We start from the raw sequence: 244,452 nt of genomic DNA on the forward strand, positions 1-244,452 counted from the left end.
TTAATTATTTACTAAAATATTATTCACTATCATATTAAAAACGGATTGCCTTTTAGTTATGTATAGAAAAATATCCGTAAAAATATAAACATTTTTTATATGTATTTGGTTTGTCCTAATCTATTTTTGATGAACCAAAAATAAATTGAGTCAAAACAAACCGACTCATTTTATCACTCCTAACTTAAATGCATATATGACAAAGTTTAAATTAATTTGTTTACTTATTTTATAGTTAATATGGTAATAAAAATTATATTTTGTATCAAATTCTTGATATCTATGAATTCCTTTTTGTCAGTTAATTATACCATATGGTAGGATTAAAATTTAAAAATTTAACTTCCGATAAATATCCAACAATAATTGTGCTTTTCATAACTCATCATTTATAGGTTTCATTAGTTTTTTTTGTTTTGTGATTTGTTGTTTCTTCTTTGACTCGTTTCACGATTAAAGAAAGAAAGAAACCAGGCTGGGCTTGGTTCCTAAGACCAAACCCAAAAAATAGAATTATTATACGAGTTGGGAATTGGGCCGAAAAAGTTTGGGCTTGATTCATTTTTCAGGTGCTTGTTATATACAGTGGTATTAGATTTTGGTAGTAAACTTCTTAATAAATGTTAAGAAAAAATTGTAATTCATTAAATCTTTTTTTTTTAATTTCTGAAAAGTACTTTTTCATATTATAAAAGTACCCATATTAACGAACGTATGAGTAAAATCCCATGCTATAATTTTTTTAGTTTCCAAAAAGTGAGTTGTATATAATTTATATATAGTTAATAGCATCCAAAGTTATAAATAATTGTTTTGTTGGAGTGGTTGAAAGCTATCATCATATTAAGAGGACGTAGTTTTTTTACCTTGTTTAATTTTTTTTATTTTTTATTTTTATTTCGCAGTTAAAGACTAGTCTGTCCATCAAACTTTTTTCTTCAATATTCTCTATGTAATAGAAAACAAAACAAAACTATCCAAATACGTTTTTGCTCATGTTACTTGCACAATTTCGTTAACACGTGGTCTAATTTCGTTATTCATTTAAGAAAAAAAAAATAGTTAAGTCACTTCAATTAAATATGCGAGAAAGTAATGAATTAAAAAATGCAATGGTAGGAACTCCATGCATCTCATTTTACTCGCGGTTTTAGCGAAAAGTGGTTGTATTTTAATCGTCAATGAAAAATATCAGTAAAATATTAATTATTTATTACATATTTTCTTATTTATGGTTAAGTAAGAAAAACAAAAAGGAAGTGCAGCTAAAATAAAATTTAAACTTTAATTAGACCGTGTAACTGTAAATAAAATTGAAAATCAGTAAAAAAAAAAAAGCATATGCAAAAAACAAAAGGCTGAAAGCAAAATGAAACTAAGAACTAGGTAAAAAAATCTATTAGAAAATTACATAATATTTCTTTTATAAAATCCAAAACGTTGATTACATTTCTTATTTTGTTTGTCAAAACTTCAAAGATTGAACAAATGAGATGGATACAGTGTTATCTTTCTTTTTCTTCATCTTCTCCACAGATATGGTTATTGTGTGATACCCACACACACAAAAATGTGATGTTGAATATTAAACACAATTTTCCTTTTCTAATTTTTCGGTACTAAAATAGTTTTGACTGGCAAGGAGCATTTAATTGAAATTCAAAAACGAAAATTTATGCCCATAAAAAAAGTGTGTGACCGTGAAGAATGGAAGTTAAAGCCAAGTTTGGGGAATGCCAATAAAAGCAGAGGAAATGGGCCATATTTGAAGTGTCACCGCTCATTTGATTTGGCAAAGAGGCAATAAAACAAACAAGCTTTATCCGCTGAGCTAGACACCGAAGGGGACACGTGTCGTGTGGTAATTTAGTTGAGGAAAGGGAAGGAACGGTGGTGATGCGTTACGGGTTTGTGGTGTGGGAGGTGAAATCCGGGCTTTAAAAGCGCGAATGCTCGAAAGATGTTACATCCGTTCACAATTCAGTTTTGAACCTAAAGAGCGGGTCGCTGAGATCGGAGAAACCTTTCTTCCAAACGCCATCTCCATCTCCTTCTTCAGGTCACACTCTCTTCTTTTCTCTCTTCTTGCATTCGCCGTTTCCATTTAATCATCTTCGTTATCTCGCATTATGCTTTTATGCCTTGTTAACAGCTTCTGATGCTAGTTATGGTGGAATTCTGATTCGTATGTTCTCATTGTCACGAGTTTTTCTATAACGATTCTATGAAATCTGTGTTCGGATTATGGAATCGGTGGGATTTGTTGAATTGTTTATGGTTATATGCCGCGTAATATAACCTGTTTGATAATATTGCAATCTGCAAGTGTCAAAAATGGCTGTCTGATTGTGTTTAGACAAGTCTCGTTAAAATCAGATCGAAAAATTAGCTGCTGAAGTTGCGGTTTCATGTAATCCGCCGACATTGCAGACAAATATAGCTGATGTTGCTGCCGCGGCTGCATTGTTATGCATGCTGGCAAGTTGTTTTTAAAAATCTTGAATCTAATATGAAGATTCAAGTATTATGTTCTCTTCTTTGGATAAAATTAAATAATATATATATGGAATTTAATATTGTGATTCGCAGCGAACGTGTATATTTTAGTGTGAATAGTTTATATATTATTTGCATTAAAAATGGATTATAAATATTGTAATGGTTCTCAACTTTTTGCTATACCTTTGAACTCTAATTAAATTGAATGTGAGAAAAGTTTTGAAATGTATCAGGTCTATTTTTTAAGGAAACTTCTCATTAAACATTTTAAGGAAAAAATAAAAATGGAATTAGTTTCTTTTTAAAAAAATAATCTCAGACATAAATTCCTGTTCTATTATGTAAGGTGTATCTAGATTCTTGGGAGATTTAGATATACAAATTATCAAACAAGAGAATGATTCCCGTGATTTAGGCTTCTTTAGGTTATATCATAAATTCACGATATTGCATGTGCTACAATTGTTTAGATTCTGTATGTGAAATGTCTTTGTTCTCAACGTGCTGAGCGACTTTCTTTATCTTTATTTTCTCAGATCTTAAGATAGAAAATGGCAGATGGTGAGGATATTCAGCCACTCGTCTGCGATAATGGAACAGGAATGGTCAAAGTAAGATTCCTCGATGGTTATATTTCCAATACTTTTTGTTTCCTGAAGTAATTAATAGTACCTTTCACTTTCATTTCATTTACTGCGAGTCTAATGTATTCCAATGTTTTAGGCTGGATTTGCGGGGGATGATGCTCCAAGGGCTGTGTTTCCCAGCATCGTTGGTCGTCCCCGTCACACTGGAGTGATGGTTGGCATGGGCCAAAAAGATGCATATGTTGGGGATGAAGCTCAGTCCAAGAGAGGTATATTAACCCTGAAATATCCCATTGAGCACGGTATTGTGAATAACTGGGATGACATGGAGAAGATCTGGCATCACACCTTCTACAATGAACTCCGTGTTGCTCCCGAGGAGCACCCAGTCCTGCTCACCGAAGCACCTCTCAACCCAAAAGCTAACCGTGAAAAAATGACCCAAATTATGTTTGAGACCTTCAATACCCCTGCCATGTATGTTGCCATCCAGGCTGTTCTGTCCTTGTATGCCAGTGGCCGTACAACTGGTTAGTCGTGTCTTCAAGAAAAATATTCTGTTCCATGTTAGGTATTTCGTAAAATTGTTAAGCTGGTCAATCATCTCCAATGCTCTAAGGAGGCCCTTTTTATTAATTTGTGTAGGTATCGTTCTAGACTCTGGAGATGGTGTCAGCCATACTGTCCCCATTTATGAGGGCTACGCTCTTCCTCATGCCATCCTCCGTCTTGACTTGGCAGGACGCGATCTCACTGATGCCTTGATGAAGATCCTTACAGAACGTGGCTATTCATTCACTACCACAGCTGAGCGAGAAATTGTAAGGGATGTAAAGGAAAAGCTGGCTTATATTGCCCTTGATTATGAGCAAGAGCTTGAAACATCAAAAACTAGCTCCTCTGTTGAGAAGAGCTATGAGTTACCTGATGGACAGATTATCACCATTGGCGCTGAGCGTTTCCGGTGCCCTGAAGTTCTCTTCCAGCCATCCATGATCGGAATGGAAGCTGCTGGCATTCATGAGACGACTTACAATTCAATCATGAAGTGTGATGTTGACATTAGGAAGGACTTGTATGGCAACATCGTTCTCAGTGGTGGTTCTACCATGTTCCCTGGTATTGCTGACAGAATGAGCAAGGAAATCTCAGCTTTGGCCCCTAGTAGCATGAAGATTAAGGTCGTTGCTCCACCTGAGAGAAAGTACAGTGTCTGGATTGGTGGCTCTATCTTGGCTTCTCTCAGCACTTTCCAACAGGTAAAGAATTATTTAAAGACTACGAGTTATTTTAATTGAAATCAAATATTCCTGTGAGTAATATACTGCAAATTGCACAATGTTGGGATACTAATATAAGGACATCATGTTTGAAATGCAGATGTGGATTGCAAAGGCTGAGTACGATGAAGCTGGTCCATCAATTGTACACAGGAAATGCTTCTAGTTTTATATTATCAAAATTTTGGGTTGTTAAATCAGTTACTGAGTTGATGACGGAGTAAAATTCTTTGATCAGATCTTTTTTGCACGACTTTCCGCTTATACTTCATCTAGATAATAAGGAATAAGGTCCCTCGATATCACCAGTCCTTTCATATCTTAATTATCATAATGGGCTAACAAACTAAATATTACTAATATGGCTACAGCTCACCACAATATACCCTTTTTAATACAGTTTTTATCATTAAAATTTATCCGCCACGTTGAATTCGACGATGAAATATTTTTTATTTTATTTTAGGCAATTTATTATATTGGTCCGCTTTTTAATAAGAAATTTAAAACAATTTAATATATAAATAATTTAGTAAAAAAAATAATTTTAAGTAAAAGAATATTATTTGTGAAACTAAAATTGTTTAATTTAAAAGGCGAGTCATTTATAATCTGAAAAAAAAAATCATTAGGCCTCGTGCACTGGACCCATAACAAAAAAAACACGATATGCTAAAATAAGACTGATACTCTGCAAATAAGTCAATACCAAACCAAATCAAATGTTTAATACAATAAATTATGTTTGAATGGAACTTTTTCTTTTATTAAAATTGCATTTAATTTTCTCAAAGTTGACTTTTAATTCAATGTTTTCTTAAGTTATGAAAACGATTATAATTAATGAAATTTTAACTAAATTAAAGAAATTTATATTTTATTTATATAACCATTTTTAATTTTATAAAGAATTTAAATAAGATTTTAAATTGTAATTAATATCTTCAAAATATTTAAATAATAATTACTTAAATTAATATTTTAATAAATAATATAGTTTGTATTTTTTTGTCACAATAATCATGTAAATAAATGCATATGAGATAATGTTAAATAAAAAATATGATATATATATATATATATATATATATATATTATCATATAAATTAATATTAAAAAAAATAAACTTTGTTTTATTTACATAGTTAATATTTCTTGAAACTATAAATAAATTATATATATTTTGTAAAAAATATATACTTACATGTGTCTGTATAGTGAAGGGAGAAAAAAGTAATTGTCTCCCATTAAATCTAAATAAGTGGTTTGAGGGATTTTCAAAATGACTAATTTCTGCTAGGTAAGGTATGAGTAAACGTATGTTTCTTAATCAAGACTCAAGTCAAGAGAAGAGAGGAGGCTTTCCTTCTAAAACATTCATGTTGCCATTTTGTATGATAAAATATATTAGCTTATAAAATATTAAGTAAAAAATACAATGTTTTCATTTTCCAAAAATCTGAAAAATCATAATCCTTTAGATTCTGTCGACGAATGGTTAAACGATTAAAACATACTGTTTTTGTTAATATAAAACTTAACAGAAAATAATATGATTTAAAATAAAACAAGTGTAATCTAAAATAAATAAAATAAGTTTATATAAATATGAATACCTACTTATAAGTAGATTTTATTGGATAGAAATCAATCTTAAATATACACAATTCTCTAATAAGTAAGAAAATGATAACCACTCATTCAAATTGCTTATAATGTTTTTCAATGGTATAAAAAGAACCAGCTCCCTAAAATGTTGTGTAAAATAAGGAAATTAAAACTACGTAAAATGCTGTGTAAAATACATTGTTAGAACAGATCAGTTTACAATTAACATTTCTAAGGAAATTATAGCTAGACACTAGATTGTTACACAAATTTTATTCCTACTTATAAAGCTAAAGATTCTTCTATTCTTCGCCATTATAAATTGACATCTAAAAAAATCATTTTTTTATTTTATTTTCTTCTATCTATTACCAAAACCTTTCTTGACTAACTATTTTATTTATTTATCATCCAATCATAATTTTATCACACAACAGCTTTTATAGAAATGAACTCAACTTTTCTCACAAGTCTTAAAAAGATTATCTACCAGAAAGCTACCTAGTTTTTGTTTCCTTGAGACCACACAACACAAGCAAAAGCGTGCACACACGCCACACATTCATGACAGAAGTGACGACATGCACGCGGCATCATCAAGTCAGTGCAAAAGTCAAGCTTCTTCTTTTGAGTTTCAAGGGAAAATGATGACTGATAAAAAAAACAAATAAATATCCATCAAACTCACCCTTCAATTTTCTCTTACTCTCACTTTTTCTTAAACTATGGACCTTCCTCGACCTTCACATCTTCTTCTCCATGCCTTCTGAGACGCCACCTCATGGCCATGGATGAGTATGAATGTGATCAGAAGGTCCACGTGGCAGTTGGGAAGTCCCTTAAGAAAGGCACCACTTTGATTCGATGGTGTTTCACCCATTTCAGCAAAGCACAGATATGCTTACTTCATGTTTACCAACCTTCTACTATGATCCCTACACTGTGTAAGTCTTGCTCTTTGATATTCATGTTTGTACACTTCTTTTGAATTTGGATATCTTTCTCCTTTAAGTTTTGCTGTCAATTTAGCCCCTTTTCTATTTGGGCACTTTGGTAGGCTCGAGGTTGGTGATTGAATTATGGTATGTCGGTTATTTATTGGGAAATTTTCGTCATATCCCATGATTTGATTCGCGTAAAGTTGAAATCTTGCGCAGTAGGAAAATTTCCAGCATCCCAAGCTAGTCCTGAAGTCGTGTCTGCTTATAGAATAGAGGAAAGAGAAGAGACCAAGAGGCTTCTAGAGAAGTACTCGAGCCTTTGCCGTGCAGCTAAGGTATGCAGGCATCTCTTTGCGTATTTCACAACAAATAGGAGATTGTAGGTTATATAATTTTAATGTTGATTTCTGCCTGTTAATCTTCACCATGGTTAATTTTTTGTTGATTTCATTCATGATGGAAGAAGTTGCTTATTGTTTATTTTGTTTTATGGCCTTTGGAAATGTATACTGGTAAAGCTCTAAGCTAGTTATCATGTTTTCTCCCTTCAGAATATGAGTACCTATAACTGAAATTTGCTTTTGTTAAAATTATCTGATTATGTACTATCTGTAATGCAAGTTGTGGGAAGACCTCAAATATTAATGGTCTTTGTTAAAGTAATTTGTTTTCAGGTTAAGGTAAGTAGTGTCATTGGTGAAGCTGATCAAGTTCAGACAGGGATTGTGGATTTGGTTACTGTGCATAATATCAGGAAGCTTGTTATTGGAGCAATAACCCCAGAAAAGTAAGTGATGCATTGATCACCAACAAATTCAGTCAGACAGAGGGAATGATTGTCTGGCATGCATTAAACAGCTTATTCACTTCTTTGATCCCTTCTAGTTCAGAAATATTGATGTTATTCTCTCATCTCGATGTTTATCTTTTATGTAGACTGAGACTGACATATCTATGACTTCCTCTGCTCTTATAACTTGAACCATAAAATATACTCCTGTTACTTTCTTGCCTTTTCTGTCATAAAAGGTGTTAATAATCTTTCCTTTTTACCAAAATAATGGTAAAATGCAGTTGCATGAAAATCAAAAGGAATTCTAGTACAGCAAACTTTGCTGCGAAAAATGCTCCTCCATTCTGTGAAATATGGTTTGTCTATAAAGGTAAACACATTTGGACAAGAGAAGCTTCTGAAACTCATTGTTTTGTATCTTCCCATGCTCAACCTGAGACTACAACGGCAGAGAGTTTGAGTTGTAGATCTCTTCAATATGGTACAACTGAATTGCTCCATTCAGAATGTCTTCAATCAAATTCTGCAAGGGCTACAAGAAGTACAGTTCCGAATGTAATCATTGAAGCAGAAGCCACTTTTTCATCCAAATCATCCAGTTGTAGTAGTCATTGTTCTCCCCAACATTCAGAGTTTGAGGAAGAAACAATAGATAGTCAACTTATTGAAGCCAAAGCAGAAGCTAATGCTGCAACAGATGTGGAGCTGTTGAAGTGCAGAAGGTTGGAATTCAAAGCCATTGAGGCCATTAGTAAGGTAAGCATGACCTAACATAAGGAATGCTGCCAGACAAATTATTGTTTGCCATGAGGGTTCAATTATACTTTCTTACATAATTAAGAAACATTGGTAAAGAATTAACGCATGAAGAATCAAGAGAAAAGCCATCTAAAAGATACTAGGATTCTGTAAATAAATTTTCTGATACATAAATGTTTAGTAAAAATTGTAGAACAGACCAGTAAGTAGTAGCAAGAACTGGTTTCCCCAAATTCATTAAAGTGGCCAAATTTATTGTTGAGATATTTCATGGACACAACGCAATGCCCTTGTGGTGATATTCAGTATATAGTTTTTTTCTGATATTTCTCAGGGCTTCTGTTCCAACACGAGTTATTAATCTTTCATCAGGTGAACTTATTTGAATCTGCCCATGCACATGAAGTAAAGCTCAGAAAAGAGGTTGAGGATGCAGTGAGAGCTACAATAAAGGAGCAACGGATGTTTTTGGAGGAGAAAGAAAAAATTGCTAGTGAACTGGAAAGGACAACAGGAAGTATTTCCTTGCTAGGAAATTGTGCACATGAAATCAACAGTAAGTGTGATGAAGCTGCAAATGAACTATCACTAATTCAAGCGTCCTTCTCAAGCCTGCAGCATGAAAAGCAGGAAATCAGGCGACAGAAAATGGAGGCTCTACATTGGCTTGAACGGTGGAAAAGTTGTGGACATGTTGGAGCAGATCACTGCGATGGGATCATTGGGTTTTCTGAAGAATTTCCAGAGCTGGCAGAATTTCCATTATCAGATCTTCAAAACGCTACGTGCAACTTTTCTGAGAGCTTCAAAGCTATGGAGGGTGGATATGGTTCTATTTACAAGGGAGAAATGTTGGGTAGAACAGTTGCTATAAGGAAGCTCCATTCACACAACATGCAAGGATCAATAGAGTTTCAGCAAGAGGTCAGTTTTCCCATAACAGCCTTTCTGCTTTGAGATAATTATCTTAAGTTCTTTAGAGAGGATCAGTGGTGAAAACATAATTTAGAGGCTTTTGTATTTTCAATTGGTTTCACAGCTGCAACAACCACAATTCATCTACTCATAATCCTTTAAAATGGTAATTTAATTAGGTCTATAATATCATTTTGTAATGTTGATCTGAAGATGAACTCCATGTATGGTAGCATATCATGTCCCGAGCCCGGGTAGAGGAAGGACGTGATAGGCCCTTGACATCCAAGTAAAACCAGTTGATATTCCAAACATGCAACAATAACAGAAATATAAGACGACTTTAAACACTTCCAAAGCATCAAGGAATTCTTCAAGTAACTTTTTTTCCAAACTGCAAGAACGCATTAATAAATGGGACAAGACCTTGACTGTCTTAGGCTTTTTCTTTTCCTTTAATTTTAGCTGAGAAAGTGTCATATATTAATTTAAAATCCATCCAACAAAACCGTCGATATACTATTGTTCTTCATTATAATGAGTTGAAGTGTCCTCATTTTTCGTAACTGGTTTTAGTTACAAAATACATGAATTCTATGAACTGTGGAAAATGAATTTCTGTCATCATAAGTTATCCTAATCTTTTTTTTCCCCCTAGCATAGATATTGAGTTGATAAAAAGAAAAAAAACACATACAGCATCTATTTCTTTCTTGGTTTGACTGTCTAACGTATGCATATAGCATACTTGTTTGATCCAACCAATGTTTATGCTTGTGTGACCAGGTTCGAATTCTTGGTAGTCTCCAACACCCTAATCTAGTTACTTTGCTTGGTGTATGCCCTGAAGCCTGGTCATTTGTGTATGAGTTCTATCCCAATGGAACTCTTCAAGATTACCTATTCCGAAAGGGAAGTCTTCTCCCTTTGACATGGAGTATCAGAGCACGATGGGTTTTTGAAATTGCTAGAGCTCTCTGCTTCCTACATTCTTCCAGACCTGAAACTATTGTCCACGGTGGTCTGACACTTGAAACTATCCTTCTTGACACTGCACTTGGTTGCAAGATATGTGAATTTGGGTTCAGCAGGCTAGTGAAAGAGGAGTCACTTTCTCTTCCTAGTTTTCACTTGAGCACCGAGCCAAAGGGTCTTTTTTCATATACAGATCCCGAGCTTCAGAGAACTGGAGTACTAACACCTAAGTCTGACGTATACTCTTTTGGACTCATCATTTTGCAACTTCTCACTAGTAGGACTCCAGTTGGATTAGCTGGTGAAGTACGCAGAGCAGTTTCATGTGGAAAATTGTCTTCAATTTTGGATTCTTCAGCTGGAGAATGGAATTCCACCGTGGCAACACAATTGGCTGAACTGGGATTGCAATGCTGCCAACTGAACAGCAGAGACCGACCAGAATTAACACCTTCTCTAGTGAGGGAGTTGAAGCAGTTGTATGTTTCAGAAGAGCGACCAGTGCCATCTTTTTTCCTGTGTCCAATCTCTCAGGTAACTAACTGTTCCTTTTGTTTTTTATAGAACTAGATTTAGTAGTAATATTAATGCAATGGCTCAAATGAAATACATAGTATTGGCGATAACATTAATGCAATGAGTTGAAGAGAAAATTTGCAAGATGTTCACAGTTGTAGTATTCATGTGGGTCGTGTTTATTTGGTGCATTCTTCAGGAAATAATGAATGATCCTCAAGTTGCAGCAGACGGATTTACTTATGAAAGGAAGGCCATAAGTGAATGGCTGGATAATGGGCACGAAACTTCACCTATGACTAATTTAAAGTTGAGTTACCTCCATCTCACTCCCAATCATGCGCTTCGACTTGCTATTCAAGGCTGGCTTTGCAAATCTTGAAGTTACATCATTAATTCATTTATCAATGTTGTAAATATCTACATATCTATTTTTTGCATCATTGTATTGCCTTTCTTTATTGCTTTCTAATTCAAATCAATCATCCTTTAAGGGTTCGATGATATAAGGCAGGTTCCAATGATGTGAAATGACAAAGCGGATTAGGTCTAATGGGCCAACTAGCTTGGTCGTCGTTAACTTAACAGGATGATTAACATTTTTAGTAAAGATACTAATTATCTCCATTTATAGGATTAGAGATATTAATTAATCTTTTAAAATTTGTGTCTGGTGGATGACTTTACCATGACACTACTGGCCACTAACCTAATTCTTCTCTGATCATTATAGATTAGTCCATTCAATCATGCTTTTGGTAGACTTATAGTGATGGACTGAAAAAGATTGATATTCTTGAATTTTGTAGTGCATGATTTACTGATACAGTAAAATCTTATGAAATTGCTTTATTCTATCTTGAACTTAATCAAACCATTAATATATACGTAATAAACAAGATGCCATTTTGCCTAGTTAATGAATGGCTGTCTGTGCCCCAACTTGAAGACAGTTCTTTGAGCGCCTTATAGAGGTTATGTGATTATGTTAAAGTAAGGTTGAAAGTCTTCACAGATTATGGTCTCCCATGCGTATTTATAGAAGAAAAATATAAGAACGATAAATTTAGTTTCTTTTCTAAGTTAAAATTAATCGAAATTTGAAGGAGTGAAACGATATAGTTTCAGTGAAGGTTGAAACCACTTAACTCATCATATTTTTTTCTACTTTATGAAAAATTATCTGAAGAGATTCAAAATATGGAGAAATACATTACAAAATGGAAAAAACTGTCATCTTTGTTCTGAAACAAACCGGTGATAATGAGGAAATATTCTGGCAGTAACACAATGGTTACCTATATATTCAGGAATGCAAAATGCAATTTGCAGACAACTTGGACTTGTTGGCTTCATTTAAATTTTCAAATTGCTTCAACACCCTTGTAGTATTCCGTCTCTGGCAGAAAGCAGTGAGGCAGTGCCATGCAATTCAGTTGAATTAAAGGGGTGATCATCTTCGGTTCTGATGATTCCAATCCTGGAATCCTCTTCACCACAATCCAAAAGGGGTTTGGACTCACCTTTCATGTTCCATAGATGGAACTCTTCCTTGCTAGGCTCCTTGTTTTCTTTAGCATCTGTTTCAGATTTCTGAAGCATTTGACTGTTGCCTAGATCATCCTGGTATCCCTTGTCTTCCACACCATCCAAGGACTTGAAAGTTCCACCTTGATGGCCAGGAGATTTCACAGCTACTGTGTCCACATCCACACCATTGTTTGAACAAGAGGACTTGTTTTCCTGATCTTCATGGTTGTTCAAGTCTGAGTCATATCTCTCGAGTGTGGTTGGCATTGATTTCTCACGTAGAATACTTTGTGCTGGAGTTGACCGATGGGGAAAACTTCCAAAACCTTCAATTCCTCTAGATAACCTTCTAGCTTGTTTTCTCTCTTCCTTTAGAAGAGTTACTTCTTCCAGCAGATTCACTATTCTCTCCGATTTCTTTCTGACAGTTAGGCCCCAATTAAACCTGCAGACACTCAAAATGAACTCATTTTGTCTCGCAGGACCAATGTCAAGAGAAGGAAAATTAACAAGCACATGTTTTTCGGCAAGAGATGCAAAAATAAGAACACATCCACTTACCCAGTGTCATCAATATACTGAAAACTTTTCATCTGGCTGATGACATTTTTGTCACTCTTAAATTCCTCAGCAACACTCTCTGGTCCTTGAGTCAACAGGTGCTCAAGCACGATCAGGGAATTGTAAGAGATCCTCCAATTCTTCTTTTCGAATTTCAGGAACCTGTTTTAGATTTGTAACAGTCATTCATCCATGATGGGTTAATTGACACCAAGGTAGGAAACATGCTAAGGCAAACCTTCTATGCAGAATCTCCACAATCCTCCAATAATCATCTAACTCAAAAGCAGCCTTTGAAATTGATCTGAGAGTTCTGGAATCTGGAGCCCATGGATTTCCACCAGTTGTCTCTTCTGTCATCCTGCAAATGGTAAAACACATCCACAAAAAGAAAAAGAAAAAAAGAGGTTGAATTAGAAATCCTAGAACTAGTCTTGCTATGAAACAAATCAAAGGGTGATCATTGATCAAAATGACAAATCAAAATCTCACTGATGATGCCATAAAAGAATTAGACTTACAGTTCTGCAGGGGTGACATCTGTCAGAGCTAATCTAGCAGTTTTGATTTTCTCCTTTAGGAAGAAAGAAGCTTGCTTTTTGAATTCATGGAACAAGGGCGTGCTCATTTTTGCTGGTGCTAGTTTTGTTCGACGATCCTGGACATATCTAAACTTATTCCGTTTGGGGTGGCACGGAGTGAAAAAAAAGTGAAAAGAGAAAGTGGTTTTGGTTTGAGTTAGGACAAGTAAAACAAGCTGAAGTTACAAGTTACAAATTATCCAACCATACACCAAAATCAACATTATTAATTATCAAATGACGTGAAACTGCGGCAATGCTGATACCTCGACCAAAAAAATAATCAATTTAAACCGTACAGTGATTTATGAAAACAAAGTAAGAGTGACTTTTGTGCTTGGACTTCGCATACAGAAATTTAATTAATTTTTGCACATTACGCTTTGTCAAGTTGCAATTACTCTAGTTTTTGATTTTCTTTTTCCAGTATTTGAAATTACAAACGCGTACGTGAGAATAAGTCAACATCTTGGGGATTGGAGGGGTAGTTGTATTTGAATTTTGAATTTGATTATTATGAATAAGTCAAAGTTTAAAGCTTTTCCGTCCTTCCAGAAGGGTACGTGGGTGCAGGTTAGCCAAACATTAATGTCAAAATCATGACATTATGGACCACAATACCATGTTCGTTTTCATATTTTATAATCATAACATGTGCTATTTATGTCATTTTGGTCATCTTTGTCAATACGTTACGAGCTTAAGCCATGAAAAACACAGTACCGTACTTTATATGGTAAAGGGGTTGAACCCAGGATATGTCCAAAGAACCATGCTTCATGAGATTTTGAGTTTTTTGGACATGGCGATTACAGTGTTGAGAGGTCACAGTCAATGAGATATAGTTTATTGTGAGGATCCATTAGGGCATTGGAAATTTCGCCCAAATTGATTGAACAATGATTTCTCAGTGGTGGCGGCCTCGAATGATACGTTCCTCTTAACTTTATAGCCCCAAAGACCGTCTTCTACCAAATTTCTAAGTTCTTGAATTGACCAGCATTACCAAATTATTCTTAGTTTTGGAACAAAATAGAGAAATTTCTTGTGAAACAACGAAAACATAATCAGCACTTTGCACTGAGTACCAATTGGTAGAGCCTGACGTAATTGCGTTATATACAATGGGTTATTATATTGCGTTCGTCTTATGTTTTTGTTATTTAACGTTACGTCTATTTTGAAAAATAATAATTACGTAAATTGACTTTGTTTTTAATAATTGCATAATAATTGACTTTTTGAAAAAATAAATCCTTATTAAGAGTGGCAAAACATTTTAGTTAACTCCGGAAGGACAGATGTTTTTTTACTGAATGTAACCAAGTACAACATAGAAAAGATTTGAGTGGGTGGTTAATGAGCATATTAATACATAGTGTGAAAGAAAAATAAAATCAGTTATTAATCATACATATAAATGAAAAATGTTAGAAATATATATTAAATTAAATATAAAATTTATATTTTAAAAAAACTATTGAACAGTTATATTGCAGGTAGAAACCTAAAGTGTTTATTGATCTAAGGTTGTTTCATCTGCACCTCTAATGATTTCATCTGTACTTCTGAAAATAATCTTATAATTTTCTTTATTAAATTTTAAAATCTGATAAAAAAATGAAAAATATTTTATCGAATTTTGAAATTCAATAAAAAAAATATTTTATCAAATTTTGATATATAATGAAGCACAAACAAATGGGTATAGACCTTTTTGAATTACAAGAACAGTTTGAAATTAAAAAAAAAATTGGAAGTATAAGATAAAATCGTTGTTGGGGATTAAACAACCTTGATTCAAACATGAGCCCAAACTACATAATTTGGGCTGGACAATAATATCTGGTGAAAGTTTATATACTTTTTTGTTATCTAAATATGAAATAAATATATATGATAAGAAAGAAAGGGAAAATGAAATTATTTATTGAATTAATATGATGAGTTATGGTGAGGAGGGAGAATGGAAAAATTGGATTTAATGCAGATGGATGGTTTTCTTCTCCATCAAAATGAATGCATATGAAACAGTGACATGGAATTTAATGAGACTTATAAAGTGACAGATAGTATTCATTTGGTGCGTATTTAATTCTCTCTTAAATGGTAGCTACCAGTTACTACAATTTTAATTAATTTCCTGTTTCGGTAGTATAACTAGGAGTAGAAATAGCACACCTACGTGTCTTTACAAGGATTATCCATCTTAATTGTGAATCAATTATTTCAAAAGTCAATAAATGAGTAGGAAAAAAATGAAAAAATTAACAAAATTAAAGGTAAGTTTACATTTTTTTTTACCAAGTTTACATTTTTTTTTACCCTTGAAAAAAAATATATTTTAAAATATTCTTCGTATGTTGAATATCCAAAAAAAAACTATTTGTGTCATAATAAATTAGGTTAGATATAATTCTTTCAGTTTTTAATATTAATTTTAATCCATATATATGACTTTTATTAAAATGTTTAATGAATGCAAGACACTTCAACGAATTTTACCTTTTCTAAGATACTAATGACCATTCATACTTATTTATGATTTTTTTAATTTACATATATTTTAGTTAAAAATATAAATAGATAATACTTATATTTAATGGAATGAAACACGGTTAAAGTTTACTAGTACTCTCACAAAAAGGAAATTATGTAAACAATCTAAGATGATTATTGTATTTTTCTTGTTCATGTTTTAATGATAATTTACAAGGTAATTTAATTTTTAAATTACAAAATATTTACCCCGTGGACCATCTCCAATTGACATGGCCTTAAATTCCCAAACCACACGACACAATTACAAAAGTTTGATCATCACTTGTATTGTCGTTTGAGTAGGGACAACATGCAACCCGCAATTCAATTTTTGTCCCAGCTCATAAATTAACTATTGAAATTAGTGTATTGCATTGATATTTTAAAATTGAAGTAATGTTTTTAAAATAATGTAATGAATTATTAAAGTATGGAAAAATGTTTATTTTTCATGAACATGGCATCTCCATGTTTCACACTTTCGTTTCATACCAGTCTAACTTTATTTTATTTGAAAAATAAACATTAAAAGTAAAGAGGTTTTAAATGAAAGAAGTACGTTTGTTTTTGTATAAGAATTGGATATACTGTCAAAAGTTTAATAATGGCCTTAGAAACATAGCATTCAACCTTTTATTAATGGCTTAAGTTGGTCAAAGATAGTTTTTGAATAGACTTGCGTACGGTGAGAAGTGAAGAAAATGGACTAATGCTTATTTTGGTGGAGATTGCTTACTTTCTATTCATTGTTCATTGAACCCTTTCGTGTGCAAATTTGTAAGTGTCGTCAACGACTGAACCCTTAAATGGTGGAAAAAGGAATTGAGGTCAAATTCTAAAATTCAAAGTTGATTGTGATAAACAGCGTGCCTAATACGAAATCGCACATGTTTCACTTTTAACAGAAATGGGCAGCAAGAGAACAAAAGCATCATCTGGTTTAAATTGGACACACGTAAGAGAGTGAAAAAAAGAAAAGACCATTTGGCTGAAGGAATATCGCAACACCAATAAAGAATGCCTTATTGCAAATAGTGCTTGTTCCACATCAAATTGAAAAGGGAAACAAAACCTGCATGAACCTTGGGCCATGCTTGGAATATGTTGAATTTTTTTATATTTTGAATGGAAAAAGATGCTGATGCACAGATGACTAGCCCTGCCATTTGCCAACCAGAGTTGCAGAAAGTGACAATGGGGGCTAGTGCTTTCTGCACGACCAAAAGATTGTTAACGAATGACTTTTATTACAAAAATTACAATTTTATGTGAGTTATAATCAACAAAATCATCCAGCTTTTACAACTTTACAGTCCTCACCACCCACTTAATTGCACAACTAAGTACTCTTATCAGAGATTAGTTGCTGTTTTACAAAAAGGTGAGTAGGGAGGGGGAAAACAGCAAAAAGGATGCCTCACCCTTCGGCACTATATATATATATATATATATCATACCTCTCCCTTTCCATTTTTTTGGTATATGATAATATATATGGTTTTCAGTATACTTATTTATACACAGGATCTCCATATTCTTCCTTCCAAAGAAATAACAATGATGGAAACATCATCATGGTAACGGCGCCTATCACCCTGTGGAATTTCGAGCAACTCGTGAAAGACCAACCCTGAAAATAAACATGCCAAAAACATCAGTTTGTAGGATTCAATTGTGAGATCTTTTAAGTGAAATTGTGGGTTGTTGTTGTTATCAGTACCAGCTTTCTTTGCAGCACGAAATAACACTTCTTCGACCAAATGCTGAGCTGGGTCTCCCTCAGGTTGCAATGTGATGAAATGCTCAACTTCAGCCACTGCTTCTTCGTTTGACAAGTACTGATAGAGCCCATCGGAGCATAGAATCAAAAATTTGTCCTTTGGACCTAATCTGTGGTGCTTTAGATATGGTAGGCAGTTGATGTAAGGAGAGTTTCCCACGTAGTCTATTCTAAACATCTCCAGAAGTGCGTTGTTCCACTTGGGCTGCCAAAAAGGATTACCACCAAAAATAAGAAAATGCAGAATAGTGTCCATTTAGAGCATACAAAATTATGCTCAGTTTTCTAAAGATGCACTCATAATTCATGGCTCAATTTTCCAATTTCTGATAAGAGGAACTAAGTTACCAATGTGTGATTAATTTTGCACTTTTCGATAATGATGGCCAGGCTAACTTGAGTATCACAACAAATACCAGTAATAACAATTTTCTAAATCCTTATATTCCAAGGATCATGCTAGTTATTGGATCTAAGTAAACTTCTGTGGCAACAAAAAGAAATGTGGAAAAGGGTATAACTTGTTATAGCAATATATGAAAGGCATTTCAATTGTTGTTGATTCCCTTGCCGTTCATGTTAAAGACATAATTTATGTAAAGTAGGATGAATAATTGAATACATTTGGATATATCAGTAGACAATAGATACCAACCTGTTTGAGAAATCCGGCACCAAAGGCTCGGGTAACCTTGAGAGAACCCTTAACACGGTCATTTACAACAGCACAAGGATCATCTGGGTGCTCCTTTTTAATTCTCTGGATTTCCTGAAATAGAAACCAGAAACTCCCAATAAAGACATGCAGCAAAACAAAAACCTGCTAAAAAAGGTAATCAAACAGAGGCAAACAACTTACTTCTTCAACACTTGTACTATGATCTTTAGTAAGCTGAATCGCACTAAGACTTGGAACCAAATTGGAGTTATCAACATCCCAAGATTCAAGATCATTCATCGTCTCCTCATTGATCCTCTCCAAGTCCTGCCTGATCTTGCCGAGCCAATAATCAGGCTCAGCCTTCTGAGCCAGCACAGCGCGGCTATCCCCCACATTCATCACGTAAACATCCTCCCCCTTCATCAACATCACAAGAACACAAGAACCCATCAAGGCAAGTTCAGGATTCTCCATCACCATCTTATCCGCAACATCAAGGTAAGACTCCTCAGTCTTCCTCAGAGCCCGAGAAAGAGCTTCCAAAACATCCGCATGATTAATTGAACTTGCTGCTCCACCACATCCTGATCGACTTGAATTCAGTTGCTCCTTTAATCTCCGATCAAGCTCTAACCTCTCCCTATCCCACTCACACTTCCACCTCCGTTGATTCTCCTCCCACTTATTCGCAGCACCTTTGTACCTGTTCCTCGAATTCCTACCTTTCTTACTAGTACTCTTATTACAGTTACTATTTTCATGTTCAACACAGTGAGAGCATGCATCTACATCTGCAACGTCTGTGACATCCCGCAACACCTCCTCTTTAGGTGTCGAATTTTCCTGGGTAGACCCATCATCCCACAACAACCCTTTCAGCTCCTTGTGCACCGCGGTGTAGAGATTCGAGAGAAGGTAATCAGGAGCATCGGGTCCATTGAAACCATCATAGATCCCCACGAAAACCCAGCCGTGTTCCTCAGACACAACAACATGGACACGATCTTCCCCTGCTTTCCCCTGAGCCCACTGAAGATTCTGACTCTCCATAGAATCATCGTCCTCCAAGCTCCCCTCACTGCTCAAATTCACACTCAGATTCTCATTATGCTTCTCCGCCGCAGCCACCATCCACTCCGGCTCTTTTACCACCACTCCTTTGATCGGAGCCACAATCGAGTTCTGCCCCCGAGAGAGAGTCTTCGAAATCGCCCTCTGCAAAACACGAATCCACCGACCCTTCCTCGTTCTCACTCTCAAACCTAATCCCAAACCTAAACCCATCCCTCCGTGCGAGAAGCTTCTCGGGAAATGATCCGATCCGTTTCCCTCCCTCTCCATCGGCCCCGAAAAAAGTCCACGATCGATGGGCCCCGACATGAACCCGCGCTCGATGGGGCCCGACATGAAACCCCTCTCTAGCGGGCCCGAGCCCGGAAACCCACCACCGCCCAGGTTCCCCGAGAAGGGCCCTGAGTTCACCAGGTTCCGCGGAATCGGTTGCAGAGGAAGCGACGCGAACGACGTTGAACTCTCGAACGCCGCCGCTCGGTCTATGCAACCGTAGGAGTACAAGTCCACGAACGCCGTCGATAACGGCGTCGATGTGTTAGCGCTCACCGAAGCCCCAGAGATTGTTCTGAACGTCGTTGTTTCCTCCGAGTGCACCTTCGATGACGATATCCCGGTCGGGTCGGGTCTAACGTAGCAGAAAGAGTGACCCAAACCCTCGTCCAGAGGCTCCGTTATTAAAATGGATATATCCTGCTTCCGACGTCCCCCACTGTTATGTCCGGTGAAGCACACCGTTAACTTCCCTATGCCGTTTCCCATCGGAACACAAAAACCACCAAAAAAGAAAAAAAAAATCAACACAAGCTCTAACGTTTCTCTCGCTGTTACTCGCTACAAGACTCTGCTCATGGTGGATTGGTAGAGAAGATGAAGAACTTGAGAGAGAGAGAGAGAGAGAGAGAGAAGAAGAAGAAGAAGAAGATGTGAGAAGAAAGAGAAGTTGAAGTTGAGATGAGATGAAGAGAGTTAGAGAGAGATGGCGTTGACTTTGGAATAAAGTTTTTTTTAAATAAGAAAAATGTTCTTGCTTTTTTTGCTTGGTGAATTTATGTACAGAAGAAATTAAAAATTGGAGGATTTTTTTGGAGTGGGGCGTTGACTATGTTGAAGATAAAGTAAAACTCAAACGTTTATGTCCGGTTTTGCTATCTCGTTCAATGTTCGCGTACGTTTCGTGTGGGGCGTGGAGCACACGCGCGGAGGCAAGTGGGTGAGATTCGCGTGGGAGGGTCACGGATGGGAGCGATGAATGATTCTGATGGCGAGAGCGTTGTCGTGTTTGTTTGTTGTGTCTTGAGAAAAAATGGAGGGTGAAATTTAAACGAGGGTCATAAATTCTGGTTTAGAATCGAAAAGTCAACACAGGAAAAAATGTTGTAATCCTGTTTTTTACATAAGATCTCGTAAAGCGTGCCACGGCGCCGTTGGATCAAGCGTGGGTGTAGAAGACGTGAAGGTTGACCATCCACGTGTTTTTCTTTGATTGTTCCGTCTGATAATTTGTCAACTTTAGTTTCCCGAGGGCTCGTAATATATTTATTTATTTAAAAAAAGGAAAAATAAAAATAAGAAATGTCAACAATTTCGGCTTTTTGTTGTAATTGAAATGAGAAAATGGTAATGTAGAGCGAGAAGGAAAAGTTGGGTAATCTTAATTGAATGTGCTGGTGGGGTGGTTCGATATTAGTAATGCTGCCATCAGTGCATAGCCTGAATATTTAGGTAATTTGACTAATGTTCATTTAAATGTAGGCCATTACTCCATTGACTTTTTTTTGTAATTACAGATTCAATTCAATGTTCATATTTGGAATGTGTTTCATCATCTTTGCCTCTCAACTCAACCCATACTTTATTTCTTTATTCTATATATAATGTTGCATTACAATTTTAACACTTTTTTTAATATTTCATAGCAGAGTGGATTATTAACATAGTTTTTCTGAGAGTGGACTTTTTAAGTACCTAATGTAAACATATTTAGGTGCTTCCACGTCAACAATTAAATTCTGTAATGTAATTAAGTCATTTGGAAGAAAAAATGCACTTGACTTTTGTAATCTGCCAGAACATTGATCATAAAGAAAAAGAAAAGGGTCTGAAATCGATTATAGTTTTCTTTTCATATTATATTCAAAACCGCGTGTTATGATTAGATTTTGCACAGTGTAATCTTCACTGTAGAGGAAATTTATACCTGCATCCATATTGAAGAGCAATGAGGGTCATCAGCTTGTAATGATTTTCTTTCAATGATAATGGACTATGAACTTAATCAATATTTAATATTATTTAACTTTATCCTCTTTATCAATGTAAGATTTACATTTATATTAATAGAATAAAAAATTATAATTAATAAATAATAACACTAGTTTTTGCGTGAAAATTTAGTTTTCAATATAAATTACAGACTGTACTTATCTAATATGCATTACTTGTACCGTTAACTCAACATATTATTTTAAATAACAAAAACTAAATATGATTTAATTATTAATTGTATATACGTAAAAATCAAATCTAGAAATTTTAATTTGTAACCAGATATTTTTCTCTTAAATATTCGGGAATGTTAATTTCGTTATATATTTCTGGAAATAACATTTGAAAAAAATAACTCAAAACAAATATTTTCTAAAAAAATGGATTACCAGAGGGATTGCTTTCTTTTGATATATGCTGTGTGCACATTTACTTGCACTTTTATTATACATTATAAAAAACATAAATAATTTGTTTAGTTTTCAGATTTAGATTTTTTTTTCACTTTTTTCTATTGTTCTCAAATTTTGGAGTTACTTCTTCTTGTATCATTTGTGGTTTGAGAACTAATTTCCAAGAATTAATTAACAAAAGTTAATATCAAACAATTTAAATTAATTTTTGCATTCATTTAAGTTAGTTTTTTTTTAAATTTTAATGTTCTAATTACAGTTTGTATTTATGATTCTAAAATTAAATTTAAAATGAATAAAATTTTAATTTGACAAATACATACAAATTACATTAAAAATAATTGCACCAAAAATCATATTTAATTTAATTTGTATAATTTATTTTAATTAATTGAATTGATTAATTATTTAAATTTTTTTAGTCAAGTACCGTTTTCACTCTCCATTACCGTCTAATCTTATCTTCCATTTTTAAATTTTAATTTTATTTTCAATTTATTTCAATTCCTAAAACTTTGAATTATTTTTTGTAAGAAAATTTTAAAAATTAAATACAATTTACATACATGTTTATGAATTGACATAACTCGTATATTATATCAAAAAAATTATAAAAAATTAAAATATTTGATTTTAAGAATCAATTAACTTAAAATTTTCCCCTCTCTTTTTGTGAGATCGTTTATCTTGGTATAGCTTCAAAGTGTGTTATACCCAGTCAAGTAAGTTAATTAATTTTTGGAGCTTTACATCTCATCGCATCATTTAAATTTTATTCATTTCAAACTAATAACGTATACTACATTTGTTCCACATCCATTTACTAATAAGTTAGTTCAAACTTTGACGTCTCAAAACACTTTTCAACAAGTTTTTAACATAAGTATTAAGACATCAACACATGTTATGTTAATCAAAATCCGTTTATTTTGAAGCTCACAAAGAAAGAAAGTTAGAATGATACAAAGTTGTTGCCGGTGAAAAAATAAGTATAAATTTTTCAGTCCATATAAATAAAGTTAATTAGTTTTGTTTTAAATATTGGTAAAGTCAACTGTTTAAATTATATTGTCTCGTTTGAAATTTAAATGTTGTTAGAAGTATAAATGTTAGGTCAAATTTGAAAGATATTTTATAGAAAATATTTTAATACTAAGTTAGTTTAATGTTTGATAGTTAATAAATAATGTAACATAATTTTTTTTTTTATAGTAGACCTTTATTTATAAATTTTAGAGTCAATTTCTGTATTAACAAGATAAGGTTTGCATTTCACTTATATATTATAATTTGATTTTATCTCTAGTTGGTGTGGGACTTCCAACACGTTGATCAATTACGATCTAATATGCATATACTTATTCTTTATTTTTAAATTGATTAGTATTAAAATTAATATATTTTGAATTGTGTCCGAACATCTATGTGATAATGAATAGAATTTACTATAACATTAAATAATCTGAATTATAATTAAACGGTATGCGACTGATTAAACACTTGTACTGTACAAGTTTACTTTTTCGAACATTATGAAGAAATTCTATATAGAAAAGCATGAACTGTTTAAGGAAGAATGAGAATAGATTAGTTTGTTCCTTGAATAAATGCTGCGACCTAGAAGGAAGTCTGATTTGGGCGATAGTAATCTTCCTAAAATATACCAATTTGGTTGTAAATGGAACATATAAAATTGAGACACTTGTCAAGTCACAAAAATGACTGTGTCTCATTACCAGACAAATGAAATAGAGAAATAGTTTTAGGTAAGTGATTGCTTCCTAACTCCAATCCTAAATATTTTATAAACGTAGGGTGCCAAATTCTCCCACGCATCTTACAATAGCAACAAACTATTCTCCGGAATAAAATGTTTCACATTCTTTTAAATACTACTAAACACTGCAGAAATCAACTGTTAAACAGATGAATTCATATAAGAAAACATTAGAAAGAAATTCAATGCCATAATCATTCATTATTTGCAAGTGGCAACACCTTTCCCTGCCACCTTCTCCACAATCCATATGCATGACCCACCTACCCTTTTTCTCTTTTGTCTTTTTATCAACAACTAAAAAAATCTATAACTCTACTAAGTTAAAACTTATAACTTAATCTCAGAAGAATTTAAAGCTTTACATTTTCACAAACAGCTCAAGTGCTACTTCATGTATTCATTTTCATAATGATATCACAATCCTTATACATCACTATTAAATTTCAATGCCATATATTATATATATATGCCCCAAAAAACTCCACAACTTGCGCATGCAAACCATGTTTAATTGGAAGAACAATGGGCAATTGGAATTTTTAAAACTTGTCTAGAAGAAACACTATGGGCTAAGACATTGAGTCAGCTGCTTGGTGAAAGGAATGTTAATAATTATTATAATCTAGCTTTGGATCCTTAAACTTGACTTCCATTTAATATTATTATAATTATATGGGATTAAAAATGGTTCCACTTGATAGAATTTTAGACTCCAACCATTGCTGTCATTCTAACTTTTTTTTTCAGAAAAAAAAAAACATAATTAAGGTTAGTGCGATGTCTCTTATTACATGGTGGACCTTTTTGGTTCTCTACCCAAAACAATTTTGTTTGCACCCTAATGCTCTCCACTTCAACCATTATGTCTAATATGCATTCATGCTTAATTATTTTTTTACATTGTTCTCCTTTTTTTATTGCAATGTCAATATTTGCTTTCCCCACACCACTAAAATATGATTATCCTTGGTAAGTAATTTAAATAGTTAATGACGATTTGCTCATAACTCGAGAGATTTTTTTTTTAATTTAATTTTTCTCGAGCATTAAAAGGCAATTGATTAATGCGTTGAACACAATTCGATATATAATAACCACTTTTTATCCACTTTTCATTAGTCAAATTATCTTCATTATCATTGCTCCTTTACAAATCAATTCTCTCACCTTCGTTCCATATCCATAGATTGGTCTACTCGGGATTTTTGTTTAGAGGCCAAAATCTCCAAAACTTATAAATTAGGTGTCTAATAATGTTGGATCCAAGAGTATAAACTTCAATTTGAAGATTTATTTATAGTGGACAATTTTTTTTATTTTTACTTAAAAGTTTAGAAAACACCGTTTGTCTTATAGAAAAAGGATAAAATATGTTTTTAATTCCTAAACTATCAAGCGAATTTGTTTTTAGTTCATCTTTCAAACTAAGGTACATTTTGGTCCTTGTCTTTAAGGAAACCTTAATTTTTCGTTCTCCAAAACCAACGGCGTTAAAAAAAAGCTGAGGTGGCTAACGTCTGGCCACGTGTGATGATATCTTTCCTTCCTAACTTTTGCCACGTTGGTAAGGGGTCGAACGGTTAAGGGAATAGAGGTGAAGGGGCTGAACGGTTAAGGGAAGGGGGTGAAGGGACCAAACGGTTCAACACTTAAGAAATCGTTTGGTCCCTTCACCCGCTTCTCTTAAACGTTCGGCCTCTTACCAACGTGGCAAAAGTTAGGAAGGAAAGATATCATTACACGTGATCGGACGTTAGCGACCTCAGTTTCTTTTTAACGCCGTTGGTTTTGAAAGACGAAAAATTAAGGTTTCTTAAGAAGGACTCAAATGTACTTTAGTTTGAAAGAGGTATTAAAAACAAATTCACTTTATAATTTAGAGACTAAAAACATATTTAACCCTGCAGAAAATCATTGTCCTCTTCGAGAATATAATATTTATAACTACATCATTTATATAAATTTTATATTGTTGTAAAAAATTTGGATTGTTTGTTGAGTTTAGTAAACTTATATATAACTATCATCTATTACATATGATTTGATACAGTTATGATAATTTAAATTTCTCTGTGCCAATAATGAAGTTACTACTTTAAAAAAGAACACTAAATGATTTTTAGAGTTTTATGCATAACATTTATTTTTGTTTATGTATAAGTTTAACTATCATATGTAAAAAAAAGTTGAATACCATATAAAAAAAATTAAAAACTTATTATTTTAAAGTTTTTGAACGAAAGAAGTATGAAGTATCTTATGTGAATTTGATTCAGATATCATTAATTAAATCTTTGTAATACTTTTTACCTTTGAAAGATCAATAACCGATATCAAATTCTAATTTGTCTAAATAGTTGATTGAGCAAATATAATATGAGTAAAAAAATTCCTTGTAAATTCTTAAATGTAAAAGTTTTTTGCATCAAAAGTTTTTTTAATAAATTCTCTTTTTAAAAGACTTCTCATTACTTAATAAATCGTTAAAAAGAGTCATATAGTATATAAAACAAGAAAAAGAAAAAAGAAAAAATGTAGATTCAAGAAAAAACACTTGACGAAAAACAAGTTGTAAATCTTCTTTGGTAGATCTACATATTTTTTATTTCTACATAAGAAACTATATACGTACATATATTTTGAGAAATTATATATAGTGAGTCAAATTTTATATTTATTCTTTCTGACATCATCTTAAGTTTAAGTTGAATAACTTTATTTTATTTATAAACACTTTTTGTGTATAGTGACTTATAGAATATTCGTTATGTAAAAACTGTGAAAAACCTTCCTAAAATAGTCCTCACTAAAGAATACTCATATAGTTAGCTTAAAAGAATAAGGAAAAAAAAAAACCCATATTATAAAGAGCGATAATTAAAGAATCCTAATTAATTGGCTATTTCAGTTTAAATTTTTATATAATCTTATGATAAGAAAAATATAAAAAAAAAATGTGTTTTTTCTTCTCACGTCTTATTAATTTCTTATTTTTATTTGAAGTTATGTTAATTTTTTTTTACGAAGATAAAACATTAGTAGACATCTCCCATGCTCTCTATCGTCTTAACATATATCAAACTTTAAGTTTAAATCACCTCTATTTGCTCGCAATTTTTTTTTATAAAAAAAACTGCAAAATATAATTCATCCTCGCCTTTTATATGTTTTAATTAATTAAAAAAATATTTTAACATTTTCCATATAAATTAAACTTGACTCTACCTGTTTATATATACGTACATACATTTTAAAATTATGCTTTTAGAGTTTACCACTTTTTCATGGTTCATAAAAACTTTTACCAATTCCAAAGGACAAGAAATCAAATGCCACACTTGAAAGTCTAAAAATCTGAATACCAGTACTGCACTTGATTGTTAGCTGAATTTTCTTTGCTCTAAACTAAACAAGCTATCTTATTTTTAGAAAATTCATTTTATATATTTTTTAAAATATGGTTTACTTTTATTAGTTTTATTAGTGCCGTATCTTTTTAATGAATTGTTCTAGAAAAATTTATCACTCTTATTTGATCTCACCAAGAAAGTTAGTTAAGAGTAAATTATTAAATAGTTTAAGAATATGATTACCGAGTTATCACAATATATATATATTTTTTATATAAATTATCGTAAATATTACAAAGTGATGCATAAATAATGTTCAGAATCCAAATTAAATTGTTTTGTTCTCTGATTAGTAAGTTGAACTTTTGTCAAAGTTGATTTTGTGAAGACACATTGGAATTGTATTTGATTGTTGAATGGGCAAAGGGAATGTCAGAGTTCAATATTTGAAAGTCAATAAAACTGTGTGATGTGCCAAAAAAAGAGAACTAGAAATAGAAAGAGTAGTAGGCATGAAAAAGATGAAGGGAGAAGAAGTTTTAGTGAGAAAGAGAGACATTTTATTATTAGAATGCCAGCCATGGAGCATACACAATCCATGAGATTTGACCATATTAGGCAATAGCTACGCACCATCGTCATTGTCAATCTCAATCTCATTAGCTTCAACCCAACCATCAACAATAACATTTATAATTACGTGTTTTCTCTCTCGTTTCATTCTATCTATATGTCATCAACAACTTTGACAATACCATTTTAATGTTTCTTCCATCATTTGTCACCCTATCAAATAGTAAAATCTTAACTTGGAGGGTACACTTCAAAATCATTTTCCAAGCCATTCATGGGATCTACGGCTTACTAGGACTAATTGGTGTTTTTTAGTTGCATGCTAGGGATGATCTTTATATATAGGTTGAACAAAAAGGTAGGATTGTTATTGGATTAATATAGTCTTGCATTTTTTTCAATTAAACATACAAATACAAAAGTCTTTCATTTATTGAAATCGTTTTAAGGTTAAGTTAGTCGAGTTGGTTGAATTGTAATTTCAATCTGAGTTAGCCGACTCACCGAGCTAGTCAAGTGGCTAAGCAATATTTCATCCTAGCGTGCTTTTCCTTTTTTTGTTTGAAACTTATATATAGGTTTAACTATTTTTTGTAAACACACAAAAACATATACACATCAATAAGAAATTTTTCTTACCTAATTTTCTTGCTTTCGTCTTTCTCGTTCTCCGCTTTCTTGTTTTGATGTGCTCATGACATGTCATGCCCTTTCCACCTCGCCGTATACCATAGTGGTTCTAATATGGTATAAGAGCAATTCAAAACAGTATTAGTAGAGAGATAATCTTTTGAAATGGAAGAATCAAGATGGTATAACCCATCCAACATCTTAACACACCCAATCATCTTGTATGAAGTATTGTCTCGTATCTGGCAATTCTTAGAGGTAAAAATTACTATGTATTGTAAGTCTTTAGTAAAAGATTGAACAAAGATTAGATTCAAAGAAAATTCTGGAATGTAAAGAACATTAATAATGACGAATTTTTCAGATAAGTATTTTGTTCGAGCACACTCAATTATGAAAGTAGAAATGTTGTTAAAGAGCCTAACAATTATTGGTTTTATTTTATAAAATATAAAAAATTGTTTTATATTATTTGTTACATGATTAGTAGCCTTGTGTCTAAAATTCAGAATTTACCTAGTTCTCTGTTAAGAGTATATACATTGTTGTTGGTCCTTTGGACATGACTAACTGTGTGATTTAAGCCATTTGTGTCCTTAATAAGTTTCAAAAGCCTTTGAATTTGTTCAACATTTAAGTATGTGTTAGAATTGTCCTCCTTGGGAAGCTTACTAGTAGATTCATGTTGATCATATTTGACATTAAGGTTGCACATATGTTGAGTGTTTCCATTCCTCTCATTGTAATAGTTTTTATCTTGACTATTATTATGTTGATCTTCTCTTTGCTTATACCAAGGAGGATACTCATATTTCAAATAAGATTCATTTGTAGTGTGATTCACTTTGTGATAGTAAGTGCACAATTTGCCTTGATTGAGGTTTCTTCCTCTACCTCTTTCTTGAGCACAAAGGTTATTGCTCTACAAGTTCTAGGTCCTCCCCAAAAGTTGAGTACAAAGCCCTGACCACCAAAACTTATGAAGTCTAGTGGATTAGTTACCTTCTTCGTGATCTATACGTTCAAATTGACCTTCCAATAATTTTTTATTATGACAATCAGTCAACCAGACACATTGCTCATAGCCCTACCTTCCACAAATGCACAAAACACACCGATATCAATTGTCATGTGGTTCGCGTGAAACTATAGAGCAATATGTTCTGTCTCCTCCCAATCTACTCCAACAATAAATTCGTTAACGCTTTCATGAAAGAAACTTGTATTATTCACTAGATGTATCTCATTATAGAAGAAAAATGAAAGATATGTATGCATGCACTACATAGCAGAGACTAAACACAATGTAACAGAAGTTATTAAGAAGGTTTATGTAACACCCATCTTGAACTTATGGTAGGTTTATCAACCACCATAAGTTTACGAGTAAAAACATGAAAAATAGTATTGGATAATGATTCAGTGAAGACATCAAAGACTTAGAATGTAGTAAGAAAATGAAGTAAATAGGGAAGCTTATTCTAAGCATTCTCACGAACAAAGTGAATGTCAAGTTTGAAGTGTTTGGATTTGGTGTGAAGAATAAGGTTGGCCAGAAGGAGAAGAATACTTTGATTATTTGAAAAGAAAAAAAAGCTTGGACAATAAAGAAAGAATGTAAAGAAAAAAAGCTCGTGCAAAAACAAGAAGATCTATTTTAGTTTAGTAAAAATAATAACAATATTCATTTAACACCTTTTATTTGTGTGAAGACCAAAATATATATTAGATTCATTTTTACTCATATTTAAAAAGAAAAATTGAAATTTATTTTAGTTTATATTTTTACTAATAAGGCGAAAAAAATGTGATATGTGAGAGTTGTAAGAAAATTTATGTATGTAAAGAGTATTATATATTATATTAATAAACTAAATGAAACAAGTTAAATTTTGACCAAAGAGCTATTTTTCCAACCATTATATATTCAGTGCTACAAGGATGGTAAAAAGGAGAGGAGTTGATTAAATAATATTAAAAGTTAATTTTATTGTTTTATAACAATAAAAGGAGTAGCAAAATGTAAAACAATACAGTGTTGCAAATGATAGTATATGGAAACTAAATTATGAGAATATGATAATTGTCAACTGATATAGTTTTCTTGCACCGCTGGAATTTTACTTCTAATGTTTTCTTCTGATTGATTAATACTATAAACATAATTTTTTTTATTTAAAAAATAATTAAGAGCAAAAGAAATTAATTGTATATATATACTCTTTGATTTATATTTGTCCCGTAAGTAATTACTAGTGTCGGGTCCTAAACGGGCTTTCTGTCCAAGTTTTTGGGCTTTAAAATAACATTGGCCGAAAACGAGATTTTGGACTCGAATCTCAGAAAAACAAAAAACAAAAACTAAAAGGTAAATAAAATATTATTTTCATTTTAAGAAGTTGAGAACTATAAATTTGAATTTCCGAATCACATAGCTTGCAGATTTATAAACTTTAGAATTAGGAGGTCTAAAACTAACTGGTAAATTTGCAGAATAAACATTTATGTTAAATAGTTAAAATTCATAATATTTTTTTTTTGTGAATATGTAATTATCATATCATGATTAATATTTTTAACAAATATTTTTTAACTTAAAATTATGTCTTATATTTATGATAAGAGAATTATACCGTGATATATTTTTATTTTAGTTATTGATAGACTTTTTTTAAAATATCAAATTTAATTTTAAATTGTTGATGTTAAAAAATACGTCAGAATTTTAAAAATAGTAAAAATATTCTCAAAAGTGTTACAGACCCTTTCATTAAAAAAATTATTGCCAGATAATTATATATATTATGTATCCATACCATTACTAATATATAAAAGGATTCTTCATTTTCTGTGTACACATTTATTTTCTATTTTGTATCCTTTAAATAACTGTTATTTAAAGTAAAATAATTATTTTATCAAATTTACTCTTTAATTGATATTTTTTATTTGACTGCTTTTTAAAATTTAATTATTTTATGAAGTTAAAATAATTATCTATAATAAAATTATAAAATTTATTTATATTTACTCTATAATTATAATAATAATTTTATTATTTTTTATTATCATAAAAAAATAAACATACATAAAGCAGTTAAAGTAAATTTATTGGAAGCATGCTTAAATATTATTATTATCACGTATTTGAATTTTGGAAAAAAACAAATTGATTCGTGGTTTTTAAGTAAAAAAATGTAACCCCATTTTATCAGCCTCTTAAATCTTATTTGGGAAAAAAAAAAAACAAAACAAAAAGGGGCAAAAATATACGTGGAACGATGCGTTTTAGTTAAAAGCTGAAACCCTGAATAATTTTAGGTTAAGTGGAAACTGGTGGTGTGACCTATATATACCTTCTTCTTTTTTCTCTACAGCGTTAGGGTTTTGTCTCGATCGCAGTTTCTTCCGTACTTTCTAGCAAAACCCTTCGACGGTTACTGATCGGTGGATCAAGTATGGACAAAAGCATGTTAGCGGATCTGGAATCGCTTCCTGAGGCAGATAGGCAAAGAATGTCTGCCATGATGGAACAGCTCCAAATCCGTGATAGGTTTAATTCCGTTTTGATTCTCATCACCTTCAGTTTGCTACATTTATTCGTTTTCCATTTTTCGAAACTTGGAATTTATGTATATTGTATGAGCTTGTGTGTTGATGACTACCTTTTAGATTTGGGGCTTTCATGCTAATTTGTTAGTGATGGGCAACACTATTTTCTTTATAGAATATCTGTGTGTGCCCTTTCCATGAAGCCCAGAATGAAGTTCTCCTTAAAACCAGCGCAGCACGCGAATGTTGCTTCTGGACGTTTTGGGAACTACATTTGTTGAAACCGGCCTAGATGGTTTCAAATAAGTTCCATTCAATCAAATTAACGCCCTTTACCATTCTCCATTTTGTAATTATGGGAACTTACTGCTGTGGTTCCTCTAAAAATCTTTGCATAGCTGTGAAATTGTGGTGACTTACTCTGGTATTCTAATTATCAATTTTTTCTTAAATATCCCTAAAGTTATAAAACTAATACGGTGATGTATTTATGTTTGATATATTTTACCACCGTGGATTAATCATGGATGGTTTTTCAATACTGGATGAACTACTTGGAATGGTTTCTACTAATTGAAGAGGTTTAACTATATAGCTCATTACTTTATGCGCCCTTTAGGTGATATATCTATTCTATAAAGAATGAAGTTAATAATTTATTATGTTTTAAAATTATGCCGAAATGTTTTAGTTTGGGACATTTTGACAGTCTATTTTATCTGTGAAAGGTAAATGTTTGAATATATGAATAACTTTCTGTTTTGAAATTGACATTGTCAATTATGAGATAGCAAATCTTTGTTTAGTTGATCTTTTGCTTTGTATAAGGTGGCATTCCTGAGTAAGATTTATGTTTCATTGCAGTCTGAGAATGTATAATTCACTTGTTGAGAGATGCTTTACTGATTGTGTTGACACATTTAAGCATAAATCCCTGCAAAAGCAAGAGGAATCCTGTGTTCGAAGATGTGCAGAGAAATTTCTGAAGCATTCTATGCGGGTTGGCATGAGGTTTGCCGAGCTCAACCAAGGAGCTGCAACTCAAGATTGATGTCTGTCAACTTCTTTAAATGGATAACTGTTTATCATTATTTTGAATGCACTTTACTTACATTTTTGGTCTTGAGAAATGAGATACTGTAGAGAACACTAATTTGCTATTAGTACGCAACAATCCTTGTTAAATAAATTTGTGGTGATACAATCACAGTGCTTTGGAATCCTGACACTTGTTTAAATGAGGTTTTTAGTTACCTAACTAGTTTTTATCCATTGTGAAGATCATTACTATTAAGGACTTTCCTTCTCCCAGTCCCTAAGGTCCATTTCACGCATACCTGGTTCATTACTATGCAGAAAGCCTATGCCACTAACTGCATGGGATTAGGTGCATTCAGTAGTATTTAACATTATGTAAATATGCCTCCGTTGATCTCCGATTTATATGTAATTTGTTAGCAAATAACGATTTCACTTTTTATTGACATGTTTTTTAAGATGAGATTATGGTTTTGGTTTTATTGTTATAAACATTATGCTATTTATGCTAAGCATTGAGTCGTGCTATGTTGCTTCGTGATATTTATTTGGGCTCTGCAGTTTTATTTGGGCCTAAGGAAGTAGTATTTTCTTGGCCCCAAAATGAATTTGGGTTCTCTCACTTTTGTAACGGAATGCGTGTTCTTTAATTCCAGGAATAATGTTTCATCTAGAGAATTGTTTTGGCTTCATGTTTATGGAGGATTATTTTTGGTAATTCTACATTCCAAAACAATTTTGATTTAAATTATCCAAACAGCAATACAAAAAAAATCACTTTCACTATTAAAAAATTATGTTACTCAAATGAGTTTTAATTATTAACATAACATGTTCATTTGTGGTAGCAGTAATTGTTTAGCATTAGCATTTTGTTTTTTAAAAAGAAAAACAAAATCATTTATGCTAGAATGATGGGCTATATGTTTAGATATGCTGTTTTGACAAAATTTCCCTCGTTTTACTGCATCAACTGTGTGATTAAAGATTGCCCTATCAAAATTATCCCTTTTATTATATTTTCATCTGTCTTATTATTTTAAAATAACTACATATCTTCTTTTTTTCTTAATTCCCTGGAGGGTTAAATATGTTCTTAATTATCTAGAGCAAATTTGAAATTTATTTTTGTCCTAAATTTTGGTAGTGTTATCAAACTTTAAAAACCTAATATAAAGTTTTCCTAACATAACCAAATTGTATCCTAATTTAAAAAATAAATATTTAATTGAGATTAATCAAATATGAAGACCTATGTAAGATTTTTGAATAAATATGAAGACCAATTGAATATTTAAAAAAAAAAATTACTGTTGAGTTAATAATTATATTTATTAATTTTTAAAATTTTGAAAACATAATGTATCAATTAACAAACAAATTTCAATTTGATATTCAAGTTTAAGTTTAAAGACTATAAATATATTTAACATTTCACAACATAAAGATTAGTCTTTCAATACAATAAAATTAATTATGTTAAGATAATTTTTTGTGCTGATTTACTCACAATAGAAACTTATTCTGATTATAATTGATTATTAAGATAATAAAAAAATACATATCCCAATCACACTAAATATGTAAAAATGGATAATTATGCTCTGTTATTTGTTTAAATATTAAATATTTTTTTTAGTTTTTAGTTTATTAATGTAACCATGGCCCAGGGCCATGAAGAGAAGCAAAGTGGAGTAGACATCACTAAAATAAAGATAGCACAAAAGGTGAAAATGGGAAGATGGAAAAGGAAAGATTGGAAAGATAACAAAATATCCTTTATTTTCTTGTTGGAAAGAACAGAGAAAATATTTTTTGTTAATAAAAAATATTAAAATAATTAAATGATATGAAATAGTGGCACTCTTCTTAATCATTGATAATACTAATAATGAATTCTACTCTAGAAAAACTTTATAAAGAATGAATTAAAAATAAGAGATCTGACAATGGAATACAAACTTTGTTTTGTCATCAAGCAGTGTACATAGCAGAAAATATATTATTTTCTGTGTTTTTAAATTTGTTATAATTTAGATTACTATTTTTAATTACAATTTTTAAATAAAATCATGTTAGATAAGAAAAAAAAATTAATGAGTCATCCAGACCGTTCCAAGAAATAGTATCACATTTTATTTTAAATTAATGTAGTCAATTTTGTTACTAATTTGAGTCGCTCCATAGATTAGGAATATAGAAAAATCTTAGTTTAAGAACATCACACCAAAATCTGTCGCTTCTATTCTAGTCTTGATGCGTACTGCTTTTGTCATACCCATAAAAATTCTAACTTAGTGGAGTACATGTGTAAGCTAAAGGGTGTCTGAATTTCAAAAAATGGAAGACAGGTGTGTGATGCAGATTGGGCGATCGGTTTTGACGGTAGAAGTAAAAATCAAACTTTCAAATGTCATGCCACTTTTCTGCATGCACCCTTCATCTTCAACCTTCTGAATCTCCTCCTTCTCTCTACCATCTCCACCTTCTCTCTAAGGATTCTCATCCTTTTCTTCTTCTGATCACCACTCAGGCACCGTTTGAACTCTCCCGGCGTCAAGGGCTTTCATTTAAACCGATCAAGTTGTGGTTTTAAGCCATTGAGTTACTTTCTCCTTAGAACGTTCGTTTTCTTTCACATGCAAACCTAGATTTCTGGTTGCATGAGCGGATCATCTTATTCTGAGTATTTCTGGTCTTCTGTTTGGTTTAGTTTCATAAAGCGTGACCGTAGAACTCTAGGATTTCTGATAGTGGTGAGCTATATCTTGCATCATTGAGCGTTCAGCTACATTAGAGGTAAGGGAAACTTATATAATTTGATTAAGATTCTTGTTTTGAATGGTTGCATGTTGATTGATTGCTGAATGAATATGAAGTATGGTTGTTACTGCATTGTTGGCTGTATGAGTATATGAATTTAAAAGATGAGAAACTGGAATGATATTGTGTTTGATGATTTGGTTGATGATGAAATATTGTATGTTGTTTAAAAGTACTGATGATTGATGAAAGCCATGAAATGGGTAGGGATATTGTCTGAGAGTCATTCTGTAATACTCTGCAGAATTATGTAAATTGTAACTGAGAGTCAGTATTGACCGTTCGGTTTTCCTTTGAGTGTCCGTCTAAAACTAAGTTCTTTTGTAGAGAATTTAGTTAATGATGATCGTTTTATATTATTAGGTATATGTAAATGAGCGTTCGGTCTAAGTATAATTCTTCTTTATGTTTTCTAAACAGTTTAGTTAATGTATTCTATAATACGTAAAGTCGTAGATGTTATCGTTATTTTTCATTAAAAATAAGTGTGGCGTAATTGTATATATATATTCCTTCATTTTTATTTAAGTTTAGTAGTGCTCGGTCTTGGACCAAGCGTTCGGTCTCAGTAGCGCACGTTCTTGATAAGTGCTTGGTCTTGGACCAGCGCTCGTTCAATAGTGTTTGGTTTCTACAGTGCTTGGTCTTAAACCAAGCGCTCGGTCTCGTCTCAGTAATCTATCATTACCGTTTTTAAAATAAGAGCGTTCGGCTAAACTCAATAGCGTTCGTTTTCTTCATAGTACTTCAGTTTGTTAATATTTAAAGTTAAGTATAATATTTAATTTTGTTTTGTCCAGAAAGTCCGAAAAAGAGAGAATGGTGACAATTGGATCATTTATTTATATATATATATATATAAAATAAATTATTAGATGGGTTAGAGTTATTATATTTATTAGTCAAGTGATATAATTAATTAATTATAGTTAAATATATATTTGTCATTAAAGATGATTATGTTTATTTAGAGGTCAAATTAAAAATATTGAAACTTAAGAAAAATAATTGATAAATGTTACAAAAAGGAGTCACGATTCGTGTTTATTATTTCTGTTTTTTTTCTCTTCATCCTCGTTAGAAGAAACAATCAAGAAAAATCTAAGATGTTCTAGAAAAGGAAGATCATATACTACCATTATTTATTAATGGTTTTCAATGTCAAATCCAGCTCTTCCATTTTCTATTCAAAAGGTAATTGGGGATTGTTCCTTTTATTAAAAGTTTATTGCTCATTAATTATTGATGTGATTCATAATCTAACCATTGGTGTGAGAAATTGTTAGTTTATGTTTAATTGACATGAACCCTGGTTTTATGATATTTTACGCAAATTTTTGTTTATGAAATTTAAAAATTTTCATTTAATTGATTATGACCTCCATAAAATCCAATTAGGTTGATAAGGGTTGAATTAATGAATGTTGTGGTTTGGATTAAAATAACAAAAACCTAATTAATGTTATATTGGTTACTGCCTTTCTCTATGTTTTTTTTATCTTCAATATTTGGAAACTCTATTGGAAAACTTAAAATTAGGAAATCCTCAATTTGTTTTTTTTTTTTTTGTGTTTTATTAAGGTAGTTCATAGAAGAATTATGAATGTTTATGTTTATGTATATCTATGCAAGTATTGATCGATCCAAAGGAAGATTAATATTTGATTGTACTGCATACACACCTATGATGGTAAATGTATGATAATTATAAGGCTTTGATGTCAATTTTAAATCAATCCAAAAAGAGGTTTGTTATTGGACATGTTTTATTGTCTGTGTTTTGATTATTAAACCAAGATACCTCTAGCAATGCCCACAGACTTGATATTGATGGTGCATTGGGTGTCTTGAGATGTGATAGACTAGTATTTGAATATATTTATATAATTATTAATTTTACGGTGTGTGAGCTTAATTCATTTGTTCCTCTTGTGTTAAATACAACTACGATTTTCTTCAATATCTGCCAATATAAATTCGATTTTGATCCTCAATAGTACAAATTTTACTAACTAGAAAAAGAGCATGGAGATAGTTCTTAGCTACATGGACCTCGATCTCGCGTTAAGGATTAAGAAACCTTTTTCTCTTACAAACTCAAGTACCTCTAACGAGAGGAGAGATTATGAGAAATGGGACCACTCAAATCGCATTAAGCACACTAGTGCAAAAATAGCGTATAACGTCACGTGTTCAATGTCGAACCACTCAATAGCCAACGTTAAAAATGAACGGTGGCATTTTTCTAAATAAATGCAATTATTAAACGTCGTTTAGAATTGTAATTCGACGTAAAAGGATATAAAACGTCGAATGCCCCAACATTAGACGTCAAAAGGTTAGTGAATTCAATAAAAATTTGAGCGGGAGATTGAAAATTCATTCACTTTATCTTAGCACGTAAGAGCCTCTTCTCTGCTCAAACTCTTCTCGAACGAAGTTTGACGACCATCACATGTAATCTTTCTTTCATTTGATACAAATGCATGTTAATTTACTACTTTAGGTATGATTTTCGTTAATTTTGACCAATTATTTTCGTGTTTTTGTCCTTCATAGGCGTATTCTGCTTTCTCTCTCACTTGGGCAACACTTTATTCCGATGAACCAAGGTTAGTTTTCGTTTTCGTTTTCGTTTTGAAGAACTTATTTGTTGAACTTGTTTGTTGTTATTTTTTGTTGAACTTGTTTGTTGTTGTTGTTTGGTTGAACTTGTTTGTTGTTGTTGTTTGATTGAACTTGTTTGTTGTTTGTCATTGTTGTTTGTTGTGGATACTCTATTACACGTTCATAGTTCATGCTTTACAAAATATCCAAAACTGAAATTTGTTGTTTTTCTGCTTTTCAGGTCTCGTAGAGTTGTAAAAAAGGATCACGATTAATTAAAAAAAATAAAAAAATTGATTAACGTCGTTTATTGATAAAATTCGACTTTAAATTTAACGTCGTTTATTGATAAAATTCGATGTTAAATTTAACGTCGATTTTTTTAAATTCGACGTGAAAGGCCCAAAATATTCGACGTTGTACGCTGTTTTTGTACTACTGACACGTCATTCCAAAGGTCTTTAAAGGTGTTGTATATGAAGAAATTACAAGTGCTAAAGATTTTCTTATTGAGATTGAAAAACACTTTGTGAAAAATGATAAGGCAAAAACAAGTGTGCTTCTTCAGAGCTCGGTTTCCATGAAGTATCAAGGCAAAAGAAATGTGAGAGTGTATATCATAGAGATGTCAAACATTGCTTCAAAACTTAAGGCATTGAGTTGTCGAAAGGCTTACTCGTATATTTGGTTTTGATATCTCTTCCTTTACAGTTTGGACAATTTAAGGTATCATATAACTGTCAGAAGGAGAAATGGTCTCTTAATGAGCTTATTTCATATTGTGTACAAGAAGAGGAGAGATGGAAACAAGAAAAGACTGAAAGTGTTCACTTAACCAGTAATTCTAATGACAAGGGAAAAAGGAAGAAAACTTAAAATCCCAACATTGTTGTTACTAAAGTCCACCACAAAGGAAACAAAAACAGTTTGATAAATGTTTATTTTGTAATAAAGTTGGACACATTAAAAAGTATTGTACGAAATATCATGCTTGATGTGCAAAGAAAGGGTTGCCTAAGCTACCGGAAGCCAATTTATTTTGAAAGATGGATCTATGTTGGAGATGAGAAATTAGTGGAGATGAAAGTTATAGGATGTTTAGATTATTATTATGTATTGATTTTTATTTTGGATTTGAAAGAAACTTAAGTTGTACCATCTTTTAGGTGAAATTTGATTTCATTTGTTTATTTAGACAAATTATGTTAATTATTTTTGTTTTAGAAATAATGAATTCAGTTAAATTCAAGTTTTGTTGAAATCAGTTCACTTTTGGTTAATGATAATCTGTATATGCTTTGACACAATGAATTCTTATAATTAATCCTTAAATATATAATTGCATGATATTAAGTATAATATTGACTTCATAGACCTAAACAATAAGATAAGGGACTGTAGATTTATAATCCTAAATTAAAGATATCTTTTGAGACGAGAACAACCACATTATTTGAGGATATTGAGTTTGGGAGAAGAATAAGGTTAGAGGAAGAATCAATTATCTGATTCTTACAATTGCTTATGATGAAGCCAGTTTAGAACCTCTAGCAAGTTTCAAATCTCTACAAGAAAAGATCTTTTGTGCTTTATGAAGTGTATAAGTTCATGCAAGACAATAAAGTTCGGAAACTTGTCCCATTACCAAAAGGTGTGAAACCCATTGGTAGTAAGTGAATACTTAAGACCAAGCAGGATTCTAAAGGTAGTGTGGATAGGTATAAAGTTCCTCTTCTGGTGAATGACTACATTCAAGATGAAGGAGTTTGTTCTTTTGAAAGAGACTTTCTCTCAAGTTTCATCGAAAGACTCTTTTAAAATAATAATGAATCTTGTTGCACATTTTGATTTAGAGTTTCATCAAATGGATGTCAAGACGATGTTTCTCAATAACAACATTAACGAGATGATTGATGTGGTGCAACTAGAAACTGTGTCAAGAGACCTAAAGAATATAGTTTGTAAATTGACAAAATCTATTTGTGGGTTAAAACAAACATCTCGTCAATGGTACCACAAATTTCATTAAGTTATCATCTCATTTGGCTTCGAGATGAATGTTGTTGATGATTGTGTGTATAACAAATTCAATTGGAGCAAGTATATTTTTCTAGTCTTTTGTATGTTGATAACATACTTAAAAGATTTGGCGTGAAGGATAGTAAATCAGAGGATTCTCCAATTGTTATGAGAGACAAGTTCAGTTTCAATCAATGCCCAAAAGAAAATTTAGAAAATCAAGAAATGTAGAAAATTCACTATGTTTCAGCAATAGAGACTTTGATGTATGTCCAAGTATATACGTGACCAGATATAACATAAATAGTTGGGGTTTTAGGCAAAATATTTACACAATTCATGAATGAATAATTAGAAAACAACCAATAAAGTTATGAAGTTTTTTCAAGAGGACAAAAGTTTATAAGCTCATGTATATAAGGTTAGACTAGTTAGAGATCATTAGGTATTATGACTCCATTTTGCAGGATGCCAATATAGTTTAAGGTCTACTTCAAGTTACATTTTCATGCTAGCTGGTTGTGCAATTTATTGGCCCAATACCAAGCAAACCCTTATGGCTTCATCAACTATGGCTATAAAATTTGTAGCATACTATGAGACATCAAATAAAGGAAAATGGCTAAAGAACTTTGTCACAGGTTGCGTATTATGAAAAGAATTGAAAGACCACTCAAGTTATATTGTTATAACAAATCAGTTGTATTGTATTCTAATAACAATAAGAGTTTATGCAAGTCAAAACACATTGACATCAAGTTCCTAGTCATTAAAGAAATGGTACAAAGTTGATGGATTTCCATAGAACACTTAGGGACTAACTCTGTGATAGCATATCCTTTTACTAAGGATTTGCATCTAAGGTCTTTCATAAGCATGTTGCTCATATGGGTTTTTAATTTTGAGGAATCTTTGGTTTAGTGAGAGTTAGTCACTTTTGTGCGTTTTAGTTCTATGTTTGTTTTAATGTATGCATACATTATCTTTTGAACATATTTGGTTTAATAAATATATGGTTTCTTATTCAGTCACTACACTTTCTATGTTAAGGTTATTGTATTGATCTCATTGAGATAAAGTAAGGACTAGTAAAAAATAGGTGTACATGTCACTTTCACCTAATTTTCATGCTATATATTTCATGATGAATCCATGTTATTTGGTTATATCAATATTATTGATCACTATCAAATTTGGTTGCGATTGTTGCAATGAAATTTGCTTTGGTTCTACATGGAGATATAATCAACGGAAGGGAGATCTTATGCATATGCTCAAGGTATAAGTTCATAAAGTCTAACACGTTTGTAAAGATATATATATATATATATATATATATATATATATATATATATATAAAACAAATCATTAAATGTGTTAGGACCATTATATTTTATTAGTCAGTTTCATAAAGTGATCTAATTAATTAATTACGGCTAATAATATATGTCATGAAAGGATTAATGTGTAGAGACCATAAACAATATTTAATTTGTTGAGGGGTCAAATTAAAATGTTGAAACTTAAGAAAAGTACGTAAAGGGATCATGGTCTCATATGTGAGCAAATTCATTATTCTTTTTTCTTTCTCTCCATCTCCATTAGAAGAGAAAATTAAGAGGAAACCTAAGGCGCTCTAAAAGGAAAGATTAGATAACAATTGATGTTGTTCATTAATTATTCTAGTTTTTTTTTGTTTAAAAGGCAATTGAGAATTGTTCCTTTTATTAAGGACTTATTCCTCGTTACTTATTGATCTGTGGTGATTCATAATCTAATACTAAAATATAGCGAAAGAGAGAGAAAGGAAAGGAGAAAGAGTATTATGTTAACTCGTTTAAGATAGAAACTCTTCTTACCACACCTAAAATAGTTTTGTCAATTACCATAGGTATTGTTCGTTAGTCTTGTTTGTCACAATTTTATCTTTAAAAGACATATCGGAGGATGGAAAGTGAAAAGATATATAAAGCGTCTTAAACTTTGATTTTTAAGCAATATGAGAATATTATGTGGTAGAAACAATAGCAAAATCTAACTACAAATAAGACTTTAAAATTTTTAAAAAATATTCAGTTATTTTAAAAAAATATAATTTTGATATACTTAGAAGAAGTAGTACAACCATAATTTTTTGGATTTATATGAAGTAGTACAATCACAACTTATTATAATAGTGGTTAAAATTGTGTGTAATTGATTATTAAAATAATCCAAAATAAAATTTTGACGTTTGGAACAGAGAAAATATAGAAAATGGCACGAGGGTATTATAAAATTAGGATATTCCGATATGGGACATGGATAATGAGAAGTGAGCGTGTTGAGCATCACTTGCGTGAAGTGTGGTTAACATTAAAACAGCAAGTGGAAAAAGCTGAAGGGGTCCATTTCTGTTCAACAACATGCAATGCTACAAAACAATGAAGGCTTCTTCCAACTTGATGTAAGACCCTACCCTCTTCAAATCATTCATACCCACAAACAGAACAAAAGCCAAACCATGAAACATTCTATCACCTTATCTTATATATCATAAACAAATGCCAACCCAACAAAATAATAATCCAACTCATTCACAATTACTTTTTCTGTGGTTTCTGCACAAAGTGAAATAACTAACCAAGATTCTACCCTTATGCAGCATATTTTTGTAAAATCATATTGCTTATGGAGTATTTTTTTCATTGTTTTATTTAATAAACTAAGTATGGTTTATAAACTACAAGTTAATAAATTAGTACAGATTTTTTTATTTTCTCATTTTAGTGGATAATTCTAGAACATTGCTAGCAGATTCATGCACTGATGTGACATTCTTTTGTCCACAAAAGGATTTCATAAAATTAAGTTAAACTGTTATATCTAGTCATTCGATCATAATTTTCTATATACTGAAACAAATCATTTGTCATTCACTGATAATACAGAAGAATAAACAATCATTAAATAGTAGGAAAATATCTAAACATTAATTTTTGAAGTTAAGTTTAACTGTAAGTTCAAAAAATCTGGACCAAAAGGAGTCCCTTACATTACATCAGGCCATGCAATGCTACTTGAATGGCCATACCCACCTTCCTTCGTCACTTCAATCTCTCTATCTCTTTGTCTTTACTAATCCATCCAAGCTTTTATCTGAAACTTTGGTCAACTTGCTCTTTAACTTCTGAATGGTCTTTCTGTTCTCTCTCTAGGGACCACACACAAGTTAACACTAATATTAAGGTTTAACATGTCAGCAAACTCGTGTCCCTCGCTTCCTGCATCTCCTGTAAAGGCTAGCTGTATGTACTTCCTTCTATTCTCCTTCTTTCTGTAACCTCTGATTCAGCTTTACTTTGAAAACAGGTTTGCTTGGACTTTTTGTTTTCTTCTTCTTTCCATTTAATTTTTTCTTTTTCTCCTTCTTTACAATTCATGATCATGGTTTTTGCTGAACCTGATCTGAATGAACTTACTTTGTTGTGATCTACAGGAAACAAGGCTCAAGGAATTAGTATTCCTTCTATCATGGGAGTTTGTTTAAGCACCAAAACTAAAACTGGTATATATTCAGATTTTTTTTCTTCACCTTTGTTTTAGCACCGTACTAGCTACATGCTTATGAAAAAAAGTTTAGATCCATGTGCTTCTTCTGTGTTGATTGGTTTTGGTGTTCTCCACTTTTATCTCACTCAACTTCATCTCCTCCTCACCCCATGTGGTTTTAGAAGACTACATGGGAAATTTTAATAGACCAAAGTTGTTTTTAACTAAGACTAAGCCTGGCTTCCTTGCTATAGCTCTTGTTTAATGAGTTTGGTTTGCCTAACTAGCATCCAATTTTTTCAGCTGAATGAATGTGATATATGCCATGTAGTTTATGAAAGTTGAACTTTGATTATATAGATGTATATAATCTCAGGGTTAAACTCAAAGAATGTGAGTGCCTATGCCAAAGATCTCAGCAATCCAAGTAGTAAAGTTATAAAAGAACTCAGTAGCACAATTAGTAAGGTCTCAGAGGTTTCTGTGCCTCAGACTCTTCAGAGTGAGGGTGAGATCTTGCATCCATCCAATCTAAAGAGCTTTAGTTTGACAGAACTTACAGCTGCCACAAGAAATTTCCGTAAGGACAGTGTATTAGGAGAGGGTGGTTTGGGATCAGTTTTTAAGGGTTGGATTGATGATCACTCACTTTCTGCAACCAAACCTGGCACTGGGATTGTTGTTGCTGTGAAAAGACTTAGCCAAGACAGTTTCCAATGTCACGAGGAGTGGTTGGTGAGTTTAATCTATTTCTTTAAACTTCAAACACTTTGATGTAGTTTACTTCTGCTAACTAAGAAGAAAACACTCACTCTGTTAAATGCTAAACTATGAATTCATCTTTCAGAATATTTTTCCTTTGTAGGCAAGGCACGGTATGACTCAGGAAGAAAGTCTCAAGGTGCCTTATCTTATCCATGTTTCTCTTCTAAACAAAACTCAAGCTTTTAACATGAGTACATACTGAACGTGTAGTGATTTGTATGGTGTAAATAATGAGCATATAATATATGTATTCATGCAGTGTAAAAGTTGTTTGTACTGACATTCAATTACAACTTTTCTCATGCACGATGAGTTTATGATTTCTGATTTATTGATTATATAAAAACATATATACTCACACTGCAAGCCTTTTGAATAACAATGTTATGAAAAGTTGGAAAATGAGGATTAAGTGCTACCCTTACACGGGTTTGCCTTACAGTGTTTAAATTTGTTGTGTTAGGATGAAGTAAACTGTCTAGGGCAGCTTTCTCATCCTCATCTAGTGAAATTAATTGGATATTGCTTTGAAGATAGAGACCGTCTTCTGGTATATGAATTTATGCCTCGTGGTAGCTTGGAGAATCACTTGTTCATGAGTGAGTTCTTCATGTCCCATCTTTTCAAATCGTTGACCTTGTGAAATGTGCCTAAAATCAGCCACATTGTTGCAACAGGAGGCTCATATTTTCAACCTCTTTCTTGGGGCCTGCGTTTGAAAGTCGCTCTTGGTGCTGCCAAAGGGCTTGCATTTCTTCACAGTGCTGAAACAAAAGTGATATATAAAGATTTCAAGACCTCAAATGTCTTGCTGGATTCAGTACGTGCCCTTTACAGACACATGGCTATCAGGTTTCATACATAGAGGAAGTTATTTAGATACCATATCTGAAGATTCCCTTGCTCATTTGTTTCAGCATTACAATGCAAAGCTTGCTGATTTGGGGCTCTCAATGGAAGCACCTACACGTGACAAAAGTCGTGTCTCCAGTAGAGTAATGGGAACCTATGGATATGCAGCTCCAGAATATCTAGCCACAGGTATTGTGCGTTTAAACAAATATTTATATACTCTTCAAAATTGGCACTTCTAAAGTTATTTCAAATATGATTTTGGTGAAGGTCATGTGAGTGCTAAGAGTGATGTCTTCAGTTTTGGAGTTGTTCTGCTAGAACTGTTATCTGGTAGGAGGGCTGTGGACAAGAACAGACCATCAGGGCAGCACAATTTGGTGGAATGGGCAAAGCCATACATGGCAAACAAGAGAAAGCTTCTGCGTGTGTTGGACAACCGTCTTGAAGGTCAATATGACATAGATGAAGCTTTTAAGGTAGCTACCCTCTGTCTGCGATGCCTTGCAACAGAATCCAAGTTGAGACCAAACATGGACGAAGTTGTCACAGATTTGGAGCACCTGCAGGTTCCGCATGTGCATCATAATCGTTCTGTGAATACCTCTCGTAGTCGTAGGAAAAGTGCTGATGATTTAACTAATGGTAGAAGCGCTAAAGCTTCACTTTCGCCTCTCTCACATGACATTGCAAATACACGTCCTTGAAAATTGTGTGGTACCGCATAAACTTGAACGCGTTCATATCACAAATGTTTATGTTATAGGCTTTACATATCTTAGTATTATTGCTTGTACATATTCTAGGTTCTGTCTGTAACATAACCTTAGCTAACATATCTGGAACTGCAGAAACTTCCTTGTGTAACTCTGGTTAGCTCAATTTTGTTGTTTTTTCACTATTGGTAAGTAAGCAGTGTTCCTTTTCTATGTTCTTACACTTAATTGCAAAGTTCAGTTTCACATAGAATTTGTGGTGAAACTTGTCTGTGATTTGTTTCTTGTAAATATGGGCATAATGTTGGACAAAGTGAAATCAGTGAGAGTTTGGGATGAGTTAATACTTGAGAATGAAAAGGTGAGTCTAAATTCTACGTTGTCTAGAAATAAGAAAACAAAACATTATATAAAATTGAAAATTTGTTAACTCATTCTCTTCATATTTTGAATAAAAGAATAAAATATTATAAAATATTTAAGATTTATTAATTCATTATCTTAAAATTTTGGATAAAAATATAAGAAAATAAAATATTATATAAAATTAAAAATTCATTAATTTATTGCTTTAAAATTTTAAATAAAAGGTTACATGAATTCCTTATATAATTAGATTTGATTCTAATATTGTATTTCTTTAAGACTCTTCCTTCCTACACCCAACATTATTATCTTCCAAAGATATTTCTTTTCCATCATGGTGAAAGGATGTTGGGTAGATTTTGTTATGCAATATGAATATAATAGTAATACCACAAAGTGCATGGTTCACAAGAACCAGCTCACTATAGAGAAAAAGAAGTGAACCATGGGTCCATTGAGTAAAAAGTCACATGTCTATGTTTATACATTTTATCGTAGAAAAATATATTTAGATACACATAATTTTTTTACATTTATTTTTTTTACTTTTTTTATTTTTTTAAACTATAAAAATTTACTCTTTCAGAACCATTTTATTGTTTTTTACTATATTTTAAATTTTATCATGTAAAAGTTGTTTAGAAGTATTGAAAAGTTATTAAAAGGCTTTCATTTTATAATTTTTTTATTTTAAATTTTAAATGCAAATTTTGTTAGTACATTTTTACAGTACTTTGTAATTTCAAATTTTAAATTCAAACTTGGTTACCACATATATTGAATTTTAAATTTCTCCTTGACAATTTGAAGTTTAGAAAAAAATTAAAATTGAAATGGTTACTTATTTTTTTATCTTTAAAAGTTTAAATAATTTATAATTTTAGATTTTTAATAATAGACATTTTATTGAAATTATTATTTAAATTTTACATAATTGCATTATAAATTTAAATGAAATATAATTTCTAATGATTTACTATTTAGTTTATTAACAATGTCATTATTTAACGATTTATTTATTGTTTTATATCATTATTTAACTTTTATTATTATATTAGTAATAATATAAGAGTTTAGAAAATCATATTTTAGAATTGACACTATGTTTAGAATAATGAGACTTGATTATTTTAATAATAAAATTTGAAGTATATTTAGAATTTTTATAAAGGAGTTTCTTTAGCTTAAAATCACATTGTTTCCCTAAGCGTCTTTGTTGATCAATAACATCTGAGCCAACTATATGAGGGATCGACACCACTCTTTACCCAAAACCTTAAGGCAATGGGTCTTTCATCTTTATATACTACTCTACTTTCTCATTTCTATCCAATGTGGGACTTGGACTTACACTTGGATTCCCAACAAAGAGGTGTTTATAAGATTCTTCAATGTTTTGGTTTGTCTTTCAGGTAAGGAAAACTAATTGTCTTGTTTTTAACTAATAAATAACTTGTAATTGTTGATCGTATGCTTATGTGATAGTTGGTTTATGAAATTGATCTTTGGAGTTGAGTTAGGGTTTTGATTGTCTTTAACGATTGTATGTTGAAACTAGTATGATGTATGGTTGATATTGCATTTAAGTTGAATTGAATCTTTTGAGTGGTGTATAATATGATGGTTGGAATGTTGTGACATAAATATGCATAATTCTATTATGCAAAAAATTATGCAGACTCGTTAGGCGAGCATAAACTCCTTGGGCAAGGTCAAAGTGAGAGAGCTATTGACTTGGTAGTCACAAGGCAAGATAAAGTCAGAGAGCTCACTGACTTAATAGTCGTTAGGCGAGAATATATTTGTTAGGTGAGGTTAAAGTCAAAGAGGTCACTGACTTGATGGTCGTTAGGTGAGACAAGTCTCGCTGGCAGACTTTTGTGAGAGATTAATATGTAGGTTCTGATGATACTCTCGTTGGACGAGTTATCTGATCATTAGGCGAGTGTTCTTTCAAGCACTACTCATTGAACGAGTAGATATTATCATTGAGTGAAAGTATCTAAGTTTATCAACTAGTAGACTTTGAAAGTTAGATTGTACTCATATTTTCAATAATTTGATAATTTCATTCCCGCTATTGCCTTCGTTAGTTGGAAGCATTTGCATGTTTGGAGATGATGAAAAGATTACAAGTGCTTCTACAAATGAATTTCCATGTTCAGTGTCATCCATTCAAACCATTTTCACCAAACATGACCCTTCTCTCTGTCTTTATCTTTTAGCCAATACCATCATTATTATATTTATGTCTTCAATCATCTTCTTCACCATCAAACCGTCACAACACTTCATATCAAAACTCAAAACTCAAATCTCATATCCAATCCACAAACAACATAAACAAACATTTTAGAAATTAGGGATGAAATTACAATGTAAAAGTTACAGATGATGAATAACTGAATGCAATTATATGCATGCTACCATAAGGAAGAGTGTAGTTTCACAATAATACCTCTTAATAAAGATATATAAAGCATGCAAGCATAAGGGCACCAGATATGAAACAAGAGTTTTTAACACTACTATTAGCTAAATTTTATTAGACATGTAATCATTTTATAAATCTCACTTTTAAAACTTAGCGATTGGAAATCCAATTACTGAAAAACTATCAGTAAGAGAAAAACACTACAAAAAAACTATGCAAAAAGGAGAGAACGTTTGATAATTATAACGGGAAACTCAAGGATTCAACTACAAATTAGCACCGTTAATTATGTTCTCAACATCACATACAATCAACACTTATAAATTATTCTTCTTATGTTCTTGAACACAACATATATAGAAAGATAAACATCACTCCAACAATAATCAAAGGAATAAGAATTTCTCAACAATAATAATTTTGTGTTATTTTGAAGATTGTGTTTAGTTGATCATTTAGATTTTGTTTTTTTGTGATAGTTTAAAGTGTATATGTTATAGATACGTTTTTCTTGGAACAACCACAAAGAAAAATTGGTGATAAATGAAGTTGAGTATGTACATTGGTTTCTGCAAACTGATGTGAACATGTTTTTTCCGTTCTCTCATTTTCTTCTGAGTGTCCAAACTGTCTCAAATGTTTTGCTATATATAAACTATGACAAATGTTGACCTAAAGATACTCGTTGTAAAGACCCTAATAAATCAATTGAATGTAAATTTATTTCAGGACACCCTTAACTCGTGCATGTAAACTTCTATTTGGAAGTTTTCATTAAATGTAAATTTATTTTATTCAACCATTTTGCGTGTGAACTTCCTTCCAATTTTGAAATTTTCAAAACCAACAAACCATGGAACTTCGTTTTCTTTAAGGAACTAAAAATGTCACTTACCAATAAATCTTATTAATAGCTAAAATTATACACCCATATTTTCTTTTAACCTGTCACTTCCGAAGAAAACAGTGTATCTGTCATTATTGAAAAAAAAAATCTATCTCTCTCTTAATCTAAATGTCTAGTATCAAACGTGGATCTGATTGTATGTTCTAAAACAACAGAAAATTGCCATTTTTTAATTATTATACCCTCAAAATAAAGAGAGAAGTTATATATACAACACCAAATATATAAATAAGAGATAAAAGATATTTATTACAAATAATCTTAATATAAATTACAAAAATAATATATTTCTCCTTAATTTGAACAGTATTACACTTAACGACACATATATGCATTTATAAAGAACAAATATTTCATCATCCACAAAGCCCCAAAAGAAACCTAATTATGTAATTACATTAAATCAAATATACAGAAGTAAAACCAGTGCGCTGGAAGCTGAGTGGCTGTTGCATAGTATATGGTAGCACATTGTTTTATTAATAAAATATTTACAATAGCTTTTTTTTTCAAAAAAAAATGATAAATGCAAGCAAGGCTCAAAGGAGTACGGATGAAACAGTTAATTCCAGTTATTGCCCAAATATTGATTTGCATGACTTAATTCATTGTTAGTTTGAGAAGGCAAAATCATTAATAAATCATAGCTTTCCTCAAAGTTAACCTGTACATAACATTATTAATTGATACAAAATTGGGTATATACCAGCATGTTAACTGTATGCCTGACAATGTCGATTTCACTGACTGAAAACTATGTGATCAACAAACATTGCGAATTTGCTATTAGCAGGTGACTGACTGTAAGGTCACTTAGTCACCAGCTTCTTACTAGCCCAGGCGCCCAACTTTTCCAATCCAACCTTCCAATAGACTTGTTTCTTAAGCTGACCATGTCTTTGAATTCAAAAACCTTCTTCAGGTAATTGTTCCCTTGTTTCGCTGGTTCAGGTTCAGTTTCCTCTACAGATACCTTCTCTTCTTTTTCTTCTCTAGCGGTTACAGCAGCTTGGGGAAACCCTTCATCCCGAGTATCTGTCTCAATAATAATGATTCCAAGAGACTCAACCACCTCACTCATTTTTGGGCGAGACTTCGGCTGTTTTGTGAGGCATTTGTTTGCCAGGATTGCAAGTTTATGGGCTGATTTGATGCAGTATTGCCCCTTAAGTCGAGGGTCTACAATATGATGGAACTTCCTAGGATCAGAAACATAAGATCTAACCCACTCTAAAAGCTTCTGTTCATTTTTAGGTAGGTTTCTCTCTACAGCTCTCCTCCCAGTGATAAGCTCGTAAAGAACTACACCAAAGCTCCACACATCACTCTTAGCAGTTAGCTTACCAGTCTGAACATACTCTGGTGCAGCATAACCTATGGTGCCAACAACCTTTGCAAAGAAACAAGTCATTTATTTTGCATAGCAGCAAAAATATCATGATCAAAAACAAAGACTCAGACTTCAGATCATCATTGTGGCTTTTCATAAATTGGACTTGTTCACATTGAAGAATGGTAAAATATATTAAAATAAGCAGCCAGAAGACACGTTGATCTGATTTTATAATGCAAATCTTTTAATTTCCAAACAATATTATGTATAGTTGTAGAATATAATGAATTTTCGCTAGAGTACAGACAAATTCTTACTGCTGTTGAAACATAGCCGGACCCTTCTGAAGGTCCTTGCCTAGCCAGTCCAAAATCAGAAAGCTTTGCATTGAAGTTTTCATCCAGCAGGATGTTGGACGTCTTAAAATCCCGAAATATTAGCTGCACCAGTAATAGTGGCAATCATCAATAGTGAGTTTCAACAAAAATTCTTTATGGTTTTTAGCAGATGTGAAATGCTGTAAAAGATATTTATCCACATTAGAAATTATCCACAAATATATATAAAAAAAAAAAATTAAGTCGTGCCAAAATCTGATGGGGCTTGTAAACCACTATTAATCCTAAAAAAAGCCGAAGAGGGATGTCTAAGTCACAAAAATTTTCAATCTTCACAACTCTTTTATATTTCTACTTCACCATAAGTCCTAAACAAAAGAAAAAACAAATCAACTCTCAGCATTTGCTTTACTAACAAAAAATTCATACGAAAGACACTTAAAAAGCCAATGGTTGCACGAATCCAGATCAACGATTTCCTACTCAGTGTGCTTGTATATTTGGTACACCCATATACAAATCTGCCCACCTAATAATCCTAATTGCCTTCATGTTACATTCTCCTTTACTTTCAATCCAAATAATCCTCATCTCTCAAACTTGATTCCACACCAAAACTAAACCCATTGTTATGAAGCAACAACCATTCACTTCAGCAATCCATGACAAAAATTCTCTAACAAGTATCCTATTCCATAAAAGATATCCACCCATCCGCCACATATATGATATATATCACTAATGAATTCGTAAAATAAATAAACACAGTCCAACAACAAGTACCCATTTCTTTTCAATTTAACCACAAAGACCCACATGTTTGTTTTGAAAGAAAATCACATAAATGACGACACGACAAGGCAAAGTCACAATCCATCACAAATAGAGGTACCTGAAAATCCATTTCTTCGTGAAGATAAGCCAAACCGCGAGCCGCATCTTGCGCAATCCTCAACCTGGTCCCCCAAGGCAGAACCGTGGAAGGGACTCGTGCCAAGAGATGCTCCTCCAAGCTCTTATTCGGCATAAACTCATAAACCAGAAGCCTCTGGATCCCTCTTTCATCGTCCTCAGCGCAGTACCCTACCAACCGCACCAGATTAGGATGCTTCACCACTCCCAACAAATTCACCTCGTTGATCCACTCCTTGTGCCCCTGCTGCCCGTTGCGGTTCAGCTGCTTGATCGCCACCTCCTTTTCCTCCACCACGCCGCGGTACACGGACCCAAACCCCCCCTCGCCAACTAGGAGGGCGCGGTTGAACCCGCGCGTGGCAAACTTCAGCGCTGAGAATGGGAAGATGCGGAGGTCGTTGGCGCGGCGCTGCACCAGGAAGTGATGGAAGTCCACCGTATCGGAGAATTCCGTGGAGTCGGAGTCGAAGTTGGAGCGGCTGCGCGTGTCCATGAGACTGAGCGAACGCGCCCACGACACACGCGAAGTGGAACCGCGCGAACTCGGTGCCGCTGCCACGCAATCTTCGTCCTCTGCGTTGGAGAAGTAGAAGCACTTCATTTGCGGAAATCAATGAACAAACCCAAAAACATTCCAAATTTCGCACTCTCCTCCCTTTCAACGTTTCATTGTTTTCAGACTCAGAATCAAGAAGACAAAGACGAAGAAAACGAACAATAATAATAAAATGTTTTTTTTTCTCTCTCTCTATGATACAATGTTTAATTATTTCTATCATAAAATTTACTTAATTTATTATGCTAATTGCATCATGTAAAAAGCCGTGACAAATGCAACATTAAATATATTTATTTATTACATTGTCATATTTAATGTATTACTTTAAAAAAAAACTGACAAAATATTCAATTCACGTGTAACCGAGGCGTTTTAAAAGAGGAAACTGAAACTTTCAATTATGTTGAAATAATAAATACCTAAAATATATTTAAACCGAATGAAATGTAATTATAGTCCAACTAAAATTGGATTTAGATTATTTAAAGATCTCCAGCTTAATCAATGAAAATAATATAGCTAAAAAGAAATACTTTACTAAAAAAGAAAGTATACAAAATTTTAAAAGAAGAATACTCTCACACTTACCTTTTATTATCTGTTTTATTTTTGATTTTTAAAATTGTTTGAAAATAAAATAAAAAAATAAAATGATTGTCTTGATTTCGGTAAAAAGAAAACCTTAAAACGACAATTTATGCAAAGTAATGTAACTAACAAAACCAATAAAAATGTTTTTTCTTTAACCTGCCTGAACTTGTGACATTATACATATTGTTGGACGAGTCAAATTACTTTATTCAAAGAATAATATTTATATTGAAAAATAATAAAAGCTTTGTACATCTAACATTGCGGAAAATGTCACGTAATGTGTCTTTTAAAGAAAACGATGCGTTTTAGGTAAACAAATTCTGTGTTATTATCTTTATCATGTATGAGTGATGGAATAAATTATATAGGACCCAATTATGCTATTCACATTTTTGGAAAATATTATTTTTTTATAGATTCATTATTTATTTATTCAATAAGATAATAATAAATGTGCAGTGAAAATTTATAGTGACGAACACTAAATGAGAAAGAGATTATTTGTGGTGGAATGACAGAGAAAATGAAACTATAACAAAAGGGAAAGTATATATTATAAGAGAAAGTGTCTTTATTTTTGTTTGTTTTCTTTGATTCCTTGTGGACTAAGAATCCAAGTCTTTAACATTACTTTAATATATAGTCAATTTTAAATTACATTGTACACATGTTGCTTTAATATTTAAATTCATCATTTCTTTTAGTAGGTAATTGGAATAAATTCATCATTTGTAATAATAAATATTACATATCGAAACTAAAATAAATAAAAAAATCATAAAGTTGGAGTATTTATATGAGAAAATCTTCTCGTTATAAAGTTACAACAATCGTGAGAATTTTTTCAATAAAAAATTGTTTTTAAGAAAGTATACTATCAGCTACAGCAACTTAAAATAATTTTAGATACTTATTTACTCATAAATTATAATGTATTGCTATTTTATTATAATTGTTTTAAAATATATATGTCCTGTAAAAAAATATTGTTTTTTCTGCTATGATAGTCATGTTTCGGAACATGGAACACGAGAGTCCGAATTTTGTGGTGACCGTTGATGCGTTGTGGCTGCTGTCGTTGGTGGGCGACTCGAGAGCCATCGGATCAGAATTCATCATCGCATTCAGCGGACACCATTGTGGTGGGGCCCATTTGAAACTAAAGTGTGCTGAGAAATTTTGCTTTTTCTTGACGCAGTCTTCTCTTATCTATTAAGTCCTTCAAATGGTGTCATTATTTCTTCAAATGCGAAAACTACTACCACTTCTACTATTTTGAATATTTTATTCTTAAAAAATAACTTAAAAGGTTGTTTTAAAAGTGAAGAAAAAAAAACTCAAGTTATCAAACAAGTATTTTTTTTTAATTAAAAATAGAAATAGAATTAATGTATTGACTTTTCAAAGTAGAAAAGTGCAATACTCACAGTCTGAGAGTAATATAAAAGTATAAGCCGCCATGGGAGGGAGTAAATGAAAGTCTAATACAATGTTCTGCTCAACATGTTTTTTTTTTCTTCATGAAGCACAGTTGCACAATCCAGCATTCTATCAGTGAAAGTTAATGATAGTGTGTTTGGTGTCATGATGTAGGGACAGAAGGTGATTATAGAAATGGAGGTAATTAAGGGTTGTGATTAGCAATGACCCCAATATAATTTGACTTAAACTTCAAGCGTACTTCTGCTTAATCATAATCACCACATAGTGATTGTAACTGATAACTAAATATGTTGTTTTCTTTTAAGAAAGTTCACATCAATTAGATAATATCAATTTATCATAAGTTAATTTAAATCTTTATTTGTAAACTGTTTTTTAGTTTGAAATAAATGTAAAATTCACTTTTTAATACTTAATATAATATTTTTTGTTTTATTTTCTTAAAATCAATTTATATATAAGGATTTATTTTCTATATAATATAAATTAATCTTATTTATAATTAAGTGAGATTTTAAATACATGTGCATGTTGAGACACGTGGCTTATCTTATCAGATAGTACGTTATGAAATAAATTCTGATAGTACATTAGATCGTCTTATAAAATTGTGTTTACAAAATGAGAGATTTATGACACGAATTTGTATAAATTTTTACTCTAAAGTTTTTTAATGTTGAAGTTTTTTATGAGTTTTAGATATATCGTTTGGTTTAGTTGGAAATGAAAGCTTTTTGTTTCGGTGGGGTTTGTGAAACCGAGACACTAACCTTCGACTTGTGTGTTTCGCTTGTACGTTCCAGATTAGATCAATGGGTTGTCACTTTAGGCAGGAGGGGGAGGTACCTGCAAAAGGCACTCCGACGCTCAAGTTATGAGCGTTTAATGAATTGGACTATATTTTATTATCATAGGTCCCCGTCCCTTTACCTGGGCATTAACTCTATATTTATAGGGTTTATAGCAATTACATTAATTCATATTTGATATGACAATAAATCCAATAATACTTGCTAACCTGCTAATTGTACATTAATATCATATTCTTGTGCAATATGACCTGTCAATCAATCATAAATAGCGTATATTTGCATTTAATATGGTCATTAAACGTATTTACCTTTCCTGATTGGTGTATCTGACAGCCGGTCGGTCACGAGGTATAGTACACTTTTTAAGATAGCTCAAACTCGTGTTATTTATTATGAGATTTTCTTATAAAATGTGAAATTTCGAAAGGAGAAATAATATGAGTATATGTATATGTCTCGTTTGTGATCTGTTATTGCAGGAGTATAGGTTGCATTTGCAATGATGATAGTTGATTTTCATAGTATTCGATAGGTATTAGGTTCGGTGGATTGTTTTCAAGGAAATTTAGGGTTGCATTGGCATTCTTTAAGCCCAATATCTAACTACTATTGGAACTTATTAGAATAGTGGGGATTTTTTTTTTCTCGAGTGATGCTCACTCTACCACCACCAAATGTTCCCTGCATCACCATATTTAATTTATTCTTCTTATCAATTTTCACTCACATTCACCTACTTCATTAATTACATATTAATGGTCCCCCTTATATAAGAATGCACCCCACAACCGAACTTACACACGAAAATCAGCTCTCCCTTTCTTCTTCCTCTATAATTGTTTCATTGTATTCTCTGTGAGAGTGTGGTGGTGCTGTGTGTGTGTGTGGGTTGTGCTTGGTGGGAGGTTGCAAGTGGTGCAAGGAATCAGTGGTGACAGAGCTTGGTGTTTATGGTGGTGCTTATCGGAGGCAGCAGAGGAAGCTTCGTCGTAGGTGCGTAAAATGAGTTATGGTAATTCTTCAACAGATGTGATAATCTGTCAATGGATATCAACATCCGCTGAAGGGAAAACATATGTTGATATCTGTTTCCCCTTCCACGAATGTTGATATCTGTTGACAAATTATCACATTCGTTGAAGGATTATCATAACTTCATTTTATTATTTTAGTTTATTGTTTATAATTTTAGATTAATCAAATAAAACAGATTTAAATAATCAATTAAATAATAAAATATAATTAAAGTAAAACAAAAATCAATTTAATTAAATAATAATAATTATTTTATTAAATAAAATAAAATTAATTTACATATAATTATGTAACATATTATAAAAAAAACAATAAACCTTCATGTGGCCACATCCGCATATCTGTTTAACTAATCAAATAAAACAAATTTAAATAATCAATTAAATAATAATATGTAATTAAATATAAAAAAATGAATTTAATTTAACTAAATTAATAATAATAATTTCATAAAATTAATTTATATATAATTACATAACAAATTAAAAAAAATAATATCTATATATTAATTTAAAATACAATAAATTAATAAATTAAAATCTAAAATAAAAATAACAATGACATATCGTGATGTGGCATATCTATTTAATGAAATACAACATATTTAAATAATTAAATAAATAATTTCGTACCCGATGTATTGGCTATCCACATACATCGGATATCCGATCCGGAACTTTCCTTTTGAATTTTCGTACCCGATGTATACATCTTCATACCTGTATTTTTCACAAATTGTTTATTAGATTTAATAAAATCATACAAATTACTTTTCACATTATAAATTATATTAAACATGTATACATTAATAAATATTCATACAAAAATTACAAAAAAATTATAAACTAATACAATAATTAAAGAAAATAGGTGCAGGGTGAAACACCCTCACACATAATTTTTCAGTTTTTTAAATATTAAAAGCTTTTAATTAAAGGTTAATATGGGCATTTTGTAAAACTTGGAGGTGCAGTGTGAAGGACTTGGAGGTGCAGGCTGAAACACCCTTTATAGTTTGATTGTTTCAGGCCCAACAAATACAATTTTAACCAGGCCTTTTTCATTTATAATGATAATAATAATCCTCTGGCATCTCTAAATTTTTAATTCTTTCTAAAATCTAATAAAATAAATCAATTATTTCTTAGAAACAAATTATATTACACACAATTTTTTTTGTCATAATTTCTTTTTTTTTTCAGAAACAATTTTGTTTGAGAAAACAATCTATAGATGGCACTTTTTTAGCAAAAAGTACTTGAACGTTGGTTTATATAGATGGCTCACTATTCTTCAAAAGTTATTGTGTATGAAAATCAGGTTAATAATCTTATTTCTTCCATTTGTATGAATAATATTAAAATCAAAGTAGGGAAGAAAAATTTGTTACGTGACAAATATATGTTTAGAAACTATATTTTTTTATTTAAAATAGTGTGTTTTTTTTTAATTGGTTTTAAAACACCTTTTTATTAAAAATGTTATCTTTAAAACTTGATCCCGAGGAAAATAATTTATAAATTTTATTTTTTGGTGATAAAATATTTTTGTTGAATAAATAGTTAAAAAAGCGGAATAATATCTAATTATCTGTTCTTTAAAAAAGTTTTTTAAAATTTATCTGATTACTCTCTCCTTGCCTAACTTAGAGACATTGCTTCTACAATTAGAAAAACTTTAGAGTATGAGATTCTTAAGCACAACAATTTTTTTTTAAATTTGACGGTTATTTTAATGGTTAAAAAGTTCATTTATAATGATTTTTAATCGTTAGAATTTGTAATTTTAACCATTACACAATCATCATGTATTTTTGTAGTGAATACCATTCAAAAAAATATTTAACCAATTTAAAGGATAAAAACATATTGCGACTAAATAAGACGGATTAAAAAGGAAGGAGCTTAATTAATAGTGAAATTAAAGAGAAGTAATCTAACAGAAAAATAATTAGTTGTATGTTAAATAATTTAATTTTAAGTTTTAGGGGGAGTAAATAGTTAGGTAGCGAAAGTGGTTTGAAAGACGTAGGAGTGTGTTGGATAGCATTTAAGAATGAGGCCCACCCATGTGCATCATCTCTTCAACCACTTATGCCACCAATCATCTCACCCATTCACTCCCTTTCTATTACTTTTACAAATTAAATTAACTATTTCATTAAAAACGTTTAAATTTACCGTCTTAAAACTTAATTAAATCTTAAACAATTATCAAAAACCTTAAATGACTTATAGAAACACTGAATTTTAAATATTTAACATTATGTAACAAACACAACAAAATTAATTTGGAAGTTTTTATATGCTCGCAGAGATGTAAAGAAATTCTTATATATCAGTTTGTTCGCTCTCTTTTAATCTTGATATGTAAAAGGGCATGAAAAATATGATTATTTTATTTGATCTATTCTGCATAATATCTCACTCGCGAATTTATGGATAAATTAATATAAGAATTGTTTATTTTTTAATTTTATTATTTTGGATTAACAAGCCTAATGTATTGCATTCAAAAGAAGAAGAAAAAGGTAATTTAAAAATAACCAATAAAATATTCACTCAAAGCAAAATAACAATTATATTTTTTTAATCTTGATTTTTTCTAATTATTGCTATATTTTTATGAATATTATTAATAATAACCCTTATACTCATATATAAATAATTATTACAATCAATTTCATTACGAAGTATTTATCTTTCTATTTAATGTTAAAAATATATAATTTTTTTGCAATTTAAATATATATACGAGTTGAACAGTCTTCTTTCACTGTTGGTCAGCGTGACCTGCAAGTTATGTGGGGCAAGCCAAAGTGGAACAATAGGTTCAAAAATTCAGTCTTCGCCACATTTTTACTTGTGGACTGTCCCGCATGATCGGTTCCGCATAATCCGTTCCGCATGATCCGTTTCGTATTGTCATCCTTGAGAGGAACTATAGTCCTTTAGACACGAAAGTTTGTGGCATTAACAAATATGTAATGTTCTTAGATGTTATGGGTCAAACAAACACTCAGACTAAGAAAACTCTTTAAATTTTACATTTGTTGCTTCTTTGACTATCAAGACATGAGAGCTATAAAATCTAAGGTCTTTTATATATTTGAGTAACTAATAAAATGAATTTTGGTCACTAAATCAACTCACCAGAATAAAACAGGTAAGTTGAAATTTTTAACCCACTAGTCTGTTTTGGCCCAGCTTGCTTAGCCCGCCAAATTAAAGTCAAAGGCAGGCCAACTCATCCCTGGTCTACTAACCCATTTTGCTTTTCATTTTTATTTCTTTAAATTAAAAATTATAAAAAAAAATTATATTATATTTTTATAACAATGTAAATATGCAATATTATTATAATTTAAATCATTAACATTTAAAATTAAGTTCTAATTATAAGTTATAATAGAGTAATTTAATGTAACGTCCCGGATCATATGGCAAATACATAATATTGACGTCATCAAATATAATATAATAGAACAGTCAGGAGTAGACTTGCAGAATAGTCATTAAGATTACAGTCATCCCAAAAGAAGCTATAATTTAAAACTTTAAACGCATTAGAGTATTTCAAAATAAACAGGAACAACTAGGAATCCTAACTAGACTAAGCGGCAACGTCATCTCCCTTCAAGGCCTGCTCCAGAGGCACCTTATCCACCTCTGCTCACATCCAAGTGGATGATCATTGCAAAAGAAAAGCACACACAAGCAAAACACAAACACAGAAGCAAGGGTGAGCTAGATATACAAAAATCATGTTATAACAATCACACACAACATGCAAGTTTAATTCAAAGTTAATGGACCACATAACACAACTTGTTACACTTTACACTTGACTCGTCCGGACTTAGAATGATTGTCGAGCTATGGCGGGTTATGCACTCATGGTGGCTTCTACTGCTTTGCAAAGCCATTGCCAATGAGTTTCACCCTACCACACTCACGAGGTTAGTCCGTTATCACTCACCTTGGGCCATACTGGAAGCACCCAAGACTAGGACCTCCTGCTACTACTCACGACATGATTTAATCCTCTCTACTTGAGAATGATTGACCATTGTAGTTTCAGGATAACCCCCAAGACTGAGCTTCCACGCAAATCATTCTAAAACACACCAAGGGCGCCACCATGGATCCTCTCCTTGAAGATCATGGAATTATGTCCAATAACCATACTTTCCACTTTAAATACCATTCATAACTCTTGTATACATACAATTTCACTTTAACCATATACATCAATGTTTGAATCCCATCATACCGTACAATATGCTCCAACACATGTTTCACAAACCATACAACATTCAACTATATAAGAAACAATACAAAAGAAAGTATAGAGAATAAACCCTCGACATCTCGCACAGCGCACCCCCTTCGCACAGCGAGACAGAGAGCTTTTCGCACAGCGCGCACTACTCGCATAGCAAATTAGCTCGCAGAGGTGCCCGACCTCACGTCTCTCGCATAGCGCACCCATGTTGTTATGCGAGAGCTCAGACAGAGACCAACCCCCTTAAAACTCTCGCTATGCGCCCAATTCACCTTTCGAATTAAACTGGCAGTGACTTTAGGCCACCACCTGTCGCACAGCGACCAGATTCGCTATGCGAATCACTAGACAGAGAGCAGTACCCTCCAGTCATTCGCACAACGCACCAGCTCGCACAACGAATGACTCAAACAGAGAGCACCCTATGTAGGGACTCGCTATGCGAGGCAACTCGCATAGCGACTCTGCATCATCTGCAGAACGCAAATTCTGCAGAATTATGCACTCACACCAACCCTTACCATTTCTAGGCCTTTTCTCCAATTTCTAACACCTCTAATTCATGTTTTACACCTAATTAGACTTGTCTAGATGATTATAAACGTTCCTACTACAATTCTAAAGTGGTTTAGACTCAATTCTACTCTAGAACACCAAAATCAACAACTTAGGGACCCAACTCCAATTCTACTACTTTGAGCCTATTTTAGACCAGTTTGATGCTCCTAGCAGGTCACAATCAACCTCCTTATACTGTCCCAACAGACTACGAGAGCCCTAAACTCCTAACTCTCAAATTCACTATCTTACTTCCTTCAAAATAACTTAAAACACTACCAACACACTTAACTCTCAAACATAACAACTATCCCAACCCATTATGATTATCTAACATGCTCAAATGCAGTTGCACATCACATTTACAACAGTTCACAAGCCTCAATTTCACATATGAACAGTATAGTACAAACCTTCTATACTCTCAAAACTTAAAATGCAACCCAAACAGTAGAAAAATGCACAAATCAATCCATACACCTAACATATGACAAATTAAAAGAAAGTATTCTAGCTTCCCTTACCTCAAGATTTCACAACTCAGCTCAAAGACTCGCCTCAACAGTACCTTGAGTTGTGAGAACTCAACAAAACCCTAAAGAACACCACATTGGTGATAGGAACAGCTCTTAGAGCTAGGATGGAGTGGGAAATGATAAAGAAGAAAGCACAAGACACATGCAACCAACAAAAATTTCACGTGCTAGGTTTTAGAACAGAGAAGAAACTGCATGTAAGGACTTACCAGCCTAGGACCCGAAATGAATCGGTCCGTTTCGAAGCCCTCTACGTTGTAGACGTTTGGGCGCCACCTGATCGGAGATCCAATGACTCAGTGAAGAGAAATGGTAGAGAGAAGGCAGAGATGGTGTAGAGAGAAGGCAGAGATGTTGTAGAGAGAAGGCAGAGAAACCTGAAGAACTGAGACTTTAGAGAGATAGTGGGAGTAGGCTAATGAACCAGGTTGTTCAGATATCTATTTTATACCAAAATAAAAAATATTGTTCTATTAGTCTAATACACTAACCCATTCTTTTAAATCCCAAATTTTGGGTTCTCACATTTAACATGTAATTGTACTAATTAGTTTAATTTATCTAATTAAAAATATTAATCAATCAAATTAAAAGCTAAGAAAATATTTATATAATTAAATATGTTTTAAATATTTATTTATAAGTACATATACAAACAAATTTTATAAAAAAAAATTTAAAAAAATTGGTGGGTAGTTCGTCAGCCTATTTACCTGTCCTATAATCAGACCGGTTGCAATTTCTAACCTGTTGGTCGGCTGAGGACAAGCCGAATCAAAACAGATATAATTGATCCATTTTGTCATCCCTAATAACCAACAACAACATATCTTCAACAAATTGGCAAAGCCTCCCTCAGCTTTTGTTATAATCCATCACTTGTAACCAATATTTATACCTTTGTCTATCTTGAAGTCAAATTTGTCAATTTAATACTTGGTCTAAGGAGAAAACAATCACAATCGAAAGCATGCATAAAGTATTTTAAATAACTCATGGTCATCGTCATGGAAGTTTAGGTAGATGAGAAGTCATAAAAGGATTACAATTGAGGATCACCTTTCTCACTTATAAAATGTTCTTTAATAAAGTTAGAAGGAGCAATATACACCTTAACCCCCAAAAAATGTTTATTTAGAAGCAAAAGTGGTAAAATCCATGGATTTATGATAACTTGGTTGAGTATAGTTGTTTCCATCTTTTCGATGCAGTACTTGTTCACCGTTAGGCTTTCCCCAATATTTAGTCTTTGATAAAATTTATGGTTTGATTGGAATTGCATTTCCAACCCAAGTCTGTTGACTGTTATTGTTAGATCAATCATCGCACATATGAGGTATTGTTCGCTTTGGAGTTCGAAGTTTTGTCACGGTTTTGTGCTGAAGAGGTGCCTTAGAGGATGTAAGGAGGAAAAAAATATTTGAAGTGCCTTTGATTTCGATTCTTAAGTGTTTCATAAGCTCTCAAATCGAGGTCTAAGGGAAATGCATCCCCAATGAAAGGTTTAAAGGAACCAATTATATTTATTTAAAACCTCGTTTTCGGTCCCACAGTAGGTGTCAAATGTTCTTATCAGAGATTTTGACCGAACCTTTGGACAGGTGACGATATCTCGATGACTTTTGAAATCTTTGATAAACATTCATGAAGGTTGGAACACAAGAGAAAATACACCTACAATTACTCAAGTCGATAAGAGAATGATGAAAGAGTGTGTATTTCATGATAAATTACCGTAAATATTTGTAAGATTATATAAATCACGTGATAAAACAGATAATGCCAATATAATATTAAATAGTAATCTATTATATATATAATAATTAATAGAATAATCATGATAATGTATTACTTTATAAAATATATTTAAGATTTTCTAAATGTAAACATATAATATTAAAAAATATTATGACCTAATCAAATTATCAATATTTAATCATATATTATTAATATATGAATATCTACCCAAATTGAATCAATCTCACTGAATTACGTCACTTAACATATTTTTTAAATCAAGTAATTATTTACATTCAAACATATATCAATTTCAACACTTACATGATACCTTCTCTAAAATCCAAATTCATTTCCAAAATGTTGACCCCTACTTGAACAATTTCAATCTATATTCATTTTAGGAAGTTTTCTTTGTTATCAGGTCATAAAGCACAAGTTGCTTCACTCCCCCTTCAATTAACCGATTCAAACCTTTCATTTATTATTTTCCAAGAAGTTGTTACGGTTATCTCATTTAATGCAATATGAATATTCAAATCCAGCCAGTGTACTCATTTTTCCTTTTCTACTCGATTTCTAGACCAATACAGATAAATCGACAGAACAAAAATTAAATCGAAATACGAATATACAAGAGCATCATGATGGTTCATTCTATGATGAAAATACAAATTAGCTGCGGGCTACCATTTTGATTAAGCCACTTCAGCAATCCCTACACACTCTCTCTCTCCTGTTACACCATTTCGTCTACCATACAAATTCAAGACACAACATCAATAAACTATTAGAAACCAACGTCTACTCACTACTAAAAACCTCTCACTCACCAACATGTCACCATCAATCCAGTTAAATAGATTATAATAAATATAATTATGTCATTTATGTTGATGACATGAATGTGGTTCCACGATGATTATTATGGTTTCAGACTCGGAAGTTTTTTCCGATGAAAGTTTGACCGAATTGCCAATTGGCTGGAGCGATGTTCCACGAGGTGGAGGTGCGGCGGTCGCTGCCCGTCACGCGAAACGACAGCGTCTGCCCCACCAAAACCGCGTTTGACTGCCAGTTCTGACCCCAGTTTCGGCTCATTGGCATCCACCCGGTTCGGGACCCCTTCACGTAAGTGCGCACGATATCCCCCGCACCTGCCACGTTGCTAATCAGCACCAGGTTGAAGTAACGGAATCCGTTGACGGTGAACCTTATCCCTCCGTGCTTTCTACATGGCACTCTGCAGTAAATACCAACCAATCCACCCATTATTATCCAACTAACACTCTTTAATAAAATTTCTGCTTTAGCATACTACTTTATAAAGCAAGGTTAAGTAGATATAATCAAATAAAGCTGAACATCATTAAGGTCTTAATCGAATAACTCAATCACCGTACTTTAAACCCCACAAACAAGAAAAATCCACAAATCAAACATGACAAAAAAAATTATAAAAAACAAAGCCAAACATATAATCTTTATAGTTTCAAGATGATAAAAGAAATGTGAAGGGTGACGAACCGGCGAAAGGCAACAGGGACAATTCCGGCTCGGTATTCGGCAATTTTAAGGAACATGGGCATGGCGAGGTCGAAGTGAGGACGAGGAGGGTTGCACCAGCCGCCATTGTCGTTTGGAAGAGCGTAGTTGGGAGGGCAAAAGTTTGTTGCTGTGATGAAGATGGAAGGACTTCCCGAGTGACACCACTGTCTGTCGTTAGCGCACTTTATCTCAAAGCACGCGCCGCAGCTGAGGCCATTGTTGAAAAGCGCCGTGCTTAATGCCGCCGTGTTCACACCGTAGCCTTGGCTGTACAGGTTCCCGTACCCACACGCTCCACCTAAACATCGAAAAGAAAATGTGGTTGGTGAAGCACATTCATTGTGGGTGAGTGAGTAATTACCACAAGCTATGCTACATTTTCATGGTAATATGTTCTTGTTGAGCTAGTTGAGCTAGTTTAGCTACTAACCCATGGTGCCGGAAGCATCGGATCCTCCGTAGAAGGTTGCGTGAGCACTTTCCCATGCACCGCCGGCGTAAATCCCCGGAATGCGTGCTTCAACCATCCATGTTAAGGAGATGATAAGCACAATGCAGAGCAAAATGCTTGGCACTGCCATTTTTCTTGTGTGGAAGTTGAAAATAGTTATGAGAGCGTGGAGTACTTATGGACATGTTCCACTGCAGGGGCAAATTTTGGAATTTTGTTAACTTTTTGTATCATTATTAAATCAGTGCTAACTTTTCATTATTTTAAATACACACAAATTCAGCGCGTATGCAGGACGTTCCAATTGTATAGAGACAAATTGAAGTACGCGTGGGATACACAGTTGGGTAGAGATATGAAAATCGTATAGGGTAGATTAAAAATGAAAAATGGTAGAGAAGGTTAAAAGTCGAAAGAGTAACGGTGGAGTTGGGAAAACGACAGAAGTTGGGATTGAGAATCCAACGTGTGGGGCGGGTCATTAGTTTCTTCTGTAGTTTCCGTAATCATCGCTCCTTAGACACCGCTCCCGATTCACTTTAACTCTAACGTAGTGCTTCACATTCTATCACCTTTTTTCTTTCCTCTCTCTCTCTCTCTCGAGCTGCACCCACCGAACCACTGCTACTGTTACCGATGCCATCAACCTTCTTGGATGAATGAGTGAACGTATAAAACGATAGCGTTTAACTTTTGAGAAAATAAGTTGGAAAAAAGCGAATTAGCTGCATCGGATGCTCCAAACAAGATGTCTGTGACAGCTTCCGGTTTGTCTCGTTTGCGGTGTTATGATTCAACACTGAGGACTTGTGCGAACCTTCTCATTTTTTGTCAAAATATGCCAAACAGCTCACATGGAAAGGAGGGAAATTTTGGATTCTGGGCCGAACGAGTAAACCTCAAGTTAAACCGAAAAAGCTCCACTTTGTCATGGTCATGCTCATGGAATCCCTCTTAACGGAAATAGTCAAGCATCCATATCATGAACACAGCACAATCATCCTCAGGTTAACTAATATACTTTATTAGATTATGTATGCATGGGACACCCAATTAACCTGGAAGGTCTTTCACATTATTAATTCGTATAATTTATACATACATGTGGCTATATATATACAGTGTTATTTGTATTTGGAGTTTTCTGTTTAGAATGGGGACATAAGTGTTATTTGAAACCGAAAATTGGGGGGCATGATCATGGACGATGGATGATGGAGGGGCTAAAATTCAAATTGCTTAAATGCAAGCAACCATAATGAGGTTGCGTCATGTGCAAATATGATTATGAGAGGCAAATCAAGGTGAAAAAAAAGAGAGAGAGATTGCGTGGGGGACATGGGAAGGGATGACTTTAGTGGTAGGGTCCTAGTCCTAGTCCTACTCTTAGCTTTCGTCCCTCCAAGGCACCCATCCTAAGGCCATGTGCTTCCCACACGGGTCGGGTCAGGAGAAGACACAAAACACACATCAAACCCTTTGTCCAATAATCTTACTCCACGTAGCTTTTAATTTATTAATGTGAATGGCTGTGAGATTTTTTTTTCCCTTTTTGTATATTTTGACAAAGAAAAACATATTCTTATTATGATCAGTCCCCATGTACGCAACCTTGTTATAAAGAATACAGGTATCAAAGTGGGTTTAGCCTACGGTCAATTTACATGCTGGTTTTTGTAACAAAATTTAGCAATTTTCTCGATCTCTTGGTACGTTTTATTTTGTATTGTTTTTCATTAAACTGGTGATTAACACATTTTTTTAAAATTAAAGATAAAAATAAAATTCTAAAAATTAAAAAAAAAAAAACAAGATGGATTACGATTTATAGTTACTTCATTTTTACGGGGTCAATAACAAACTAAACTAGATTGTTTTGTCCCCTTTAAAAAACGATGTAAATTCTATTTTTTTCTTTTATATATATATAATGTCATATACCAAGATGACTCGCGTTAACAAAAGGAAATCTACATATATATGTTAAAATAAAATAAAGGATCTATTTTTAATAGAGAAAATGATTATAGTAAAATAATAATCAATCGATAAAGTGTTAAATAATATTTCCACATCTTAATTCATTATTTTGAAAAAAGTTATAAATCTTTAATGTTAAAAAATACTATTATAGATATAGTATTATTTTCTAAATCCCTTAAACAAACTTTTAAATTTTTTCCCCCTCTAATATCTCATTCATACATGGAATTTTGTCTTTACTACTCATTGTCCAAAATTGTGAAACTTGAATTGTTGAGAATCCTCCTTGCATAATGCAATGCGACTTTTAAAAATTGTTAGTAATTTTATTCATTCTCATAGACTTTGCCTCTAATGTAATGTTCTTGTCATAGAAATTTGTGTTTAAAATCATTCTCCTTCCTGTACATAGGAGCAAATGTTTATATCAATTTTTAGTTTTTTTTTTATAATTTATTTCTCCAGACATTTTAAGATGAGGAAGTGGAAGTATAGCTAAAACGGTAGAAGTAATAAAAGTTTAGCTTTATAAGACAATTTCAAACTTGCTTTTATTTAATTTGTAAAACTGTTTACGAGACTTAAGTCATTCTAAATTTCAACAATAACTAATATGTGAAAGAAGAGGTTATTGTTAATATACATTATTCTTGTACTACATTATGTTCACATATTATATAAAGTTTATTTTAAAACCATTATTGTATTTTACATTACACGTTATAATATTATAAATAAACAGAAAGAAAGAAGATGAACCTCAAGCTAACTAAGAGGGGAATTTATGTAATATATTTGCTTTTATCTTTTTATATTATTTGATAACTAATTTTATTTATTCTATTATATAACATATTCTATAATTTTATTTTTCTCTCTACGAAATTAGAAGATCATAAGACTAATGTGATCACACTTGACATTTTTTTAATATACTCAAATATTTATATAATATTTTTGAACTTTTCTTGTAAATCCCGATTTTCTAATATATATATTTATATATATATATAAATTTATTAACTAATAACAATAATAATAACTATTATAAAAAAGTTGAAAATAATTGTGATGAAACAAATTTTGATTCGAAAGTTTTTGGAAAGGTAAGTGAAATTCAATAAACTGTTAAAGTTTGATTTTGGTAAAGAATTCACTAATTAACACTTTTTCTTATTAAAATAAGTTAATACAAAAGTTGTTAAAGTATGGAAATTTATGGGTGGTGAAGCTTAAGTCCTTTTTCACGAACTTATTTATCTTTGTTTTTAAATTTGTATTCATTATGATTCTCGTATCTTTAACTCATTTGCATATATGTGATCAACAATTGGATTGGAAAAATCGATGCACAGACAAAAATAGGATCATGAGAGGGTTCCAATATTTTTGTATGTTTAACTCTAATTCAGATAATAAATTATGTTACACATGTTCAAGGTACCAAACTTTTAATTATGAATAATAAATATAAATGTATGCTAGAGAAACTATTCGGGTGTATATGTAAGAGGCAGCAGGCAAGCACAGAAATGCAATGATAGTATGCATGAGAGTGTAACTGACGTAACACAGAAAATGTGAAAACTAAGGCTAAGGCTAGAATATATGGAGGCCGTTCACAGCGAAGCCGCCATCAACACAAATGGTTTGTCCTGTGATATAAGAGGCTGCAGGCGAGCACAGAAATGCCACCAACGAAGACACTTACTTCCTCTGCCTCTCCAATCCGTCCCAGAGTGTGGTTTCAGAAATTACAGCATTCATAATTGTTTCCTCTTTCAAGTGCTTCAAGAACACAACACAATAATATGATGTGGGTAGGGTTAAGATCCCTAACCCAAAACATTCAAAGTTGTCCGCTCCATCATTCAGGTTGTGTTATTCTCTCTCTTTTCTTTCTCCTAGCTGTGGGGAAGGGTATCTCCAGAAGACACTATAATGCTCAAGTAATTGACTTTGCCTACTAATCTTGTAATAAAGATTAGTAATTAGAGTTAAATTACCCACCTTCAAACAAATATTTATAAATTATTATAATGAACTTACCATTAGGTCTGACTCATTAATCACCAATAAATGACATTATTCCTATTAATTGTCAATAAATGTCAATTATTTTCATTAACTTCCTATTAATTGCTCAGATTAATATCCAGACCAGTTGGTTATTTTCTTGTTGAACGCTTAGTCGCTCAGTCCTTTGACTGACCAGGTGGTCATATGGTACACAAGTCCCCCAAGCCCAAGCAAGCTTTATTGGAAGATGCGTAGGGGTTATTGTGAGCCTGAGGGAGACCGTTCACGTTGTATTTTCGATGCATTTTAAGTCTTCATCCCTCTAAGCACCGAGCGGCGGACGCTAGGAGTTACAAAAACATTCCCTAGGTCGAAAAGGCTCAGGTAAGAGCTACGAAAGTGTTCCTCACCAAGCGGCAAATACTAGGAGCTACAGAAGCGTTCCTAGGTCGAAAAGACTCAGGTGAGAGCTACGAAAGCGTTCCTCACCGAGCAGTAAGCTCCACTTGGTCAAGTTGTTTATATGCAGGGTTATGTCCTGAATACTGAAGAATAATAATTGAACTTTAAAAGATCATAAAAAATGTTAGACAATTAGACTAACACATTTATGACTTAAACAGTTAATATTAATGTATTTTGTTATAAGGCCGGACGACCGGGCAAGAGCGAAACCGTCTGGTGGTCTTCTGTTGAACGTTTGAAGATAAAAAATGAGATATCCATATTAAGAGGTGTCATGGACGACATATTAGTGCTTAATGCCTTGTGACCGAGTGGGAAAGAGACCAAGGTCTGTCCGGGCTATATCTTGCACAAAAGAAAAATGGTCTACTATGAATGGCCCAAAACATGAGATAGGAAGGCTAACACGTTTTTAAGCAATTAACATTGGAGCATGTCCATGTTGAGATGATTGCATTAGGATGCGTTGAGACTGAATGATCATAACCATTTGAAGACCTCATTCATGGAGGGTGCTTAGCGAGGGACTCAAATCACAAAGTCTTTCCTGTACTCAAGCCTTAGATGGATTATATAAATTGTTTTAAGATATCCCTTATCGTGTATGAATATTCCCTCCACATATATGAACCTGAAAAGTAGCCTCAAAATACACAGGTCAAAGAGTACAATTTTATCGCTTCCAGTTAGGGTAGAGATGACCATGTTTACATCAGAATGAAGACAAATAAGAAAGCATTCCTAAAGTGCATTGAAAATCTCCCAACATTCACTACAGAATTTAAAAATACCCTCCTTTTCATGAGGAAAGTAAGTGGTCAGTTCATCAATTAATTTATCATTTTTTTATGTTGCACTCGAACATAAATGTTATTTGGTAGATGAAGATGAGGACGATGGTGTCGTTCATTCGGGAAATGCAGTTGTAAAGGAGCATGGAGTAATCGTTGCCAAAGTACCAATTAAGGGTTATGTTTTCTGTGTTGAGCACTAGGGTGTAGGAGTTTGGGTTGGCTTTGAGAAGGTCCTTAGCTAGGTCAACGGAAATGAGTTTCGCACTACATCCCATGCCGCCCAGGTTGTAGCTCTTGATGTTGCTCCTCAACTTGTAGTGGTTAACAATGAGTTTTGCACTGCATCCCATGCCACCCCATGTCGCTGGGATTTTCTGTTCCTTCTCCAACTTGTTATGAATTAAAAATATTTTGATAATTCCTTGTAACTGTAGCCAAGGATAATAAAGCAAACTAAATCTCAAAAGCAAAAAGAAAGGGATTCATTTTTCTCCCCTTGAAATATATATATCAAAAATAGTTCATCCATATTTTGAACACAAATATAGAGTTTTGGACTTATTTGTTCTTATACTGGCTTTTGTAAAAACAATTTTTATAACCTTGCACTTAGTGGTAAATAGTACGAGAAAAAGAATGTGCAGGTGATGAATTTTTTTATAAAAGAAGCAACGATGTTGAGACCGAGCGCTCATCTGGTTCCACATGATTACAGGGTTTCGGTTGGCGCCAAAATGTTTCGGTAGGGTTGAGATCTTTGACCCAAAGCATTCAAAGTTGTCCGCTCCATCATCCAGGTTGCATTATTCTCTCTCTTTTCTTTCTCCTAGCCGCGGGGAGGGTGTGCCTGCAGGAGACACTCCGACTCTTAAGTCAATGACTTTGGGTAATAATCTTATAATAAAGATTAGTAATTAGAGTTAAATTATGTGTCTTTTCTGTCAAACAAATATTTATATAAATTATTATAATGAGCTTACCATTAGATCGGACTCATTAATCACCAATAAATGGTATTATTCCTATTAATTGTCAATAAATAACAATTATTTTCATTAATTTTCCAATTGTTGGCCAATCAGTCGCCGGGTCCTTTGGTTGACCAGGTAGTCCTACGTTACAATGTCCTCAGACACTAACAATGCCAACAAAAGGGTTACCTTTTCCCCGTTAGGGGTTCTGATTACCCCAGGTGCAATACAATTACTCCTTATGTTGTCTTTTGCCCATTCAAATGCAAGATATTTTGTCATTTGGTTCATTGCTCCTGCATGCCAATTACGTACACCATTTCAAATTGCCTAGCTACCTAACTCTGCCACATGGAATGCAATGAACAATCACCTTTAGATGCACCATATACAACGGATGCTAAGTTGGTAGCTACAAAACCAGCAATGGAGGATATGAAAATGATACTTGCAGCTTTTGAAGCTTTTAGGAGAGGATGTGCAAGCTGGCTTAAGTGGAAACAAGATTCAGGATTCGTATTCATCAGGAATGCGAAATCTTCCGCTGTGAAATCCAGGGTCTGTTTCAGTATGTTTGTTCCCACATTGTTTACCTACAATCCATTCAAAACTATTAACGAAAAAGAATATGTTTTAGTCCTACAAGTTGGATCCCAAATTAGTTCTCATTCTTATCATAGTTAGACAAGTTTTAGTATGATGAAAAGGTGAAAAAAGAAGATGTCATTACAAGGATATTGAGTTTTCCATTGAACTGAGAGGAGACTCTAGCTATCAGCTCTTCTCTGTTAACACGAGAGGTCATGTCACAGACCGAACCGGTTACTCTGTATCCTTTTGTGGTCCACTCCTTCAAGGATTCACTGAGTTCAGCTTCGTTCCGAGAACAAGTGTGTACGGTGGCCCCAAGCTCTGCCAACTCCTCAACTATAGCATATCTATGTGATAGTCAAAATAATAACACGAGATAAATTAATAAGCAGAAACAATTCTCATGCAACATCCACTTATTGTACTTCTTCTTGTTACTATATTTTATTGGTACAAACATTCTTACAGATAAACACAAAAATGAACAACTTTTTCCACTAGCTTTCGTTGGTAACTGATAGCTAACAAATTAATAGGTATTTTTTAGAAACAAGTTTGAAATTGAGGAAGAAAAAGTGATGAAAAATGTGAAAAAAAGGAGAGATGATATGAACCCGATTCCTTTGGATCCACCGGTGACCAGAGCTGTCATCCCCTGCAGACACCATCTGCTGCTTTTGCTACCACTGTTCGTCTCACCCATTTCTTTTTCTCTTCGATGAAGAATATGATATGTTATTTTGTATGGAAAAATACCACTAAAAATGATTTAGTAACATTTTAAAACGTTGTCTTTGTATTAGAAAAAAAGTTACTAAAAAACTCATTTAACATTTTTTGAATATTGGCCTTTTTAAGTATATATATGTAAAAATATTATTTAAAGTTATTAGTAAGTATAATTATTTTGATAAAATGTTAGTATACTGTAAATAACATTTATTTTTAATATTTAGGAATTTGATTGTTACTAAATGTTATATATAGAGTGTATGATGAAGTAGGTGGAGTAATAAGTCATAGATGGTTAAGGTGGATTAAAAAGTTAAAGTAAAATGTGGATGAAGCAGACGGATAATACCAAATGGTTTCAATGAGAAATTAAGGATTTTTTTATTCCCAGTGACAACAACGAGAGCGAGAGATATGAGGAGTTATTAATAGTTAGAAGTTTGCATGTGCATGATTGGTATTGACATGGAAGATGAAAGATAGAGATAAGTGCCATTGGAGCTGAAAATTCCTACGCAATGTGGTCCATGTACCCCCACAAAACATTGGGTTCGTTCTTCAGTTCTTTCTATTTCATTCACTCCCATCCTTATCTCCCATATTCCTTCCATGTGATCATCTACTACACTACAACCCCATGATTCAATGCCTCTCTGAGTTCGTCCAAATTCCAGTTTTCGCTTCCTGCCACCCAAGAATGGCTTCGCATCAGTGTCACACTCAACCAAATTTTCAGATTCTGATCCAACCAACTGTTCAGCCTTCTTAAAAGATAAGATTAGTTAAAGCCCAAAAGTTTGTGATAAGGAAGGGTCCCAGAGGAAGATAATATTCAAGAACAAGGTTGTTTCTTGGAAATAAAGGGAAAAGGACTGTGGTGGGGAGAAACACTTCACAGACAGACCATTGGGGTCTCAAACCATGTTTTTGTCTACCAATATGATACTGTTATTTTTAATCCCAATTTCCTATAATCATCTCATGTCATACGCTGCACTTTTTCTTTTAATGGAGGAATAAATGAGACAACATAAGTGCCTACGTCTCCCTTTTTGTCTCTCTTTTCATTCATATAAAAATACATGTATAATAACATAACAATGCTGAGGAAACAACCTCGTCACTTCAAAGCATTCTTGTGAATCTGAGATTATGTCTACTGAAGTGATTATAATAAGACTTATTGGACCATTTTGCTTATCATGAGTTTAAAATCATAAATCCTATATCCCAGAATCTCAAAGCTTTGTTCTTCTTCTAATCAGATGGCATGTCAACACTGTCACACTGTCACACTGTCTTTTCCAGTTCTTTCTTTTTCTTTTGAGGGCCCCCTGAGATTAGGGAGCAGTTTCCTTCTTTGTTGTGTTCCTATTTTGAAGCGTATGAAGTAAAATGCATCATACATAAAAAAATTGAAGTATATATATTCTGCTGTGTCACGAAACATCTCCTCAAAGGTCAATAATTCAGGTGATGATAACAGCTCTTCAATAATCAAATAAACAACAAGTGTTACAACTGAATTACCGGTAAAACATCCAAGTGGGACCATAGTTCAATATAGTTTTTGTTTCAGCAAGATGGTCAAACATAACTGAGGAGGATCATCTTCTCTACTTTCTTTCTATAAGGTTTTTCTTCCTTCTCAACTATTTATTTACTCTATACATGTACATATATCAACTCCGTTGTCTTTTTCTTTCTAACTATTATCATCTTCTTTAACTATTCATTGTTTGATGGCAAAAATATACTACAATTATCAATTCGCTTTTATTAATTTTTTCTTTTTTTTTCTTTTTATTTTTCTTTTCAATGAAGAACATAACAAAAATTGTAACATTGTTACGATCATCTCTCAAAAACCTCTTCAAATGAAAGAAGTGAGTGACTGAGTCCAACATCAACAACGCATTATGTGGGTAATTATAAGATAAAAATCGAAGGAATAATGTTAAAAAATGGAGGTACAGAATTCATGATGTCCCAAACAACCCAATCAGTGAAAAATAGCCCCAATTGAGTTTGGACAATCCAACAGAACACGTATGTTTTACAAATTTGAATTTCATCGGAGTTAAGGTTTTCTTAACTTCCTGAAATTTTAATTTAATATTGTTTTTTTCAACTTCAAATTTAATATTATTTTTACTCGTTTTATCTTTGGAACAGATGTTTTGACTGTTATCTTTTCAAAATTAAAAAAAGTTAAATATATTTTTTATCCCTTAACTTTTTAATAAAAATTAAAAATATTTTCTTTTTAAAATTTTGGTCCAATTTAATCTCTCAATTTTATATATAAATATGTCGATTTAGTTATTTTAACTAAAATTTATCATTATAAATACGTAAATTTAGTCATTTTAATTAAATTTTGTTAAATTTATTTAAAATTTCAAACTCATTTCATAGTATTTGAATTGTTTATACCACTTTATAAATTTTCAGTTTCAATATTAATTAAGAACGCCTAAAACATAAAATAAACTTAACAAATTTTGGTTAAAAATACTAAATAACATATTTTATGTTTTACACCATTACAAAATATAATTACATTTAAAAATTATTAGAAAAGAAATTAAAATTATCATATTCCATGCAAAGAATAAATAATAAGTATATCAAAAAAATAAAACTTGTGCAGTTTTATTCGAGTAAATTTGATAAGATAAAATTGATTTTTTTTTCTTATACAGTTTTTAACTTCTTTATTTCTGGAGTCACACTTAGAATTACAATAGTGTTAATTGAAATATTACACAATCACTAAATGAAGTGGAAAAAGTAAAAAGGAAAGTGCGAATAGAAATTCCCATTTTATGGCCTATTAGTAAGAAAAGATACACATTGATATTGGGGCTTCTAATTGCCACACCTCCATAATTTCTTTGTACACTCCCTCAAATTTTCAAAATAACCCTTTTATCTTTCATAAAAGTATAACCAGTTCTTAAGAGAAGATGGGAAAAAGAAAAAAAAAATATTCCATTTTTGGTGAACAGAATGAGAAGCAAAGAGATATTTAAGCAAGTGGAATGAGAAGAGAAGGTGGAAAAAAATTATGGGTTTATTAATAATATTATTAATTTATTATTGTGTGGAGAAAAATGAAATGAAATGAAATAGAGGAATGGGTTTGGGTGGAAAGTGTGGCGTGGGCTGATGGCCGGCACCAGCCTCTCTCAAGTAATCCAATCGACGCTCCTGGAACTGCCCAGAACCACCGCCCACGTCAGAATCTCCGCCAAAAGCCACCGCGTCTCCGCCACCTCCGGCCATCGCCCCGAGGGACCCCACTGTATCTACGTTGGGCCCCTCGAAACCGCCGACAAAGAGAACCTCGAAGCTCTCTATTGCCAAGTAAAACCAAACCATTTCAATTTTACTCTCTGCAAAACTTCAATTTCGCTACTATTATGCAAATATTGATTAGTGTTTGGCTTTTTGCAATAGGCACGGGATGCGTATAATAGTGGTCACCCTCTCATAATTGATGACATGTTTGATAAAGTGGAGGTTTGCTACCTTCCTTCACTGTTGACTGTTTAACCTGTCATAGTATATAGTTCTTAGTTTCTAATTTAGATTACTTTTTCTTTAATTATACTAAAATTATGGAAACAGTTAAGGTTAAGAAGCTATGGTTCAAAGTCTGTTGTCAAGTATCCTAGGTGCAGTATCAGGAGGCAATCCACATTTGCTGATGCTGAGGTAATTTTATTTTCTTCACAATCTTATATTAACTTCTTCTGTCACCTGTCTCTGATGGGTTGTGATCTCAAATCTTGGTCGCTGATTACTTATCATACTCTCCTCAGTTCTAGAATGAAGTGTTGGAGTATGTATTATCATTTTTTTCTGTCTTTTTCTTTCTGTTTGACACAAAGGGAAGAGATTGGTTTGAAAATTGAATTGGATAGAAGGTGGAAGGATAGGAAAATTAAGTCCTTGTCTGTTTACTGTTTTAAAATTTTGTTATCTGTTCTGTTCTCTTAAATTTGTTTGTATTTTGATTCATTGGAGAATGACTGTCCTCTGTCTGAGTATATTTATGTTTTCTAAAATTGATCTCTTGAGCACTTGAAGATAACAGGAAGTGAATGACCATCTCCCAGCTGCTTCTGTAATGTAATTTTCATAACTTAATAGATTTCAAGGAGAAATTAAATTACTGGGTAATGCAGAGTTATTGTAGATTTTTTTTTAAATATAAAATTGGAAGGGAATCATTCGGGCTCTAAATTTTTGTTTTTAAAAGTCAATATTTATTTTTTCTTTTCAACAAAATAAAAGAAAATGCATTGCTATTTATCTTTTCTTCCTCTGTATTTTCTTTTCTATTCAAACATGTCACTATGTCGCTCAAGAATTTCTGTTTGTGTGTGATATGATTGCTGTATTTCTATTGTATTGAACGTCTGTAGCTTGCTACATTTTTATCTGGCTAGAATGTTTAGGGCTCCCAGCCTTGTGTTCCTTTCTTCTTGGTTTCTTCTCTAGAATATTGAATGATGTGGTTGTAGGGCAGGAAGATCTTTCTATGGTTTTTGCTTTAGCAAGCACATGGGCCATGTTCCTTGCATTTGGCAGTTTAGCATGTGTTGGGCCCATATCATTCACTGTTGGCATGGCTTATCAAAATGCATTCGCTTCAGGCGTATCACTTGGTAGCCAAACACCTGGAGTAAGCTTTCTGGCCTTGGTGAACAGCTTTATTTTCCTTGGGCTGGGTGTTATCATCGGCTACCCTGTTGCTTCAGCTTCAGGTAAAACCCTTTTTGCTGCTTTTCCCCTACAATATCTTGTGTTTTTTTACTCCAAAAAATATCTCAATTGCCCCCTGTTTTAGTTCAATTAGGAATTCCTTATGGGAAAATTTTCTCTGTATACCCCAAAATATTCAATGATTGATGATATTGTCAATTTGTCACTACTTCTACATCTGTATTTAATTAACAGTCCTTTCACAGTTAAGGTACTTCAAGGCCTGTGGAGGAATGATTTGGTGGCACTAAAAGGTGCGTGTCCAAATTGCGGGGAAGAGGTCAGTCACTGTGATAACTGTCCATTGTTTCTTTTCCATTCTGTCCCTCAATTTATGTTGATGTTTCCAGATTGAGGCACCGCACATATGTAAGGTTTAATTTCACTATGCGCATTGAGCTGGATTAATTTTCTTTCAGGTATTTGCATTTGTGAGAATGGACAGGAATATTGAGTCACCTCATAGAGCAGATTGTCATGTGTGTGAATGCGTATTAGAATTTCGAACAAAAGTGGAGGTAGCAAATTCGAGTTTTATTTTATTTTTAATTGAAATTTTTGCAAAAGGCTGTTCAAAAAACTACAGTGTTACAATTGAGAATCGTTATTCAGCAATTTGCAATGCATGTTGATAATGTGAATTTTCTCTTCCATTCTTCATCCTCTTCCCCTAAAAGAAAACAAATCCACCAAAAATGAGGCTGCACTTTTCATGACACATGATTTTATTGTTTCTCAGCAATCAGTCTCAAGATTTGGTAGGCAGTGGGTTTATGGGCGTATTTATCTTGTTTCACTAAGAGGCAGATCTCGACGCCAATAACAGCACTGAATTTTCATCCGAATTGCTCGTATGCAGTGTATAGTAAGGATCAGAGTATCATCCATTCCTTAGTCTTATTTTTAGTCTGGAACAGTTTTGCCTGAAACCGGTTCAAAATACTTAAGGAAGAATTTGACTTCTTAATTGATGGACAAATAATTTCTTTTATGTGATTACTTCGTATAAGTGAGTGTTATGCAAGATTTTTTCGTATTGAACTCTCAGGACTATTGATGTCTCTGGTAAAGTAGAATCACTGTTATCTTCATTAGAAAATGAGCTCAGCATTTATATATATATATATATATATATATATATATATATATATATATATATATATATATATATATATATATATATATATATATTACTCTTGTACAAACACTTGTGATCAAATATTAAATTACATGCCCACTTTATTATTGCTGTTGTATGCATGTTACTCATGAGGACTAAGGGAATGAAATTTGTATTTGGAATTTTATTTTCGTTTTTATAAACAACTTCAATGTTTCAACTTTAAATCTATTGAAATGCCATCGTGAAAGTCGATTATGGCATTTGAAGAATTATTGAACGTACCGTTTGCTTACAATGTCTCCTTTTCAAAATTCAACGTTAATTCTTTCCTCTTACAGGTGATATCAAGGATTTCATGCAAACAGGGATATGCCCAGTTCAGAAGGCATGTCAATTTCATTTTTCTTTTAAATAAAAAAATTCTATTTTGTGAATTTTTAAAGAATGTAAAGGTTGACCAAAAAAGAAAAAGAAAGGGCGGCATGCTTCCAAGGATAATCCACCTTTCAAGTTATCACTCAAATTGAAGAATAAACTTTCTGTTGGTGCTACTTGATTATAACTTTTTATTAACCCTTCTTTTAGAGGAATTGCAAGAAATTTTCATTTTGACGTTCATATTCCATTTTCAGCCACAAATACCCTTTAATCTCAATAAATCTACAAACTAAAAGATTCTTTCACTATTTTTCTTTTCTGTTCAAAGATGCAGGACAACTTTATCTATATCATTATAATGTACGTTATCTTTTAATCGAATAATTTTAATTTTCAATAAAAAAAAAATTGTTTGTTTTTTAATAATAAAATAAGCTTTTTTGTTTTAAAATAGTTAAATATTTTCTTTATTTAAAAGTAAAAGTGTATAATTTTTATAATACTATTTTTACAAAATTATATTAATTTTCTATTTTTAAGTAGTTATTCATAAAAATAATAAAATTATATTTGTTAATGCAATAAAACTATAAATATAAATATACATGACAATACTCGTATGTATTCTGCTAGTTATAATAAGGTTATTATCTCACAAACAACTAAAATCCAGATCATGAAAATTTCGTTACCATAATCAGGCATAAATACACAAGACTGGATCCTTAAACAATCAGTTGCTAGCAGCTGCAACCAAATTCCCCCACAATAAAATATATATCCCCTACCAGCAACACTAACACCCCAACAAAATGAGGGAGACTATTTGAGAATTCTATGTTTATGGCATAAACATCAAGGATAAATGGTCCTTCACGATTTGTCTGCAAACAACTTTATTTCAGGGTTCAATCCACAAAATTTGTTGTAATACAATGTGTCACACTAGAAATGCTTGACTAAAACAGCAATTACCATGGGATGCAGAAGCTAGTGTTCATGCATGCATTGCAAAATTAGAACATTTTACATAGAAGTAAAGCAGATAACTGCAATTTGGGCAAATGTAATCAAGTAAATCTCTCTACTCTGTTAAATCTTCAAAGCCCAGCCAATCAGAAGTGTGCTAAACTGTAAACTAGAATCCAGGAAAGCTGCACATATATTAAGTTGAAGTCAGACTGTCGAACCATAAAAGCCTCATTTTCTACAGTATATAAAGCAATGAACAACAGAGCATAATACCAGGAAAAGAGTTACAGAAGCAAATAGCCCCTCTTGAAGGAGGGCTCCATGACCACCAAACTCTTCCTCGTCAACCTTTAATATTACTGCATAATAACTATATATAATCCCGGTGGATAGTGCCAAAAAGCTGCAAGACACAGAAAAATATTTAACAAATGAACATAGAACTTTAGTGTGTTAAGACTAGGTCCCGCATTTCATTCTTAATGATACAAAAATGCAATGGAAGAAATTACTAACTAAGGATTTCAATTTGGACAAAGATAACTTATATGATGTTAAAAAATCAATATGACATCAACGATTCATGTAAGAGAAAAATTATACTTAGGAAAGTCGCAACAATTCATCAATTATTCTGTTTATAAAATTGATGATTGCACAAAGCATAACTGATCTTTGCAACAAAAGTTAACTTCATTACTGCAGCCTAAAGCTCGTTAAAAATTTATTTCTATAGATTACTAGATGATTTTCTAAACAAATCTTCACAGTGAATGATAAAACCATAAATCAAGAAACACTAGCATAACAACTTCAAAAGATTGTTATCCCTGATGAGGCCCTCTCCTATATTTCCAGAGTTAATGTTGTTGTAGCACAACAAAAGTCATAAACATGCAATTTACTAAGTTTTGTAACTAGAACAACATCTTCATATGTATAACACCCACCCTGTTGCCAAATTCATGTTAAATATCACCTCCCATAGATCTGCATAGTCCTTTCTCATAGGTCAATTAATCATTGATAAAACACTCATTGTCTCCTTCTCCACTATGTACCTCGTTATCTCATAAAAGTTGTGAACAAAAGTTGATCCCAACTCTAACCAATATGATATAGGACCACTCAAGAATATTAGTGCCACAACGAAACATATACACAGGATGGTTCTAGATCCTATGCATGGCACCATTCAGCAGACAATCAAAATTAATGAACAAGACCCTGAACATTATTTGCAAAGGATAGCACAATATCAACTGGTTCAGTTAATACTCAATCTAGAACTTCAACGACGTACAAATACAAGATAAACATATTGCACAAAAAAAAAGCACTTACAGGATGAACCATATGCCTCCAACCAAAGGTATGGAACCCCAAAGGAATCCACACACAAGGCCAAGCCCTTGTCTAATCCAATGCAAAACGTCTCCCAACTGATCCTGCTTGGAGGTAACCCACAGACAACGGTTCTTAGCATATCATTGGGAAAATTAAGTAACGACTGCACACAGCATAAAAACGTGTGATAACCACTAATTTACATCCTTACAAAACTATATACCGTTATTCTCAATTTCAATCGCATACTATAAAAGAAGTTGAGAACGTCTTGTATCAGTAACACAACTTTCTGCTAACCCAAATTTCAGGCAGGCAAATAATTCAGCTCAGCATCTTCAAAATTAATTATTTCATTTTAAGTAAATTTCAGCAAACATCTACGGGTCAAATTGGCAACAGGAATGGATCTATGAAGGATGTACTGAAAGAACAAACCTTGTCCCAGGAAGCTTCGGGATCAAACAATTTGGCGAATTTTGAAGGCGAGAGGTGACCGTTCTGGTGCGGCTGTTGATGGTTAACGGATTTACCCTCTTTCATAGTGGAAGAAGAAGCAACGAATAAGAATCAAAAACAAAGAGTAATCGGGAGTGAAGTACTTCACACAGAATTCGGGATTTCGGCGACGCTGGAGGGTGAAAAAAGAAAATTAGGGTTTAGGATTAGAAAGGAAAAGAGAATCTGAATGCAAATTAAAAATTGCAGAAATTGGTTGTTAATGTTCGATCTGGCATTTCATCTACATTAACAGTAACAACTCAGAATCTATCTCTTTTTTCCCTAAAATCTCAACAATCGAATAAGAGATTACTTTTCTTCTGCTGTTTCTTACTTTAGTTTATCATAAATTTTAATTTAAATTTAAATATATTCAAACAAATGTTTTGCAGATAAACATTTATTCGTTTAGTTATTTTACCTGAAATTTTTATCTTTTCTTCAAATTTATAAACATTATTTTTAATATTATTATATCAATAGAGATAAAATGACATGCATATTAATTAACACGAATGGTTTTCAATAATAAGAACAAAAGCTCAAGTTTCAGTTATAATTAAACCCAATAATGAAAATATAGAATTCTAACATATTGGTTTCACATCTTTTTCAGGAAATAAATTTTAATTGTAAAGCCCTAATTATTGTGATGTTTTCATGATATGGTACATACATCATTGTTAATATTGAAAAAGATACCTTTAGTATCTCTATATATTAAAAAAAGACTATTTAATAAAAATAGTAATAGTATTTGGGCAGTTTTTTTTATTTTAAAATATAATTAAAAGTTAAATATAAATATTAAATATATAATCCTTTATATATTTTTATAGATTTTTTTAATTTAAAAATATTATTAAAGATAAAATAAAAATATGAAATATGTATCTTTTATATATTGATTATAATTATTATTATAGATAACAACTTTTTAAAATAACAAGTGTTATTTAGTATCTGCATATATATAAAAAAACCTCAGTTTTTAAATACGGTTACAATATTATCATTTTAAAGATTAAATCACCGTATAATTATAGTAGAATAAAATAAACCTATAATATAAGTTTCAGAAACACATACTTTATTGATATGAAACAACATATTAATGAATATAGCGTCATAAAGTCCAAATAAAAACAACAATATAAATTCATTATTGAAACCTTGTTAAAAAAAACTATATTAAAAAAATTGTGAACTATCCAATTAAAAAATTGTAAAAAAGAAAATTGTATTTAATGATAGTTGATTTTTTTTTAGTTTATATCTTTTTGTTTTGATGATCACATAAGGAGGTTAGTATAAATATTAAAAAATCATGGTAAAAGCAACTATGTATATATGTTACAATTCCAAAATTATGCAAGAAAAAAAATTATAATTAATGAGTTGTTAGTTTTAGCATTTTGCTTTGGAAACAATAATAATTTATTATATTTAATAGATTACAACTAAATTATATAATAAAAATACTCCTAAATGATAGAGATCTTATTATATATTTGAATAATAAGATTTGATTACATCTTCAAATAATAGGAATGTCATTATATTCCTGAATAATAACAATATGGTTATATATTTAAATTATAGGAATTCGATTACTATAAATGTACAAATATCTTAAAAGTGTCAACTCGCATATTTAGTTGAAAGATAGTTTTTATATTTTTCTTTAGTTTTACAACAAATCAAAGTCACAAAAGGTTAATATAGATGTTACTACAAAAGTTTTCAACAGTAGTGTAAATATTTGAATGTTTAAAACAAAACAAAACTATATTAAAATTTTCTATAAACATCCAAGTGCAAAAATAGAATAAAAATCACAAATTATAATAAAAAAAATAGTTAGTACTTTAACTCCTCTTTTTTTTCCTACCAAGACTTCAAATTTTTACATTGTCTCTAGTCTTTAAAAAATATTATCCTAGTTTTGTTCATATTCTTTAATAGAAAAAATAAAATATTACAAGGGTTAAAATGTTGATGATCGAGATAAAAAAAACAAAGATATACATTTGCTAACGAAAAACCAGATGTTTTCCAGTAAAAAAGAAAAAAAAAACAACTTAATAAAACAAAAAGTTGTAGAGCTGGTGAGATAAGCCAACAAAACCTAAACCTTAACTTTTTTATTATTTGATCTAGTTTATGAGAGTTTCTTTTAAGTTTATAATTTTATCTTTCAGTAAAAATTTATATATAAAAAAGAAGTAACTAGTAATGGTTGTTTACTAAAGATATATACAATTTTTTGTGCCTTCCATATTTACTAAATCGCACATCTCAAGTCTTCATGCGTTTTTCTATTCTCTATCTCTTTTAATATATATTAAATTTTAAAATTCGGTTTAAAAACCTTACTAGATTTTGGAATTCATTTTAAACTTTTATTAGAAGATTTTAAAACTTAATTTAGAAATTCGTTACATTTCAAAATGCATTTAGGTTACTAGATTTGATTCCAGTTAAAAAATTTATTAAAATTTTAAAATCCGGTTAAAAACTTTAAATTTCAAAATTTGGTATTACTACAAGATTTTGAAATTTAATATTTATTTCTTTCGAATTTCAAAATTTGATATTTATATTATTTCAAATGAAATTTGATATTTATTATAATATTTCATTTTAAATAGTATTAATATTAAAGAAGAATTATCATGTAAGATAGTTAATAATACATGACATATAAATACAAATAATCATAAATTAAACTTTATATACAAAAGTCTAATCTCAAAACTATGTACAAAAGGTTCTCAAACCCAACTAAAAGAAAAAACATATAAGTACTATATTATCTAAACATTAGTGTTATTTCTATCCAAAACTTGCTCCAAAAACATATATTTACTCTCTGCTCATGTCCAACAGATGATCATCACCATAACAAATCAATGCATTCAATCAAACAACAAACAATACAAAAGAAAGGCGAGCTAATAATAAAAGAATAAACAATCATTGCACGGTAAAATTCACATTATACATTTCATTTCATTCAAAACAAACCAAAGATCACAATCATGTTATTGACCTAGGCAAACTCATTCCTATAAATGTATTGATGTCAACTTATGACAAGTTTAGCATTTGTAGTGGTGAAACAGTTGTCCTCCCCCCCAACTATCACACATGGTTAATCCGTCTTCCACAAATTAAAATCTCTTGTTACTCCTCACCATATAATCCCCTTATCTATCTAAGATGGCACGATTATTGGAGAGTCATAATAACTTCCAAGACTAAGTCTATACATCAATATATCACTCACTTGAAACTACCACTAAGAATTTCACCCTAAAATTTATTTCCAAACCAAATGGAGTTCAATCATACTATTCATACCATCATATCATTTAAAATCACGTTACTGAGCAATTGACATATCATTCCATCATTAAAAACCAAACATAAAGGAGAAGAGAAATCAAAATATTTACAACAACTTGAACTCACTCGCCTAGCGAGCACAAACTATTTGTCCAGTGATAGCCCAAACAAAGGGCTTCCCAAGCCCAACGAGGGAACTCGCCCAACCCCTAAACTTCACTGCCAAAAACTCACCTAGCGAAAGCCAAAACAGCAAGCTCCATGAGCCCAGTGAGCTGCCTAGCCTAGCCTTTAGAACTTACTGCCTAAACTCACTTAAACTCGCCTAGCCTTGTTGCATAATTATACTGCATGAAAACTACATAAATAGCACCCCTAAAACATCCATGACATATTCTAACCATTGTTACCAACTTCTAACACTCTTAGGTTGGATTCTAAACTATTATGGACTTAAACAAACGTGTACAGCCTATCCTAAATTAATTATCAACTGTTTACAATAAGATATTAACTCAAAACAACTAAATCTTCATGTTGAAGACCAAAATTCAATTCTATAAGTTTTAGCTCACTTTTGACCAACTTAGCGATTTTAACAAGTCAGAAATGACTTACCAAAACTCTATAAAACTTTCATTTTAACACAAAACCTCTAATTCACAATCTTATCATCCAAAACCTTTTAAAAAAATCTCTTTCAAGACACCATCTATTGCTTTCTTGACATTCATAAACCAATTCTTTGCACATTCATCACATAACCAAGTTACAATTAACCACAAAATAGTTCATAAGTGATCACCTCTTCATTTAGACCCTTATTTCAAAAAGTCACATATAAAACCCATTTTTATACCAAATTTTGACTTTTCACCTATCTTAACTTCCTCTTCTTCAACTTCTTAATCCAATACCATTACTAACTTCACAAGCACAACCAAAAATCATAAATCAAGATTCATTCCAACCAAATTCATTACGATAACAAGTAGTCGATTAGCTATTTTAAACCATTCCAATCACAATATACACATTAGCATGCAAAATTCTAGTTTAACCAAATTTAACACAATCTCACTAAACTCATGAATTTGAAATAGCAATAAGAACGACAATAATAATTTTGCATCACATCCATCATCATAAACCACAATAACAACTCCTTAAATTCCAATTGCAATTTCACCTAACCAGAAATCCAAATTGAACATCAATTTCACTAGATTCTTCAACCCTTACACAATAATTGCAATTTCAACGAACCACAAACCCAAATTAAACCCTAACATCCCAATCCATCAAACACAACATCGTGTTAAGGACCTGACCTACGCTTATCCAATTGCAATTTCAACCAAGTACGAACCCAAATTGAACACCAATTTCAGTAGATTCTTTAACCCCAATTTAAAACTAATCGCAAATCCCTTCAAAACTCATTGTAATTTCCTTTTATAGAATAAATTTAACTTTTAACATTCCACGTTACTTGGATTATGTTGCCACATATTTTAAAAAGTTCATTAAATATTGACTAAGGTGAACATTACGTCATTAGTGAGTTAAACCTCATCCGCAAAAAAGAACCAAATTGAACCATTTTTACAAAAGAACAGATAGAGCTGTCAAAATGGGTCACAACCCGCGAACCAACCCGACCCACCACGGGTTTGAGCTGAGTTGGATTTGAAAAAATTGTATTTTTTTTATGCGGGTCAGATTTCAACCCGACTCATTTAAACCCGGCTCATGCGGATTGAACCCGTGGTGTGCCGGGTTGGCCCACCAACCCACCTACCTAATTTTATTTTATTAAAATTTAATTTTAATTTTATAAAAAAATATTTATTATTTTATTTTTGCTTGAAAAAATTATTTAAGTTCCTTATTTTCAAAATTAATTAAACACCCATGTTGTGAGTGAAATTTGGGAGTGAAATTTGTTTAGATTTAAATTATAGAAAATTTGTAATTTTTTTTATTTTAAAATATTGTAATTAAGTGAGCTAGTGAGCCAACCCGTTTACCCACCAACCCGTGGTGGGTCGGGTCGGGTTCGAATTTTTTTGGCTCGCTAATAAATGAGTTGGGTTGGGTTGGCTCACTAAGTGACCAATCCATGGTGGGTCGGGTCAGGTCGGGTCGGATAGTCCGTTTTGACAGCTCTAAGAATAAATCATTTGAACAACTGAAAGATAGAGATGACCACTATAAACAAAACTAACTAATAAGAGGACCAAAATATGTATTAAGCGAAAATTAAATAATTAGATAATTTTTATCTAAAAAAATTAAATAATTTATTTATTTAAAAATAAGGTTAGTTATCTTTTTAATATTTTTTTACAAATATATATATATATATATATATATATATATATATATTTTTTTTTTTTTTTTTTTTTTTATTGATGTGAAAATAAATCCCCGGAACTCCGTATACTTTAGCTATTGGTTTTTCCTTTTACCCAAAACACACTTCATGCTCGTCTCTTCTGTTGTTTGAATTTGAGTTCGAATTTGATTTGGACGAGGTTGGAGTTTTGTAATTTGTCTGGGTTCTGAAACTGGTAGTCTTCTGAATTAGGGTTTAAGTTTTACACCCAGAGATGGGCAGCCCCTCGAAGAAGAATGAAACTAAGGGGTTTTTCTCCGCCATGTCTTCCATCTTCACCAACGCTATGCATCGATCAGTCAATGGGTACTTCGTTTTCATCATCCCTTCCTTATTTCACCTCCAAAAAAAAAATGTCAACTGTAAATGTCTATTTCGCATCCTTTGTTTCAACTTTCAAGTAGCATTTGATGATTGCATTTATAGTGTGAAAATAAAAAGTGATCCCCCGTTATTAGAGTAATTTAAATGCTTTTCCTGGATTCTACAACTAGCCACTTAGGATATTGCATTCTTACAACACTACAATTTCAGTCTATTCTAGCGGTGTCAAAGTACCTGTCAATTTTCTCACTAGGATTTGCAACGATATGGAGCGGAATTTAAGCTTATTTACATGATTCTGTTTTTGTTTCCAGGCTTCTTGGATATGAAGGTGTGGAAGTCATTAATCCAGATGGAGGTAAAGAAGATGCAGAGGAGGAAGCAGAGAGAGGAAGATGGAAACAAGAGGTGCTTATTTAGTTTTATTTATTTATTTATTTCTTGTTGTTTCTAGCGTTGTTATATTTCCAGCTCCCTGTTTGGACATTTAAATTGCTGTTGGAAATTACTGTTCCCTAAAATTAAATTGTCTGTGTTGTTTGTTCATGATAATGATTCTGACGTATGTTTTGGTTTTGTTCTATTTTCTTCTTCTCTTCTAGCATATGCCTCATTCATTGGTGCTCATATTCTAAACATCTTTTGTATCTTTTTTTCCCTTTGGCTCTTTTATGTAAAGGAAAGAGATGGTTACTGGAAGATGATGCAGAAATATATTGGCTCGGATGTAACATCAATGGTGACACTACCAGTTATTATCTTTGAACCGATGACTATGCTTCAGAAAATGGCCGAGGTCTGCTTACTTTTAGTTTGTCATTGCTGATGGTTTCTTAATTTGTAGTATTAATTGATTGATTTTAAATTGTTTGAACTAGTTGATGGAGTACTCCTACTTGTTAGATCAGGCAGATGAATCAGAGGATCCATACATGCGGTTAGTTTATGCAAGTGAGTTATTTTCATCCCTTTTTATTTGCTTTTCTAACTTTTTTTGGCCAATCGAACTGAAAATTCTTCCAACAATATAGTTTTTATCAATGATTTATTTTACTGGCCTCAAATATCTTCATCTGAGACTTTTTTGTATTAGTTATTGTTCTTGAATCTTCCAGTTGCACTGGAGTAAGTCTAGGAATGGTTTTCCTAATTATTTCTTCACTGTTGTACTTTATGATAATCATCACAGCATCATGGGCTATATCGGTGTACTTTGCTTACCAACGAACCTGGAAGCCTTTTAATCCTATCCTTGGAGAGACTTATGAAATGACTAATCATGGCGGAATTACATTTCTTGCAGAACAGGTATCTATGTGATTCTCGTGGAAACTCTCTGATGCGGCATGCTCTACATTACTTTCTCTTCTTCCTTCTCTCTGTGCATTTGTCTTTGGAATATAGGGTTCTTAAGGACCTTGCAAAAAATTAATTTCTTCTCATGTTTTCTTTTGTGGATTTTGTTATTTCTCTCTCCCTCTCTTTCTTTCTGTAAATAAAATAATTTATTTTAAATTTCAGGTGAGTCATCATCCCCCAATGAGTGCTGGGCATGCTGAGAATGAGCATTTTACATATGATGTGACTTCAAAGTTGAAAACTAAGTTTTTGGGAAATTCTGTTGACGTTTACCCTGTTGGAAGGTAACAGTTATATTGCAGTTGCTTAGTAGATTTCCTCTGTTATATCATTTTTTTTGTTACTGTTGTTGTTTTGTATCACTCTAAGTCCCAACTTTGATTGTTCGCCAATGGCACTCTTAATGAAAGAGTTTCGAAGACATCTCTATGATGTGAAGATATTTAATGTATTTTCAAGCTGGGTTGAGACATTTATGGGGGGTTATTTGATGAATATGCATATTTGTTCCAAGCTATTTATAATACTTGTTGGATTTGTTATAAACTTAAATGTAGTAGCTGTTGTGGGTATGTCTAGCCATTGGAGTCTATGTAGTTAATGAGTTAGCCGTTTTTGTCTATTTTGACTACAATGGTAAGAAAATTATAGGTTTATAAATTGTATGGTTGATTACATGAATGAAACAACAAGAGGTGAATCAAGCTTTTTCAGAAGAGAGGTTTGTTGTCTACAAAGTGGTATCAATAGCCTGTTAGCTTGAGTGTCTGAATGGAAAAAAAAAGCTAGAGAGAGCTTGAGTGTTTGAAAAAGAGAGAGTGAGATGATCAGTCTTACAAATAGTGTGTGCTTGCCCAAGTTGACAAAGGTGGTCAACTATGACAAGTGGAGTCTCCAAATGAAACCCTTCTTGGTTCTCAAGACAACTGGGAGGTGGTGGAAAATGGTCACGAAGAGCCAACGAACACCACGAATTGGTCGAATGCTCAGATGAACGTGTTGAAAGTAGCACGCGTGAAGAACAAGGTAGCCCTTTACATATTGTATGGAGCTATTGACGAGTCCGACTTTGAGAAGATTGTAAGTGCCAAATCTTCAAAAGAAGCATGGGATATATCGGAGGCCGGGGGATGATTGAGTGAAATAGGAGACAGAAGGAGTAGCCGAGTACATAACGGGTTAAAATTGTGGCGAATCAACTCAGCAGAAATGGCGAGACATTTCCCTTCAATTGAGTTATGGAGAAGATTCTGAGATCGTTGACAGAGGATTTCAAGAATGTGTTGTGGGCGATTAAGGAGTCCAAGGAACTATCGACGCTCACGGTTGAAGGGAGAGGCTCAAAACACTCAAGGTAGAGGACGATATTGAGGCAATAGAGGAAGTGGTCACTCCAACCTGTCTTTGGCATTTCAAGGTTGATAGTGAGCCTTGCGCCTGGGCTTGGTGCCTGTGAAGGAAGCAAACCACTGTGATAATAGATCTATGTTTTTGGATTTTGGGTATTTTCCTGGTTGGTTGTTGTTTGAGAATGCAAGGTGATGAAGGAAATTGGTAGGTGAATGTGTCTCTAAGTGCTCCACGTGACGCTTAAAGGTATGAAGATTATGGAATTGAAGACTCATGATCTCTTGGTGAATGGAAGTGAAGATGGGATGAGAGAAGTCTTCTAGAGAAAGAAATAAAAAAAAAAAACTCTTTGTTTCAACATTGTACCTCTATTTCACCATTGTTCCTTAGCCTCCATTCTTAATGTGTATTTAGCTTTGCATATTGTAGCAGTTGTGATGTTCCTGATGACTCGTGTCATTTATTTACAAGTCTCCAAGGAGAGTCGGTGCTATCAGCTGATTAACACCAAGGAATTTCAACACCAAAGTAATGGGTTGAAGGTTGTTCATGGCATGAGGGGGGAGTCTATTTCTGGTAAGATTCAGAATCTTAGTCAAACAATTTCACCAGCCCCTTGTCATATATGTTTTTGGATGCTTTGATGAATAAAGGAGACCATTATGACCTTCCACCTTCACAGTTTGTCATCGACATGTCGTCATTTTCGTCGTTCGTTGTGAGGGGGAGTATGTTTCAGCCACTGCAGGCTCCATCACTTAGTGATGGCAATCCCTGCAGCTTGGTAGCTTTCAGCCACTACAAGCTCCATCAGTCAGTGATGGCAATTTAGTCCCTGTAGTTTGTCACTTTTAGCCACTGCAAGCCCCATTCTTACTTGATAGCAATCGAGTCTCTGCAGACTTTTGATGGAAATCTCCTTTATCAAAGTCATCCTAGTTGAAGGTTCATGGTGCTAGTTGAAGTTATGTGGTTGTCCATTGTTGTCCAATATTATTCAACATAAGTTTATGTGAGTTCTTCAATCTGTGTTTTGCACTTTTGCTATCTGCTGACCATGGTTTGTTGCACACTCTTGAAGACGGGTCCTATATTTCAAGAGGAGTCTCTTTGGCTATGCTGGATTGTGAGTCCAATTTGGTTTATAGACATTCTTCCTCGATGGTTTGAAGCATACATGCATCTTGTTCTAAGATGAAGTTCCCAAGTTCCTAACGAGATCTCAAATTGAGTTTATCTATTCCAAGCTTGATTCATACAATCTGTATACTCCAGCTTGAGGGGGAATATTAGAATATTTACCCTATTTATCATCATTATATTGTGTCTAGGGTTACCCTATTTATCATCATTATATTGTGTCTAGGGTTACCCTATTTATCATCATTATATTGTGTCTAGGGTTACCCTATTTATCATCATTATATTGTGTCTAGGGTTACCCTATTTATCATCATTATATTGTGTCTAGGGTTATCCTATTTATCATGTACTTTTGTATCAAAAAATTTTTATAAATAAAATGAGAGTGAGAGAGATCTTACAAGCCCTCGAGAATTATTTTACGGTTTCAATCTCAAGTAGTACAACGGTAAGAAAATTCTAGGTCTATAAATTGTATTGTTGATTGCATGAATAAAACGCGGTGAATCAGGTTTTTTCACAAGAGAGGTTTGTTGTCTACAATACTTTCTTCTAAGGATCTCCCTATGAGTCAGCGTAGGTTCCTTAGTGGTACAGTATATAGCTATGCAGGAAAATGATTCTTGATTTAATACTAGTTCTGGTCTGAATTGTTCTGTTCTATTGTTATTTTCTATTTTAAAAGAACTTGTATGTTTTCAGAACGCGTGTGACTCTTAAGAGAGATGGTGTAATCTTGGATCTGGTGCCACCTCCTACAAAGGTTAACAACCTCATATTTGGCCGTACTTGGATTGATTCGCCTGGGGAAATGATAATGACTAATCTGACAACTGGAGACAAAGCTGTACTATATTTTCAACCATGTGGATGGTTTGGGTCTGTATCATTTCTGTTTCTACTTTCTTAAGAAGCAATTAATACCTTTATAATTAGTTTGTAGCAGTTGTAATTGGATTTAGATTTCAACATATGAGCAATTTGTTAGTTTATTCTATTACAGCTTTCACTTCAATGTTTAATGACATTGAAATTATTTTCTTGGTAACGTGGCATTGAATATTTTTGCTTCACCTGACTATTTGTTTTCATTGACCACTAGTTTACTTGAGAAATTTTCCTGTTAAAACTAACATATTTAAAATAATTGTGGGGCCTGAATTTTTTCTGCCTTCATTTAGGATTTCTATATTTTACTTCGTCTTTCTCTACTCAGCTGTTTAGGTATCTTGCTTTTGTCAAAATATCTAACCTTTAATTGGACGATCTATTTCTTGATTTGTCATAGTGCCGGTCGATACGAAGTGGATGGATATATCTATAATTCATCCGAGGAGCCTAAAATATTAATGACTGGGAAGTGGAACGAGTCAATGAGTTATCAACAGTGTGATTCAGAAGGAGAGCCTCTCCCAAACACAGAATTGAAAGAGGTGATTTTTCAATAAAAAGTCTTCAGAATGAACTTGAGATTATTTGCAATTAATGTTCATGGTAACTTTTCTTCAAAAACTAGGCATCTTGGTCTTAATGTTTGATGATGAATAACACCTTTGAAACTTTAGTCTTTTACCAAGTTGAATAGCATCACGTGATTCACGTAGCCGATCTCATGTAGAGGGAGAAGCCTTCGTTGTTGTACTGTTTGAGGATAAAGTGATGGTCTATCTTGTTACACTTGGTTTAGGTTAGAGTTGTCGTGACCAATGCAAATGGCCATAGTTCTACCCAGTTTAGGAACTTTCACAAGGCAAGAGTGCATGGGGAACCATGTGAATATTGTTGATCCATCAACCCTCAGCTCCTGAAAAGAAGAAAACAACAACTGTCTTTTCTCCCCACTTCCATCAAGCAAAAAAGTGGTGACATTGAACTCAATTTTTTTTAACTATTTCTGTTAGTTTACTATGCTTGTGCTCTTTGTTTTTTAAGAAACATAGGTTTACGCTGGAAATTCTGCACCTATCTTTAAAATGCTATTCTTTTGAAGAAACCTCATGATTTAATGCAAGAAGACACTAATATATTCTAGTATATTGGGTCGGTTTCTAGTACATATCTGTTGACAAATGCATATAATCCATTGAAATCCAGCTTTTTAGTCTTATTTATTAATTCTTTTGTTAGAAATTATAACCATTGCAATGAATAATCTCAGATGTCACTTTGGTTAAGAAATAAGTTTGCACTTATACTTTACTGTTATATTGATTGGTGAGGACACTAATACCTTAAAGTTCCTGATCATTTTCCTTGGCATATCCACTGATTTTGTTCTGCAGGTTTGGCATGTTGCTGATGTTCCAAAGAATGACAAATTTCAGTATACACATTTTGCTCATAAAATAAACAGCTTTGACACTGCCCCTAGAAAGTTGTTGGCATCAGACTCTCGTCTACGCCCAGATAGATATGCACTTGAGATGGGTGATCTGTCAAAATCCGGGGCAGAAAAGAGCAGGTTCTTTACGCTTTCTTTTATTCCTCCTGTCCCTCTGTGTCCAAAAAATTAGCAGAGCATTTTAGAAGCGCTAATACTTAATATAAATAAAAGTAACAGACAACAGTCAACATAATCTTTATTTGGGGGTTTGGTTTTAATTGATCATTCTGTGGCCTTACGTATTGTTATACCCTGCCCTGGAAACTAGAACCATTCTGTATTCTCTTGAGATTTTTTTAGGCTTCTCTGTTACCGTCAACCCCTTTTTCTCAGATAGAAATGGGTTTTTGAGTTTCACAGATCACCAAAGAAATTTGGTTAAATGATTCCCAGGTTATTTATCCTTCACTTGTTTCCTTTCAGTTTGGAGGAGAGGCAGCGTGCTGAAAAGAGAACCCGAGAAGAAAAAGGCCATAAGTTCGTGCCTAGATGGTTTGATTTAACTGAAGAAGTGACACCAACTCCTTGGGGTGATTTGGAAATTTATCAATATAATGGTAAATACATTGAACATCGGGCTGCTGCAGATAACTTGGGAAGCATTGATGATTGTGATGTTAAATCAATTGAATTCAATCCATGGCAGTATGGTAATTTGGCCACGGAATGAATCGGTTTCTATTTACCTTTGGTTTTCGGATGCTGCAGTTGGTTCATGTAACATTGTATTGATACTAAGAACAAATCTAATTTTATTTTGGTTTTGTTGGCTTGTGATTATTGTAATATCCGCAGAACATTAGTATTTTGATTCTCCCACAGATACAATTTTTTTGTTTTTGCATGGATGATGGCCGGCCGTAGCCCGTGAGGGTTACCTTGATTGAACTTGTATATATCCGTTGCTGTCCAGTGGTGTTTTTGCTAGTGTCAAACATGCAAGATATTCCAGCTTTTTCTTAATAATTTGCTTGGGGGCAAAACAGTTAGACCACACACTCCTCTCTTCCAACCCCATACCCCAAAAGAAAGGGTAAGATTCGCAATTCTTAATAATTAAACAGAACAAGTATATATGATATTTGCGGCATGAATTTGAAGCCTGTGACATGCTTTGCACTTTAAGACCAATATGCATATCATCTGAGTATGTGATTCCTACGCTCATTTTGGTAGCCAGAAGAATTTGGGGAAGAGAGGGAAAGTGCCCTTGTTTCCCGGTTAGGATCAGATCAAGAGTGCAAGTGCCCTTCCCTCTTTTTAGATTTGAGAAATTATTGTTGTAAATTAATTTTGTATTTTTTTTACATATACTTGATTGAGATAAAGAAGGAATTATAAAAGGTTGGGGGTAGAAATATTACAGCTATTTATTGTCAGCCTTTTCTTTTCTATGTAAGGGAAGAGAAAGAATTCACCTCTTTCTTTATTATAATGACCTTTATCATCATTGTCTGAAACTAATATTAATTAAATTGCGATGAATCACATCCTTGACTATTTTGATCAATTAAATGCAATATTTTTCGCAGCACATCTTTTAAGATCATAAATTAGGTATTCGCATGAACTTTTGATAGTGCATATGTTCACTTGGTCCCCACACGACTTTTTCATTACTGTTTTCACCATTGCCTTGTCTGATTCGACGATAGGTTGATTTGTACGCACTACCCCCAAAAAGGTGCACTCTCTTGAACACATGATACTGTATCCTGTGTCTGGTTTTCCTTTTTGCTTGTTTTGAATTTGGCATAGTTTTGTAACACAAAAGTTTCCAGAAATCTTAATTTACACGTCGCTTTTCTGAATTGGGTTTTTAAACTTGAATTTAACTCGTTTAAGTTTATAAACATGAATTCAAAAATGCACTTAGTGGTGTAATACTAACCACTTGATCCTCAAGTTTTCTTCTTTCACCCTTTTTCCTGGTGGGTGTGACTGAGATCTGAATGTGACTTGTACGTCAAGTAAATTACATTCAAGTTACGTGACCTTTAATCTCCATCCAACTACTCACTTGATCCCTAGCTTTCACTTCCAAACTTCTCCCGATCATTGTTACTTGTTTTTTCCCACTTTTCTTTTCTCTAACTCACTTCGTTTTACTCCATCGCCATGTCAGTTCACAGGTCACGGTCACACTTTTGACTGTCCTTCCTGTACTCATTTTCTGACTTCTTAAAATCAATAATTTTTATAGACAACTCCCATCATCATTATCTTACTCAATTTTATTTATATTTTTAATACACTTTTTCATGTTCAATATATATTTTCAATACACTTTATTTTGGTTGTCTTCTCTGGGACATGAGTTATTCTTTGGATTCAAATTTCACACAGATCTGTAACTAATGATTCAACTGTGGCATGAACATGATGTTTAATACAAGACAAAAACACAGAGGTTTTTGTTTTCCAGCTTTCTTGGGGAAGGAATATGGATTCCTTTGCCTTCAATCAAATTAGCAAGAAGTGGCATAACACACGCCATCTCTTTCGTGGGCCACCTTGCATTTCCTCTCATCACGTGCCCTTACCCTTTTCTAACCCAATTCAATTCCTAAAGGACAAATCCTTTTCAGTTTTTTCCTTCTTTTTTTTTTCTAACACACAATTCTTTGCTAAGGATAATGTTTACACTAACGTCGTAGAATTACTTCAACAAAGTATAATACTATTGTTTTCTTTGAAGTGAAAGAATGAACCTTAAAACTTGTCAAAACTTAACATAGTCGGTGCATTGAGAGAAATATCAATTTGTTATGTACTTGAACTGAAATCTTATTGACGTTGTATTATTTTAGTAAATTTCTTCTCACTAAACCTAACAAATCAAAAACTAAATTTTTATATATGTTATGCACAAACATTTGATTGGTTAAGAATAATAACTTGTTGTGTTATATTGTAAGACAGCAACATGTGTTGCATTGCAAGTTTGCTTGTTTGGTTGAACTAACTTTCTCCAAAGTTATCAATGCTTGGTTTGGTTTTGCATCTGTTTCTGACTTAACCATTTCTAATGTAACTCATAACACCACCTATCTCATACTTGTAAGAGAAAAATAAAACTATATTTAGCTACATTATATGTAAATATGGTTGTTTAACCTTTTTTTCTGTACCTACCTGATTTTCAATGACTCTACCATCTTACCTTGAAAGGGATCTTGCGAGTGTGTTACTAAACAGAGATAAACTCAAATTTTTCCTAAACAAGTTTGTCCATTATGACACTGACGTCACATTATCTCTAAAACATAAAAAATACAGATGACAAAAAGAAAATAGAGGTGGTGACGTGGATGATATGATATGAGACACTTTTTTGGCTAGAATGAAACAAAGGACGTGGTTCGGCCACTGCCACGCTGCCACGTGTAACGATAACCCAAGTCTTTCTCTTGAGACCTACACGTGTCCACATCACGGAGCAATAATATTTAATATTTTGTCACCCTAGTTTTTCTTATATTCTGCTACAGTCAAAATCATCACTTTTAATATCATTAAATAATACATTGTATTTGAAACAGTACAAAGCATTATTACACTATAAGGACGTATTGACAGAGATTCCTTAAACGCCGTTTATCACCCAGAACGCCTTCTTATTGGTGTTGAAATTGAAAATGATATAAATGATAACGAGTGTACCAAATCTCTACCCTCTACATTACATTACTTAGTTTCTTAATTTATATTCCATGGATTATCAGAAATGAATATAATAAAAGGTTTGTTTTTTGTCCATACAAATACTATCTTTAGCACAGAAAACCGGGTAATAATATGCATGACAAAAAAGTATGAGTATCACGCTTCTCTCACCCACTCACTAAATCTCATATTATTATATATATCTATAATATTATATGCAACATATTAATACATTACTAATTAATTATTTTATTATTATTACACTGTGAAGTCTAATTCAAATGACAGGCATAATAATGGAAATAAATAAATAAGTTGCGGAATTTTGCAATTACTTACTTACCTTCCCATAGCTTTTCACCTTTAACCTGCGATATCCCGTGGAGTTAACTGCGATAACCGGCACACCCGGTGGACGGGTTGGTCATATAGTGCTTTGGGGGTTTAAGCAAAGGATGGAAAACTTTATCAGAGGGTTTTGGGATTCAAAGCAACAAATTGTTTTCTTTTTCTTTTCAATTTAGTTTCTTGAGACAAAAACAAACTGAATCATGAGATAAATTGCTTCTGTGATGAAAAACTAGTGTTGTTGATTTTGTTGGTTCACTTCGAAATTCGGAATTCGCCGATCTTACATTCGCCGGAATTCGCTTCTTCCGGTGGAAATTCGGTTCTGTGAAGGAAAACAGGTAAGGATGTTTTGTTTCACCGAAAGTTTTTATGACAGTGATTTTGATTGCCGGACGATGAAATTAATGGGAGATTATGTCGTATGGTTATGTTGAAATATCTTTACTCGAGTTGAATTTCCGTTTTTCTTTGGGATTTGGGTTTTGCTTGTTTCTTTAAGATCGGTCTTGCTTCGTTGTTTCAGATCCCTACTACGGTATCTTTTTTGAAATTTTCTGACTTTTCCCGTGAACCTATCTGAAATCTCTGAAATATCGTTTGGTTTTGCTTCTTCCTTGATTTTAGCGTATGGTGTCTTAATATGAGCTGAATTGTTTTGTAAAGACTATATATATCTTCTTCTGAATCTGTTTTCGTTGTGTGATCATCTGTATTTCTTCCTTTATCATCAACGTGCCCGGATCTGGTGAAAGTTACTTAATTGACTTCTCTGGGTTTGGCATATGAAGGGAGTAATTTTTTACTCTGAAAGATTGCGTTGCAATTAATGGTATTTGCCGAATCTAGTTTTTTGTTATTGCAATTATTCTGTTGTCTCTCTATGATATGTTCCCAAATCTTGGAAGGGAAACGCGCACTCTTTTTTTTTTTTTAATTACTTTTAATGACTATGGTCTTAAAAGTTTGTTTTTTTTTTTTTTTTCCTTTTTAAAGAAACGAACCTGTTTTTGAGATGCCCCACCGGATATACCCTCACACCTAAGCATTGTATAGTTATAAGGGAACGGTGGGACTATTTAATTCGTAGTCTTTCTCTTAGATGTTTACTCTATCATTCTAGACTAAATTCAGTAATGTAAAACCTTGTACAATACTTATTATTTACTTTTACAGGTAGTGAAACTGCAATGCATCTGATCTTTTACTTATAAGGGAAGGGTTTCCTCAGGCTTTCAAACTGTGGCTGGTTTAATCGAGCAAGAAGAAAACTGCTCATTTATCGGATAGTGGGTCTTGGATTGCTGAATATCTGTGCTTGATCAGTCGGTTTTGGCATGGTTTCTAAGATATGGTCCTACAGAACAGGATAGAGTACGGATTTAATGGCTACCAGGCTCCTGCCATGCCCCGAGCTTCTCGCTCAGTTAGGGTAAATTTGTTCTGCTTCTTATGGGGGCCTGGTTAATACTTTCAATTTACTTAAGATTTCATGAATCAATATTTATATTTGTTTTGTTAAAATGTTTCATAGAGGAGGGCTATATTTCAAAGAGCGGAAGACAAGCAAAAGTGTTCATTTGACTTATTGGCCACCGTAGCTGGTAAACTATTACAAGAGAGAGAGAATGCAGCCATTTCTAGTGATACATTATCAAATAAGGATCAGTGTAGATTTGTCAAAGATTGCCATGATGCAAATAAACCATCCAAATCCGAGCTTTCTGACGAAGGAAATTGTGACAAAAAAAGTTTGAATGAATTCCCACATCCTTCAATTGATGTCCATGCAAAGATTGCTTCTACAGTAACAAGTTCTAGTTGCATAGAGAGGTTCATTGCAAAAAAATTGGTGGATGGAAATAGCCATATAAAAATGGAGAATGTTACTAGCGAAGTCAACTTAGATTCTTCGGGTTATCCAAAGGAAAGTCAGTTCAAGATAGATGGCGATACAGGTAAAGGAAAGGATGGGATGCATGAGTTGGAGAAGATACCCATTGGCAGTGGGATTGAGATGTACAGTTTTGGGGATACGCTGGATGTAAACCCTCCTGCGTTGATCAGTTTAGGTGGCAGTGCCAAATTGTCTGGGTATAATGATAGGATTCCCTGTAGCTTGTTGTCCAAAGGTTGTGACAATGTACCAGTAGTTAGTAGAGATGATGACGAAAACTCTTCTGGGTGTACTCACCCTGTTAATACTAAAACCAAGGCTTTTAGGCCGAAGAATTGTATAGATGATAGTGGAATAAGTAAAAGACTGGCTTCTAACTTTCAGAAAGTTGCTCAAAAGCCGAAGTATGACACACTTTCTAACCGTGGTGAGTTCATGCTTATGGCATGAGATTAATTTAACCTTTATCTTTCTTTGCTTGTTCACTGTTTTTTTTAATTCGAAACGTGCTAATTTTAGATGGAATTTGGAAGAAAACTTACCACAATCAGAGGAAGTGCAATAAACGCCAAATTTCTCAGATGAATATTCCTTTCAAAAAGAGGAAGCTTTTTAATTATAAGTCTGTCTCAAATTCTAGTGGATTTACCAGAAGTGGGGGAATTTATTATTCACCCAAGAATTGTAGTAATCCGGATGCTTGTGACTCAATTCCCGGGATGCACAGAGGTTTTACACATTCCCTCTATGTGGCTTCCTACTTACAGTTTGATTTTTGCTTCACCACTGTATTTAAGGATCTCCTGGAATATTTGTTTAAATAAGTTTCAAATCTTTGATGCAGACCCTGGAATTCCATCCTTGGAAGCATGTCAACACCAGATGTCTCGACGAATAGGTTCTCATGGTATGAGAAGATTGAGGGAGCAGTTCTTTATGTATTCTTTGACTTGATCAGTATCTTCAAAGCGGTTCTTACATGTAAACTTCTTTCTTTTAACCAGTGAAGCTTAGGATCAAGTCATTTAGAGTGCCAGAGCTTTTTATAGAGGTTCCAGAAACTGCAACAATTGGGTCCTTGAAGGTGTAATAATTTATGTATTTGGCCATCTACATACCATTCTCGCATTTCTAGATGTTCGCGAGGAATGGCATCTGTGTAATTTATAAGTGGCATTTACATTTTAGGAATCCATTCCAGTTGCATGTTTCTTCCATCACAAGCTCAGTTTGCTGTATTTCTTATAGCATTTTGGTCTGCAGAGGACAGTAATGGATGCAGTGACTGCTGTACTCGGAGGTGAATTGCATATTGGTGTTTTTCTCCAGGGAAAGAAAGTTAGGGATGATAGTAAAACACTACTTCAAACTGGAATTTCTCATCATAACCAGTTTGATGCTTTGGGTTTCACCTTGGAGCCTAATTCTTCACAAAGCCTACCGATTGTATGTGCTGCACATTCTCCCTGTCCCGGTGCTGACGTAACTCCGCCTGTATTAAGGTAGTGATAAACGTTCAAATGAAGTTGTATGGTAGGAACTGGGATTGTCCGTTAGGTTCCTAAGTATTTGTGCTCGAACACACTTCACTCCAGTGGACTTTGTATTTTCTCTTAGAAATGAGGTGTTTATATACTTGATTCAATTATTCTAGTACCATTGGCATGTTTTTGTATGAACTGTTATTCATACTGTCATCGTATAAATATTATTTAGTTTTATGTTTCTGAAAATTATTGTCAGGTGTCCCTCTAGTCCAGTTGTAATTCATCAGAGCATTCAAGGCAATTCTGACACGTTACCTGAGCATCAAGTAACAAGTTTTGGTAGCCAATTTGAAAGTGATAATGATTCGGCACCTTCTCCTGCTAACACTTCTGTTGACAAAGGTATGGAAGATTCCAAAGAATTGGTTACTGTTCTTGAAAAGGGTAGGGAGGAACTAGCTATGGTATCTGTACCCCAGAAGCCAAGGCGATCAGAAATGGTACAGCGCCGAATCCGTAGGCCTTTCTCTGTAGATGAAGTAGAAGCACTGGTTCAAGCAGTTGAAAAACTAGGAACCGGAAGGTAAGATATACATGAGACTTTGTCTTGACAATAATATTTTCTTTTCCATAAGCTGGCCAGACAATAATATTTAGTGGGTCATGTTTGTTCTAGTACTCCATCCTGTTGCTAGTGTGAGGGCGTGCGGATAATAGTCGTCTGTATTTTCAGTGACTGGATTCTGGGAGAAATTTCCTCTTACAATCCCTATTTGTTGTGTTTCTTTTTTTCTTGTGAAAAAATATAATCAGGTGGCGTGATGTTAAGCTTTGTGCTTTCGATAATGCTAAGCATCGGACATATGTGGATTTGAAGGTAAAAGCATGTGATCCTTTTTTGCTTGGAAACTGGAGTACTGTACATGCTATGTAAATGACTCTTAAAACATGTTTAACCAGACATTACCTGCTTGTGTAGTGCTCTTTCCCGATAGCATGTCTTATCTTTTAAATAGATTTTTTATGTATAAAAGCTGGAGGCTTTTAAATGTTTTGGGCCCTATAATTTCTACACATTCAGGTTTTGATTCTTAATTAATCCCCATAGTTTATTATTTGATGTTTAATCATAGATCCTTGGAAGTTTCATTCGTTTGGACTTTATTTCATATACAAGTTGTTATCTTCTTAGGTATTGGTCTTTATTTCCACTAAAAAACTAATCCCGTATAGTTTCCGTGTATTTTAGGTAGCAAGACCCACAAAACTAAAAATATGGCTATTGATATTCAGAAAAGTTAATCATAAAAATCAAAACCTAATGAGATACAAACTATAGCGTCCAAAATCCTAATCTAACCAAAACTTTGTTATTCCTCATGTTTCTGCTTTTTTTTTTGTTTTTTAAAAAAGCTACTGCAAGATATTGATAGAATCTAAGAAAAGATGAAGACCATTTTGATAATGATGGACTTTTGGTTTCCTTACTGAGCAGGCATGGCAGAAAAATATTTTACACGTGATTTTGGGGTTGTTGCAGGATAAATGGAAAACACTAGTGCACACGGCCAGAATATCCCCACAGCAAAGAAGGGGTGAACCTGTTCCCCAAGAACTTTTGGACAGGGTTCTAGTGGCCCACGCATATTGGTCCCATCAGCAGAATAAGCAGCAGCAGAAGCAGCATCAGGAAACTGAAACCGTCTTCTCCTTCAATCGTAAGGGGCAAGGGTTGTCATCAGTCAGTGGCCATGTGGATGAGAGTGTTTTGGTTTCTGACTTTTGTTGTTAGTGTCCTTTTCTTTTTGCTTTCAATAAATATTTATGAAGTCTACCTGTTAATAAACCATGTAAAAAGTGATGATGTCAAGGTACAAAAGAACAGGTCTCGGTTCCTGTAAAATTATCTCTGCTCCTCATGTGGATCTTTCCCTGCGTGGAGATTGCTTCTTGTAAATGCTTGATGTAATAAAGTGCTCCCTAACACAATTCTTTTCACTGTAAATTTTTAATTGCTGTTGTGCAAAATCGTTATGCTTTTACTTCTTGATAGATGAAATTCACTTTTGCAATTTACCTATCTAATTTCTGTGGATATACATGTGAAAAGATAATTAGAGTTGCAGGTGAATTTGTTTTTAAAAAAAAAATACAAGTTAATCTGAAATTTCGATTACAATCTGCGGGTAGTTTTTTCTCATCCTGAAATAATGAATTCAATTTTTTTTAAAGGATAATGTCAAATGTTAAAAAGAGGGTAATACATTTCTATTTTACTTTTTTTTATAATCAAATAGTATATGATATTGATTTCTTTTTTATGAGTATATATAACGTGAAGAGTTAGAAACTAAAAAATTATTTCCATTCTCGAATTTTATATATGTTTAATTTAGTTATTAAGTAATGTAATTACTAATTAAAATTATCTCAAATCAATTCCTATAAATTTAATGTAGAAAGAAGATAAAACACAATAAGGAAAAAAAATAGAGTAAAAAATAGCATGGGCCAAAAGAAAAATCGCCACTCTCAATTTATTGCACACAGTTTTAAACCATTCAAATCAACTAAACATAATTTGATATTTTTTAAGAGAAAATATGTATTTGAAACAAAAAATAAACAGAATTGGAAGATACGATGTCCTCTTATTCCATTCCCACAAACGACAAGGAAAAATGTTTTCCTTATTTGGTTTAATTTTATAAATAAGAAAGTTAAAAAAATATAATTTAACGAACGTGGTATTTTATAAAAAAAAATCATTTCCTTTTGAAGAAAGACCATCAGAAAACAATATCCACACACATTTTATCCATCAAGTCATACACTAAGAAACAATATTTTTATTCCACTACTACAGTACGTAGTATCAAACAATAAGTATTTTTATAACATAAAGAATATTTTTATAAATGCATGCAGTATTTATTTAATTTATGGTACACTTATAGAGAATCTAGTTTTAAATTTTTAAAAAAGGAACGGAAGGTATCTTAGAGGTTGGTGTTTTATCTAAAACATGTTTACATTTGTTGTGAGTGTGTAGAGAAGAATGACTTTTGTAGAAAAGAGGAAGCTGTTTTGTATTCATGCATCTGTTATCTCTTTATAAATGAATACAGCCATCATTTCTCAATCTTTGACTACAAACACTTCCATTCAGTTAAACAAATCAATTCAAAATGTGGTTCATAAAATTCCACAATATTTTTATTTTTTTTATCTATGGAATATTCCTTTTTAAAGTATCCTATTCGTAATGTGAATATTCTGTCATACTCAATTCAAAAGGTAAAGCAAAGGATGGGCTTGTAAGGCCCATTTCAGTGTACACTGTTAGTCAAATTTCAAGGATGATACTTTAAAGAGTTAAATATGTTTTTCGTCCCTTAAGTATCACACGATTTTGGGTCTAGTTCCTACTCAAAACTTTGATTGCTTTTAGTTCTCATAGTTTTGAAACTATTATTATTAGTCCTTAAAATTGAACGGCGTTAGCTTTTGTTTGATGTGACAAACGGCGAGGCTACGTCTTATGCCAACTTCCCTCTTCACTCTCTGCCACGTTGCTTTTCTTTTTATCTGGCCAATAAGAATTTGACACGTGTCAGCCCCCTTCCACCCCAAATTAGGGTTTGCCAGATTGGGGAAACTTGCCCCTGCACCTGCGCCACGATTCTATTCTTCTATCTTACGCCGTCATGAGCCAAGAACGCGAGAAGGGAAGGGTTGCTATCTTGCAGATGGCGAATGGGGTTTCTGCTGTGTTTTTGGATTTGCAGGTCTGTTGCAGGTGATGGCGCATCTGGATGACGGTGATAATGCGAGGGAGGATGTCGCAGCTTGCAAGGATTTTGGGCGTTGAAGGTGGCGTTGATGGAGGATGTCGTCGCTGCAGGGGAGCTTGCGAGATGAAGGCGCGACGGCGGAGAAGCTTAGGTGATTTAGGGTTCGTCGCAGCACTCACGAATTGGGATTTATGTTGGTTGTGGTTCTCGATTGGTCGGAGCGAACTCGGTGCGCGTCTTCCGGTGCGATTTGCGATTGGGTTGCTCGCGTTTTCTGGATTTGTCTGAGTTTCAGGTGATTCTGAGAATGCCATGGATGACTCGCGAGGAAGAAGAAAGGGCTCCGTTGTTTGGATTCTTTGCAGATGAAGAATGGAAATGCTTGCTTGATTTGCGGCTTGGGCTGTTGCGTGATTGGGGTAATGGTGCACGAGAAGCGAAACCGTGGTTGCTCTACCGGAGAAGATGAACGAAGTTCTCAAGCACAAGCAACGTGTGGCCTCGTCGTTTGCCACATCAAACAAAAGTTAACGCCGTTCAATTTTAAGGACTAATAGTAATAGTTTCAAAACTATAAGGACTAAAAACAATCAAAGTTTCGAGTAGGGACTAAACCTAAAATCGTGTGATACTTAAGGGATGAAAAAAATATTTAACTCTACTTTAAAACTCATAATATTTTTACTGACGTTGATATCATGTCAGAATAAAACAGAAAAATATTAAACGTGTCTTATTGTCTAAAGATAGAGTAATGGATTTAAGTAGATTTGAAGATAAAATTTATGTTGTTTTTTTTAAGAATTTTAAAAGTAAAAGTGAAAAAATTAGAGTTCGTAAGTGATTTAATTAATATAACAAATAAAAGAATATTTCATTGTATATAAAAATAGATCGAAATTATCTTTATAAGTAAAAAATAATATAAAACTATTTTTGGACTAGTTTGAATTATTATTTTTTTAAGAAAATGCTGATGAATAGGTTGTATTGTATAAATATAAAAAAAAATTGACATTTAGAAAGGGCTGAAGTTAATTATGAAGGAAAAAACAAGACACGGGTACAAACCAGCTCATTTTCACTTTTTTATCGTAATTAATTTAAACCAATGAGTAAATATATATGAATTTATTCTCACTTAATAAATGGTCTTAAATACAAGTTTTGAATAATCTCCAGTAAAAAAAATCATTCTTACTATTATATTAACAAAGAGGAGAAGCATTATAGTATTCTATATGAAATTAGAAAGAATTTGGGTAACAAAAGTTGAAATTTTCTACTTCAAATTTTAAAACACAATAAGGTATATGCGATTCCTGACATATCAAATGACAGAATCGGTTCCAGAATTTACTGAATCGATTCAAAACCTCGTACTGTCATCACTTACAAAGAACCAAATACATTATTCTACCGACACATCTGTTTATTTGCTTGACAATTGTTAACATAGGCAAAGAAGTATAGAGGCTAGAAAGTAATATTTACAAAAAGTTATCAACGTATTTATACTTTTAGTATATACATTTAATGTGAATTTCAACTAAAAGAAAATAATTTCATTGCATCTTAGAAAGCTTTAAGTGGTGCATCTTTTTTCGGGTGTTCTTTATATATCTTAACAAAATGTAATTAATAAAATGTACAGGTAAATAATTGGATCAGACGTATTTTTTTATAGTGAGAAAAAAATTACACTTTTAATAAAACATTTTTAATTTATTAATTTTATTTAAATTTCATTATTAATTAATATAATTAAATATATAAATATTTTTTAATTATTATGTATTATTGAATTAAAAAGTTAATATATAATGAATTTTAAAGTAATTTTTAATAATTTTAAAGTAATTTTTAAAAAAATTAAATTTTTAAAGTACAAAATAAATAAATGATAAAATATTTTCTCTAAAAATTGATTATATATTAACATTGTTTTTTATTTAATGAAATAATTATTAAAAATAAAAATTATTCTAATCCACTAACAGAGTTTAAACAAAATTAATAAATTAAAATTTATACATCAATTGTTTTAGTACAAATTCAATTATTTACCTAAATACAGTTACAACAGTGTATAGATACAAGTCTCTTTAATTATATTAAAGTTATGTAGTAGTTAATGTTATGAATTAAAAATTATCACCGTAAAAATTATAGAATATGTCAAGAAAGTATGAGCTTAACAACAAATAATAAATAAAATAAAATATTTATTTTTTTGATTTGAAAATAATATTTCAGTTTTTTATATAAATTTATTTATGGTTTAGTGATGTGGATTTTTACTAGATAAAACCATTTTAGTTTTTTAAGCTTAAGTAAACATGGAGAAACTCTTAAATATTTAAAGCTAGAAGTTTTACTAGATAGAAGTGAGTAAAAAGAACGTAATCAATGAAAATTAATGTCATATTTAATAATGAAGAGGAGCATATTTTTTTTAGTAATAATTACTTTAAAATGGTTGGAAATTGGAATGTAGGTCAAAGTAGGTTAAAGTAAGATATAAAGCTCCCAGGTGTCGACCAAATCATAGTAACAATAATAATTTATTAGTGAGCATTGGTTACATACATGCATCTCTCGTTAGCTATAAACCTTTTTGAAAGTTGAATTTTCTTGGTCCTTTGTCTTCTTTAGATTCTAATTCACCAACCTTGCTTCAACTGTGCAAGAAAACCACGAATTTCGATTAATCAATAAGTCATATAGTTTTCAAACGTTGGAACCATTACTATTATTTATTTTCTTTTATGAAATTTCATATTTATAATATTAAAGTTCTCAAAATTTCATTTCTCATAAAAAAAAATAGTACGGAAGCTACATAATAAAAATATGTGAGGTGACACCAGTTGACATTAGAAATAATTTTTTATTTTGATAAAGATTGTAATTATCTATGAATAAGTGCATTATTAATTAATGATGAATGCTGAGTGAAGTTAGTGCACTTTAGACATATTTTACAACAATAATCACTTGAAGACAATGTTAAGAATAACTTAAGACCAGATTTAAGATGGTATACAACACCCACCTTAGCCACCAAACATTTGCATTTGTATCTGTCACAAAAAAGTTTCAGAGGCCAATCTCTAACATTTGGCACACAAAGGAAGTTTGGTTTTGTTTTGAGTTTCAACATTCTATGATCTGTCTCAATTTGATCTCATGATTCATGTCTTCTCCACCAAGGCCCCAAACAAAAGAAAATCTCAATTCTCCATCACAGGTTCCTTCTCCCTCTCTTCTACTATTCTATTTATTTCTTTTCTTTCTTGCCTGCTTCATTATTAATCAGTCAATCTTCTTACTTTATTTCTTCTGTCCATCGGCTATGCAAAGCAACCTCACTGATTTTGCTTCCATGCACATAAATTGCCTCAAAATCTTACTATCCTAGGGTTACCAATGTTCCCTCAAGATTCTTCTTTCAACACATGCATCAAGTTACAACTTTTGATTGCTTTAACATATATAAATCCCTGCTTTTAGCTTTTTCCATACATGTGTTACTACCTCTGTCTCTTCCACTTTCATGGCTTTTTAGAAAGCCATGCTAACGGTTCTGGATTCATGGTGGGAAACAAACTGATTTTTTTTTCTCACTTTTTCAATTTGCAGTATTGGTTGTGAATTGAAAGTTTTCACCTTGATGGATCCACGTTTCGAGTCCAATTTCATCAACGGTTTTAAACCTAACAACCAAGTGTCCAACACGGTTGTTGTAGAGGATCAGTTCCTTGTCCCTGTTAATGGGATGATGAGACCCTTCGAGTTTGGATTCAGGGATAACTCGTTAATTCTTCAACCTGATCCAAACGTTGCTCAGAACTGTGTTTCCTTTGCCACCGACGAGGAGTCTCCACTGGACGAGATTGATTTTTCTGCTACTGTCTTACGCTACATAAACCAAATGCTTATGGAAGAGGACTTGGAGGCGAAGTCGTGTATGTTTCATGATTCCTTGGCTCTCCAAGCTGCTGAGAAATCATTCTATGAGGCCATTGGTGAGACACACCCTTCTTTAATAAAAACCTATCACAACGTAGACAGCCCTGAGGACAGTAGTTTCAGTGATTATGGCAGCAGTGGTACAGCCACTAGTAATGGTAACTCGATTGAGTCTCATTGGGGTAACGTTGATCTTACTGACTATAAGCCTTCCATACTGCAAACCACTTTTCCCACTGACTTTGTTTTCCAGGCCAGTTCAATCCAATCTTCTATGAACACCACAATCAACTTCAGTGTTAACGATAGTGGATTCTTGCATAGTTCCACTGCGGCTGGAATTTTGGATCCAACCTTGTTTAGCAAGAGTGAATCTGTTCTGCAATTTGAGAGGGGTGTGGAGGAAGCCAACAAGTTCCTACCTAAAGGGAATCCTTTGGTTGTTGACTTGGAGAGCCCCTCTTTGAGGATGGTTCCACATATCCAAGAGGAAATTAAGGTAGAGAGAGATGAAATTTTTGCTGAGTTAAGAGGAAGGAAGAATCACGGGCGGGAAGATGAAGAAGCAGATTCGCAAGATGGGAGAAGCAACAAGCAGTCTGCTGTGTACATTGATGACAGTGAGATATCAGAATTGCTTGATAAGGTTCTGCTGGGCACTGGATGCAGAAAGGAGCCAGCTCCTTTGTGTATTTGTTACGCAGACCTTCCTAATGGAGCATCCTCGAGTGCACAGAAGAAATTAGAAGAAACAAACAAGTCTGGTGGTGGGAAGAGCCGTGTTAAGAAGCAAGGCAACACAAAAGGAGTTGTGGATCTGAGGACATTGTTGATTCTATGTGCACAAGCTGTTTCTTCTGATGATCGTGTGTCTGCTAATGAATTGCTGAAGCAGATAAGGCAACATACTTCTCCGCTGGGTGAGGGGACTCAGAGGCTGGCCCATTGCTTTGCAAATGCTCTTGAAGCACGTTTGGCTGGGACAGGCACTCAGATTTATACTGCTTTATCATACAAAAGAAACTCTGCAGCAGACATGGTGAAAGCTTACCAAATGTATATTTCGGCTTGTCCATTCAAGAAGCTATCTATCATTTTTGCAAACCATACAATTTTGCAGCTAGCCATGGAAGTTGAATCTCTTCACATTATAGACTTTGGCATCCGTTATGGCTTCCAATGGCCAGCTCTTATTTATCGTCTATCAAAACGACTTGGGGGACCTCCCAAGCTGCGGATAACAGGGATAGAACTCCCACAACCTGGTTTCAGGCCAGCAGAGAGAGTCCAGCAGACGGGACGTCGCCTTGCAAGATACTGTGATCGGTTTAAAGTTCCATTCGAGTTCAATGCCATTGCACAGAAATGGGAAACCATCAGAGTTGAGGACTTGAAGATAAAGGAAAATGAACTTCTTGCAGTGAATACTATGTTTAGATTTCAGAATCTACTTGATGAGACAGTTGTGTTGAATAGTCCCCGGGATGCTGTTTTAAGTTTAATAAGGAAGGCAAATCCCACTATCTTTATACATGGTACTGTCAATGGGAGCTACAATGCTCCATTCTTTGTAACACGGTTCCGGGAGGCCCTTTTCCATTATTCTACTTTGTTTGATGTGCTTGATACTAATGTGAGTCGTGAAGATCCAATGAGGTTGATGTTTGAGAAAGAGTTCTTTGGTCGGAGGGTAATGAATGCTTTAGCTTGTGAGGGTTGTGAGAGGGTTGAGAGGCCCGAGACATACAAGCAATGGCAGGTTAGGAACACGAGAGCTGGATTTAGGCAACTGTCCTTGGATAAACATCTCATCAACAAATTAAGATCCAAGTTGAAAGATATTTACCACAGTGATTTCATGCTTCTTGAAGATGCCAACTTTATGCTGCAAGGTTGGAAGGGCAGAGTAGTTTATGCTTCATCTTGTTGGGTGCCTGCATAGGCCTTGACAGTGATCTTCTCAGGGTAGTTTATTAGGAGCAATGTTTCATGTGTTTGTAGGGTAGACATGAACTTCCAGAAGTTTATTTATATGGCTTAAACTTCAGTTATTCTAGAAGCTTATCCCTGCTAATGGAATCACACAAGTTTTAAATGATCAAGTCATGAGCATGACACATTCAAATGTTGAACTCTTCCTTGTTGAGTTCTTGTGATAGGTAAGCCTAAGCTGCAGAATCCTGCAGAATCCTGAGATTGTAGAAGTTGAAATGCTGCCAAATACATCCTTCACTCCACCTGAATTTTAGATTTTTGTGTATTGTCCTTGTATTTTTCAAATACACTTATTAACACTAATTTTGATGTTTTAAAATTTATTAAAAAAATTTCACGTCAATGTACTTTAAAAAAAAAAAAAAACTTATAAATGAATCTGGAATCTCCTTCACTCTTTTCTTATCCTTCAATGTACTATTACAGTGTAGCCTTCGTAATTAAGAAGGTATAACTGGTATGCATATTCTCTTTCTCATGTAACCATGTATTTTCTTTATGACACATCTTTTTTCGAAGTTTATATGATAAGATAATATGCTATTCCTTTTAATCAGTCATTTAACTAAAGGAAATTTCACTCTTATTTTTTCTGAATTTCTTAATGAATGTCTAAGTTTTATTTCTTCCTAGATTGCAATGTTGAAAATCATTTTTATAACTTTTCACTTAACTAAATTGATTTCTTAATTACTTTTTTAAAAAAGAAATTGGTGGTATTTTATTTTAATTTAAGCAGTTAGTGATGTAGCGAAATTCTTAAATAAACTATGCCATATATTATCATGATGGATTTTCACAAAAAAATCATTTAAATACTATCATAGGCTAATATTATTTATTAAACATTTAATAATTTACTTAATTTTTAAAATTGAGTAAAAATGTTTGAAAAACTTAAAATGAAGCTTTATTCGCTTTAATGTTGACAGTATCTAATAAATAATAACATTTTATTATTATTTTAACTATTTTCAGTAGTTTATAACATCTAAAAATTTGAATGCTCTACCTATTCAAGAAGAGAACAAACTCCTATGAAAAAGTCTCAAAACAGGAGACACGTGAACCGTTGTCGGTCAAATACTGGCCTTTTGGTTAGAAATAAACAACCACTTTTTTTTTTTTAATTTATATGTTCAAATACATTTATTTGTTGAATATTTTTTAATTATAATATAATTTCTATATTTTAAAACTTATTGATTATTTATTTATTTTGGGAAATATGCGTGCTAAAGTACCAGATTAATTTAACTTAATTTTTAGTCAGTAAAATTAGTTTTCCAATCCCATTTGAAAAATTGAAATAACTATCTTTTTTCAATTAGCTTAAAAAAAGTAACACATTTTTTTAATTTAATGACAATTGGTTATAATAAGTTTGTTAAATTTATAATAATTATTTTAAAAAATATTTTTATTATAATTTCTTGTTAGTTGTGACTTTTAGTTTAATAGTTTTAGTTACATTGAAACTAAAAAGAGGATCTAGATCAGACGTTCAGAAATATAGGTTTTTATATATAGAAAGAATTCATTTTTCTTACATTTTGAAGCAGAATAATTTAAAAAAAATCTTACACTGTTTGAGAATGAAGACAAAAAGTACTTTCTAAATAGTTTCATTCCTTAAAGTATATAGATATTTTAAAAAAAATAAATAAATATCAAGAACAATAATAGATGAAATGATTCGGGAACATGTCTTTTGCTAAAAAAAAGTGTTGGGAAAGTGGATTAGAGCATCTTACATACCTAAATCAAGAAGTAGCAGTTTGTATGCAGTTTTGAGATTGTAGAGACATATACTTGTGATGTTCTTCTGTTCTTTGACTACAAAAGCACCCTCCTTTCAGCTCCGAACATTCGCGGCGGCATCCCTAAACTAAGGTTTTTGTCATAATAGTCAAAAAGGTTCCTTTGCCTCGGTTTTTCTTCTTCCATTTTCGATCAATTTTGTTTCTCAACACGAAAGCATAAATCTTTCACTCTTACCATGGAGCACCCAAACTTCTTCTTCGGTGAAGAAGAGGATGACATGGCCCATCTCACAGACCCGCTTGTTTTTCCGACTTTGGATCCTTCTTCCAGAGACCCTTCGCTCGAAGACAACGACTTCTCAGAAACTGCAAAGTTCATCAGCCAGATCCTCATGGAAGAGAACGTCGAACACAAGCCATTCTACGACTCACTCACCTTGCAAGTTACCGAGAAATCCTTCTACGACGCTCTCGCCGGTAACCTACCTCCTTCCCCCAATCAACACCCCCTTGCTTTCAGTCCTGAAGCTGAAACCACCACCACCACCACCACCACCGCCAGCACCAGCAGCAACAGCAGTAACAACAATTTTTCAGATGAAAATTCCAGTGAGTTGAAGCTTCCTTCTCCAGATTCTGTTTTTAAGTTTAACTCCCGCGCCCTTTCTCAACCGTCTCCCTCAATTACCGCCAACCATGGACTCCAAGATTTGGATTTTTCTATTGCCAAACTCTTATCACAGAATATTTTCAATGATGTGGACTCCGTTTCCCAGTTTAGGCGGGGCCTGGAGGAAGCTAGCAAGTTTCTTCCTCCGGGACCTAACCTTGTGACTGGTCTAGGTTCAAACGGAGAACAAGCGTTCAATAAGTTTGGAGACACCTCGTATGGGTTGAGTGGGAAAAATCACAAGAGGGACGAGAGATACGCTATAGAGGAGGAAGAAGAAGAAGAAGGGAGAAGTAACAAGCAGACAGCACTTTCCCATGTCGATGAAAGTGACTTGTCTGATGCTTTCGATCGGGTGTTGCTTCATGAGGGAAACATGTGTAGCCAAATCAATTCTTTGCCAGGTGGAGCAGTGAAGGTTGATGAAGCAGATGGAGGGAAGAGTCGTTCAAGGAAAAAAGAGAGGAACAAGGAAACAGTTGATTTGAGGAATCTTTTGCTGATGTGCTCACAATCTGTGTATGCCAATGACAACAGGACGGCCAATGAATTGCTAAAGCAGATTAGGCAACACTCTTCTCCCTTTGGAGATGCATCACAGAGGTTGGCTCATTACTTTGCCAACGGCCTTGAGGCACGCTTGGTTGGGGATGGTACAGTTGCACAGGGCATGTATTCTTTTCTGACCTCTAAGAGGAGCTCTGCTGCTGAGTTTCTCAAGGCATACCAGGTTTTCCTTTCCGCTTCCCCTTTCAAGAAGTTTACATATTTCTTTGCGAATAAAATGATTATGAAAGCAGCTGCAAAGGCAGAAACCATCCATATTATTGATTTTGGCATCCTATATGGTTTCCACTGGCCAATTCTTATTAAGTTTTTATCAGATAGAGAAGGTGGTCCTCCCAAACTGAGGATCACAGGGATAGAGTTTCCCCAACCAGGCTTTCGTCCCTCTGAAAGGATTGAGGAGACGGGTCACCGTCTTGCTAACTATTGTAAGCGTTACAAGGTTCCCTTTGAATACCATGCCATAGCATCAAGGAACTGGGAAACTATTCAGGTGGAAGCCCTTAAAATTGAGAGCAATGAGTTTGTTGCTGTCAATTGTCATATGAGGTTTGAGAATTTACTGGATGAGTCTATTGAAGTGGACAGTCCTAGGAATGCAGTCTTGCATTTGATCAAGAAGATAAATCCAAATATTTTTACTCAGTCCATCACTAATGGATCATATAATGCCCCCTTCTTTGCCACAAGATTTAGGGAGGCTTTGTTTCATTATTCTGCTATTTATGATATGTGTGACACTGTCATGCCTCGAGAAAACGAATGGAGGTTGATGATTGAGAGAGAGCTTTTGGGCCGGGAGGCTATGAATGTTATAGCATGCGAAGGTTCTGAGAGAATTGAAAGGCCTGAAACATACAAACAATGGCAGGCTAGGAATACAAGGGCTGGCTTCAAGCAGCTCCCACTGAATCCGGAATTGATGACCAAGTTTAGGACCAAGTTAAAGGAATGGTACCACAGAGATTTTGTCTTTGATGAAGATAACAATTGGATGCTTCAAGGTTGGAAGGGCCGCATTTTGTATGCTTCCACTTGTTGGGTGCCCGCATAATGTATGTTACTGAAGTGGGTTCAGAACTCATACTAGACTAAAGGTGTGATTCTAAGAATCAGTCACTGGCTTTTACTCTCTCCATTTCTTGTTTTCCCTGTCAAAGATTCGAGTTATAGTCTGCTAACATTTGCTTGTGCTTGAGCTTTGAGATATTTCAGGCTGTTGTTATGGTGCTTATTTTTGCTCGTTACACTGTTTCAGGTTCTGGTACCTACTTGCTTCACCTTCAGGTGCTGTTATGAAGATTGTACCAAAATTTTCACCGTGTTACTTGGTAAAATTATGGCTTGACTTTGCTTGTAGGATAGAGACTTGTAATCAAAATATCGAGTTATTTTCTTTCTAACCAACATGTATTAGCCATTTCACATCCTTCTATTTAAATCTGTAACACGCTGTCTCTTGAACCAAATTAGCTACTGAATTGACATGATGTAACAGATGATAATGTTCAGTTTGTTTTTCCGGTGATGCTTGCAATTTTGTTTTGTTGCAGTAACTTGGGAAAGTCATAATTTCCAGCGATAGCTTCTCTAAAATTGTCGGGTAATTTGTTCCACTGATCAAAGAACTTCAAATTTTTTATTTGTTGGTACTACTTAAATATAAACTAGAATATTCAGATAAGAATGCTGACAAATGCCATATTCTGTTGGCTGTTGCTCCAATTGTGAAATATGTTATTCATGATATGAATTGATTAATTTCAATGATTTTAGACTGTGAAACTTGATTTAGAAAATAATAACAGTATGAAGTTTCTTGAATATTGTTTTACCTGACATAATCTTTCAGTACCTCAAGAACTTGAAGTTGAAGATCGAAAGTTGGTTTGGTATCATCATTGTTTAATAAAACAAGCAAAGTTACTGTACTAGAAAACTATTTTATCTATTATAGTTCATTCTATTTGACTTTTGAACAAACAAACACTTAAGTATGGTTGCTGCAAGTTTACTTTGTCTGAGGCAATCACTATCAGCAGAGGTATCTTAACCACATTTTCAGTTCAATTTTATTTGGAAATGATTTTGGCCTTTGTTCTAAAAATAACTGATTGAAATAAGTATCAAATAGTTTACTGCTATTATTATTCTTTTAAAAAATCAAACGTGATTGAAATAAATTTGATGCTCAGCTGAAAAAGAGTTATTCTGGGTAAATGATTTTGATAGAATGTTGAAAAAAATTTAGTCAAAAATATATAAAACACGATTGAAGGAATGTAATGTATCTGGGGAAATTCACTCTGTATAGAGCATTTTATCTGGCATTTTCATTTTCAAGCTAGGATCTTCCTTTCTTGATTTAGGCATTGCTAAACACAATTTTAATGAATATAATTGGTTATAAATGCTTTGTATACATGTTTCAATATTGAACTGTGAAACTTTATTTGCATGACTTTATGTTGATGAAAATAATTATAACATCAATAAATTATTATTCAAGGTCAACGATATTTACTGCACTCTATTTAGAACAAAATTTATATATACTTTTGTATGTTTTCAAACGTACATTAGGCATGTTACTAATTTGTAACATTTTAAAAAAAAGTTGAAAATACAGTGCAAAACAAGGCTTTACTTAACTCCGTCAGTAAAAATATGAACGCATTTTTTATGCTATTAATTAATCATAATATTACCTCGGAACTTTTAATTGTTTTAGAATCAAACTAGTACTATTTATTAAATTTTATTACCAAACAGATTGATTGGGTAAATAAATTTTGAAGATTTTTTTAGGTTGGGTGTAAAGATATATATATATATATATATGTAAAAATCGAGATAACTTAAATAATAATATACATCTCTAGAAAAATATTATATACTAATGAATTTGTACAAAGAAATTCAATAGTTTTAGATTGTATTTATAGAGAATAAAATTTTCGATAAAAAAATAAAGATTGGTAAAGGTTGATAAATTCAAACTCTAATTTTATTCTGTATAAGGTTTCCAGATTTGTTCTACTTTTCTTTAATTTAACTTTTACCTTTTTTACGATGATTATCTTTTCTTTATAATTAAATATTTGTTTTTACGATGTTTATATTATAAAATGTATTCATAATAGAAGTTAACTTGTGATAAAGTACATGTGTAAACATGGGCATATTAATAATTGTTTAGCATCACAAACTTTTACTGTTTCAAAAATGTTTTTTCATTAAATTTTAAAAACAAAATAATAAAAGGCATTCCAGAAAAATGAAACAAAAATCAAAATAATAACATTTTCTTAGCAGATTTTTATTCAACCACATTCTTTAAAATTTGTTGTTATTTAATTTTTTTTCCGGTAACACGTTAGCACTTCGAAGGAAATTTTTTATATTGACAGCATTTACCAAAATCGAATTGGTATAATGCATAAAAAATAAATTTTGATGATTAAATATTCATAGTTAAGTGAAAATATACACATCCAGGGTTTAGTTACATATCAATATTGATGATCAAATTAGTTACATATTTTATCACTTAACTATCAAAATTAAAAATTCAATTTAGTGACAGGAAAAATTCAATTTTTAAAACATTAGACTAATGCTAGGTGCCCAAAATTACACATCCAGCATTCAAAAGAATATAATATATATATATATATATATATATATATATATATATATATATGTATGTATATATATATATATATATATATATATATATATATATATATATATATATATATATATATATATATATATATATATATATATATGTATGTATATATGTATGTATATTTTCTGCAGATAATTTGATTTCAGAATATACTATAATCTAATGGATTTACTTGTAAAAGGAGTGTGAGTTTGTTTGTTTGCCTGCAATGTTATAAAGTTGTATATGAAATATAACATGATTAAAGTTATATTGTTCTGATTAAATTGTGATTGTTTTTTCATATTGCAATGTTTGTTGTTTGATTCTGGCTCTGTCTTGCACATGTCTATCAATCAATGATGGTGAGTCTTCAAGATAAAAGAGCCAAAAGTGCTACTGCTTACTTAACAACCTGCTACTTAATATGTTGATTCCAAGAATATTGTGAAACCTGCATTAGGCTCGTGAGCTGGTGTTAGCAGCTATAACGGTACCATTTTAGAGTATACATTCTTCCCCATTCTAGATAACTTTCAAGAATTAGCATCGTACATGAGTTTCTAGGATTGGCCCTTCTACAACATCTACTCATGAAAATAGAAAGTATTTTGACAACAGTATCAAAAAATCTAGCTATGACTGGTCATGCTCATGACCATGATAGTCAAACTTCAAAGGGCTGCTGCATATGGTTCTGTTTGGAGCTTTGTGACTGTTAACACAACCTCACCATCCCCCCATGGCCTTCCGTCACACCCAATTCTTCTTATTTAGTTTTCTAAACCATAAAATCCTCATTGTTTCATCATGTTCTGTGAATTGTATGAATGAATTCCCCCTTTTTCTTTCTTCTTTCTCTTTCTGAGCACTGCAAAAAGCCTCAACGATGGAGCCCAACTTTCTCAGCGATGACCTGTTTGATGAATCGGAGAGCATATCATACCTCTCAGAATCACTTGGTTTTGCTAGAATGGATCCTTCACCAGAAGACAACGACTTCTCAGAAACCGTCAAGTTCATAAGCCAGATCCTCATGGAAGAGAACGTTCAGCAACAGAATCCATTCTATGATTCACTCACCTTGCAGGTTACCGAGAAGTCCTTCTATGATACTCTAGTGGGTAACCTTTCCCCTAATCAACACGCCCTTGTTCTCAGCCCCCAAGCTGAAACCACCACCACCAACAACAACAACAGCAGCTTTTTAGATGAATATTTCCCTTCTCCGGATTCTGCTTCTGCTTCTGCTTGTGCTCTTCAGTTTAACCCCCACACCCTTTCTCAGCCACCTTCATTTACTGTTAGTCATGGATTCTCAGATTTGGATTCTTCTATCGTCAAACTCCTGGCACAGAATATGTTCAACGATGCTGATTCTGTTTCCCAGTTCAGGAGAGGATTAGAGGAAGCTACCAAGTTTCTTCCTTTTGGCCCTGAGCTTGTTACTGGTCTCCATTCAAACGGTGAGGAACAGATCAATAGTTTTGGAGTTAATTTCAAGAGCAGAAAGAATCACGAGCGTCAAGAGAGAGATACCACAGAAGAAGAAGAAGGGAGAAGTAGTAAGCAATCGACACTTAGCCTTGTTGATGAGAGTGACATTTCAGATGCTATAGATCGGGTGTTTCTGAGTGTGGAAAACGTGGGTAGTGAACACAATTCCTTGCAGAGTGGAGCAGTGAAAGGTGAGGAGCGAGATGGAGGGAAGGACCGATCAAAGAAAAAAGGGAGGAAGAAGGAAACTGTGGATTTGAGGAATCTTCTACAGATGTGTGCACAATCTGTGTATGCCAATGACATTAGAGCTGCCACCGAATTACTAAAGCAGATTCGGCAACACTCTTCTCCCTTTGGAGATGCATCGCAGAGGGTAGCTCACTACTTCGCCAATGGTCTTCATGCACGCTTGGTTGGGGCTGGTTCTGGCGGTCATGAACAATTTTCTTTTCTGAACTCTCAGAGGATTACTGCTGCAGAGTACCTGAAGGCATATCAAGTGTTTCTATCTTCCACCCCTTTCAAAAAGTTTACATATTTCTTTGCGAACACAATGATTATGGAAGCTGCTGCAAAATCAGAAACCGTCCATATCATTGATTTTGGCATCCTGTATGGTTTCCAGTGGCCAATTCTTATAAAGTTTTTATCAAACAGAGAGGGTGGTCCTCCCAAGCTGAGGATCACAGGGATAGAGTTTCCCCAACCAGGCTTTCGTCCCTCGGAAAGGATTGAGGAGACGGGTCACCGTCTTGCTAACTATTGTAAGCGTTACAATGTTCCCTTTGAATACCATGCCATAGCATCAAGGAACTGGGAAACTATTCAGGTGGAAGCCCTTAAAATTGAGAGCAATGAGATAGTTGCTGTCAACTGTCACATGAGGTTTGAACATTTACTGGATGAGAGCACTGTTGAAGTTAACAGTCCTAGAAATGCAGTCCTGCATTTGATCAGGAAGATAAATCCGGATATCTTTACTCAGATCATTATTAATGGATCATATAGTTCCCCTTTCTTTACCACACGGTTTAAGGAGGCACTGTTCCATTTTTCTGCTGTTTATGATCTGTTTGACACTGTCATACCTCGTGAAAATGATTGGAGAATGACGATTGAGAGTGAGCTTTTGGGTCGGGAGGCTGTGAATGTTATAGCGTGTGAAGGTTCTGACAGGGTTCACAGACCTGAGACATACAAACAATGGCAAGTTAGGAATACAAGGGCTGGTTTCAAGCAGCTCCCATTGAAGGAGGAATTGATGGCCAAATTTAGGACTAAGTTAAAGGATTATCACAGAGATTTTGTCTTCGATGAAGATAACAATTGGATGATTCAAGGTTGGAAAGGCCGCATTTTTAATGCTTCCACTTGTTGGGTGCCCACATAATTTCTGGACTTGGTGTAGAACTCATGCTAATATGATTCTAATGTTGAAGCTTTGATTTATAATCCTGCTAACAAATCATGGTTATTTGAGATATTTAAGCAGGAATGGTTCAATGTTGAAGCTTATTTTGCTCGTTGAATAAAAAGTTGCTGTGATGAAGATTGCACCAAGCTTTGCACAAGTTACTTGGTAAATTCATGTTACCAATTTATTGGTAAATCCAATGAACTTTTAAATTTAACTCAATTTTATATATACAGATTGTAATTAAGGTAAGTTTTGAACCAATTTTCTTGTTTACACACAAGACAATTCTGACCATCCAATGAACTTTTAATAATTGTATTGCTAGCATAGTACAACAGTACATAATCCAAAATAGCTGCTACTACTACTTTGCTATATATAGTAATGCAAACTCAGCTTCTTTTTCCCTTTTCAAGCCATCGTATCCTATTCTTTCCACACATCTCATTCTTCATAGATACTCCACTCATTCATCCAAGTGAAAGCCAAAAAGTGGGTTATTCTGAATTTTTATTATATAAAATACTGTGTATATCTTGTTAAGTCATCCACATAATGAGTTAATATCAGTAGATAGTCCCATGTAAAACAAAAATGTGCATATATATATATATATGCATTAAAGAAATTAGTTAGATAACTATGAAAACAACGAAAGTTCATCATAAGTTATGCTGCGATTAATGAAAATTATGGTAAAATTAATCTTGCTTTATATTTTTTATTAAAGTTCATTTTAATCTTTCACTAATATTAAATACTTTTGGTAGCATTTTCATAATAATAACCGTGTTTAACATCGTTTACAAAAATTAGACTCGGTGTAACGGGTTGAACCTTTTTATTAAATATAATGTAACATATGAATGGAATCTAATAGAATCTAAGTGGAATCTATCTTGACTACAGTTAAAACAAGGCCGGCCAGACAAATATGTTTCTTTTTGAAATAATTATTGATTTTAGTCTTCTAATTTTTTTAAGTTGGTTCAGTTTGTTTTTTTTTATTTATTTTGATTCAATTTGATTTTTTATAATTTAATTTAGTCTTTTGTGTTATGTTTGAGTAAACATTTAGACAATGATTTGTTATTGTTGAACATAAATCAGATAGAAATGTTAAATTTGAAATGTAATTGGATTGAAAAAAAATATAATTTGCATACAATGTCCTTTTAGGTGAAAAAATATAATTCTTCCTAGTTCTCAAGGTTGTCTTCCACCTTTGCGTGATGTTTCTACATGCTAAATGCTAAGTTGTGGATTATTCTTTTTCATCTTACTCATATAATTGGTGAAAGATGCAAAATCATAGTTTTTTCTTTCATAAAAGTCGTTCTAAGGGGTTGGGTGAAACACATACTTGCAACTTGGAGAGCTTGTTGTGTTGAGAACTCTTAGAACTGTTGTGAGAGACAATTTTGAAGTTGTCCTAATTATAAGGTTAAACCCATGGAGTTTTTTAATGGTTAGTTTTTATTGGGTATGCATCTAACTACAAAATAATGTTTTTCATCTTATTGTTATGAATAACAGAGTGAAAGTGAAGCTTTTATTGAATGTAATTATTATAAATGGTTCGTAAAATATGGTGACAATCCACCTCAACATCCATGCTATCCCTATCCCCATAGCCACTATGATAATCCACCTGACCCTCCACCTATTACAAACAAGTGCACTTCTTCATTTTTTCTTACAATATTGACCATGTGCATTACACTCTTGTTATCGCACAAGAGTTGTAACTTTTTCTCCAACATAGAGTTAGTGCCAAATTTATACCATAATTCTTTCTCAAAAGAACAACTCATCTTTTTAAGTTTTTCCAATGTCTCATAATAACTTCATCAATATAGATCGCAAATTCATCTACTTATTTTCCTATTACTATATTTGAAGGTCTCATTGTCTAAGTCCATCATGGTGGACCACAACTTAAAAAAATCATCAGATCAACCTATATAATATCACTACCACTTACCTTGTTAGATAGCAATTTCCACAAAAATAACACAAATTACATATATATCCAAAACAAAATACTATAACATAATCTCTTTTAAAGGAAATCATAACTCACCCATTGCATAAATCGAGAAAGTAAGTATGGACACAATACAAATTCGGATTCAAATTCAAATGAATCCATTGACAAATCAAATAAAATACAACCCCAATTTATTTTCTCACGCATTTAATCAATATTAGACCCCTAAAACAAAACCCAAAAACATATACTTGGAAATTTAGAAACGAATTAACAATTAAAGCTCACATTCAACAAATACAATAGATTATTCTCCAATGAACGAATGTGAATGCAATAGTTTTTTCTCAAGTGAACGAATTAACACTCAAATGACCCATTACGATATCTTATTCTTTTTCAGCAACAGACAAATTCTTAATTGTTACCCCAAATTTACGTGTCGACTTTCAATCTAACTAAAGTCCTATTTTATTCATGTTCAACCTAAATTAACAATCGACTTTCAATCTAACTAAAGTCCTATTTTATTCATGTTGAACCTAAATTAACAATTTTTACCAAAAATTCACATCCAAAGTCACCTTTCATCTAAGTCTCACCTAGCTCACTTGATCATTATCAATTTTAAGCGAAATCAATATTAAAAACTAAATTAAGCTTTAAAAAAGTAGGAAAAAAAACAAATTGAATCACTTAAAAAATCCAGAGAATCAAATAATAATTATATATATATATATATATATATATATATATATATATATATATATATATATATATATATATATATTACTATGCTATGTTCCCCATGTTTCTGTCTAACACGTGGCCCTCCTTTTCCTCTGCCCAAGCTATTTATTCTTCAATAAGAACTACAATCAAGGAGGTTAAACAATCATACGTTATATTTGTTTGTGTCTACAGAATATAAACGGATATGCGACAATTTTATGAAAAATGAAATTAGTTTTACGTAAAAAAAAAAAATCTATAACAAATAGAGTGGATTTGCGAAAAAAAAGAAGAAGCTAACGTGTAATCTATAAAAAAATTAACATAATAGATTATAAATCTAAATATTAATAAAATATTTACAATTATAATCGGTTTACCAAAATTATAGTCAGTCATGATTTATTAATATTTATATTTTTAAACTTTATATAATAGGATAAACTAAATTATAGTTATAAATTTTAATAACTATATTATTAATATATTTTAATAATATTAAAATATTAAATTAAATTAAAGAATTTAATTATACAATTTTATCAATTTAAATAATTTTTTTATTTATCACAGTCTCAAAATTTTTTATTTTTCTTCTTATTTTTAACCTTTTTGTCTTTTATCTAGACAATCTCATTTTTTTATTTCTTTTTATCTTTAAATTTATTCTTTTTCACTTCTTCAAGTTCATTCTCTAGTCTAAACAAAGATTTACTTTTTCAAATGTCAAACTGTGTTCGCATTTTAAATCACAAACAACACAAATTATTTATCAATTTTAGACATAACACCACTCTTAAAAACTTAGGGTAATTTCATAAATTTTATATTAGTTAAAAATGAATAAAATAAAACATTATATTAATAAAATTTATTAAATATATTTTTAATTTTCAATTTTAATATAAAATTAAAATTTATCTTTATATTAAATTTTATATAATTTAGTTCTTAAATTTGTAAAACAAATATATATAATCAATCTAATCCAAAAACATTAAACATTTTATTTTATATTCACTTTTAAGTTATTTATACTATTTTATATGTTGTATCTCACGTATCAATTGACATGTTATATCTCAAATATCAATTTAAAAGGTAATTTTGATACATAAAAAATATTAATATTATTGAATTAATATGACTACATTTAATAAATTTGAATTTTGCATTTAAATTTAAAAATTTTGCATTTAATAAATTTTAATTTTGAATGAAAGATGATTTCATCTTATTTTATATAAGATTATTCATATTCTTGAATTGAATTAAACTTTTAAATTGGAAATAGTGGCCTAATCATCTAGAACTAAAATTTATTTAAGAGTGAGTGATGTGAACTCTTTAATGACTTCACTTAAAATTCAAACATGGAATCGTTTGAAGTCCAAAGTGACTACAGGAGCACTCACCATTGTCTCCCCCTTTCTCCTGTGCTGACGGCTAACACCATTTTCTCTATTTCTTCTCTTTCTCTCACTAAAATTCACTCAAATATCATCATAATATATAAACAGATCTCGTTTTGATAATTTCACAACATCTTTTTACAATATTTTAATATCATTTATATATATAATTCATTCAAAATTATTCCAAAATTAATAATAATAATAATATAATGATAAAATATTATTAAAAAATATTATTAAATTATCACGACAACATTTTTTAATTTTTGTAGAGATTGAGTTTATCTGTACCTGGAATTACTACAATTAATAGGTATCACTTGGGAAACAGCAGATCTGCCATCTGATTAATTTCTCGTTTACCTCACCATTTTGATTTGATTTAATCGGTCACCGAATATTCCATTGTGAAACACAACACAAGACAGATTCACTGAGGCAGATTATGTATCAGAGAGTGTAGATACGTGAACTTGGAGAAGAAAGAAAAGAAAAGAAAAAGTGAGGAGAGTAGATATTTATATATAAACATGAATTAGGGTTTAAGGGGGATGTATCTGGGTAAATCTAATAATATCAAAGTCCCTTTAAAACTTAGAATGTTGTCGAAAGTGGAAGAAGTAATTGCTAAGAAAAAAATATTTGAAAGGTAGAAAAGAGATGCAATAATATTTCTGGCATGATATATTATTGACAGCAGTTGAGATTTATGATGTTGACGCTAAGTCAAATGTGTCTGGACACGATCATATCCATGGAATAGGAATATTTTATCAATAACTTGTATTTAATTAACTAGTACACGCTTTAGTCAATAACTTGTTGGTCAAGGATACCTTTCATCATGTGAGTTTCTCATTTGACTAACGAACCTTCTTTCATTGCTTCCTTCTTTTCAGATAATAATTCAATTTAGGTTAATTATCAATAACTCTCACTAAAAACTAACACTTAACTTATCATAAATCTATTAAATTTTAGTTGGTTTATATTTCTATTGCTAGGATGAAATCAAATATTTTTTATTAAGTTACATGCATACCTATTGAAAAAAATAATTATGGTAAAAGTTTGTAAATAATGTGATTTATTTGATACATTAAAAATAAATATTTCGTAAATAAAATTTGGAAGTAGAAATAAGTGATCTTGGAAGAAAAAAACAAATGAAAGTAAAATTGTTTGGATTAAGAGAAAGATAGTCAATAATGAAAAAAAAAGTAAAAAATTGTAAAAGTTTGTAAATAATATGATTGGTTTGATAAATTAAAAAAAATTTCATAAATAAAAGTTGAAAGTAGGATTAATTTGTAAATAAGATGAATTAAAAGGTATAAATGAGTGAATATATGGAAAAAATTTAATGAAAGTGAAATTATTTGAATTAAGAGAAAGATAATAAAAAATGAAAAGAAAAAAAAGAAGAGAAATTGTAAATTGTATATAATATAATTGGTTTGATAAGTTTAAAAAAATCATAAATAAAATCTATTAATAAATTAAAGTCAAAATCAGATTTAAAATAAAATATAAAATTCTTATCAAATTTTAATAAGAATTTTATTAAAGTTTTTGTTTACCATTTTTACTTAATCACTTCAGGACATATTTCTATACATCACCCACCAAGACTATGCAGCCATCAAATTAAGATATCTATCCAAAACCAAACCTTACATGCATACCATAATATATATAAAATAAAATTTATAGTGTGTTTTTAAACTTGTATTTTATGATTAGTTATTTATAATTTAAAATTGATAATTTATTCCCACGATAATTACAAGAAAGTAGTGGTGACAAAATGTGTCTGACCCACACCTTAAAAACACGTACACCTTCCTAGAAACTTCAGAACCTTAAAAGAAAAGAGCAAAGGTTTGTTCTTGTAAATTAGTATTATATATATATATTAATAGAGAGAGATGTTCCCATTCAGGACCCTTCCTCTGCTTTACTTTTCCTCACTCTTTACTTCCATTGTCTTGGTTCGGTAACTCCTCACAAAACTAGGTTCCTCTTTCTCTCTCTCTCTCTCTCTCTCTCTCTCTCTCTCTCTCTCTCATTCATTCATATCTTCATTCTTCCGTGTTTTAATCTATATTTCCAAAAATATAGGACTAGAGTCACTGTTGCTTTCGTTAGATCTCTGAATATTTCTTCAATATTGTTGTTTGCTTGATCTGTTATTGTTCTGTCTTTGGGGTGGTAGAAGATTCTGCTTAGTCAAAGATTCTTGTCTGCTATAGCAAAGCACCTCAGGAACTAGATCTCTGTGGAAAGTACAGTTTTTTTTGTTCGAATTCTATTCTGGCTAACAGCATGCTCTCCATGGATTCCCTTTTGGACAATTTTCCTGGTTCGGTAAATGGGTTCATATCTGAAAACGATTCTGTCTCGTTGTTTACGAATCAGAACAGGGTAAGTGAGTTCAAGTTGGATGATTCATCTGTCTCGGTGTTTACGAATCCGAACGGGGGAAGGGAATTCAAGTTGGATGATTCGCGTTCCCCGTCAGAGTCTGCCTCTGATGATGCTCCCTCTTCTGGGACAAGCTCTGACGGAGAACACACAGAGAGTACTAAACTCTGCAATCCCATGCTCAGGTTTATAAGTGATATCCTCATGGATGAAGAGGATGATTTGGAGCGCAAGCCCTGCATGTTGCAGGATTGTTTGAGACTCCAGGCTGCTGAAAAATCATTCTATGATGCTTTGGTTCATAGTTACCCATCATCACCTCGTCAATTTAACGATAACCCTGACCCAGATGATAATTTTGGTGGAACCACTAGTTCTGAGAGTTACGGCAGTTATACCACTGACCATTCATGCGAGTCTGATAAGTTTAACGGTGCTGGTGATTTTGAGTCTTATTTGCTACAAAGATCGTTGCATAATTCTCCGGAACACGCTTATGTTACTCCTGATCTGATTAGAGAGGCACAAGCTGGGTTCCAATTTTCAAATGGAGCTTGGAATTTGATTCAGTCGCAGAACAAGGCGGGCGTAATTGAAGAGAGTGTGACGAGGACAGGCAAAGGATCAAGGGAGAAGAGGAGCCATCTCATGAAAGATGATGTCTCACATGAAGAAGAGGAGAGAAGCAATAAGCTTTCAGCTGTCTACTCTGATGATTCGGAGTCATGTAGCATGTTCGATGAAGTGCTGCTTTGCAATGATGGCAAGAGTCCAGCCTTTTGTAAATCTGACCGTGAACCTTCATCATTACAGCTTGCTGATTCAGGAGGATCTAATGGGAAGAAAACACGTTCGAAGAAAGGTTCCAACAAGGGAAAAAATGCAAGAACAACGGTGGATTTATGGACTTTGCTAACTCAATGCGCACAAGCTGTGGCTAGCTTTGACCCAAGGACTGCAAATGAAATCCTCAAGCAGATTAGGCAGCACTCTTCACCTTTAGGCGATGGACTTCAGCGCTTGGCTCACTACTTTGCCGATGGCCTTGAGACAAGGTTAGCTGCTGGGACACCAAAGTTCATGCTGTTTCAGTCAGCATCTGCTGCAGATATGTTAAAAGCTTACAGAGTGTATGTCACATCATCACCATTTCACTGGATGTCATTTTTCATGGCTAACCGTACTATTCTGAAGTTTACACAAAGTGAAAGCAGTATTCACATTATTGACTTTGGGATTAGCTATGGTTTCCAGTGGCCTTGCCTCATCCAACGGCTTTCACAGAGACCAGGCGGTCCTCCAAAGATTCGTATAACAGGAATTGATTTTCCTCAGTCAGGGTTTAGGCCAGCTGAAAGGGTAGAGGAGACGGGGCGACGCTTAGAGAAGTACTGCAAGAGATTTGGAGTCCCTTTTGAGTACAATTGCCTTGCTCAGAAATGGGAAACCATAAGACTTGAGGACCTCAAACTTGATAGGAGTGAAGTAACTGTGGTTAACTGTATGTACAGATTGAAGAACCTGTCGGATGAAACTGTGACTGTAGACTGTCCTAGAGATGCGGTGCTGAGGTTGATCAGGAGGATCAATCCGACCATCTTCATGCATGGGGTTGGCAATGGCACCTACAATGCACCATTCTTCTTGACAAGGTTCAGGGAAGCACTCTTCCACTTCTCAGCATTGTTTGATATGTTTGAAGCTAATGTGCCTCGGGAAGATCCATCTAGACTTATGTTTGAGAAAGGGTTGTTTGGAAGGGACGCAATCAATGTCATAGCATGTGAGGGGGCAGAGAGGGTTGAAAGGCCAGAGACCTACAAGCAATGGCATGTTAGAAACCAGAGAGCAAGGTTCAAGCAACTTTCATTGAACAGAGACCTCGTGAACAAAGTAAAGGAAATGGTGAAGAAGGAATATCATAAAGATTTTACAGTAGATGAGGATGGCAAGTGGGTTTTGCAAGGATGGAAAGGACGTATTCTTTTTGCTCTTTCTTGTTGGGTTCCTGCTTGAGAAATGACCAACTCATAACCCATTTATGGATTCCTGCTTGAGGAATGACCACCTAATAACTCATTCATTGCCATGAAAAATTCTTAGATGTAAGAGCATAACTTTTGAGTGTATTTATACTTAAATAAAAATGTATCATGATCATGTTTTATTTCAGTTTGATTAGTGTAAATACATTATCACCTGTGCTCTTATGAACAAGTATAGAATACACCATAATCTCTTAAATCCCCTATTGGAGAAGGATATATGCATCTTCATTATTATACATCATAATCTCTTAAATCCCCTATTTGAGAATGAAATATACATCTTCATTAATACAATAGTCTCATTTATAAGTGTAGAAAGCAGCATATAAAATAGAAAAGTTGGCGATTATTTTTATCTTCACTGTTGTACTCAAAATCAACGAAATTTTTTCATCATCAGATAGGAAGCCCAACGTATCTGTCTATATATATTATCAATCGGTATATAAGATTAAGTCACATTAGCAGAATTTCTGCGATATTGGTCATTAGTTGGATATGATTCTCCACCTGTGTGGACATAAGAGAATTTCAGACGTGAAATATTCATCTGTTAACTGACAAAGACATACCTATTTTCACCTTCCCTCAATTTCAACAAAACACGCCTTTTAATTCCATGAGGCTGGCAAATGGATAGAGTTTTCTACAATGGAAAAAAAAAAACTATTTTCTTTGTGGTCCTTTATTCATTCATTGATTGCGGTTTGCCACAACAGTTCTATTGCATGTGTTGCTTTACTCAGTCATAATTATCCTCGCCCTCCACACTGTCCTTCCTCAATTTGATGGCCCTCACCAATGAACAGTACCATTTTCAATTCAATGATTTTTTTTCTCTCTTTTCACAGAGATCATAGTATCTTTGCCTGAAGCAATTTAATTCTCATTCATATATTATTGTGTGTTTCAATTAATTAATCTTTTAAAAATATTTATTTTAAATCTTAATAGAAATTATCTTTTAAAAAAATCATATTCAGAAAAAAAAAAAAACTCTTTTTCAATCATTTTAAAGTTTCACTAAAATAACGATGATACACAATACACAGAAAGACTATTTTAAAGTTTCCCTAAAACTTTTATTTTTATGAATATCTAGCACAATGAAGATGAATGTGCCTTTCTTTTGGAGCTAACATACAGAAACACTATCAATCATATGCCCTGGGTTGATCAAAACCAATGTGCATTAAGCTTCTGGTACTTTTCTTAACAGTCCAATGAAGCACAGACCCTAACAAAAAAAGCACCCTTTATTTTAGTTTTTAAAATAAGGTTTAATTCCTATTTTGGTCCCACTTTTCGTAGGGTCTGTTCAAATTGATCCTACTTTTTTTCAAAAGTTCACTAAGATCCCACTTTTCGCAAAAACGGTGCAAGTTAGTCCTTTTTGGTTACGGCGTTAAAAAACTAACGGCACAGCTGCCCAGCTGGAAGAAAACTGATGAGCTGTACATTTTTTTGTTGACGTGGCACTCTACATGGCAATCACCTTGCAATTGCAACCTTCAACCTCTGCCCCAACTCTCTTCCTCCCATATGCCCATGGCGTTCCTTCTCATCACCACCTTCTCCTTCTCCTCCTTCTCTTCCTCCTTCTTCCACCCTTGCAATAGCACAGAATGCAATCATTGCACCACATCAGTGAACTTCCAGCTGAGATGTATAAAACAATAAGATGTATAAAACAGACTGAGACATTCCAAATCACCTTCATGATAGTAACATTTTTCTGCAACACCATAAATTCTCAAGAGTTGCCATCTTGTTTTTTCCTGCGGTTGCCTGTTAGATGCACCAGAACAAACGATCAAGGGAAATGACTTGAAATGGAAAGCAATAAGTTACACATAAATCATAGTCAGCACCTCAAACAAAAAGAAAATAGCAACCATTTAATCACTTGCTTAAAGTTGTTTATTTGAGAGGAAAATAGCAACCATTTAATCTTTCCATAAACGCAAGAAGTGTGGAGTGACCCGTGATGAGTAGAGGGACGAAGTAGTGCAAGGGATGAGTCAGAGTGTTGAAAAAATGGTCTGGTAATCGTTTACAGAATCCTGGTAAACGATTACCCGAGAGAAAATTGGATTTTGTACATAAAGTCCAACATAGGTAGTCAGCCAGGTGAACAGGGGTCACCATTGGAAAAAAAGCTTAGTTTTAGGCAGTTGTGCACCTGTCTGAGGCTGGTCCATGTGTTTCAGTGGTGGGAGAGGGTGGTTGGTGATGTGATGTGAGTCCAATGAGTGTGGGGTGACCCCTCATTAGTTGGAGGAGCAAGCTCTGCAAGGGATGACTAAGAGTGTTCAAAAAAGGGCTTGGTAATCGTTTACAGCATCCGTGTAAACGATTACCCGAGAGAAAACTGGATTTTGTACAGAAAGTCCAACATAGGTACTCAGTCAGGTGAACTGGGTCACCATTGGCCAAAAAGGTGAGTTTTAAGCACTTTTTCACTTTTCTTAGGGTGGTCCTGGTGTTTCAATGGTGGGAAGTGATGTTTTGGCACCCCATGATGGAGGAAAAAAACAATGTTTATGAGATGAGCAACTTGGGTGAGATAACATGGTGTCAACTTTGACCTTTGCTGACTATTTTACTGATAACTTTTCCCACCGACCTCCAAATGATGTGATTCTTTTTTTATTAGAAACTAGACTCAAAAATCTTTCCAATGACTACTAATTTGTATTTTTTGGACATCTGAGTTGGTACAGTTTATTCTTTCAAGTTAGCGTTTCATATATTTTTGCCAACTCTGACCTTTGCTTGTTCTTTTGCTCATAACTTTTTCCACCGAACTCCAAATGATTTGATTCTTGTTTTGTTGGAATCTATACTCAAAGACCTTTCGAATTATGCCTTAGAAATCAAGTTTACACCTTTTTTGACACTGTAATCGATTACAAGGACACTGTAAACGATTACCCGAGAGAAAACTGGATTTTGTACAGAAAGTCCAACATAGGTACTCAGTCAGGTGAACTGGGGTCACCATTGGCCAAAAAGGTGAGTTTTAAGCACTTTTTCACTTTTCTTAGGGTGGTCCTGGTGTTTCAATGGTGGGAAGTGATGTTTTGGCACCCCATGATGGAGGAAAAAAACAATGTTTATGAGATGAGCAACTTGGGTGAGATAACATGGTGTCAACTTTGACCTTTGCTGACTATTTTACTGATAACTTTTCCCACCGACCTCCAAATGATGTGATTCTTTTTTTATTAGAAACTAGACTCAAAAATCTTTCCAATGACTACTAATTTGTATTTTTTGGACATCTGAGTTGGTACAGTTTATTCTTTCAAGTTAGCGTTTCATATATTTTTGCCAACTCTGACCTTTGCTTGTTCTTTTGCTCATAACTTTTTCCACCGAACTCCAAATGATTTGATTCTTGTTTTGTTGGAATCTATACTCAAAGACCTTTCGAATTATGCCTTAGAAATCAAGTTTACACCTTTTTTGACACTGTAATCGATTACAAGGACACTGTAAACGATTACCCGAGAGAAAACTGGATTTTGTACAGAAAGTCCAACATAGGTACTCAGTCAGGTGAACTGGGGTCACCATTGGCCAAAAAGGTGAGTTTTAAGCACTTTTTCACTTTTCTTAGGGTGGTCCTGGTGTTTCAATGGTGGGAAGTGATGTTTTGGCACCCCATGATGGAGGAAAAAAACAATGTTTATGAGATGAGCAACTTGGGTGAGATAACATGGTGTCAACTTTGACCTTTGCTGACTATTTTACTGATAACTTTTCCCACCGACCTCCAAATGATGTGATTCTTTTTTTATTAGAAACTAGACTCAAAAATCTTTCCAATGACTACTAATTGGTATTTTTTGGACATCTGAGTTGGTACAGTTTATTCTTTCAAGTTAGCGTTTCATATATTTTTGCCAACTCTGACCTTTGCTTGTTCTTTTGCTCATAACTTTCTCCACCGAACTCCAAATGAGTTGATTCTTGTTTTGTTGGAATCTATACTCAAAGACCTTTCGAATTATGCCTTAGAAATCAAGTTTACACCTTTTTTGACACTGTAATCGATTACAAGGACACTGTAAACGATTACCCGAGAGAAAACTGGATTTTGTATAGAAAGTCCAACACAGGTACTCAGTCAGGTGAACTGGGGTCACCATTGGCCAAAAAGGTGAGTTTTAAGCACTTTTTGCACTTTTCTTAGGCTGGTCCTGGTGTTTCAATGGTGGGAAGTGATGTTTTGGCACCCCATGATGAAGGAAAAAATAAGGGTTATGGATGTAATATGAGTGAACAATCTGAGTTCGTGTAATGAAGTTCGTTTTAGTCCCCCTTTGATTTAAAAATGTTAATTGTGGTCCCCCTTTGCTTTTGAATTTGTTCACGATGGTCCCTTTTTCCTTTAAAAATTGTTCAAATTGGTCCCTTACTATATTACTATAATACATATTAAGGATACCTGGCAAAAAACATATATAATGACATAATATCACTACTTCCAAATATCACAACATAATATCAGTGCAACATATTTAATTAAAGTGCTTAATAAGAATTCAACATACAGAATGAAAGTGTTTGATAAGAATTCAACACAGACAATGAAAGTGCTTAATACATCCACAATTAAAGTAGTTAAGAAGAGTACATATTAATACATCCAAATTTTCAACTAAATCTATGGATCTTTTCTTCTAATGTTTAACTTCTGCCTTTGTATTGGCTCACTTAAATCTCGGATGGAATCTTGACTTGGTTGTGGTGGTTGAGGAGATTGGGGACTTGATGGCTGTGAAGGTGCAATGGGTTGTGAACTTTGTGCCTGTGTTGATTGTGTTGGTTGGATGATGGCTGGATTTAAAGGGCACATTTTTTTGTTGTGCCCCAGTTCACGGCAGATACTACATCTCTTTCGCTGCCCACCAACATTCATCTTGTAATGGCGACATCCCCAAAATTTCCTCCCAGCATTCCTTGAAGTTCTAGCAACTTTCATTACAGCAATATCACCACAGTGGCAAATAGGGGTTATCCCAACTCTCCTGGAAACAACACCGTGTGAGGATTGCGAAAATCCTTTGGAGGTTGCCTTCGAACAGGAAGAACAACTCTGTGATGAATTCATCCCTAACCCTAAACCTCTGCTTTTAAATTTCAGAACCCTAACTTTGCTGAAACCTCCTGCTTTTAGATTTCAGAACCCTAACTTTGCTTTTCAATTTGGGTAAAACAGCCATGAATCCTCTGCTCTCAGGATGAATCACCAATTCACAGTGCCACGTCAACAAAAAAATGTACAGCTCATCAGTTTTCTTCCAGCTGGGCAGCTGTGCCGTTAGTTTTTTAACGCCGTAACCAAAAAGGACTAACTTGCACCGTTTTTGCGAAAAGTGGGATCTTAGTGAACTTTTGAAAAAAAGTAGGACCAATTTGAACAGACCCTACGAAAAGTGGGACCAAAATAGGAATTAAACCTTAAAATAACAATTTACGAGTCTTTCGAATCCCCATGTCCAAAACTCCAAAGCAAGGTCATTCATAAATGGTGCAGAAAAACGAGAGAAACAAAAGAGTTGCTTCAGTCAAGGATATGAATACAAAATCTGCTGTAACATTATCCAAATCCGAATTGTGTATGTCACAACGGAATCATGTATCAACAGCTAAACCACGAAAGACCCAAAAGTTACAATTCACCAGTAAAATCAACCAGAAAAGAGGGACTCGTCAATTTCAATCTTCACAACCTCATTATCTTCGAACCTGTCTTTCTTGGAAGGTGCCGGCGGAGCATAAATCCTCGGCGGCCCTCTACCCTTCTTCTTGTCCTTTGGCCTCGCCTAATAATAAACCCCCAATCCCATTCACAATATTAGAACCAGGAAAAGCTTAACAGTAAACTAAAAAAGAAATTGACGAAAAGAGAAAATGGAAGCAGAAATTTACATTCCCAAACGAATGGGCGAAACGCTTTCCCTTTGCAGTTTTCCTGTCCCCTCTGCCACAGTACACTGGGAGATAACAAAAGACATAAAATTGGGAAATGGGGAGTTAGAATTCGTGCAGAATAAAGAAAAGTCGTTAAAAAATGGATTTAGTGTTGCAGAAAGTACCAGAAGGGGTTGGAGAGAGTGTGGAGGATGCAGAGGCTGAGATGGAAGAGAAGGGACTGGAGAGTGGTGAGAAGAGAGTTTGAGAGTGAGAGAAGGAAAGGTGAGAGGTGGAAGTGTGCAATTGAGTGGAAAGTGGAGGAGGTGATGCTAGCAGTAGTGACGCCATGGCTGATGATAACTCAAGGGATAAGCTTCGACAAGAGAAATAGTTAATATAACTCTCAAATATATAGTAAAAATATTAAATAAAATGGATGGAAAATCTTTAAGTTTTACTATCTAACTTCTATTCTAATAATTTTGAATTTCGAAAAATTAATCTTATGAAATTAGACAACTTCAACTAAATTTATATATCAAGTTCATTTTATATTACAAGAAAACCTTTATTACATAATTTCATAATTCAAAAATTAAAAATGATGAATCAATAGTTTTCGTTTAACTAAATGCTCTGATTTTATTTGTGGTCTCAATTTCTTGACATTTAGTAAAATTTATTCTATGTTCAATATAAAAAGTATTCACACTCCTTGCTCGTAATACCAATACTATTATGTTATAAAAATACATATCCTATCCTGAATCCCATATTAAAATAAGTTGTGATTTGAAATAAAAATGAGAAATTAATCGAAAAAGAAAAATTCACCATAAACACATTGCAAAGATTCATATTTTAATGTTTATATATATATATATATATATATATATATATATATATATATATATATATATATATATATGTATGTATTATATATGATAATGTGGTTAATTTGATGCATGTGGGTTAAAAGAAAGGTGACCCAACATGAAATCCAACACAAACATCAGGAAAAATGAACCACAAAAACATTCATATGCTGTGTGTGATCCATCTCCTACTACAGTTGTTTTTCATATACATTATAAATAGAAAATCACAAATCATGAGAGACATTCCAAACTTCTAAGCTAAGCTTTTACTGATGTTTCAATTCCAGCCTTGTAGTGCACAAATTCGTGCTTCTCCTCATCATCCCAAAGCTCTGGAAATGCTTCTCTCATATTATGAATACTCTCCAATGCATGATCGACTCCCGTTGTACGAACAGATGTGCCCACCTGCATTCACATGGGATTTTAATTACAAATGTATTTAGTTCAAAGAATGAATATGAATACTTTGATTCCAAGTGTGTGCAGGTATCCAAAGGCAACATAAAATATGTTCCTTATGAATCATTTGATTACTCTTACCGCAACTGTGTGGAGGCCTAAGCGTTTTGCTGTCTGTAAATTGCGGATGCTGTCATCAAAAAACAACTGAAAAGAGCAGAAGCAACAACAACAGAAGTGAATAAATAATGTCATCTGTTGCAAAAAGATGTAAAACCAAAGAAGCAGCAGAGGAGTAACTATGAAAATGCAAAAACTAAGAACCGTGAGAGGTTTCAATACCCTTTGGTTATTTATGATCAATATTTGTTAAAAATATTGAGAACATGGTAACCTATGCCTATTTCTGCTTCTCAGTAATCGAAAATGGATTTTTTCTTTTGAAGGAAACCAACCTTATTAATTAGTTACTTTGAGACTAAAGGAAACAGCTAACACCTAATGAAGGAAGGGTGAATGTTCTTACTGTTCTCTGAGGATCAATGTTTGCTATCTTGAAAGCACATTCAAATGCATCATCAAAGGGTTTGCAGACAAGGGGGGTGCGTGGAAGCACCATATCAGAGTCATGCCGGCGCAAATGCTCACAGATGTTCAAAACTTCTGCGGTGGTAGGTTTAGATTCAGAAGGATTGGTGTTGTTGGAGGGATTCAGAGTGTCAAAGCTTATGATTCTTTCAAAGCAGTCCTCCAATCCAAGGATTTTAAGTGCACTAATTGCATGGTTCGAATCTGCATTTGTAAATATCTGAAAGGGAAATCAAGAACAGACATCATCATCACCCTGAAGACAGCATTTCTCACAAGTACTATTTTCATCATAAGAAAGCGACATAGAAACTTACAATCTTCCTAATAGGCAAGCTTTGCAGAATTCCCCTGAGAACAGGGTCTGGTTTCAGCAGCACATCATATGGCAATCTCCCATGAACAAAACTGTTCAATCAAAGGACAATTCCACATGGTTTAAACTAGATTGAAATGAATGGCTAAGTAGAAAAATGGGCAGAAAAGAAACAAATATGTAGACAAATTACCTATTATACTCATCGATCTCAAAGTCATAGCCAATTGCCTGGTGAGAGCGGACAAGAGAAAGAAGGACTGATTCTTGTTAAACATCGGTTTTGTCTAAAGAAATGTTTCTGATACAATCCATTTAAAGGTTTATAAAAATCATACCTTTAGACCAGCCATTGTTGTTCCATAAGTCTTATACAGCGGAACGTTTAATTCAGCAACTTTATCAGCATCTATCCCAAGCTTTTGAATCATATATTCTGAAATAAACCAGAATTTTCTTGTTTTAAGTTCTGCTAATTCCAGATACTTTTACAAATATAAAAACGGGACAGCATTTTTTTATCCCTTTAATTTCAAGGCATATTCTTGAGACGAATGTGTACATGAAAAAGATAAACATACTAAACAAAATAATAAGAGATAATTGTCCTATACTGCATAATTTTTTTGACATTCAAATAATTGAACCCTATAAATTCAGTACCTTCGATATTCATTGCTATTTGCTGACAGACTCCAGAACTATAGGGATAAAGGGTGTCGTCAAGATCTGAAATTAAACAAAATAAATAAATAAACAAACCTAAGCAGAACAACCAAGCGCAGAGAGAGAGAGAAATCACCATTGATCGTGAAGGCTTACCAAACAACAGACAATCATATTTTGGCTTTTGAACGTCCTGGAAGTTATGCCCGTCTTCCATTTTTGCTTGAACTTCTCAGCCTAATTAAAGTATAAAGATCAAAACCACAGTTAGCGAGGAAAACATAAAGCGAAAAACAAAAACAACCCCAACACAGAAACATAAATGAAACAGCGTATCTTCGTCTCGAAGCACATTTCCCGGTATCCCAGAGAAAAAATAAATAAAATTTAACATGAAAACGAAATTTTTTTTCTTCTTACTGAGAAAAAAACAAAGTGGGGGCGAGCACAATTCAGTAATGTTAGAGTGAGGATGAAAAATTACTTGCGAGAGAAGAGGAAGAAAGGAATGAAATAGAATGAGGGAGAGAAAGAGGAAGCGGAGAGACTTTATATAGAAAAGAACATCGAAAAGAAGAGAGAATGGGTTCCTTTCAAGTGCTGAATTGTTGATTCTAAACCGTTCGACAACGACGTTTTAAGTAGTTTGAAGATCTGGAAACAGAAGAAAGAAAGAAAAGATGAAATGGTTTTTTCATGCCATCCCTTTCTTTCTGACTTGTCTCTTCTAATTATCCCCTCTTGCCACCTTCTTCAGTTTTTTTTTTCTATTTTTTTTATCAAAAACGTTCTTCACTTCTTTATATATTGAGTCATTTTATACCCTCTAAAAATACTCTTTCCTAATTTTTCATTAATAACAATGAAGAAACCATAAATAAAATTCATGGCTTTGTAGAAACTAATCATTCCAACTTTAAAATTAATAAAATTACTAATACTATTAGTTTTGTTCAACCGATCATATTTTTCTTAACTGTAAATATGTTTAATTTTCTTCAACTCTATTTGAATTATTTTATCGGATTGGCTATTTGTAACTATATTCTAACGTTTAACTTAGTCAATGCTCGTTAATTCAAATTTCAATAAATGTGATAAATATAAAAATATTAAATGTTTTATCTAAATTTTATATTTATAGTCTTTTTTAACCTTTTACTTAATAATAATTTAATAAGAGTTTAATTACCTTTTAATCTTATTTATCATGATAATCTTATAATTAATAATTATATTATAGTATTATTGAATAAATAGTAATTATTTAGCTTTGAATGCATTTAAAAAAGCATACATTCAATGTATACTTTAAGAGTAATTTAGAATTTAATTACTATTTTTAAAGTAAACAATTTTGTTTATAATTAAATTGAGAGGTAGTATTTAAAAAGAGAAAAATTTAATGTTATTAATTACATTACCTAATTCTTTTAATCATGACAAATTTAGTTTGTCCAATTAGGACAAATGATCAGAAGATCAGAGAGTAATCGCTGAATATCGTAGAAAGCACAACAGATTTTAATGATTTCATTACTAAGCATTTGAATTCTAGCATTAATTTATTAGTTACTTTGAATTATTTATTAATCTGGTATATTGATAAACTCATGATTCATATTGAATTTTAAAATATTATATATTTTAATTATTTAAAACATTGTATGTAACAGCTTAATAAATTAATTTCTTCTACAAGAAGTAATCATATTTAATTAATTTTAAAATATTATATATTTTGGAAGTTGGTAGGTCCTGTTCGAGTTTAACCTATATTGACCGAGTCCAATTTTTAACCTATTTATGAAAAAATTTGATTTTTCGTTTGGTCTGATTCAAGCGGATGGTGCTATTTTTCTTACCACTCTACCAATTTCTTAACAAATATTCTTAAAGCATTTGTGTCTTTTTTTCTCATATTTAAAATTAGTTTTTGAAATTATTTTAATTATTCTAAAATTTGATTTAATTAATACTAAACAGTCTGAATTCATGAAAAATAGTCTTAAAAATAAATTCTAACAAGTGAGAATATATTATTTTCTTTTATCTCAGAAGAAATGAATAATGTGCTGATGAAATGAAGAAAGGTCCAACCTAAAAAAAATGAGATTACTTCACGTGCTAAATAATATAGTTTGTATAATTAATTGCAGTTATTTAATTAATTATTAAGCATAGGAAGTTTTCTAGATAGAGACGCTCCACGAATGACAAACGCGATTTTGAAAGGTGAAGATTTCTTTTAGATTCTTGTGTTGACTGAATTTTTTTATTGAAAAAGTAATACGAGTATGAAACAGTAAAAAACTTATATTATTTTTACATTTATTAATCTTTATAATAGTTATCTTAAAGTTGTATGAATTGATAATTTGCTATATAAATGTAATATTACCTATAATTTCTTATAATTTTAATTTTTCGACTTTTGCTTCCAGGCTTTAACAGTGAGATAGAAGACTAAAAATAGTCAAAATAAATTTATATTATTTTTTAGTTTTCAAAATTATAATAATTGACAAAGTGTAAACGTGTATGTGAACTTAAATAAATTTATAAAATGTATGTTTGTAGTTCCACGTGATGCGAACTCTCCGGAGAGGAGACTCAGCAATACAACCTATTTTTTTTTATTAACAACAACTAATCAAACGGATTATCTCTTTAATCATATTTTTCTGATGATTATTCTAAAAGAATTAGACCAAAAAACAAACCATATATTTTTTTAAAGCAATCATTGGTAGGATTTTAATCTTTTTGGTGTTAATTAAAATAATATCTGTACACATTTAGTGTTGTTTGCTTTTGTGGTCACTGATGACGTTCCATATGATTTGTTACATGATTTATAATTTTGGTGTTGATTAAGTGAAAGTGTGATAGTGCAATTAAGAAGAGTCGGTTATGAATAAGATGAACATGAAGAGCATTGTTGTCGGATGAAAATTCGAATGTAACATAATAACTATGTTGGACTGAGTAACTTTTGATTGTAGAAGCGTGTATTTGGCGACTGTCTCTCAACAACCTGAGACTATAAAGGGAAGGAAAGAAGACCCGTTTTCTCTGGTTCAACGTTTAAAATATTTATTAATTTAACATTTTGAGCTAGTGATGTCAATTTTATTTTTATTTTTTTATGGAGGTGGGATTTCATTGTGTTTATATTTTTCAGATGAATTCTTTTTTGAAAGTCATTGATGAGGTTTAAGGTTATGCATATAATATTTAGAGTTTAGAGTTCGTCATTTATACATATAAAAAAAATTAAATCAAATATATCATCATATAATTTTTAAATACATTACAATGGTAAAGATAAAAATATATCATGAGTACATAACGCTTGAATGAGAAGTACATCTCGTACAACAAATAAAGGTGTCAATAATAGTTATCAATAAAAAATATCGAAACAATAATCAAATGGTGAACGAAGACAATGAACTAAAAAAAATAACGAAGAAGAAATAAACAAAACAATCCAAAGTAAAGAAAAAACTGGTAAAAGAAGAGCTCTTTAAACATAAAAATGGTCATAACAAACATACAAAAATAAAGAAAAAATAAAGAAGAAAACGAGAGAAAACAAATATCATAAACCTAAACATACCATAGGAAAAAAAATGGAAGAAAATGAAAAGAATGTTCAAAACAACACTCTTATGCACAAATTAAGTAGAAAAAGTTGAAATTAACTTTATTTATGAGAGTACTTTAAGGAAGTGTTCGTTTGCGCTCGTTGTGCGGATAGATTTATCACAGCAGATTTGCGGATGTAGGATGTATTTGTTTTTAACGATTTATGAATAAATAAAGGAAAGGAATTGTGGAATGTTATCTCATCAAGAGATTTGCAAAGATAAAATATTTTTGACCATAATATCCCTAATTTGTGCAGAGATAATCAATTGCACTCATTTATGTAATGAGTTCCTTTCCTGTATATAATTTGTTGCCCTTCTCCCACTCCACACTCCTATATGTATCTCATATCATATAATAATAATAATAATAATATTATTATTATATAATAATGTTAAATACTAATAGTAATATTATATAATAATAATATATTAATTTTAATTACAAAAATAAAACAATAATCTTATATTTTAACTTATTTTTCTAAAAGTATTTATATTAAAATTTATCCAAAGAATTTATAAAATTTATATTTCTCTATTTTATTATAACCTATGTGTCTCTTCTCTATTTTAATTATTTATTAATTCTATTATTTTAAATAATTTTTATCAAAAATATTACTCATAAATATTATTTTATATTAATATACAATTTAGTAATCTTCATTATATATCTATTAAAATATTTTTTAATCTATTACATCAACACAAATTTTTACAAACTTTACTTTTAAATTGACTTTCAACCACCTCCAAATTTATTCAAAAAAAATTAACACACAATTTACTCTCAAATCCCTTCAAATCCTTCCACTAATCTCCCTTAAGTGAACACACCTAAATGATTTTCAAAAGCCTCTAAATATGTCAAAAAGAGAAACCGATAAATAATATAATGAGAAATAATATAACAGTAAAAGACAAAAATAATCTATAATAATAACAAATATTTGACGATTAAAACAATCAAAATTATCTTACGACCACAATTTTCGTGGTTAAAATTTAATTTCTTCTAGATTCGTAGCACAATGTTAAAAAAGTTCTCAAATCCACAAAAATGTTAAGAATCTAAAAAATCGTCATCTTTAAACAATAGTTAGAATTTTAATATCTATCATGTGTTCCACCCAATATCTCACCAATTTCCAAGAGCATTTTTACTTTTACTTTCTTTCCACCTGCACTACCAAACTTTCCATACAACATTGGATAAAATAGGAATTAAAGAAAATAAATTAAAAAAGTGTTAAACATGAAAATTTCAATGTAATTCCAATTTCAAAGGGGAGAATGTTAACCTTAACTTCAAACAGTTCAGTGAAAATGAAAACCAAACATGGCAAAAAAAGAATATTGTGCAGGCAGATTTGTATAAATATGAATTCTACATCTTAGTTGGTACGAGTGAAATGGAAGAGTTTATTTAGCAGTTACCATGAGTGTTGGTTGTGAAAGTCATGTACAACAAGAAAGATGTATTTGGTAACTATCTGGGAACAACCTGGGGCTCTAAAGGAGAAGATCCGCCACCTTCCTGAGGCACATCTACAATGGTACTTTCTGCAACCTTTTCATCCTCTTCTTCAAAGCCTTTCTTAAATCTATCATAATTAGTGGCTTCAGTGGCCTTAAATGGTCGCTCACCTAAAATTCGAACCAAGTCGTCATGATGAAGTACTTCTTTTTCAAGCAACAACTCAGCAAGTTGAGTAACTTGTTCCTTGTGTTCCTCGATTAGCTGTACCGTTCGTTCGTATGCTTTGTTCACCCAATCGCGCACTTCGCTGTCAATGATTGCGGCAGTTTTATTGCTGTATGGTTTGGACATCTCAAATGAGTCCTCTCTTGGAGGGAAGGAAAGGAGACCCACTTTGTCGCTGAAACCATAAACTGCTACTTGGGCATATGTCATCTTGGTAACCTTTTCCAAGTCATTTTGTGCTCCTGTTGATATTCTCCCTATAAGAACCTGCAGTGACAAGGGAGGGAAACATCATTTTCATGCCTCTGATATTTGGAAAGCATCAAACATCAGACAAGGAGAAACCGTTAAACAACGTAAAATAAAGAAGTGACAAGATTTACACCAGAAAGATATAAATACACTGAGAAGTAGCCATATAGAAAAATGTATTGAAGAGAAACAGAAGAGAGAAGGTAGTTAAGAAAAACGACAAAACTACCTGCTCAGAAGCCCGACCACCAAGTGTCATGCAAGTCATGTCAAAAAGCTGCTCCTTTGTCATGAGAAGGTTTTCGCTTGGAACATATTGTGCAAATCCAAGAGCTGCTGAGCCACGTGGAACGATGGTTACTTTTAACAATGGCTCAGCGTGTTCCAAGAACCAACCTGCAACAGCATGGCCTGATTCGTGGAACGCAACAGTACGCCTTTCCACCTTGCTTATTACCTGGTTAGGAAACATAGGTATTAGACAACACTAAACAATAACGGAAAAGGCAAAGAGTTTCAAATCCTCTTTAGTTTAACATTTTCAATTCAAAGTAGCATAGCAGCTTCGGCATCATGAAGTTTTTAACTCACAACAAAATTCTAAGATAAAAACATTTCTGAAGATTAGAAACAGACAGAGAAAATGACCGAGTATATCAGTCTGTCCTTTCAAACATAAAAATGAAAGGGCCCTACATTCAGCATAAATCACATTGTTCAAATTCATTAAATCAAACTTTGGCTGGATACATTTTATGCAACATATCTTAATTCAGGAGATAAAGAAAAGCTTTTCACAGCCTATAGCGGGGAGGAAATCAGGGTATATTCACTATGTATTAAGAAAACAGCTAGCTAAATTTAGTCCACCATTTTTGTCTAATGTTCTAGAAATATCATTTCATTCATTAGCACTTTTATTAGATAAACAAATAAAATATATAGGATTATACATGTAATTAAATAATTACATCTAAAAATAATAATATTTTACATGAATGAACATCCCAAACTTTTCTTCCGTTTCATTCACCTCCCAGTAACTTAGAAGGAAAGACAAACTAATTCAAATTTAACAATATTTTGTCATTCATAGTTGCCATTCCCGGACCCTGAAGCGGCCAACACTAAAAATGAGATAGTGGGATGACCTTTATTCTAAATTTGTGAATTTTCTAATATGCATATATATATATGTGTGTGTGTGTGTTGTGTTTCAGTAATACCTACATTATTTTTGTATTTATTATATATCTTGTGTACATATTTACTATTATTACTATATTATTAAAAAAATATTATTTAGTTTATTATATTATTAGTATAATTCCGTTTTATTACTAATTAGTTAGTTTATTATACTTTTATTACTACTATTTTCATTACATCGGATATTATGCTTATTATATTATAAGTAATTATTTGAATTTTTTTTATATAATTAATACTATTACATTATTATTTTATAATGTGGATAACTATACACATTATAAATTAAAAAGCAGCCCCCATGAAAATATGATTTTGGACTCAAATTGAGGACCAAGGCCCAACAGATGAGAAATGATAATACTACATGAAACCCTGAGGACCCACGACTCTATAACACAATGCAACAAATTTGTTGTGCCTCACCACTGCACTCCGCCCATCTTTGCTGCAATAGCTGCCACGCCAACCACAATTGCAAACATAGGGATCATTAATGTATTAAATTAAACTTAAAACATCCAGCTCTCTTATAATATCTCCATACGGCTTCCCATAATCTGCAAGACTTTTAATTCTATAAACTAAACATCCAACTCCACCCTTGTATACATAATCCTACCTCAAAAGAATATAAAAACTTATAAAGACATACCTTGTTCTTCTTTTCCAAACCACCAATGATCCTATCGATGGCTGACTCAAAATGGTCCATTGTGACTTGTGTCACCTCCCTCCTTGCAGCAATCAGAGCCGCCTCATTGCAGACATTAGCAATGTCTGCTCCAGCAAATCCAGGAGTAAGGGCTGCAAGCCTTTGAGAATAATATGAAGGTTCACGGTCAAGTTTGATCTTCTTCAAGTAGATCTGAAATATCTGGTCTCGACCTTTAATATCAGGTTTGTCAATTGCTATTTGGCGGTCAAATCGCCCCGGTCTAAGAAGAGCTTTATCTAAGATATCAGGCCTATTTGTTCCTGCCAACACAACAACCCCAGAAGTGGTTCCAAAACCATCCATCTCCACCAACAATTGATTCAATGTACTTTCACGCTCATCATTTGAACCAGAAAAACCACCACGCCCCCTTGCCCGACCAATTGCATCAATCTCATCAATAAATATTATACTCGGAGCACATTGCCTTGCTTCCAGAAACAAGTTTCTCACCCTTGATGCTCCAACACCAACAAACATTTCCATGAAATCAGAACCAGATATAGAAAGAAATGGCACCCCAGATTCCCCTGCAGTTGCTTTTGCTAGAAGTGTTTTTCCTGTTCCTGGAGGACCCACCAAGAGAGCACCTTTTGGAATTTTTGCACCGAGTTCTTCATATTTCTTTGGGTTCTTGAGGAAATGGACAAACTCCATAATTTCAAGTTTTGCCTCATCGCAGCCAGCAACATCTTTAAAATAGATCTAAACAAAATAAAACAAAAAAGAAGATAAATATGTTTCTTAAATGAACTTATTGCCAAGTCACTTGCCAGCACTACTTCCCTAGAGGAAATAATTAAAATTGGACATGTTATTTAAAACAAATAGAAAAAACATCAGTCGTGTCATTGACAGAAGAAACAGTAATCTCCCAACCTTATTTTTAGTATTTTTGTCTACTTTTGTAACCGGGGCTTTCCCTATGTTGAATATTCCACGAGCACCCTTACCACCACCACCTCCACCAACACCAAATCCACCTTGCATTCTCCTTCCCATATACAAGAGAGATCCCAACAATAAGAGTGTTGGTGCAAATCTCATCAATTCCTGGTACCAAACCATCTCAGCAGAATATGTTACGGGCACAAAATCATGAGAGTCAATGCCAAGAGCTTCTTGCGCTTCCTGTAGCTTCTCCTCAAAAGACTCAACACTTCCAATATTAAAATAATATTTATACTGACCTCCATATTCCTTTGCAGGCAGTGTCCCTTGGACTACTTCACTGTCTATTTGGTTGCGAGGAGAGTTCCTTATATATACTTTGGCAACCGATTTGTTTGAGACAACAATATGGTCTACTAATCCCGGTTCCAAAAGCTTATTTTTAAATTCCTGAAAGCTAATCTGCAAAGAATCAAACTTTGGTCAATGTCAGAAGGATGATAACAATGAAATTAAAGAAACCCTAGCCAAAAGGCACATGGTTGGATTCACATTATAATAATAATCCAAAAGACACCCTCTGAGAAAGCGAGATCTAGAAAAATATCAACCACTGTTAAAAACCCAATCCAGTTTAAGACATGCAACTAGATGCTACAATGCAATGGGATAGAAAGCCAATCCTAATAGTGTTCTTCTTTTAGAGAGCTACAGCCTAAGCAGTCAACTGCAGCAGAACAAAGCTTATCCCGCAGATATACACACACATTTGCAGTCACGATAGGTAAATTTGGCAGAAAAAAAATATATTACTAACTAAAATGAATTGAACGTAATCAATTAATATAAAAGTACTTAAACAACAGGGGGGCAAGAAAGAAGATAAGAAACTGTAGAGTGATGCCTAAGAAAGTACTAGATGACAGTCTCAGCAAATAAAGTATTATAATACACAATACAGAACTCAAATATTATATCTCATAATCTCTCTAATATTTCCATTTTCCCCCTTTACCAATAAAATCAAAATAAGTGTGGAGTCATATGGTACAAAGTTTCACTTCTCATGCATTTAAAATCATTGCCTTCATCTTCATCATATGGAATACACATAATATTCATGTATTGAGTTCTTGAACCAACTTCACCCTTTTAAGTAAATTAAAATAAGGACTGGCTGTACTAATACAAAGAAGTTGTGATTACCTCCTGCTGTTCACGGGGACCATTAGAAAAGGTTGAAAGAAATAGCCCCATAACCAATAATGGGGTGATTATATTTTGAACTTGCTTCATGAATGTTTCCTGAAAATTTCCATGTTCTTCTGTGTTTGCATTTGAGTTGTCTGAAGTTAAATAGAGAATCCAGGCATTAAAAGTTGTTAGTGGTACCCTTTCGATAAACTGGAATACAGTTATATGATTAACTCTTACAAAAACATACAAATCCCCATGTAAATCAATGCAGCCACTGAGAGATAGAGAACACATTTTGGGATTGGAACCCAAGTTTCAAAACCCAAAATGCCCCATACACAATAAAGTTGTAATTGAAGTTTCAAGTTGACAGAAAATAGAGCCTTTGATATGGACAATAGAATTGAATGCCGCTTGATTCTCCATCTTTCCATCTTAAAGAAAGAAAGTTCATGTTCTAAAAACCAACACTAAAAATCTACACGGGCAATAGAAAAAAATAAACTCGTCGAGATCCAAAAGGACAGATAACCACACATAAACTTATAGCAAGGAAAAGCTATCAAATCCTCCCTCGAGTATTTGCAACCCGAAACACACAAAACCTACTTAACTCTCATACACAAAACTAGTTCAACATATAAATTACAAGAAATACACCCTCCATTTTACTCATTACATCAGTTATCACAGTTATCTTCCTAATTCAGGGTGTACACAAAAGATTCTATGTTTACCTTTAGAATCGTATTTTTTGCCATTTTCCTTCGGTGCTTCCTTCTTCTCTTTGGGAAAAAACTTTTCATAATCTGCCAAACAAATAAAGAACTGAGTTCAATTCTTTAAACTCATTGAAGAACCTTCAATCACGAGCTAAACACACTTCATGCCCAGTAAAACTCACTCTTTTTCTTCGGGGCTTCACTGGAAAACAATCGGCGAACCCTAGGGTTCGCAGCAACGGATTTAAAATCAGGCAAATAGGAAAAGATGCGGTAATTGGAAGCTCTGGCAGAAGAAACATAGCTCCTAACAAACCCTAATACCGATTCCGCTCCATCAGAACATGTATTCGTCCGTTGTATTCCTGTAAGGGTTCCCAACCCCCCATTACCCTGTGATAAATTCTGTTACCCCAAGCATAAAAATTAACCCTTTATGACTATTAGTAAAAAGAAAATCAATTGAATTGAAGGGGAAGTGAAAACTTACTCTAGATGAGCGCGACAGAGAGCGCGCAATCCTTGAAAAATTCATGCTCCTGGAGAAAAATGATTTATTGGTCGAAGTAGACAATTGCAAGAGAGAAAAAAATGCAAACAGGAAATATCTGGTAAAATTTGATGTAGTGGTCTTTTTTTGTCCAACAGAACAAAATGAGAAAACATTAACTTAACGCTTGAATTGGATCGGGATGGTTTAAAGGCGTGTTTGTGTTTGGATCACAAGATTCGCCTTCTCCTTACAACACTTAAGCTTTGAAATATTGAAATCATCACAAGCCCAACTTGTTAGCTTCATTTTTTTTTCAACAAATTTCTTCACAAAATACGAACATACCTAACAACTTTTCCTCCACAAATAAATTGTTCATTGTTTTTTTTCGGTTGAAAATGTTTTTTTTTATGTTGTAAACTGTAATTTTTGTTTTCTAAGCCATGATAGTATCAATAATAATAATAATAATAAGATTAAAATGATGTAATTATTTTAACTTGACTTTCTTTTTCTTGGAAGGTTTGTTTTAACCCGTGAATAATTTTGTTTTCGTTAATTGAAATTTCAATGTTATATGATGTTTATCGGTTTTATGTTTTAGTTTGTTGTATTTATTATTATGTTTTATTCTATCTATATTATATATAATTTTTTTTGTCTACAATTGTTTTCTAATTTTATCTTTTAAATAAACTCTATTTTAAATTGACATCATTATTTTATCAATTTTAATCATATTTTTAAATTTAACCTATTTTAATTATTTCTTTAATAATTTTTTAATTTGATCTCTTTTCTAATTAACTATATTTTTAGTTATAAAATTATTTATAAAATAAATAAAAACTATTTACAATAAAATTATAACAATATTTACATTTAATTTTATAATTATAAGAATATAATAATAATAATAATTTTGTTATTTTTTATTATCATAAAAAAGTGAGTATATGTTTTTTTTCACTAATAATCTTAAAAATCTTAAAATATTATTATTAATAATGATTGTGAATGAGTACAAAATTCAAATATTAAGTTAATTAACAAAAAGATTATATCATTATCATTCAAAAGTCTCTCATGTGAAAATTACTTTATTTTCTCGTGAAAGATGTAAATGTTCATATCAGAATCGTTTCAAGATAAATACTTTTAATTTTGACACTAAAGAATCTAAATGTTAACATATAACACTTTTAAAATGTATTAAAATTAACAACAAAAGTAAGAAGTCTAATCAAAACAAAATAAATATATAAATATAGAGACTAAATTACTAAACCTAACATATACATTTATTATTAAAAACAAAAACATTATTATTATTGAGTATTTTATTTTGACTCACCGCATTTATTATTTAGGAACACTGTTTTTTTTAATAAAAATTGCATTATCATGAGTAAAATATACCATTTAGGACTTGGTCGTTCCTTCACTTGTTTTCCATTCTTTTTATGAACAGTTTGTGAAAAAAAATAGAAAAAAATAGAGTAACAATAAAAATTATTAGTTTAAGAAAATCGTAGAGAAATGATGAGAAAATTACTTTATTAAAATATTATTTATTTCTATGTTACCATTTATTATTAACAATAGTTTAATAATTTTTTATATACATATTTACAAAATAATATAAAAAAATGAGGTTATATAATCGCCAATGAAATTTCAATTAATTAAGTAATAAATACTATTAGAAACACATGTGTATGCATAACACGTATGTATATATATTTTGATGATAAAACTATTATTATTATTATTATATAAATAAAAATAAATATTTTTTACGGTTTTGTTGTACATAATTTTTATTTATAGATAATTATTTTAGTTCAAAAAGATAGTTAAATATAACAAAATAAAAAAACTAAAAAGAATATAAAGAATGGAATTGATAATATAGTCATTTTAATTTCAAAAACTGTTATTTGAAAAATAAAATGGATAAAAATATATATACACAAATAGAAAATAATCTCTTTATATGATTCTCTATATGATGATATATATAATTATTACTTTCTTTCTTTTTTATCTACTAAATTGCTTTCTTTAGTCTCTAATCCATTTTTTCCCATCTGCTACTAGAGATAAAGTTGGAGAGATCCACATTTTCCACCAAAATATAATATAAAACATTTCTCACTTAATTAATATTTTCTAATAATACTTATCCAACCGTCAATAAAGTAAATAATTTTTAATTTTAAAATTTAAAACTAACTAACTTAATATATAAATTAAAATCAGGTTTAAAATTATCATATTAATTATTTCTTGACCTTTTAATTTTATTAACTTACTGCACTTTTGGCTACCTGAAAAACTTACTATGATTATCATCACTTAAAAAAGAAACTCTGAACAGTCACAGAATAATAAGAACCGAATAGGAGCCCGTCATAATATAGAACGATTTATCTTAATCACTCGTTTAAATTATTTAAACGAGATAAAATATAAATATTTATTATTTAAGTGGAAAAAATCATAAATATAAAAATATAATTATTCAAAATTTATTTTATAAATATATCTTTCTAAAATATTAATTTTATGTTAATTTTTTTTTATACAGCAAAATCACCTTAATAAAGAGTAAAATACTTACGTCTAATCACAAGTTTTGAGTATCTTTCTTTGACCTTCTTTTTTTGAGCTAGCTTTTGAATTTTGATGCATGCCTATTGTAGTGTTTGCATGTGGATTAACATGAATTTTTATTACTAAGAAAACATGAAGATATATTTATATTATTCATTAACGTCATACATGTTTAGTTTTTTTTTTTATAGTAATGAAGGTGGGAGCTTAAACTTAAATAAAAATGTCGTAAAAAGATTAGTTTTTTCTTATGATGGTATCTTAGAATAAAAGATATAGACTACCTAGATGTAATTTGATCTCAATAATATATATATATATATATATATATATATATATATATATATATATATATATATATATATATATTATTGTATTATGTAAGGATGAAATTTTGAGAGATTTTAATATTTTAAAGGTCATTGAAAAATATTTAGTTGTGTTGTAAGTTGTTTGAGGTTAAAATAATTGTGAAAGTCATTGGTAAAATTGGTTAGTTTGAATTTAGGTTTTGTACCATAGGATCGGGTCGTCCCAAAAAAAAAGGATTGATCGACCTAGTTTGCTTTAAACTCTTAAATTCGGACAAAACAAAGACAAAAGACATCCGTAAGACTGAAGTAGAGGCCGAACGGTCGATCTCAGTAACAAAGTGACATCAAGAATCGAGGTTAAGGATAGGTATCAATTAGTGTAATGGGTCCAGATTGGGCCGCAATTAAGACTCCATTAATCTTAAACTCATTTCAAAAATTATAAAATAGATGTCAAAGGTAAGAGGTAGGTAATCGCATTTATTGTGAATTTAAGACTTAACTCTGACTCATTTGAATTAATTACTCACTTAAACATGGAAATACTTTTGGCAGGTACCCCCGATCAGTTTGGAGCGTGGACGAAAGAGAACTTGGACTAAGGACGAGTTCAGTTACCCGTCCGGCTAAGGAGTAAAAGTGTGAAGGTGTGTGTGAAGTTACTTGACCCTATATCCGAAACAAGTTTAAATGTATTTGAGATGTATTTGTTTAATCATAAAAGGAGTTTTAATGTAGACAAGTTTTGATTGAGAATAGCTAATTTTTTTGTTTAGTTGTTCTGGAATGATTTATGAACTCAATGAGGGTGCAAATTATATTTTAGCGAAGTATAGTAATGTTGGCCATTTTAAGTTTGTATAAAATTTTAAAATTATTATATTCGTTTTGAGTAAAGTTTTAAAAACAAATTTGATTTTGGTGGTATGAAATTATTTTTGTGCTATTTTTCCATCTTTATTATTTCTAAGTCAATCTAAATATGTTTTTGCATAATATTTGATAATTTTTATCCAATCCAATATATTTTTTAAGTTTTTTTATCATGGAGTAGTCCAAATCTATATCTATTTGGATCACATTTACATATTATAACTAAATTTCGGTAATATGATAGAAATATATGTAATTGGTCCTATAAATATAACTAGCATTCCTTCTAATCCAAGTGGAGCACCAAAGAATTTCATTCTCAGCTACAAGCGTTCTCAAAACTATTGTTAGGATTCACAAATCATATTAGAACAATAGTGATATGGAGATTGCTAATTTAATTAAAGTGTTTAATTACTCTAAAGTTTTGGGGATTGCTTATTTAATTAATTAATTGATTTGATTTTGTGCATAATCTAACACTATATACTTGTAAGTATTTAACCTTAAATTTTTGAAGCGGTTGTCTGAATCAAATAAATAGCTGGCAGCATTTCAGATAATTTTTTTCTTGTCAATTTGACAGTGGTGAGACAGTTATAACTGCATTATGTTACCTCACTGCAGAACCGAATGTGGCAAATTAAGTACCATATTAGTAAAAAAATGAAAAAGAACACAAATCAATGTGTTAGGTTCAGCAGGAGTCTCTGCTTGAAAATATTAAATTGAGTCAAAATTTCCAGATTGAAAATTTCGGGAATCTGATGACTACTGTTATTGCTATGTAGTTGTCATGTGCCTGTGAATCCATACACGACACCTCCAATAAATAAATTAACCAATTCAATAATAAGGGTGTTATTAAATCACAGAATATAGTTTGCAGAGTTTGTGATTGTCACCAAATTATTGGCAGGATCGGTTTGTAAGTTGTGCAAGTGATGCATATTTTTTCAGAGTGAAAACTTGTGAAACCTAAATCTATATCTATATCAGAGGCAGAAAGGAGAAAAAGATGCTTTAGCACCGAATCAGGAAGCAGAATGAAGCTTTTTTTTTTGTTAATGCCGTAATCATAAATTGATTGACCAAATCACCCACTTGCCAATAAACTATCTCTCTCCCTCTCACACTAATTTTGAAAACTAAACAACAGGGTGAGAGTGGAAATATTGTTTAAGGATTACACTGTCTTCTTCTGCATAGTATCATTGTATTTGTAACCAATTTGAAAACAGTGTTCATGAATGACAATAATTGACAAGACAAACACTAGCCACGTTCATACCATGAGCAACACAACACTGATATTTGCTCTTAAGCTACTCTTTTATGACATGTAATTCAAACACACTTTTTGATTGCAATGGATATTGCTTATTTATCAGTGACAAGTTGATTCATTAGCATTTTTTGTGGTGAAGGAAGAGCATCTTGAGAAAATGGCAGTAGTTTTGTTGAGGGATACAGATTTGGATGGTCCAGGTCCAGGTCCAGCATTGGTATGCATAAATATAACCCTCTACATGAGAACCAGCCAATATAAATGTACAAACTAGAATGGACCATTATCATAAATAATTTCCCATTTTAGAACCAAACAAGAGGTTTGTCTCCATGGGAAAAAAATAAGTGCATATTTGATGAGGCTATTCTTAGGGACAGTGTTTCCTGTATTAGTCTCAAAACAACTGTATCAACCAAAAGCACACACTTCCCCTTTCCAAAAACAATGTCTAACACACAGTGAAAAGTAGGAATGGAGAAAGTGGAGAAAAAACATGAGACAGAGAGAAAGGAAATGCTTAAGATGTTTGTTTTAGGTGTATGAGTATGATTTATCATTCAACATATCTTTGTTTTAGGTGACTCATAAAACTAATGTTTATAATATGACTAGTATGTATAGGCATGTATCTGATATGTGTATTTAATATTTAATTAGCTCATTATAACACCGAATCTCATCAAGAATTGTTTAAGATCTCTCTAGGAACCTTTTTTTATACACTACACAGTCTCACTGGATCCAACTTTCTTCTCTCCAATCAAGTATTCACCTCTTCTCCTCTCTCACACACACTCACACTCACACTCACTGTCCCATAGCTAGTTCTAGATATTACTGTTTCTTGGTTTTTGATGGATGAAAAGTGGAAGCTGTCAAAGAAAGAAGCAGGTTGCAGCAGCCAGAATAGCACATCATCCACCAAGTCATTGTTCTCAAGGAGTTGCTCAACAAGAGGCTCTTCTTCAAACTCTCCCCTCTTGAGGAGCTTATCCCAAAAGAGTTCCTCCACTTCTAAAACCAGCATCCCTAGGAGCTTCTCTCAGAAAAACCCCTCCATTGGTAAAAAATGCACCAGCTTAGCTAAGGAGCACAAAGCCAGATTTTACATCATGAGGAGGTGTGTAGCCATGTTAGTTTGCTGGCACAAGCATGGGGATTCATGAAGGAATCACAGATCCCTTTTCAGATTCTTATGTCATGGTTACACTACCAAAATGCTGAAGGGATCTGGTTTTTCTTCTTCTTCGAATATATTCGTTTTGTAATTACCAATTCCACAAGTTGAGTTATAAGATTGATTTACTTGCTGCTTAAAGCTTCTGTGTCTGTCTCTCTCTCTATATATACAATTAGTCGACCTTCAGGGATTCAATTTCTGATCATTAACAAATACAAAACTCATTTCGACATCTTAATATCTATCTCTAGAACCATTACATGAGATAAACTTTTATGGAGAAAAGTATAAAGACAAAGCTTAAATATAATATCACAGAAAGTGTTGATAATGTTCTTTCATTGGAATTGAAGTTTTATTTCCCTACTCTGTATAATAATTAGCTTTGTAAAATACTTTAGTGTATTATCAAATGGAAACTTTATTCTCTCAGAATCAGTGTACTTATATAATTATATAACTGTCTAATTTTTTTTCCAAAAATATAAATCTACACCCTCCTGTTCAGAGCTCATATAATCTTGATTAAACCCTTTTTTTAGATTATTGTTAAACAATGATAACTAAACAAAAATCATGCTTAACTTTTGGTTCAGGATCCTCAAAAGGTTCTCACGTGTTAAATCCCACTTCTGACTCCTATCACCTCTCTTTATATTCTCTTTCACTGAATATATTTGTGTTTAGAAGGAAAGTTTTTGTATACTTTATGGTAAAGCATAGGGATATTTAATTCAACTGCTTCAGCTCATTATTACTATTTAATAGCACTTGGATCTGCATTGAAAATGCAAGCCACATTCTTACTTCGTTTTTCCCATAAAAAACAAAAGTAACGGCTGACTCTTTAGTTCAAAATGTAAGAACCTGATTTTTGAAGGGTTCTTCCCTTTTTTCTCCCTTTCCAAAAGGGGAAATCTGCAATCTGAAGTTAGATAGTTTTGGTGCAATTCATCATTTTCTTTTTCCTCACCCCATCTTAGCGAATCTAATCCCAATTAGTAAATTAACCGTTAATTAGGCTTTACATTGCAACATTTCACCCAAATGTAGTAACTTTAAGGAGGAATTAACCAATCACTGCAGTTAATGTGAAATGTAAGTGTTACAAATTCAAATCTTTCTCGTTTGAACGAGAAAATTTCACACATGAAAACAAAAACAACACTGTTGTTGCTTTTAAATAAAAGGATAGTTACAATAACAATTTTTTTTCTAAACATGCACAGAATCATTTGTCCCCAAACATGAACACTGCATCTTGAATTAGCTGGAGGCCACTAACCTTTGGAGATATACTAGCAAGACAAATAAGCATAAATTATTAGGGGTTAACCTTGAGAAAGAAATTTCTGTTTATGGTCAACATATCTCTATTATTGTCATGTGTGACAACATTAATTAATGGAGGAGTTCCTTCTTAATTTGGAATTGCGTAACAAAAAAGAATGTCCTAAATAAAGTTAAGGTTTCTAATTTCCTGAAGAAAGAAACAACTTTAAATTAAATGTGAGAGCTTCATTATTGTTAAAGCAATGATATAAGATTAGACTGGTTTGGTAATAAAAATGAGAAGTAAAATAGATCATTTGAATGGAGGTAAGTTTTTATTAGATTTTGAAAGGTAAATACATTCAAATTCTGGATGCTATAACTTCATACACCCTTATTTTATCAGCACAAGAAAATTAGGTGGAGTGGAAGTATAGAAAAGTGATCCAGAAGGTGTCTGGATGATAGAAAGAAAGAAAAACTGAAATGGCTATTAGGATGGTGACTCTTCACTCTTTCATAACTCTTTCATAGTTGGCAAACCAAAAATCCGGAAATTAATTAACTTAGAACTGGAAAATCAAACAGGAAGGAAAATTTTGGCAGAAAGCATCATGATCAACACTTGGGTAGATCAGCTGGTGGAGGAGGCAACTTCTGATTAGGGAGCTTCCCATCCTCAACAATCCAGGCCATCCTCAACCCCCAACTAAAGTGCACATCAAAGTGACAGTGCATCAGCCACACACCTGTTTCATCATACACATTAAATTAAATCATATCATCCAAAAGGATAAAGATAAATTAAACACCGTCTTAATTTCATTTAGTATGACTTTTTAATCAGAACTGAACTCTTAACTAGATAATTCACTCGTATTGTTAAAACTGTGACTTCATTCTTATTTGGTATCGTGTTTTCAAATCTTTATATAGATAGTAAAAACAGTAAACCAATATTTTTGTCGATTCAAAGTTTTATGTAGAAATGTATAAAAATAGAAAGCAGACACAGTGGCAGTTTTATCATTATAAATGAAAGTGAAATGTGAAACCAGAAGAAACAAGGCCTAGAGTTTTGTCAATGGTGCAGGCTTAAAGCAGAATGTAGGAGACTTGAAAGTTAAAACTTAAAGAAAGAATCAAACTAATTTATGTTATGGTCTATGAAGTGATGAAAAGAAATAAAGGATTGAAACAAGCGTGGGGTAGCTAGGAATGATATATCATAGTAATTCAGTGTCACCTGGGTTATCAGCAAGGAACCGGATTGCAACCCAACCACCAGAGGGGACACCAACAGTGTTCCTTTCAACTGGGTCAACCAGATTGAATTTTGGAGGGTCGGTGTTGGGATTAAAGTTCCCAAAGCCTCGACCAACAACATAGAAATTAAAGCCATGAAGGTGCAAAGGGTGGCTCTCAGCTCCTAAAATGCTGGTATCCTGAAGCACCACTTGCACGCTTGTGTTAAAGGGTATGACCACAGTCTTGGTTCCATTGGTGACCCTTGTGTTGTTCGGTGGGGTCCCCGTGTAGTTGAATGGTCTCAATGGCACAGCAGGAAAATCAGTGGTGTAAATGCCGTTATTAGCCTGCCCAAAGAAATGTTGCTGAAGAAGTGCTATAGAAGGAAGAGTGAAAGATATGTTGTTCATCGAGGCTGCAAATTTTGAACTGTTGTTTGGTCCTTGGCATGTCTGGTTTTTGGGGCAGGGACTTGTTCCAAGTCCAACCGTGAAGAAAAAGCTCTTGTCAACTTTTTGAGGTACCTGGGCAGGGTACTTGGCAGTGTTCAAACTGCGAAGTTTGCTAGAGAAGTTGGCAACGAAGGAAGTGTCATTGATGGCTGGAAGGGAGGGTTTTAAAGTGGGAATGTTTTTGGGAGCAAGTGGTTTCTTGTACTCTAGAATGCCAGCAACTGTGGAATTGTCGAAAGTGCCCGTGCCAGTGGAATATGGCCTTGCTAGCATGAAGAAAGTGGCATTTGGGTACTCAGGTTTTGTCTTTAACAGAACGTTTGATGTTTGTCCCGGTCCTAGGACTATGATCTCGGACTCAAAAGGTTTAACGTAAGTAGCATCAGCTTCAACAATGACCAGGGTGTGATTCGCAATGCTGAAAAAGAGCTCATCATTGAGTGCAGCATTGATCAAACGAAGAAGGTATGTCTTCCCTGGTTTCACCTTTAACCTGAACGTCTCAGTCTCTGTCTCTGTCCACCATGAACATCAGAAGACAAAACCTATGTTAATACACCAATTTAATGAATAACCATTTAGAACAACTCCTATTATCACTGCTAGCCAGGTTATTTTGTACAAATAAAACTGAGACTTATTTTTGTGTAAAAGTAGATTTTTTTTTTCAGTGGATCAAAGCTAGTTAGTGTAGTTTCAACAAGGTTTTACCGTTATTGGAGCAATTGTAGAGGGGTCCAGGAAATCCATTAAAGGTGTAGGCATCTGAAACATTTGGGCCACCCCCTGTCTGAAGGGCTTGTGCAATAACAGCCTCTGGGTCAGCGTTCCACCACTCACCTATGAGGTTCAATCATTGAAGCAATACAGATGAGAAAGTTGTCTTTTTTTCATTCATTGTTCTTTCTTTTAAAATGATTTTGTTAAATTAAATAAGAAAAATGTGTATTATTCTATGTATATGGTGATGGTTTGAGGTCCATACCAAAGAGGATGGGAACTTCCTTGTGGGGTTTTTGAAAAGGGTAAGATTCGTTGAGCCTAGGGAGGAGGATAAGAGGTCCATAGAGAGTGGCTCTTAACCATGAAATGTGAGCATGCCAGAAAAGAGTTCCTCTTTGTCCAACTATGGTGAAGTTGTACACATAACTCTGACCAGTTTGAATGGGACATTGAGTTATGTAAGATGGACCATCTGCCCATCCACTTCGAAGCTGTCTAATTCCATGCCTGTTATTGTCAATAATCCATAAATATGTTAGTTGGTAGCCACACAATAATCCATTGCATGCATGGACATATACCAGCTAGAAGATGCACAAAATACGTAGCATACAAATTAATCCTGATAATTATCATAATTTTGTTAGGTACACTTGTCTTGTGGGCAAAGAATAACTAATGCAAAATCAGTAGTTCTAGAGAGTTGAGATCATAGATATATATATATACCAGTGTATGGTGACATTGTTGGGAACATGATTGACCACCTTAACCACAATTGTGTCACCTTCTCTTGCAGCAATTCTAGAACCAGGGAACTTCCCGTTCACTGTAACAATGCTCTTTGTGTGGCACAGCCTCGTAACATTTTTCAACCTTATCTGGAAACATAATCAAATAAATATTCATATCACCTTTTTTCTGCAGAAAGGCACAACTAATGTTTAGCTGCATTGAGTGGTAAAGATTAACTCTTTTCACTTCAGAACTCTCACTAGATAAATAGATACATGTTTACATGGTATAAGTTTATAATGTGTGTGTGTGTGTTGCTCACATCAAACTTGTAGTGCCTTGTAACGCTTCCATGCTTTGAACTAGTGGCGAGAATAAATTCGGGAAAGGAAGAGAGGAAGGTTGTGACAAAGAGGAATGCCACAAAAAGTTTTGGTGAAGGAACAGTTGAGACCATTTTGTTTGCGGTTGCACCAATACTGTGTTTTAGGCCTCAGTGAGTGAGTTTGGAAATATTAGTTACAATTAGCTGCATGCTAAACAATGTTGTATATATAGAGACAGAGATAGAAACCACAAATAAATGTTTGGTCGAACAGGTTTATCTGATCAGTGAGTCCATGTTTCAAAACGAAGCATGCCTGAAGAAGATTGATTTTCACCTACTCTGTATGGTCCCATCTTTCTTATACTTTGGAGTGTCACTAACGTTAATTTTATTTAACATTTTGTCTCATCTTATGTGCCCTATTTCGTACTCTCTAATTACAGTTTCTTTCCATGTGCACCCAACATCTCCTGTTTATACTTTATCAACAAAAGTGCTCTCCAATAAAATTTGGAAAACTTTCATATTTTTTTCGAAGAATCCAACAATAATTTATGAAACAAAGAAAAAAAAAACAAATGTTAAAATATAAACTTTAAGTTTAACTCAAATGAGATTGACATATTTTATTACTATAAACTTTAATTCATAATTATGAGAACTTGGTTTGGATGTTTTGTCTGAATAAATTTGTAATGATCTGATGATAAAAGGGATAATTGGTGGACTAAAACATCTCCACGTCGTTAAATTCGTTTAAGAAGAGTAAAAGGAAAAGGGCATTTTCAAATCAACCGTTAAGGCTTGCTGAGTGAGCTAGACTTAGATTGCAACACTAATAATTTTAAAATGCTTCTGAAAAAAAAATGATTTGAGCATCTCGTTTTCAGGTGAGGCTTAATTGGGTGTGCCTGGTGATGATGGCACACTTCTCAACTAAACAGTACCGTAAGTAAGTGAGTTAGAGCCACAAAGAAGGAAAAGGACATTTGATCCAACTTTTCTTTTAGCCACCAAAACGAATGAGCAATAATCAACCAAGCAGAGATTAGGTTCCTGGTTAATTAAGTCTAGGATCAACGTTTTAATCATCGGCTTAATCACTGAGACAGAAAGATTCATTACAAAGCCAAAATAATTAAATCAACACTGACAACAATCTACGAACTTCGATATAAATTGAGCTTTTCTAATACATGTCTCTTCTGGACCCACATAACTCACCCCTTCATTACCAAATATCTCAATTTAGATTTACCTTTTAACATTATTCGGAGGTAGAACTACATGCAAAGAAACTGAAGCATGAAAGTTTCTCACCAGTTAGTTTTCTGGATTTGATAGTTATGCGATTTCATTAAGGTTTTAAAAATAAAATTATACCCTATAACCGATCGAAAATCGTTTCAATTCCAATTTACTGCAAATTTGATGACTTTTCAGTTAGTCCATAGGTCATGCTCTCATCAAATACAAAAGTATCGCAAATCGAAATATTTAGAAGTAAAACATATTTATTGAACTTTTTGACTTTTTGAACCGTAATTAATTCAATCTTATTTCAAAATCTATAAAAATAGCTAAAATAAAAATCTATAAAAACAGATAAAATAAAAAGATAAATGATTATATTTATTATAAATTTAAAACTTTATTCTAATAATCTATTATAACTGATTTAAGTATTAGAGTTCTTTTAAGAAATACTAATCCGCTCTACTTGGAGTTTAAAAACAAAAAATTAAAAATAACTTTGTAACATAGACTTACATGTTAGAAGATTACTCCATAGCCTAAACAAATCATAATAATATAAATTACTTCAAACTAATTCTAGATAATTGGAACTTTATAATGTATCAAAATAAAATAAGGAAAGTTAATATAATCGTGATAGATCATTTTTAATTCATAACTATCGAACTATAGAAAACAATAACTCGTGACAAGAACTTTATATTTTATCGCTGAGTTACAAATTTCGTTCATCCCCGACAGCATCGTAGAGATTTCATTTTGTACTTGTTTTTGTCTGATCAAGAAAAAACGTGATGCTTTTTTCCTTTGGATTTAATGGCAAAATACAATACTTCTTCATCATTGAATCAGGCCAAAGTTGATCGAATATTTTTTAAAAATGTTATAAGGGCTATATCATTGCATTTTGGAATCATACGTAACTAAATTAAATACTATAATGTTTCTGGCTTGTTGGTAATAAATTCCATATTTCTATAGGCGGTGGCTGACAAATGTAGTTATATCCTAGAACTATAGAATGTATACATACACAATAATTTATCAGTTTAATAACTGCAGAATAGCCTGTAATAAAACGGTTTGGTCTAAGTACAACAATCAATTAGCAGCTATATAACAATTCCCTGGTTTTAAAATTTGACTGACATAGCAAATCAATTAACTGTGTATCCTCTCCATTGTGGGCATCCAATTTATTTTCGCCTTTTATAGCTTTTGTTGACTAATTCTTTTTCAGGAATGAATACACTGTAATGCATATCCGTCACCTAAATAAAACTGACATGAAAAAATATCCATCTCTTGAAAAGAAATCCTACTTGTCATCATAATACTAGCATTAAATATGCTTTACCTTTTTGATTGATTCACAGGATCAATAAACTGTACTCATGAATTCACATGGTAGGATTGGATATGGAGGTCTGCATGAATAGCTGCTGGTTGTTACTGTCACTATAAAAGAAAAAATAACTTTTGATAGAAACTAGGGTTGGCTTAGGCCAGGTAAAAGACCCTTTCCATGTTTTGAAGGCGCAACAAAGACAAAACTGAAAAAACACTTTGCAAACTATGGAGAGAAAAAGTATTTTACACATTATATATACAGCCCAACTAATCACAATGGATAAGTGGGCCCTTGTATGTAATTAATTAAAACCTTATTTAACTTGTCAAGTCAAAAGTGGTTACATAACCTAACATGTATTAGTGAAGTCAACAGCAAAACATCACATAAATGAATAAAATTTAAATCCAGTTATGTGTTGTACATAATTAGTTAGATCTAGGAATTGCTAACACAAACAGCTAAACCTGCAAATTTATCAGAGACCATTCTTAAGGATGGCGATGTCTTAACTTAAGTATAAAAGATAAGATGTATCACATGCACTATCATCATGGGCTTCCCACATTATAACATTTTAATGCTTATTTATATATCAAGAGATACACATGTCTCGGTAAGAATTATCGGGATAAGTAAACATGAACTAGAATACAATCATATACACATGCCAAGCTCATTATATACGCCAATACAGAATAATATACATATATATATATATATATATATATATATATATATATATATATATATATATATATATATATATATATATACTTGTTTCCATGAAGATACACTTCAAGGCATCACATTATGCATTTTACAGCCATATCTAAACCATCAGATTACGCAATATCTGAACCATCGGATTCGCTCTCCCTGGTTCCCCCACTTCCCGACCCTATCCTTAATTTGCACACAGGACATGTCCCTTGTTGCTGGAGCCAAGGATCAATGCAGTTAGCATGAAACTAGACAAAAAGAAAAAAGAAAATAAGCCATTTATGATACACACGCACACGCACCCACACATGCACACACGCACCCACTGTGAAGGAGGAATAAGTTGCAACAGAAGTTACTTGACAGCCATCATGCTTTAATCAAACAAAATAAAAGATTGAGGTGCAGTGTCTTTGATGCCTTAGGTTTTATTTTTCAAATAAAGTTAGAGTCTAATATCAATGACAATATGAAGAATAAAACTTGGCATTAGTTGGTTCTAGTTATCAAAGAAAAACTCGAATTTTAATACCAAAATAATACTAAGAGCACCTACTGTATTAGTCTGAAGTTTTGTTCAGAAACAAATAATAACAGATTTTAAAAATTAATCCAGTTTAGTAAACAAAAAATTGATATGGGCAAGATATTGATTGTTCCTCCCCACATTTCAAATTCTCTTATCATTTAAGGTAATGACGCATCTTCTAAAATGTATAAATTACTCTAATTACTACGACAAAACAGTCTTCTTTGATTGAAATACCCTCACTGAAAGAGTTAGAATAATTGTGAATTAGTTAAGTATACAGACAAAGATGAGCAGTATGCTTTAATTCGAATGGATTTGCTAGAATGGTATAACGAGAAAACTAAGAAGGCTAATGATTATCACAAAATAAATCTGATAATATGAGAGATAAGTACTAGTTTCCACTAGGGCCGAATAATTTGAAAAACAACGAAAAAAGGAAAAGGAAGGCGGTGATCAAACCTGATGCAAGCATGGTAAGCTACGAACAAGCTCCCCCCTCTTGACTTGGTCCAAGCATATAGTACATGTCAGCTCATCTTCTGAGCCTCTGATACCTGCCTCTGTTCCTCCAGATTCTTGTTTAATCTGATTGACCATTAAACAAAGACACTAAAAACTGTTCCCTCCCAGGAATAAGTATGGAAGCCATCAAGTGGGGGCAATTTCTTCAAACATCTTGAATTAAAAGAATCATATATATATATATATATATATATATATATATATATATATATATATATATATATATATATATATATATATATATATATATATATATATATATATATATATCTTTTCTTCAAAAGCATACCATGAAGAATGAATAGAACATCATATTAGGGCCAATTATCGAATAGTTTGCTATCTATATCTTGGGGCATTGTCTAAAGTACTTATGAGAGGCATTAACAGCAATATAGACCACCAGTAGTATACAAAACTAACAACCAAGCGTAAAACCAGGCAACACATTTACACCATTGTAACCCTAAAATACAATGACCTGACAACCTAGGCTAGAAAAGGTAAACAAACCAAAAGCAGAGACAGTTAACATATGTTTACCTCAGCTGCACCTGAAGAGGATGCCAGACCGGCTGAGCCATCCCTGTTAACAGAAATCAGATTATTTATTATGGTTTAGAACTTTACATAAATGCAAATGCACGCAAAGGAGGAAACTAGTCTTATAACCAGTTAAACTGGCTTGAGAATCCTAAAATACATAAATAAATAAAAAAAAGACTACCAAATGTATTTTTCTCTATAATTTTAACTAACGATTCCTAAGAAATGATGTAACAGCACAGCCTCTTTTCACAAATGGTCATCGAGTACGCAATGAGTGAAAATAATCCCTTCAAGATCCTCATTCTACTACCAGTGATTATGAGTCTTGTAGATGACATCTATTTTACCACAAATGTAGGATGACTATTAGCAACAAACAACTATTTGGTTTTTTAATTAGAGTCACAACTGCTGGTCTCCGTACACCTCTAGCAAAGCTAACCTTAACAGCTTCACTGAAGCATGCCAATTTCTCCATGGAGCATGATTTATGCTCCATATTCAATGGTTTTCTATACCAAAATACTAAGGAGTGTGGACTTTAAACTCAACCATCCTTATCAGAAGTCAGTGCCTTCTACAGAATAGTTAAAATAGGGTGCACTGACCCTCCAAACAGTGAGCTTCAGGAAAGGAAAAATGCAAGCTTATGCAGCTAGCCTTTCTTCTGATTCATTATCACTATCAATTTATTTATTTTTTAAGAAACCATTACAACTCACTTTGGTGGGACTGGAATTTTATATGTGTGAATAGGCAAGGCATTTATCTCTTCCTCAGTCATTGAATGGGTACTAGGAGCAGTATCAGTGTCAAGAGCTCTCAAAGTATCATAATCTGCAACAAAATCAAGAAAAGAATTTAACAAAACACAGCAATATAAGCTTTCATCTGCTTTCAGCATCCATCTTGGGGCCTTTCAACTAAGAAAAGATATTAAAACACACATTCAAAGGTACAACTCATAAACATAATACCTAGCTCATCAAATTCACGGTCAAGAAGTGCAAGCTGAAGTCTAAGTCCCTGCAGTCTTCCTCTGGTTGCAATTGCAATCGATGGTGGCATGTGAAGACGGAGTTCAGTATGGCCAAGCAACCCAGAGGCTGCTGCAGCATGAGCCCTAGCCTGTGCCTGAAGTTGTTGACAAGTTGCATACATCCTCAGACTTGTAGCCATCACAAAGATAGCCAGTACAACCCAGAGCTGAAATGTTATGTGCCAAGAATTAATTTCTTACTTCAATGCAGATAAGTAACTTGCACGGCAGTGAGTACATCAAATTTAGCATTTTTTTAAGTGATTACTTACCAAAAAATGATGTAGCATTTGAGGGGAGTTTAATATCATGAATATCAAAATAACTGGCAAATAAGCATGTCAGATACAGATTAAGAATGTGCTTTATGAAGAAGTAAAGCATTATATACAGCTGAGAAGACATCACCTGTGATAAGAAAAGCTAAAGAATTGCCATTAACTGGGCGAGCTGGATGAACCCTCTGATAGGAAGAAGTAGGAAAAGAGAATGAGAATTACAGTCCAATTATGTACAATTTGAGTTTAGCAGGCGAAAACTAGCACACAGACTGACATTCACACACATCAAACGTACCATCAAGGTTCTTTCAGGAACATATTCTGAAAATCCACTTTCAATATCTCCCCTACTCCCTCGGAAGACAAAACTCATGATTGCAAAGGAGCTCGCTCAGCCAACAATTCACGACAACACTACCTGCGAGCTATTAATCGATGTTCAAACGTTACAATAACACAAATTTGTAAACTGATTATGAAAGAATAAACATATATTAAGTCATTCAAGAATCAAACAAGCACACATAATTCCACCCATGAATTTGTGAATACTGAATAATTAGTCGCAGTAAACACATTTTTATAGATTGATGGTTATTGGCAGCAAAGATAATTTTTATTGTTTGAAGATTAGATGATAAATCACATCTCACATTCCAGTACCTTATCTAGACAATTTTTTTGCAAAACAGAGAAATAGATCATTAGGCTCATCAAGGTGCATTGCTTGCAAAACTACAATTTGAAGCTAACGAGATCCACCTCTTGAAGATTAGATTCATAACTTCTGAAAGATAGCGGGATAGGCCATTCTTTTCTCTTGTCAAAACAATGGTGAATAATTTTTGTTTTTGAGGCCAAAGCTAAAGCCATTGACCTATATAGGTTTATGTCTCATTAGCTCAGGAGATTGTAAGTGTCAGAACAGTTTTATGAAATTCAGTACAAGAAATAATGAATTGTACATCATGGCCGGTCCAACATTGCAAAAAAGAAATGTAGGTATACATAATAACTTAAAGAGTGAAAAAAAACTCCCCCTTCCCATGTATTTAACAACTTACTCAATTCCCACACAAAACGCTCCCACTTGTGCGGAAAATTCTGAGGAAATAGGGTGTGTTTTCGCATTTTTAAGAATAACACGTTGGTGCAGAATGCAGATGCTTTTTCTAATTTAGGGGACCTCGCACTTCAACTCGACCAACTCCTAAAAACGGATGATTTGGTGATACAAAACCGTCAAGATGGCAGGGAAAAAATATGAAGAAGAAAAAATCAATTTTAGGCAAATTCTCACCGGAAAAATGAAGAGTGCCGGAAAAGTTAACAGAAATAGGAAAAAGAAACAGCTACAGCCACCACCGTCAGAAAACCACATTACATTTATAGATGTGAGGTTCATCAAATTATAGAAACGGATGTAAGACTCTACATTTTCTTACAAACATTTAACGGAAATATATGGTCTTGTTGGTTCAGTTTTCCAGCACTGAAACACATCGTAAGCTGCAAAAACAAAAATCATCAACATGCTTACCCAAATCAAATTGTCCCCAAATGGATTTGTAATCGTACCAGGGATTGGTCCGTCACTGTACGTTTGTTGCTGTGGTGTGGTGACGGTGGGTTCAGTCACTGATGTGCTGCAATATAAGATTTGGAAAATGCTATTTGTAGAAACATTATATTATATCTATAGATATAAAAAAAACTTACCTTTTTAATTAATCCATAGTATATGACGTATACTTTTTCTCCCAAAATTATTATAATTGTTTTTTCTCTTAGATAACGATATTTAACAATATTTTTTAATAAATTTTAATATTATCTATGTCATATGTTTTATGTGATTGATTCATATTAATATTTATAATTATTATTATTAATTTTAACGTAATTTTGGATTAACCATGTTAAAAATATTGTCAATATTAATTAAACAATTCATTAGGTTTAAATAATTTTCTAACTCTAGATTGTAAAATATAAGATAAGAAAAATTGAAAATTGAAAAATTAGGTATATGGTGGGTAGGAAATTGAGGAGAAGTGTAGAGTTTTGAAGATGACACGTGGAATTGAAACTGTAGAGGTATTGTGGTAGCAGTGCCACGCCTTGTTCGCATGCAGAAAGATGTAACCATAGAAGCTCACAATCAACACCGACACTGCCACCATTTCATTACTGACATGGTTGACATATAAAATTAGATATAAAGAGAGAGAGATAGAGATAATTTTATGTTGTCATGTTACATTAAACACAGTTTCTTTTTATAATATGAAATAGACGACAACAAAGAAAAAACAGTGCCTTTAGTTAAAACAAAAAATAGAATTTAAAGAAGTATGCGACATCAAACATATCCTTAAACTCTATATTATACAAAAAAAAAAATTATTAATGCTATGCTAGTAAAGTGAGCGATTGATTTTACTGAAGTATAATTGGTTAGTATTATGTTACTGCGGAAACGTTTCGGACTGGACTGTCTATAAATGGCATAGGAAAAAAGAAACATTTGATGATTGAAATTTCGTACAACTATATATTTTATCAAATAAAAAAGTATTACAATAGAATGTTTAATTATACAGGGACAAAAGAAAATAAATAAAAAAAAGTATAATATTGCATATAATAGTATGCCTATAGTAAATGATTAATTCCTTTAAGAATGTAATTGATTAACGTTCTGTAAATACAATTACTTTCCCGCTTAAAATCATGATTCTTATTTCAAATATACAAATTTAAAATTATTTAAAATAGATTTAATTTGGATTTTGATAATAGAGTTCAGTTTGACATACCATGTTCATAATTTGTTAATTTTAGTTAGGTTTAATTTTAGTTTTTGGTTAAAAATTGCACATCAATATCTCAATTTTTTTTTTGTCTTGAGTTTTTAATTTTGCAAAATTGAAATAATTAACTCTTGCTATTAAATTAGATTAATGATATTAAAAAACAATTGTTGTATATTTTCAATAACATGTGTGATTTAACATTTTTAAAAAGAAAAATTATAAAAAGAATTGTTGAAGCCCTACTTAAAAGGCATGTTTGATGTTGCTATTTTTCTTCTTCCGTACTCTTTGTATTTTTCAACATTGTTTAACTTAGTTGTTTTTCTTCTTTAATGTTATTGATGTTAGTGGTTCGTTTCCTACAACATTTTTGTCTTCGTTCTTGTTTTTTTTCGACTCTTCATCATGATTGTTGGTTTTGTTCAACATTATTGATCTTTGTTGTATTTCAGTGTCGTGGTTGGAGTACTTAAGGTATGTTAGTGGGTCATTCATGTTCGTCTTTCACATGTAATGGGTGGTTGATGTAAAATTCTAGTCTACTTATTGTCGTGGTGGAGGATCGAGGAGTTTATGTATATCACCCATTTGGTCATTATGGAGAAAAATTAGTTTTGAGAACTGCAAAAACTATTAAGAAGAGAGGAAAACAATTTTGAGGTTGTCCTAAGTATAAAGTATAATATTGGAATTTATGTTATTATTTATGAAAATAGATTATTGTTGGAATTTTGAATTATTGTCGTTGTTGTTATTTACAAAGTATAAGTGAAGATGTTGGTTGCAATTACTTCAGATGGTGTACTAAAGATGGATTGAGAAAAAAGTTATCACTGTCAAGTGCGAAGAAAGAAATACCACTTTCGTTAAGACTTAAGAAACAAAAGGTGATAGGAAGATTATAAATAATTTGAAAAACTTAGTTAAGATTTTTCAAAAATGAATTAAGGTGTTCATAGGAGTGACTTCTCTTTTCTATGTCATTAACATAATTGTAATTACAATGTTGATGAAAAATCCATAATGTGTTCTAAGTGTTGTTTATTGTACTTAATTAAGTTAACTTCATTGTAGTTAGGATGTAAATCTTTTTCACTATACTTGTTTCGGTAGGGATTTGTGAGACCGAGACACTAACCTTCGACTGGTGCGCTCCGCTTGTCTGCTTCCAGTTTGAACCGATCGGTCACCTTCAATATTGGCCGCTCGGTCACCCTCTTTGTAAAAGAGGGGAGGTAATTGAAGTCCTAATAGGACGTAAATAGGGCGTATTGTAGTATGAGTTGAATCCGTCTTTACCTCAAACCTAAACCCTTATTTATAGAGTTTAAAGGAATCTGACACATTAATTTACCTCTTAATGGTCATTAATGCAAACCTTAATTGTTTAACGACAGTCGTTATAACATTCATTGTGCGTTACATCTGCTTAATAGTTGTCGAGACCGAACGGATGAGAAGCTAGTCGAGACCGAACGGATGAGAAGCTGGCCGAGACCGAACGGTAGAGACCGAACGGTAGCCTGCGAGCCCATAGTAACAGTACTTATTTTAAGTTAATTTGATTGTAGTTAAGATGTAATGTTTATGATATACAATTGTCAGGGCTAATGTTGGTAAATTGTTTAACGTAATGTTTTTCAATAAATTCAACAAAATGTCAGAACTATAAAAAACAGAGAAATCGATCTGGGACTTCCGATGAAAACTGAATCCTCACTTAGGCCGTGTTCACTTCGCATGAATTTACTGTTCATGAGGTTTACCGAGCGATGAAAAGGAACAAAACTCGTGTTCACTTGATGGAGTTTGCGAAGAAGAAATGCGATTGAATTGCGAGATGTCGCTCTTTTTGGTCACCTGCAAAGTTGAGAAGATTTGGAGGGATACCTTGCATAATTACTCATGTGCCCCCAACTTTTAAAAATTTTCCAACTCGTACGTTGCAGGTTAAGTTAGTATTCGAAAGCTGGAAGGTACTGTGCACTCACGGAAAAGCTGTAATATGTAGAAGAGATTCCTGAGGCTTTGGTTCAGACGTCCAAACACCAAACAGTGAAGATTCGCGCATGAATTATCAACAGTTCACACGGTTTCTTCATCCACAGTGTTAACCTTGTTATGTTAAATGCAGAACCTAGAAGAGCATTGTGTGGTTGTGTTAATTGAAGAAGCGAGAGTAGCATTGGGTTAAGCAAGTTCAAGAGCTCGAAGTGGAAGTGTGTTTCAGTGCTGCTGGAAGAGAGAAAGCTAAGGTGTTTCAGTGCTGGTGCTACTCGAAGAGAGAAAGCTAAGGTGAGTTTTTATTGTAGTTGTTTATAGCTGTTTATCGTTTTTATGTTGCAAGTGATGGAGGTAGATGAAGACTATCGGTGAGGAGATGAATAACAGAATCGGTGATGAAGAAGATGACTCTGCGTGAAGGCGGAGAAGAAGAAGGGTGTGAACGTATCCAGATGAGAGATGGCGTATCCGGATACACCGTGGATGAAGAAATCGCTGGGAAACCTTATCCGAATATACTCATGTGTATCCGGATACAATCATGCGTATTCGGATACAGTTTGAACGTTGCGGCTTGGATCCTGATACAGAGGTCGTCGTCGTTCCGTGGAAGTCGTCCGATTTGGTTCGTTGTTGGCAGAGTTTGGGGTGGAGAAGGTGGCAACGCGCATGTGATGGAGGTCCTCCGGTTTGGTTCGTCGTTGGCAGAGTCAGGCGTGGAGAAGCTTGCAGCATGTGATGTTTGGCGTGGAGAAGCTCGCTGCGCATGGAGGTTTCACCAGTAGACGAAGCTGTCCGTGATGATGGAGGATGGAGGCAGCATTTGATGGTCCGTTAACCAGCGACGATGCCGATGTGATTGGAGAAGGATGCACGGCGGCTGGTTTCACAGGTCAAGTAGTGCACCAAGGAGGAGGATGGGCACACATGAGGATGCTGAGAAGAACGCAGATGTGGTGTTATTAGGTGAAATATGATACGACTAACGATTTGTTTGTCATGGTTTTTGATGCAGGTGTTGCTAGAGTGGTGAATTACAAGCTTAAACATTGAATTGCAAGCTGCTCCGTGGTGTAAGTAGATGATTGTGGTTCAATATTGTTGAATACAGGGTGTGTGTTGTGATTTGTTATGAACTTCATCATGCTTTCTTTTATTATTTTGCAGGTGTTGGACCGGAGTTATTGGTTACGGTGAAGAAGGTTGTGTGTGCATGTTTTTGTCCACCAAGCGGGAGTAATTTCTGTGGTTGAAGAAGCTTATTTGTGAATGTTGTTGGGGGAAGCCCAGATAAATTAGTTTCTTAGTTGAACATTGAAGATTGAGCTGTATTAATTTCTCTGGATCACGAATTGACTTTACTTTGTTGAAGAAGGTTGATTAATAATTACAAAATTTGTAGACATTGCTTTTTAACCATTATCTAATATTATCATATTCACAGGTTTTGTGTGACATAGTTGGAATACATAAACTTTCCATCCAACTTTGGCAATTGAAGAATCAATGAATCTTTGAGTATATTTGTGGTTAGGGTTTGACTCTTTTGGCTAATTCATACTTGAAAATCTACATACACAGATCTTGAACAGGTAAATGTGACTGTTTGTTTATTTTTAATTAATATAAGAATGCGTTTTTAATGTTTAGGTTAAATATATGTCCTTTAATTTTAGTAATATTTGAATGTATTAGTTAAATTTCTTTATATATGAATATATGATAATATGAATAACATATGTTTGATGAATATATGAATGCATGATTTTAATTATAGTATGATTATTTGATTAAGTAAAAATAGATGGAAGAAGAATTAGATTTGTCGTACTTGGACCATGAAGATATAGACGACGATGTGGTTGGTGTAGACTTTAATATAGTCGCAATGTTACATCAACAATTACAAATAACAACCTCCCTGGCTGCACTAACAATGTTATGCATTGTTTGTCATGCCTTGAATATATTGAATATGTTCTCAAGTGATCCAAGTAGTGTTAGCAATTTCCTTCCCGACAAAGACCGTCGCAGACAGGAGTTAATGTCGTACCTGGTGCATACTACTCAGTGTCGTGACATTATTCGGATGGGTCCAGAGGCATTTATTAATCTTTGTGAGAGATTAAGATCAACTGGGTTAGTTAAAGACGCCATTCGGTCTACAGTGGAGGAACAAGTAGCTCAATTTCTTTATATAGTTGGGCATAATGTCAAGAATCGGAGTGTCGCATTTTTCTTTCATCGATCTGGGGCGACGGTAAGCAAATTCTTTCACAATGTGCTGGATGCTGTTATAACTCTAGAATCAGAATTTTTAACTCAGCCATCAGGAGATGAGGTTCATCTATATGTGTTGAACAACAGTCGGTTTTATCCTTACTTCAAGGTAATGATTTCAATGTGTTAGTCAGACTGTGATTTTATGAAAGGATGTTAATGTTATGTAGTTGTATGATGACTTCTTAATTCAATGTTTAGGATTGCTTAGGGGCCATAGATGGTACTCACGTTCGTGTAAGGGTGGCACGAGAAGATGCTCCAAGATTTCGTGGTAGAAAAGATTGGCCAACTCAAAATGTGTTTGCCGCATGTGACTTTGATATGAAATTCACATACGTTCTAGCTGGGTGGGAAGGCACAGCATCTGATTCTAGAATCTTAAAAAATGCTCTTGATCGAGATGATCCGTTGGTCATCCCCCAAGGTAAGTCTCTTCATTGGAATATAATGATTGGGAATTTATTGTAATTAATCAGTACTGATGTGAACATACCTGTAGGAAAATACTATCTCGGCGACACTGGATTTATGCTGAAAAGTACGGTTATGACACCATATAGAGGCGTCAGATATCACCTTAAAGAATTTTCTCGCAGAGGACCACAAAATGCACGAGAGCTCTTTAACCATCGACATTCATCACTCAGAAATGTTATTGAAAGAACATTTGGTGTATTGAAGAAACGGTTCTCTATCATTGCAAGTGGCACTGAACCACATTATGAATTGGAGACGATGACGGATATTATTTTGGCTTGTTGTATCCTACACAACTTTATCCGTGGAGTTGATAGGGATGACCCATTGCTTAATGAGGTTGATAACGAGTTAAATGAAAGGGAAGAGCAGAATGTGTCATCCTCTCAAGTTCGTGAAGATGATTATAGGCTTGGTAGTACTATTAGGGATGCCATAGCGGATCAAATGTGGCGAGATTATCAAAATTCTTAGTTATTGTAATTAATATATTGTTATGACTCTATGATTTGAATATGCCATGTTGTTACTTTTATGTTTAATTGAACTTCACTTCTTACTGCTTTCTCTATCAAATAGGTTTAATATGGACAGGGGTAAGGGTGCTGCGACTGATACCTGTGGTGGTATGAGAGAGTTTTGCAAATGGACTGAGGACATGGATGCAAAACTTTTGCATTCTATGATTGAGGAGAATCGTTTGGGGAATAGGATTGATGGTAGTTGGACAACCCAAGCATACAATAACATGGTTCAATTCCTTCATAACGCTGGTTATGTTTATGTTACTAAAGCTAATGTAAAAAATCGTCAAAAGGTATTAAAAGACAGATGGCGGGAGGCTCATGACCTCTTTAGTGGATTGAGTGGCTTTGCTTGGAATAGTGTCACTATGAGGTTTGAAGCTGAAGACGAGGTTTGGGCTGACCTAATTCAGGTATTTGTTAAACATTGACTTTTGGTACATTCTTAAAATATATAACTTCAACCACTAAATTTTTCATGTACGTTGTTTCAGTCGAGGTCAGCTGCATCAAAGTGGAGAGTTACCAGCATAAGACATTATGATTTAATGGTGGAGTTGTGGGCTTCTGATCGAGCTACTGGGAGTGGTGTTCGGACCGCTCGTCAAACACGTCGTCGGATTACGCCTCGTGTTAGTGTTGATTTGAATCACAACATAGAGTACATTCCAGAACAACCTGACTGGACGACATACAGAGACCCAACTCCAGCATCACCTCCTCCATCTGTAGATGAATATAGTCCAGGGAATACTCAATTTGTGCCTTCCGTTCCATCTGGTGGAACTTCATCCTCAAGAGGCTCCAAAAGGAAGGCACCGCTGGTCGATGTCGTTGATGCTCACTTTAGTGCATTGAGGAGCAGTCTGGACGGTTTCACTGATGCCCTTACCTCTTCAAATGTGCATCTCGGGGTCATTTCTAATGCAGCCGTAGAACAAGTTTCGACGATGAAAGATAGGAATGAAATATTACGTTCTCAAACAGAAATTCTTCGTCGGACCCCGAACTACACATATATAGAAGCTGACATTTACGATATGCTGAGTGGGATGCAGATATCTGATGAGACTTTGTTGGAGCAATGCTATGACTTCTTATGTGCAAATCCCACATGTGTGAAGAGGTTGATGGGACTTCCACCGCATAAGCGGTGGAATAAATTATGTAAAATGTATTCGGGGGGAAATTGATAGGATGTGTTAGATCACTACTTGTATTAATATTATATTATGACTTCTATTTCTAATGTAATTATGACTCATGATCTAATTATCACTACTTGTGTTAGTAATGTTTATGCTTATGATCTAATTATTTGACATTGGTTGTTATTGTTTATAATATTGAATAATTTGTTTTCATTTATTGTTTTACTCAAGAAATTGTAAAATGGCGTCATCATCAAGCAAAAGGTCCAGAAAAAGTCGTAAGGGAAAAGAAACCCTGACTGAGTCAGAAGATCCAGCACATATCAGACCATCTCTAGCGGAACAATTAGATCAACGTCGTTTCTTTACTCATAGCCAGCAGATGGAAAACTATGCAAGTGATTTCTACACGAGGAATATTGTCGCTCCTAAAATAATGAATTTCGAATCATTTGCTGGTTCAGGGTTATTTTTCCAACATAATCTTATTCATCAAGGGGTTGTTGAATTTCTGACACTGCAGGCACCGTTCTATCCCGATTTAATAAAAGTATTTTATTCTAATCTCAAGATTTCTGGGAATGGATATTTGATTAGTGAGGTCCACAAGAGAAGAATCAAATTCAAACCTGCCGATTGGTTGAATATTGTTAATATGAAGTACGAGGGTCAAAAGTTGAGTTATTCCACTATCCCAGACGACTTTCCTTATGATCGGGAGATGTCATTAGCTACTATGGTGAGACCAGAAATGCAGGGTCAACGTGTTAGAACAGTTGGTTCGTTGAATATTAATGATAGACTTCTGCATTATGTTATTGTGCACATGTTATCTCCCCGACCTGCAAATTTTGCAAGGGTATTGTACGAGGATATTTTTATGATATGGCTGCTTAAAAATAATATACCTATCAATTGGCCTCATCACATCATGCAACATATGCTCAAATGCAAGGCCAGTGACGCACCCCTACCATATGGTGTATTGATCACCCAAATCATGCAATATTGTGGAGTGCATGTAGATGACGATGTTAGCACTCATATTGGGACCAGACATCATTTTTCAATTAATTCTTTGAAGAGGTTGAATATAGTTAAAGTCAACGGTGTTTGGCAACACGATGTCGGCGATGATGAAGAAGAAGAACAACCACAACATGATGACAACCCTGTGCAACCTCCTCCAGATCAGTCAAATCCTAATATGATTACTCAAATATGGGAGGGGGTACAAGACTTGCAACACAGAATGCAGGGTATGGAACAAATGCAGGGATGGGTTCAGCGTATTGAAGATAACTTGGCAAACCTTTCTCTCGACATGAATCGACAGTTTGCTCAGCTGAATCAAAATGTTAACTTGATTCTTCACCATTTAGATGATTAAGTTTTTCATTATGACGTCACTGTATGCAATGAGTTTTTATTTGATGTAATGGATAATTATAACTTCTGTTAATTTTATGCGGTCTACAAAATGAATAAATTTTACTTCCATAACAATTAAATTTATACTTCTTAAAACTAAATTATATCACAAACAAGTACTATATTTAAAAAAAAAATTCATTTCAATCAAGTATATTTTAATTATATTTTTAAATTAATTTTAATAATTATTCCAAATTTTTAACTTTTAATAAACATTTTTACAATTAAATATAACATTAACAAATATAATTTTATATTACTTTAATACCTAGGGACATTTTGGTAATCTTCAATTTCTACCAATTAAACTAATTTTTTAAAATCGTCACATCAATCAAATCCTACACTAATTCTCACAAACTTAAACCCAAAATTCACTCTCAATTACCTTCAAATCCACTCAAATAAACACACAAAAAAATCACCCTCAAATCCACTCAATCACTCTCCCCCAATCACTCTCCCCCAATTACCTCCAACTAAACACACCCTTAAATTATTAAACCTTAACTTTAACATGGTTTAATTTCATAACAGTCCTAGTCTAATTCACAGTGGGGTTGAAGAACGATCATAGCTTCATAAAGTTGCTTCCGAGATAAAACTCGCTAACTACTTTATGGGGCACCCAAAACTTCGTACTTAAACTTCGTCTACCAATTTCAGACTTGCTAGAAAGTTTTTGGAGACAGACAAAATGTTGGATGTTGGGAATTTTCTAGCTCTATTATCCACTACATTCTAGACACGTGGCAAGTGCATCGGCTGAAAAATCTAAGCACATGAATCAAAAAGGGAACCCATTATGTGGAATCCACGGCACAATCTGGGCGAATTATCGGAGCCACCTGAATTGAGCACACCCATAGGAACCAAAAGAATTTAAAGAACAGTCTCTATTTCTTAATTCATCATGCAATTGACAAGTAGCACGGTGATATGAAGGGCAAGTGCTGCACAAGGTATTGGACAATTTGAAATTAGAGAATTTCAGATGAATTATGGTTTCCAAAGCTACATAGAACAATAATTTAGATGATGCTGTTCATTCCAATTGCATCTCCTGTGCAGCATCCTCCTCCCATTCTCATTCATATTCCCAATTAATTCAAAAGGGGTCACACAGGAAGAGTGACACATCATCATCGTCAGCACATTGGTAAAAACATTATGGTTCTGGGCTGCAAGTTGAAAGAAGCATCTAAAGATCACAATCCTTAAAGAATCTTCAGAAATAATGGACTAACGTAATATTATAAACAAATCAAATAATTCAGTCGGCGGGGAACGAAACATTAATCATGTTTCCCATTGCCAGAGAGTCACTGGTGCCAACTTGATAGCACACAATGTTTGATCCACGTAGCCAAAAAAATAGCACATTTCCTAGTATTGATGATGAATCAAACCACTAGAGTACCAAAGAGAGATTGGAAACTAGACTTTCTTCTATTGATGCAAGTTACATGCTATGTACAGTATGAATCTCATGACCCAAAGTTAAAACGATTGAAAGAGTATTGCTACTGTTTGCAAAATTGCCATCACCAATTAATCATCCAAAACAAAAGTTCTGCTATGTCTCCGTGAGCTTCTGCTGAAGACTGAACTCACACGACTACGGCTTCTACTCACGGAAGCATGTTCAGAAGATGACAAAGACGAAGAAGAGTTTCTAGAACCGATCCTTCCAAAGAATGAAAAGAAGCTGCGAACAACCCTACCAAATCCTCGACTCTCCCTAACCCTACTGCTTCTCACCGACCGAGAAATCCTCCTCGGAGCTCCGTTCGTGTTCAGTCCCCCATCCATCTCCGTATACACCACCGGGAAATGATTCTCTCCGGCCCTGCGTCCGCCAGAAAATCGACCCACGGCGAATCCACCTCCTGGAAGCCTCCAGATAGTCAACCCTATCGCCTCCTCGTCGATCTGACTCGGAGCCCTAGTTTCCAAATCGGAAGGAAGCTCGTGGCGGCACACCGGACACGAGTTTCGCATGGAGAGCCACGGGAGGATGCAATCGGAGTGGTAAATATGCTTGCAGGGTAACTCACGCGCCTCCGCGTGGAGCTCAAACGCCTCCTTGCACACAGCGCAGTGCGCCTCGGTCTCGACCTGTGCTTCACTGATCTCGACCGTCGGCATGGACTCGATCGCCGCCTTGGACGCCGGCGGGTTCTCCGGGCGGCCGAAACCGTTCATCTCGATCTGCGCGAACTGCTCGAGTAGGCGGTCGAAGCCTGAGCCGAGGAGGAACTCCGACATGGTGGGCGGGAGCGGACGGAGGCCAGTGCCGTCACCGTCGTCGTAGAAGAGCTCAAAGGTACTGGCGCCTTCGTGTTCGGCGGCGGTGTCATCGCCGGATCCCCGAAGAACGATAACGGGGTTAAAGGGGGAGCGGTTGCCAGCGGCATCGCGACGGCGGCGGCGGAATCCCTGTCGGCGGAGCGAAAGATGGTCGTCGGGGAAAGGGCTGAGACGGTGGCGCGGCGAGGCTTCGGCGCGGATCTCTTCGACGAAGCCACTCTGGCAGTGGGGGCAGGCGATGGTGGCCTGCGACGAGAGATGAACGAAGCGGGTACAGCTGTAGCACCAATACGACGGCGTTCCGTGTTGCGTGTCGGAATTCATGTTTTTGACGAAATGGGAAGAGAGAGAAGGAGAAAGAGTGCGTTTGGGGACGGTTGAAGGGGAGAGCGTGAATATAAATGAGATTAGAAGAGCGTGTGTGAATGCGAACTGCAGAGGAAACGAGCAACGTTTGCGTGTTTCATTTCCCACGCGTTAAAACCTAATCTCAACATACATCCAAACTTCTCACTTCTTCTAACTTTTTAACTATTATTTCATTCACTTATTTCTTCCTACACTCTACCAACACTAATTTTCTTTCACACTTCAATTCATTCTCTTATAAGTCAGTCAATCCTAATTTTCCATCCCTGTACCATTTTATAAATTAACTCAGTTACTCAAATTCTATACTAATTTTATTAAATATTTCATTTATTTTTTCTTAATATTTATTTTTACTCTGTACTTTTGATTGTAGTATTTGTTTATTAACTTGTTAACAGCAAATTTTTTAAAGGTTTGATGAAATTAAGACAAAAAGGTAACACTTAATTTGAATACAAAAAAAATTTAAATATATTCAAGTTGATGCATTCTCTTAAACTTTGTATTAGGTTATTGTAAACCACATTGACTCTTGGAATTTAAAATAAACTATAAATAAGTCAAAATTACAGCTAGGAAAGGATTTTGAATGTTAAAACGGAACCTGAGAGAATAGTTTCCTAAAATTAGGAAAGGTGGGAGATTGTTAGATTAGTGTTATTGGTGACTTGCAGAGGAAGATTAAGAATGGTTTAGCGTTCTGAAATTGACATAGAATAAGTATTTTTAATTATAATAATGACTAGGTGAAAGAGACAATAAGAATGACATTATAAAAATATAAGTATTTTGTTTTCGTTTATATGTAAAAATTGTTTATATACAGAGCATATTAAATAATTGGATTGAAAGGGGAAGGAAAGGAGGCAGAAGGAAAGGAAGGGCAAGAAATAAGAGTGTTGACCATTGACCGTTGACTGGGAGAGAAGAGACGCCCATTTTGATTTGAATGTGAAATTAATTATCATTTAATAAAATAAAATAAAAAGTGTTTAGTAAATGTGTTACTGTTGGCAGCAGAGTGGTTTATGATAAGATTAGATGCCTTAAAAAATGAAAAAGGTTGTGTTGTGGTGTGTGTGTCTTGTGATGTGGTTTGGTGTCGACACTTTTCCATTACACAACTCTCTCTTATTGACCATCGTGCCCCACCACTGTCGCATTTTCCATGTTCCCCACTTCCACGCTCCCTTCTTCCTTTTCTTACTTCTTTCCTTTCACTTATTTTCCATTTTTATTTTTCTTAAAAGTAATAATATTTTTACAACCATCAAAAAATAATACTTTTATTTTTTACCTTCTTGCTTTCTTTTTTTTTCTTCTTCAATACACGACTAACCACACCGATTTAAAATTAGTTATTTTGGGAATTTAGAATTTTACTCACGTGTTGAATACAACGGGTTGACCATGTCTGATTCTAGATCGTTTTTTCATTCCGTATGGCACAAGGTGTGACGATTTAATAATGTCGCGTCTGACGTAAAAATACTTAATTTAAAGAATAAGAAAAGTCAAACGTAGGCACAACTAATGAGTTGAGTTGAACGAAACCGTGGAACATAATTCAACAAAACGCAATCGTTTAAGATGACCATGGTGTACTCGGAGGAACAACACAATGCAATGAACCATGGTGGATCAGTTACTCATTATTACTTTCCAACACTTTCACGGATGATTAATTCATAATTAATATGTAAGTGATCGAATTTTAATTTATTAATTAAGCAATTTTTTTGAAAATAAATTTTACTTAAATTCACTATCATCACATGTTTAGTACATTATCAGAATTGTTTTGATGGATATTTAAGTCTGTCGTACTCATACTATTCATTATTGGATTTTTCTCCGCCTTTATTGAAACGTAAAATAATCTATCGAAAATCTCAAAGACTGATTTAAAATATATAATAATATAATAACGTCATCAATCACTAAAGCCAGAGATACTTGTCTCTACCAAGATTTTGTATTGGTAGAACATAGCGGGTAATGGACTATTCTGTATATTTGTTCAAACCATTCTGGTAACGATAGAACAGAACAAATATATTTTGTAATTTGTGATTTACTGATATATTATACATGGCAAGTGATTTTTATATATCTAAATTTGTATTAAATATATATGTTTCAATGCATAAAATATAGTATAGTTAGAAATAAGGAGTTGGCTGTGGAAATAAATAAGAAGCATATGAACATGAACAGTATAGTCTATTTTTTGGTGTGTAAAAAAATTTCAATATTCAAAATTACGGAAGTTATATGATAACTTTTATATGTTAATTGGATTAAGATTAATATTGACAATATGTGTTGGAAGTTTTAGAGAAAATTGAAATAAATATGTAAATAACTTTTTAGTTTTCTTTAGTTGTGCAAACATATTATGATGAGTTTATAGGATAATTTATAATTTGGAGCACACTTAAAAATAGTGGTTTCAAAATTTTTGATGGAAAAGTAATTTGTTTTAGTTTGTCAAAAATTTTGTATTACGTGATTTTTTTAGAGTCTTAAAGGAGGTGACACTGTACACACTTATAATTTTGTAAGTTAAAAGTTTTTTACATTTTTTATAAAAAAATTATTATGCTAATAAGTTGATTAATTTGATTTTTATTTATAGAGAATCTTACGAGTGATTTAATATTTTACTCGTGTATTTATTTGATTTTTAAAAAAAAAGGTATAATTTGTGATTATATTTTTGTGAAGTGTGATTTTTTATTGTGTGGTTTTCTATGATTTGTATTTTTCTCTTATTATTTTAATAGATTTTTATGTGATAATAAATAATAAACTAATTTTGAAGTGTCACAAATGATATCTAATATGAGTTTGTTTAGAAAAGTTACAATAAATAAATATTTTAAAATTTTAATAAATAGTTTAAATTATGATATGTATTTTTAATTATTAATATTTTAAAAAAAAATGTGCTGAAATTTAATTCAGAGATTATTATAAATTGAAAGTATTTACATAAAATATAAATAGAAGGAAGACTATTTTATACTACTAACTGAAATAATATGTAGAATTAAGCACTCACAAGAAAGAAAAAAATATTATATTGCTTGACTTATAGATTGATAAAATCAATTAACATATTTATTTATCTTCATGCATTTATTTAACTTTTTTATAATAGAAATAGTTAGACTTTATTTTGAAAATGTAATTTTTATCATGAGTATGTTTTATATTTTATTTTTTTTAATAAATTTTATGTAATGACAAATAATTGATAAATTTTGAAGAATTAATATAACTTATATATCAAATTTCATATAATAATGATATCTAATATGACATTATTTGAACTTATAGAAGGACAAAATCAATTAATATATTTTAATTTAAAAGAGACTTATTTATAACTATAGTTTATTGACTTTTATGCTTTATTTACTTTAGTCTCTAATCTTTAAAAAAAAGTTTAAATGGGTCATTTTTGTTTACGAAATAATTCAAAATTATTCTTTTTGCAGTTTTAAATTAACTTAGTTAATTTTTTTGTTCCTTTTTTTCTTTAATAGTACTATTTTCCAACCATCTATTGTCAGAATCCTTAAAACCCCAACTTAGTGGAGTATATGTGTAAGTGAAAGGGGTGTTTGAAATTCAGAAAGTGGAAGACAGGTGTGTGATGCAGATTGGACGAACGATTTTGACGGTAGGAGTAAAACTGAAACTTTCAAATTTTCGTGCCACTTCTCTACATGCACAATTCATCTTCAACCTTCTGAATCTCCTCCTTCTCTCTACCATCTCCACCTTCTCTCTAAGAAAATCTCATATTTTCTTCTTCCGATCATCCCTCAGGCACTGTTTGAACTCTCCCGGCGTCAAGGGCTTTCATTTAAACCGATCGAGTTGTGGTTCTAAGCCGGTGAGTTACTTTCTCCTTAGTACATTCGTTTCTTTTCACATGCAAACTCAGATTTCTGGTTGCATGAGTGGATCATCTTATTCTGAGTATTTCTGGTCTTCTGTTTGGTTTAGTTTCTTAAAGTGTGATTGTCGAACGTTAAGGTCTCTGGTAGTGGTGAGCTATATTCTGCATCTGTGAGCGTTCGGTTACGTTTAGAGGTAAGGGAAGCTTATATAATTTGATTAAGATTCTGTTTTGAATGGTTGTATGTTTGTATGATACTTTGTTTGATTATTTGATGAATATGAAATATTCGTGTTACTGCATGTTTGGATGTGTGGATGGATGATTGATAAATGGTGTGAACTGAGTTGAAATAGGGTTTGATCTTCAAACTGCAGTATTCTGAGTAAATTTTGTAAGTGTGGTCGAGCGTCATTCGTGATCGTTCGATTCTTCATGGAAGTGTATGGTCTTAACTGAATTCTCATGCTTTAGGGATCTTGTCTGAGAGTCATTCTGTAAAATTCTGCAGAATTATGTAAACTGGTTAGTATTGACCATTCGGTTTTCCTTTGAGCGTCCGTCTAAAATAAATTCTTCTTCTGAAGAGAATTTAGTTAATGACGATCGTTTTATATTATTAGATATATGTAAATGAGCGTTCGGTCTAAGTATAGTTCTCCTTTAGGTTTCCTAAACAGTTTAGTTAATGTATTCTATACTACTTAAAGTCGTAGATGTTATCGTTATTTTTCATTAAAAAATAAGTGTGACATAATTGTGTGTGTATATATATATATATATATTCCTTCATTTTATTTAAGTTTAGTAGTACTCGGTCTTGGACCAAGCGTTCGGTCTGAGTAGCGCTCGTTCTTGATAAGTGCTTGGTCTTGGACCAGCTCTCGTTCAATAGTGTTCGGTTTCTACAGTGCTCGGTCTTAAACCAAGCGCTCGGTCTCGTCTCAGTAATCTATTATTACCGTTTTATTTTAAATATTATATTGCTTGACTTATAGATTGATAAAATCAATTAACATATTTATTTATCTTCATGCATTTATTTAACTTTTTTATAATAGAAATAGTTAGTCTATATTTTGAAAATGTAATTTTTATCATGAGTATGTTTTATATTTTAATTTTTTTAATAAATTTTATGTAGTGACAATAATTGATAAATTTTGAAGAATTAATATAACTTATATATCAAATTTCATATAATGATATCTAATATGACATTATTTGAACTTATAGAATGACAAAATCAATTAATATATTTTAATTTAAAAGAGACTTATTTATAACTATAGTTTATTGATTTTTATGCTTTATTTACTTTAGTATCTAATCTTTAAAAAAAAGTTTAAATGGGTAATTTTTGTTTACGAAATAATTCAAAATTATTCTTTTTTCAGTTTTAAATTAACTTAGTTAATTTTTGTTGTTCCTTTTTCTCTTTAATAGTACTATTTTCCAACCATCTATATTACTCAACTCTCTTCTTTTAGGGTAAAACTATTAAGAACGGTGGTTAAATTATGTTTCTAGAAAAGTTTTATACTTAGTTTGTCACTTCTATAAATGTTTCAAAGTAAAAAATTTTAGGAAAAAAGAGAAAAAAGAAAGATTAAAGATTTGTCTTGGTGACTAACATATTTACCAATGCTAAATTGACCTTATGACTTATATCCAACTCTTTTTCTTTTTACGTATTTTTTCTAACAAAAATCTCTAAATTACTTTGCACAATGACTCAATACTCACTCTCCAATTATTCTTTCAGCGATAGTTTATTTAGGTTTTGTATACTAACTAGTATGCTATGTAATAAAAGTCTCTTTAAATTTTGCATTCTTACCGTTATTCTTAATTACATCATAAATATTTCAAACTTTGTGCCATATTTTATCTTTTCAGACTGAGGTTTTCTTGAACTGAGATCGTCTCAGTTGTTGGTTCGAAATAAGGTACTTGTAAAAATACTTCGACATTCAACCAATCTGGGTTCAATTTCAGAGGTCAATGCTCATTATATTTTAGAAACTAACATTTACTTTAAGGAATTTACCGATTTATACTACTCAGTATCAGGCTTGACACTATCGATGTAGTTAAACAGGACCCAAGTATGGTTTAATCCTGATTTATAACATGTTTACTCTTAATCCCCACTTAAGTGGGTCTTCTGTCATTCTTGTCTTATTTTGTCCATGATATGGTCTGTTTGCGAATTTATTATGGGGAAATTTGGTGGGAAAGGGAAATTTGGTGGGTTGGAGAACTGTGTCAGTGGTGGAAGGCAGGAGGAGGGTGGGTAGTAGTGGATGTTGTCACCGTAGGTGATGGTGGTGTGTGTGTTGTCAAATAACAGAGATTGGAAGATTTTTCTATTTTTCTTTTTCTGATGTTTCCTTTTTTAAATTCTCTATATAGCATAATGTATATCATATTTATTGAGATAGCATGCTTTTTTATAAGTCAAAAATTGATTTTTAGAAAGCTAAATTTCGATCTTCAATTTCTCAAATATTGGAATTTGGTTATCTGAAAAACAACTTTGTATTTGTGTTTCAGGTTAGAATTCGGTCTTTGGAAAGCTAAATTTCAAACTTCAATTTTGTCAATCGGACTAGTCGAAATTCGATTCTTGCGAAACAGGTTTCCAAGTTGAGTTTCTATTTTCTTTTTATTCATTATAAGTTGGAATTAAGTCCTCAAGCAGTCAAATTTTTTGTTTAATATTATGTTCAATTATGTCAAATCTTTTATGTATAATTTGTTTCGATTCAATATAAAAAGTTTCTATTTACTCGTACATTTTCAATTTCATTATTACAAATATATATATATATATATATATATATATATATATATATATATATATATATATATATATATATATATATATATATATATATATATATATATATATATATATATATATTCAAAAATAGTTGTTCTGTTATTGAAAGAAGTACACTAAACACCTTGTTGCACTTTGTCGAAGATTTCTAAATAGACACTTAACAAATAAAGGTGTCTAAGTATTGCCTTTGTGTTAGAATGCATGTGAGAACATTCATTAAAAGGTTGGATTATTGGAACATCTCCCAAGTAATGTCAGATTAATCTATATTAAAAGAAAAAATGTTTTTGACACGTTTATCCAATAAAGTTGTTGTCAAGTAACATTTACTGACATATTGAATCATTAAAACATCTACAAATGTTAGAGCACTCTCATGCTCACCCGATAAAAAATATAAATGCTTTTAATTCCTCTAATACTAATATACATCTTGAAGATGGAAGGTTTGCTTTGTTAGGACCATGAGAGGCAGAGTTAAGTCATTTCTGATATCATGTCCTCCCTGATTTGTTGAAGAATGAGCTTCTGACTTTGTTTTCTTAAGTTATGATGAAAAATGTTCAATATGTGATTAACTGACATTTAGTGATGGTCCATTGGGAGACAATGTCTTTTTGTATGAATTTCATGAAGGTTGAGAAATCTAATTATGTTTGTGATTCATCATCAGTAATGATGATGGAGAGACTAATGTTAATCTTTTGGATGTTTTGTAAGCAAGTTAATGTAATATGATGGAGAGACTAATGTTAATCTTTTGGATGTTTTGTAAGCAAGTTAATGTAATATGTTTTTCTGTGTATTTGTATTTTATGACAACTTTGTAATGATTTAAGTTAGAATAATAGTGTTACTACCAAGGGCGGACAACCGACCGGGAAGGTTTTAGAGAGGGCCGATCGGGTAGAAGCATAGCTAATCCATCCGATCGGGCTCCTCGGCCGGATACGTCCGATCGGATCTCTTAGAAGGTAACACGGCCAAGCTGGGCAAACACCTAAAGCTATGGGCGGGGGACAGCAGTTGAAGGCTCATGAATGATTAGTTAATGAGGTAACGGTCATTGTCGAGTATTTAAGGTACGCATTGAAAGCCATTAAAAGGTAAATTAATGGGAAATATTCCCTGAAATCATATAAATAGCAGTCAAAGGAGAAGGTAAACTCTCTGTTCTTTTGATAATAATAGACTTGCGAGAGCCCATTCTGACTTGATCGTCGGAGTGTTTGCTGCAGGTTAACCCATTTACACTGATACCGAGCGCAAAGGAGACAAGAGAAGGAAGACCGATCAGAGGAGGAGGAGTGTTTCCGGACGGAGGTAGCAGGAGTTTTCCCCGGTCCCATTCAGCAGAAACAAATAGAATTTGTATTTGTGTTTTATCACATACTTAGTTTAAATAATAGTAATGAATTTTTTATTTGTTTCATGTACTTATGTATTTTTCATTTTTTAATTTTTATTCTGATATCTTATTGTTTAATAAAAGAAAGTAAAAAAGGTATTTCAAAACAATAATTTATCAAAATTTAAAACTATAAATATTTTCTCATTACAAAACACACATCTTTTTCTTTCCCCTTCTTCGTTTGAATGAAATAAAAAAGAAAAAAACAACAACTTGGAAATCAATTGCTTGAGAATCGAGTTCATAGCAATAGGATGGCGAATGTTTAAGAAAAATGTCAGAATTCGACTTCGCATATACTGAATTTAGACATGTAATCATTAAAAAAAAACACAAAAACTAACTTAAAACTCGGTCTCTAGGAACCGTTTTCCTACTGGTAGCTTGACCAAGATTTATGAACCCCACCTCAAAATTTGGCTATCTAATAATCGAATTCCTACTTGTAATGAACAAAAATAAAATAAAAACTCAGTATAAACCGAGTTTCAACTAACCCGGCCAAGATTCACAAAATTTAAATTTAGAATTTGATTCTCCAAAAACCAAAATCTGACCTAAAAAAGAAATATAAGTTTGGAACTCGGTTTTCGAAAAATGGAATTCCAACCTATACCCAGCCATACTCCTCTTTTAATAATGTATGAAAATTTGCAAACAAATTTGTTTTAACTGCTCTTGCCACAAATGAAATGTAAATTCACTCTCAATGTCAGTCCATCAGTGTCATCAACCCTCGTGGCATTACACATCAGACACATTGTGAATAATTTCCCAATAACCAATTCATTAATTTTAGTTTGGTCTATATATAGTATCATTAAAAACAATCATTTTCTATCCTTAAAAAGTTACATTAAAATGTTATAAAGAGATACTTTTGGAGAGTTATTATCGAGATGATAGTCAAATTGCATTTGTTGAAAGTTGATTAATCATTATTAGAAGTAAATAATGTTTTTCTAATGAATTTTTCAAATATTCATGTTATCTCTAAGTAGATAACTTCTTTTTGAACATACAATCATTTATTTATTCTTCTAAATAAATTCCATGTTACCTTTTTTTCACTAAAATAAAATACAAAATCTTTATTTCATTTATTGTTAAAACTCATAGTTATGTATTGTGATAAAAAAAGTTTTATTTTGATCGTTAAGAACCTATTAAGATGGTATTCCATTTATTATTTATATTGTTATAAAGTTATGATGTAATATTCTTAATATTATTTAACTATTATAATTATGTTAAACTTTAAATGTAATTATATACTAATATTACCTTTTTAATATTGTTTAGATGGAAAAAAGAAAAAGAAAAAAAAGAGATCAAATACAATAAAGTGTGCTACATTTCTTTGTTGTTTTGCACAAATGGTAAATCATCATTTATGGGAATCTTACATTTGATAAATCTTTCTTTCCCTTTTCACATAAAAGACCTTTGCTACGAGCATGATCAGTTATTTAATGTAGTTGGACCAAGTTTAATTGTCAAATGAGAGTTATAGAAAAAAGTTAAATAGTTGAAAACTCAAATGAGAGTTCTATTATATACTATGTTACATAAAGAAAATCATATATTTCCTAATTTAATTGGTTTTTGTTTGGAGTATTCATAATACATTCATTCCATATTGGTGCTTTATAAAAAATAGTCTTTAATGGTAGGCTTGACTCAATCACTCTACAAGTCTTATAGTTCACTAGTTGTTGATCACATTTGGCAATTTCATGACTTCTAATAACAAAGAATTAGTTCATCTTTACACATGGTCCTAGTACTATAAAATAAATAATTTCATCTATTTTATAGCAATTCATATATTATTGTCAAATATATTCCCAATTCACTGTTGCAATAAATATTTTTTATATTATTGTAACTAACACAATATAATTCATTTAGAAAAAGTAAAGTTTTTTTATGTCACTTGAACGACCATTATAGAAAATTCAATTTTCATATTAATTTCAAAAACCCAACATAGGAAAATTGTTTAAATATGTCATTATGACGTTTTCCGATCACTTTCTAGGACAATTGTAGTAATAACTACAGTAGATATGACAACTGTAGTTTTAACCATATCCACTTTTTATTGTAGTTGTAGTAATAACTGTCATAGATATGACAACGATAGTTTTAACCATATATATTACTTTTTATGTTAGTTAAAATTACACATTGTCATATAAAATGTATTAATGAAATAATTTAATCATTTTTCTACTTATATAACAGATAACATGAACAATTCTCAGATACATATTTTCAAAATAAATCTTAATAATATAGTACATGAATAATTATACATTAGTAAAAGTTATACGTGTTCCATTGCACACAAAATCTATACAATATTGTTGATAACAATATAATCATTTACAATAGCTATTTAAAAAAGAGAATATGTTCATTGCCTCCCAACCTCTTACATCCATGTATGTGGATATAATTGTATCCATGACAATCACATAATCCTCTTGGTGATATGATTATCACATATGACTATAAATTCAAATATTTTTTTATTAATTTATTTCTATTGCAAATTTGTACTTATAATTTTGAACCTATATATTAATCTCCATATTCGAAATTCATAGGAATTAAATGAAATCAAATATGTTACATAAGAAATAAGTAGACAATTTTTAAATGTAAAGATTGTAAGATAAATTTTATATACGTCACTATCAAATAAATAATTAAATCTAATGTTATGTAATAATACTTTAAAATCATACACGCCATGATTTTATTTAGGCCATTTAGTAGAAACAATATGTTCATTTGAAGTTGGAAAATGATAAATTCATACTTAATTTATATTTTAAAAATAAAAAATTTATTTGATTAAGTTTTAACTATCTCATACCTTTGAAAACTTTCAATTGAGTCTCTAATAAATTTTGCTTATCTTTTGAATATTCAATAAATTTATATTTTTAATTAAATATTTGTAATTCAATTTTTCTATTAGTTAGGTGATGAAGCTAATATGATTATTGTAAGGACTTATGAAATGATATTATAGAATTGATAATGTTTTAAAATAGTAAAATTTATTTTAATATTAAAATGTTTAAGTATAAATTAAAAAAATTATAAACGAATTTCATTACTTAAAAATATATTATCTTTCTATAATCCTTTTTTTGAAATCATCTGACTTCTCTATAAGTATTCTTACCTTTTGTTTACTGTTCAAAGATTTGAGACCGCTAGAATAATCTCAGTGAAAAAATCTTTCTAACCATCCAACCAGTTTCTCCATTTGAGTAAAACATTTTTCCACCTTTTCTCAGTCCAAATCTTTTTCTATCTGCATGTGGCCACTCTTGGTTTGCACGTGACTTCTTAGTATTCTATGTGATTCTCTATTAATCAATGATCACAATTATGTGATTTGATCATCTTTGTGATATTTCTATATGTAGATAGGCATCATGGTGTGAAATGAATTTTGGTGTCTTAAAGCTTGATGAAAAGTTGAACAGGTAAAGGAAGCTAGCCTTAGTTTATAAATTTGTGAGTTTTGACTAATTGTGTTACTGCATGCTAATGTTAAAATGAATTTAAATAATACAATTTTTGCTTAATCTGGTTTGACATGTGAAAATTGATGTGATAATCTATTAATTGAGTGCAAAATGTATGAGTTTTTGATGAATTGGGGTTTGATATCGAAATTGAGTGAGAGGATTCTAAATTGAAAAAAATGACTTGATTGAAAATAGTTAAATGTTGGTTTACATTTGTTTGAATTAAAGAAAATAGTATATATACCAATTAGAGTCAAATGATGAAGCCAAATTATCCACATTCAATTTTTGGTTTTTGTCATGGCACTAAGCGAAAGAAGAAGGCATTTGGGTGCCAGTTAAAAATTTCAATGTCTGGAGCATTTTTGTTATAGGGTGTTGGGTGTAGTATGACACTATTAGACGTCACTTTAATAGTGGTTCTTTGACTCAGTTCTTGCTGAGCTCACTAAATTTGTCATTAGGTGTCACTCTATATCACTAGACGTTAATTTTTAAAATTTTTTTCCAAAGGTGTTCCAGGTGTTTTGTCGCTGGGCATTAAGTTTTGTCACTGGGCGCCAAGCCCCTCGAGCCTCAACTCTGGGTGTACCTCTGATGTTGTTGGGCGCCATCTGTTTTGTATCTTTTCTTTGTTGTCATCTTTAACTTCATGATATCAATTGTGATCTTGATGCCATATTTGATTTGTAAAGTGAAACAAAGGTATGAATGAAGGAACTATAGGACAATTTTTGGGAGAAAATCCCATTGAATGTGTGTTTCACTAAGATGTGCCTTAAGGGGATGACTTTTTTATTTTGTTAAGCTATCCTGAACTCTGATAATCATTCATACTCATGTGAAAGTGACAGGAGGTCATGTCATAAAGATTGTTTCAAGGTTCTCATGACATTGATATGGATTACCTTGTATGTGACAACTCGGTAGAGTAATGTATACTATCACAGGTGCATGACTTCACAAGTTTTACTCAAGTGCATGTATCCAAATAAATCGAGTCTAGAAATTTTAATTATACATGTGAATGTTTGATTGTTATAATTATATTCAATGTAAAAGTTAAATGAATTTAGGCATGATATGTTATCTATAACTATTTTTTAGCTACTTACCCTTTTTTAGCTATCTTATCATGTTATGTATTTTATTATTTGTTATGCTTATTTTCTTCTTGCAATGATCACTTTATAGTGTGAGCAGAAGAGTATACCTGAGTTGATGTATCTTAGGATGTTAAAAATATTCAATTTGATTTTTAAGATAATTTCCTTATTATCATGTTTAATTTAATTTTGTGAGAACTGTAATTTGTTGCCATTATTTTAAAATTTAATAATTTGATAATTTTATATTTAGAAAAGAAAAATAGTTAATAAATCTTTAAAATTGTCTTTATTTTCACGAGTCACATTTATTTTGATTAGTCATGTGCCAAGCTTGGTTATTTACTAGCTGTATTTCATTCATATTAAAAAAATGTGATATTTACGTGCCAGGCTTGGTTATTTATTAGCTGTATTTCAGATTAAAAAAGTGTGATATTTATGTGCCAGTTATTTACTAGCAGTATTTCATATTAAAAAATGTGAAACAAAATAGTTTGATTAGTTTCCTCTAAAACATTATTTCCCATTTAGTTATATTTGGAATTTACAAGTGAGAACTTTTGCATGTTATATCTATTTAAGTTTAATTTAGATACATTGTTGGTATAAGTTTATATTTTATACAGGTAGAAACCAGAAGCGAATTTTACTGTCACGTGAATAAGATAGTAATAGATGTTTAAATCTCTACTAAATGTTTGTAAAAAATAAGTATATACTATAAATATTCTTAAATGCGTTTATAATCTTAACATTCTAAATTAAAAAAAAAACACCTTTATAATCTTAAATAAATTGACATAATTAGTATTTAAATTACTAAATTGTTTCATACATCATAGCTCCATCACAAGCAATTATATAAATTAATTTGTCATTTTGGCTAAGATGTTTAATTAATATGGATTATTAAAAGAAAATTTAAAATATAGTCATTAATTATCTATTATACATGTCTCTCATATAAAATGTTAAATCGATTACACTCATTATATATTTTGCATCAGGATTATATTTATCTTACATGATCTTTTAAAAAGATCATTTGCTTCAAATTTGTAATATGAATCATTTAGTCGTATCCTTACTATTTTAAAACTGACATATTTAGTAAAAATATTCTTAAATTTTTTTTCCTTCAATATAACTAATACGATATTGATTTTTCTTAACTAAATGGTGAGTGTGTTAAACTGAATTCTCTATTTTTTATGTATCTTAATACACATTGTTTTTGAAACAGATTTCCTTATTTAGTTCTAAAAACATTCTTTGAACTACTTTGCAGAATAATCTGTGTAATGACAGAAAAAAACTAAAAATCACAGTCATAAGCAACGTTGTAAGTAAACTACTATTAAGGAAATCTGTTACAATGTACACTAAATTTCAGGATACAGTATTTGTACATCATAATAAAAAGTAAATAGAATATAACAAGAGCCACTAAGAAACTAACAATAACTGGAAGAAGTAGTACTGTGTGTGTTGTGTAGTGGAGAAAAGAAACAATGCAAAAATTAAAATGATGATTCTTACTCATAATAAGAGACATAGAAGAAGAGTTTAACTGAACTGAAGAGAGAGAAAGGTAAGTGGTGCGAAATTTACTGTACTTTGGGCTATATTTTACTATGTAGCGAATCTAATACAATAACGTGTCAGTCATTGACAGCTTCTGGTTTGGGAAGTGCAGCAAAAAAGGAAAATAAACTCCAATTCTCTTTCTTTGTAATGACATCAGTCGGTTATCACTTGGTCAATTACCCCTAATGTTTAGGAAATACATAAAATATATTTTGGATATTTCTCAGATTCACAGATAAAAACATAAGCTAAAAAAAAAAATAGAAACCAAATATGTTTAGCTTGGTTTGGCCTTGGTTTGCTTCCTACCTTCATCTGTATTTAATCTGCCTCTAAATGGAACAAAACCCTAAGGGTTCTTGTAAGAACCAATCGCCGCCGGATTGATCTCTGTCACTGTTTTCTTTTTTTGATCTCACTGCACCATTTTCTCACTCCCTTCTCTCCCTTCTCCCCCTGTTTTTCCCACCTTCATTTTATTCTTCTGTATATATTATCCCTCAGAAAACATGTCTTCCTAGGAATTTCCTGTCTATAATTATGGGAACTAATTCTGGGAAACATAGAGTGAATTTCGCTGTCTTGTTTTGTGTTTGATTCTTGGGTGGTTTTGTTTCAGCTTCAGAAATCGCTTCGATGAGGAAAGCTTGATTTTTTTTTTCTTCCAGTAACTGCCAGTTATATTTTTGTGAAGTTGTTAACATGGGGCGTGGAGGTTTACGTTTTATGGTGGAAAAGGTTGAGTTTTTGGGTTTTCGGGTTAGGGTTTAATTTCTGCTGGTGGGTAGTGATATGGTTTAACTGTATGAGGTTGGTGATTGGAGAGTGGTGATCAAATTGGGATTTTGAAAAATGCTGTCTGAATTTGAAAGAAGACCGATGATTGGGAGTAACGAGGGTTCTTTTGGAGATGAACTGGAGAAGGAGATAGGGATGTTGCTTCGTGAGCAACGCAGACAAGAGGCTGATGATCGTGAGAGAGAGCTTAATATCTTTAGGAGTGGATCAGCGCCTCCAACCGTGGAGGGTTCTTTGAGTGCTGTTGGAGGGTTGTTTGGCGGTGGCGGTGGCGCTGCTGGTGCTAGTGGTGCCTTTTCTGAGTTTCAAGGGACTAGAGATGTTAATGGGATTGTTTCTGAGGAAGAGCTTAGGTCTGATCCAGCTTATCTTACATACTATTACTCCAATGTGAATTTGAATCCTAGGCTGCCACCTCCTTTGATGTCAAAGGAGGATTGGAGGTTTCAGCAGAGACTTAAAGGTGGAGCTTCAGTTCTTGGTGGAATAGGAGATAGAAGGAAAGTGAACAGGACTGAAGAAAATGGTGGTAGGTCGATGTTTTCTACCCCACCGGGTTTTAACATGAGGAAACAAGAGAGTGAGGTGGACAATGAAAAAACAAGAGGTACTGCGGAGTGGGGTGGTGACGGACTAATTGGTTTGCCTGGACTAGGGCTGAGCAAACAAAAGAGCTTTGCAGAAATTTTCCAGGTGGATTGCCTCTTCTGCCATTGATTGACTCCACGCTGCATCTGTTTCTATTTTTCCTGGATTGTGTGGTTTGGCATTTTGTATTTTCACTTTCATCCGTGACAATATGATCAATTTATGCTAATGTTGTGAGGTCGGGTCTGATCTTTGGTCGTTTATTTTAAGTGTGTTTTTCATGTTCTGATGTGTGGTATTGTTCAAACGTTTTGATTAATTCATGTTATTCTTGAGGAAAGTGAAGTATTGATCAATTATGCTAAATGATGTCATGAATCTGTTTATGAGTTTTGGATTCTAATTCGTTGTTTATAGTGCTTTTTTGTGATGGGAAGGCGGCAGCTTAACACAGTGAATTCATCAGAGTTTTTTATTTTCTATTTTCAAACACTTCTGTCAATCCTTAAGGATTGTCCTGTAGTAGTTATCCTGTGTTTCATACTGGCTCTAAATTTTTATACTGATTGTTTTGCTACGTCTAATTGATTTGTTACATTCATCGTAAAATCTTTTAGGCACGTATTCGAAACAAATTTGTGTTTTAGTTTTTGTAATACTGCATACATAGTGCATATCAGTACTCTTACTGTAGTACTATTTGTAAATTTTAGCATGTTTGTGGTTCAGGTACCTTCCAGTCTCCGTTCAATTTATCATTGGATAGCATTATGGGAATTAAAGTTTAAGTTATTTTAGGAAATATAATCTACATGTCTGTTATAACCAAATTATAATATAATATATTAAACTGAAGTAATTCAGTTACAACAGTCTCTTCTATGCTATTCACTTTACATACTCAGAATACAGTGTGCCATTCATTTTATGTTCAGAATTTTTAGATACTCTTCCTGGCTAAATTTTCTCTCGGTGTCCTTCCTTTTCTCTGTCATTCTCTCAGTATTGGGTTATGCTTCTCCACTAGTTACAATATTTTACATGATTGCTATAGATTTTTAACAATTGGAGATTGAATTGGCTTTGCACCCTGTACTTTTGATCGATGTGATATATCACAGTATTGAAGTGGAATACATGTTGATTTCAATCTTGCAGTCTATGTTTTTTGCTTGATCTACATAAAGTACATTTAAATCATGATTTGTTTGCCTTTGTATTTTGAAAGTATTTTGTAGCAATTGTTGACATTTCTGATGTGAATTCAGCATATTTTTTCTATGATATCTTTCTTGGGTTTCTTTATTTTCATATATTTTTTTCTTCTGCTCGTCATTTACAAACAGTTATTGTGCAGGATGATTTGGGGGGTAATACCTCTGTCACGGGCCCTCCTTCTCGTCCAGCCAGCCGTAATGCATTTGATGACAATGATATCATTAGTTCTGCTGAAGCAGAGTTGGCTCATCTACGCCGTGAGTCTACGACCATAGATGCACCAAGGCCAGGAACGAATGTGCAAGGATCATCTGCTTCCCAAAATACTGGTCTGCCAGCTTCATATTCTTATGCTGCTGCAGTGGGGTCTTCCTTGTCGAGAAGCACTACTCCTGATCCACAGCATGTTGCTAGGGCTCCCAGTCCCTGCATCACACCTATTGGTGGTGGCAGAGCCATTGCTTCTGATAAGAGAGGTGTTTCCAGTCCAGATGCATTTGATGGTGTTTCATCTGGAATCAACGGGTCATCAGATCTTATGGCAGCATTGTCAGTGATGAATTTGTCAGCAGATGACATGTTAGATGGTGATAATCATTTGCCATCGCAGGTTGAATCAGAAGTTGATAATCACCGGAGATATCTTTTTGGTAGGCAAGGTGGTCAAGATCATGGAAAGCAACATGCTTATTTAAAGAAATCTGAATTAGCTCACTTGCAAAATTCAAGTAAGAGCAGGAGCGGATCTGAACCTAAAAATGCATCCTTGGACAGGCAGGTTGAGCTACAAAAGTCTAATATTCCTTCTAATAACTCATATTTCAAAGGATCACCTACCTCCCATTTTAGTAGAGGAGGTAGTTTACCTACTCAGTACCAGCCTTTAGATGGTACAAATTCGTCATTTAGTAACTATGGTATGAGTGGATATGCTGGAAATCCAGCATTGGCATCCTTGATGACTAATCAACTGGGCACTGGTAATCTGCCTCCATTGTTTGAAACGGTTGCTGCAGCATCAGCAATGGCATCCCCTGGAATGGACTCAAGAATTCTTGGAAGTGGTTTGGCTTCTGGAGCTACTGCTCCATCTGATGTGCACAATCTTGGTAGGATGGGAAATCAAATTCCAGGCACTGCTCTCCAGGCCCCTTTTGTTGATCCCATGTATCATCAGTACCTGAGAACATCTGAGTATGCAGCACAACTTGGTGCTCTTAGTGACCCCTCTGTCGACAGGTCCTACTTAGGTAATTCATACATGAACTTACTTGAGCTTCAGAAAGCTTATCTTGGGTCTATTCTCTCACCTCAGAAATCTCAATACAATGTACCACTGGGTGGTAAATCAGGAAGCTCCACTCCTCATGGTTATTATGGAAATCCTGCATATGGTGTTGGGTTGTCTTATCCAGGAAGTCCAATGGCAAACTCTGTTGTATCCACTTCCCCAGCAGCACCTGGAAGTCCTGTTAGGCACAATGAACTGAATATGCGTTTTGCTTCTGGAATGAGGAATTTAGCTGGGGTAATGGGACCTTGGCATGTAGATACTGGGAACATTGATGAAAGTTTTGCTTCTTCTCTGTTGGAGGAGTTTAAAAGCAACAAAACAAAGTGTTTTGAGCTTTCTGAAATTGCTGGTCACGTTGTGGAATTCAGGTATTTTTTTCCTATTGATCTTATTCTTATGCTTCCATCCCGAAAATAATAATGTTGATTGCTCTATTATCATTGACAGTGCTGATCAATATGGGAGCCGATTTATTCAACAAAAGCTTGAAACAGCTACTACTGAAGAAAAAAACATGGTTTATCAGGAAATCATGCCACATGCCCTTGCTTTGATGACTGATGTCTTTGGTAATTATGTGGTTCAAAAGGTAATCGTTAATCTTTTAATTTGTTATTGTCTTTGATGAATGTTTTTTGAGGAATTGTTTGTAATTGATTCAAAAGCTGTTTTTATGATGTCTATATGACATCTAAGTGTAACGTTTATCAGATTGGCTTCTTTGTATCTCTGATGTAAGAACTCATATATAGATACATGAATGGGCTGAGGGAAATCAATCTCTTAAGCATTTTTCTCATATTTTTATTCTAAAAGTGTAGTACCATATGCAATATTGCAGTTTTTTGAGCATGGACTTGCAGCCCAGAGAAGAGAATTGGCCAACAAACTTCTTGGGCATGTTCTGACACTGAGCCTTCAAATGTATGGTTGCCGAGTCATCCAGAAGGTATGGACAATGAAAGGTGGCATTTAGTCTATGTGTATATGTTTGTCTATCTAATTTTCCGAGTGTGTTATAATCGTTTTTGTTCAATTATGTATCCCTCTTTAGGCCATCGAAGTTGTTGATCTGGATCAGAAGATAGAGATGGTGCAAGAGCTTGATGGTAATGTCATGCGCTGTGTACGTGATCAGAATGGTAACCATGTCATTCAGAAGTGTATTGAATGCGTCCCTGAAGATGCAATCCATTTTATTGTCTCAACTTTTTTTGATCAAGTCGTTACGCTCTCAACCCATCCATATGGTTGCCGTGTGATACAGGTTAGGCCTCTTCACTGGTTATGTCACTCTTGTTTGTATCTAAGATCATTTGTCATATAAGATGCCTTTTATGCAACAGAGAGTACTGGAGCACTGCAAAGATCCTACAACACAGCAGAAAGTTATGGATGAAATTTTAGGGGCAGTTAGTATGTTAGCTCAGGACCAGTATGGCAACTACGTTGTTCAGGTTTATACTTTTTTTCTTTTTAGACAGTTTGGGCTTCTTGTTGTCATGATACTTGAAGTGTATTTTTATGGCTCTCATGATTGTTTGGTTTACTTTAGCATGCTCTTACCCTTGGCTGCAAGCTTGATAGTTTACTTTTATTTTAGAGAAATAGTAATGACCTTTGACTGTAGTCCCAAAAATTGTAATTTCCTTGGTCAGGCTTCCTAACTTTGCCTACAGTGTTGTGATCAATAGGTTTAACGATGAACCTTTTCAACCAGAAACATTTTGTTTTTTCTTGTTTATGATTTTCAACTTAATTTTATGTGTATTTTTTTCGAACACATATAACACATCAGTGACAATTGTTTTCACTTATAATTCTTTGTTTTTGAAACTGACTTTATTTTATAGCTTCCTGCCCTGCTTATTTATGTTTCTGAAATGCCGTCAAGATTGGTTCTTTTTCACATGTGATAGAGGATTTTTGTCCATAATACTTCGTCTCTAGTGTAACTGTTTAGCATGTATGTGGGTTGATTTCTTGCTTATGATTTCTTCCCTCCCTGAAAACAGCATGTTCTGGAGCATGGGAAGCCTCATGAGCGTTCTTCTATAATAAAGGAATTAGCAGGCAAGATTGTTCAGATGAGTCAACAGAAGTTTGCGTCCAATGTTGTGGAGAAATGTTTGACCTTTGGAGGTCCTTCTGAGCGCCAATTACTAGTACACGAGATGCTTGGCTCCACAGATGAAAATGAGCCTCTTCAGGTTTGTTGAACTTTGTCTTTCTTATATATGCCTCTATCACTATTTGATGCATAATTACAAGGCAATGCTACTTTTAGGTTCAATACCATGATAAGTGATCAGAAATTATTTTCATGATTTCTAATGCAATTGCATGAACTCGGCTAACGACATCTGTAGATCATTTTTTCTATCCAACGTCTCCTTAATGTGATCGAACAGAAGAGTTTTCACATTTCCAGTCTTGAACTTAAGTCACATAACTGCTTCTATTCTGGGACAATGCAGTTTATATCTGCTCAATAATTCTTTCAGTAAAATTGTAATGATATTGTTCTATGTACAGGCCATGATGAAAGATCAGTTTGCAAATTACGTTGTACAAAAGGTGCTGGAAACATGTGATGATCAGCAGCGCGAACTGATTCTTTCACGAATTAAGGTTCATTTAAATGCATTGAAGAAGTACACCTATGGGAAGCACATCGTTGCACGTGTAGAGAAACTTGTTGCTGCTGGAGGTACCATGTGATTCCTTCGTGTATTTGTATTTTACGTCTCATCCAAAATGTTAGATAGTTTCTGAAAGGTTACGTGTATAATTTGTTGCAGAAAGGAGAATTGCAGCTCAGTCCCCCCAACCTGCTTAGGTGGCTTAGAAAATTAATATTGTACAGCTAACTGAGGCTAGTGTGAGCTGCTGCTGCTGCTTCTTGTTCTTGTTCCTTTTTCCAAATGAAGAGGTTATGGTTCCTATCTATGAAGATGGGTTGTAGCCAGTTGGAAATAAAGTTGTCGGTTGTACTGCAGAACTGTACATTTTGTAGCTTTAAGTCTATACAAAGAATTTAAGGTGAGATGAGGCTCATGACCTGATGCCCCTGCAGAGGAGATAAAATGAAATTATGACTATACAAGCCTTTTTATGGTGTAAAGATTATAAGATGGTGAGGTAGTTTATAAGTTGACGTGACTGTACAAAATCATGCCATGTGGAGACCTGTTCTTGTGTAGACGAGAACAGCTTTTTTCCTTCTCTCTCTTTTAGTCATGTATGGTTATTTACTTTCTTTCCCCTTTCAAGGAGTATAGTTTTTCTTCAAACTTTACCTTTCCTTTTTCTCCTCTCATTTCGATGATCACTCCTCACTCTTTATGTTTTCAATCAATCACGTCTAAAAATCATTATGGTTCTCCAAAAGTTGGACAAGCATATAGGAAAGAGTGATATAAAATGATTGTAGAGTTTCAACGTTCCTGGTGCAAATATATGCTCCATCTTAAAGCTCTTTAAATGAAATGATAAAGTTTAACTGTAGCTTTGTATTATTTTGGTGTAAATATCTACTGAAATCAAGATTTGATGGTTGTTTGACTTTTTTTCGGTGTTGGCAAATGACCTTCAATATTGTTTTAAAGCATTTAAAGCATGACCTTCAATATTGTTTTAAAAATCTGACTCTTTTGTCTGACTGAGATCTGAGTTTTATAGTGGACTTGGTCCGATACACTGTGTTTGGTTGTTTTAGTTGACCTTTCTTAAACTCAATGAAGTCTTGTTGATTTCTTAAAGAAAAGCTGGAAAAAATTACTAACAGGTTAATGGGTTACTATTGATGATTTTCTCTGAAGCTTTTTTTGTGAAAATAGGAACAGCTAAGAGAGAGTGAATTGTTTCTTTTCCACTGGTTTCTTTTGATGTTTTAAAATAATTTTGAAATTTCTATTTTAATTAATTAACAAGATTATTATGAGATGGATTATTATTATTCAAATTAATCACAAAAAAAAGACTAAAAGGAAATTTGTTATAAAAAAAAGAGTATATCATAAAGATTTTTACACTTTGATTTTAACAAATTTATATCTAGTTTTTTTTATCAACTTTAGGTAAAAATTTCACTAAAATAAAAAAATTTAGATTATAAGTACATTTACATAATCTAAAACTAAGATCTAAAGAAAACCTTGAAGAAGTTTTTTAAGAAACAAAAAAATTAAATGATGCTTCACACAATCACCATAACCTTACACAAAGGTGAAATACAATACAGAATGAAAGATAAAGATATTACAATCAAAACTTGTAGCTAAGAAAACTTCATTAATCTTTTTCAATAAAAATATTTTCTGCAAAGATGAAATGTTCAAAACTTGCTAGATTAATCAATTAGGATTACTCGATTATGTAAGTAATTTAGTCCATTAAAATTGTCAGGTTTCACATTTTTTCAATTACTTAATTCTTTCTATCTATTTTGGGAAATTTCCATAACTAAGTGCACTTTTCTTACAATTAAAGACAGTTTTTATGAAGTTTTTCTAAAACTTCTAAGTTAGTTTTCAAATTTTTATTTCATCCTCCATTTATTTTAATATATGATCCAATCATTTGTTTTCCTCTTTATACCTAATAGTTGAATATTGCAATTTTCTAGCTTTCTCATTCATTGAATACATCAAACAATTAATAATAGTTATTTTCATCAATAGTTTTAGAGCTTTACAATGCTCTTAGAAGATTCTGATTCTGCATCAATCATTAGACAAAAATTTGTCTCTTCTTCAAAGTCATGTCCTCCTAGAACATGTAAGCATTATTTTTCTTCTTGAGCTTATGGCTTCACTCTTTTCCTTTAATTTTTGTTTTAGCTTGAAGATTTGACGATTAGGCTTGATGTGACCAGTTTTACCACATCCAAAACATGTTGGGGGCAATAGGTTACTCTTGGTTCTTGAAATGTCTCCCATTTCTTGCATATTTGTTGCTAGATTTATTTTTATGTTTTAGAAATTTTAAGAACCTTTTTACCACTACATTTAATGCTTCGATGTCAGAATTCTCATCATTTACATCATTTATAGATTCAACTTTGGTCACGATTGTCTTTACAATAACTTTTGCATAAGTCTTCAAAGCTACACTTTTGTCTTCTATCTTCTTCTTGTAATTTTTTTAACTGCATCAAAAAATTCATCATACTTTTCTTGTATGTTAGTATTAGAAGTACTTATATTGCTTTCTTGGGACTTAATATCAATCGTGAAGCATGTGTTGATATCTTTACTTTCTGATTTGTTATGATTGTATTCTTCAATGTTTTCATGAGTTTTCTCCAAGGTTTCCCACATTTATCTTGCATGCTTGCATGTAGAAAGTTTGTAGAATTCCTACATGATGAGTGTTGATGAGATGATGTATTCAACTCTAACATTATACTGCACTTTCTTGTTCTCATCCTTAGTTCAAAAGTTCAAGTCTTTTTTAATCTGCACATTGCAAATTGTATGCATAAGAATATATGGTCAATTTATTACAACATTTTACTCACCTTTATCAATTAATTCAAGAAATGTTTTCATTTTAATTTTCCAAAATGAATAATTTTCTCCAACAAATAAGGGTGATTTGTTTATGAATGTCCCTTTAACAAATGTTTGAAAGATATTAGCCATAAAAATCTTTTTAATCAATTAAACTACAATTAATCAACGCTGGTGTCTATTGTTAAATTGTGACAATAATATATCTCAACCAAGATGGAGTGAATTGGTTTAAAATTGCTTTTACCCTTTTTGAAAATATTTTGGTGTATAAAATTGTTTTCAATGAATTTTTTAACCTTGCAAAGATTTAACATATTATTAAGCAAGAACATCACACAGATTTATATTGGTTCAACTCTTCAAGAGTTTACATCCAATCTTCTTCCAACAATTTGAGTTGGAGGAAAACCACTAAGAAAGGGTGTTAAGATTACAGAATACAAGATTCACCTATGTACTCTAGGTCTCTAACCACAACACAAACAAACTCCTAAGAGTGAGGTTACACACACTCACACTAGGAACCTTGCCTACACAACAAAGGAAACTACAATTCATAAAGAATTACAGAAAAATAAAATCCGATACACCTCTAGTGCTAATGTTACTAAGAAATCATAATTCAGACCATTCTTAAATCTTTCCTTTCACTCTTGAAGACTTACAACTTTGAATTTTCTCAATTGATGTCTTACTTCTCCAAGAATGCTCCAAGATCTCTCAAAGAATGTTCTTGTTTCACAATTGAATGCTCTTAGAATGTTTTTCGTACCTACAAAAGGAATTAACCACATATATATAGTAAAAACACATAACTGTTAGTTTTAATCGATTATGTTATTTCTTTAATCGATTAAATCAAAGAGTTAAACTTCTTGGGGTGTATTAGACAATTTTAATTGATTAAATTATTTTCTTAATTGTTTAAAATTTACACACAATTTAATCGATTAGATGATTTTCTCAATCGATTAAAATAGAGAGTAAGGAACTAGCTTTTGATAGTTTTAATACTCAGTTTATATCACCATACAATCAACACATATTAATAACACATATTTTAACATGGTTTCACAACTTATTAATCAAGCCAGGAACAACATCATCAAAAACAATCATTCAATTATCATCAAACCAAGTTAAGAACATGTTAATCATCTTAACCATTTTGAGTTACTTGGGTTGAAGAGCTTCCCCTATCAATAATTATTAAATTAGGCACGACTAATATTCTTAACTAAAAAGGGAGTGAATTGGTTCTTTTTCAAAAACGAGTTTATTTTTATGTTTCAAAACAATTTTGAAAACTTTCTTTTAATCAATTAACAAGATTAATATCAGATGCATTTCTAAGATTCAAATCAATCACAAAGAAAGTCAAGAAAGAGATTTATAATAAGAAAAAACATAATACCCACAGATTTTTGTACTGGTTCAATTCTAACGAAACTACATCCGATTTTTTTTAGCAACCTTAGCTAGAAACTCCACTAAAGATCAAAAGTTTCAAATTACAAAGGCATCTACATAATCCTAAAACTAAGATCTAAGCAAAAAGCTTGAAGAAACCCTTGAGGAAACAAAAGATTAGGTGACGCTTCTCACAATCACCACAACCTTACGAAGAATACGTAATGCTTCACACAATTACTACAACCTTCTACAAAAAGGTGGATTACAACATAAAGAATGGACTTATAAAACAAAGATACAAGAGAGATATTACAATAAAAACCTATAGACAAGAGAAAACTCCTTCAATCTTTTAATCTTCTTGAATAAAAATGTTTTCTGCAAAGATGAAATGCTCAAAACTCTCTTACACATGTTATGTTGATCTTAAAGTTTCAAACTGTTTAAATGAAATGAAAGAAAATGCTAAGAGTTAAAGAAAAAATAAAGTAATTGTCAAGATTAACACATTATATTAGTAACTTAGTCAATTAATATGCTTTAATCACATTTTTTTTAAATTTATTGGATTAATCGATTATGTAAGTGACTTAATCAATTAAAATTGTCACATTTTACATTTATCTTTTAAATTTGATGAAAAACACGCCTAAATTAAGATTAATAAATTACTATCTAATTAAAATTGATTAATTTTTTTGACTTTACAAATATATTAAAACACACTAAGATTAATATTGATCTATTTAAACAAATATCTCTCATAACAATTGAATATCATAAAAAAAATGACTAATTGAATCTTCTTCTTCACATAATAACATTTTTTACTATTCACTTATGTTTTACTTATTAGATGTCATATTCCGATGATGAACATATATACTTATAGGAGTTATTTGTGAATGGCTTTTTTTTTAAAAAAAGGTTTCTCATCCTTTGAATTTTCTTTTATTGTGACAAACATTCTATTCATTGTTTCACTCTTCAATTAGTGACACACGTTCTCGTTATTGTTCCATTCTTCCATTAGTAACACATTTTCTCGTTGACCGTTTGGTATTTCATTGGTTTGTTGTTGCTTTTCTTTTGTGATTCTTTTGAAAAACATTGGTTTCATTGATTATAAAAAAAACCATAAACATGTAATAGAAGCGTGTAAGGTAATTTGCTTTCGTTGGAATTTTTTAAAATCATTCTTTCTTACTAATTTTTGTGTATTTTGTTAAATATTTGGTATAACTATTAACAAATTTTGTTTTGAGTTGTATATAATATTCATGAATTATGAATCAACTAAACTTTACATAATTTCTTAGTGTAGTGGTAACTAAGGCATGTTGACACTTAAAAAAATTATAGTCTCAATCTTCATTCGACATTTATAACATATCGTTTGTTGGAAGTCCCACATCGACTAGAGATAAGGCCAAATTATAATATATAAGTGAGGTGCAAACCTCACCTTACAAGCCGGTTTTGTGGGGTTGAGTTAGGCTTAAAACCCACCTTCTAATATGGTATTAGAGCCATAGTTGGAGTCTATCCTAGCGAGTTCTAAGTGGACATTCTATTCTTCTATTCCACCCGCTATTGGGCCGTTATAAGTGAGGTGCAAACCTCACCTTACAAGCCGGTTTTTTGGGGTTGAGTTAGGCTTAAAGTCCACTACTAACATGGTATCAGAGCCATGGTTAGAGCCTATCCTAGCGAGTTCTAAGTGGGCATTCTATTCTTCTATTCCACCCGCTATTGGACCACCCAATTTCTACTATCACGCACGAGATGTCTATATACCTCGGCGTGAAGGGGGTGTGTTGGAAGTCCCACATCGACTAGAGATAAGGCTAAATTATAACATATCGTTTGTGTTAGTCTATATAAAAGTATCATCTTTCCATTTTATGATATGAAGTAATTATTGTGATTTTTAATTAATTTATTTATTTCACTCTACTATGTTTTTTTAGGAAGGATTAGTAAGGAAAGAGGAAAGTGAAACTCCTAATCAAAGTATTTTAAAAAATTAATAATGAAAGGAGTAAAAGAAATATTATTGTATCAAGTCTTATATGTCATATATCTATGGTTTAGACACCAATTTTAATAAGATAAACAATTTATTTTATGAGATATGATTATGAAATATATTAAATGTCAATGCATCACAAAAAATATATTAATGGAGTTCAAAAAATGGATTTACTTACTAGAACCCCAAATTTATTTCATGGAACTTGTACGGGAATAAATCTTTAAAGTTATATAAAAAATTATGTATACACGAAGCTAATCCTATTGAAAAAAGAGAGGAAATGTGGTTTCTTGATTTTTCTTCAAAGTCCTTGTTAGATGCTTTCTAGGTGTCTCTATTAAATGTATAAATTTGTAAAAATATATTAAATGCATAAAACTAGTTTCCTGAGTATTTTTAAGATGTTTAAAACTATTAAGAGTCATGTTGAGATCTTAATTTAGTTTATGTGAATTTTATGGTGATAATAATACTTTGGTAATAAATAATATCAGAGAGTCAAGTGTGAGTTTAAGCTTCATATTTATAATGACAAAGACTCACAAATTTATTACACTATATACTTGTTTATGTTTGTATTTTGATAGGGGAACTTAATTGGAGTGCGAATTTAATTGGAATGCAGAATTATGGAATATTAGGGGTTATATAGTTATGAAATATTAGGATCACATAATAAATCCTATATTTATTGAATTGAAAAAGTAATTTGCCTATTGTATTTAGGTTAATTAATGATGCATTTCGATCAACAGTAGAGGAATAAGTTGTTAAATTTCTACACATCATGAGACATAACATCAATACTCAAAGTGTATACTTTTTTTTCATCGGTCCATACAAAGTGTTAGTCGACATTTTCACAATATGATGAACACAATTTTAATGTTGGAGTAAGAGTTTTTAGTTTAGTCATCATGGACGGAGATTGATCTATATATCATAAAGAATAGTCAAGTTTATCCATACTTTAAGGTAACAATATCATCAATTACACTATATGTTTAGAAGATGTAACAACCACACGATTTTGCTTTACACTACTATTTTTTATGAAATAGGATTGTTTAGGAGTCTTAATGGAACTCATGTATGAGTAAATGTCCTTAGATCAATGCATCATATCATGCAATTATATTCTAGCATATTGATTGATTGGCTACATCATATCATGCAACACATGCTTAAATGCATGACGAATAAGGTGTCACTTCCTTACCGTATTCTAATCACCTGCATCATGCAATATTATAGAGTTGATATTTCTTTCAATACACATTACTATAGGATCGACACACTATTTTTCTACAAAATTGTTAAAAAACTCAATATGATCAATGTCAACTATGTAGGTAACATGAACTGGTATATGAGGATGAACGTCTTATGCATGAAGGTTCCATGTAGTCACAAGCATAAATTCTTTCACAAATTTAGTGGGGTGTACAAGCCATACAAATGCATGGGATGAAAGTTGTGAAAGTAAATGTGCAAAAACATAAAATATGATTTATCAAATTTGACCCTAAATATGAAGAGAAGTTTCCACCATGTGAATGTAAATGTTAACCAACTTAAGGAACAAACAGAAGAATTCATAGATTTTTTCAATAAAATTTTCCATTTTTTTCTCATGATTAATGTAATTGCACTCGTATGTTATGATGTGTTACTATCAATTATAATAGTAATAATATTAATTGTAAAATAGACATTATTAAAACTTTAATAATAATCTATATTATTATAGAAAGAAGATTAATTTTTTTCCCATATTTTTTTTTTAATTTTACTCTTACTTTTTTAAAATTTAACTTTTTGATTTAATAATTTTTAAATTGAATAAAAATTATCTATAATTAAAATATAAAAGTTATGTATATACTTTTAATTATAATTTAATTATTTTTTATTATCATAAAAAAATAATAGACATGCGTTTTCATAATAATAATAATAATTATTAATAATAATAGTTAATAATTATTAATAATAATCTTACTAATAATAATTAATTTAATAATAATGATAATAAAAATAATAATATGATCATAAATAGAAATAATATTAATTGTGAAATAAAAAATATTAAAAAAATCAATAATTATAATTACTGTTAATAATTAATAATGATAATAATAATTATTATTATTATCATTATTAATCAATAATAATCATTATAAAAATAACAATAATATTAATGATAATAATATTGATAATAACATATTTTATTATTTTAACTATAGAATAAAATTGTAATCTAACAATTTTATCTATTAAAATATTTTATTTTACTATCATATTCATAAAATCATTTACAAACTTTATCGTTAAATTATTTAACTTTTATCTATGTATCATTTAAAACAAACAACATACAATTTTCTATCTGTCCTCTCAAATTCATCAATTCAATTTATCTCAAATCTATAAAAAAAAAAAAGCAATATATTTTATTTTTTATTTCTACAACCACTCAACACTAATAAAATAATATTTTTATTTATAAGAAACATTGAATAAAAAAACAAAAATATTAGTCTTTTATTAACTGTTGAATAGATAGTAAAGAAAAATAAAAAGAATACATGTACCATTTTCCGCCGCTAAAAGAGAGTAACATTTTGATAACATGGAAAAGAATCTGAATGCTACTTTTAGTAACCTCTGTTTCGATGTAAACTAGGTTACATGAATTTAGTATTTGAAAGTAAATCTGAAGAACAAAAGTGTTTGATAAACCAATAACTGGACTTATTAGTACTTACTAACAGGTGTTTGGAATATAGTAGGAAGACTCAAACATGCTTAAAAACCAAACAGTGTCGTTAGTTCCATTGCATGTAAAGCAGGAAAGAGGAGTGTTAGAAGTAATATATGTTACAGAGGAAAGTAAGAATGTGAAAATTAAAATGATGATACTACTCTTAATAACACATATTGAAAGAGTTTAACTGAAGTGAAGAAATAGGGGTAAGTGGTGCGAAATTTACTGTATTTTGGGCTATATTTTACTGATGCAGAGAATCTAATACACTAACGTGTCAGTGTGTGAAAGCTTCTGGTATGGGAACAGGAGCAAAAAACAAATAAACACCATTTCTCTTTCTTTTGGCAATGGCATTAGTCGGTTATCACTTGGTCAATTACCCCTAATGTTTAGGAAATACATAAATTATATTCTGGATATTTCTCAGATTCACAAATAAATGGAAACTTTATAACTTAAAATACAAAAGCAAAAAAGGAAAAAATATAAATATTTAGTTTGGTTTGGCTTTGCTTTGCTCCTATCATCAACTGTATTTAATCCTCCTCTAAATGGAACAAAACCCTAAGGGTTCTTGTAAGAACCAATAGCCGCCGGATTGATTTCTCTCGCTGTTTCCTCTCTTGATCTCACTGGACCATTTCCCACTACTTCTTATCTATTCTCTCCTGTTCTTTCACACCTTTCTTTTATTTTTTCTGTATATACTATCCACCGGGGAAACATGTTCCTTTAGAAATTTCTTGTCTATAATTATGGAAACTAGTTACGGAGAACATAGAGTGAATTTTGCAGTCTGTTTTTGTGTTTGATTATTGGGTTTCAGCTTTCGGTGCAGTTTTAACAGAAAGCTTGATTTTTTTTCTTTTTCCCATTTCTTCCCAGTAACTGACAGTTATAATTGTGTGAAGTTGTTAATATGGAGCGTGGCGGCTTACGGTATGCGGTGGAGAACGTGTGAGTTTTTGGGTTTTCTTAGGTTAGGGTTTGATTTCTGGTGGTGGGTTGTGTTATAGTTTAGCTGTGCGATGAGGTTGGTGATCATGTTGGGACTTTGAAAAATGTTGTCTGAATTGGAAAGAAGACCGATGCTGGGTAGTAACGAGGGTTCGTTTGGAGATGACCTGGAGAAGGAGATAGGGATGTTGCTTCGTGAGCAACGCCGACAAGAGGCTGATGATCGTGAGAGAGAGCTTAATATATTTAGGAGTGGATCAGCGCCTCCAACCGTGGAGGGTTCTTTAAGTGCTGTGGGAGGGTTGTTTGGTGGTGCTGGTGTTGCCGGTGCTGCTGGTGGTGCTGGTGCCTTTTCGGAGTTTCATGGGGCCAAGGATGTGAATGGGATTGCTTCCGAGGAAGAACTAAGGTCTGATCCAGCTTATCTTACATACTATTACTCCAATGTGAATTTGAATCCTAGGTTGCCACCTCCTTTGCTGTCAAAGGAGGATTGGAGGTTTCAACAAAGACTTAAAGGTGGTTCGTCAGTTGTGGGTGGAATCGGAGATAGGAGGAAAGTGAACAGGGCTGACGATACTGGTGGTAGATCCTTCTTTTCTACACCCCCGGGTTTTAACATGAGGAAACAAGAGAGTGAAGTGGATAATGAAAAAACAAGAGGCACTGCAGAGTGGGGTGGTGGTGGACTCATTGGTTTGCCTGGAATAGGGCTGAGCAAACAAAAGAGTTTTGCAGAAATTTTCCAGGTGGCTTGCTTCTTCTGCCATTGGTTGACTAATTGATCCCGTGTTGCATCTGTTTCTATTTTCTGGATTTTGTAATTTTGGTGTTTTGAGTTATCATCTTTGACATGTGATTAATTGATGCCTTGTTGTGAGGTTAGGTATAATCTCTGATAGTTTATTTTATGCTGAGTATAAATTTTTATATTCTGATGTGTGGTATTGTTTACAAGTTCTGATTAATGATTGTAATTTTTGAGGGAAGCCAAGTTTGATGAAGGGAATGCTAAATGATGAAATGCTCCGGTCTTTGGATTTTAGTTCCTATTTCATTATTTATAGTGCTTATTGTGATGGAAGATGACGGCATAACACTGTGAATTCATAAAAAAAAATATTTCAGAGTTCTGACAATCCTTTATCATTGTCCTGCAGTTGTTATCCTTTTAGTTGTATACTGGTTCTAATTATTTGAACTGATTGTTTAGCCACATCTGGTTGACTTGTTGCTTTCACCAATACATTTTTTAGGCACATTATAGCCTCTTGAACCACATTTGTGTTTAGTTTTCTAATGTTCAGCTGTGGACATGTATGTCATAAGGCATGCTGTATTGCATAGACTGTGTATCTCTGTACTGTAAACTGTAGTACTATATTGTCAACTGTAGCATGTTCGGTGTTGACATACCTTACAGTCTCCAGCCAGTTTATCACATGATGACATCATTACCATTAAAATTCTATAAAATATATTAAAATAGATTTTAATCAAAGTGACAGTCAGATTTTCAGTTGCAAAGGATTCATCATCAGCCTGTTAGTGCAGCTAACAGATTATGTAACTGCATTACCTATATCTGTTTTTGTTACAACCAAATTTGTGGAAAGTCTTTGTTGCTAAACTTTGTTCTATGAGCCCTTCTTTTCTCTGACAGTTACAGTTTCGTGCTCAAGCTTGACTTACACCCATTAATTTTGATAGATCGTTATATGATGCAGAGTATTTAGTGACTCGTGTTGATTTTGATCTTGCATTTTGTGATTTTTGCTATAACTTTGAATTTATCTTATATTCAGATAATTATTTGCATGCCTTTGCATTTAAAGAGTTTTTGTGTCATAGCTTTTGTTTTTCTTGGTAATATCAATTCTTGACATTTCTGTATTGAATTCATATTATATTTGTTTTGACCACTTTCTTGGATTTCTTTATTTTCATATGCTTCTTTCTTCTGCCCGTACCCAGAGTATTTACATGACTTGTGTTGATTTTCATCTTGTAGTCTGTGATTTTTGCTATAACTTTGATTATTTTGTATATGCTGATAATTATTTGTATTTCTTGGCATTTTAAAAGTTTGTGTAACAATATTTGTTTCTCTGGCTAATATCAATTGTTGACATTTCTGTATTGAATTTAAATTATATTTTCTATGATCCCTTTCTTGGGTTTCTTTATTTTCATATCCTTTTTTCTTCTGCTCGTCATTTAAAAAGAGTAACTGTGCAGGATGATTTGGTACGTAATACCTCTGTTACGGGCCCTCCTTCTCGTCCAGCCAGTCGTAATGCATTTGATGACAATGATATCATTAGTTCTGCTGAAGCGGAGTTGCCTCACGTACGCCGGGAGTCTACGACCACAGATGCACCAAGGCCAGGAACGAATGTTCAAGGATCATCTGCTTCCCAAAATACTGGTCTGCCAGCTTCATATTCTTATGCTGCTGCAGTGGGGTCTTCCTTATCGAGAAGCACTACTCCTGATCCACAGCACGTTGCTAGGGCTCCCAGTCCCTGCATCACACCTATTGGTGGTGGCAGAGCCAATGCTTCTGACAAGAGAGGTGTTTCCAGTCCAGATGGATTTGATGGTGTTTCATCTGGAATCAATGGGTCATCAGATCTTATGGCAGCATTGTCAGCGATGAATTTGTCAGCAGATGAAATGTTAGATGGTGATAATCATTTGCCATCACAGGTTGAATCAGATGTTGATAATCACCGGAGATATCTTTTTGGTAGGCAAGGAGGTCAAGATCATGGGAAGCAACATGCTTATTTAAAGAAATCTGAATCAGCTCACTTTCAAAATTCAAGTAAAAGCAGGAGCGTATCTGATCCTAATCCTAACAATGCATCCTTGGACAGGCAGGTTGAGCTACAAAAGTCTAATGTTCCTTCCAATAACTCATATTTCAAAGGATCACCTACCTCCCATTTTAGTAGAGGAGGTAGTTTGCCTCCTCAGTACCAGCCTTTAGATGGTACAAATTCGTCATTTAGTAACTACGGTATGAGTGGATATGCTGGAAATCCAGCATTGGCATCCTTGATGACTAATCAACTGGGCACTGGTAATCTGCCTCCATTGTTTGAAACGGTTGCTGCAGCATCGGCAATGGCAGTCCCCGGAATGGACACGAGAATTCTTGGAAGTGGTTTGGCTTCTGGAGCTACTGCTCCATCTGATGTGCACAATCTTGGTAGGATGGGAAATCAAATTCCAGGCACTGCTCTCCAGGCCCCTTTTGTTGATCCCATGTATTATCAGTACCTGAGAACATCTGAGTATGCAGCACAACTTGGTGCTCTTAGTGACCCCTCTGTCGACAGGACCTACTTAGGTAATTCATACATGAACTTACTTGAGCTTCAGAAAGCTTATCTTGGGTCTATTCTCTCACCTCAGAAATCTCAATACAATGTACCACTGGGTGGTAAATCAGGAAGCTCCACTCCTCATGGTTATTATGGAAATCCTGCATATGGTGTTGGGTTGTCTTATCCAGGAAGTCCAATGGCAAACTCTGTTGTGTCGACTTCTCCAGTAGGACCTGGAAGTCCTGTTAGGCACAATGAACTGAATATGCGTTTTGCTTCTGGAATGAGGAATTTAGCTGGGGTAATGGGACCTTGGCATGTAGATACTGGGAACATTGATGAAAGTTTTGCTTCTTCTCTGTTGGAGGAGTTTAAAAGCAACAAAACAAAGTGTTTTGAGCTTTCTGAAATTGCTGGTCACGTTGTTGAATTCAGGTATTTTTTTCCTATTGATCTTATTCTTATCCTTCCATCCCGAAAATAATAATGTTGATTGCTCTATTATCATTGACAGTGCTGATCAATATGGGAGCCGATTTATTCAACAAAAGCTTGAAACAGCTACTACTGAAGAAAAAAACATGGTTTATCAGGAAATCATGCCACATGCCCTTGCTTTGATGACTGATGTCTTTGGTAATTATGTGGTTCAAAAGGTAATCGTTAATCTTTTAATTTGTTATTGTTTTTCATGAATGTTTTTTGAGTAATGGTTTGTAAATGATAGAAAAGCTGTTTTTATGATGTCTATCTGACACCTAGTGTAACGTTTTTCAGATTACCTTCTTTGTATCTCTGATGTTAGAACTCATTGAGATACATGAATGGGCTGAGGGAAATGAATCTCTTAAGCATTTTTCTCATAACTAAAAGTGTAGTACTGTATGCTATATTGCAGTTTTTTGAGCATGGACTTGCAGCCCAGAGAAGAGAATTGGCCAACAAACTTCTTGGCCATGTTCTGACACTGAGCCTTCAAATGTATGGTTGCCGAGTCATCCAGAAGGTATGGACAATGAAAGGTGGCATTTAGTCTATGCGTATATGTTTGTCTATCTAATTTTCTGAGTGTGTTATAATTGTTTTTGTTCAATTATCAATTTTGTTTGTTCAATTATGTATCCCTGTTTAGGCCATCGAAGTTGTTGATCTGGACCAGAAGATAGAGATGGTGCAAGAGCTTGATGGTAATGTCATGCGCTGTGTACGTGATCAGAATGGTAACCATGTCATTCAGAAGTGTATTGAATGCGTCCCTGAAGATGCAATCCATTTTATTGTCTCAACTTTCTTTGATCAAGTCGTTACGCTCTCAACCCATCCATATGGTTGCCGTGTGATACAGGTTAGGCCTCTTCACTGGTTATGTCACTCTTGTTTGTATCTAAGATCATTTGTCATATAAGATGCCTTTTATGCAACAGAGAGTACTGGAGCACTGCAAAGATCCTACAACACAGCAGAAAGTTATGGATGAAATTTTAGGGGCAGTTAGTATGTTAGCTCAGGACCAGTATGGCAACTACGTTGTTCAGGTTTATACTTTTTTTCTTTTTAGACAGGTTGGCTTCTTGTTGTCATGGTTACTTGAAGTGTATTTTTATGGCTCTCATGATTGTTTGGTTTACTTTAGCATGCTCTTACCCTTGGCTGCAAGTCTGATAGTTGAAATAGTATACATGACCTTTGACTGTAGTCCCAAAAATTGTAATTTCCTTGGGCAGGCTTCTTACCTTTGCCTACAGTGTTGTGGTCAATAGGTTTTACAATGAACCTTTTTAACCAGAAACTTTTTGCTTTTTCTTGTTTATGATTATCAACCTGATTTTATGTGTATTTTTTTCGAATAACACATCAGTGACAATTGTTTTCACTTATAATTCTTTGTTTGTGAAACTGTGACTTTATTTAATAGCTTCTTGCCCTGCTTATTTATGTTTCTGAAATGCCGTCAAGGTTGGTTCTTTTTCACATGTGATAGAGGCTTTCTGTCCATAATACTTCTTCTCTAGTGTAACAATTTAGCATGTATATGGGTTGATTTCTTCCCTCCCTGAAAGCAGCATGTTCTGGAGCATGGGAAGCCTCATGAGCGCTCTTCTATAATAAAGGAATTAGCAGGCAAGATTGTTCAGATGAGTCAACAGAAGTTTGCGTCCAATGTTGTGGAGAAATGTTTGACCTTTGGAGGTCCTTCTGAGCGCCAATTACTAGTACATGAGATGCTTGGCTCCACAGATGAAAATGAGCCTCTTCAGGTTTGTTGAACTTTCTCTTTCTTATATATCCCTCTACCACTATTTGATGCAAAATTATAAGGCAATGCCAATGCATCCTGTTAGGCCAGTGTAGCCTACTTTTAGGTTCAATACCATGATAAGTGATCAGAAATTATTTTCATGATTTTTAATGCAATTGCATGAACTTGGCTCACGACATCTGTAGACCTTTTTTCTATTCAACGTCTCCTTAATGTGATCGAACAGAAAAGTTTTCACATTTCCAGTCTTGGACTTTGGTCACATAACTGCTTCTGTTCTGGGACAAGGCAGTTTATATCTCCTCAATAATTCTTTCAGTAAAATTGTAATGATATTGTTCTATGTACAGGCCATGATGAAAGATCAGTTTGCAAATTACGTTGTACAAAAGGTGCTGGAAACGTGTGATGATCAGCAGCGCGAACTGATTCTTTCACGAATTAAGGTTCATTTAAATGCATTGAAGAAGTACACCTATGGGAAGCACATCGTTGCACGTGTAGAGAAACTTGTTGCTGCTGGAGGTACCATGTGATTCCTTCGTATATTTGTATTTTACGTTTCATCCAAAATGTCTGATAGTTTATGAAAGGTTACGTGTATAATTTGTTGCAGAAAGGAGAATTGCAGCTCAGTCTCCCCAACCTGTTTAGGTGGCTTAGAAAAATAATATTGTACAGCTAACTGAGGCTAGTGTGAGCTGCTGCTGCTGCTTCTTGTTCTTGTTCCTTTTTCCAAATGAAGAGGTTATGGTTCCTATCTATGAAGATGGGTTGTAGCCAGTTGGAAATAAAGTTGTCGGTTGTACTGCAGAACTGTACATTTTGTAGCTTTAAGTCTATACAAAGAATTTAAGGTGAGATGAGGCTCATGACCTGAGGCCCCTGCAGAGGAGATAAAATGAAATTATGACTATACAAGCCTTTTTATGGTGTAAAGATTATAAGATGGTGAGGTAGTTTATAAGTTGACGTGACTGTACAAAATCATGCCATGTGGAGACCTGTTCTTGTGTAGACGAGGACAGCTTTTTTCCTTCTCTCTTTTAGTTATGTATGGTTATTCACTTTCTTTTCCCTTTCAAGGAGTATAGTTTTTCTTCAAACTTTACCTTTCCCTTTTCTCCTCTCATTTCGATGATCACTCCACACTCTTTATGTTTTTACTCAATCACGTCCAAAATGGGAAAAGAAACGAGCACTTGCATAAAGGATCTCCAAAAGTAGGATAAACATCCGCATGATAGGAGTGCTACAAAGTGATTATAAAATTGTCGAATGTACTTTTAAAAACTTTTAAGTTCGTTTTCAACTTTCCTGGCGTAAGTTTTGTCCCTTTTAAGCTGATTTTAAGCCAAAGGATAAAATTCAAGTCTTTATTCACTTTCTTTTGCTGTAAATTTTCTATAAAAAATTTAGAGCTAAACTACATAAAGTTTTAGTTTTAAAGGAACACGTCGAAAGTATTGTAAGGTATGACTTTAAGGTGGCTTGGTTTGAACGTGGATGTTTAGTGTATTTTGTGTTGACCTTCATTCGGCTATCTAATTAAATTTAAAATGTAATGAAGATATTTAATTTAAAACAGTTAATTAAAATTAATTTTAGTTTTGTAAAAATAGATTGAAACATGATGATTGTAAAACCCATATACATTAATAATCTAGGTGGAGAAAGTGTTGGATGTGGTTACCTTGGAAGATTGTACTCGACCGTAGATCTTGTGTTGATGGAAGATTTAAGATAGATTGGTTTGAGTAGAATATATTTGATGGTATGAGATTAAAACTTGGTATCCTATTCCCTTTCAGTAAAAGATTTGAAATTATATGTGCGAGGTATTTTTATTTGTGGCAGTTGCATCTTCCACGCATCATCAAATAAACAACGTTATCTACTACTTTTTATTTATTTATTTATTTATTTTAGATTTGATTAGTTTTATAATGGCCATACTTGGTGGCATTGCGCATACAATAATGCAAGTCTTTCACACTGACTAACCACTCATTGTTTTCCACGCATTTCCTTCATCACCCTCAAAATATTTATATATTAATTAATGTCTCAAATAAATTGTTGCAATAATATTTTATACTAAGAAGGGTCTTGAAAATTCATTACAATATGCTAAGACAATTTTAATTTAATTTATTCTATTAATAATTAACCTTTTAATTTGTTAACGTGTAACAAAGTAATGTTTTTCGTTCAATGATTAAGGAACAAATATAAACCGCCTTTATTTACACATAATATAATTTTTACATGCATAACTCATAAAAGTGTTAAGTTTTAAAATAAATGACGATAATTTTAACATTCCACAAAAATTATATTGTTATGCTTTTAAATTAAAGTATAAAAGTTAAATAATTGTATTTTCAAAATTAAGGAGATCGATTGGATGTATTATTAATACAGAGAGATTAGATTGAAAAATAATAAAGGTTAGACAAAAAAAAGAGTAACGATGCTGATAAATTATTAAAAAGTATGAGTGTGCATTTTCTTAAGAAAACCATTCTATTTCACTCTAATTTTTAAAATAATTCATACATAACATTCAGTAAGTTCTTTAAATATTCTTATCGAATTACTAGTACATACATTGTGATGAAAGAAAGTAAGTCAATTCGTATGTAAAATTCGTAATGAATACTAAATAAATATTTTTAATTAATACTTGTATATAATAAATATGAATATTTTATTTGTTGATGGAAAGAAAATAAATATTATGGTACAATACCGTTTATACTTATTATTTTTATATTATTTTCTAGATAATAATTATTAATTATTTTTGTTTTAATATTTTTTTCAAATCAAATAATCAAAATAAATTTATTAGTAAGAAAAATATTAATTATTAAATAATTATTTAAAATTTAATTTCGTATATTTCTTTTTTATTTAAGTTATAAAATTAAAATTATTTTTTAAAAATTAATATTTTAAAATATATATTTTAATACAACTCATTTAAATTTATATCATATTAATATTTTAACGAATAATTGAATTTAAATTTTACTTTAAATGGTTTGAAAATACACACTAACTAAGTAAAGGATTTTTTAAAATAATATTAAACAGCAATAGCTATTTTAATATTTATTATATAAATATTTATTTATTATATATATATATATATATATATATATATATATATATATATATATATATATATATATATATATATATATATATATATATATATATAGGTAAGGTTTAACAAGATTGAATTTGTCTAGTTACCTTCTGCGTAAAAGGCGGCATAGGCTGTCCTAGTCGTGTTCCATGAATCTCAATCATCACGGTCCATTTCATCATAGAAAAAAGCGCGTTCTGAAAAAATAAAACCAATCACCGCAGTTTCATTATAGAAAAAAGCACGTCTGAAAAAAAATCAAAACCAATCACACCGTCCGTTGAATCACCCTTCCAGCTGTTTGCCACCACGCTTTTGGAAACTTTACGCATTCTCATTCTCATTTGCCATGAAAGAAAAAAAAGTTCATAAACCATACTTACTTTCTTGACGTGACATGCTCTCACCAACCAACAGCACAAAATTTTGCTGCGCAATGCCCTTTTCTATTTATTAAGAAAAGGAAAATAAAAATATTTATTACATTAATTTAGTTACCATTATTATCATAAATACATGGATGCATAATTAAATAATTTAGTTATTATAGTAATTTATTTTGTATGTTAAATATTTATTGAAAGCCCTTGTTATCATGTTGAGGAGACACATTATTTGTTAAAATCCTAGGCAGTTACTATATAATTTAAATACGTTGATTAATATTTAAATTTGTTTTGGTAGATATTTTGTTGGATCGAGAGACGTACCTTTTCTGACGTGACTTTCTTTCTTCTAATTTCTGAATCTTCTGTTCCAAGTTCTTCAAGTCCGAGCCAAGGGAGGAGGTACCTGCAAAAGATACTCTGACTCTCAAGTTAGATGTGAATTTGAAGAACTTTGGTTCTTAGTTGAGTATTTAGTGAATGGTTATCACTATTGAGTATTTAGAAGTGTGAGTCGAATCGTAAGTGGAACGTACCTGGCTTTCGGCCCTGACTTTGTATTTATAATTTACCTCATGGATCCTGAGCTGATACAAGCCCAATAAAATATAAACAGAATAAGATATAAACAGAATACCTGAAAATCCGGTTGGTTGTTTATAACCTGCTTTATCAATATCTTTAATTAGATATTCTTTGATTATTTTATCATCTGCTGGACTGTTGGCCCAACAATAGCTTAAGCGCTGGCCCAATTGCGGCCTAATCTTTGACCTGAGTAGATGGACCGAAAGGTGCTGATTGTTAACCATTCGGCCTCTACTGGGTACGATACATTATGTCCCCCAAGTCCGAGTTAAGCGTTTGGTTTTAGCCATGGTTAACTATAGGACTTGTGAGTTTGAGGGATGTTGTTTTTCCTGTAGTGAGGACTTTGCTTTCCATGTGCTTTACATCGTTGCTTCTTCTTTGGGTCGGACGGTGGTTTACTTGTAAAGCCGAATACACGTGATTCGGTCATTGTCATCACAGTTTCTTGGTTGATGAGAGGGATTTACCTCTCGACCTTTGATTTTCTGGTTGATGAGAGGGATTTACCTCTCGGTCTTTGACTTTGACCTAGGAATTATTCTTGGGGAACGGGCTTTACTGTTCGACTTTGCACTAGGAGTTCCTGGAGAACTTCCTAGCGAGAGGGCTTTACCTCTTTGCTTTGACTTTGACCTAGGAGTTCTTCCCAGGGAAGAGGCTTTACCGTTCGGCTTTTTAGCGTAGGAGTTCGTTTTGGAACCTCCTAGTGGACGAAAGTGTTAGTCCTTGGGGACGTTCAACACTGCTTGGTTTTTCCCTATGTAGTTGTGCAACCAGTAGTGCCTGTTTACATGTACCAAGAAGGAAATAATCGAATTTGAAGTAAAAAAAAGTAGATGGTTATACCATGTAAGCAAGACCGTTTGGCTGCGAATGGTCGATAATGATCGTCCCACTCACTTCTACCATCCAGGGTTGCTGGGTGATTGTGGTGTGAATGACCATTCGGCTTTGCACTAGGAGTTCTTGGAGAACTTCCTAGTGAGAGGGTTTTACCTCTTTGCTTTGACTTTGACCTAGGAGTTCATCCTAGGGAACAGTCTTTATCGTTCGGCTTGGACGAGAGTGAGCATTCATTCATAATGTTCCCCATCACTCGGTTTAGGACGAGAGTGAGCGTTCACTGAGAACGTTCCCCACCACTTGGTTTTTCAACGTAGGAGTTCATTTTGGAACTTCCTAGAGGACGAGAGTGTCAGTCCTTGGGGACGTGCAACACCGCTCAGTTTTTCGGCGTAGGAGTTCGTTTTGGAACTTCCTAGAGGACGAGAGTGTCAGTCCTTGGGGACGTGCAACATCGCTCGATTTTTCAGCGTATGAGTTCGTTTTGCAACTTCCTAGAGGACGAGAGTGTCAGTCCTTGGGGACGTGCAACACCGCTCAGTTTTTCAACGTAGGAGTTCGTTTTGGAACTTCGTAGAGGACGAGAGTGTAGTCCTTGGGGACGTGCAACACCGTTCGGTTTTTCAGCGTAGGAGTTCATTTTGGAACTTCATAGAGGACGAGAGTGTCAGTCCTTGGGGACGTGCAACACCGTTCAATTTTTCAGCATAGGAGTTCATTTTGAAACTTCCTAGAGGACGAGAGTGTCAGTCCTTGGGGACGTGCAACACCGTTCAATTTTTCAGCGTAGGAGTTCATTTTGGAACTTCCTAGAAGACGAGAGTGTCAGTCCTTGGGGACGTGCAACACCGCTCAGTTTTTCAACGTAGGAGTTCGTTTTGGAACTTCCTAGAGGACGAGCTTTACCGTTCGACTTTGCACTAGGAGTTCCTTGAGAACTTTCTAGCAAGAGGGCTTTACCTCTTTGCTTTGACTTTGACCAAGGAGTTCTTCCTAGGAAACAGGCTTTACCGTTCGGCTTGGATGAGAGTGAGGTTCATTTAGAACGTTCCCCACCGCTCGGTTTGGACCAAGTGTTTTTCACATAACATTCCTGGGTTGTGTTTACGAGAGTGACAGTTCGTTTAGAACTTTTATCATCCGCTCAGCTCTTGCCCTCCTCTTGGACGAGTGGTCTGCATGGTCCTGTCACTTGTACTGTGAAGCCGAACGACTGAATACCAATGAGGCCGAATGGCCGAACTGTTGCATGGTTGAACACTTGATGCCAAATTTGGCTAACTGGTGAGTGCATTAATAAATCTTGAACAATATTATAATATTGAATTAAGATATTTTAAATTAAATCATATAAAGTAAATAATAAAATGAATCTATATCAAAATAATTATTTGTAAAGTCGTAGAAGCTTGTTGACGTCGATGGTGAGACTGCATCCTTGCCCGGTTCCTTGTGGTTATAAGGGATGCCCCCGGCCCCACGGTGGGCGCCAAAATATTTTGGTAGATATTTTGTAGGACCGAGAGACGTACCTTTTCTGACGTGACTTTCCTTCTTTTAACCTCTGAATCTCTTATTCCAAGTTCTTCAAGTCCGGGCCGAGGAGGGAGGTACCAGTAAAAGATACTCTGACACTCAAGTTAGGCGTGAATTTGAAGAACCTTGGTTCTTAGTTGAGTATTTAGTGAATGGTTATCACTATTGAGTATTTAGAAGTGTGAGTCGAATCGTAAGTGGAACGTACCTGTCTTTCGGTCCTGGCTTTGTATTTATAATTTACCTCATGGATCCTGAGCTGATACAAGCCCAATAAAATATAAACAGAATAAAATATAAACAGATTACCTGAAAATCCGATTGGTTGTTTATAACCTACTTTGTCAATATCTTTAGTTAGATATTCTTTGATTATTTTATTATCTGCTGGACTGTTGGTTCAACAATAGCTTAAGCGCTGACCCAATTGCGACCCAATCTTTGAACTGAGTAGATGGACCGAACGGTGCTGATTGTTAACTGTTCGGCCTCCACTGGGTACGATACAAAACTTAAGTGGCTAGTAGTTTAATTAAGAGCCTAATTAAGGTTAATTTTGTTATATTATCTTTAAAATATTTGGAAATTTAATACATAAAAATATAAATTAGTCTGCTTAATTTATTAAAATACTAATATACACCAAAAGAAACTCAAAATTTTCTAAATTCTACTTTCACAATACCGTGATATAAACTTGTATTTATGGAATATCATATTAGTTTATAATTATTTATTTATTTATTTCAACAGTATCCTTTTCTATTGAAAGTAAAAGGCGACTATTAGAACGTGAGTAATGAAATTTTACAATGATGTAAAAAAATAAAATCTTAAAAAAGGCAAATTAAAAATTAATGTAATAATCTTTATATTGAAGAACAGCCAAAAAGTAAAATACTCTTTCAATGAGACCTCTGGAGATTATTTTATACCGTAGTTGTGTTTTCTTAATTTCCGTCACTTCAAATTTATAGTTAATGTCGGTTTCTTGTTATCGTCACTATATTTAAGGTTGTGGATAAGCCAACCGTCCATCTCATCATGCCTGAACTTTAATTAGTGTATTAGGTCTAATTTTATTTTAGCTTTATACTTTAGATAAATGTTAATAAATACTTTTATTAGAATCAAAAGATAATTTTAAAGTTTGAAGTAAATAAGTAAATATTTTGCAGAAAAAAAGTCAATATATTTATAATATAAAAAACAGATTGTCGTTCAATATATAAATTTTTTAAGGAAAAAACTTGTCATAATAATAATAATAATTAAAATATACACTACACTTCTATTTATTTTGAAATCTAATATTTATAACTTTTAGGATTTGGATTTACATTAAATACGCCTTGCCATTTCAAACTCTTGCACGTAAAGTTAAACTACGTGCGTGATTTAATTTATTCTTAACCCCATTAAATTACGATTAACGGAATCTAAAACTATATAAAGTTACAATTTTAAAGATAAATTCAAGTTATAATTATGTTGTAAACGAAGATGAAGGATTAATTGTAGTTTATATTATATTAATTTTTTTCAATTAACACATTCGTATTGATGTGTATAACTTTGTTAAGTACAATGCCTTCAAATACGGGAGAAATGAAGAATATTTATTTATTTATTTATATATGACGTGGGCTGTGAGTGGTGGCAATGGCAGCACGAGGAGGAGGGCACTTTGGTGAAGGCGGAGGCACGTGTGTGGGTTTCATTTGAAGCGAGGTTAAATTTTAATTATGTACAAATAATAATAAATAAATAAAAAGAGAAGAAAGGAGGAGAGATAGATATTTAGAGGATCAAAAATATCTGGCTAAGTCGTCCACGTTGGCATCAACCCAACACCCATCTGGAATAAGATATTGCACTTTTTCTCTCCTTTTCACAATTTTTCTGAAATTAAAATTCATAAAAAATATTAGCAGCATTATTTCATTCATCTATATCATTATTTATTCATTATCCCTCTTCCTCCCCTTCACTTTCTCTGTCGCCACCACACACGGCCGAATCTGCCAAATATCTTCACCACACAGTTGCAACTAATTTTCGTTTTCCTTTTCGGGAATCTTCTATCTTCTGTCTATTATCTAATTCTATCTTCTCAAATTTTTACTCTTCGGATCTAAATCCAATACACTTTTTTTGGGTTTTCAGAGAGAGATATTTATATATCTGTGTTTGTGTTTGGGTCGGGGACATAGAGTGTGTCAGAAGCGGTTAAATTTGTTTTGACAGTTACAACTAACTGAATGGGGGAAGAGGTGAAGACGGGCGAGTACGACGAAGAGCGGGTCATGGAGTGGGAACTGGGTCTCCCCACCGCCAACGATCTCACGCCTCTCTCTCAGCCGCTGATTCCGCCGGAGCTCGCCACAGCATTCAGCATATGTCCGGAGCCCCACCGCACCGCCCTAGACGTCAACCGGGCCTCACGCAACACGCTCTCCACGCTGCGCGGCGGTGGGAGCGTGCACCAGGCCTTCTCCTCCTCCAACAACCACCAACACCACGAGGAGGACGAGGAGGAGGAGGACGAGGACACCGATCGCGACGGCTCGGGGTCGGATTCTCGGAAGCATCGGAAGATCGAGTGCGTGGCGGAGGAGGCGGACTCGGCGGTGCGGACGGAGAACTCGGCGGAGCGGACAGCAGTGAAGCGGCCGCGGCTGGTGTGGACCCCGCAGCTGCACAAGCGGTTCGTCGACGTGGTGGCTCACCTTGGGATCAAGAACGCGGTGCCGAAGACGATTATGCAGTTGATGAACGTGGAAGGGTTGACCCGCGAGAATGTGGCGAGTCATCTTCAGAAGTATCGGCTTTACCTGAAGCGGATGCAGGGTCTCTCCAACGAAGGTCCTTCTTCATCGGATCAGTTATTCGCTTCCACACCCGTGCCTCAGAGTTTGCACGACTCTGCTCCTCCCAGTGCCCATTCCCATGGTCAATCCCATGGCCATGCCAATGCTCATCTTCCTGTTCCCATGATGTCCATGCCCTATCCCCCTCCCATGATGTCCATGCTTGTCCTCGGCACGCCCCATGCCCATGGCCACATGGGAATCCCTATGCCTACTTCATCCGCCACCTCAGCTTACCATCCTTACAACATGCTGCACCAAAGGGATTGGACTCACCTTGCTCCCAATGATAAATGAGCCTCTAAGGTCAGCTATCACTGATTGAAATTTCAACACTCTTTATGGAACATGTTATGTGTTTAACTTGCATCTTGCTTGAGAGTAAATTGAATGCTCTGTTTTCTACGTGGCTTGTTAATTGTGTTAGAACTTAGCAATACGTGCGTTTGTTTGTGTTCTCCTCTGGAGGTACTGAATCTTTATTACATCAAATTCAAATCAAATGATTAATCGATGGCTCTCCCTCCATGGAGAAATTATTTTGTGATCTTGTACTACTTGCTGGAGAAATTATTACATGATCTAAGACTACTATGATCTTTAAATGATCTGCACATGGTTAAGTTTATTTGCTCTTTTTCATTAATTGAAATATTCAGTTACCTGTCACGTAGAGATTATGTGAAATCACAGAATGTAGTAGTTCTGGTTCATGTAATAATTTGTCCTCACAAACTGGCCATGAGTCTCGAATTTGTTGAAATGTGAACTAGCTTTATGGTGTTTGAACTTATTTTTAAGGGTAGAAATATGTACTGTGATGTGGGAAGTATATTTCGTTGGATCTTCCTGTAATACTTTCTTTTTCGTTTAGGAGGTTTGATGTGCATATCTTCATTTCAATTTATATTGCACTGCTAGATTCTACGACATTATCAGTTGGTGGTGGTGGTGAATGGTTGTATTTTTAATACCATCAAATTTGCTTTTATGGCCATGAAATATACTTATGAATTTTCTTTTTGTAGATTGAACCGCTTGATTTTTTTCTAGTAGCTTTCCGAGAAGGAGAATAGCTGCATTGACTGTTACCCTGTAATTCATACAAATGGAATATTGAGGAAGTATATGAAGAAGACCATGTGGAGCTAGATTACAATCTGAGTCAGTATTGTGTACCCTGTGCACAGATTTGCAAACTTCTTGGCACGCATATCTAATTCCTGTCACCTAATTACGAGAATTCTGGCTTATTTCTTCTGGTCTGCCTAGACAGCTGTTTCTAAAGTAAATTCTTAACTAGTTCTTGATTCATAAATTATAGGTTCTATTATTGTGTAATCCTGAATGTTTTAAATCTCTTTTTCAGAACCACTGAATAAAAGAGACTGAACAACAGACAGCAAACATTTATACCATGCTCTGGCATTAAATGTTTTTGCTTTATCTTAAAGCTCATGATCGTTATTTCGTTTGATAGAGATGTATCATTTTCTTAAATTGGGTGCTGTAGGTTTCTATGTTAAATGGTACACTGGGAGTAGAACGGGGATTTGTACCTTGTATATATATAGAGGCAGAACACACGCATCCCAACCTGGAGAATTCTTGTTTAACCCATAACACAACTCACTTCTTGGGCACTCTGCTTTCTTTTTGGTGGTAATGGTCAAAGATTAACCATCTATGGTTTAATTGATTAAAGATTACGAGTAAGGCACAAGTCTATTTTGAGCAAAATAAATAGGTGTTTTGAGAAGAACCGTATTCTAGGTATTTTTATTTCTTGGGCAACTTATCATTTATATATTGAATCGTTTATCTTAAGAGGTGATAAGTCTTATAACTAAATTATACAAATTTATTAAGCTGCTTTATGAATTGAATTACTTAAGGAAAAGATAAAAAGTAGCTAAAGATTCAAAGCGCAAGGACACCTAGTTGGAGGTCAATTAAAGGAAACTTGTATGGATTAAGAGAAAAGGCATCCAATGGGGACATTCTCTTTTAAAATAGATAAAAAAAAGAATACAGGGGTCTTGGAATCTTACACAAAGGCGCAAATGGCTTCAAGTGGATTAGGTTTCTTGGAAAAAATAGATTAAAGTTTTAGGGTCCCCAGTAATGCTTTAGATACAAAAAGTAGACCACAAGTCGTTTTCGCTTGAAAATAAAACTAGGTAAAGAATGAAGCAAATTATTCGTTACATGTTTTCAAGAACTAAACTTTTTCCGATCCCGTTGCAAGTATGTGAGATGCAATGGAAGAACTTGTGCTTTTGTTGCCCAAATAGCCTTTTGGGGATCTTTCGTTAGAAAAGGAGCGCAACATATCTTTTAGTAACACGTATTATATACTAGTAATTAGCATTTTCAAGAGGGACTGAATCCTGTCAATATTCCTGTCCTCCATATTAAATGTTGACAAATGAAATTAAATGAAATATAATGAAGTTACTATTTCGTATTTGAATATTTTTGGTTAAATATTATTAGTTTAAAAAATTACACTGACAATTAGATAAAATATTTATTCAAAAATCAATAAATTCATCGTAAAGTTATTTTAATATTCTTTATAATAAAAAAAAAATAAACTACCTCTGTCCATACTTAAATTCATTTTCAGTTGTTCTCATCCTTTTTTACTATGATTCTAGATAGGGAAATGTCTAAACGATGAAAGGAGTGGAATGACACTTCCGTTTCAACACCTTTTCCTGCAAGGTATGCATGGAGCTATCTATTTCTTCGTAAATATCTAATCTAGACAATGAAATGGTACTCGTCTCCTTTTCCTTCCATCGTATTCAATATCTAAAAAGGATGCAACCATATGGACAGGTCCAACGGAGTATGTTAAGGAAATGTCGCCTCAGAAGAACACAAGACGATAGATCCAAAATTATATCTCTAGGTGCACCATTCTCTCAATGAAGCAAAACCTAAGGCCTCTACCGACCTATAATGTTATAAATTATTTATCCAACTCAAGCCTTGAAGTTTTCTGAGCTTTCCCTTCTTTATCCTTTTCTTGATCCTCTCAACCTTTGCCCATTTGCCTGCATCAGCATATAGGCTAGACAACAGAAGACGGTTTGCAGCACTCTCGGGCTCTAATTCCATCAGATGCAGAGCAGCGATTTCTGCAAGCTCCACATGCCCGTGATTTCTACAGCCAGCCAGTAATGCACCCCACACAAACAAATCAGGTTCAATTGGCATAGCCTTTATCATGCAATGAGCTTCATCGAGTTTCCCGGCTCGACCAAGAAGATCCACCATGCACGCATAATGCTCCAGCCGTGGCTCAATACCGTATTTTTCTTGCATGACCTTGAACAGCCTCTGCCCAAGTTCAATGTCTCCAACATGACTGCATGCAGTGAGAGCTGCCGTGAAAGTTAAATGGTCCAGCTTGGCAGCCCCTTCCTTCTCCATCTGATTGAAGAGCTCAATAGCTTCCACGCAATACCCATGATTTGCAAAACCAAAAATGATGGAGTTCCAAGTAACCGTGTTCTTCTCAGCCATCCTACTAAACAAATTCCTTGCTTCAGAAATGAACCCACATTTTGCATACATGTCAACAAGAGCACTCCTTACATATAAATCTCCCTCCACCCCAGTCACCAAAGCGTAGCCATGAATCTCTCTCCCAATTCTAACTCTTGCTGCAGTAGCACAAGCAGGCAAAAGGGTGCTTATAGTAGCTGAAGTTGGGCAGAACCCGTGACTCAACATTTGCTTAAACGCGTCAAATGCCTCGTTATTACGAAAGTTCTGCACAAAACCAGATATAACAGAAGTCCATGATACCACATCAGGCTCCAACCCATCTGAAATCATTACTCTAAAAATCTCAGACACCATTCCTTGGTCACCCTTCTGCGAAAACCCAGATATCAAAGAGTTCCAAGTCACCACATTTGGCTTCAAACCCATCAACTTCATACTTTCCACCAAACTCAGTGCCTCATTTGCAGCACCCTGTTGAACATATCCAGCAACAACGGCATTTAGAGCCACCGTGTCTTTCATAACCATCCCATCAAACACCTTGCGCGCGTCCCCAACATTCGCACACTTGGAGTACATAACTATCAATGAACTGGACACAAAAGAATCGAGTTCGAAGGAACACTTCAAAATCAAGCCATGCGTCTTCTTTCCAGTGATTCGATCCCCAACGTGGCCGCAAGCTTTGAGAACGCTGGGGATGACGAATACGTAGTTTGGCGTAAGCCCTGGAATGGCCTGCATCTCAGAGAACACCGCCAGCGCGAGATCGTAGAAGCCGCAGCGAGCGCACGTGCCAATGAGGGCAATCCAGCGGCGAACATTTGTTGTGGGAATTTTGTCGAACAGTTTTCGCGCGTGGGAGAGTTGGCTACAGCACACGTAGAAGGTTACGAGGTTAGAAGCAATTACGTTGAAACGAGAGAAACCTTCGGTGATTAAGCTCGCGTGCAGCTTCTTGCCAAGGTGCAACGCTCGATCGCGAGCGTATATATCAATGAGTTCAGCACATCTTTGTTGTTCTGATCGGAAAAAGCGACGGTTGATGATGCCATTTGTGGCGGGAATCCTGAGCAATGTTGGGCTTCTGAGGAGACCATGCATAGCATAGCAGTAACTGGGCTACCGGAAATCAGTCCTAAGTTAGTACTCTGAAAACAAAGAAGATTTTTCCTTTTATTTTGAGAAATCTGCAAAAATACTGAACCAACGTTAAATTGGTCACAATTATTCAGCAAATATGAATTCTTCTTCTATCCTCTTTATCACTCTAAATCAAGTTTCTTCCATTCAGTCATGGTAATGGGGTGTTCAGGGTTTTACCATCTTTAGTTCCCAAGAGAATCACGTATTAACAATGGATCCAATCTCTTGTAATAGTAAAATTTCATATGTAATTTGAGTTGATGAAGTAAAATACGTGTAATAAAAAAAATGTGAAAATAGAGGAAATATATTGGGAATATGAGGTTTTTTCTAAGTATCTAGGCAAAAATGCTTTGTTTTGTTTTTTTATGTATAGACAAAAAAAAAATTATTAGGCAGGCAAGTGTGTTGGGTTATTCGACTCCCTATGCGGAGAATAGACCCAAATAATGTGGACCTTTAGGTCCCATTATGTCAAATTGAGATGACTCAGATTAGTAGAGCACATTAGAGAGTCATTTGAAGAGAGGCAAAAGCCAAGTGAGAGAAAAAGAAAGAGAGAAAGTCATTCCCGTATAACCCTAAACCAGCACTGGTGTTTTATTCGCTGTGAACTCGTTCACCGTTGGATCGAGCTGATTTTTGGACAGTAGGTTCCAGACATATGGTTCTTCATTATGATTGTTCGAATCGTTAATCGGAGGTCTAGATTGGGAGAAATCGATCCCGCACCAGCAGCCCTGTTTTGTGGAATTTTCATCTTCTTGGTTCTCATTTGTAAGCATTTGTGCTTATTTAGATTGGCTTAATGAACACATCATTTGGTGTTATTATTGGACACTCTTTTGTACCCTATTATTGATCATAGTGGATTTTTCTTTGGTCTGGACGACTCGTGGTTTTTACCCTTGCATTGAGGGGTTTTCCACGCTAAAAATTGTTGGTGTCTCTTTGTGCTTTGGATTCTATTTTTGTTCTATTTGTTTGGTGCTCCTCACAGATTCTCGCGAGAAGGGGGATTGAATTTCCGCTGCGTTATTACTGTTTGATAAGTTGTTATATTTTTTGGCCCTTTCCCCATCAAAGTGGTGGGTGAGAAGCATTCACATAAAGAAAAAAAAGTCGTGTTCCTTGTATGACTTCTCTTTGACACATAAGTTAAAGGTAAAGTTCTACATTCCTAAAACGATTTTTAGGTCTTAATAATTTATTACTAGATCTTGTAATCAATTATACAATGCTAAAGTCGTGTAGGAAAAACACAAGTTTACCTGTAATCGATTTTACCATTGCCATAATCGATTATATATGATGTGTAAATGGGTAAAAGCTTTGGTAATCGATTATGTGTATTCGAATAATGTCATCAAGAAACATAAACAACATACATGGTCAAGAACCAAAACAACTTTTTGTTTTAATACTAAAATCCTCTGGTGATCGGTTACCAAAGGCTATAATTGATTAATAAAGAGTTTATCTCGATTTACACTTTTTGTAAGAAAGTTTTTACCCATTTACACTTTCTGTAATTGACTATGGCAAAGGTGTAATCGATTACAGGTCAACTAGTACCTCCTTATACGACTTTAGCATTGTGTAATTGATTACAAGACTTAATTTATTACCCGGACCTAAAATTGTTTTAGAGTGCACGACTTCACCTTTGATTGATGTGTCAGGGTGAAGTCGTGACCCTCCATAACTTATCTAAATACCTAGTTAAAATTTTATTTTTGGTCTGTATATGTAGTTAACAAAGCATTTTTGCTTACATATGTAAAAAAAATAACGGAATATGAACTTTGTGAACTTTATACAAGACAATAGGATAATGAAAAAAATTATGAGGCAAAAGTTATTTAATAATTTTTGGAACATTTAAAAGTCTTAATTTTTCTAATATATGCAGATATCACAAATTCATGAACAATTGTTCCACGTTTCTTTGGATCATTATACTCATGGAAAGGGGTGGGTAACTGAAAATGTAGCTAACAATGTTTGAATCTATCAATTCATTACAAAGTTCAATATTATCCATCCTAATTATTATAGCCCGACAGCCATATTTCGCTGTTTTCTTAAAAAATTTACGTTGTCTACGTTGATATCCATGTTCATCTTATGTTGTGACATGTTTAAACGAACAAAAATTCTATACTAATACCCAAAAATAATCCACATCAATATTTGTTTATTTAAATTTATAGTTGTTATTTATAAATGACATGAGTCAGTTTGTTTTTTCCTTATAATTTAAAAATTATTTAACTGATGAGTACTATAAAGTTACGTACTTTTACATTCATTATATAATATATAAGTAAAATAGTTATAAAGACGTAACTTTTTTTAAAAAAAAAAAAAAAAGAAAAATGATGTTTTGATATACATATATTTTGAATTCATTTGATATCACTATTTTTTATTTTTTACTTTCTTCTTTTCTTAAAAAATACAAAAAATATCATTTTATATACAAAAAATATCATTTTATATAGTATGTGTCAAATGAATATAAAAATATATAATTCTAATACTATCCAAAAAGAAAAGAGTAAAAGTAAAAGAAAAGTTGTGTCAAATTAATATAAAAAATTATGTAAGTCAAAGAATTATTTTTCTTAATTGATATATATATATATATATATATATATATATATATATATATATATATATATATATATATAGTGTTTGAGTTTGTTGATAGATCTACCTTAGAGTGGAAGAAGTTGAATGGTTTTTCTCGTTCTAGCCAGGTCAAATTACTAATTTAAGGAGTGGTTATTTGTGAGGTTTAGTATAGTAAGGAAAATTGTTAGTATACACGTGTGGAAAGGGACTCCATAGGTGAAAGGGACCCCGGAAGCAATTGCATGAGCACGGTTCGTTTTCTGTGTTCAATTTCTGCCTCTTATTGTCCACGGATACACCAAAATATAAAAGCAGAGTTATAGCAAGGTTGAGGTAAATTGTGTTCCGGCTTTCATACACAGAAATGGCTCAACTCGAACGCCCCCAGAGACAACTTGAAACTACTGCAAAAGCTCCCCCTGCCATCCACACCATGGAACAACTCCTCCGAGGTAATCGTTTCCTCACAAAAAATTATGACTTCTCATACCATAATGTTTTACCATGCACGTCTACTCAAGGTATGAAAATATTTACAATGAAATGGATAGAAAGTAAAGTGTTTTGCTTATTGTTTATGGTTTGGTTTGAATATACAGGGGAGTCCTCAAAGTCTAGTAAGAATTCACCAACCTGCTCCTCTTCCCCTTCCTCCAACTTGTCTTCCCCCGGCTCCCCTTTCTTCCAAAGGTTGAGGTCTTCTCATGACTCAGAAGATGATCATTCCCAGAATCCCAAAAAATCAGTTCTCACCAAAGTCAAGGAGAAGGCCAAGAAACTGCGCCACAGCCTCAGCAAGAAAAAACATGAAGATGGCAACCTCAGTAGTCCATCATCTGCTACTGCCGCAGAAGGTGATGGAGCAGAAGAAGATGCTGAATTTCTCGGAGCTCCTAGTAATATACATCGTCATACAACACCTCATTCATTGTTTTTCACAAACCTTTGTCTTTTCTTCCTCATCCTTAAAATCTAAAATTCTTGTCTCATTGTTAACATCTCAGTGTACGAATCAGAGAAGACACCTACTGGGTACAAAGCAAATGTAAAGCAGATTCCAAGTCCAAGAGCAAATCCTATGATCCCTGAGAAGCATGTTGTATCAAGCAGTGACAAACACGTAGTCGAACAAGATCATGAAAGGTCACTGTACCGTTCCTTATCCAAGAGAACAACACACCCTGCAACAACAATAACAGCCACCACCCCAAATGCTACCACTGCTTCTGTTACTAATATTAACGTTAATACTCATCCTAGTACTCCTTCTCCTCTAAACAAGACAACCACTGAAACGGCAGCACCTAAACTGTCAACAGTTCAGACTGAAAAACCAGATGCTGCACATGCAACCTCCAAAGTTCAAGGTCTCACTGTGTCCAAACCCTCAGAGCTTCATGATCATCCTTCACCATCATCACCATCATCACCATCATCATCATCACCAGCAACATTTGCACCAAAATCAAGTCGCAGCAATTTGTCCTATTCTGCTCCTCGTACTCCCCTTGCAAGAGTAGCAACTTCCCAGTTTCCTACAACCACTCCGCGAACTACATCAGCTCCAATAACTTCAGCACTATCAGCTGCTCCTTCACTGAGTGGGAAGAACACAAGCCCCACCGCGCAAATATGGGATAAGGGTGTGTCCATGAAAGAGTACTTCTTGAACAAACTGGAGCCGGGGGAAGATGAGAAGGCGTTGTCTCAGGTGATATCTGAAGCAATGAGTCCTCGCAGAACTCCTGGTGATGCAGGCGTGATGGAGAAGGTGAGAGAAGCTGTCACTTCTTTGCTCCGAACTGAGGAACCTGCAAAATACGCAGACGCATCTAATGTTGCTACTCCGAGTACTACTCGCTTGTCACCTCAGAGCCCAGTATCTATCAACGCTTCACGCTCTTCATCTCTAATGCCATCATACTCCAATGCTTCTCGTGCTTCTTCTCAAATGCCAGCATCTACCAGTGTTTCTCGCACTTCATCACAAGTCCCTATATCTTACAACGCCCAGCAAGGTAACACAGCAATACCTGTTCAATAGTTATGTATCTCCTCTTCATGCAATTTTGTAATATGATATTGTCTATCTGATTGCGTTTGGTCTCTGTTCTTTTTAAAATGCAGACTATACAGAGGCCCAGGAAGAAAACCATGGCCGAATTCTTCAGGCAAATTGAAAGCCGCCATAAAGTATTTCCTACCCAATTTTGTGTTCAGCATTTTTACCTATGTATATGCATGTACCCGACAATCGTGCGTAATTTCAGTGTATTTGTAAATTTAATTTGTATGTGATAAATTGTGTTGTAAATTTGTATTACATTATATATTACACAATCAGTCTCATGTTCGCTACAGAATATTCTTATGAGAATGAATAAGAAAAGTATCCACTTTTTCATACTCACTTCACCAGTACAGGTAGTCATCAAGGATTTGTTTAATTACTATATATGAGAACTTCATTAGTTGTTTCTGTGAATTTAAGGAGGACTCAGCTAAGGAGAAGTACGTGTCAGACAAGTTTAGGGGATTTCAAAATATAATTTCTTTCAGAATCTACGTTTAATTTTAATTTTTACATATGAAAATAGAACCTATGCTACTCAGGCTTAAATGTCAAACCATGCATAGAAAATAGAAAATTGAAGCGGACATGCACGCAAAAAGAATTTTCCACGGTATGTTTTCTCGCATGAAATTATATCCACCAACTACGCAAATGTAGCCATGAAAATAAGGTGCATATATTCTGAATCATATTCGTATGTGCTAGAGCAAGTTAGCGTCAAACTGTAGCAGCATTACACAAGCAAACCAAAAAGCAGAGCCACACTGGATTTATCTTTCAAAATAATTCCCGAATCAAACCTGACCTCTAAAATTAGAGGAAATGCATGTGTCATCACAAGATTAGAAAATATTGATCAATTGTCAGTCAATTTTCAGAATAAAATTAGTGATGAACAATGTATCGAAAGATTAGTGCCGTGTTATAGGTGGTCCTCCGTTAGCATGGGAACCCTCATGGCAATTGAATCATGAATGCTAAAACCATAATTTGACTATCTTGGTTAGAGATTAAAAATTACATTGTCTACTGAAAACGTTGTCATGGTTATCAAATTCCATACGTACACAAGGTGAGAGAGTCAGCAAAATATCAGCAATCACATAAAATGATCTTAGATTAGCTGTCATTTCAAGATTTTGGATTCTATATCTTCTAAACTCAACCCTTTTGTCTCCGGCACAGAAAAGATAACGAACAGAAGTGATAGAATAGCAATAGCCCCAAAAAGGAGAAAAAGGTTTTCTGCTCCTAGAAACTCCTGCAGCAGAAATCAGTGCGGATTATAAACAACAAGAGCAGTCAAACTAAAATGATAAGTTTATCCTGAATAGAAAAACAAAACAAAAGTAATGAATCTAAAACCTTTAATGGAGAGAATGCAAAAGTGACTACAGCATTTGAAGCAAAGTTCGTAAGAACAGCCAGACTAATCCCCTTTCCTCTTGTGCGAAGTGGGAAGATCTCTGATACCATTAACCAACTTATGGGCCCAAATGATATCTGCAATGCAAATGCAATATGGCATAATTAACCACAGTATTAGGATCAGTTGAGTTGATCTCATAAACAATAGCATTAAGCCAGAAATTTTATTTGTGGCTAGGAGCTTTTCTGGAAGCAGAGGTCTCTCAATGCATGTCAACCTATGGTCGTTTTGTATCCAAAATGTATAGCTAAAATTAATTAATACTGTAGAAGAAGTTCATCTCCAGGTTGAATATGATAATGAAAGAAGCAGGACCAATGACCAAAGTTGGCCAGGAGACATTTACCTGGTAGCAACCAACATAAAGAAGTAAAGCTCCAACAGCAACAAGTGGGAACCCTCCAAGAAATTTATAATAAGCAGAAAGGAGAACTAAAGAGAGGGCCTGCAGAAATTAAAGAAAACCAAATAACCATTTGCATACGACAAGTTGCAGAGTATTAAGAATCTTTTAGTTTAATGAGGTGGGATTCCTACAATGCCACTGACACCTCCAATCAGCAGAGGCCTTCTCCCCAAATCATCAACTTTTAGGACAGCAATCCAGGTCATTAGTAACTACATGCACATCAGTCACAGAAATTATCATCAGTGTCACAAAGTGATCCCATTCCTCGGTAGGACAAATCTAAATAGGTATACCTTGAATAAGCCAATAACAACTGAAACTTTTGTAGCATCAGATGCAGCAGAAAATCCAGCGCTCTGGATATTTATGACAAAATATAATATGAAGTGAGCTAGATGGAAAGAACAGATTTCAGTCACAACAAAGTAGAAATGAAATGAGTATAAGGATTGTGTACCTGAAGAATTGGGCCTGCATAATATAGAACACTCGGTTGACCTGTTATCTATTGTAATAAGGTGACTGATCAGACAAAAAAATACAGAAAAGTTTCACCACATTTCCTTCAGTACGAAGAGACTCATTGCACTAAAATTGACCAACCTGTTGAAATAATACCAGTCCTCCACCAATTATGAAAGCTTTCAGATTGGGACCCTGAAACACCTCTAAGAAATTCCCCTCTGATTCCTGTTGTCCATAGGCAGACTTCAACGAGAGAAGGGTATCTTCTATTTGTCTCTCAGATTCTCTGTCACCAGGCGGTCGACCCCTTAGTTTGCTCAGGGAAACAATGGCCTTTTCCTTCAAATCTTGAAAAGAACCTTTTCCTTGCACTGCTCTGAGAAGCAGCCAACGAGGAGAAGCGGGGAGAGTCCACATTCCAAGCCCCATTAATACAGCAACTGGAGCACTAAATCCATACATGAACCGCCATCCCCCAACTGTATCAATCAGAAAGCTTCCCACAAAATAACCCAACTGCATAACAAAAAAGATGAGTTCCGTCTCACCACAGTAAATTCTTTAATAATAAGAGACATAAAAGACAATGCATTACCAGAATCCCCAGGACAATGAAGAGTTCTTTTAATGATACTAGGGTACCACGGATTTGTGATGGACATGTCTCTGCAATATACAAAGGAGCCCCATGCATGGCCTGTAATACAATGCACTTGTAAGATTGTGCAAGAATTATCCACATCGCAAAAACTATTACTGGTCAGAGTAGCCTACCAAACCTATACCGAGTCCATAAAGCAGCCTTCCTGCTAAGAGAACACCAAGTTCTGGTGAATATGCAGTAACCACACCACCAACTATATACAACAGTGCTGCAGCAATGAGTTGTCGCTTCCTCCCTAGGGTTTTAGCAGACATAATAGATTCAATAAGAAACAATTTAAAGAAGATTCAGTTGCCGGATATAAAACTAATAAAAGCTCTTACCAAGGAAATCGGCTATAGCATATGCGAGAAGTGAGCCCAGAAGAGCCCCATATAGGGAACCACTAACCTATGTTTCACGGTAGCAATTAGTTTCTAATGTACTGATGAAAAAATCTTTTCCATGAAATTGCAAAAGGTTTTCGAATTATGATGCTGAAAACATACCACCAGTCCAAGCTGAATGGCAGAAAGATTGAACCATGTTATTCCGCTAAGGTCAGGTGACTGTGGATCCAAATCAACAAAATGAAAAATCATTGATTACATTTCTGCACTAAGAGTAGAAAGAGATAAATTTGATCCTGTTCGAATTAAAATTTCTATAAACAGTCAGAGAACTGAAAAAGTAAAGCGAATTGTGATTTCGCAAAAAGCTTAAATTTTTTTAATTAACTTCTACGAAAGCTAAGATACAATAAAGGTTGATTTTAACAATGTGAAGAAGTTCAATGTATTTTACTTTCTTATCTTCTTCTTCTACAAATGTTTATAGAAAAGTTTACTAAAAAAGTATTAAGTTGTAATTTAAGGACACTGAATAAAAAAATTACCTGCAGTGAGATTGTAGCACCGGAGGTGGCACCAATATCATAACCAAATAATAAGCCACCCAATGCAGGGAACAGAAACCTATATTTTGAAATAAAATACTGATTAATTGGAGCATGAAATCAGATTATTATACATTTTAAAATTAGAAACTTTTGAGTATTAAAGTAGGATTGATATATAGTTTGCTTTTCTTTTCCGCACATTCATGGAGCGACAAAATTTTACTTTTGCCTCCAAAACGTCTCTCCTTTCCTTTGTAGAAACAGTGACAGAAAACATACGGAAGAATGATAGAAGACCAAGAAAATTCCTCTTGGTATGTTGCGTCAGAAACAAGCGACTCAGAGCTTTCCCCATCAGAATAATCTTTCTGCACTCCAACCTGCCCATATGAATATTTAGCCAAATTAGACTAAAAGCATCAAACTTCAATGAAAATTTGGGGGAGTCCTCACGTGGAATCTGCGCTTGGGAGTAGAATGAGACTGGAGAAGCGGATATGTGACACGTGTGAGCGCCAAATGATCGTTAATGGAAGAAACAAGGCGTGGATTGGTTCGAGAAGATGAGAGTAGAGATTTTGGCCTCTTTTTCCGTTGATTGTGCAGTGGGTTGAACTGAGAGAGCCAGAAGTTGGAGAGAGTAGTTGACGCCATGCGAGGTAGCTGGAACAAGAAAGAGTATAAGGCTATGGGTATGAATATGGAGTACGAACCGTGAAGTGATGATGTATGGAGCACGATCAGAGTTGCCAAGATATTTTTCAAATAATCAATGACTTTGGAAGCTTGCGTTCTAATTCACCAGAGTCAAGAAACCAAAAATCAATTGCATAGTGGTTGCAGTCTTTTTCATCTTTAAGAACAATTACGAGTTAAACTTTAATGTTATTTTTCATATGTTTTTACTTATATTACACAGACATAGCCGTTATTTTTCATATGTTTTTACCAGCACCAAACATGTCTAAGTATTTTTTTTAACCTTACTTGCATAAAGATATGGATTTATTTCTTCTATTGCCAATTCTTTATAGCACATAAAATAAATAATTATATACATAGATGAATCCATTATTAGTCCAAATATTATATCTTATTATGTATTTCGGGCTAGGGTCAAACAACCTCGATAAACACACTCCAAACCCATTGGAGAATAATACCTATTAAAAGTAATAAGATGCTTAAGTCAAATACTTAAGTCAGTAAACAGTTCGTACGAGTCAGAATAAAGTCTTAAATGCCTAGTAAATGTGGTCAGATACATCTTACCTTTGACATGGACCTAAGATCAGTGGAATATTAATTACGGTTCAATCTTAACCTATTACGTTAATTAGTACTTATTCCTAGTTATAATTCTTGATGTTATTTGAGAAGTGTTTTGTTTGTCGGATTGGTCGTTCGATTGTCACTTATGTTATGTCGGATGACCTTCGTGTTATCTTTGTTCGGGATTTGATGACATAAAGGGTCGTCTGCTCCTCTTTTGGTTGAGATCGTATGGTTGTCTGACCAAACGGTCTCAATCAGAAAAGGAGCGAACAACCCTTTATGTCACCAAATTTCGAACAAAGATAACAAGAAGATCATCCAGCATAACATGAGCGACGACCGAACAACCAATCCCAAGAGCAAAACACTTCTCAAACAACATCAAGAACCACAACTAGGAGTAAGTACCAATCAGTATAATAGGCTAACGTGATTAACATTTCACTGGTCTTAGATCAATCTCAAAAATTATAAATAAAGATAAGAAGTAGGTGATCACATTTAGATTTAAGACTTTGCACTTCCTACTGACTAAAGTATCATAGTACATTTGGTAGGTACTCCCGCTCTCGATCAATTTGGAATGAGGATGAAGACATAAGACAAAGATACACTTATCCAAATGACATAGAAGAAAATGACATAGAAGAACAAACTACTATGCATGATAAGTAAATGAAAAGAAGTTATTAATCCGATAAAAAAAACACTCACACAAAATAGGTACAATTTTTAGAGTTTAGTTTTTGTATAATAAATATAAGCTCGGACTAGTTTATGAAATAACACTTCGATTATAATATACATTCAAACATATTAAAATTATTTAAAAAAACTACAACAAAAACAAATTATGCGTCATCATCATAATTCTTTATTATAGTTAAAAATCTAACAGTTTATATAAAACTGACAACGGATAAGGTATGTAAATAAAGATAATATTTATTTGTTATTCAAATCGAAACAAAAAAAATTTATTCACTATTCACTCTTTTTATTCTTCATGTATAAACATCCACAAATATTTGAAAATAAATATTTTATAAATTTTTAAAATAAAATTATAAAATATAAAATATAAAGGGTTAATAGCCTTTTTCGTCTCCATATTTGTTTATTTTTTCAATTAGGTCATTCTTTCTAAAAGTGTGTCAAATTGGTCTTTACTTAGTAAATTTTGTATCGACAAAGTTCCTTCCGTTAAATAGAACCAAACAGAGTTAAGGGATTGATGATCTGGCACAGTGCAGTGATAACATGTGAATCTGAAGTTGTATGTGTGGTGACGTGTCAGTGAATTAGAGGCTGACATAAGATTGAGTGTCAATTAAAACTTCATCCAATGTTCCTCTTTTTTCTTCTCTTCATTCTTATTCTCCACATTTCCTCCTCTCCGCCACCATCATTCTCCAAGGCAACGCTACTTTGCAAAACCTCAACAACACTTTCCAACTTGGCTTCTTCAATTTCTTCCCAAGCCCAGGCCCGTCGAAATTCTACCTCGCCATCCGTCGCACCTCTTTGCCCAGCCCTAACACCATCTGGGTCGTCAACTGCCTCCATCCCTCCCCCTCCCAAGCCGCTTCATCCCTTGAACTCACCCAACTAGACAATTAACCCACTTCAACACCACTCTCTGGACATCCGCCGCCGCCGCCACCACATACTTCACCCTCAAGCTTCTAGATTCTGGAAACCTCGTCCTCCTCACTTTCGACGGCGTCGTTTCATGGCAAACCTTTGATTCCCCCCGGACACGTGGCTTTCCTACCTCTACGCCTTTCACTTCGCTGCGCCGTTCTCCCCCGCCGCGGCCTTCGGTTTCTCCGAACGCGCCATCGAGACGAACTTCTGACCGTCGACGATGTTCCACCTCGAGCCCTTCAGGCAGGTCAAATAGTACTCGTGGAACAACCAATCGGGGTCTTGGCAGATGTTTTGGTTCAAGCCGGAGACTCTATGCCAGGTTCGAGGACTCTACGGGGGTTCGGGGTTTGCACTGGGAAAGCATCCAACATCTGTGAGTGTGTGAGTGGGTTTGAGCCTTTGGATGGTCATGGGTGGGGTTCTGATGATTACTGTCAAGGTTGTCACCGTGTGGACGCCGGGTGTGATGGGGATGATGGTTTGAAGATCTTGAAGCTGTGAGATTTGGATTCGGGAATGTGAGTCTGGTTAAGGGGAAATCTAGAAGCTTTTGCGAGCGTGAGTGCTTCAGTGATTATGGGTGCGTTGGGTTGAGTTTCGAAAAGCATAGTGGGTTATGCAAGAAATTTTGTGGTTTGCTTTCAGATTTTCAGAATTTAATTGTCGATGGTGAGAGTGGGGTTTTGCATGTTAGGGTTCCGAGCGGGGATCTGGGAGGAAGGTGTTTGATTGGAAGGTTTTGAGTGGGGTTGTTATTGGGTCGATTGTGGTTTTGGGGGTGGTGGTGGTGACATTGTTGGTGATGGTGAAGAGGAGGGTTGAGAGGAAGAAATTGGAAGAGGATGAGGAAGATGGGTTTTTGGATGAGAAATTATGTCAGCCTCTAATTCACTGACACGTCACCACGCATATAACTTCAAATTGACACATTATTACTGTACTGTCCCAAATCATCAATCCCTTAATTCCGTTTGGTTCTATTTAACGGAAGAGATTTTGTTGACGTAAAATTTACTAAGTAAAGACCAATTTGACACACTTTTAGAAGGAAGGACCTAATTGAAAAAAATAAGCAAATCTGAGGACAAAAAAGACTAAGCCAAATATAAAATATAATATAAATTAAATTAAATATAAATTAAATTTTAATTTTAATTAAATTTAATTAATAAAAATAAATTATTTTTATTTTTAATTAAATTAAATTTAATAAAATATAAATTTTTATAGATAACACTTTAACGTGCCTCCTGTTGAATTCTCTCACTACCGCGGGTCATACAATTAACTAAAAATATCAGCACTTATTTACGAAACTGTTATCAGTACATAAATTTTAATCATTCCATTTAAGTCACTAAATTTCTGAAAATATATT

The 244,452-nt window shown here is 33.3% G+C and overlaps 31 protein-coding genes, 1 long non-coding RNA gene and 1 pseudogene across 52 annotated transcripts; 19 read left to right on the plus strand and 14 right to left on the minus strand.

The window, feature by feature from the left end:
- The first annotated feature begins 1,900 nt into the window (after nucleotides 1–1,900).
- LOC108319631 (actin) lies at nucleotides 1,901–4,603 on the plus strand. Its single transcript, XM_017550826.2, has 5 exons — nucleotides 1,901–2,059; nucleotides 3,036–3,110; nucleotides 3,223–3,616; nucleotides 3,732–4,345; nucleotides 4,467–4,603. The coding sequence occupies exons 2-5, from the start codon at nucleotides 3,051–3,053 to the stop codon at nucleotides 4,530–4,532; spliced, it is 1,134 nt and encodes a 377-aa protein (XP_017406315.1). The 5' UTR covers nucleotides 1,901–2,059; nucleotides 3,036–3,050; the 3' UTR covers nucleotides 4,533–4,603.
- Nucleotides 4,604–6,603: 2,000 nt separating this feature from the next.
- Nucleotides 6,604–11,424, plus strand: LOC108319640 (U-box domain-containing protein 33). 4 transcript variants are annotated; one of them, XM_052878581.1, is made up of 7 exons: nucleotides 6,604–6,918; nucleotides 7,032–7,250; nucleotides 7,590–7,702; nucleotides 7,990–8,464; nucleotides 8,840–9,391; nucleotides 10,169–10,891; nucleotides 11,073–11,424. In XM_052878581.1, exons 2-7 carry the CDS (start codon nucleotides 7,059–7,061, stop codon nucleotides 11,253–11,255), a joined length of 2,238 nt encoding a protein of 745 aa, XP_052734541.1. In that variant the 5' UTR covers nucleotides 6,604–6,918; nucleotides 7,032–7,058; the 3' UTR covers nucleotides 11,256–11,424. The 4 variants fall into 4 exon arrangements, with proteins under 4 accessions (XP_052734541.1, XP_017406326.1, XP_017406328.1 ...); XM_017550837.2 differs by having other exon boundaries at nucleotides 6,605–6,918; nucleotides 7,132–7,250; XM_017550839.2 differs by lacking the exon at nucleotides 6,604–6,918 and having other exon boundaries at nucleotides 7,126–7,250; nucleotides 7,576–7,702.
- A 583-nt stretch (nucleotides 11,425–12,007) lies between these two features.
- On the minus strand, nucleotides 12,008–13,851 carry LOC108319598 (epsin-3). The gene is made up of 4 exons (XM_017550785.2): nucleotides 13,486–13,851; nucleotides 13,203–13,325; nucleotides 12,965–13,126; nucleotides 12,008–12,848 (listed from the first exon to the last, which is right to left on the minus strand). The coding sequence occupies exons 1-4, from the start codon at nucleotides 13,590–13,592 to the stop codon at nucleotides 12,248–12,250; spliced, it is 993 nt and encodes a 330-aa protein (XP_017406274.1). The 5' UTR covers nucleotides 13,593–13,851; the 3' UTR covers nucleotides 12,008–12,247.
- Nucleotides 13,852–17,328: 3,477 nt separating this feature from the next.
- On the minus strand, nucleotides 17,329–20,889 carry LOC108319569 (probable protein phosphatase 2C 4). The gene is made up of 4 exons (XM_017550735.2): nucleotides 18,726–20,889; nucleotides 18,522–18,635; nucleotides 17,807–18,071; nucleotides 17,329–17,716 (listed from the first exon to the last, which is right to left on the minus strand). The coding sequence occupies exons 1-4, from the start codon at nucleotides 20,358–20,360 to the stop codon at nucleotides 17,601–17,603; spliced, it is 2,130 nt and encodes a 709-aa protein (XP_017406224.1). The 5' UTR covers nucleotides 20,361–20,889; the 3' UTR covers nucleotides 17,329–17,600.
- An 11,070-nt stretch (nucleotides 20,890–31,959) lies between these two features.
- On the plus strand, nucleotides 31,960–33,415 carry LOC108319586 (mitochondrial import inner membrane translocase subunit Tim9). Its single transcript, XM_017550763.2, has 2 exons — nucleotides 31,960–32,165; nucleotides 33,029–33,415. The coding sequence occupies exons 1-2, from the start codon at nucleotides 32,071–32,073 to the stop codon at nucleotides 33,213–33,215; spliced, it is 282 nt and encodes a 93-aa protein (XP_017406252.1). The 5' UTR covers nucleotides 31,960–32,070; the 3' UTR covers nucleotides 33,216–33,415.
- Nucleotides 33,416–37,969: 4,554 nt separating this feature from the next.
- Nucleotides 37,970–39,508, plus strand: LOC128196736 (uncharacterized; annotated as a pseudogene).
- Nucleotides 39,509–43,807: 4,299 nt separating this feature from the next.
- Nucleotides 43,808–46,707, plus strand: LOC108319648 (probable serine/threonine-protein kinase PBL9). 3 transcript variants are annotated; one of them, XM_017550853.2, is made up of 8 exons: nucleotides 43,808–43,938; nucleotides 44,130–44,198; nucleotides 44,559–44,917; nucleotides 45,048–45,083; nucleotides 45,411–45,546; nucleotides 45,625–45,767; nucleotides 45,865–45,988; nucleotides 46,070–46,707. In XM_017550853.2, exons 2-8 carry the CDS (start codon nucleotides 44,165–44,167, stop codon nucleotides 46,504–46,506), a joined length of 1,269 nt encoding a protein of 422 aa, XP_017406342.1. In that variant the 5' UTR covers nucleotides 43,808–43,938; nucleotides 44,130–44,164; the 3' UTR covers nucleotides 46,507–46,707. The 3 variants fall into 3 exon arrangements, with proteins under 3 accessions (XP_017406342.1, XP_052734542.1, XP_017406340.1); XM_017550851.2 differs by having other exon boundaries at nucleotides 43,827–44,002; XM_052878582.1 differs by lacking the exon at nucleotides 45,048–45,083 and having other exon boundaries at nucleotides 43,825–44,002.
- Nucleotides 46,708–50,855: 4,148 nt separating this feature from the next.
- On the minus strand, nucleotides 50,856–53,668 carry LOC108319567 (serine/threonine-protein kinase PCRK1). The gene is made up of 3 exons (XM_017550732.2): nucleotides 52,786–53,668; nucleotides 51,873–51,995; nucleotides 50,856–51,612 (listed from the first exon to the last, which is right to left on the minus strand). The coding sequence occupies exons 1-3, from the start codon at nucleotides 53,407–53,409 to the stop codon at nucleotides 51,040–51,042; spliced, it is 1,320 nt and encodes a 439-aa protein (XP_017406221.1). The 5' UTR covers nucleotides 53,410–53,668; the 3' UTR covers nucleotides 50,856–51,039.
- Nucleotides 53,669–64,996: 11,328 nt separating this feature from the next.
- On the minus strand, nucleotides 64,997–66,521 carry LOC108319645 (expansin-A4). Its single transcript, XM_017550848.2, has 3 exons — nucleotides 66,345–66,521; nucleotides 65,894–66,212; nucleotides 64,997–65,609 (listed from the first exon to the last, which is right to left on the minus strand). The coding sequence occupies exons 1-3, from the start codon at nucleotides 66,493–66,495 to the stop codon at nucleotides 65,300–65,302; spliced, it is 780 nt and encodes a 259-aa protein (XP_017406337.2). The 5' UTR covers nucleotides 66,496–66,521; the 3' UTR covers nucleotides 64,997–65,299.
- A 4,932-nt stretch (nucleotides 66,522–71,453) lies between these two features.
- Nucleotides 71,454–73,958, minus strand: LOC108319647 (tropinone reductase). Of its 2 annotated transcripts, XM_017550850.2 has the most exons (5): nucleotides 73,803–73,958; nucleotides 73,328–73,535; nucleotides 72,971–73,190; nucleotides 72,787–72,893; nucleotides 71,454–72,473 (listed from the first exon to the last, which is right to left on the minus strand). In XM_017550850.2, exons 1-5 carry the CDS (start codon nucleotides 73,889–73,891, stop codon nucleotides 72,453–72,455), a joined length of 645 nt encoding a protein of 214 aa, XP_017406339.1. In that variant the 5' UTR covers nucleotides 73,892–73,958; the 3' UTR covers nucleotides 71,454–72,452. The 2 variants fall into 2 exon arrangements, with proteins under 2 accessions (XP_017406339.1, XP_017406338.1); XM_017550849.2 differs by lacking the exon at nucleotides 71,454–72,473 and having other exon boundaries at nucleotides 72,501–72,893.
- A 3,051-nt stretch (nucleotides 73,959–77,009) lies between these two features.
- Nucleotides 77,010–79,792, plus strand: LOC108319584 (PGR5-like protein 1B, chloroplastic). 2 transcript variants are annotated; one of them, XM_017550761.2, is made up of 7 exons: nucleotides 77,012–77,289; nucleotides 77,383–77,445; nucleotides 77,554–77,640; nucleotides 78,458–78,695; nucleotides 78,900–78,973; nucleotides 79,113–79,211; nucleotides 79,433–79,792. In XM_017550761.2, exons 1-7 carry the CDS (start codon nucleotides 77,092–77,094, stop codon nucleotides 79,514–79,516), a joined length of 843 nt encoding a protein of 280 aa, XP_017406250.1. In that variant the 5' UTR covers nucleotides 77,012–77,091; the 3' UTR covers nucleotides 79,517–79,792. The 2 variants fall into 2 exon arrangements, with proteins under 2 accessions (XP_052734543.1, XP_017406250.1); XM_052878583.1 differs by lacking the exon at nucleotides 79,433–79,792 and having other exon boundaries at nucleotides 77,010–77,289; nucleotides 79,113–79,334.
- A 1,281-nt stretch (nucleotides 79,793–81,073) lies between these two features.
- LOC108319593 (uncharacterized) lies at nucleotides 81,074–83,321 on the minus strand. Its single transcript, XM_017550771.2, has 4 exons — nucleotides 82,952–83,321; nucleotides 82,511–82,614; nucleotides 81,440–81,569; nucleotides 81,074–81,348 (listed from the first exon to the last, which is right to left on the minus strand). Exons 1-4 carry the CDS (start codon nucleotides 83,054–83,056, stop codon nucleotides 81,310–81,312), a joined length of 378 nt encoding a protein of 125 aa, XP_017406260.1. The 5' UTR covers nucleotides 83,057–83,321; the 3' UTR covers nucleotides 81,074–81,309.
- Nucleotides 83,322–88,807: 5,486 nt separating this feature from the next.
- On the plus strand, nucleotides 88,808–96,254 carry LOC108319652 (oxysterol-binding protein-related protein 3C). The gene is made up of 10 exons (XM_017550859.2): nucleotides 88,808–89,066; nucleotides 89,399–89,492; nucleotides 89,764–89,880; nucleotides 89,963–90,035; nucleotides 90,274–90,392; nucleotides 90,606–90,727; nucleotides 93,639–93,815; nucleotides 94,225–94,369; nucleotides 95,219–95,397; nucleotides 95,743–96,254. The coding sequence occupies exons 1-10, from the start codon at nucleotides 88,975–88,977 to the stop codon at nucleotides 95,987–95,989; spliced, it is 1,365 nt and encodes a 454-aa protein (XP_017406348.1). The 5' UTR covers nucleotides 88,808–88,974; the 3' UTR covers nucleotides 95,990–96,254.
- A 3,141-nt stretch (nucleotides 96,255–99,395) lies between these two features.
- LOC108319635 (telomere repeat-binding protein 5) lies at nucleotides 99,396–104,715 on the plus strand. Of its 2 annotated transcripts, XM_017550832.2 has the most exons (10): nucleotides 99,397–99,674; nucleotides 100,510–100,765; nucleotides 100,868–101,657; nucleotides 101,750–101,959; nucleotides 102,075–102,137; nucleotides 102,235–102,314; nucleotides 102,494–102,732; nucleotides 102,974–103,300; nucleotides 103,531–103,594; nucleotides 104,258–104,715. In XM_017550832.2, exons 2-10 carry the CDS (start codon nucleotides 100,685–100,687, stop codon nucleotides 104,507–104,509), a joined length of 2,106 nt encoding a protein of 701 aa, XP_017406321.1. In that variant the 5' UTR covers nucleotides 99,397–99,674; nucleotides 100,510–100,684; the 3' UTR covers nucleotides 104,510–104,715. The 2 variants fall into 2 exon arrangements, with proteins under 2 accessions (XP_052734545.1, XP_017406321.1); XM_052878585.1 differs by lacking the exon at nucleotides 101,750–101,959 and having other exon boundaries at nucleotides 99,396–99,674.
- Nucleotides 104,716–109,563: 4,848 nt separating this feature from the next.
- On the plus strand, nucleotides 109,564–112,996 carry LOC108319661 (scarecrow-like protein 14). The gene is made up of 2 exons (XM_017550867.2): nucleotides 109,564–109,761; nucleotides 110,154–112,996. The coding sequence occupies exon 2, from the start codon at nucleotides 110,185–110,187 to the stop codon at nucleotides 112,423–112,425; it is 2,241 nt and encodes a 746-aa protein (XP_017406356.1). The 5' UTR covers nucleotides 109,564–109,761; nucleotides 110,154–110,184; the 3' UTR covers nucleotides 112,426–112,996.
- A 1,164-nt stretch (nucleotides 112,997–114,160) lies between these two features.
- LOC108319659 (scarecrow-like protein 14) lies at nucleotides 114,161–117,015 on the plus strand. The gene is made up of 2 exons (XM_052878586.1): nucleotides 114,161–116,575; nucleotides 116,737–117,015. The coding sequence occupies exon 1, from the start codon at nucleotides 114,478–114,480 to the stop codon at nucleotides 116,530–116,532; it is 2,055 nt and encodes a 684-aa protein (XP_052734546.1). The 5' UTR covers nucleotides 114,161–114,477; the 3' UTR covers nucleotides 116,533–116,575; nucleotides 116,737–117,015.
- Nucleotides 117,016–119,434: 2,419 nt separating this feature from the next.
- LOC108319597 (scarecrow-like protein 34) lies at nucleotides 119,435–122,387 on the plus strand. The gene has a single exon (XM_017550784.2). The coding sequence runs from the start codon at nucleotides 120,038–120,040 to the stop codon at nucleotides 122,036–122,038; it is 2,001 nt and encodes a 666-aa protein (XP_017406273.1). The 5' UTR covers nucleotides 119,435–120,037; the 3' UTR covers nucleotides 122,039–122,387.
- Nucleotides 122,388–128,134: 5,747 nt separating this feature from the next.
- On the plus strand, nucleotides 128,135–130,798 carry LOC108319639 (scarecrow-like protein 30). Its single transcript, XM_017550836.2, has one exon. The coding sequence runs from the start codon at nucleotides 128,528–128,530 to the stop codon at nucleotides 130,640–130,642; it is 2,115 nt and encodes a 704-aa protein (XP_017406325.1). The 5' UTR covers nucleotides 128,135–128,527; the 3' UTR covers nucleotides 130,643–130,798.
- Nucleotides 130,799–136,180: 5,382 nt separating this feature from the next.
- Nucleotides 136,181–136,986, minus strand: LOC108319607 (30S ribosomal protein S31, chloroplastic). The gene is made up of 3 exons (XM_017550795.2): nucleotides 136,782–136,986; nucleotides 136,615–136,679; nucleotides 136,181–136,508 (listed from the first exon to the last, which is right to left on the minus strand). Exons 1-3 carry the CDS (start codon nucleotides 136,945–136,947, stop codon nucleotides 136,374–136,376), a joined length of 366 nt encoding a protein of 121 aa, XP_017406284.1. The 5' UTR covers nucleotides 136,948–136,986; the 3' UTR covers nucleotides 136,181–136,373.
- A 563-nt stretch (nucleotides 136,987–137,549) lies between these two features.
- Nucleotides 137,550–140,216, minus strand: LOC108319590 (uncharacterized protein C24B11.05). 2 transcript variants are annotated; one of them, XM_017550768.2, is made up of 9 exons: nucleotides 139,934–140,216; nucleotides 139,606–139,686; nucleotides 139,447–139,512; nucleotides 139,122–139,219; nucleotides 138,977–139,014; nucleotides 138,785–138,875; nucleotides 138,406–138,687; nucleotides 138,021–138,086; nucleotides 137,550–137,885 (listed from the first exon to the last, which is right to left on the minus strand). In XM_017550768.2, exons 2-9 carry the CDS (start codon nucleotides 139,664–139,666, stop codon nucleotides 137,736–137,738), a joined length of 852 nt encoding a protein of 283 aa, XP_017406257.1. In that variant the 5' UTR covers nucleotides 139,667–139,686; nucleotides 139,934–140,216; the 3' UTR covers nucleotides 137,550–137,735. The 2 variants fall into 2 exon arrangements, with proteins under 2 accessions (XP_017406257.1, XP_017406255.1); XM_017550766.2 differs by having other exon boundaries at nucleotides 139,870–140,216.
- A 4,229-nt stretch (nucleotides 140,217–144,445) lies between these two features.
- LOC108319637 (ATP-dependent zinc metalloprotease FTSH 10, mitochondrial) lies at nucleotides 144,446–150,591 on the minus strand. 2 transcript variants are annotated; one of them, XM_017550834.2, is made up of 8 exons: nucleotides 150,290–150,591; nucleotides 149,982–150,204; nucleotides 149,815–149,886; nucleotides 149,087–149,226; nucleotides 147,869–148,342; nucleotides 146,927–147,694; nucleotides 145,292–145,519; nucleotides 144,446–145,077 (listed from the first exon to the last, which is right to left on the minus strand). In XM_017550834.2, exons 1-8 carry the CDS (start codon nucleotides 150,332–150,334, stop codon nucleotides 144,595–144,597), a joined length of 2,433 nt encoding a protein of 810 aa, XP_017406323.1. In that variant the 5' UTR covers nucleotides 150,335–150,591; the 3' UTR covers nucleotides 144,446–144,594. The 2 variants fall into 2 exon arrangements, with proteins under 2 accessions (XP_017406323.1, XP_017406324.1); XM_017550835.2 differs by having other exon boundaries at nucleotides 149,982–150,192; nucleotides 150,290–150,580.
- A 5,216-nt stretch (nucleotides 150,592–155,807) lies between these two features.
- Nucleotides 155,808–156,704, plus strand: LOC108319609 (small polypeptide DEVIL 13). The gene has a single exon (XM_017550797.2). It carries the CDS (start codon nucleotides 156,241–156,243, stop codon nucleotides 156,550–156,552), a length of 312 nt encoding a protein of 103 aa, XP_017406286.1. The 5' UTR covers nucleotides 155,808–156,240; the 3' UTR covers nucleotides 156,553–156,704.
- A 1,443-nt stretch (nucleotides 156,705–158,147) lies between these two features.
- On the minus strand, nucleotides 158,148–161,583 carry LOC108319588 (laccase-2). The gene is made up of 6 exons (XM_017550764.2): nucleotides 161,319–161,583; nucleotides 160,991–161,142; nucleotides 160,524–160,768; nucleotides 160,250–160,378; nucleotides 159,085–160,053; nucleotides 158,148–158,587 (listed from the first exon to the last, which is right to left on the minus strand). Exons 1-6 carry the CDS (start codon nucleotides 161,451–161,453, stop codon nucleotides 158,457–158,459), a joined length of 1,761 nt encoding a protein of 586 aa, XP_017406253.1. The 5' UTR covers nucleotides 161,454–161,583; the 3' UTR covers nucleotides 158,148–158,456.
- Nucleotides 161,584–164,491: 2,908 nt separating this feature from the next.
- On the minus strand, nucleotides 164,492–169,259 carry LOC108319570 (E3 ubiquitin-protein ligase SDIR1). Of its 10 annotated transcripts, none has more exons than XM_017550741.2 (10): nucleotides 169,160–169,243; nucleotides 169,017–169,090; nucleotides 167,877–168,006; nucleotides 167,709–167,763; nucleotides 167,573–167,625; nucleotides 167,239–167,467; nucleotides 166,984–167,098; nucleotides 166,256–166,298; nucleotides 165,650–165,775; nucleotides 164,492–164,903 (listed from the first exon to the last, which is right to left on the minus strand). In XM_017550741.2, the coding sequence occupies exons 3-10, from the start codon at nucleotides 167,952–167,954 to the stop codon at nucleotides 164,778–164,780; spliced, it is 825 nt and encodes a 274-aa protein (XP_017406230.1). In that variant the 5' UTR covers nucleotides 167,955–168,006; nucleotides 169,017–169,090; nucleotides 169,160–169,243; the 3' UTR covers nucleotides 164,492–164,777. The 10 variants fall into 10 exon arrangements, with proteins under 10 accessions (XP_017406230.1, XP_052734547.1, XP_017406226.1 ...); XM_052878587.1 differs by lacking the exon at nucleotides 169,017–169,090 and adding an exon at nucleotides 168,646–168,791 and having other exon boundaries at nucleotides 169,122–169,235; XM_017550737.2 differs by lacking the exon at nucleotides 169,160–169,243 and adding an exon at nucleotides 168,646–168,791 and having other exon boundaries at nucleotides 168,882–169,022.
- A 3,232-nt stretch (nucleotides 169,260–172,491) lies between these two features.
- Nucleotides 172,492–173,636, plus strand: LOC128196821 (uncharacterized). The gene is made up of 3 exons (XR_008249226.1): nucleotides 172,492–172,692; nucleotides 173,417–173,474; nucleotides 173,569–173,636. It is a non-coding gene; the product is annotated as an uncharacterized LOC128196821 (long non-coding RNA).
- A 569-nt stretch (nucleotides 173,637–174,205) lies between these two features.
- LOC128196737 (uncharacterized) lies at nucleotides 174,206–175,635 on the plus strand. The gene is made up of 3 exons (XM_052878259.1): nucleotides 174,206–174,790; nucleotides 174,883–175,108; nucleotides 175,184–175,635. Exons 1-3 carry the CDS (start codon nucleotides 174,206–174,208, stop codon nucleotides 175,633–175,635), a joined length of 1,263 nt encoding a protein of 420 aa, XP_052734219.1.
- A 4,065-nt stretch (nucleotides 175,636–179,700) lies between these two features.
- On the minus strand, nucleotides 179,701–181,412 carry LOC108319565 (E3 ubiquitin-protein ligase RDUF2). Its single transcript, XM_017550728.2, has one exon. The coding sequence runs from the start codon at nucleotides 180,902–180,904 to the stop codon at nucleotides 179,822–179,824; it is 1,083 nt and encodes a 360-aa protein (XP_017406217.1). The 5' UTR covers nucleotides 180,905–181,412; the 3' UTR covers nucleotides 179,701–179,821.
- Nucleotides 181,413–195,619: 14,207 nt separating this feature from the next.
- On the plus strand, nucleotides 195,620–202,559 carry LOC108319630 (pumilio homolog 2-like). The gene is made up of 9 exons (XM_017550825.2): nucleotides 195,620–196,859; nucleotides 198,112–199,634; nucleotides 199,714–199,855; nucleotides 200,108–200,215; nucleotides 200,321–200,533; nucleotides 200,613–200,723; nucleotides 201,282–201,476; nucleotides 201,802–201,976; nucleotides 202,068–202,559. The coding sequence occupies exons 1-9, from the start codon at nucleotides 196,221–196,223 to the stop codon at nucleotides 202,103–202,105; spliced, it is 3,144 nt and encodes a 1,047-aa protein (XP_017406314.1). The 5' UTR covers nucleotides 195,620–196,220; the 3' UTR covers nucleotides 202,106–202,559.
- An 8,924-nt stretch (nucleotides 202,560–211,483) lies between these two features.
- Nucleotides 211,484–218,655, plus strand: LOC108319626 (pumilio homolog 2). Its single transcript, XM_017550821.2, has 9 exons — nucleotides 211,484–212,706; nucleotides 214,196–215,724; nucleotides 215,804–215,945; nucleotides 216,188–216,295; nucleotides 216,422–216,634; nucleotides 216,714–216,824; nucleotides 217,353–217,547; nucleotides 217,900–218,074; nucleotides 218,166–218,655. Exons 1-9 carry the CDS (start codon nucleotides 212,062–212,064, stop codon nucleotides 218,201–218,203), a joined length of 3,156 nt encoding a protein of 1,051 aa, XP_017406310.1. The 5' UTR covers nucleotides 211,484–212,061; the 3' UTR covers nucleotides 218,204–218,655.
- A 7,360-nt stretch (nucleotides 218,656–226,015) lies between these two features.
- Nucleotides 226,016–228,532, plus strand: LOC108319581 (transcription factor PCL1). Of its 2 annotated transcripts, XR_001831306.2 has the most exons (3): nucleotides 226,016–227,235; nucleotides 227,958–228,216; nucleotides 228,299–228,532. XR_001831306.2 is itself a non-coding variant. In XM_017550756.2 (2 exons), exon 1 carries the CDS (start codon nucleotides 226,321–226,323, stop codon nucleotides 227,224–227,226), a length of 906 nt encoding a protein of 301 aa, XP_017406245.1. In that variant the 5' UTR covers nucleotides 226,016–226,320; the 3' UTR covers nucleotides 227,227–227,235; nucleotides 227,958–228,532. The 2 variants fall into 2 exon arrangements, 1 of the variants encoding a protein (XP_017406245.1); XM_017550756.2 differs by having other exon boundaries at nucleotides 227,958–228,532.
- Nucleotides 228,533–229,506: 974 nt separating this feature from the next.
- LOC108319591 (pentatricopeptide repeat-containing protein At5g59600) lies at nucleotides 229,507–231,843 on the minus strand. Its single transcript, XM_017550769.2, has one exon. The coding sequence runs from the start codon at nucleotides 231,550–231,552 to the stop codon at nucleotides 229,900–229,902; it is 1,653 nt and encodes a 550-aa protein (XP_017406258.1). The 5' UTR covers nucleotides 231,553–231,843; the 3' UTR covers nucleotides 229,507–229,899.
- A 2,496-nt stretch (nucleotides 231,844–234,339) lies between these two features.
- LOC108319604 (uncharacterized) lies at nucleotides 234,340–236,617 on the plus strand. Its single transcript, XM_017550790.2, has 4 exons — nucleotides 234,340–234,683; nucleotides 234,831–235,127; nucleotides 235,236–236,249; nucleotides 236,359–236,617. Exons 1-4 carry the CDS (start codon nucleotides 234,596–234,598, stop codon nucleotides 236,409–236,411), a joined length of 1,452 nt encoding a protein of 483 aa, XP_017406279.1. The 5' UTR covers nucleotides 234,340–234,595; the 3' UTR covers nucleotides 236,412–236,617.
- A 659-nt stretch (nucleotides 236,618–237,276) lies between these two features.
- Nucleotides 237,277–240,945, minus strand: LOC108319583 (D-xylose-proton symporter-like 3, chloroplastic). Its single transcript, XM_017550760.2, has 14 exons — nucleotides 240,603–240,945; nucleotides 240,429–240,529; nucleotides 240,147–240,225; nucleotides 239,761–239,820; nucleotides 239,596–239,662; nucleotides 239,383–239,507; nucleotides 239,204–239,305; nucleotides 238,747–239,124; nucleotides 238,601–238,648; nucleotides 238,437–238,499; nucleotides 238,272–238,352; nucleotides 238,081–238,179; nucleotides 237,671–237,808; nucleotides 237,277–237,566 (listed from the first exon to the last, which is right to left on the minus strand). Exons 1-14 carry the CDS (start codon nucleotides 240,801–240,803, stop codon nucleotides 237,432–237,434), a joined length of 1,677 nt encoding a protein of 558 aa, XP_017406249.1. The 5' UTR covers nucleotides 240,804–240,945; the 3' UTR covers nucleotides 237,277–237,431.
- Nucleotides 240,946–244,452: the final 3,507 nt, after the last annotated feature.

This window comes from Vigna angularis, chromosome 5 (genome assembly GCF_016808095.1).
Source record: "Vigna angularis cultivar LongXiaoDou No.4 chromosome 5, ASM1680809v1, whole genome shotgun sequence".
Lineage (NCBI taxonomy): Eukaryota > Viridiplantae > Streptophyta > Magnoliopsida > Fabales > Fabaceae > Vigna > Vigna angularis.

Excerpts from the sequence above, each read along its gene's own strand:
- LOC108319631 (XM_017550826.2), top strand. The coding sequence starts at position 3,051 with ATGGCAGATGGTGAGGATATTCAGCCACTCGTCTGCGATAATGGAACA. Across the intron at positions 3,617-3,731 it reads TGCCAGTGGCCGTACAACTG|GTATCGTTCTAGACTCTGGA; the intron begins GTTAGTCGTGTC and ends TAATTTGTGTAG. Across the intron at positions 4,346-4,466 it reads CTCTCAGCACTTTCCAACAG|ATGTGGATTGCAAAGGCTGA; the intron begins GTAAAGAATTAT and ends TTTGAAATGCAG.
- LOC108319640 (XM_017550837.2), top strand. The coding sequence starts at position 6,756 with ATGGCCATGGATGAGTATGAATGTGATCAGAAGGTCCACGTGGCAGTT. Across the intron at positions 7,703-7,989 it reads GGAGCAATAACCCCAGAAAA|TTGCATGAAAATCAAAAGGA; the intron begins GTAAGTGATGCA and ends GGTAAAATGCAG. Across the intron at positions 8,465-8,839 it reads CCATTGAGGCCATTAGTAAG|GTGAACTTATTTGAATCTGC; the intron begins GTAAGCATGACC and ends ATCTTTCATCAG.
- LOC108319598 (XM_017550785.2), bottom strand. The coding sequence starts at position 13,592 with ATGAGCACGCCCTTGTTCCATGAATTCAAAAAGCAAGCTTCTTTCTTC. Across the intron at positions 13,326-13,485 it reads GATGTCACCCCTGCAGAACT|GATGACAGAAGAGACAACTG; the intron begins GTAAGTCTAATT and ends TACCATTTGCAG. Across the intron at positions 13,127-13,202 it reads GTGGAGATTCTGCATAGAAG|GTTCCTGAAATTCGAAAAGA; the intron begins GTTTGCCTTAGC and ends AATCTAAAACAG.
- LOC108319569 (XM_017550735.2), bottom strand. The coding sequence starts at position 20,360 with ATGGGAAACGGCATAGGGAAGTTAACGGTGTGCTTCACCGGACATAAC. Across the intron at positions 18,636-18,725 it reads ATAGTACAAGTGTTGAAGAA|GAAATCCAGAGAATTAAAAA; the intron begins GTAAGTTGTTTG and ends TTTCTATTTCAG. Across the intron at positions 17,717-17,806 it reads TCGTGCTGCAAAGAAAGCTG|GGTTGGTCTTTCACGAGTTG; the intron begins GTACTGATAACA and ends GTTTATTTTCAG.
- LOC108319586 (XM_017550763.2), top strand. The coding sequence starts at position 32,071 with ATGGACAAAAGCATGTTAGCGGATCTGGAATCGCTTCCTGAGGCAGAT. Across the intron at positions 32,166-33,028 it reads CAGCTCCAAATCCGTGATAG|TCTGAGAATGTATAATTCAC; the intron begins GTTTAATTCCGT and ends GTTTCATTGCAG.
- LOC108319648 (XM_017550853.2), top strand. The coding sequence starts at position 44,165 with ATGGGAGTTTGTTTAAGCACCAAAACTAAAACTG. Across the intron at positions 44,918-45,047 it reads AATGTCACGAGGAGTGGTTG|GCAAGGCACGGTATGACTCA; the intron begins GTGAGTTTAATC and ends TTTCCTTTGTAG. Across the intron at positions 45,084-45,410 it reads CTCAGGAAGAAAGTCTCAAG|GATGAAGTAAACTGTCTAGG; the intron begins GTGCCTTATCTT and ends TTGTTGTGTTAG.
- LOC108319567 (XM_017550732.2), bottom strand. The coding sequence starts at position 53,409 with ATGAAGTGCTTCTACTTCTCCAACGCAGAGGACGAAGATTGCGTGGCA. Across the intron at positions 51,996-52,785 it reads ACGAAGAAATGGATTTTCAG|CTAATATTTCGGGATTTTAA; the intron begins GTACCTCTATTT and ends TTACTGGTGCAG. Across the intron at positions 51,613-51,872 it reads CCGGCTATGTTTCAACAGCA|GTTGTTGGCACCATAGGTTA; the intron begins GTAAGAATTTGT and ends TTCTTTGCAAAG.
- LOC108319645 (XM_017550848.2), bottom strand. The coding sequence starts at position 66,495 with ATGGCAGTGCCAAGCATTTTGCTCTGCATTGTGCTTATCATCTCCTTA. Across the intron at positions 66,213-66,344 it reads CGATGCTTCCGGCACCATGG|GTGGAGCGTGTGGGTACGGG; the intron begins GTTAGTAGCTAA and ends TTCGATGTTTAG. Across the intron at positions 65,610-65,893 it reads GTCCCTGTTGCCTTTCGCCG|AGTGCCATGTAGAAAGCACG; the intron begins GTTCGTCACCCT and ends TATTTACTGCAG.
- LOC108319647 (XM_017550849.2), bottom strand. The coding sequence starts at position 73,891 with ATGGGTGAGACGAACAGTGGTAGCAAAAGCAGCAGATGGTGTCTGCAG. Across the intron at positions 73,536-73,802 it reads GGTGGATCCAAAGGAATCGG|ATATGCTATAGTTGAGGAGT; the intron begins GTTCATATCATC and ends ACTATCACATAG. Across the intron at positions 73,191-73,327 it reads ATGGAAAACTCAATATCCTT|GTAAACAATGTGGGAACAAA; the intron begins GTAATGACATCT and ends AATGGATTGTAG.
- LOC108319584 (XM_052878583.1), top strand. The coding sequence starts at position 77,092 with ATGGCCGGCACCAGCCTCTCTCAAGTAATCCAATCGACGCTCCTGGAA. Across the intron at positions 77,290-77,382 it reads TCGAAGCTCTCTATTGCCAA|GCACGGGATGCGTATAATAG; the intron begins GTAAAACCAAAC and ends TTTTTGCAATAG. Across the intron at positions 77,446-77,553 it reads ACATGTTTGATAAAGTGGAG|TTAAGGTTAAGAAGCTATGG; the intron begins GTTTGCTACCTT and ends TTATGGAAACAG.
- LOC108319593 (XM_017550771.2), bottom strand. The coding sequence starts at position 83,056 with ATGAAAGAGGGTAAATCCGTTAACCATCAACAGCCGCACCAGAACGGT. Across the intron at positions 81,570-82,510 it reads GGAGGCATATGGTTCATCCT|CTTTTTGGCACTATCCACCG; the intron begins GTAAGTGCTTTT and ends TGTGTCTTGCAG. Across the intron at positions 81,349-81,439 it reads CTTCTGTAACTCTTTTCCTG|CTTTCCTGGATTCTAGTTTA; the intron begins GTATTATGCTCT and ends ATATATGTGCAG.
- LOC108319652 (XM_017550859.2), top strand. The coding sequence starts at position 88,975 with ATGGGCAGCCCCTCGAAGAAGAATGAAACTAAGGGGTTTTTCTCCGCC. Across the intron at positions 89,493-89,763 it reads GAGGAAGATGGAAACAAGAG|GAAAGAGATGGTTACTGGAA; the intron begins GTGCTTATTTAG and ends TTTTATGTAAAG. Across the intron at positions 90,728-93,638 it reads GACGTTTACCCTGTTGGAAG|AACGCGTGTGACTCTTAAGA; the intron begins GTAACAGTTATA and ends GTATGTTTTCAG.
- LOC108319635 (XM_017550832.2), top strand. The coding sequence starts at position 100,685 with ATGGTCCTACAGAACAGGATAGAGTACGGATTTAATGGCTACCAGGCT. Across the intron at positions 100,766-100,867 it reads GAGCTTCTCGCTCAGTTAGG|AGGAGGGCTATATTTCAAAG; the intron begins GTAAATTTGTTC and ends AATGTTTCATAG. Across the intron at positions 103,595-104,257 it reads GGACATATGTGGATTTGAAG|GATAAATGGAAAACACTAGT; the intron begins GTAAAAGCATGT and ends GGGTTGTTGCAG.
- LOC108319661 (XM_017550867.2), top strand. The coding sequence starts at position 110,185 with ATGGATCCACGTTTCGAGTCCAATTTCATCAACGGTTTTAAACCTAAC.
- LOC108319659 (XM_052878586.1), top strand. The coding sequence starts at position 114,478 with ATGGAGCACCCAAACTTCTTCTTCGGTGAAGAAGAGGATGACATGGCC.
- LOC108319597 (XM_017550784.2), top strand. The coding sequence starts at position 120,038 with ATGGAGCCCAACTTTCTCAGCGATGACCTGTTTGATGAATCGGAGAGC.
- LOC108319639 (XM_017550836.2), top strand. The coding sequence starts at position 128,528 with ATGCTCTCCATGGATTCCCTTTTGGACAATTTTCCTGGTTCGGTAAAT.
- LOC108319607 (XM_017550795.2), bottom strand. The coding sequence starts at position 136,947 with ATGGCGTCACTACTGCTAGCATCACCTCCTCCACTTTCCACTCAATTG. Across the intron at positions 136,680-136,781 it reads ACTCTCTCCAACCCCTTCTG|TGTACTGTGGCAGAGGGGAC; the intron begins GTACTTTCTGCA and ends GTTATCTCCCAG. Across the intron at positions 136,509-136,614 it reads TCGCCCATTCGTTTGGGAAT|GCGAGGCCAAAGGACAAGAA; the intron begins GTAAATTTCTGC and ends GTTTATTATTAG.
- LOC108319590 (XM_017550768.2), bottom strand. The coding sequence starts at position 139,666 with ATGGAAGACGGGCATAACTTCCAGGACGTTCAAAAGCCAAAATATGAT. Across the intron at positions 139,220-139,446 it reads AATAGCAATGAATATCGAAG|AATATATGATTCAAAAGCTT; the intron begins GTACTGAATTTA and ends GGTTTATTTCAG. Across the intron at positions 139,015-139,121 it reads CAACAATGGCTGGTCTAAAG|GCAATTGGCTATGACTTTGA; the intron begins GTATGATTTTTA and ends CGCTCTCACCAG.
- LOC108319637 (XM_017550834.2), bottom strand. The coding sequence starts at position 150,334 with ATGAATTTTTCAAGGATTGCGCGCTCTCTGTCGCGCTCATCTAGA. Across the intron at positions 148,343-149,086 it reads GTCCCCGTGAACAGCAGGAG|ATTAGCTTTCAGGAATTTAA; the intron begins GTAATCACAACT and ends GATTCTTTGCAG. Across the intron at positions 147,695-147,868 it reads ACAAAAATACTAAAAATAAG|ATCTATTTTAAAGATGTTGC; the intron begins GTTGGGAGATTA and ends TATTTTGTTTAG.
- LOC108319609 (XM_017550797.2), top strand. The coding sequence starts at position 156,241 with ATGGATGAAAAGTGGAAGCTGTCAAAGAAAGAAGCAGGTTGCAGCAGC.
- LOC108319588 (XM_017550764.2), bottom strand. The coding sequence starts at position 161,453 with ATGGTCTCAACTGTTCCTTCACCAAAACTTTTTGTGGCATTCCTCTTT. Across the intron at positions 160,054-160,249 it reads CTACAATTGCTCCAATAACG|AGACAGAGACTGAGACGTTC; the intron begins GTAAAACCTTGT and ends CATGGTGGACAG. Across the intron at positions 158,588-159,084 it reads GTTCCTTGCTGATAACCCAG|GTGTGTGGCTGATGCACTGT; the intron begins GTGACACTGAAT and ends ATGATGAAACAG.
- LOC108319570 (XM_017550736.2), bottom strand. The coding sequence starts at position 167,954 with ATGAGTTTTGTCTTCCGAGGGAGTAGGGGAGATATTGAAAGTGGATTT. Across the intron at positions 167,764-167,876 it reads TTCCTGAAAGAACCTTGATG|AGGGTTCATCCAGCTCGCCC; the intron begins GTACGTTTGATG and ends TCTTCCTATCAG. Across the intron at positions 164,904-165,649 it reads GCTTACCATGCTTGCATCAG|TTTCATGCTAACTGCATTGA; the intron begins GTTTGATCACCG and ends CTTTTTGTCTAG.
- LOC128196737 (XM_052878259.1), top strand. The coding sequence starts at position 174,206 with ATGGAAGAAGAATTAGATTTGTCGTACTTGGACCATGAAGATATAGAC. Across the intron at positions 174,791-174,882 it reads GGTTTTATCCTTACTTCAAG|GATTGCTTAGGGGCCATAGA; the intron begins GTAATGATTTCA and ends TTCAATGTTTAG. Across the intron at positions 175,109-175,183 it reads TCCGTTGGTCATCCCCCAAG|GAAAATACTATCTCGGCGAC; the intron begins GTAAGTCTCTTC and ends ACATACCTGTAG.
- LOC108319565 (XM_017550728.2), bottom strand. The coding sequence starts at position 180,904 with ATGAATTCCGACACGCAACACGGAACGCCGTCGTATTGGTGCTACAGC.
- LOC108319630 (XM_017550825.2), top strand. The coding sequence starts at position 196,221 with ATGCTGTCTGAATTTGAAAGAAGACCGATGATTGGGAGTAACGAGGGT. Across the intron at positions 196,860-198,111 it reads GCTTTGCAGAAATTTTCCAG|GATGATTTGGGGGGTAATAC; the intron begins GTGGATTGCCTC and ends GTTATTGTGCAG. Across the intron at positions 201,977-202,067 it reads GAAACTTGTTGCTGCTGGAG|AAAGGAGAATTGCAGCTCAG; the intron begins GTACCATGTGAT and ends AATTTGTTGCAG.
- LOC108319626 (XM_017550821.2), top strand. The coding sequence starts at position 212,062 with ATGTTGTCTGAATTGGAAAGAAGACCGATGCTGGGTAGTAACGAGGGT. Across the intron at positions 215,946-216,187 it reads GTAATTATGTGGTTCAAAAG|TTTTTTGAGCATGGACTTGC; the intron begins GTAATCGTTAAT and ends GCTATATTGCAG. Across the intron at positions 216,825-217,352 it reads ATGGCAACTACGTTGTTCAG|CATGTTCTGGAGCATGGGAA; the intron begins GTTTATACTTTT and ends CCCTGAAAGCAG.
- LOC108319581 (XM_017550756.2), top strand. The coding sequence starts at position 226,321 with ATGGGGGAAGAGGTGAAGACGGGCGAGTACGACGAAGAGCGGGTCATG.
- LOC108319591 (XM_017550769.2), bottom strand. The coding sequence starts at position 231,552 with ATGCATGGTCTCCTCAGAAGCCCAACATTGCTCAGGATTCCCGCCACA.
- LOC108319604 (XM_017550790.2), top strand. The coding sequence starts at position 234,596 with ATGGCTCAACTCGAACGCCCCCAGAGACAACTTGAAACTACTGCAAAA. Across the intron at positions 234,684-234,830 it reads CATGGAACAACTCCTCCGAG|GGGAGTCCTCAAAGTCTAGT; the intron begins GTAATCGTTTCC and ends TTGAATATACAG. Across the intron at positions 235,128-235,235 it reads TGAATTTCTCGGAGCTCCTA|TGTACGAATCAGAGAAGACA; the intron begins GTAATATACATC and ends TTAACATCTCAG.
- LOC108319583 (XM_017550760.2), bottom strand. The coding sequence starts at position 240,803 with ATGGCGTCAACTACTCTCTCCAACTTCTGGCTCTCTCAGTTCAACCCA. Across the intron at positions 240,530-240,602 it reads CTCCCAAGCGCAGATTCCAC|GTTGGAGTGCAGAAAGATTA; the intron begins GTGAGGACTCCC and ends TCATATGGGCAG. Across the intron at positions 238,500-238,600 it reads ATGCAGGCCCAATTCTTCAG|AGCGCTGGATTTTCTGCTGC; the intron begins GTACACAATCCT and ends ATAAATATCCAG.